Source organism: Myotis myotis, unplaced genomic scaffold (assembly GCF_014108235.1).
Source record: "Myotis myotis isolate mMyoMyo1 unplaced genomic scaffold, mMyoMyo1.p scaffold_m19_p_2, whole genome shotgun sequence".
Classification (NCBI taxonomy): domain Eukaryota; kingdom Metazoa; phylum Chordata; class Mammalia; order Chiroptera; family Vespertilionidae; genus Myotis; species Myotis myotis.
In genome coordinates, this window is record NW_023416324.1 from 217,279,094 (window position 1) to 217,562,680 (window position 283,587).

Consider the following 283,587-nt stretch of genomic DNA (forward strand, 5'->3'; position numbering starts at 1 on the left):
CCCCAGGGTATCGCCCGGTTTTAATTAGCACAGACTCGGAGACATCAACATAAATTATCGACTCATCTGAAGCAAAAAGATCCCCCCGTGTTTTCCTCAGGACACGTGGCCTGGGTCTCGTTAAGTATTGATTCCCTGTGTTGACTGCAGCAGGTCCCGCCTGCCCACAGGCCCGCTGCCCTTCTCACTAGGGGAGGCCTGTTTGTGGCAGTTCGGCCATTTCCGTGCGATTCTCAGAGGTGGTCTGCACGTTACAGCTGGTGGAGGTTTTCGTTCCTGAAGGATTAATAAAGGCTCACACGTCCTTCTGGGGGGACATAAGATCAGACACACATTCGTGCTCCGGCCTCCGCCCTGTGCTGGCCGCCCCCCGAGGCCGTGTCACTGCAACCAAGTGCTAACGCTTCAAAAATCCGTTATGAACAGACACGAACCCTCACACCTGTTCCCGAACGGCAGCGTCCGGGGCCCCGCGGCCTCGGGGCCTCTGCCGGCCCTTCCTCGCCGTCGCCAGGCTGCGTGGCCCCTGTGGGTCCCGACGTCGCGTCTGAGGGTGAGTTCTGCAGGCGGCAGGGTGGGTGCCCGCGGGACGGCGACCGCACGGCTTCGTGAATGAACGCGTCGCAAGCATCAGCACGAGCCACATGCGTGAGCAGGACATGGGTGAAAGGACACAGACCAGCCAGAGGCACAGGCCTGTCCCCGAGCAAAGCAGCGCTGTGCCCGGCCCAGATGGGCGGCCAGATCGGGAGTGTTTCTCACAGAGAAGACGCAGGCCAGGGCCACGCACAGACACAGCCCGGCCCTGGGCACGTGCTCCTCCGTTCAGGCCTCCGTGTGCTTGCAAAGTGCTGTGAACACTTTTTTAAAAAACATGTTTTTAGTGACTTCAGAGACGAAGGGAGAGGGAGAGAGAGAAGAAACGTCAATGAGAGAGAATCATGGACCGGCGGCCTTTTGCACGCCCCACGCTGGGGATCCCTGACCTGAATCCCACCGTGACCTCCCGGTTCAGAGGTCAACACTCACCCCTGAGCCATGCGGCCGGATGAACACGTTGCACAGTCAAACCACAGGCTCGGTGTTGGCAGCGCACACACCACCACACCAGAGCAGGAACACGACACGCACAAGATCAGTGACAGGGGCCTCGCTGGTGACGAGCGGACGCTCACAACCAGGGGTGGATGTGTGTTGGGGAGTCTACACGGAGAGACTATTTCAAACTGGAAAATCCAGCAAAGTTTCATTAAAAAGTGTAGTTTGAAAAACAATTCGCTAATGCCTAAGTATACTTCCTTTTTTCACTAAATAAATATGTATTTTCCACCTAATATGAATGCTACCTAGGTCTGGCAATTTATATAAATAAAAGGTTAAGTGACTGATCGTACATCCTTCTGACCAACCAACTGACCGACCAACCAACCGGTACATATGACGCGCACTGGCAATTTAAAAATAAACGTTGACTCGCGCATGTGTGATACATATAAAGCTCCCATCAAATTTCGTAATAGTATTACTCCTTCGGGAATGCCGTGTCATACATTAAAATTGAAAGTGGGTGCAATCATCATGCAATTGAGGAATCTTAATAGCAAATGGGGTCTTTGTCATGGTATCAGATTTATTATCAAAAGATTGAGACCTAACATTATCGAAGCTGAAGTATTAACAGGATCTGCAGAGGGAGAGGTTGTTCTGATTCCAAGAATTGATTTGTCCCCATCTGACACTGGCCTCCCATTTAAATTAATTCGACGACAGTTTCCCGTGATGCCAGCATTTGCGATGACTATTAATAAATCGCAAGGACAAACTCTAGACAGAGTAGGCATATTCCTACCTGAACCCGTTTACAGAGATGGTCAGTTCTATGTTGCTTTCTCTCGAGTTTGAAGAGTGCATGACATTAAAGTTAAAGTTGTAAATGCTTCATCAGAAGAGATATTAGTCAAGCACTCTGAAAGCGTTTTCACTCTCAATGTGGTGTACAGGGAGATGTCAGAATAAGTTTAATCACTTTATCAGTCATTGTTTGCATCACTGTTGTTTTCATATTACATGTTTTTATTGTTTTTATATCATGTCTTTGTTGTTATATCACGTTGTTATTGTTTATTAATCAATTTATATATTACTTTCATATGCACTTTACTAATTTTCTTTCGCCTCTGACACTTCCATTATAGAGAAAGGACGAACAGCGATATTAACGTATTTCTTCTAATTGACTTCTGTTCGCTGTGCAGGAGTCCGTGCCCGGGCCACGAGTTATGTCATAAACACATCAGCCGTGTCCCAGGTGGCCGAGCGTCACATACAGGAATGGAGGAGAGAGCCAGGCGGGTGCCAGGCGTGTGCGGTGCTGAGGAATGGAGTGGGATGTGGGGGGCGGGTCCGGGACCTCACCATGACCCCGAGGGGCTGCCCTCTCCACGGGCCAGTGGAGGAGGATGGTTAGAGGGAAGGAGAGAAAGGAAATGATGTTAAAATGTGATGAGGAGCTGAGATTCAGAGCTAGAGGCAAGGATGATCCTAAATGTTAACATATGACGTGTGACCCAGTTCCAGTCCCCTGTCTTCCCACTGAAACAGCCACAAAGTCAACACAGCTTCTCAGAATCACGTGGGATTTGAATTCTTTCCAGGACCCGTGGTGAGACGGGCTCCAGGTGTGTGCTGCTGGCGGGAGGTCGTGACCTCAGGATCGTCGCCAGTGAAAACGCCCAAATCATCACCTTCACCATCAAACCTTCCTCTGTGTCCCCTTTCAGTGAAGGGCCCCAATGCCCAGCGGGTCCCCTAAACCAGGAGCCCTCACACCGTTCTCCTCCCTCGGCAAACCCAGGTCAGCGAAGCTGCTGCCGACAGCGTGGGGCCTCCTCCATCTCCTCCCTCCATCCCCCTGTCCCCCAACATCATGGGATCACAACCAGCCATCAACTCAAGCACCACCCAGCCCCCTGTTCTCACAGCGCGGGGGCCCCCACCATTTCCTCCCTCCACCCCCCGTCCCCCAACATCACGGGATCACACCCAGCCATCGACTCAAGTACCACCCAGCCCCTCGTTCCCACATCCCAGTCGCAGGGACGTCACTAGAACACGTCTGATCACTGAGCAGCTAACGGAGAGGACGAGACCTGGTGAGGCGGCCAACGGCCCGAGCAGGCGCCGGCTTTATAGTCACTTAACGTTAAAAAGTGTCACATTTCACATCTCAGATGGAACAGAAACGCCACAGGAAAATTCCCCCAAAATATAAAACAAAAAAGAGAATGTTGCCTACCTTTTCCACGTGCGGCAGCCGGCGTTCTCCCCCGGAGGCTCCCAGGAAAATCCATGTTCTCACCTTTTTAGCTTCTGGACGCTGCCCTGCTCCTCCAGCGCCCAGGGCAGCACTGGCTGCAGTCTCTCCCAGGATGCATCTCTCTCACACGGACCCTCCGCCTCCTCTTCACCTTCCCAGCAGGTGGGTGCGGGGGGCTCACCTGGCAGCCCAGGTGGCTCCACTTCTCTGCCAGCAGCAGATTAGGCCTGTGATCCCAGCTCTTACCTTCAAAGACCTGACGCTAACCACACGTCCAGTTCGTGGGGCTTAGAATATAACACACTTGGGGGCCAATATTCTATCACAAAATGCAAACGGAAAACATGCAGCATGGAGACGACAGAAAAACAGAAACACAAGAATCTGAGGGAACACTGGCCCCTGCTCCCCGGTCACCAAAGGCCGAGGACCCGGGGTGACGACCATTCACCCGACAGCTGAGGCCAGAGCCAGGGGCCCATCCACAGGCAGCCTTCCTCCCTCCCCGCCCTCGGCGTCCAGGACCGGCCATCACCCTCTTCCCCTGACCCCTGGAAAACAACCATTCGCTCATTTCATTGTTTCCAAACCAACGAAGGGCGTGTCCGATGGGCCTGGGGAATCGCACGCACAAGCAGGATCGCGTATTGTGTCCAACCCCTGGGCTGTCGGCTCCCACGGAGGAAAGCCGCCGCGTACAATCGGAAAACTGTCAACACGGAAACAGCCGCCACGTTCCTGTCACACGCAAGCGTGAGCAAACACGAGTGGCTGATGGACTTGGCCCGCAGTGTAACACGGCACAGAGAAAGGTGCTTCATATCAATTTCATACCGGCCACCTAACCTTCCCTTCCCTAGATCATGAGCTCCGTACAGTCACCTGTTGGAGCATCGAGAGAAAAGTTACAGCCCGAGACGGTAAAACGTGCAAAACCCAGGATTCACTTGTCTCACCCCTGACGTCACTGGGCCCCTTCTCCGGGAAGGAGGCCAGAAAGCACAGACTCGGCCCATGGCCAGAGCACCCGCTGGCTTTTCCGTCACTTAATGACAAAAAGGGATCCCATTGCATCCTCAGATGCAGCGGAAAAGCCGCAGGAAAATCCCCCCAGTGATTAGCAAACCCAGAGGGCGAGTCAGGTGCAAAGGGCAATACGATTCCTTTCACTCATGTTACCTGACACCTGGATACACGTCACAGTCCTCCTCCATTTAAAGGTTTAAAGCAAAGGAGACGGACAGGTGACAACAAAAGCCGCAGACCGGACCCACCCGAGCCCTGCATCCAAAACTAGGAGAAAATGGACACCTTTTCCAACACGGAATCCTATACCCAGCTCAACGCCTGTCAGATTCGAGCACAGCACCAAGACATGCCACACACTCACGTCTCAAAAAGTTCTTCCCAGTGAACCTTCCTCAGAAAGACACTCGTGTTTCAAACCCAAAGCAAACAAAGCCACGCCCATTAGACGGGCAAAACTAGCCTTTGTCCAAGACAGTGTATGTTCACCAGTGGAAAGTATGAAAGGCCCGCAGGATCTAAACACGGGCTTTAACTATAACCCAGTGTGACGGAGCCCTAACGGGAACCTTGGCTGCACCCGTATTTCTGCTTTAATTTCCCTTCGCTGGGGAAGCAAAGGACCACACACTTAGCAGCTGAAGGAAATACAAATCTGGGACCTTACGGTTCTGGAGCTCCAAGTCCAAAATGAGCGAAGACCGAGGTGTGCGAGCAGGTCTTCCCTCTCACCAGGAAGTTCAGGTGAAAGTCTGTGTTCCTACCTTTTCCGGTGGGAGCAGCTCTGTGTTCTGTTCTGCAAGTCCTAGGAGAGAGAAAAAGATGTCTCCCACCTTTCCCGGTGGTCAGAGGCCTGCGTTCTCTCCCGGGAAAATCCGTGTTCTCACCTTTTTAGCTTCTGGACGCTGCCCTGCTCCTCCAGCTCCCAGGCCAGCACTGGCTGCAGTCTCTCCCAGGATGCATCTCTCTCACACGGACCCTCCGCCTCCTCTTCACCTTCCCGGCAGGTGAGGCAGGTGAGTGCATGGGGCTCGCCTGGCAGCCCAGGTGGCTCCACTTCTCTGCCAGCAGCAGATTAGGCCTGTGATCCCAGCTCTTACCTTCAAAGACCTGACGCTAACCACACGTCCAGTTCGTGGGGCTTAGAATATAACATACTTGGGGGCCCATATTCTACCCCAACACACAAACTGAAAACACAGCGTGTTATTGTGAAATACAGACAGACGCCGAAGAGCTCGCTGAGAGTGTGGGGAGAGGCTGTACCTGCAGAGAGAGCGTGGGGGGGGGTGAGGGGCGAGGCTTACAAAATCCTGTAAAACTCCTGGATTCGGTCCATGACGCACAGGAGTTATTTCCCCCAAAATAAGAAACAGAAACACTTATTTTAAAAAGGCGAGATGTGCTTTCCCAAGCGGCAAAGTGAGATTTTTATACATTTTGTTTTCAAAATTCCTCCCTCGGGGCCGGGCCACGCCTGTCCCGTCCGTGGCTTCCGTGGCGGCTGTGACGGGAGCACGGAGCTGGCTATGAGTCATGGACGCTGCGGTTCCCCGGTCGTCGGGAAGAGGCACCTGGCATCCCGTGTTGCAGAAGCGTGATCTCAGCTCTGTCGTGGGCAGGCCCCCCTCGCTGTTCTGACGCTGCGTGTGGTCACAGGAGGAAGGGCAACATACAAGGCCGTTTGGAGCCACGTGACACCCTCCGTGACTATGTCCTGTGCCCGTGACATGGGGCGGTTTCATCCTCGTCATCTCAGGGCCCACAAATGGCTAATCCCACATAAGAAACCTCCGTTTAATATCTTTATGGCCTAAACTCACACACGGTTCTTTATAACATTTGTCCTGAGTAAGCCAGTGTGGACTCGGGAGGCGGCCGCATGACAGGCTGCCCTCTCGTCACCTCTGAGGTCCTGTTGGAAGTTGTTCTGTGGAAGCAAAGTTGTAAAGCAAGGACCACGCGTGTGCAGAAGCGAGGGCCACACGCGTGTGCTGAAGGACTGGGCTTTGCTCAGAGAGACCCGGCCTGGGCCTGGTTCTGGGTCGGCCCCTGGCCCAGCGGACAGGACTGTCCATTTAGCCTGGGACTGGTGCACCGGACAGTCTGAGGGTCACGGGTGGCCATAACATTGATGGCGGGGCTGGGTCACGTGGCATCACTGGAGAGTGAGTTTGACCGCGTGACCCGCCCACCAGGCCCTGTAACAGAGTCCAAGGCGCTGAGCATGGAGCTCAGGCCAGTTTCTCCATCGGCGACACCCGAACCACCAACGCCGTGGTCTGGCCCCCAGAGTCTGCGCCGTGGTTGCTTGTTTGCGGACTTTCACCCGCCTCCTGCCCTACGGTCACTCTAACCTTGAGCATCCTGGCCTTCAGGCAGCTCTGCGAGTCCCCCCAGCAATCAGCCAACTCCAGGGTGGTCTGGGGCGTCCCCCAAACTTGTGGTGGGTGAGAAGTGGGGGAAGTCTTGGGGACTCTGCCCTCAGACCTGACCATTTGGCTAACCCCAGGCACCTGAGGTCCCCCTAAGAACACAAATAAACAAACAAAACCAGGAATAGCCTAGAGAGCCAGGGAGTGTCCAACTGACAGCTGGGTTTTAGGCAGAGAGAGCCCAGTGGGAAGAGCAGAAGAATGGGGGTGTCCACAAAGGTGACCCCAGGGATGGGAAGGGGCACAAGCAAATCCATGGACCTCAGATCCAAAGGCTGTTGGAATCTATGGAAAGTGGGAGAGACAAGGAAACCAAGCCAATGAAAAGCACAACAAAAACTCAGAAACCACAGGCTGACACACCTCGATGTGGGGTTGGGGGGGTGAGAAGAGATAAACCAAAGAACTTACATGCTTACTAGAGGCCCGGTGCATGACATCCATGCATGGGGTGGGGGCGGAGGGTCCCTCAGCCCAGCCTGCACCCTCTCCAATCTGGGACTCCTCGGGGGAAGACCGACTGTCAGCCAGACATCCCTCTCACAATCCAGGACCACTGGCTCCTAACTGCTCACCTGCCTGCCAGCCTGGTCACCCCCAACTGCCCCCCAATCACCCCACGCAGCCTGCTGTTCAGTCGTTACTGTGATAGAGTCGCAGTCAATTTGCATATTCCTCTATTATTAGTATGGATAGGCACAGCCCATGGACACGGGGAATAGGATGGTGAAGACCTGGGGGATGGGTAGGGGCTGGGAGGAGGTGAGTAAAGGAGGAGACATCTGTAATTCTATCAGCAATAAAAAATATAAATAAAAAACAAATAAAATTTTAAAAAATTCAGAAACTACAGAGAGCAGGAGGAAAATGCGCTGAGCTCACACAGACCCACAGAGTCTAACAGAACCCGGAACAGTGGTGGAGCCCACAGCCTCAGCGTGTGGCCTGGTGGGTGTGGCTCAGTGGATGGAGCATCGGCCTGCAGACTGAAGGGTCCCGGGTTCGATTCCGGTCACGAGCAAATGCCCAGGTTGAGGGCTCCATCCCCAGAGGGGGGCGTGCAGGAGGCAGCCGACCCACGATTCTCTCTCATCATGGATGTTTCTCTCCCTCTCCCCCTCTGTTCCTCTCCAAAATCAATAAAAATATATTTTTAAAAAACGCTTTGTGCTGAGAAGAGAAGAAATGGAAGCAATAGATGCATGTGAGAGCAAAAGTCTCCTGGGCTGGGCAGGGTGACAGCCCCACCGGAGGCTTGGCCCACAGGACCACTGATGGACATCGCGGGGGAGCACAGGTGCGGACGCTGCACCGAGGAGCTCACAGAGCTGTGAGGAGGAGCTGGGGGGTTGCTGGGCTGTGTGTCCTCTGCGCTATCTAGCGTTTCAAGTCCATGCATTTCTTCAGGGATCACTGCATCCGAGGGAGGCCCACAGGTGAGAGAGGCCAAAACAGAATGGCTACCGGCAACGAGACAGGAGTCAGCAGCTATCGGATCGGCTGTGGAGACAAAAGACCCTCATTCACTGCTGGTGGGAACAAACGGACAGCCGCCGTGGGAACGGGGATGGAGTTCCCCAGAAATAAAATGAAATAATAAAATAAAATAAGTAAAGTAAAATAAAATAAAAATGTGCATTTCTTTAATAATTTTTTTAAAAGCCATTTAAACAATACACCGTGCGTCCAGGAAGAGGTGGTGCAGAGGGAAATTGAACCAGATGCAATCATTGGAAATGGGGCTGAATTTCTGAGATTTAACAAGAAGGTGCCGTGTGTCATCTCAGGGAGACATTAACTGCAATCCCCACGGGAGGGCGGGCTGAATAGAAATGAAAATGGTGTGATGGCCGCGAGTTTCAATTTTAACTTTTAAAAGGCAATTACCTGTTCCCGAACACCAGTCCTTAAGGTTCCTGCGCACTCATTTAATCATTCCAAACTCAAGTGATTTCAACTTAGGGGACTGCTGAGAACAGTGATTATTAAAACACCGAGCAAAAGCCAGCCTTATGCAAACTGAACACATTGTTACGAGCTGGGCCTCTCCCCCTTCTGGCGATGAGATTTCGGGGTCATGTCTTAGGGGCACCCTGGCCTCCAGGCTCTCACATGCAGCCCCTGAACTCATAGGAACTGAATCCATGAGCTCGATATATGGGTGTAACATTGCAAATGTACTGACCGCCACTGAGCTGTTTATTTTAAAATTAGAGGCTCGGTGCATGAATTCGTGCACAGGTGGGGTCCCTCGGCCTGGCCAGCAATAGAGGCCAATTGCAGGGGGTGTGTGTGGGGGGGGGGCAGCCATCTGGGGGAGGGGCTGGGGGAGGTTGGCTGCATTGAGCATCTGCCCCCTGATGGTCAGGGCGTGTCATAGCCACTGGTCGAGCGGTCATTCCAGTTGTTTGGTCATAACGGTTGCTTAGGCTTTTATATATATAGATGGTTCCTTTTATGGTATATCAATTTTTTAAAAAGGAAGCTCTAGACCTAGCTGGTGTGGCTCAGGGACCAGAGCATCGGCCTGCGGACTGAAGGGTCCCGGGTTCGATTCTGGTCAAGGGCACATGCCTGGGTTGTGGGCTCCATCCCCAGTAGGAAGTGTCAGGAGGCAGCCGATCCGCGATTCTCTCTCATCATTGATGTTTCTATCTCGCTCTCCCTCTCCCTTGCTCTCTGAAATCAACAAAAACAAACAAACATTTTTTTAAAAGAAAGTCTAAAACCAGACTCAGTTCAAATGCGAGTCTGTCATGTGACCCTGCTTTCTCCTTTGTTGCTTCCTCATTTGCATAAGAGCAGCCCTCACCGCCCCAGGTCGCCGTCGGTGATAAGTGCATTCACATGTGTAAGAGCACCCGGGACAGCGCCTGGCGTGTGTGATGTGCACATAACGGACGTCCACCAGCTTCAGGACACGCTTGTCTTATTTACAAGCAAAGAACCAGCTGGGGCGTGAGCCGCCTGTGCTGGGAGGGGCCGTGGACAGCAGCCCCATCCGTCACACATGAGCCCAGTGCCCGCTCTCTGGCCGAGGCCCACGGGGCCTGCGAGTGCAGCCATGTCAGGGTTGGGACCGGGTCTCCCCACATTCCCTCTTTACTCTCGGGGTGGGGGGGCCTCACTGCGTTTGGAAGCAGCCAACCTCCAACTCGGCCGGCCCTTCCCGCCGATGGGATTTCTCCACACGCGCAGGCGTCACACGAGGATGCAAACTATGGGTGGACAGACAGTGGGCTTCTCCCAAGGACTCCGTGCAGGTGCCTTGTGTGTGCTCCTGCAGATGGCCGCCATGAGCACCTTCACCCCCGTGAGAGTGTCCGGTGGCGGCGGCCATGTGCTGCCACACGAAGGGGAGGAGCGACCCCTGCCCCCAGCAGCACGTCGCTGACATCGGAAGCCGCAGAGGCGAGACTCTGGCCCAGTTCTGCCCGGAACAGCGCCCTGGACCAACGTCCGCGTGCGACAGGACATGTGAGCCGGCCCAGGCGGGAGCTTTCAGTGGAATCGAAGGGAAATGGGCTCCACGTTTGGCTCCATCTCACAAAGACGCCCCCATGAACTGCAGGCTGCGTGGCGTAGGAGAGACCCATCCACGGCCCTTACGAGTCCCCCCTCCACCACCCCACACCCCCAGAGCCAGACATAGGCTCACTGGGGCCGAGGCTCCTGGCCCGTCCTCTGCCGTCACTGAGTTTGTAGCGAAGGAGGCCAGCCCAGCCCTCAGAGATGATCGCCAGCACGCGGGCCAAGTGGGGACTGACGGCCGCTCATTTAGGTCCGACGGCGGGATGGAGGGAAAGAGGCGGAAGACCAGACGGGCACCATGAAGAGTCTCTCGTCATAGGCCAGATGGGAGCTCGAGGTGATGCGGGCGGGAGCCAGGGCCCGGCAGGTGACTGTCCTTGAGGACGGGCTGTGCCCGCAGACTCCTGTGGCTGGTGCCCCTGGAGGGGGCTCTGGCGCCATCTAGTGGACGGATCCAGGGAGGTTGCTACACAAACACCCCACAAGGTGCCCAGGGTCCCACAGGCACTTCTCTGGCCCCAGAAGCCAAAGGCACTGAGGCTGAGCCACCACCTCCGCCCTGAGGTGTAGAGGAGCAGCCGGAAGGCCTGGGGTGAAGGTAGAAGCAGCCGTGGACGGAGACCGACTGGCCGTGGAGAAGAAGTGAGGGAAGAAGAGAAAGATGCATGTCTCCCCTGTTCACGGCGGGATGGGAGGAGACAGGCACATGGAGACCAGAGGTTGGAAGAGGTCCTGGCAGGGCAGCGATGGGCACAGAATCGGGAGTTTGACACGTCGAGGCAGACACCGCAGACAGCGTTGGCTCCGTGAGTCTGGGCTTCAGAGACACGTTCTGAGCAAAAGATAAAATTGGGGGCCTCTTGGCTTACAGGTGTTTAACCTCTTAGGAACACACCACATCACTTAGCAGAAAGGGGTGTAGATAAAGCATGTATCCAAGCCCTGGCAGGTTTGGCTCAGTAGATATATCGTTGACCTGCGGACGGAAAGGTCCCGGGTTCGATTCCAATCAAGGGCACCTACCTCAGTTGCAGGCTCCTGGCATGTGGGAGGTGACCAATTGATGTGTCTCTCTCACTTGGTGTTTCTCTCTCTCTCTCTCCTTCTCCCTTCCACTCGCTCTAAAAATCAATGGGAAAAATATCCTTGGGTGAGGATAAAAAATTTTCTTAAAATGTATTCAAGAAAGGAAGAAACTGACCCTAAACCAGCTACAAGGTGCTAAGACCACCTGGGTCCATGGTCGGCAAACCGCGGCTCACGAGCCACATGCAGCTCTTTGGCCCCTTGACTATGGCTCTTCCACAAAAGACCACATGTGGGCGCGCACGTACAGTGCGATTGAAACTTCGTGGCCCATGCGCAGAAGTCGGTATTTTGTGAAAGAGCCACAGTCAAGGAGCCAAAGAGCCGCATGTGGCTCGCGAGCCGCGGTCTGCCAAGCGGCAGTTTGCAGACCACTGACTTGGGTCCCAGGACTGACCCACGCATCCTCACCACGCATGAGAGCTCAGTTATAATCTTTGGGTTCCTTACTTTATCCTGAGGTGTTTTTCTCTTTATCTGATCATCTAAAAATTAGGCGAGTTTAAAGGGATTCGCACCTGAGTGAGGTCACCAGCGCTCATCGGACACAAGGCTGCCTGCGACCGTCTCGCTTTAGGATTAAGCTTGGGGAACGGAGAAAGGCCAGCATGATGTTGTCCGACCTTTTTATTCTTAAGAGGCACGTTTTCATGGAAAACGTGAACTGAGTGCTGTGAACATAGTCACTTCGGGCAAATAAAATAACGAGGTGCCTAGATGCACAACACACAGTTCTTGTGAAAGGCACACACTCATTGCAGCAGCCGCCGCCCACTCGCGGGGAGCTCGGCCTGGCCAGCCCCGCACACGAGCAGTGGAGGGAAGCATTTTAACAAGGAAACACATTCCCTGTGCAGCTCCGCAGCACCTTACAGAAGACACAGAGAAGTGTCTGAAGTGGCCACGCATTATTTTGTTGTGGATGTTTTAATCCTCACCCGAGGACATTTTCCCATTGATTTTCAGGGCGAGTGGAAGAGACAGGGAGAGACAGAGAGAAACATCCATGTGAGAGAAGCACGAGGATTGGTTGCCTCCTGCAGGCGCCCCGACCAGGGCCCCAGCCCAGGTGGGAACTGCCACTGAGGTACCTGCCGTTGACCGGAATCGGACCCGGGCCCTTCCCGTCTGCAGGCCGTGCTCTCCTCTGGGGCGAGGATCAGAAAAACAAGAAAGGACACAAAGCTGGTTTGTCGCTGCCTGGCCGCCAGTTCGTTGTTTGAGAGCCACTCCTTTCTAGAAGGGCCTCGGGTCCCGCCCCTTCCGTCCAGAACGTGTGGCCTCCGTGGTCCCTCCGGCAGCACAGGGTCCTGAGGCCACGCGACAGCTTCGCACTGCCCTGCTTTTCGTCCAGAAATGGGCGCCCACGTCCACTCACAGTTTGGTGGCTAAACGCGGTCACATGTTTACACAAAACTGAAAAGGGACTCGCTTCCAAGCGCCTGGAGAAGGGAACTGGATAGAGGCACGCACACCCGTCCCCGCCACGGGGAGGTAAAGCGATGAACCACGCTACACACCAGAACGAGGTGAGTCCAGGACTCCAACACGCTTTGCTGAAGAGCTGACCCAGTTCTGGACTCTGGTCTCAAGGTGCAGCCATACGATGTTTACCATCCGTGGGCCCTGGATGCATCACGGAAAAAAGGACAACTGAATAGGCTTAACCCAGATCTTTCGGTTTAAAAATAAATCCTCTGACAAGTTTTATATTTAGTCTCGTTTTCAGAAATACTTACTAATCCCCTGTGAACTAGCCATTCTTTGAGGTTTGACGTTTCGCCCCCTTATCGAGACCTTCCCAAGCTCCTAAACAAGGTTAAATTCCTCTTTCCTTCTCACCCAGAGTGCTATGGGGTTTTTTTGGGTTTTTTTTGGAAACTCATCACACTTCTTTAATACCTGAGCTTCATGATGGTGGCACCCTCATTCCAATGATGGCACCCACATTCCTGCTGGGGGCAGGGCTGGGTACAGGGTCTCCCAGAAAGCAGGCGCTCACATACTCACGGAATAAACCGCAGAATAAATGGACAGATACACAGAGAGTCCACCCTTTTCTGCAGCAGGTCATACCTGTTCACACTGTCCTGACTCGGAAATGCTCCCCCCAAATAAGGTGAAATTACTCTTCCCCAATTTCCATGGAATATAGCATTTCTTATTTCCTCTCATTTAACTAACACGGCTAAGACTACTTTCATATTTATATCCTATAATAAAAGGGCAATACGCAAATAGACCAAACGGCGGAACAACTGGTTGCTATGACACACACGAACCACCAGGGGGCAGATGCTCAATGCAGGAGCTTCCCCTGGTGGTCAGTGTGCTCCCACAGGGGGAGCCCTGAACCAGGCACACAACTGGCAAGCTCAGTGGCAGTGGTGGGAGCCTCTCCCACCTCCGTGGCAGCACTAAGGATGTCCGATGGATGGCTAGTGGGCCTAAGCCGTCAGTCAGACATCCCCCGAGGGCTCCCAGACTGTGAGAGGGTGCAGGCCGGGCTGAGAGACACACCCCACTCCCCCCACCCAGTGCATGAAAATGTAATATGCTAAGTGTCTGGCTGAGTGGTCAGCCATTCAACCAATCAAAGCATAATATGCTAATGATATGCTAAGGCCGCTCAACTGCTCGCTATGACATGCACTGACCACCAGGGGGCAGAATCTCTGATCAGCTGGGGTCCAGCTGATCAGGACTGAGCCAGCCAAGCCGGATATGCCCTGGAGCACCCCCCACCCACAGTCCCTCCCCAGCTGACCAACCTCCCGCATCCCTCCCCAGCCCTGATTGTGCACCGGTGGGGTCCCTCAGCCTGGCCTGCACCTTCTCGCAACCCAGGACCCCTCGGGGGATGTCGGAGAGCCAGTTTCAGCCCCATCCCACAGGCCAGACTGAGGGACCCCACTGGTGCACAAATTTGTGCACCGGGCCTCTAGAGTGTGTGTGTGTGTGTGTGTGTGTATGTATATGTTTTTATTGATTTCAGAGAGAGGACAGGAGAGGGAGAGAGAGAAACATCAATGATGAGAATCATTAATCGGCTGCCTCCTGCACACCCCCTACAGCGGATCAGCCCCCCATCCTGGGCATGTGCCCTGACAGGAAATTGAACCATGACCTCCTGGTTCATTGGTTCATGCTCAAACACAGCCACACAAGCTGGGCTACTTTCTTTTAACCCAAGAACTCCTCAAATGTCTAAAGATAACCAACATGTGCCCCTTAAATCTTCTTGATCTCCTCAACCCTTACATAAGGTGCACCCCTAAATCCAGATCAACCCTCTTCTCTGTGGATTTCCTGTTTTGTCCGCTCTCCCCCAGAGTATCTGGAACTGGATGCCATACCTGAGGGATGAGCTGATAACTGGGAGATGAGCTGGTACCTGGGGATGAGCTGGTACCTGGGGATGGATGAGACTCCATCACTGTGGTTATCGCCTGCCTTGGAGGGTGGACGGTGCATTTTCCCACTAGTAAGTCAGTGGAAAGTCCCTGTCTGGTCCAACCCTGGGTAGTTGGATGGATGGGTTGGATGGATGGATGGATGGATGGATGGATGGACAATTGCATCTCAGACCTATTTTATAACAGTCTCCTCTTCTAGGCTCATGTGTGTGTGGACATGTTCTGGCTTTTCTGATGGACTGACTCATGTCGGTCCTCCTGCAAGTCTTACTTAGGGAAATCCTGGACGTCAGTGCAGAGGCTGCGGGCAGGTCAGTGGATCTGGGCACCGAGCTCCCAGAGACTAAGCGGGACATCAAAGGCGGCGATTCCCCGGGAAGTGTCCTTGTCCTCGACAGAGAACAGCCTCCAAACCTACATTCAGAAATAGCCGGTCCCTGGCGACTGCAGGAGGGAAGGGAGCGGAGCAATGCGGGGAGGAGCGCGGCCGGGCGCCTGTCCGGCCACGTGGGTCCCGGAACAGTCCAGGTCCGGGGTTCGGTGGGGGGGCGGGGTCCGGGCCGGGTCCTGCCTGGTCCGGATCCGAATGGAGGGAGTGCCCGGATGCCTGAACCGGTTCCCCGCCTGCTCATCCTGGCAGCGAGGCGGGCGCTCGCCCTGCTGGGAACAGAGGCGCCAGCAGGCGGGGCTCCATCCAGCGCTGGGCGGGCGGCCCCCAGTCGGAGGCGCCCAGGACCCCACGGGCGCGGGGACGTCACCCGGGAGCCCCGCCCCTCGCCGCTCGCGAGTTTCCCATAAAAGCAGCTCCAAGTTGGGGCTCAGGACGCCGGGGTGCAGGAGGCTGTGCACGCCTGAGTGCGGGGGTCACTGCGGGCGGGAAGGCGGGGCGGGGAGCCCAGCGGCTGGGACCCCACTACCTGCTGGGGCGCCCCGCGCCTCCTCACCCCCAGCCCCTCCGCGTGCAGCCGCCGGACCCACGGGAGACCCGCTGCCCAGCGCACAGGCGGCAACTTTCCCCCGGATCTGGGCTCCGGCTCTGCGCTGGGCAGCGGGGGGCGCCAACCCGCCGGCCGGGGACCGAAGTCGGGGTGCAAGGCGATGGGCTAGCGCGGAGGCCAGAGCCGGGCGCCCGCGCCCCCCGCGTCCCCGCTCCCCACGCGCGGGCTCCCGCTCCGACCGCGGGCAGCGCGGGGCGCAGACGCCGAGCCTCGGAGCCCCCGGAGCATGAGGCGGCCCCGGCCCCGCTGCGCGTCGCGCGTGAGCCGAGCGGCTGGGAAGATGGGGCGCCGCGTGGCCCCCCGGCAGCCCGGGCTCCGGACCGGGGACCCCGGCCGCGCGCTGCTGTGTGTCCTGTGCGCGCTGCTCCCGCCGGCGGCCCCACAGGCGCTGCGCATCGGTGAGTGGGGCCGGGGGCCGGGGGGCCGGGGGCCGGGGGCCGGGGGGCGGGGGGCGGGAGGGGGCAGCGCCCGCGGGTGGGAAGGGGGAGCCGCGCGTCCCCGCTCCGCGCTCCCCGCCGCCGGGCACCGGTGACGGGGTGACGGGCTTTCCCCGGGGCTCCGGGTGCGGGGGGTGGGGGGGTTGGGGGGGTTGCAGGGCTCCCCGCTCCGCCAGGGGGTCTTGGCTGCAGCCCGGGGCGGGGCGGGGCGGGGCGGGGCGGGGAGAAAGCTCTCCCCGCGCTTTGCCTGCATCGCCGCTCCCCCCTCACCGCGCCCCCACCCTGGTCCCGTGCGTAGCCCTGGTCGCTGGCCACGGGTCTGGTCCGCGGGTCTGGTCCGCAGGCGCCCCGATCTGGGTAGAAGAGGGGCCCACAGGGGTCTGGGGTTCCCACACTCTGCCCGCCGCCCTCCAAGTTTCCTCCCGCAGGGCGTCCCGGAGCCGGAGCTTCCCCAGCAGCACAGGCTGAGGCGCCCTCCCCTCCGGCTGAGGGCCCCGGACTCGGAGGGGGTCCGAGGCACCAGCACCAAGTGCCGGCTGTGCTCCCCAGTCTGTCCTGTGGCTGAGCTGATGGTCGGAATGGGGGGACCTGCTGGGTCTGGACTTCCCTTGGGGTGGAGGGAGGGGTGGGGAGGGAGTAGAAAGGGGGGACACAGGGAAGACAGGGAGCGGCAGGTGTGGGCATTGGGCAGGTGTGGGCATTGGGAAGGTGTGGGCACCAGGCAGGTGTGGGCATTGGGAAGGTGTGAGCACCAAGCAGGTGTGGGCATTGGGAAGGTGTGGGCATTGGGAAGGTGTGGGCACCAGGCAGGTGTGGGCATTGGGAAGGTGTGAGCACCAGGCAGGTGTGGGCACTGGGCAGGTGTGGGCATTGGGAAGGTGTGGGCATGGGGAAGGTGTGGGCATTGGGCAGGTGTGGGCATTGGGAAGGTGTGGGCATTGGGCAGGTGTGGGCATTGGGAAGGTGTGGGCATTGGGAAGGTGTGGGCACTGGGCAGGTGTGGGCATTGGGCTGGTGTGGGCACTGGGCAGGTGTGGGCACTGGGCAGGTGTGGGCATTGGGCAGGTGTGGGCACCGGGCACCCACATGTAGGGACAGACCCAGGTCTGGTTGGCAGCCGCCCTGAGGGTGCCGGGGAAGCTGTTTGGGCTGAGAAAGCTCTTCCCTCCCATGAGGTTCCTCCAAACCAAACCTGCCTCTTCCCTGAGTCTGTTCATCCTCCTCCTCCTCCTGCCGCCTGTGCTCTCAGAGATGGAGCCACAGGGAGTGCGAACCCCAGTCTCCAGCCTCTCCAGCTCCACCCCCCACCGGGCAGCTCCCAGCCCCACGCCTCCCGGGACCCCAGGGGATGTGCCAGGGCCCAGGGAAGGTGCTGGACCTGCCGGAGCGCCTCTGCTCAGCCAGCCCCCAAGCGGCTGAGGCTTCTCAGTAACTTTCCCAGGTCTGACCGGCCATGAGCAAACCTCGGTGCAAACATTCAGGCCTGGTCCTCCTAACGGAACGAACACGCCAGGTTCTTACAAACAGGTGACTGCCATGAAGTGTGTTTTCTCAGGGAAAGAAAGATCCCGACACAGACGCCCCTACAGACGCCTTTCCTAGGCTATGGATCGCGATAATGTGCGTTTGATGGGGAACTCAGACGATTGGGTAACTCAGCAATTGGGTAATTCCGACAGCCTTTTAAGAGAGTCCCGATGTATTCCGTTTACAAAGGGAAAAGGGAAAAGAAGCTCCACTCATAGCTGACAGCCTTCACCGTGGATGGGCGGTGGAGTGGTGCCTCCAGCCCTCCCTGCACAGGGAGCTTAAGGTGGCTTTCCCTCCCCCACACCCCAGGTCTAAAGGGATCCCCGAGGGTGGAGAAATGGTTCAGGATGTGTCTGCTCTCAGATGTGATGCTTGGCCAGGCTCCAGGCCTCACACCCATCCACGCAGACACGGTTTTCAAAGTGGGAAGAGCCTTACAGCAGACGCTAGAGATGACGAGACGGCCTTTTCAGCGAGAGCCGGAGGCACAAAGCACGAGGGCCTGGCCTGGCGGGCACCCCGCCCGCACACCTAGGACCAGGCTCACTTTTCATGGCATCTCAGCGCCATGGAAACCAGCGCTAGTGGAGGGAGGCCTGCCTCTCTACAGTGTGTTCCGTCAGTTAAGTCCAACACCAAACACGGAATATGACATGAGATGGGGAACCAAGCATGTGGGGTGTGTGTGTGTGTGTGTGTGTGTGTGTGTGTGTGTGTGTAGGGAAGGAAAGAGAAGGATCCCTGCATCTTTATCATCTCTTCTCTCTCCTTCTCTTTCCAACAAACGACCAACCAACCAGCCGACCGGGGCTCCTGATGGCTCCTGTGAGCATTTTGCAGAAGGTCCCTGAGGTGCAGGCGGGCGGGGGCGGGCACTTCGCCCAGCACTTCTGCAGGGAGGCACCCCAGTGCCCGGGCCGGTGATTGCTCATCTGCTTTGCTCGCCAGGGTGTCGCTTACACTGCGGCTGCTGGGGACAGTGAGGAAGGTGCTAACGCTAAGACCAAGTTCGCGCGCCCTGAGCACAGGGAGGCCCTGAGTGTGTGCAGCCGTGGCGCCCACTCGGACGCTGCGGGTCTGCTCAAGTTCATCGTCTTACAGAGTCGGCGCCTGAAGAGGGTCTGTGGGTGGGGGGTGCGCTAAGGTGACTCCCACACCCCAAAGGGTCCCCAGCAGCTGCACGGAGGAGAGATACGGCCCCTCCTGTCTACAGGATGCCGAGGTCATTCCTGTCACGCCGGCTACCCCAGTGCATGTGAACAACCAGTAATGTCTCACACACACACACACACACACACACACACACACACACACAACTGCGTCTCACAGTCACAGGCATCCTCCTCATGGCCACACAGCCTGTACCTGGCAGAGCAGGTCTGGGGGACCTTTGCCCCCCGCCATCACTGGGGAAAAGAAGAACAATTCCACGTGCGTACGCAATTCCTGGGGCAGATATGCCATGCTTCTAACAGCAGCAGCAGCAGAGAGGCCTGTCTACAGGGTGCTGTTCCTGCGTCATCTCCAACCGCACAGCCACAGCGGTGCTGTCGCTGCAGAGACTTGAGAGCTGAGTGGTGGGTAGGCAGCTGTCAGCCGCGATTTGTTGTCAGAAAGCAGAGGTTTGCGTCCATCTCTCAGACTTACCAGACACGTGTCTCGTAGACCAGGCCTGTGCTTTGCGCCTGAAACATTGACTAAGACAATTGCACCCGGACAATTGGTGAGAGTACGTGCAATGGACTGTGAGGCGGCTTTGCACAGAACAGGAGTAAATCGGCCACGTTATCCCTTGAACAGCACGGGTTAAACTGCACGGGCCGCTTACTCAGATAGTTATCGGTAAACACCGACACTGGTTCTAATCCGCAGCGGGGAGTCCCTGGATGCGAGGACAGGCCGTCTGCATTGACTTACACCGTCTCACGTAAGGGACTTGGGCCTGCCTGGGTTTGGGTCTCTGTGGGGGGCCTGGGAGAGTCCTGGGCGGATGCTCAGGGGCAGCTGAGTTTTCGGGGAGTCGGAAGGTGTACGTGGATTTTCAGTGCGCGGTGGTCATTGTGCGTAACCCACCGGGGGTCGTCGTCCGTCACCGCCCGCATTGTTCAAGAGTCAACTTGCTTCGTTGTCGTTTTGTTTTTACTTTTTAAAAACTACTGACGTTTTCTCTCTGGACGGGGACGTAGCAGGTGAGGTGGTGTCTTCCTAAGGCATTTAGTATTTCTGAGCCCAGTCTCTTCTTCTGTGAGCCAGCAGCGATCGCCTCTGCTTTTGTGAGTTGCCGGGGAGGACCCAATGACCTAATTTTTGTATTTGCAACCAAAACAATAAATAAATACGTGGCCACTGTGTAAGCCAACACAGCGTATACAGAGAAACGCGGTGGGAATTTACGCGTCGTGGGAGGATAAAGGGCAATGTAGTTACCCAGAGGCCTTTATTTCCCTGAGGGAGGCCGAGGTCTTTCACGTCAGTTACCAAGTTGTCTGTAGCGTCATTTTTGAATATTTAACCCTAAGGACCCCCCACGTTCCAAGGCATGTTTACTACACGTCTGCCTATAGTTTTGCTTTAATCGCCGAATCCTTTCATCATCTTAATGTTGGTTCTTCACTCTGCAAACCTGTGCCAAGGCCTGGTTCGCCTGCCAGGAGCCACACCACACACACGTGCAGACGAAGACCGCACACAGGGCAGGCGATGACACACACACCGGCCCCTCCCTGCGGTTTCCCTTCCGCCGACTGACCGTCTATGTTCCTCCCAAAACTCTTCACCCGGCCTTCCACGCAGGCACTTCCTAGTTATGTATTTGTGTATTTATTGGTTTGTTTATTTTTAATCCTCACCTGAGGATATTTTCCCATTGATTTTAGGGAGAGTGGGAGAGAGGGAAAGACAGAGAGAAACATCGATGTGAGAGAAACACATCGATTGGTCGCCTCCTGCACGAGCCCCGACCAGGGCCCCAGGCTGGGAGGAGCCTGCAACCGAGATACCTGCCCTTGACCGGAATTGAACCCGGGACCCTTCGGTCCACAGGCTGACGAGCCAAACCGGCCAGGGCTGACACTTCTTATTTTTTTACTCCAAATATCACTCTCAGGGGGTTTTAGCTCATCTTCTGCTGCTGATTCCTCCCATCACCGCGTGGTCGGCGTAGAATAGCCCAAGCCCCTCGGGCGTGGAGGTCGCAGGTGGTCCCGGCTTCCAGCCTCGGTCTGAACAGACGAGTTTGGCCCGAGTGCGCTCATCCCGAGACGGCGTCTTGGCCGTCACTCCACGGGCCGTTGAAAATCCGGAGCGAAGCCGGCAGCTGGATGAAAGGGGCCGAGTGCCTGGCTGGTGCTAGCATTTTTCTCCAAGTGACAGGCTTCTTGCCTCGTTGCTTTATCTGCATAATTCAGCTTTTTCTAGAACAGCTACGCCGCAGGCCTGATGCACCCTGTGAGCTGTAAGACCAGGTTCCCGCACCCACACATCAGAGCGGCTGCTACTTTTCCTGCCGGTTTCGATCCCCCTTTTCATTGCGAAGCCCACACCTGAGTGGCTTTGCCCAAGTTCAAGGGCTGAGTGAGCGGAAATGCTGGAACCTGAAGGTAGCTGCGCCCGTCCCTCGTTCCGTCTCCTGGCGTGAGCCTGGGCTGTGTTGTGTGTGGACTCGTGTTTGCACGAGGCTGGAGTCACAGGTAGGAGGAAGGAGCTGCTGCTGTCAGTCACGCGGGGTAGCTCACAGGTACAGTGCGTGTGGCTGCGCTGGAGCACCTGTTAGGCAATCGGCACCCAGGGCGGTGGATACGAGCTTTGGACGCGACAGTGTCTCTGAGACGAGGCTAAAGGAAGGCGGTCGTGGAGGGGCTGCCGCAGACATGCTGTTGTTAACCAGTTTGTCCATCTGCCAGGAAGGCTGGGACGGGGGCGGGGGGGGAGGGGGGGCAGCATGGAGAGGGTGGAGCTGGTGGTGAGGCCTCTCCGGTCGCTGGGCTGTGATTACTGTCTAATACAGACAAGGTCGTCGGTGTCAACACGTTTTCCAAAGTTGTTTTGACTGGAAGCGAGCAAGATGGGGAGCTGTACGTCGGTGGGAATCAGCGTTCTGCCTTTTCTAATGGACTGACCTTGAGATGATCACTGTGTTGTGTGTGTGTGTGTGTGTGTGTGTGTGTGTGTGAGAGAGAGAGAGAGAGAGAGAGAGAGAGAGAGAGAGAGAGAGAGGTGTTAGCTGTAGAAGAAGCAATGCAGGAGGAACTGTGAGAGCTTCTGTGGAACGCATGGCCCGTGTAGAGCCTACGGAGGCACCTCCCTCTCTCTCTCTCTCTCTGTTAATGAGCAGGAAGGAGTGTCATGCTTTCGAAGAGTTTGTTTTTCGGCTCAAGCCAGTGAGGGCGATGTTTTCCCCCAGAGTCTCGTGAGGCAAGTTTGTACGTTAAAGGCTCTTGTCATTCTCAGTAAACGAACCAGTTTCTTTTGTTTAATCCAGTAACTTCCAACCCGTGGCCACAAGAATTGTGAAAACGTGCAACACCTGACCATTTAGTCAGGGCGCCGGCCTCTCCTCCCCGAGATGGTCCGGTCAGCAAATGACCACAGGCAGCACAGCCATAGCCGACTGGTGCGAATGAGTCAAAATTATGCCGACTTTTTAATTAGATTGTGGGGAAAAATCACATTTTTTGGTGTGCTCTCTCTCAATATCTGTCTCTCTCTGTCGCTTTCTCTCAATATCTCTCTCTGTCTCTCTCTCTCTCTCTCTCTCTCTCTCTCTCACACACACACACACACACACACACACAATCAGTCATTAGCTTATGTGCCACGAGGTGAGAAAGGTTGGCAGTTGCTGGTTTGATCCATTATCTCCCGACGTTGGATGCTCAGAGGACTCTAACTGGAATCACAGCGATGAATGTCCCCCGGACTCCCGCCCCTGGGAACACGCTGAGGATACACTGGCCTGTAGAACCGTGGGAATTTCCACACTCGGGTGAGAACGCACGTGGCCGCATCCGACGGCTTCCTCAGCCCCATCAGGCCCTGCCCTCCCTCCCCGCCAGAGCTTTCGCATAAAAAGCTCCAAGAGTAGACGTCCCTGTTCCCATGTGCTCATGTTCTCCACGAGGCAGGAAACCTTCCCCAAACCGCACGGCCTGTCCGAAAGTTATCATTTTCACCAGCTGGCGACCTGGCGGAGGCATGTTCCTGGTGCCTTCCCCTCCCCTAGCCGTACGTGTTAACATTGTTTTAAAGGGGAAACTAGATTAGATGTGTAGTGTATTTTCCAGGAATATATTTTGTAGAAAGTTAAAGGTCTACCTATGCTTAAACGTTCAACCTACTCATTTATTTTTTTAAATGCATATCTGATTTTTTTCGATGATAAATGTTCATAGAGAAATGGAAGGATTTCAGTTAAAGGGGACGCATGCCAGTTGCATAAACCCCGTAAGTTCATGGTCCCGAGATGAAGTTGTCAAACCGAATTGCAAAAACCTATCGTCTTATCACACCAGCACTATAATATTAGTGATAACAAGTTTATTGGAAAAATGGTTTATCCTGGAGGGGAAAACAAAGCCAGTGAAGAGACAAAAATATTTGATTTTGTATTTATGTTATTTGTGAACTAAGAAAATTTAAAAATTGGGAATATCTTTCCCAAGTCAGTTGGACCATATTTCACTCCTTTCTCTTTTTGTTCTTATTAAATAAGGTGTTTTCTAAAGCATATACTTTTTAAAATAATTCTTTATTGTGGAAAGTATTACATATGTCCCCTTATTCTCCCCATTGACCCCCTCCAGCCCCCCCACAGGCCCTCACCACCCCCCTGTCTGTGTCCGTGGGTCGTGCACACATGCACACAAGGTCTTTGGTTGATCACCTCCCACCCAGCCACCCTCCCCACCTTCCCTCTGAGATTCTGCACTCTGTTCCATGCTTCCATGTCTCTGGATCCACTCCGTTCATCAGTTTATTTTGTTCATTAGATTCCACATATAAGTGAGATCCTGTGATACTTGCCTTTCTCTGACTGGCTTATTTCACTCAGCATGATGCTCTCCAGGCCCCTCCGTGCTGTCTCAAAGGGTAAGAGGTCCTTCTCTTTTACTGCTGCCTAGTATTCCATGGTGTGAATGTACCACAGCCTTCTTATCCACTCATCTACTGAAGGGCGCTTGGGCTGTGTCCAGATCGTAGCTATTGTAAATTGTGCTGCTATGAACATAGGGGTGCACACATTCTTTCTGATTGGTGCTTCGGGTTTCTTGGGATATATTCCTAGAAGTGGGATCACTGGGTCAAATGGCAGTTTCATATTTAATTTTTTGAGGAAGCTCCATACTGTTCTTCACAGTGACTGCACCAGTCTGCATTCCCACCAGCAGTGCATGGGGGTTCCTTTTTCTCCGCACCCTCGCCAGCACTTGTTGTTGGTTGATTTGTTGATGGCAGCCATTCTGACAGGTGTGAGGTGATACCTCATTGTCGTTTTAATTTGCATCTCTTGGATGGTCAGGGACTTTGAGCATGTTTTCATATGTCCCTTGGCCATCTGTATGTCCTCTTTGGAAAGGTGTCTATTTAGGTCCTTTGCCCATTTTTTTTATTGGATTGTCTGTCTTCCTTCTGTTAAGTTGTATGAGTTCCTTATGTATTTTGGATATTAGCTCTTTATCAGATGTATCTTTGCCAAATATGTGCTCCCATGGAGTGGGCTCTCTTCGTTTGTTGACGGTTTCTTTTGCTGTGCAGACGGCTCTATTTTCATGTGGTCCCGAAAGCATGTACTTTTGTATGGTGCCGTTCACACATTTATTAAATACACGGTAAGACGAGTTACAAGGTGGAATGAAGACGCAATGGCATTGACTGCAGGGAGAGTAAACGCCTAAGGGCCACAGCCAACCACCTGGAAACGCAAGCGCAAGAGACAATCCCGCAAACACGGCCTTTGACTCTAAATTCTGTTTTTAAAATGTATTTTTATTGATTTCAGAGAGGAAGGGAGAGGGAGGTAGAGAAACATCAATGATGAGAGAGAATCGTTGATTGGCTGCCTCCTGCACGCCCCCCACTGGGAATCGACTGCCTCCTGCACGCCCCCCATAGGCCCTGACCGGGAATCGAATCGTGGCCTCCTGGTTCAGAGGTTGACACTTAACTACTGAGCTACCTGGCTGGGCTGGCTCTCTAAGTTCTTTAGCCTCCTATTCGGTGCTGGTTGACGGACTAAATGCACCTGAGGCGTCGCCCGTCTCCCGTGTTTTGATGAATGAGCGGTTTACCGTCATCCTGACAGGGAAGCAAAACACAAAATGAAACAGCACAGGGGCCTGTCCGCGCTCCTTAGATTTCTACTGAATCATGTTTCGGGAGGAACTCAAACACTGACTTTAAAGCAGCCTCGTGTGTGTCTGTTCTTAGTTAATAGAAATACGGAGATTCACTGTTCTTTCTGCCTTCGGTGATCCATCTGGAGACGACGGTTCACATCCACCCACTGTTTTCCTTAAAGAGGAAAATTAAAATGGACTATTTGTTGCACTAAGCAAGTTCACACGTCTCGGCTGTGTTAAGGCAACGCATCTATTTTATGTGACGGATGACAGCTCACCCCCAAGTGGGTTACTCGACACATTAACTTCCTGGGTGTGTCAGCTGAGGGGGCTGGAGACGCCGCGGTGGCAGAGGGCCCCCTCCCCGCACCTGGGTGCCGAGAGAAACGGGGACAATCTGGGGCTGATGCAGGAGCATGAGGACGGCCCCGGAGCGTCTCCGGTGTCCGGGAAGGAAGGAAGGTCTGGCAAAGGGGGAGTTACAGGGACCCAGCCGCCAAGCCCTGCCGACGCCGCACGGGAGACGTCGGAGCAATAACATTGTTAGCAGTAAACCTACGGCCGGGTTGCTCAGTGGTTGGGGGTCAACCTAAGAACCAGGAGGTCAGGGTTCAATTCCCAGTCAGGGCCCAGGCCTGGGTTGCAGGCTCCATCCCCAGTAGGAGGCGTGCAGGAGGCAGCTGGTCCATGATTCTCTCTCATCATGGATGTTTCTCTGTCTCTCTCCCTTCCTCTTTGAAATATAAATATATATATGAACTGTAAATCAAAGTATCCACAAATCCATACTGATATAGAAAAATGGTCGACCAGATGGAGAAATAATTCCGTACCCAAGTGGGAGAGAAGAGGCAGCTGTCCGGGCAGAAGGGAAGGGGAGGGAGGCCAGCATCCGCAGGGGTGAGTCGTGCTGTGAGGGGCACCTTGCCCATTGGTTTCCCTCCCAAGATCCAGATTCCCCCTCTAGTCACGAGAAAACGCCGGGCACTGCTGGCCTGGCGTCCTCCAGAATCCCGGCCGACCCTGCGGCTCTGCGAGGGCCACAGACACAAAGAAACTCGGGGAAGCTGCGGTGGCCGCGAGGAGCCCAGTGGCCGCGATGAACACTCGTCACGCGTTTCTAATGGGATCTCGCAACGGACACAGGACATTATAAACACGGAGGCCGGCGAATGAAGATGGATGTCACTTCAGAACAGTGTGTGCGTGTTGGTTTACTGATTTTTTAAAAAAATTTTTAATAGATTTTATTGATTTTTTACAGAGAGAAAGGGAGAGAGATAGTTAGAAACATCGATGAGAGAGAAATATTGATCAGCTGCCTCCTGCACACTCCCTATGTGCCCGCAACCAAGGTACATGCCCTTGACCGGAATGGAACCTGGGACCCTTGAGTTCACAGGCCGATGCTCTATCCACTGAGCCAAACCGGTTAGGGTTGGTTTACTGATTTTAACAGAGGCCCACACTCATGTAAAGATGCTAATAACGGGAATTCGATGCAGAGGATGTGAGAACTCTCTCTCCTACATCCCCACCTTTTATGTAAATCTATCACTCTCCTAAAAAATAAAGAAATAGAGTCTGTTGGGGGAAAAAACCTCACTCCAATCCAGGTTTCTTCTGCTCTTCGGTCCCACCTCCTCTGCACACAGAAAGGTCTGTAACTAATTGTACTAAGAGAACAGAAAGGCTGTGGTCAGTCCCAGACGATTTGCTGCCTAAAGGGTTTCCTATGGGCATCATTAAAATAAAGACAACAGCATACGAGTCAGGAAAAACTATTAAAGAAATAACCTTGGTATAGAAAGTGCTATTGATAAAACTCGACCGTCGTCCGTCGTCCTTAGGGTCCTGTGACGCGTGTGTAGGAAGTCGGACCAGCAGTTTCTACCATGAGCCTCTAGGCTTCCAACTCTCCTGGGCCTCCTGTGCTTGGTGAACCATCATTCAACTTCGAATATTGGTTCCAGCATCGCCACCTGCTCTGTTAGGACCCCGAGGTCTCTGGGTGACTGCTCACCACAAACTCTGCACAGTCCTTTCCAGCGAAATTGTCTCAATTAGCCTTTAGAAAGTCAAAACGTAATTCCCAGAATGGAACGGACCCTGTCATTCAAACTGGGGGGAGGGGAGTGAAAACCAGTGTCGTTTTCCATTGTAAAGACTTAATTTAGAAAAGACTCCATTACAACCTCTCAGCGTTTTCTTTCCTGTGTGTGTGTATTTTTTTTAACTTCTAAAATGTCAGATTCCGTGCGTCGTCTCCCCGTAAACAGCAGGTGTTTCCGATGGCCTGCCCGTGTTTCTATCGTGTAAGGTGCTGCTGTACCCCATCTCCTCCCAGAGGATCAGTCAGAGCCACAACTTGCGACCAAGGACAGGATTCGCTTTGAATTCCGGGCCGTGTGCATGGCTTTTATTCTCACGTTACATTTGACCCCCCAAGGCTGTTTCCGTACGTGTCCGTTTCCGTACGTGTCCGCTGGATTGGAAAGAGCTGCTATGAATGATTGTGCATCACGCCAGTGTTCACAGGAGGGTGGGGGGTGGGGGGGTGGGGGGGCTTAAGCAGAGAATAGTACAGCCCCAGCTGGTGTGGCTCCGTGGATAGAGCGTCGGCCTGCGGACCGAAGGGTCCTGGGTTCGATTCCGGTCAAGGGCACGTACCTCAGTTGCAGTCTCCTCCCCGGCCCAGGCCCTGATCGGGGTGCGTGCAGGAGGCAGCCAATTGATGTGTTTCTTTAACATCGGTGTTTCTCTTCGTCTCTCCCTCTCCCTTCCACTCTCTAAAAATCAATGGGAAAATATCCTCGGGTGAGGATTAAAAAAATTTTTTTTCAATAAGAAGAGAACAGTGCAGACCCAGAAAGAAAGGCTGTCGCTGTGCCCTGTGATGAGAGGCCTGTGCTAAAATAGAAAGTGCTTAGAGAGTCGCCTGTGATTCCGCACGCTCCCGACCGGGAGCACACGCCTGTCATCCTTGCTTATAGGTGAGAATGAAACGAGAATGAATGGAGACGGGCAGCCGTGTGCCTAGTTAGGCTGATGGAAATGTGGGTGAGGCTTTTCTCTCATGGTGTGTGGCTTGCCCTGTCTGACCCTGGGTGTGGCCTCGGACCCCAGGGCATCGCCGCTGGGGGCCGCCCGGCTGCTCGGCCGCTGAGTCTTTGGGGAGGCCCGTTCTCCCTCCATCACTCAGGGGGGCTGTCTGCCCAGCATCTCTTCAGAGGGAGCCACCTGGAGCCCAGGTGGTGCTGGTCCAGCCCAGGGTGCCTCCGCCCCTTCACGCCCTTGCCTGCAGGGGTCACGCGGGGCTGCCCTCCCCACACCTGCCTAGCGTCTGGGTTAGGAGCAGAGCTTACACACCCCTCCCTTCCCCTCTGAGACCCCATCCCTGCTCCCAGGAGAGACTGTCATCGCGCAGGACCACCGGCCGCGGGACGAGCAGAAGGGCCTGGGCCTCTATATCCCTCTGTGTACTGAGGGAAACCTGCCGGTCCCCTTAGGTTCCGGGTTTGGTGAGCGCCCCAGCGGCTTTCAGATGCAGAAACAAGCTTTGGCTTCCAGTCTCGAGCTTTCCCTGTGGACCCTGAGGAACAGCTTCACATTTTCTAGACTTTCTTGCCTTTTGGGAGGGAGAGGGAAAACACTCAGGAAAACTTTCCGCTTCGTTTCCAAACCCACACCTTTCTGCTTTGAGCCGACCGATCCTATCTAATAAAGACAGAATCTGCAAATTGACCGTCACAAAGATGGCAGTGCCCAGTGCCCTCAGCCCTGCCGGAGTCCCCCAGTCCTTTCAGCCCTGCCGGGGGTGGCAGGGTGTGGCCGGACCCGCCCTGAGCCCCCCAGCCGCCCAGGGCCACCCGAGGCTCAGGTAACCAGGGCCGGCCGAGGCTTGTGCTGCCGCCAGTGGCAGCAGCAGAGGTGTGATGGGGACATCACCTTCCCCTGATGGTCAGGTCGCCTCCTGCCCCTGAAGGCTCCTGAGCTGTAGCAGGCCGGGCTGAGGGATCCCCCCTCCAGTGCATGAATTTTCATGCACCAGGCCTCTAGTATATATATAAAAGGCTAATATGCTAAGTGTCCTTCCCTCCATCCGGGTAATGACATCACATAGCAACGCCTGGCTTCCTCTCCCTAGCAACTAGCCTCCTTGGAGTGTCTTCAGCCCAGCAACACGACTTGCTTTCCAGCCAGGTGCAAACATTTTACACTGTAACCAAATGTCTGTGAAGTGTTTTCCCATGCCTCATCTCATTTGATCCTCACAGAAGTCCTGGAGTAGGCAGATAAGAGACTTGGTGGAATCCTATTTTCTTTTCATTAGCCAGAAAACGGAGATTCAGAAAGCTTAGAAACTTGACCCAACTGAAAAGAAGTAAGAAATGGTGGACCTTAAAAATGACTTCAGGTTTTCTCACTCAGCAGAATATAGTCAAACACAGCTGCAGTGAAATATTTCACCCTTTGTTCTCCCTGCGTGAGCTACAATAATAATCCGCTTCATGCTGATATTTACTGCTGTGTTGCTGACAATTACCTGAAAGAGAAGTTGGGGTGCTTCACTGGGCTGGAAAAAGTTTAGCTAAATCAGAAAGCAGGTCTAGTTAAGCAAGTTTGTTCTATGTCTATAAAAGGCTAAGTTGACTCGCACATGCACGACACACATAAAGCTCTCGCTGGTGCCAATTGCATGTGTGTGTTTTGATCTGTCATTGTTGATCGTGAATTTGGTTGACACTCCTATTATAGAGAAAGGGCGGATAGTGATATTAAAGTATTTCTTCCAGTTAATTTCCTTTCAATGTGCACGAATCCGTGCACCGGGCCACTAGTAATTTGATAAAATGAAAGGTTCCTGTCTCGCCTGTAACACGGCTCAACGAGCTACAAGTGAGTCAATGCGCGCCTTCCTTTCAGCGTTTACAGTCACGGTCAGGTTCCTCTCTGTCGCTCATTAACGTGAACCCAGAGCCTCAGACATTACACAGGAGCAGACCCTCCCCAGGGTAGCAGCCTGCAAATGTCTGAAACTGGCTGGCATTTCCTCGGAAAAATAATATGCAGGGTAGAGGGGGCGGAACAACTTCTTCAGGGCCTTGGAGAGAGGGAAGACGCCACACTGTCAATCCAATCAGCACCATCTGTAGACAGCATCCTCCCAGTCAGAGGCAAAGGGTGGAGCTACCACACTGTCAATTAGCCCATGACCATCCAATCAGCACCGTACTTCATGCACCTGCAGACAGCATCATCCAGGTGAGAGGCAACGGTAAGACTCCACGTGTATAGACCAGTGGCTCCCAACCTTCTTCTGGCCATGCCCCCCTCAGCATCTCTAACATCCTGATGCCCCCCCCCCGACATATAGTTCTTTATTGTTCAAACAGTGAACCCCTATTCATGGGGAGGAAGCCTAAAAGGCCATGAACTTGGTCTAAATCTTCCAAAGAACCTGGCAGCCATGAAAGAGAAAAGTCAAAGAACGAAAGGACGGTGGAAGTTCTGAGGAAGAAATCACTAAGAAACTGTTAAAAAATAATAATATGAAGTGATATGAAAAAATAACAAATAAAGTTTCAAAACATAATGGAGAACTGAAATGCATAAAGATGTCACAACATACATTTACATACTGTATATGAGGCCTCTACGACCATAAGGAATGCAAAAAGTTCACTGTTCATAACTCATTCTCAATTTGCCCCATTAAAAGTCAAATTCTGCCATTCTGCCCCCCCAACATGGAGCATGTGCCCATGTTGGGAACCACTGGTCTAGACCCACTTACACACCCACATGCACACACCCAAACGGCCCGGAACCCTGGAAATCGGATTCTGAAAACCCACCCAAGTCCATTCAGGCGTCAAGCTGTGGCACTTGCTGCCCAGTGGATATGGGGAAAATCATGTTACGTCCTGTGTCTGGTCTTATGAACCAAACACTAATATTTAAGATTCTTCTGTCCCAAAAAAATCCACGATCCTCTCTACACTTTCCCCCCAGAAGCTGCTCAAGAAAGCGATGTGTTTGGGAGCGTGGAAGTGCAGGACCCAGTTATTAAAATTAAGTAAAAGAAGGAATTTGAAGTTTTGCTATTTAAAAGAAAGAGCTGCTTCCATTCATTTTTCAAAGGATAACTGAAGTCGGTGTAATTTTAACACGTCGTCATGAAGAAAACTGAAGAGGAAAGAAAATGAAGACGCGTCCATGTGGGGTGGATTTTTTTTTCGTCTGTGATGCCTGTTCTGCGAGTCCTAGTCTCCATGCACATTGTTAGAGATGGAACCATTTCTGCATAATGAAGACCTAAGTGCATATTAAATTCTTCAAGGACACAAAGAACAGCAGAAAGAAACACATTTGTAAGATGATTGTGAAATCACTTCTATTCAATCCACCGAAATTATATTTTTTCCACAATGTTTGGTATTTGTTGAAGAAATAAATAGAGAGGAAACATTTCAAAATTAAAACAGGTTAGTGGTGTGGCCAATTCACCTTAAAATTTAAATGTCATGTGTTGGGCTGTGTGATACGCATGTTCATAGGGCAGCTTCAGTGTTACCCCAAAGAAGAAGGTGGCTATTTCTCAGGCATCTGTTCTGGGTGGAAATTGAGGGCAGATGTCACGCACGGAATCGGCCAGTGGAGAACGGCCTTGCATCCGGCCTTTGTCGCTCTTGTCAATAGGAAACCCCATCCGATGGGAAGACAAGGACGAGAAGGTGGCTGGCTGAGGTGTTTCCTGGGCTGCGCCCGCGGATTCTCTGAGTTGCCAGCGCCGCGCTCACACCTCCTTCTAGGTCTCAGCTTTCTGGGTGTCTCCCCTGAAGGTCTGGGTGTCTCCCTGGCCCTCCATCCCAGGGGAGACAGGTTGGCGGTGACCCACGGCTCTCGTGACACCTCCTCTTCGCCGTATTTATAAAGAGCATCTTCGTGAAACTCTTCTGCCTCCTCCTGCGAGAGCCCATCTGCCTCCCGCCGAGCGACACCGTGCAAGGCCCTGGGGCTGGACGGCCGGCGGACGGGACAGTGAGCCATGGGGACACGGCCACGGTGCCCCTGACGCGCACACCAGGCGTTTCCCACGCGCAGCCTCCCGCCAGGTCCCTGGAAATGCCGCTTCCGGCAAACGGCATCCGCCCTGCTGCTTGACATTTGCTTGCTTGTTTGTTTGTTTGTTTTCAGTCGGCGGCCGGGACGGGTGCACTTTAGCGAAGGCACCTGCTAAACAGCATCGACGCCCTCCCGGCGGGTCCGCGCCGTGAGGATGCCCGGAAATTCCAGACCTTTTTTTTTTTCTTTTTTTGCCTTCAACGTCGTTCAACGTCAGTGGAAGAGCTGTACCCGCACAGGTGACGATGAGGCTGGGTTATCAACACTCTGTGCACTTCAGTGTCGGCTCCACGCCCACGAGGTGCAGGAGGCTGGCCGCGCTGTCTGGCTCCTCTCCACTGCGATTTTCTTTTTTTTTTCTGTTTTTCTTTTTAAACATTTTATTGATTTTTTACAGAGAGGAAGGGAGAGGGATAGAGAGTCAGAAACATCGATGAGAGAGAAACATCGATCAGCCGCCTCCTGCACATCTCCCACTGGGGATGTGCCCGCAACCCAGGTACATGCCCTTGGCCGGAATCGAACCCGGGACCCTTCAGTCCGCAGGCCGACGCTCTATCCACTGAGCCACACCGGTCAGGGCCACGGTGACTTTCTTGTCTGTGAAACGGGACTGATGGCCGTGAGCTGAGCTGGCCTCCCTCGTGGAGGGCAAGGAGCCCGTGGCCAGGACCACGGCTAAGGGGACAGAAACGTTACCTCTGACCGTGTTGCTATTGCTTCCTTTGCAAATAACTCTGTGGTTCAGAAGGACGTCTCCTTGTCTGCACCGTGTCTTAGTCCGTCGGGCTGCTGTCCCCGTACACCACAGGCTGGTGGCCTGAAGCCTCAGGCCTGCCGATCACAGTTCTGGAAGCTGAGGGCCCGGGACCAGGGTGCTGGTGAGCATCGCTGCCCGGCTTGTCCACGTCCACGTTACTCGTCTCCTCACGTGAGGGAGAGAGAACGGCAGCCTCTTTCTCTTCTTAGCCCATCGTCCCCCCCGGGCCTCATCCTCGGGACCCCGTGCAGCCCGTGACCTCCCACGGCCCCCCGTCCAAGCAGCACACGGCGGGGTCAGGCTGGCCAAGCGTGAAGTTCGGTCACAGACATGGAGTGCGTTGCGCCCAGCAAGTCCAGGGGGCGGCTCACGTCCGCGTTCTACCTGTTTCCGAGCTGAGAAACTTCAAGATGAGAGAGAAATACCCAAGGTCTCGACCCCGTCAGGGATAAGCCAAGATTGCCGAATTGGGGGCAGCTTTTTATATCGTATAAAACGCCAAACCCCTTGGAAGAAGCCACATAATAAATATCACAGATGCTGCACATTCTCGGAACGTTATTCACATAGAGCCGAGGTCGGCAAACTGCGGCTCGGCAAACCGCAGCTCGAGAGCCACATGCGGCTCTTTGGCCCCTTGAGTGTGGCTCTCCCACAAAATACCGACTTCTGCGCATGGGCCACGAAGTTTCAATCGCACTGTATGTGTGCGCCCGCACGCGGCTTCGTTAAATCCCCTATGGCAACAGCTAGGGAACCCCTGCGGGGCCCTCACCTTCGTCGCCCCCGCCCCCGCCCCCGCCCCGGGGGATGTGCATCTAGAGGGAACAGACACCCAGTCCCTGGGGGAAACTCACTGGGAGTTCACGCTCTTTGTTTTTGATAAATTGAAGAGGCGCCCAGGCTCAGGGCTGCGGATTCCCTTCCAGAAGGCGCTGCCTTTCCACAGAAGCTGGGTCAGGGGAGGAAGGGAAGACGCCACTTGGAAACGAGATCCCGGACGGAACAAGACGGTCGGTCGGAGCTCAGCGTGATGACCGCCACCCAGGGGTGGACGCGGCTCTTTAATCCGCGAGGAGCTTCCAGCTGTGAAGTGTTCACTCCTTTCGCTCCCGTCACGCGCCCTGCTCCGAGGGCGCAGCTGCCGGGGGCTCTCAGAGCAGGTGCCGCCCCGACTCGGCCAGAGGAAGGTCAGGGCGATATAATCAACTAGCAGAACTGCGGCCGCAGAGCAAGCCAACATACCTTTAAAAATATATTTTTATTGATTCAGAGAGGAAGGGAGAGGGAGAGAGAGACAGAAACATCAATGATGAGAGAGAATCACTGATCAGCTTCCGCCTGCACGCCCCTCATGGGATGGAGCCTGCAACCCGGGCCTGTGCCCCGAGTGGGAATCGAACTGTGACCTCCTGGTTCATAGGTCGATGCTCAACCACTGAGCCACACCAGCCGGGCCCAACATACTTTTATAAACTAAAAAATAAGTTTCATTGGGATCAACAGAAGAAATCGAAAATAGGTACAGACCTGTATGTATGTCCTTAAACACATCGTCTCACTTTTCTTTTTCATAAGGTTTCTCTAACTGGCACAATATACGTTAAATTCACATAAAGCTGTTCTCATTATCAATTAGCTCCTAGTGTCAATACCTGTTGTAACTGTAAGCACCTGAGTGGTATCTGCAATCACAGTGATGAGTTTCTTTCTAATCATGTCAGCAAACGTATTATCCTTTGCTTTCTCCCCCCCCCCCCCAGCCTCATTTCTGGTCATTATTTCTGTCGGGTGGAGTACTCTTCAGACGTCCACCTAAAACAGCAAGAGCACAGGCTGTCTGGACCGTTTTCTACATCATTTCACGCATCTCCAGGCGGTTGCAGTCGCCTCCAGCCCAGGTCTCCTATTCGTTTGCTTTTGTTCTCTCTCCTCATCTCGGTCCTTCCTGCTTTCACTGCTGTCGTATTAGCGGGTCATCAGACACCCACCCTCCCGATACGGCGCCGATCTCGGATTCTGAGTTAATAAACCGGAATAGTAATGCCCAGCAGTGAGAGGCGGTTCTGCACCACCTTGTGGAGTCCGGCCAAATGCTTACATCTGCCCGAGAGCTCTGGGCTGCGTTTCAAGCCCAGCGCACAGCGAAGCCGGATTGTCTCACGGACTGAAATGTGACCAGCCCAGAGGAGCTCCCACCCTCCACCGAGGCCTCCTTCCTGCTGCTTCTGCGTTTTCTCCTGTCGCGAGGGCTTTTCCCTGACTTGCTGGGCTCCTGGCACCCAGGCCGCTGGCTTCTTCGGGGCTGTGGGACCTGTGGTCAGCCCGCTACTTCACAGGGTATTTCCTCCAAGTGCCTGGAATTTGAATGTGGTTTTTTTCAGTGATTCATCCTTGAATCTCTTGAGGGATAAACACGATGCGAGTAGGCCTGTGGTCCCCGATAATTTCAGTAAAGGGACTGCTGCTTCTTTGTCATTCGGGTCCCCACACTTCTCTGCGGGTCCCCTAACAAGAGAATAAATGCCTCTTCCCTTTGCCAACCGCTCAGGATGCTCAGCTTGGAGGACTGGACCGTCTCCAAGTTAACAAAGTCACTGTTAGTTTATTTATTTCTAAGTCTTATTGCTGAGCGTGGATTTCAACAAACTAAACTAACGCGATTTTTAAATATGTTTTTATTGATTTGAAAGACAGAGAGAGAAGATAGAGGGGGAGGGAGGGAGAGAGAAACATCGATGTGAGAGAGAATCATGGGTCCGCTGCCTCCTGCACGCCCTCTACTGGGGATGGAGCCCAAAAGCAGGGCACGTGCCCCGACGGGGAATCGAACAGGTGGCCTGGCCTCTTGGTGCGCGGGAGGACGCTCAACCACGGAGCCACCCTGGCGGGGAGGCTAGTCTAGAAGGTATTGACTTCGGTAGCCACAAAAGCATGCCTTCTCATAGTATAGCTTCTCCTCACAGTCATATTTTAGTCACATAATCATGTGTTAATGACTGTCAAGATCTCTCAGAAAATTCACTTGTTTTTGTTGCAATAACCATTATAAACCCTAACAGAATAGCTGATAATTTGATTAATATTGTATAAAGCAATAAAACATGAGGTGAAGCAGCTAATAAAATCATTTGTCATGATCTTGGAGCCTTTAAATATCTTTGCAACATTTAAAGAGCACTACTAAATATTGTATTTGCCATTTTAGGAAGATTTGATTAACAAAATGGGTAGCTTAGTCCATTAGAGTGGACACAATCCTTTTGAAGGGGGGCTGTTTGTTAGACAAGCATTTCTCTGAAATTGCGTACAGACTCAGACAAGGGGTTTTTTAATGAAATTTAAACGCGGCTGGTGGGGTTCAGTGATTGAGGGTCAACCTATGAACCAGGAGGTCATGGTTCGATTCCAGGGCAGGGCACATGCCTGGGTTGTGGGCTCCATCCCCATGTGGGGCGTGCAGGAGGCAGCCGATCCATGGTTCTCTCTCATCATGGATGTTCCTCTTTCTCTCTCTCCCACTCCCTTCCTCTCTGAAATCAATAAAAAACATATCTAACAAACAAATACGTAAATGAAATTTTGTTTTATTTTTTTAAAGTAAGGGTTTTTGGTGTATTTTTATAAAGATTTCCTGTGCCTAATACTGAAAGTTTGCAGTATATCTAGGGGAGGGAAATGCATCTACCAATGGTACTTTATGGAGAAAAACCTTGAAGAGTGTTTACCGTTTCATTGAATAACCTGTGAGCAGAGGTCACACCTGCAGTAAAGGTCACTGACAGCAGAGAACCGTATTCATGGCCTACGGTTCCCCATTCACGGGGAGCAAGGGGAAGGCTGATTAGAACTGTTCGCCTTTAGGCATAAATGGGTAAACAATGCCAGTCACAAGTTGAGCTGTAAGGCCCTGGAAATACCTACACTTTATGTTATAATGAACCACGTTGCCTGGACATCCTAAGATGCAGGTGCCTAACAGGCCAGTTAGCAAGGGACATGATTTTAAAAACACCTTTGGGAGCTAACTGTGAGGAATATCCTTTGGTTTCTAACTTGCCTTCGGGGGAAGGAGTAGGTGGGCAGCTCCTGGAGCTAAAAGCGGCTTTCCGCTTCCTTCCCGAGACTTCGGGGATTTGGTCACCCAGAGGGAACCTGGGCGGGGCTGGGGGAGAAGGGAGCAGATTGGGGGGGCGGGGAGGGGGAGAATAGGTCACAATAGAAAGTGGAAGATGGTGGAAAGGCAGGCCGGTGTCCCGGAAATGGAGGTATTTGAGGATTAGGGATATAAGTGATGATTTTGATTATATGTTTTTACTTAATCGAGTTAGACATGAAGGAAACCTACATAAACCCATGGAACAGAGCAGCTTTGTTTCCTTGGTCGTCTCCTGGTCTGTGTAACTTGACCAACAGTGTCCAGGCTTCTTAAATCTATGCCAACCCTTAGGGCAGGGCTGCGGGGTGGCCAGCGCCCAGCAGAGGGGAACGCTCATTGGACAGACCAGGCCACGGGGACCACTGCTTCAACCTGTGTCATGTGCAGAGGAAGATTCTACATCCCTGAAAGGTGTTGTTTTAGGTGAAAAGGGGTCAGTTTTTAACCAAAACAATAAACCCTAAATATAATTGTACATCTGTTTGGTTATATTTTACTAGAGGCCTGGTGCACAGAATTTGTGCACTGTGGGGGGGGGGTCCCTCAGCCAGGCCTGCGCCCTCTTGCAGTCTGGGAGCCCTCGAGGGATGTCCAACTGATGGGGAGCGGGTCTAAGCCGTCAGTCAGACATCCTTAGCTCCTTAACGCTGCTGCGCTCGCCAGCGTGAGCCCGGCTCAGGGCTTCTGGCTGAGCAGCACGCCCCCATAGGAGTGCACTTATCACCAGGGGGAAGCTCCGGCGTTAAGCGTCTGCCCCCTGGTGGTCAGTGCGCATCATAGTGACTGGTGCTTCTGCTGTCGGTCCGAAACCAGCTCTCCAACATCCCCCAAGAGGTCTCGGATTGCGAGAGGGTGCAGACCAGGCTGGGAGACCCCACTGGTGCACTATTGGGGCCAGGGAGGGATGCGGGAGCTTGGCCTGCCAGGGAGGGCCCGCAGGAGGGCTCCAGGGTGTGTCTGGTCTGTCTCACTCAGTCCTGTTTGGCAGGAACTCAGCAGCAAACTAACCTACTGGCCAGAGTGTCTGTCCCCTGGTGGTCAGTGCACATCATAGCGAGCGGTTGAGCGGCCTTAGTATATCATTAGCATATTACACTTTGATTGGTTGAACAGCCAACTGGTCTACCAGACACTTAGCATATTATGCTTTTATTATATATACTAGAGGCCCAGTGCACAAAAATTTGTGCACTCGGGGGTAGGGGGTTCCTCAGCCCAGCCTGTGCCCTCTTGCAGTCTGGGACCCCTCAGGGGATGACCACCTGCTGGCTTAGGCCTGCTCCCCGGGGAATTGGGCCTAAGATGGCAATCAGACATCCCTCTGGCAGCCTGACAGCCCTTGGGGGATGTCCATTTGCCAGCAGGGAGCAGGCCTAAACTGCAGTCGGACATCCTTAGCGCTGCTGAGGCAGGAGAGGCTCCCACCACCACCGCTGTACTGGCAGCCATCAGCCTGGCTTGTGGCTGAGCAGAGATCCCCCATGTGAGAGCGCACTGACCACCAGAGGGTAGCTTCTGCATTGAGCGTCTGCCCCCTGGTGGTCAGTGTGTGTCATAGTGACCAGTCATTTCCAGTCTATCTGCTGTTAGGGTCAGTTTGCATATTACCCTTTTACTATATAGGATAGAGGCCTGGTGCAAGGGTGGGGGCCGCTGGTTTGCCCTGAAGGGTGTCCCAGATTAGGGTAGGGGTCCCGCTTGGGTGCCTGGCCAGCCTGGGTGAGGGGCTGATGGCTGTTTGCAGCTGGTCGCACCCCCTTCAGAGTGGGGGTCCCCACTGGGGTGCCTGGCAGCCTGGATGAGGGGATGATGGCTGTTTGCAGCTGGTCACACCCCCTTCAGGGTGGGGTCCCCACTGGGGTGCCTGGCCAGTCTGGGTGAGGGGCTGAGGGCTGTTTTCAGGCTGGCGGGCGACTGAAGCTCCCAGCCTCTTTTTTTTTTTTTTATTCTGGGATTTATTTACCTTCTATAGCTATCACTGGAGCTGAGAGCAGGCTCCAGCTCTGAGGCCATTGCCGGCTGAAAGCAGGTACCTGGGTTTGTTTAGCTTCTATAATTGAAACTCTGTTACCATTACTGGCCACTCTAAGCTCTGAGCCTGCTGCCAGCTGAAAGCAGGTACCTGGGGTTTATTTAGGTTCTATAATTGCAACATTGTTGCATCCGGAGCTCAGAGCTGGGCTGCGGCAGGCGGGGAACCTTGGCTTCCTCCATCGCTGGAGCAAGCAAGCCTCCTGTTCGCTTCAGCTGCGTGGCTGCTGGCCGCCATCTTTGTTGGCAGTTAATTTGCATATCTCACTGATTAGCCAATGGGAAGGGTAGCAAAGTTACAGTTAATTACCATGTTTCTCTATTATTAGATAAGATAGGATTGGTTTTCAACACAGAACGGACAGGCACAGTTTCTAACACTGAAATAAGAACTGAAAAATAGCCCTGGCCAGTTTTGCTCAGTGGATAGAGCGACGGCCTGCAGATCCCGGGTTCAGCTGATCAAGGGCATGCACCTCAGTTGCAGGCTCCTCCCAGCCCGGGCCCTGGTTGGGGCGCACGCAAGAGGCAATCAATTGATGTGTTTCTCTCATATCGATGTTTCTAACTGTCTTTCCCTCTCTCTTCCACTCGCTCTAAGAAATCCTCAGGTGAGGATTAAAAAAAAAAGAACTGAAAAATGACCACTGTTCCACACTAAACTGCCGTTCTCCTTGGAAGCTGCGTTCTTGAGCTCAGCAGCAGATTCTGAGCCCGTGGCCATGGTCATGGCCGTCGCCGTGGCTGTGGGGATGGGTCTACCCTTTAGCTCCTGCCTGTCAGCATAGCTCTCACTCTCATCCATGTCCAATGCATCTCATCATTTATTTTCTACATAATGAATTTTTAAAATGTGTGGTAATGGTCTAATTGCTTTAAAATGCATTAGCTTAAAATTCTCAATTGCTTCTAATTATAATATAATTTAAATATATATTTAGAGCGACTAAAAGTAATTATTATTAAAGGCATTGAAAGCGTTTGCCTCAGATTGTGATTTATAGCGCAATCAGCTACTTCCTTTAACAGGATAAGCATCTAATTATCAGGTAATGAGGTGAATACTGTTGTAGGATCTATCACATAGATTCTGTTATAAAACTGAGAAATTTTACCTGGGGCCTTCTTAGGGTGAGACACACTTTGGTTTCCATGACTCATTAATTAACACACAAAAAAAATACAAAATAGGAGGTAAGAGCAGTGAAACTTTTACAGAACTCTGAATTTTATTTTCAATTCTCAGTCCTTCACCAATGTGAGTTATAGTGAATCGTTTCTGTATAGAAATTAAACAAAAGGTCTCAGAGATTACCACATTGCAATGAGGCCAACTTACAGCAAGTGGGTTGTCTGAAAACCGTGGTGCTGTGCGTGTTGCTGGGGTTCAAGGTGGCGTTTATTTGCTTTGGTTTTATTTTATTTTGTTGCATCCTTGATTCTTCCCAAGGGAGAAGCCAAGGGTTTTCAAATCCGCAGTAAGTTACCGCCCAGGAGGCACCGACCTCACTCTGCTCAGTTCTGACGGCCGTTGGCGCCGTGTGATGAGCGCTGCCGTCCGGCTCGAACTCCCCCTGTGGCAGCCGGGCCTGAGGACCGCGTCCAGGGCTGGCTTTCCCTTCTCATAAAGGCACCCCCCCCACCCCCGATCAAAAGCTGGTCACCTGCCACAGACCCCACCCCAAAGGCCATCACACGGGGTGAAGGCCCCCACATGTGGGTTCTGGAGACGCACGCACTCAGCCCTCCTCCGTGATGACTTCTGAACACACTGGAAAGCACACTGGAAAGGTAGAGTTAACTTCCTTTTCATTAGAAGCCAATTATTTCAGAAAACGCCCAGGTCAGTAAGCCAGCAGCTGTGCTGTTTTCTAGGCTGTAACCACAGGGTCTCAGGCTCCTGGATTAGCTCCCGACTCCAGACCAGCTCACCGTGGGGATCTGGACACACGGGCTGACCCAACCCCGCGTCCCGCCTGCCTGGGCCGCAGGGCTCTCAGCCTGCCAGTCGCCCTCCGGACTTTCCTGGTAGATCCCTCACCCGCAACTCCGACCAGACCTACGTCTTCAGGCCCCAGGCTGCGTCTAGAATGTTCTAGCCTCACGAATGGCGATGTCACGAGTCCCTCCCTGTAAACCTGCCCTGTGTGACTGCAAACGGTTCTCCTCCGACTTCTACAATCGCTCCGGCCCATCAGCTGTAGGGCAGGTTTTCTTAAAACATATGGACCTTATTGATTTCAGAGAGGGAGAGGGAAACAGAGAAACATCAACGGCGAGAGAGTCATGGATCGGCTGCCTCCTGCACGCCCCCTACTGGGATCCAGCCCACAACCTCGGCATGTGCCCTGACTGGGAATCGAACTGTGACCTCCTGGTTGATAGGTCAACACTCAACCCCTGAGCCACGCCGGCCGGGCTATATGGCAGTTTTATTCAAGCACTCGAGGCCTGGTACACGGATTCATGCACCTCTGGGGTCCCTCAGCCTGGCCTGTGGAGATCGGGCTGAAACCAGCTCTCTGACATCTCCTGAGGGGTCCCAGATTGCAAGGGGGTGGTTCTCGGGTGACGCACCCCGGAATCGGGCTCCCTCCTCTCTGGTTCCGGGTGCATCACTGCAGTCCAGCTGCCAAGTCACTGCAGTTCGGCAGCTTCTGCATTGAGTGTCTGCCCCTGGTGGTCATTGTGCGTCATAGCTACCGGTCGGATGGTCGGATGGTGGAACAGTCCCTTAGGCTTTTATATAGATAGATAGATAACGCACTTACAGCACACTGACCTTTTCACATTATATGGATAAGTCAGAGTCTTGCCAGTCTCCCTCTGTGCGTCTGACTCAGTCACGCCTCACTCCTCCCTCCCTCACGTCTTCCTGATGCCTCGGAAGAATGAAGGAGGGGGATGGGCAGCTCAGGGTTTACAGCCAAGGAACCTAGAGGCAGAGACTCTGAGCCTGTCCGGGGTCCCGGGCTCTCTGCCCAGCGTCGGCTTCTCCCTCGAGCCTTGAAGGAGTCGAGCTAATTCACGCCAAGCCCTGGACCCACGTTCTTAGGTGCAACGCGGACTCAAACCACTTCTGCAACTTTCCCGGTGTTGGCTTTCACACGAACTGAAAACTTCCTCATTATTCAGCTAAATGATGACTGAGGTTGATCATTGATTAAGTGAAAAGGTGAGAAACGGGGGTAACTGATTATGTGCAGAACGAGCTGACCCACATGGGAACCCGTGTTTGAAGGACGGGTCGGTACAAATCGATGGTCCATTTTCTCCCGTTCCCTTCAGTTGCAGGACTGAATTCCCTCTCCTGCTTCTCGAGACCTTAGGATAATATTTCACTGTCAGGTTCATTCCATGTCAATTTCACGTCGCGGCCGCTCCGATGAGGACGCACGGCTCTTTGTAATTTAAGCCCGCGTCCCCCGGCTTCGGGCCCCGGCCGCCCGCGCGGAGCTGGGCTCTGACAGGCGCTCTCGCGTTCCGAGTCACTAATGACACTTCGGGGACAGCTTCGTGCTGGCCGCGCGTCGCTGAGACGGGGCAGGAGCAGAGATGAAAAATGACCGGTCGCGGCTGAGTGTGCGTGTCCGGGGCAGAGGAAGGGCCTCCCCCACCCGGGCTTCACATCTATTTCTCCTCCACGAAGGCAATCCGATTTTTAAGGCGATTTTTTATTTTAAAATAAAGTGATAAAAGATTTTACCTTTTGCCTCTGCTTTTGGGACCCAGGACTCAGGGTCCCTTGATAACAACCTCCTCGTTAGGAATGGGGGGGTGTGGGGATGAGGTGGAAGGTGTAGGGGTGAGATGTGGGGTGAGGTGGGGGCTGTGGGGTGAGGGGGATGGGGGTAAGGTGTGGAGCATGGGGGTGAGGTGGGGGCTGTGGGGTGAGGGGGATGGGGGTGAGGTGTGGAGCATGGGGGTGAGGTGGGGGCTGTGGGGTGACGGGGGGATGGGGTGAGGTGTGGAGCACGGGGGTGAGGTGTGGAGCATGGGGGTGAGGTGTGGAGCATGGGGGTGAGGTGTAGGGTGTAGGGGTGAGGAGGGGGGCTGGCCAGGTGTGCAGGGTCACTCTGCTGAGCCCCTCAGCTTTCCAGCGTCTCTTCTCTGGGGACCACAGCATGTCCCCAGTTGAGACCCAGGTGGCCAATGGGTACATTCGATTAGTGGGTTCATTCATTCATTCATCCACTGAGTATCCACTATAGTAATAAGACAAGGGATACAGCCCTAGCTGGTGTTGCCCAGTGGATAGAGCACTGGCCTGTGGACTGAAGGGTCCTGGGTTCGATTCCCGGTCAGGGCACATGCCCGGGTTTCGGATTCAATCCCCAGTGTGGGGCGTGCTGAGGCAGCCGATCCATGATTCTCCCTTCCTCTTTATTTTGTTTGTTTGTTTGAGATTTCCTTCTTTTTATTATATTTTTTTTTAGCATATATTTTTATTGATTTCAGAGAGGAAGAGAGAGGGAGATAGAGATAGAAACATCAGTGATGAGAGAGAATCCTTGATTGGCCTTCTCCTGCACTCCCCTTACTGGGGATCAAGCCCACAACCCAAGCATGTGCCCTTGACGGGAATCGAACCTGGGACCCTCCAGTCCGCAGGCCAACACCCTGTCCACTGAGCCACACCAGAACGAGGGGAGGAGGGGAGGCCACAGCAGCCGGGACGTCTCTCTCTTCATCTCTGGATAAAATCAAAACACACTGATGTAAGCTATGACCCTGGGGACTCTCATGCACCCCCAGCGTGCGACCAGGGTCTGTCCTAACAGCTTCACGCTGTGACCACCTCTTTACAAACTCCGTGTGGCGCGCACCCGCCTGTCATCAGCAGGAACTGCGTCGTATGCTCAGCGTCTTGCAGGAAGCGCGAGGGGAGCAGCTCCCAGGCCTGTAGGCAGAGGTTTCACAACAGGACCATTGTGACAGCAACAGGCGGGACTCAGACATCATTGGCCGAGAGCCCTGGCTGGGGAGGAGAGCGCTGAGCCAGCAGTGGTTCCAGGGGAGATAGAGGCGGCCCGTGCTGACGCCACGGCGACGGAAAGGCTGAAACAGGCTTCCCGTCAACGCCAGTTAATAAACTGAGAGAACTGGCCGCCCAAGACCAGCGGGTGCATCTAGAGTGAACGGGAAGGTGCGCCGCGATTTGCAGAATCCTTGCCCGCCCTGCGCCCACGTCCCTGTCGAGTTCCGTGGGGAGGAGGGACGGCCGGTGGGTCCTGAGAGCCAGCGTTCCCGGAGCACGCGGGGCGCGGCCTGGGCCCTGGGGTCCCGCAGACCCTGCCGGTGAGGGGACAGTTCAGGTGAGGAGGAGCCGGGGCTGCGGGGACGGCTCCCGGTGGACACGGCACGCAGTCCTGGCACTAACCTGCGAGGCGAGCGCGTGGAGGGACGAGGGATGGAGACCCAACCTTGCAGAGCTTCGCCATCGTGGGCCCCTCTCAGATCCACCCACACACGCGTGTGACCGTGCGGCACAGACACGGGGACGGCGTCACGAGCAGTTCCCACCCAGCAGCCCTGTTTTCTCTCAGGAATTTTTTCAATCAGGAAATAGTCTCACACGAAAGCATCTCCTCAGCGATAGAGGGAAGGGGAACGGACCAGAAGGAAACGGCTAAGGAAAGCTTCAACGTTAGTGGATGTTGGAGAAGATGGTCAGGGTGGGCCAGACGCTGTCAAAGGCCAAAAAGCCGAGAGAGAGAGAGAGAGAGAAAGAGAGAGAGAGAGAGAGAGAGAGAGAGAGAGAGAGAGAGAAGGGGGGGAATAATACCCAGGAGCGTGGAGTCAGGTGTGCGGGGGCGGCAGGAATGAAATCACGAGAGTGAAAATCATGCCAAGTTTGTGTGACGGTCAACCTATCCTCTGTTTTATAACATCCTATCTAATAAAAGCCTAATATGCTAAGTGTCCAGTCGTCTGGTCGTCCATTCAACCAATCAAAGCATAATATGCTAATGATATGCTAAGGCTGCTCAACCACTCGCTATGACGTGCACTGACCACCAGGGGGAAGACGCTCCGACCATAGGTTAGCTTGCTGCCGGGGTGTAGCCAATCAGGACTGAGCAAGACGAGCCAGACATGCCCTGGAGCCCTCCCGTGGTCCCTCACCTCCCGCGTCCCTCCAGGGCCCCGATAGTGCTCCAGTGGGGTCCCTTGCCCTGGCCTGCGCCCTCGCAATCTGGGCTGAGCCACCCCACCCTGCGGGTGCAAGAATTTCGTGCAGCAGGCCTCTAGTCTAATATAAGAATAGAGGAATATGCAAATTAGCCAGGGCACCGTAACATCACAACCAATCTATGAGCTGCGGAGAGCTACAGGAGGGCGGGGCAGCCAGCTGAGGCAAACGGCCGCGAGCTACTCACGCACAGATTCGTGCGCACGGCTACTAGTATGTCTTATAAAACACCCTCTGGGTTGATCACACATAAGGGAATTCCATCCTTTCCACAGAGTAAAGCCGCCTGCCTTTCCCATCACCGCCTAAGGCACCCGACAATGCCTGCTGGAGACTCTCAATCCACTTTTAGTTGCTCCTGTTCTTGGTTTAACTCATCTCTGTTCTCAGCTCTAAAGGCTTTTCCCCCGAACACCCTTCTCCCACAACCTGCTCTCATTTCTCCTCCCTGAGCCCATGGCACCAAGGACTCGGGGTACTGGCTTTGGAATTCCCACGACCTCGCGTGGGATGCGTGCCTTGCCGTGGGGGCTCCGTGACTGAACGAAAGAACTAAATGGATGGACGGTGGCCCCGAGGAAACGGAAAGTACACGCCTGCAAAGGAGTTCGTGTTGGGTTTGTTTTGTTTTCTTCTGAGTTAAAAATTGCACAGCCCGGCCAGAGTGACTCAGGGGTGACCATCGACCTATGACCCAGGAGGTCAGGGTTCCAGTCCCGGTCAGGGCACAGGCCCAGGTTGGGGCTCGATCCCCGGTGGGGGGCCTGCAGGAGGCAGCCTGTCAATGGTTCTCTCTCATCATTAATGTTTCTATCTCCCTCTCCCTTCCTCTCTGAAATCTATATTTTCAAAACTGCATAGATTTTTTAATACCAGGTTGGGACACACCTGAGGGCTGAAGCGAATACACGTCCATCGTCCTTCATGTCGAGGGATGACTTATGCCCACGACGGAGGCTTGAGCCTCACTCTACCCCAGGGAGACGCTGCGGTCGAAGGGGAACGGGAAGGGGTGGGCAGGGGACCTGCTTTATGCCCCAGGTTCACGTCCTGTGAGGACAGCTGCCCTCGGACCGGGAGCCGTGGACACGGTTTCCTCGTCCGTAAGTGGGGAGCCTCGTAGCTGCTAAGAGAGGATTTTGCATGTGACCCGTCAGCAGCGTCTCAGACACGAGTCAGAGGCAGCTGGTCCTCCCGTGGAATAAGCCGCCCACCGTCTCGGGCCTCAGTTCTCCCTCCGAACACACGGCTCTGCACGTGGCGTCCTCTGGGTCATTGCTGCTCCTGTGGGGAATCCCTAGGAAAGAAAAGACCATTTCAATCCATCGCCTCCGTCCTCTTAACGATCACACAGACATTCGCCCACAGCATTTTTTACAGTTTTTTTAATTTAAATATGTTTTGATTGATTTCAGAGAGGAGGGGAGAGGGGGAGAGAGAGAGAGCATCAGTGATGAGAATCATGGATCAGCTGCCTCCTGCACACCCTCTACTGGGGATCGAGCCTGCAACCCGGGTACATGCCCTGACCAGGAATCGAACCCAGGACACTTCAGTGCACAGACCAATGCTGTATCCTATGAGCCAACCGGCTAGGGCAGTGCTCGGCAAACCGCGGCTCGCGAGCCACATGCGGCTCTTTGGCCCTTTCAGTGTGGCTCTTCCACAAAATACCGGCTCTTCCACAAGATACCCACTTCTGCGCATGGGCCACGAAGTTTCAATCACACTGTACGTGTGCGCCCGCACGTGGTATTTTGTGGAAGAGCCACGCTGAAGGGGCCAAAGAGCATGTGGCTCGTGAGCCGCAGTTTGCCGACCACGGGGCTACGGCACTGGGCCATCAGTCTCAATGCCCAGCTGCAGTTGGCATCGTTTTCCCAGCAGAGAAATATAATCTCCCCAATTCAAAGTAACGGGGAAACACTTGGTGAAGATTTTCCCAATAACGGGATTGTTCTGAGTGTTTTCCCTTAACAGATAAAAGTTAAATAGTCACTCCTTGTTGACGCTTAAGGATGTGAACGTGCATTTAATAATACGGAGTTAGCGTGTACGATTGCGTTTAGCGCCTCGATGTTCGATTGCGTGGGAGGAGGGGGTAGTGTGATGAGTAAAACACCGTGACCCGTGAGCAGTTCTGCCTCCTGACGGGGCCACAATGGGAGTCGCGTTTTGGAAGCAGCAGCTCCCCCGCCACCCTCAGGCCCCTGAGCTTCCAGAGATTACTGCTGTTGCAATTGCACGTGTGAACTTTTCTCACGGAAGACAAAGGGGAAAGCGCCCACAGGCTAGGAGACTGTCTGGGGGGGGTCCCTGCACCTCCTGTGGCTTCAGGCCTGAGTTTTCTGGGACTGGCGCGCCCGGGGCTGCGTGAAGAGGGGCTCTAACCCGCATCCCGCCAAGGAAAGGAGCCGAAGACGCTGCAGCATTCCGTGGCTTCAGTGTCTGGTTCTCTGGAACAAAACTGCTCTTTCATGAGCAGCTCTTCCCCCGACAGCGTCTCTGGGTGGAGGGTTGGGGCGGCTCCCGGTCCCACGGGCGTTACCTTCAGGGAGAAACTCCCCTTTGGCCATGAGGCAGCTGCACACCCTCCAGCTGCTGAGCCGAACTACCCTCCCATTCATTCGCACACGTGTCTCCCGGGCCGGCCCCCACCCCCACCCCCCACCCCCGCCTCCCTGTGCCTGTTCCCGGGACAAAGCCTGCAGCAGTGCCACCCTTTCTCCGGAAAAGCCTTCCCCATGTCAGACTCGCTCTAAGGGCGGGCGCTCCACCCGCCTGCAGGGCGACCCCCACAGGGTTAGCCTCACTACACGCCTGACTCAGAGCCCTCCTCCGCCTCCTCTGGTTACGTTTTGATGGTCTGTGTTCCGGCTGCGATGCCAGCCTTGACCTCACCTGGCTGCGGAAGGGACAAAGGAGGCTCTCACCTGGGCCCCTCCTCCACTTCCTACGTTCCCAGCGCTTTCATTCCATTAGACGGCTCTCCCGTTGGACTCCATGATTCCCAGCTCACTTGGGCCCAAGCACAGGAGAACCGGCGTTGTGGAGGCCAGTTTGGCTGCTTTTTCCAGTCATGGTGTCAAAGATGAAACCCGGGCAGGCAAAACGAGGCCGGCCACAGGAAGTGGCAGTAGGTGCGCCTACCGCCGAGTATTACCAATATGATGGGTTGGGAAGCCGTGAAAAGATCCAATTCACAGCCCGCATCTGAGTATGAGGAACCATTTAGGGGGCTGGGTGCTCCTTCGTCTTCATCCAACGCAGGGCGATTTATAGATTTCATCCTATAATATAAAAGTCAGTTGAGAAATTCCTTGACACTCTAGCTTTCTTGTTGTGAATAACAGTAATATAATCCCCCTCATTGTATCGAGTGCCTATTATCTACGATTTCGAGAATTAATGAGAATATGCTTTGAAATATTTTCTCGTTAATCCTCAAAGACCCTCCCACAGGAGACGTGCAGAAAGGATTAAGGATGAAAACTCCTTGACCAGGAGACCACGGGCCTGCCTACTCCCCGGCGAGCGTCCATGAAACTTTAAAGTCATAAAAGATGCACAAGTAAATATTGATCCTGGCCGTGGCATAGGGAAATGCCGACTTCTAAGAGCTGCGCCTCAGAACTGTTTTTGGCAAGTTCTTATTCTAAACATAACTGAGAGCAGACCTTGGAGGGGGACCTTCTGGGAAGGCCTCGTTTGGCGTTAACGGCTGTATTTTGGGAGCCTGTTTATTTGCATTCCTCAGAGCTGGCTCTCCTTAATATGCAGGTTATTAAACAGATTGTAATTCATCATGTCGAGCATATTCCTGGCTTAATGATTCCTCCAGGAAGCATAGCTGATGAGCCGTAATTATTTTCCAAAAGTTAAAAGAATGATCAAACTTTAACTCTTCTATGCATGGATGTGGTCAAGTGAAGACTTTTCCAAAAGGTGATACATTTTTTTAGAAAGAAATCATGCTGACCTGAGCTTTTACCTCGGATTCCAAACGAACCCCAAAGGAGGTCGTAGGTGGAGTGTGGAGATGCACTCCAGTTTAATAGCATCGGGTGCCCCTGGGTCTCCCCACAGACCACCCTCCCCAGGGCAACGCAGCCACCACGAGATGTGGCACCAGCAACGTGGGCATAAAAAGCAGCATGGCCCGGCCACAGGGCTCAGTGGGTGAGCGTCGGCCTAGGAACCAGGAGGTCAGGGTTCGATTCCTGCCAGGGCACAGGCCCGGGTTGCGGTCTCCATCCCCAGTGTGGGGCGTGCAGGAGGCAGCTGGTCCATGATTCCCTCTCATCACTGATGTTTCTCTCTCTCTCTCCCTCTCCCTTCCTCTCTGAAATCAATAAATATAGATAAATAGATAGATAGATGATAGAGATATATAAATATAATAAAGAGGTAATATGCAAATTGACCCTCACACCATCACAATATGGCAGCACACAGCAGGGGCGGGGCAGCGGGGGTCCAGGCATCCATGTTGCCCGGCTTCTGCTGGGGTTTCCACGGCCCCGTGGGACCTCTCGCCTCCATAGCCATGGGATCCGATTCCTATAAAAAGTCTTCTCTGGGTCTAGTCTATATCCAGACCCATCTGACTGGCTCTGGTTCCGTGCAGGACCTGACTAACCTACATGGGAAATCTCTGTCTCCATCCACCTCTTTGGGGCTGAGCCCCAGTGGGGGGCGTGTAGGAGGCAGCGATCCATGATTCTCTCATCATTGATGTTTCTGTCTCTCTCCCTCCCCTTCCTCTCTGAAATCAATAAAAACATATTTTAAGAAATAAAACAGCAGAACTGTGATCAGATTTAGGCCATAAATGTGATCCTGATGTGTCACAGAGATGGTGGAGGCGAGACTGGGCTTAGGGAAAGTGAGTGAAATATGGAGGAATTGTGAAAGGACGCAGCCACCTGCTAACACAGTCACAGGCTGGAGCAGCCGCTCAGGTCTGCATGGCTGAGGGGAAGATACTGACCACAAATGTAAATAAGAAACGGTGTATCTTAACCTAAAGTGATTGCGTTGCACGTAGTTTATTTCGTGTAAAATAAACGCACCATCACTCCCCTCCTCGGTTCGCCAGGGTTGTAAGAAGCGACTACACTGTTGGCAAAAGAAGATGAACGGAGATGTAAGGTGGCAGCTGCTACCCTGGGTCGAGGAGCTTGTTGTTGCCGGTGAGCCGGGCACTTTCATTTCCAGGCATCGCCTTTGGGAAGCAACGCGAACGCAGCACTCATCAGGACAGCAAACTGAAAGCATGCATTTCAACAAGGTCCTGGATCAGTGTTCAGTTATGACATTTCAATATAATCTAACTAGAGGCCCGGTGCACGAAATTCATGCACGGGGAGGGGGGGTCCCTCAGCCCGGCCTGCACCCTCTCCAATCTGGGACCCCTCTCGCGATCCAGGACTGCTGGCTCCTAACTGCTCGCCTGCCTGCCTGCCTGATCGCCCCTAACCCCTCTGCCTCGGCCCCCGCTGTTTTGTCTGGAAGGACGTCCTGCCACTAGACATGCGTGTGTGTCCGCTGGCGCCTATGCACCAGGTGTGCAGGTAGAACGTCGCCCGCTGGGCAGCCTGGTCTTCAGCCCCGCAGTCCCTCGGGCAGACACCAGGGGGCGCGAGAGGGAGCCGAGTCCACAGCTGCCCGGTGGCTTCTCCTGAGTGACCCCGGGAGGACCTGGCTGAGTGCTCACCTGGGCGGGTCCGTTCTCTCCTGTCTCCCTAGAGGTGGCTGAGCGGCCAGGCCGGGAGGTCCGGGGGGAGGGGCCAGGAACAGCAGCGATGCTAATTGCCTTTCCTCGCGCTCCGCACGCACCTGCCGTCCCCACGGGGACACCTGGGAGCCGGCTCGATGCCCCAAGTCCGCGGCCGCAGCACCAAGGGCTTTCACCAGAGGACAAGGCAACGCTGTGCCTTTAAGGCAGGATCCCGCAATTCGCAGCTTTGCCCCTGACGGTGCTTGACTGACCTCATCTCGTCGTCACCCTTGGAAGCGGTAACAGGAGAGACGGCCGTCACCATCTGTGAGGTCCTGGCAGGGACTCGATGTTGTTCTGGAATTTGCTCCAAACCTGTTTAATTCAGCAGCAGCCACTGGTCTTCGCGGCTCGGGCCAGGATCCCGAGTGAGCACACAGTCTTCTTCACTAAAAGGACGTAAAACCCATAAAAACAGGAGGATGGGTCCATGGGGGGCAGACACGGAGCGGGGTGAGGGCGGAAGGCCGTGGACGAGGGCTCACCCCTCACTCCCCGTGGGTGGCGTGTGCCCGCCGGGCCAGGAGCATCGGGTCCCGTCGGCCTTCAGAGCCGTCAGCGAAGGGGAGAAGGCGGGAGAGGACCCTTGGGGGAGGGGGCTCTCGGATCCGTCTGCACAAGGTGGGAGCAGAAGGACTTTGTGAGGAGCGGGATCTGAGGAGCCGCCCACCTACGACGGGAGAGCCGTCTGCTGTCGGGACGGCTAACAGGACGATCCGAACAGGACCGAGCTCGGCGTTGCCGGGACCCAGAGGGGCCGGGGCCGGGGTGCTAAACGGGGCACAGAGGGCCGGGCAGGTGGCAGTCGTGGCCGATAGAGCACAGCTGGGATCAGCCAAGAACCTGACACACAGCCCATAGCACAGCCCTCTCACCTGCACCCTCTCACCTGCACCCTCTCACCTGCACCCTCTCACCCACGCCCACAGCCTCCCCGCCCTCTCCCCGCTTCCCCCTTCATTGCCCACAGGTGTCTCCTGACGTGTGGCCTTTCCACCTGTGACCACGTGACACCATCAAACAACAGCCACCTCCCAGCACCTCGCGTGCTCCCCTCCCTCCACGGCTCTCACACGCGGAGGCTTGGCCTGCTGTCTGCCCCTCGCTACACGTAAGTGCTCACTACACGTAAACACTCACTACACGTGAACGCTCACTACACGTGAATGCTCACTACACGTGAACGCTCACTACACGTAAGTGCTCACTGCACATACCACGCAAAAGGGCAGGACTGCTCCCGTGTGCTTGCTGCCATGTCGTTACCGACAGGCGTTTCTCAGGCGGCAGATGAGCTGCCAGGTTAAGAGGACGAGTGAGCAGGTGGGTGCACACGGCCCGGTACACGCCTCCCTGGGAAGCTGCTGGGCGTATCAATGATGTTAAAGAAGCGATTTCCCTCGGGCGCCTCCGAGAGCGAGGGCCCCGCAGGGAGAGGCGGTGAAGTCCTGGGCGTGGGCTCCAGCCCTGGAAGTCCCCTGAGCACCACGTCGTGTGCGAACATTTACGTGACACCAGCCACAGAACGGACGCGAGTCCCTGCAGCTCTACCCTCCGCCTGACACACACACACACACACACACACACACACACACACACACACACACCTGCGCTCTGGATGGACCGGCGAGGGGGGTGGTGCCTGTGGGCTAACGCGGCGAGTGTGGCGCGAACCCCGAACGCACTGGACGCCAGAGGAAGGCGTGCTAGTTATGTTGTGAGGACGCATGACGCGTGCCCCTAACCCAACGGGGGGCCATCCAGTGTCACGGGCGTTTCTCACGGCTGACCCTGCGCGTCCACAAGCGACGACGCCTGCCGAGAGGAGCGTCAGGGAGAGTCGGTTACACAAACAGGAACTGACTCCCCGAGAAGCCATGGACCTTCCGTTGGCCACGGGCTGGATCCTTTGGAAACTGGCCGGCATTTGCACAGGATGAATCCCCCTCCTCGCACCCCCACGTCACCCCGGAGTGAGTCATACCTTCGGAGAAGAGGGCCTCCAAGGCCAGAGCTCGTCAAACCGGCTCCGTGTGCGGGAAGGGCCGCGAGCAGCCGCTGGTGGACACACGCCCCTGGAGGCCGCGGTCAATGAGGACCGTCGGCGACCCGCTGGGCCGCGAGCAGCCGCTGGTGGACACACGCCCCTGAAGGCCGCGGTCAGTGAGGACCGTCGGCGACCCGCTGGGCCGCGAGCAGCCGCTGGTGGACACACGCCCCTGGAGGCCGCGGTCAGTGAGGACCGTCGGCGACCCGCTGGGCCGCGAGCAGCCGCTGGTGGACACACGCCCCTGGAGGCCGCGATCAGTGAGGACCGTCGGCGAGCCGCTGGGCCGTGAGCCCGCCTGGGCTGCTTAAAAGACCGTCTGTAAGGGCCTGCCGGAGCCCAGACGCGAGTCACGAATACGGATTTGAAAGTGAAATGTAAAGGGCAGGGAGGCCTCGCCCCTTCGCTCAAGAGGAAGAAACAGGCATTAGCGTTCGGCGCGGCTGCAAAGCGCTGGCCTGGGGCCCTGAGATGCGCCCGTGTCTGGAGAGTGAGGACGCCGTTCCCCACAGCCAGGCTCTGCCCCCACTCGTTCCTCCGGAGGCACTTTGACCCCGGGGCCCGGGGATTTCTGTGCATGAATCTCAGGGCCGGGGATCGGGCTCACCTTCCGGGTGAGACGGAGGGTTTGCTGTGGGGGCGCTGCGTGCAGGCCGGGCGGGCAGGAGTCGTGGGAGCGGGTTTCCGGTCAGGTGGACAGTCTAGGCCCGTGGTCGGCAAACTCGTTAGTCAACAGAGCCAAATATCAACAGTACTTCTTCAAAATAGACTCGCCCAGGCCAAAAACCGACTTCTGCGCATGGGCCACGAAGTCTCAATCGCACTGTACATGCGTGTCCGCACGCGGTATTTTGTGGAAGAGCCACACTCAAGGGGCCAGTTTGCCGACCACTGGCCTAGGCTGTTCGGGTCTCAGGGAAGGGGACGTGCGTGGATCTCTCTTTAAAAGGCAGAACAGAGAGTGAATCCGGACAATGAGGGTTCGTGGGTGCGACTTCGTTTTATAAGACGTCGAAGAACAGGCCAAGGGCAGCTGTGGCGATAGCTCGGACTCGGGGTGCAGTAGGCCCCACACATGTCCACACCCTGACCCCCGATGAGCAACTTCCTCCGGGGGGAGCCTTTACCGACGTCATTAAGTTAAAGACTCGAGAGGAGATTCGCCCTGAATTTCCCAATGGGCCCTGAACCAAAAGCCTGTCCGCATGGGAGACACCGAGGAGACATAGACGCTCACGTGAAGACCAGGAAGGGACTGCAGTGAGGTGGGCGCCAGCCAGGGACACGGGAGCCACAGAGGAGGGGGGAGCACGGGAGAGAGGAGGGAGGGGGCAGGGAGGAGGGAGAGAGGAGGGAGGAGGGAGGGTACAGGGAAGAAGGAGGGAGGGGGCAGTGAGGAGGGAGGAGGGAGAGAGGAGGGAGGAGGGGGCAGGGAGGAGGGAGGGGCACAGGAGGGAGGAGGGAGAGAGGAGGGAGGAGGGGGCAGGGAGGAGGGAGGGGCACAGGAGGGAGGAGGGAGAGAGGAGGGAGGGGGCAGGGAGGAGGTTGGGAGGAGGGAGGAGGGAGGCAGAGAAGAAGGAAGAGGGAGGAAGGAGGGAGGGAAAGGGAGAAGGGAGGAGGGAAGAAGGATGAGGCAGGGAGGAAGGAGGGAGGGGACAGTGAGGAAGGAGGAGGGAGGGAGGAGGGAGGAGGGAGGAGGGAGCCTGGAGCCCGGTCCTGCCGATGCCTGGCTTTCGCATTCCTGGCTCTAAAACTGTGAGAGATGCATTTTGTTCCTTGAAGTCACCAAGTGTGGGGTCGTTTGTCACAGAAGCCGCAGGACAAGCGCCAGGGTTACGGCCAGAGGGGCGGTCGCGCCCGGACGGTGGGCCGGAGGCCCTCGGTGTAGGAAGGTTCCCGTCCGACTGGGTGGGGCTGGCGGCACCTGCAGCCCCAGGGGCCCTCTGCCAGGCACCGAAATAAAACAACACAGAATGGGGTGCCTTTAAAAAGTGAAAATAAAGCCTCGAAGTTCATACTACGCTCTTTAATGCGCCAGCCTCTCCGGGAGAAGAAGTTAGGCAAGTCCCTGGTTGTACAAGGATTGTGCTTCTGGTATCTTGTTAGGAAAAAGTTTAAAAAGTACAATCACACAGCTTTTTTAAATCCTCGCCCGAGGGGATTTTTCCATTGATTTCTAGGGAGAGTGGAAGGAAGAGGGGGGAGAGAAAAACATGGACTGGCTGCCTCCTCAGGCTCCCGACCAGGCTGGGGAACCTGGCACATGCCCTTGACTGGGAATCGAACCCGCAACCCTTCGCTCCACAGGCTGACACTCTAACCACTGAGCAAACTGGCCAGGGCACAAGCACAGGCCTCGAAACGCACGAGGAGCCTGTGGGAGTCGTCTCTGAGCTGGGACTGCCCGGCCGTCCGCGTGTGGCCTGTGCTGCTGACGCGTGGATGACACGACTGAGCCGCGAGCTGAGCTGGGACCCTCGGCCGGAGGTGTGTCCGGACTTGGCTGTCGTCTGTCTGTCTCCTTTTTCCTGCCGGAAGCTTCTCCTTCTGCTTATGAGCTACAAAGTCCCATTTGAGATAGAAATCGGGGAATCTGAGAAGATCCTTGATTTGTAACTTTTATCTTCACTACGTTCTGGTTTCCTAAACCGCATCTACATCTGATCGGCCTGAGAGTCGAAACTCGCAGGACCTTCCACATTCAGGGGGTTCGGGACGTCCTTTCCGAGGTGTGATAAGCATCCATGGGGCGACGGACAGCAGGCATTTTATGTAACGTTCACCAGCCTGGTGCTAAAAGCCGGCAGCACAAACAAGCAGACGCTCAAACGACATCGACATAAAAATACCGAGAGATTTCCTCTGTCTGTTTTCCTAAATGGGAATCTCTCATAACTCAGCAACCTTTGCGTGAAAAACAAACCCTGCTCTTTAATTACTGGACGGATTTCAGTGTAACCCAGGAAAGATTCGCTGTCACCTCACACGGCCTGCGTGTGGGAGGCCGGGGGGCGGCTACGCTCGTCCATTTTCAGTGGAAATCAACGTTACTGCGACCTTCACGGGGGACGATGTGCCGATCGCTGTCAGCAACACAGTGCACGACCCTTTGGCCGAGAAACGCCTCCCCGGGAACATGCTTCACACATGCACACGCGCACACATGCACACACACACGCACACACACACGCGCGGGAGACGCTGGTGAAGGGTGTCGGCCCCGTGTTTTCTGCCAGAGCCCACAGCCCTCAGATGGGGCAGGGACCACGTCACTGCACCTGCGTGGGAACTGGCTGCAGGGCCCCTGTGGCTTCCCAGGGAGGAGTTTGTGCAGCGTTAAGGGGTGTGAGAGGCACATCACCCCCGTCGTCTGCCTTTTGAAGGGTGGTCAGGCCCGCTGTGGGCTCACAGGCGTGGCTGCAGGGGACCAGACAGCAGAAGCACCCTGTGCGCCCTTTGGTGTCTTCTGCATGTTGAGCCACGTGACGACTGTACACTCAGCGAAACAGCCCTTGGATTATGGGGAGGGGAGCCCGGTGATGACACCCAACACTGACAAAGACCTCGCACCGCTCAGCACCAAAGACAAACAACCCAACTGGGAAACGGGCTGAGGACCCGCACGGACACGTCTCCAAAGAGGACACACAATGGCCAAGAGACACGTGAGAAGGTGCCCAACACCACGAGTTGTCAGAGATGACGTTAAAGTCACAGGGACCCCCCCCCCTCACCCTGCCCCATGGCTGCCGTCAACAAGTCAAACACAGTGCTGGCGAGACGTGGAGAGAGGGCCCTCGTGCACTGCTGGGGGGTGGGGGGGCGGGGTTCAGTGTGAGATCAGTGTGATATCACATGTAAAAGACTAGTCAACAACAGTGGTTGGAGAACGTAGAACAAGACCCCTATTTTACTAATCTCCCCGAGTTCACTCCCCTTGGACTGGGAAAATTAACGTTAAAAAAACCCCACAAAAGTACTATAAGAAAATATCTACCAGATAATATGCTTATCATCTTGGGATTAAAGAGGACTTAGGATATATGAGAGCCAACACCCAGGGGAAAAGATGGAGATGGATTATAAATCAGCTAAGGAAACACTGAAGATTTGGTTGATTCAGTCCTGGCCGAGTTGGTTGATAATGACCGCCTTCCCCCCACACCAGGCCCCGAGGGCGGCCCGTCTCCATGGAAATGGACCGGCCCCAGGATTCCTCCGGGAAAGGACTGTAGGGCCCAGTCCCGGGATCAGGGACCCGCCGGCCGTGCCTGCATCAGACAGGCCGCCAGCTGCGCTGCACGGGCGGCTGCAGACGCTGCCGTTTCATCTTGAAGTGCTCACGTGCTGTGCCCCCGGTTTCTGGGTTTTATGCTGAAATGGCGGCTGTGAGGGCTGTGAGGCGTCCTTCGTGCGCCATCGTCCTTACAGGCCGTCGCCACTCATTCCGTGTGTCTGGATGGTTTCATGGTCATTGAAATGCAGCTTCTGACAGGGAGCTCGGCCCGACAGTCCCACACGCGCCCGACAGGTGGCCGCCCCGCGTTTCCCGTGAACCATGTGGGACGAGGAGGACGGTCCCCTCGCTGTGGCTGCTCGCTGTGCTCAGCCCCACCTGACGCCCATCATCTCGCAGGTGCTGAGCGTGGGAGGAGGACCTCGGGGTGGCCGTGGACCTCGGCGAACGTCGGTGATGGTCGTAGCACCTGTGCCAGGGCCTGTAGGTCTGAAGGGAATTTCACCCAATTCGATGCCGCCTCACCCAACCGTGTGACAGGAACCAACTAACAGCCGCCAAATTTCCACCTGAAATGACCTTCGAGAAAATACGGAGGACGCCCCACGGAGGAAACGTGCGCCCGGGAGGAGGGGCTCCCACCCAGCGAGGCCCCGCAGCCCCTGCCCAGGCCTCTGCGTGGGAACCAGAGCTGCCTGCTCTTCCGCCCACTGTTCCAGCCCCTGGGCAGGGCCCATCTCCTGGGGGCTGAGCACGCGTGGACCATCGCTGAGCACACAGCCTTCTAACCACAGCGCATTCTTTGTTTTAAATCCTCCCCCAGGATGTTTCCCATTGATTTTAGAGAGAGCGGGATGGGGCGGGGGGGGGGGGGGAAGGGGGAGACAGAGGAACATCGATGTGAGAAGCACATCGATTGGCTGCCTCCTGCACACGCCCGACCAGGGCCTGGGCCGGGGAGGAGCCCGCAACCGAGGGACGTGCCTTTGGCCGGAGTCGGACCCGGGACACTTTGTCGCTGGGCCAGGCTGGCTGGGCCCCACGTGTCCTTTAGGAAGAAGTCAGCACGTCGTGAAATATTGCCCCAGTTCGGGGGGAGAACCTGGGTTTGGGGTGACTTAATGCTCCGGGAGCATCTGCCTTCGCTCCAGGCCCACAGGCCACTGAGGAGCCGAGAACAAGGGGTTCCAGGTGGGAGCCCCTCGTGGAGGAGACGGGACCCGACAGGCTGGACTCCAGCCTCAGACCCCGCCCCCCTCCTGCAGCCCAGAGAGGACCAGGACGGCGTTTCCATGGTAACTACCTCATTACCTGTCTCCACGTCAGGAAAACGAGCCGGTTGGAAATGTGGGACTTAAAACACCGTTCAGGCGGGTTCTGAGCTGTCTGAGGCGGGAGAGGCTAGTTCCTGTGTCCTGCTCGGTGGAGGAACGGATTTCGACGGAGACTGGGTGCTTTGGAGCAAGACTGAAGGTTTCCAAAAACCAGACAACAAGCCAACGCAGGCAGTGCTTCGAACCGGCCCTTTGGAAAGCGTTCGCCTCAGACCCCAGGATTCTGAGCCCCCAGCCACAAAAGAGATGCTTCCACTCTGAAACCCTCCGCGGGGGGCTCACTGGACCCCTCTGCTCTCTGCACACACACACCCCCGCCCCCCCGAATCTAGCAGGTCTGCTTCCGAATGTGAGGAGCTTGGTTCTCAGGAGACGGCTCAGGTTGTGTTCAGGCGACCACAGCGAGATTCGGGTGCAAATGCAGAAATCGCTGCCTCCATCACGTTCCACGGGGCCAATCACGTGGCCACGTTTGCCGTCCGGGAGGCGCTGCACAGCCCAACCGCGGACTTGAAGTCATGAGCACCCGCCTGGCGGTGGACCTGTGCGCCCGCCCGGCACACCTGCTGATCGGCGTGAGCACCGGGGCTGGGACCGGCCTGAGCCGCCTGCGCTTATTCTTTTGCGCCTTTTGTTTGAATCATTTATATTCTTCTCTTTGAAAAATACACATGGCCAGTTTGCTCAGAGGGTAGAGCGTCGGCCTGCGGATCAAAGGATTCTGGGTTGGATTCCCGGTCAGGGCACAGGCCCGGGTTGCAGGCTCGATCCGTGATTCTCTGTCATCATTGATGTTTCTCTCTCCCTCTCCCTTCCTCTCTGAAAGCAATAAAACTTTGTTTAAAATCCACGTGGACACGGGCTCACGCACCTCCTTTCCCCCGCAGGCGGCGTTTTTGAAGCTGCGGAGAACGAGCCGGCCAACGTGGAGGAACTAGCCTTCAAGTTCGCCGTCGCCAGCGTCAACAGGAACCGCAGCCTGATGCCCAGCGCCACGCTCACCTACGACATCCAGAGGATCGCCCCTTTCGACAGCTTCGACGCCTCGCAGAGAGGTACCGCGTTCACACGTCCAAACGCCTCCGGGGCGAGGGGTCTGCTCGGTCCCTCCGTGTGCCCCCGTGGCATCGCTGTGCGGAGGGGCCGCCGGGGTTCCTGTGGGTACAGGGTCCCCGTCCTAAGGGAGGCGCCCGGCTGCGCGTCCCTCCGCTCAGCTCGCCCCTCGCACCCCCGCCCGGGAGGAACCGGCTCGGCTGTGAGTGGAGACGTCGGGCTGGCCCTGCCTCTCGGCCCGAAGCCGAGATCCTGTGACCGTGGGCGGTGCAGGCAGAGGAGACGAGTGGCAGGCCCGTCCTTGCCTCCGTCTCACGGGTTGCAGACCCCGGGGCTGACCCAGCGCCTTCCCGGCTCCCTTAACCCCTTTCCACACGGTCACGGAAATGGGACGATGACCGACACTGAGTCGTTACGTTGTGCACCAGCCACTGGTGCCCCGTCAGATCTCAATCTCCACAAAAAAGGTAAAAATAAGGGGAAAAACGAACAAATAAATACAGCGGAGAACTTGGGGTCAGAGAAGTCGGTGTGCTCTCCGGTGCCCCCGCGTGGAAAGGAGAGCCACACCCACCGCAAATACAGGAATTAATAGGAATCGGATTAAATGATTACAGGTTAAGCCGTGAGAACAACCCCACCATCTGCTCGTTCGATTCCCTTTTGCCTTCGGACAGAAAAGTTTCTAAAAAGTAACCTAATTCCTAGGCAGGCAGCGAGGTTTCTCTCCCGGGAAGAGGTGGGTGGGGCCTGTTTTGGGGTCTGCTGATACCAGAGGGGACTCTGAGACATGGTCACATTTTTAAATTATGTTTTTATTGATTTCAGAGAGGAAGGGAGAGACAGAGAGAGACATCCATGATGAGAGGGAATCATGGATCAGCTGCTCCTGCACGCCCCCCACTGGGGATGGAGCCCACAACCTGGGCCTGTGCCCTGACCGGGAATCGAACCCTGACCTCCTGGTTCCTAGGTCCACACTCAGCCACTGAGCCACGCCGGCCGGACCATAAATTAATTGTTAAACACACGTCGACTGGGTTTTGGGCTGCACACTGGCTGGTGTGGAGCTGAGAGGGTGACGGAGCTGGGCCCTGACAGTCTCCGCCCTCTGATATCTGTCGTGGACACAGCGTCTCCCAACGCCCTATAGGTGCTGCTACTCGTTATCCTGTAATTAGTAGGGTGTCAGCACCATAGGGTGCTCTCTGGCCGTTTCCTGTAGGAGCTAAAGCGCCTGCAGCCACCCAGCACGTCTTCCGACTCCTGTGGCCACGCTGACACCATCGCTGCCGCAGGCAGGCGACACACCCCACTCACCTGGCGTCACTCACCTGGCATCACTCAGCGAAGGGCTATAGACACGCTGGGGGCTCCTGGTGACCCCGAAACCAGGCCGGGGATTTAGACTCCACCTGAGGCCCAGCCAGTGTGGCTCAGTGGTTGAGCATCGACCTGTGAACCAGGAGGTCAGGGTTCGATTCCCAGTCAGGGCACAGGCCCGGGTTGTGGGCTCCATCCCCAGTGTGGGGCGCGCAGGAGGCAGCCGGTCGTGATTCTCTCTCATCATGGATGTTTCTCTCTCTCTCCCTCTCCCTTCCTCTCTGACATCAATAAAAATATTTTGTAAAAAGACAGACTCCACCTGATGAGGGGTGGGGACGCGAGGCCAGGGTCAGCTGCCTGCGATGCTCCTCGCCGGCCGGCCGACGTTCCCATCCCCGGGGCTCAGTGTCTGGGACTCTGGAGGCTGACGTGAGCCTGCAGGTGGCGAGGAGGCTGGGGGGGGGGGGGGGGATTCACAGGAATTCACAGCTCTCTCTCTCTCTCTCTCTCTCTCTCTCTGCCCTCCCCCCCCCCCCCCCCCCGCGGGCAGCCTGCGATCAGCTGGCCCTGGGTGTGGCCGCGCTCTTCGGCCCCGCGCACAGCCCCTCGGCCAGCGCCGTGCAGTCCATCTGCCATGCCCTGCAGGTCCCGCACATCCAGACCCGCTGGAAGCCCCCCTCGGCGGACGCCCGAGACGCGTTCCACGTCAACCTGCACCCCGACCCAGCGGCCGTCGGCAGGGCCGTGCTGGACCTGGTCCTCCACTACGGCTGGCGGGCCCTGACCGTGGTGTACGAGGACGGCACAGGTAGCCCCGCCCCCCGTGGACAGAGACCCCCCCGTGGACAGGGACCCCCCCCATGGACAGGGACCCGCCCCTGGGCCTCTGGCCTCGCTCAGCAGGCGGTGGGGAGGGGGTGCTCTGACGGGGGGTGGGGAGGCGGTGCTCTGACGGGGGTGGGGAGGGGGTGCTCTGACGGGGGTGGGGAGCGGGGTGCTCTGACTGGTTGGGGGAGAGGGGGTGCTCTGACGGGGGTGGGGAGGGGGTGCTCTGACGGGGGTGGGGAGGGGGTGCTCTGACGGGGGGATGCTCCAGCCAGCCAATCCAGCATCTGTGGGGGAGTGATTTTTTCATCATTAATTTTTTAAAAGGATTTCTAAAAAGAAATACCACCTTTTTGATATATAAGTTATCTAGTCAGAATATTACAGACGTCGCTTCATATACCCCACAGTCAGGCCTGGGCCGGGACCCCATTCCCTAAGCAATGCAGGGGGAGTTCAGGACGACACAGAGTTCAACTCTGACCTGATAACAGTGTTTCATCCTCATGTCCCTTCCTCCCAGCACCCCACTCCCCGTCCCTTCCACCCAGCACCCCACTCCCCATCCCTTCCTCCCAGCACCCTACTCCCCATCCCTTCCTCCCAGCACCCCACTCCCCATCCCTTCCTCCCAGCACCCCACTCCCCATCCATTCCTCCCAGCACCCCACTCCCCATCCCTTCCTCCCAACACCCCACTCCCCGTCCCTTCCTCCCAGCACCCCACTCCCTGTCCCTTCCTCCCAGCACCCCACTCCCTGTCCCTTCCACCCACCACTCCTCTCCCACCACCCCTCGCCCACCGCGCCCTTAAACCTGGTGCGGAGCCCAGCACTTCTACCCCTTCTCACCCCTGAGTGGCTGGGATGAGGAGCCCAGGCTCCCAGCGCCAAGGAGCTGGTAATTTACAACGCACCTCCCCCGCCCTCAGGGCGTCCTTCCCTTCAGGCACCATGTCTCCTGGCCAGACCTGTGTTTCAGAATTCAGCTGAGAAACCCCTTCAGGCCGCGTGCCGGGCACAGGGCCTCCCCTCTGCGTCCTGGGGAACACGGGCCCTTTCCTGTGGGGAGTCTCACCTCCTGTGATGCGCTTTCTACGTGTGTGAGGGTCTGCGCTCACACGTGCTGTTTCCGGGGTGACGCACTCACCACCATCCATTTCCTGTCGATGCGGTGAGGCCTGAGAACATAGCTCCCCGATTGGGAAAGGCCTCCTCGCCTGCTTCGAGGTCCCCAGGACGAGGAGCCTGATGCGTGTGTGGTGTCGGGGTCCCGGCGTGGGGGCCGGGGGCCCACAGCTGAGGCCTAATGACCGGGACCCGGGTTAGACTCGGGGAAACCTGGCCCTTTTCTCTCAAACCCGCGCTCACTAACTGCCACTCTCCCCGTCCGGCCTGGACCAGCTGCCGCCCCAGGAGCCGATCTCTCCAGCCGGGTGCCCAGAGGCGCCGTCTGGAGGGGTCCTTGAGGTACCTCCCTATTCCCGGTACCTGTGACTCATGCTCAGGGTCCCCCAACCCGTTAACCTCACTCTCCTCCTGCAAAACAGCAGCCGCCCGGCCTCCTCGGGAGCCTGTGCCTGGTGCACCGAGCCGTGAAGGCACGCGGCACAAAGCACGCAGCACAGCAATGCACAGAGCAGGGTAATGCACACAGCACAGCAATGCACACAGCACAGCAATGCACACAGCACAGCAATGCACACAGCAGGGCAATGCACACAGCAGGGCAATGCACACAGCACAGCAATGCACACAGCACAGCAATGCACACAGCAGGGCAATGCACACAGCACAGCAATGCACACAGCACAGCAATGCACACAGCACGCAGCACAGCAATGCACACAGCACAGCAATGCACACAGCAGGGCAATGCATACAGCAGGGCAATGCACACAGCACGGCAATGCACACAGCACGGCAATGCACACAGCACAGCAATGCACACAGCACAGCAATGCACAGTGCACGGCAATGCACACAGCACGGCAATGCACACAGCACTGCAATGCACACAGCACGGCAATGAACACAGCACGTCAATACACACCACGGCAATGCACACAGCACAGCAATGCACACAGCACAGCAATGCACACAGCAGGGCAATGCACACAGCACGGCAATGCACACAGCATGGCAATGCACACAGCAGGGCAATGCACACAGCACGGCAATGCACACAGCACGTCAATACACACCACGGCAATGCACACAGCACGGCAATGCACACAGCACAGCAATGCACACAGCACGGTAATGCACACAGCAGGGCAATGCACACAGCAGGGCAATGCACACAGCACGGCAATGCACACAGCACGGTAATGCACACAGCACAGCAATGCACAGTGCACGGCAATGCACACAGCACGGTAATGCACACAGCACGGCAATGCACACAGCAGGGCAATGAACACAGCAGGGCAATGCACACAGCACGGCAATGCACACAGCACTGCAATGCACACAGCACGGTAATGCACACAGCACAGCAATGCACAGTGCACGGCAATGCACACAGCACGGCAATGCACACAGCACTGCAATGCACACAGCACGGCAATGAACACAGCACGTCAATACACACCACAGCAATGCACACAGCACAGCAATGCACACAGCACAGCAATGCACACAGCAGGGCAATGCACACAGCACGGCAATGCACACAGCATGGCAATGCACACAGCAGGGCAATGCACAAAGCACGGCAATGCACACAGCACAGCAATGCACACAGCACGGCAATGCACACAGCACGTCAATACACACCACGGCAATGCACACAGCACAGCAATGCACACAGCACAGCAATGCACACAGCACGGCAATGCACACAGCACGGCAATGCACACAGCAGGGCAATGCACAGAGCACGGCAATGCACACAGCACGGCAATGCACACAGCACGGTAATGCACACAGCACAGCAATGCACACAGCACGGCAATGCACACAGCACGGCAATGCACACAGCACAGCAATGCACACAGCAGGGCAATGCACACAGCACGGCAATGCACACAGCATGGCAATGCACACAGCAGGGCAATGCACACAGCACGGCAATGCACACAGCACTGCAATGCACACAGCACGGCAATGCACACAGCAGGGCAATGCACACAGCAGGGCAATGCATACAGCAGGGCAATGCACACAGCACGGCAATGCACACAGCAGGGCAATGCACACAGCACGGCAATGCACACAACATGGCAATGCACACAGCAGGCAATGCACACAGCATGGCAATGCACACAGCACGGCAATGCACACAGCACGGCAATGCACACAGCACGTCAATACACACCACGGCAATGCACACAGCACAGCAATGCACACAGCACAGCAATGCACAGTGCACGGCAATGCACACAGCACGGCAATGCACACCACGGCAATGCACACAGCACTGCAATGCACACAGCACGGCAATGCACACAGCACTGCAATGCACAGTGCAAGGCAATGCACACAACATGGCAATGCACACAGCAGGGCAATGCACACAGCATGGCAATGCACACAGCACGGCAATGCACACAGCACGGCAATGCACACAGCACGTCAATACACACCACGGCAATGCACACAGCACAGCAATGCACACAGCACAGCAATGCACAGTGCACGGCAATGCACACAGCACGGCAATGCACACAGCATGGCAATGCACACAGCAGGGCAATGCACAAAGCACGGCAATGCACACAGCACAGCAAGGCACACAGCACGGCAATGCACACAGCACGGCAATGCACACAGCACGGTAATGCACACAGCACGGCAATGCACACAGCACGGTAATGCACACAGCAGGGCAATGCACACAGCACGGCAATGCACACAGCAGGGCAATGCACACAGCACGTCTATGCACAGTGCACGGCAATGCACACAGCACAGTAATGCACACAGCACGGCAATGCACACAGCAGGGCAATGCACACAGCACGGTAATGCACACAGCACAGCAATGCACACAGCACGGCAGTGCACACAGCAATGCTGTTGTTACTTAAGGGGGATCCTGGGAAATTTCATTTATTTCTCTGTTTGTTTGGTTTTGTATTTTCCGGGGAAATTTCAAACGCCCTGGAAGGTACGGGTCCTTTTTCCCAGGATCCCCGTGTTCATGCAAATCAGCCTCTCTCCTGGTCGTGCCCGAGAGCAGATGGGCAGGTGGCCCAGGCCAGGGCCCCACAGTGGCCGCTGGCATTTCGGAAGCTCCCTGTGAGTGTGTGACTAACCGGCTCCCTGCTCCCCGGCACCTCCAACCGACGGTGCGGTTCCGGCTGCGTTCCCGGCGCTGGGGTGGACACGGGAGGCCTGTGTGATTTCACAGCTGCAGGTTTGCCTTATTCTTTGTTTTTTAATGTTTTTATTTATTTTTTGGAGAGAGAGGAAGGGAGGGGGATAGAAAGATGGAAACATTGATGAGAGAGGATCACCGATCGGCCGCCTCCTGTGCGGCCCCGACTGGGCCTTGAGCCTAGAATCAAGGAACATGCCCTTGACCAGAACCGAACCCGGGACCCTTCAGTCCGAGGCCGGCGCTGTAAGCAGGGGCCCCGCTGGGCAGGCTGCCTCTTCCTTTAGGAATATGGGAACCTGGGGGAAGCTGTGACCGAGGACCAGGAGGTCCCGCACGCCCTCCCTCCGGGCTCCGGGCTGTCACGGCCTCGCCGCCTCGTCTCTGTGGTTCTCGCTGTGAAAACAGCTGCAGCAACTGGGACGGCGAACAGCAGTTTGTTCCCCACGAGAAAGACCTTACGACACGTTCACCCCTAAACACAGCGTGTGTCCCGAGAGGAGGACCTGCCGTCGTCACCGCACGACAGTCACCAACACGGACCACGGAACGCCGCCCGGCCGCGTGGCTCAGGGGGTGAGCGTCGACCTGTGAACCAGGAGGTCAGGGTTCGACTCCCGGTCAGGACACAGGCCCGGTTGGGGCTCCATCCCCAGTGAGGGGGGCGTGCAGGAGGCAGCCGGTCCATGGTTCTCTCATCATTGATGTTTCTCTCTCCCTCTCCCTTCCTCTCTGAAACCAGTAAAAACGTTTTTTTTAAAAAGCCCTTTGAATTGTACCTCCCACCAGGCTGGCCAAGGAGGGGCAGGCTTCCTCCACGCAGACACGTGCTCGGAGGGAAGGCGAGCCCTGTCCCCGCTGCCCGTCCCCGGGACCTGGGTCTGTCACCCCTCAATGGCCCGTCCTCTGCACACACCCCGTGCAGACCAAGCCGAGGGGGCCCAGCGTGAGCTCTTCCGGAGGGAGACCGAGTCCGCGAGCCTGGTCGTGTACGGGTGCTCTTCTCCCGTCCTCTTGGTGATGAAATAACCGACTTCTGTGAAATGGCCGGGAGAGTCGCCGTCACCCTGATTCGGGGGGTCGGTGGGGTGGGCGTTGACGAAGCCTCTTTGCCAAGTGAAGGTCGAAGGCTTCCCGCTGAGCGAGCCCTTCCTCCGTTCCTTTCTGCAGTTCCCTGCTTCCAACGTTAGTCAGTTAGCTAGTTGGTCAGTTAGCTAGTTAGTCAGTCAGTCAGTTAGTTAGTGAGCGAGTTAGTCAGTTAGTTAGCTAGTCAGTCAGTTAGTTAGTGAGCTAGTTAGTCAGTTAGTTAGCTAGTCAGTCAGTTAGTTAGTGAGCTAGTTAGTTAGCTAGTTAGTCAGTTAGTTAGCTAGTTAGTCAGTCAGTTAGTTAGTGAGCGAGTTAGTCAGTTAGTTAGTTAGCTAGTCAGTCTGTTAGCTAGTTAGTCAGTTAGTTAGCTAGTTAGTCAGTCAGTTAGTTAGTGAGCGAGTTAGTCAGTTAGTTAGTGAGCTAGTTAGTCAGTTAGTTAGTGAGCGAGTTAGTCAGTCAGTTAGTTAGTTAGCTAGTCAGTTAGTGAGCGAGTTAGTCAGTTAGTTAGTTAGTGAGCTAGTTAGTCAGTTAGTTATTTAGCTAGTCAGTTAGTTAGTGAGCTAGTTAGTCAGTTAGTTAGCTAGTCAGTCAGTTAGCTAGTTAGTCAGTTAGCTAGTCAGTCGGTTATTTAGTGAGCTAGTTAGTCAGTCAGTTAGTGAGCTAGTTAGTTAGCTAGTTAGTCAGTTAGTTAGTTAGCTAGTTAGCCAGTCAGTTAGTTAGCTAGTCAGTCAGTTAGTGAGTTAGTTAGTCAGTTAGTCAGTTAGCTAGCTAGTTAGTCAGTCAGTTAGTTAGTCAGTCAGTTAGTTAGTTAGCTAGCTAGTTAATCAGTCAGTTAGTTAGTCAGTCAGTTAGTCAGTTAGTTAGCTAGCTAGTTAGTCAGTCAGTCAGTTAGTTAGTCAGCTAGTCAGTCAGTTAGTGAGCTAGTTAGTCAGTCAGTTAGTTAGTCAGTCAGTTAGTTAGCTAGCTAGTTAGTCAGTCAGTCAGTTAGTTAGTTAGCTAGTCAGTCAGTTAGTGAGCTAGTTAGTCAGTCAGTTAGTTAGTTAGCTAGCTAGTTAGTCAGTCAGTTAGTTAGTCAGTCAGTTAGTCAGTTAGTTAGCTAGCTAGTTAGTCAGTCAGTTAGTTAGTCAGTCGGTTAGTCAGTTAGCTAGGTAGCTAGTTAGTCAGTCAGTCAGTTATCTAGTTAGCTAGTTAGCTAGCTAGTTAGTAATTCGGTCAGTTGTTCCGTGATCTGAAGCCTCAGTCAGGAGCCGCCTGACTTGGTGACAAGAGCCTGGATTGGGCGTCGAGAGGTTTAAGCCGGGACACGACCTTGCGTGAGCTGCCCTCTCCGTGGGCCCCGCTCACCGTCCCTGGAGCCAGGCAGCAGCCCAGGCCCGTCCAGGGCGAGAGCCGGCGGCCCGTGCCCTGTGGGCGTGAGGACCGGAGCGCCACGCGTCCAGGCGCACCCTCGGCCATTAGCGGGGGGCCCGGCGCACAGGGAGCCCCGGACACGTTAGTGTTTCTAAAAGCCAATGGAGCGAGGACGCGTTTCAGCTTTAAATGCCAAACAGATGCGTGCGCGTCAGCGCGACAGGAAGACACGCGGGATTGGCGTTCCGTCCGCCACGCGATAGAGCAGGCCCTGCAGGGCACGCGCGCGTTTTAAATGCCTCCTGTTCCCTGCGAGGCCCACACGGACCTCCCTGTGGTCCTGCTCCAGGGGAGTGTGTGTGTGTGTGTGTGTGTGAGAGCGGGGGGGAGAGAGGGAGGGAGAGAGAGGGCGGAGCAGGAGGGTAGGAAACGCCAGGGGACGCGGAGCGGCCGGCAGGGAAGAAGGAAGGATGGCCCGGCTGGTGTGCCCAGTGGATAGAGCATCGGCCTGCGGACCGAAGGGTCCCGGGTTCGATTCCCGTCAGCGCACATGCCCGGGTGGCGGGCTCGATCCCCTAGGAGGCCTAGAGGAGGCAGGTGACCCATGATTCTCTCTCACCATTGATGTTTCCATCTCTCTCTGTTCCTCCCTCTGAAATCAATAAAAATATGTTTTTTAAAAAAGAAGGAAGAGTGGGGGGTGCCTGTCTCTCAGTTCCCGTCTCATCAGATAACTCAGCTGCGCCTGTTCCCGGCACAGCTGTCTCTGTGTGTGAGGGGGACGCGGACGGGAGGTGGGGGGGGGCGGGGCTCCCTGAGGACAGTGGGGTCCACGCCCCTCCCGCTGCCCCAGGGCCCTCAGGAGCCACTGACTGCTGGGGCCTGGCTTCGCTCCCTTGCTCTGCGGAGACAGCGGCGCTTGCTTCACGGGCGGCCGTGAGGACTCAGGGGCTCCCGTCCTCGGCTGGTCCTGTCCCGCCCTGAGTGCGCATCGGACAGGTGGGTCGGGAGGAGGCCGGTGCTCCTGATTGTCCCTGAGCGCCTTCCATCGTGTTGATTGATTTGACAAGAAGCAGGTGCCAGGAAGGCAGCCAGCTCACATCCAGTTTCAGGCTGAAGCATTTAGGGGGGTGCTGAGCGCGAGGCTCTGTGGGCTCCCACCTCCTCTGTCCTCGCCCTTCCATTGGACTCGTCCGTCAGCGCCACCCGTGCCTGGTCCTGGAGGCACCTCTGGACGTGGGAGCCCGAAGGATGTGCCTTTGGGGGGAAGAGCTGGAAACCAGGAGATGAAGGCCGGCGTGCAGCCGGGCAGGAGGCGTCGGGCCATCGGCCGCGTCTCCCACCACGCACGTTGCTGTTTCCATCTGAACATGACGAAGCTCAGCGTTTCCAACTGGTTCCCGAAGCCCACAGTTCCTGAGGGCACAGAGCTGTGTAATTTTTTTTTTAAAGTCAATTTTGCGACGTGATGAGCGTGGCCAACTGAGTCGACAGCGCGGCCGAGGTAACGGGGAGCGGGGTGTGACTGTGCGTCGCGCCCATAAGCACTTCTGTTAAAAACCTGCGCAGCCAGCCCTGGCCGGGGTGGCTCAGGGGCTGAGCGTCGGCCTGCGGATTGAAGGGTCCTGGGTTCGATCCCCAGTCAGGGCACAGGCCCAGGCTGTGGGCTCCATCCCCAGCGGGGGGCGCGCGGGAGGCAGCCGATCAGTGATCCTCTCTCTTCACTGCTGTTTCTGTCTCCCTCCCGCTCCCTCCTCCCTGAAATCAATAAAAACATATTTTAAAAAACAAACAGAAGCCAGCGCCACTCACAGTCCTACTCGCGGGAAAGCACACATCCTGCCAGCGTGAGGCCGGGCACCCTTCCCTACAGGCGGCAGGAGGGGGTTGAAGGCTGTTCCACTTCCCTCGCCGCCGTCTCTGAGGCGTCTGTGGCCTCTTTACTTTAATGGAGAAAGGATTCCCCACGTCAACACGCCGGCCCATCAGCGAGAGCCCAGGAACCGCTTCTAAGGAGGCTCCGTGGGGAGGACGCCATCACTTGGGGCAGCGGTTCCCAACCTTCCTCACGCCTCGACCCTTTCATACGGCTCCTCATGCTGTGGTGACGCCCAACCATAAAGTTATTCTCGTTGCTACTTCATAGCTATAATTTTGCTGCTGTTATGAATCGTCATGTAAGTATCTGATATGCAGGATGTATTTTCATTGTTACAAATGGAACATAATGAAAGCATAGTGATTAATACAAAAACAATATGTAATGATAGATGCGTTTTCTGGTGGTCTTAGGCGACCCCTGTGAAAGGGTCGTTCGACCCCCAAAGGGGTCGCGACCCACAGGTTGTGAACCCCTGACTTAGGGCCACCGGCTCCTCAGCCGGGAAACCTCATCACCGAGAAACCCTGGCGGGGCCCCCAGGGGTCACAGCCCGCGAAGTCCCCCCACCCCCGGCTGGTGGAGGGGCAAGTGTTCCCTGTCGCATGGAGCAACTTCCTGTTTACGCCCATGTGAGGGGCACGGACGTCATTTGTTAAAAGTGGGGGGTGTCAGCTGCAGAGGATGATTGCACCCCAATGCATTCCTGGTGCGCGTGGGAGAGTGCGCGTCCCGGCCCCGTGTCCCCCACACACAGCCACGCATCCCCCACATGCAGCCACATGTACCCCACACACGGCCACGCTTCCCCCACACACAGCCATGCGTCCCCCACACGCAACCACATGTCCCCCACACACAGCCATGCGTCCCCCACACACGACCACATGTCCCACACACACACAGCCATTCGTCCCCCACATGCAGCCACATGTACCCCACACACGGCCACACTTCCCACACACACAGCCATGCGTCCCCCACACACAGCCATGCGTCCCCCACATGCAACCACACGTCCCCCACACACAGCCATGCGTCCCCCACACGCGACCACATGTCCCCCACACACAGCCATTCGTCCCCCACATGCAGCCACATGTACCCCACACACGGCCACGCTTCCCACACACACAGCCACGCATCCCCCACACACAGCCACGCGTCCCCCACACACAGCCACGTGTCCCCCACATACACGGCCACATGTCCCCCACATGCGGCCACGCAGTGCATCCACCCGGGCAGGGGAACCACACGTGTGCCGTCAGCAGTGTGACCTGGACGGGCCTCTGGCTACCTTTCAGGGACGATGGGAGATGCTGGAATGAACACGTGTCCTCTGGCCTCTGCAGGTCTGATCCGCCTGCAGGAGCTCATCAAGGCCCCCTCCAGACACAACCTCCGGCTCAGGATCCGGCAGCTGCCCCCCGGGACCCAGGACGCCAAGGCCCTGCTCAAGGAGATGAAGGGGGCCCGCGAGTTCCACGTGGTCTTCGACTGCTCCCTGGAGACGGCCGCCCAGGTCCTGCAGCAGGTGAGGGGCGGGGGGGGGGGGGAGGAGGGGGGGCGCGGGACACTCGTTGCTCTCTCCCAAGATCGCGTCCGGCCTCCCCAGCGCAGCCCCAGCACCGGCCGCCCCGAGGCTGGAAGTGGCCCTTTCGGACCCATTAGGAGGCCAGGGCCCTGGGACCGCAGACATCTCTGCTGAAGCCCCTGCCGCTGCCGCTGGTCCTGTGTGCACGCGGGACGGACGCAGGCGGGTGGTGTGCAGAGGGGAGCGGAGACGGGGCCCTGCAAGGCCCTTAAGCAGCATCTCTCTCTCTCTCTGTCTCTCTCTGTCTCTCTCTCTCTCTCTCTTTAAATCCTCCGCCCACCCCCACCCCCACCCGGGTCCATGGGTGAGCATGTCTTCCCGGGGGCTCCTGGATTTCTGGGGAAATGCAGCCCGCCGCTCAGACGAATCCATATCAATAGATTTTCTCTCACCGCTGAGATGGCCGCTGAGACGTCCTCTTGGGCCAGGAGGCTTGGCTTTCTCTCCAGCACATTCCATCCCCCGTCGCCCTCATCCTCTCTGACCACTTTGTAATGATCCTCAGAGAACAGGTCCTCGCGTGCACTTCAGGGAAGACGTCTGACATTCACTAGAAGTGGGGGGGGGGGGGGGGGGCGGGGGGCGCGTTATTCTTGGTCACGCTGAGCACCCAGCAAAGCAATTATTTCTATTCAGAGGGAACAGTGCTGTGTGATGAGAAGCTGCAAAGTTATTTCCCAAAAATTAGTTAGAAATTCAAATGTCAAGACTGGATTCAGCTGCAGAGACTCAGGGCTTGGTCGGGACCAAGTGCCTCGTCAGCCTCTGCACTTTGAGGGTGGAACCCCCACCCCCCAGCCTGCCCTGGGGACCCGTCGGGCTCCTGGCTCCCCCCCCCCCCCCACTGCCCCTGACTGGCTCCTACGAGCGCCATCCCACCCCCTCCCCCAGGCCTGGCTGGTGGAGAACTTAGGCCAAGACAAGCACAGGAAACCGACCTGCAGGATGGCCAGCAGCACCCACCCCCCTCAGTCACACAAGGAGCCTGGATGTGATGGTATCACCCTTATTTTGCAAATGAAATGTGAAGCTCAGAGTCAGTAATAATTTCATCCGCATGGGCATGGACGGACCTGCTCTTTTTATGTTTAATATGTATTTCTTTTATTGCTTTCAGAGATGAAGGGAGAGGGAAAGAGAGAGAATCATGGATCAGCTGCCTCCTGCACACTCCCTACTGGGGATCGAGCCTGCGACCGGGCATGTGGTCTTGACCGGAATCGAACCCGGGACCCTTCAGTCCTCAGGCCGACGCTCTATCCACTGAGCACACCGGCCAGGGCGGATGGAGCCTGCTCTTAATGCCAAAAACCGTGGCCGGCACGACCTGCCCAGGCCTCTCTCCCTCGGTGCCAGCCCCGGCCTCCGCCAGCAACGCTCAGCTGGTCCCGGGCGCCCGTCTTCTCCCCGCTTCTCGCCTCTCCACTTGCAGTTCCAACGCCTGGAGCATTCTTCCCGATGGGTGTGTCTCGCTCACATCGGTGTTTCCCTCTGCCTTTCCCTCTCTCTCCCACTCTCTCTCAAAATCCATGGAAAAATAGCCTCGGTGAGGATTGAAAAAATAAAAAATAAAAAGCAAGTCCGAGAGAGGATGCATGTTTAACACCTGGCTTCCCGCTGTGGGAGGCACGTGCACCGCCCATTAGTCGCGCAGCCGTGTGCATGGATTCTTTCCTGGCGTAAGTTGTGCCTCGTGGCTGTGGGTGGGGCGCGGAGGCGGAGGTGGGTCTCCTGTGGTTACCACCCTCACTCCTCACCCCTCGGGACGGACGCTGAGCCCATGTTTGGAACCTACACCAACGAGGGGCGTCGATTCTCATCATCAGTCAGATCGCGGAGACCTTCGGGGCGGCCTTGAACGAGCACATGCCACGTGGCCTGGCCATGCGGTGAGACGTGGCCTGGCCATGGGGGTGAGACGCGGCCTGGCCATGCGGTGAGATGCAACCTGGCCATGGGGGTGAGACGCAACCTGGCCATGGGGGTGAGACGCGGCCTGGCCATGGGGGTGAGACGCAACCTGGCCATGGGGGTGAGACGTGGCCTGGCCATGGGGGTGAGACGTGGCCTGGCCATGGGGGTGAGACGCGGCCTGGCCATGGGGGTGAGACGCGGCCTGGCCATGGGGGTGAGACGCGGCCTGGCCGTGCGGGTGAGACACGGCCTGGCCATGGGGGTGAGACGCGGCCTGGCCACAGGGATGAGATGGGGGTGAGACGCAGCCTGGCCATATGATGAGACACGGCCTGGCCATGGGGATGAGACGCAGCCTGGCCATATGGTGAGACGCGGCCTGGCCGTGCGGGTGAGACACGGCCTGGCCACAGGGATGAGATGGGGGTGAGACGCGGCCTGGCCACGGGGGTGAGATGGGGGTGAGACGCGGCCTGGCCATGCGGGTGAGACGCGGCCTGGCCATGCGGTGAGACGCAGCCTGGCCACGGGGGTGAGACGCGGCCTGGCCACTGGGGTGAGACGCGCCACTCACTCAACTGTGAGGAGAAAACTGTATTGGAGACACGGGCCAAGCGCAGAGCGACTTATAACTTTCCCACGGTCCCAGGCCCGCAGGCGGCTGGTCCGGATGGAGGCTCACCTTGGGCTTTAGAGTAAAGGAATCCCCCCCCACCCCCATCCTGCCGCTGCTCTGAACCCCGACGCCCACTCCCAGCGATGGGGCCTGGACCGGCCTCCGCTGACCTCCACTCCTTCGACCCGGAGCTCCACTTCGCTCTCCACATCCAGTCACGTCTCGTCTCATCGGCCCGGGGAAATGCCATCGATTAACAGTCCCATGGCCCCGAGGGTGTGGTGGGCCCACGGCACAGAAATCCCTTCTTTCACTCAACACTGAGTCCCGATCGGTGGAGATAATGATACAAGTGAAAGCAGCAGAACAACCATCTCTAACCTCTGCCCCGAGGCGAAGGAGGCCGGGGAGTGAGTGTCGCTGGGCGGCTCTCCAGGGCCCACCAGGTGGCGGGGGCCGCGGGGCGGATTTCTGGAGCGAATGTCTGACGCCGTGAGGAGGAGTGACTAGAGGACAGTTTTCCATTGATTTTTTTTTTTTTTTTTGGAGAGAGTGGAAGGGAGGGGGAGAGGCAGAGAGAGAAAGGATGTGAGAGAGGCACGTCGATGGGTTGCCTCCGTTAGTGTGAGCCATGGAGGGGAATACGCATCCATACAAGCAGCATTGGCAGCCACGCTACCCACAGTGTGTGTGTGTGATGTGCCATGTGCCATTAAAACTTCCCGATGGGTGTGTCTGAATAGGCCCGGGCATGTGGCTCAGTGGATAGAGCATTGGCCTGCGGACAGAAGGTTCCTGGGTTCGATTCTGGTCAAGGGCACGCACCTTGGTTACAGGCTCCTCCCTGGTCCAGGCCCTGGTCGGGGCTCGTGCAGAAGGCAACCAATCGATGTTTCTCTCACATCAATGTTTCTCTCTGAATCGAGCCAGGGCTGCTTGCTGAGAGCACTGCCTTGAACGTGTGCAGGGCCTGGGTCAGCGCCCCCATCAGGCCACAGACAAGCGCAGCATCAACCTTCAGAGGGGCCGTGTCTCTGAGGGGAACGTCAGTTCTGCAAAGAACTCTTAGGAAACTTCATTTCCCGATTATGCTTTTACTGGGAGAGCTGACATTTATCTTGATAGGACGTTTCCTTAATCCCTTAGTGACTTGTAGCTGAAATAACAACCTACAGAGGGAAAACCCTGTGCGACTGCAGCGCTCCCCCCTGTAAGTGCTCTGCTCTCGGACGACAGGCCATTAAAGGACCATCTCTTAGCCCGGCCGGCGTGGCTCAGGGGTTGAGCATCAACTCCCGGTCAGGGCACAGGCCCGGGTTGCGGGCTCGATCCCAGTGTGGGGCGTGCAGGAGGCAGCCGGTCCATGGTTCTCTCTCATCACTGATGTTCCTATCTCTCTCTCCCTCTTCCTTCCTCTCTGAAATCAATAAAAATATATATTTTTTAAAAAGCAGGAGACCTATTAGCTGCTTCTTCATGCATCTTCGTAGCTCTTTCTTGACGTTGAATAAGGGGCATATCGAATGGATATTGGCCTCCAGGTATGACAATAAAATGCTCATAAAAATAATAAGTTGAATGGTTGCTTTTCAAAAAAGCATCTCACGTCTTATTCACCTGTGACACCCTCTGGCTTTTGTTAGCGGTGAGTGTTTGGATTCCTGCTTCTGTGTCGTTGCTAGGAATCGGTCTGTCTAGATTTGCCGTCTCTTCCTGTTCGGTCCTGGCAGGTCGTGCGCTGCTGGACGCGTATCCGTACCCCCAGGCTGCCCCTCAGCGGGGATGCAGCCATGGACAGCATTCTCCAACGACCCTGCGTATTTCTGTGGTGTCGGCTGTAGCCTCGTTCTCGTATGACTTCAGTGACTTGAGCGCTTTCTTTCCTGGAGCGTTTGCCTGAAGGTTTGTCAGTTTTGTGTCTTTTCAAAGAGCGAGCCCCCAGTTTCGGTGCCGTTTCCACTGGTGTGTTTTCATCTCTGTGGCGTTTACAGCCGTTCCGGTCTTTATTAGTCCTCCCTGCTGGTGGTTCTTCTCTTCCCAGTTCCTTTAGGTGGAAAGGTGGGTTGTTTATCTGAGCTTTTTATTGTTTCTCCAACCTGTGTAGCTATGAGCTTCCTCTTAGAACCGACTTAGTTGTGTCCCAGAAGTTTGGGGAAGTTGAGTTTCTCATTATTTGTCTCGAGGTCATTCCTTCTTTCCTGTTGCATTCCCGTTGGACCTGCTGGTTGCTTCCTCGCCTGGTGTTGGCTCCACGTGTGTGCGCGTCTTTCCCGTCTTCTTCCCGCTGTTGATTTCTAGTCTCACGCCACTGTGGTCGCAAAGGGTGCTTGATGGATTTCAATCTTCTTGAATGTATTGAGGCTTGTGCGCCTGAAATAGAACTTTATCCAGTTTCTGAATGAACTTTTCTATAAATGTCTAATATGACATTTAAAGCCGTTATCTTATTATTAATTTTCTGTCCAGATGATTTATCCATTGACATGAGTGGGCAGAACGACCCCTACTATTATGGGATGACCGTCAATATCTGTATTTGCATCTATTAATAATTACTTCTTATACTGAGGTGCCCGTATACTGGAGGCATAGATATTTATGATGGTACGGCCTTTCCTGGGGCTGACCCCTTTATTGGTATGTAATGCCTTTTTTTTTGCATTCTTTGTTTTAAAGTCTATTTTGTCTGCTATGAGGACTGCTAAGCCAGCTTTCCTTTCATTTCTATCTGCGTGCAACACCTTTGTCCATCCCTTCGCTTTCTGTCTGTGTGTGTCCTTAGACTTGAAGTGAGGCTCTCACAGGAAGCACATAGACCAGTCTTGTTCCTTAGTCCATTCATACACCCCTTGTCTTTTTACTGGAGCATTTAATTCATTTATATCTAAAGTGACTACCGATAAGTATGTGCTTGTTGCCACTTTGTTCATTGTCTTTGTAGTTTTTCTCTGTTCCTTTCCTCTACTGATTGCCTTTGTGGTTTGCTGGTTTTCCTCAGTGTTTTGCTGGGTTCCTTTCTCTTCGTTTTCTGTGTCTTTCGTAGGCTTTGGTTTGTGGCTCCCATAGGGTAACGTGTACCACTCCGTGTCGACAGCAGCCCGTGTGAGGTCGATAGGCATGTACGTCCAACTACATTCTACAAGGACCACGTTTTTACTCCCCTCCCACCTTTATGTTTGTGATGTCATATTTTAGATCTTTTCATTTTGTGTGAAACTACAACATCAGTTTGTTGTTGTTGTTGTTGTTGTTAACCCTCACCCGAGGATATTTTTCCACTGATTTTTAGGGAGAGTGGGAGAGAGAGGGAAAGATAAACACATCGGTGGGTTGCCTCCTGCACGAGCCCTGACCAAGGACCAGGCCGGGGAGGACCCTGCAACCAAGGTACATGCCCTTGACCGGAATCGAACCTGGGACCCTTTGATCCGCAGGCCAACGCTCTATCCACTGAGCTACACCGGCCAGGGCTATAATATCAATTTTTTTAAAAGACCTAGGCCCTCCATGGGTGATTAAACACCTCCAAAATGAAGTTTAAAAAGAAACACCAGCCCTGGCGTGCAGCCGAAAGCTCGGGTGCCTTTGTGTTTCGCTCTCAATTCCAGGAAGAATGTTTTAAAGCTCCGTGCCCGGCTCCACGTCTTAACATAAAACTTGTCCGTTTCCCTTTCAAGAGCTGGTCTCGGCAATTGCACTGTCTAATGACTGAGTGAGAAATTGGGCTCCTGGCCGGCCCAGCAGGCTCGCTCCTGATGCTCCGCCAAGATCAGGGACCGGCTAACGAGGCCTCGCCGCGTGTGGCGCTGGGTTATTGATGGCCCTGGAGCAGCTCTACCCTTTGAAACCCCGTGAGCCGAACTTGTTATCACCGCAGGAGCGACTTCCACGCCGCGGGCTCATGATTCATGGGGAGCGTCTCCTGTCATCTGTCTTATCTTCATGGCGTTACCTTCGGCGGGTACCCCTCGGTGTCCGCGGTAGCCAAGGACGTGGGCCATGGCGGGCGTGCTATCGCCACACCCCCTCTCCTGCGTCACCCCCTCTCCTGCGGAACCACTCTGATCATATCTCAGGCCCCTCCCAGGACTCCCGCGACCAGGTGGCCTCTGCCTGGACCCTTCGGTGCATCTTTCACTGGAAGCCATGGCCGTCTTTGTTCTTCACGCAAACATCCATGTTCCCATGGAGCAGCGGCTCTCCACGTGGCTGCAAAGGGCTGTACCAACCCCGGCTCCACCTCAGAAATCCTAGGGACTCGGGGTTCTCTGGGGTGGCATCTCGGAGCCTCTGACTGCACAGCTGCCGGGGCCGATTCTCACGGCGTCCGGGATGGTCTGAGTTTGAGGGCTGTGTGCTGACCTTCAGAAATCCCACCCCCAGGCAATTCCCCCAACAGTGCTTTCAGGGGACCTGCCCCGAGGAAGGTGATGGTTCCGGTTTCAGAGATTGAGCAACAACGTTCATCTCCAGACCATGAGCCGGTTTTGCTTCTCAGGGGACACATTTCCAGAAATCCCAAGGGAGGGCCACAGCTTAACAAGCCACCAGGTCTACCGCGGACCCTTGTCCTTCTCGCCGCCGCTCTCTTCCCTTCCTCGCCAAACACAAAGGAGACGCACAGCACGTCTGAAGCCACAAGACGCCAATAGGTCACTGAGGTCGGGCTGGAGAGGCCGTGAGAGACTTGTGTGAGGACATCCCCTCCTTCCATCTACTCGCCAAGTCCTCTTCTCCTTCTGTGGGAGCAGCGGGGGGCGGGGTAGGAGGGGAGGGGGGCTGGGGGGGGGGGATCTCAGAGAGGCAGGGCCTCCAGCCCTCACCTAGGGCATCTGTGCACCCACATGGCTAACTCAGCGTGTGGGAGCCCCACTCGGGCGAGATGACAAGCACATCAGCTACGAGGACCCGTCGGGCGTGTATCCACGCCTGGGGTCACTCAGAAACCGGGTCGCACGGAGGCCACCCTGTGCCGTGACCGACAAGTCCAAGCAGGAAGTTGATTTTCTTTAATCCTCACCCGAGGGCATTTTCCATTGATTTTTAGGGAGAGGAAGGGAGAGGGAAAGACAGAGAGAAACATCCATGTGAGAGAGACACATCGATGGGTTGCCTCCTGCACATGCCCTGACCTCGGCCCGGGCAGGGGAGGAGCCTGCCACTAAGGAACGTGCCCTTGACCGGAATCGAACCCGGGGCCCTTGGGTCCGCAGGCCGATGCTCTATCCACTGGGAAGCACCAGCCAGGGCTGCACAAACTGTTTTTAAATGTGATCCTGAGTCCAATGACTTCGTTCCGAGTCAGACACGGTGCCGTGACCAGGCCTCGGATGGAGTCAGTGGCTCGGTGTTGGCTCCGCCTCAGCCATGGGTCCCTCCGGCTCCCCGTCTGCTGGACTCTCAGCGCTCCTTCCCATCCCATTTCCCAGCTGTCCGAGTCGCCTTCGCAGTCTTGGTGCCCCGCGACCACCTGTCTCTGATCCCTCCCCTGCTTCCCTTTGCAGATCCTGTTCATGGGCATGATGACCGAGCACTACCACTACCTCTTCACCACCCTGGTAAGCACGCCCCAGACACGCATCCGTGACCGCAGACACGCGTCCGTGACCACAGACATGCATCCGTGACCGCTGACACGCGTCTGTGACCTCAGGCACACATCTGTGACCGCAGACACACATCCGTGACCGCAGACATGCATCTGTGACCTCAGGCACACATCCGTGACCGCAGACACGTGTCCGTGACCACAGACATACATCCGTGACAGGAGCACCCCGTGTCTCAGAGGCAGCCCCTCCGTCCGAGGCAGCCCTTGCCATGGGGCTGGGATGGACTCTTCTAGAATCCTCTAGAGGAGGAGCAGGCTTCTCTCTTTCTTTAAACCAGCTCCATACACGTGCATCCAGGAAGGGGTTAACGTGAAACTTCCATCACATGGAAGCTGCCGACGTGCAAACCATTCATAAGAAGCCTCGACCCCGTGTTCCGTGTGCATGGGAGGCACGCTGTGTCCTGGTTCTGTGATCCGACCTGGTGCCCCCCCCCGCGTCCAGGAGAGCTGGGTCAGGAGGGGTCGCTGTCGGTGTCTGAGGACCATTCAGAAGGGCAGCTTGGGAGATGTTGGCACATGGAACACTTTGCACCAAGAGCATGACCCTCAGACTGAGAAATGTTTTTAAAAGTTGTAACACCCTAGATGTTGAGAGATGACCAGATTAAGGGAGAATGGTTTGGGGTGTTTAACTCCTCAAAATGGTGTGATAGCTCTCATTCATTCAGTTTCAAAAGTCAGCCATACAGGCCCCCACCCCTCTCCACACACACACACACACACACACAAACACACACACTCACACACACACACACATATGCACACACACCACTTACACACACACACACACTCACACACACATACACACACACACACACACTCACACACACATACACATACACACACATATGCACATACACACACACACACACACACACACACACACACACACACACACCACTTACTCGAGGAGAAAACACAGCCCCAGCCTCCACTCTAATCCGTAAGGATGTGCTGACTGCCATCTCCTCGGACGCTGGGCGGTCGGTAAGGGTGCCATCTGCCCAGGACGCCTGGCAAGTGGGCTGGCGGGCGGGGGAAATAAGGGATTTGGAACCAGGACCAGGCAGCATCACACACAGGTCCTGGCTCGGGTGTGTCTGAGGCCAGAGGGTGCAGAGGGCAGCGGGGGAGCTGTCACGTGACCGCTCTGGGCTTGGGCAGAGGTTCTGAGTCCACGTTTCTGGTCCCGTGGGCGTCCTCCCCGGTGGCATCGCGGCCACTTGCTCTGTCGGGAGCGTCAGGGACCTGAGAACCGTGTGGCTGCTCACACGAGGCCTCCCACCGCCAGGGGCCCCTGGGTTTCCCCCCGGCGGCTGGACACCTGCCCGGGGCGTCCCAGCGTCCCCAGCGGGACCCGCCCGAAGCTCCGGTCCTGCCGAGACGTGAGGAGGAGGAGGAGCGAGGGGACCTCAGGAGGCTGGTCTTCCGGGGGGACCCCTGGGGAACGGACAGGTGTCCCCACGTCTTGGTTCTCGTCCTCACTCCAAGGACGTTGAGGACCAGGCCTTGGATTCCCGCCCTCTCCCGGCGTGGAAGCTCGGCCGCAGGCCAGCCTGGCCGCGCCCCGTTCGGGGGGCTCCTCTTAGCTCCCCGCGTCCCTGGGCTGCTGCACCACGAGGGACCCGTGGGCGTCTGGAAGTTTCCGTCCTCCTCTGGCTGCAGTAGCTCCTGCCGTTTACTGAGTGTGACAAAGGAGTCGCTCTTCTTGGGACTCAGCCTTTAAATTTGCTGATTTCAGGCGCCTTCCCCTGGTTAGTCTGAGCGCCGCCCAGCTTTGCTTTCGTGCTCTCGCCGTCCTTCCCTGAGTGTTAACAAAGCTTAGAGGGCGCCCCTCTGCGCAGGGGAGAGAAGGGGCAGCGTCAGGGCAGCGCGAGGGCAAGGTGAGGGCAGCATCGGGGCAGCGTGAGGGCAGAGGAAGGGCAGAGCGAGAGCAGAGTGAGGGCAGAGTGAGGGCAGAGTGAGGGCAGAGCGAGGGCAGAGCGAGGGCAGAGGGAGGGCAGAGTGAGGGCAGAGTGAGGGCAGAGGGAGGGCAGAGTGAGGGCAGAGTGAGGGCAGAGGGAGGGCAGAGCGAGGGCAGCGCGAGGGCAGAGGGAGGGCAGAGTGAGGGCAGAGGGAGGGCAGAGGGAGGGCAGAGGGAGGGCAGAGGGAGGGCAGAGTGAGGGCAGCGTGAGGGCAGAGCGAGGGCAGAGCGGGGGCAGAGCGAGGGCAGAGGGAGGGCAGCGTGAGGGCAGCATGAGGGCAGAGGGAGGGCAGCGCGCCTCTCCTGACCCTGAGCTGGCGCAGCGCTGAGCTCTCGGAGTCCTGCCCTCTGCTCTGGGCCCTCGGGGAAGGGCAGCGGGTGGGAGGTGAGTCCGTCAGCCCTCACTCCTGCGCAGCCTCACGGCTCCCACGCAACGCCTGCCCCTGGCCCCTTCACCTGGGACAGCGGGTGCCTTCCTCACCCAGTGACGTCACAGTAGGACTTTTCTTAAATAGACTTTTTTTTTATTGATGTCAGAGAGGAAGGGAGAGGGGAGGGAGATAGAAACGTCTATGACGAGAGAGAATCACTGGTCAGCCGCCTCCTGCGCGCCCCGCACTGGGGATTGAGCCCGCAGCCGGGCCTGTGCCCTGGCCGGGAATCGAACCCGGGACCCCTCAGTCCGCAGCCGACGCGCAGCCACTGAGCCACGCGGCTAGAGCGTTGTTAGGGCGTTTCATGGAGGCTGTTTTCTGTTCAATGATACTTGGAAAGGTTGGTTTAGACTTAAACGGGTTATACATTTTTAATCACACCGTTCACAGTCTGGCCTTTTTATAGAAAAGGTGAGGTTACCACATGTGTCTATTTTAAATGTGAATCCACTCATGCACGTCTGGTTTGGCTCGGCCTCGTCTATGATGGAAAACATGGGGGGAGGGGGGGCTCTTTTCCTGAGACCTTGCTGGGGGGAGCGGGTTCTCCTGTGAAGACACGCCCCGCCCGCACGCGCGCACACACACACATACATGCACACACACGCACGCACACACACCAGCATGCACACACACCCACACGCGCACGCACACACACCCACATGCGCACACACACATACGCGCACTCACACACCCGCACGCACGTGCGCACTCACACACACCCGCACGCACGCACACAGGCAGGTGCTCAGGAAGGTGCTCCAGCAGGTGCGGGGAGCTTCTGTTCTCCCTGAAGAGGGGGGACCTTTCGTTCCTCCTCCGAGCTGGTGCTGTGAGCACCGTCCTGCCCGCGCTGTAGGGCGCTGGGGGGCGCGAGGGACGGTATCCTTTCCGCAGAGGGAGCTTCCTGTCCAAAGCTGGGCAGTTTCCAATCTCCCTCCTTTGAAGATGTGGGAGGTGAGATGGTTTTTCCTGGGGGACCACGTGCCTCAGACCCCAGCTGCCTTATAAAATAAAGGCATTGCCGGCCGGCGTGGCTCATGGTTGAGCATCGACCTATGAACCAGGAGGTCAGGGTTTGATCCCCGGTCAGGGCACAGGCCCAGATTGTGGGCTCGGTCCCCAGTGGGGGGCGTGCAGGAGGCAGCTGGTCCATGACTCTCTCTCATCACTGATGCTTCTCTCTCTCCCTCTCCTTTCCTCTCTGAAATCAATAAAAAAAATTTTTAATCTTTTTAATAAAATAAAACAAAGGTATTGATCCAAATGGACACAAAGACCCTGCCAGTTCCCGGTGAGGATCCTGGAAACGAGCCCCGGCCTCTCAGGGTCTCCCAGGCCCCGCCAGGCGCCCGCGGGCTATGGGCAGCAGCTCCCTCGGTTTCTCTGCCCTCGGGCTGCGGACAACCGACATGGACGGGACAGAGCTGCTTCCTGCCGGGGGGGGCGTCGCGTGGAAGCAGAGGGGCCGTGGGCGCCATTTCGCTGGAGCCTGGCGGTTGCAATGTGTCACTGAACACCCCCCTTGTCCTCCGCCCGCAGGACATGTCTGCCCTGGACCTGGGGCCCTACAGGCACAGCGGCGTCAACATGACCGGCTTCCGGCTGCTCCAGGCCGACAGCCCCCGCGTGTCGTCCGTCGTGGAGACGTGGGCCCTGGAGAGGCTGCAGGCCCCGCCCGCGCCCGGCCTGCTGGGCGGCGTGATGACGGTAAGGAGCCTGCGGTCGCCCGGGACGGGTCTGAGTTCCCGAGGGCTCGGCTGAGAGGCCCGCTGCCTTCGGCCGCCAGAGAAGGTGGATGGCCGGTGCCCTGGCTCGTGGGAGGCAGGAGAAGGAGCCCAGTGTGTCAAACACCGCTGCCGGGGCCCTGGCTGGTGTGGCTCAGTGGGTAGAGCATGGGCCTTCGGCCGGAAGGGTCCGGGTTCGATTCTGGCCAAGGGCACATGCCTGGGTTGCGGGCTCCTCCCGGCCTGGGCCCTGGTCAGGGCGTGTGCAGGAGGCAACCAATCGATGTGCCTCTCTCATACCGATGCTTCTCTGTCTCTTACTCTCTTTCTCCCTAAAAATCAATGGAAAATGTCCTCGGGTGAGGATTAATAAACAAACAAACAAATGACTGCTGTTTGGGGGTTTCTGACTGTACTGGTCTCGGATAAAAAACAGCTAAAAACATCGCCGCCACCGGCCACTGTCGGCCAACGGGGACCAAGCGGACACCAGGGGCGGAGAGTTCGCGCTGGAGTGCGACCTGGAGGAGCGGGCGGGCGGGCGGGAGGGAGCCGCCTGGGAAGGTGCAGCAGGACCAGGGCCTCCTGGCTTCTGCCCGCCTCCCCGTCCCGGGAGAGGACGCCCAGCGGGCAGAGCGGGTTCACAGGCGGTGGCTGTGCACACGCCCCCCGCCCCCCACATGGCCCCCCTGCCCCCTCGTCGCTCCAAGCCCCGTAGGGTATGGCGCCCCCGAGCAGCAGGCGCCCGCCCCCCACCCGCCCCCCCGCCTGCCTCTGCTGAGCAGGAGATGGAGCAGCCTGTCTGAGCCGCGCTGACATCATCTGTCTTTCGTTGTCACCAACGAGGCCTCTAATGGGACTCCCCGCGAGACAGGAAACAGCAGGACGTTTTCTGTGAAAGGGCCTTCCTGCAGGAGCAGTTTCATCTCGGGGAGAAGATGCGGGAGGGGCCCAGGCAGGTAAAAGCCTTTCAGACTTCGAGTGTCTCGCTCTGTTCCCGGCGCCGGGACTCACACGCTCGCCTCCAGGACGCAATTTACCGACAACGAAGACGTCAGCGCAGAGAGATTACCTTGGGAAGTTTTTTCTTTTTCTACTTCTTTTTTTTGATGAGGAACCAACTAAAGGGGACATAAAGGGACGGTGGCTCCGGGTGTTCCCCGGCTGCTCCCCGACCCGCTTCCCCACGAGCGGGGCCTGAGGGAGACTCGCGCCCTTCGCTCCGGGCGCCGGGGTGGCCTGAGGCTGCGGAGGACCGAGCGGGAGGAAGTGTCGGGGAGACGGGGCTCTGCAGGGGGTGGCGTGGGAGAGGGTGCGGGGGGGGGGGGGGGGGGCGACGTGCTGCTTTTCTCTTCTCTCCGGTTGCTAATTCCAATGAGTTCAAATATGTTTTAAGACCCTCTGTGCACGCCCCCCCAACTCCCCCGACCCCCCCAAAACCCCTATCACAAGGCGAGAGCTCCCATCATTGTCACCTGCACTCGGGGGCACCACTGAGAGCAAAGGCGGGTGTGGTTTACGCCAAACTCGAAGTCCTCGTCACAGGCGTGGCTGACTGACCCACGGGAGGGGCATGTGGTCATTGTGCTGAGCTACAGACAGTGTGTCTACATCGATGAGGAAACCACAGGCGAGAGGCTGAGCCACGCAGGTCCCACGGGAAGCTGGTGGGGTATGAGGCCCTTGGGGACCCCTGCAGTGATCTGGGCAGGTGCTGTCCTGCAGGGGGTGCATGGCAGAGCCGGTGCCCAGCCCAGTGGGTGGCAGAGCCAGTGGTGCCCAGCCCAGTGGGTGGCAGAGCCAGTACCCAGCCCAGTGGGTGGCAGAGCCGGTGCCCAGCCCAGTGGGTGGAGAGCCGGTGCCCAGCCCAGTGGGTGGCAGAGCTGGTGCCCAGCCCAGTGGGTGGCAGAGCCGGTGCCCAGCCCAGTGGGTGGAGAGCCGGTGCCCAGCCCAGTGGGTGGCAGAGCTGGTGCCCAGCCCAGTGGGTGGAGAGCCGGTGGTGCCCAACCCAGTGGGTGGAGAGCCGGTGGTTCCCAGCCCAGTGGGTGGCAGAGCCCGTGCCCAGCCCAGTGGGTGGAGGGGCCCATTCTGCCTGGAGCTGGTGACTACCGTCTCACCTAAGAGAGAAAGAATAAAAGTCATGCGATCCTCTTAATAGATGCAGAAAAATTTTTTGACAAAATTCAGCATCCTTTTATGAACAAAGTGGGTACAGAGGGAACACACCTCAACACAATGAGGCCACATGTGACAAACCCAGAGCTAATATCTTCCTCAATGGTGACAACTGAAATCTTTTCCTCTAAGATCAAGACAAGACAAGGATGCCCACTGTTGCCGTTATTATTCGACATAGAAGAAGTCCTGACCTCAGTTGTCAGACAACGAAAAGAAGTACAAGCATCCAGGTTGGAAAGGAAAAAGCAAAACTGTCCTTATTTCCAGGTAACATGACACTATATCTATTAAACCCCAAAGACTCCTCCAAAAAGCTACTAGAACTAATACATTCAGTAAAATTGCGGATAAGAATTAATGTTCAGAAACATGTTGCCTTGCTGTACACTAACAGCAAATTGCCAGAAAGAGAAGTGAAGAAATTCCATCTACAAGTGCATCAGAAAGAATAAAATACCTACAGTAAATTTAACCAAGAAGGTGAAAGACCTGTACTCTGAAAACTATCGGACATCGGTGAAAGAAGTTCAAAAAAAAGACATAAATAAATGGAAGGGTATACCATACTCATGGATTAAAAGAATGCATAGCATTAAAATGCTATGAATCTGAACATTTTGTCTGAACTGTTCAAAGCAATCTATGATTCGATGCAATCCCTATGAAAATACCAGTGGCATTTTTTTCACAGAACTAGAAAGAAATAATGACAAATTGTACAAAAGACCCTGAACAGCAAAAGCAGCCTTGAAAAAGAGCAAAGTTGGAGGCCTCATGCTCCCTAATTTCAAACTATATTACAAATGAACCACCCAGTGCGGTGCCGGCATTAAAACAGATCAATGCAACAGAACAGAGAGAGAGCCAGGACAGAAACCCCCACTTATATGGACAATTACTCTCTGATGACGGAGGCAAGAATCTACGACGGGGAAGACAGTCTCTTCAGTACATGGCTTTGGGAGAGCTGGCCCACAGCAGACCGTCAATAACACGGGTCTAATACAGGCATCGCTGTACTGAGCAAACGCAGGAGTGAGTTTCTGCTAAGACTCATGACGTCAACAGAGAAATCTTCCAGTCACCCTGAAATCGTTTCATAAACGTTTAAAGAAAGAAATGGGAGTATAAGTAAGAAATAGGCCTGATTCGTGAAGACAGAGATTTTCCTAAAGTAATCGTATTATTTCAAGAATTTCCGGTAGACGGATCACGATTAATATTGAAGGAATGCCATCACTGTCATGGAATTGCCGTCCCCGGAATTACATGCATGTCCCCCGTCCCTCAGGGTGAATTTCCCTGCAGCCTTACCGTCATTTTTGCGTGTAGCACACGCATGCACCGATGCCCATATGAATATATTCGATGTTTGAAAGTTGAAAACCCATGTGTTTTTGCTCCCCGCCTACTTACCTCTTTTCCTCTCTAACATGTTAAACTATGAAGCACTTATTAGAATCCCAGGAACTAAAAATACCTGCAAAGAATATTGTCGTAAGTGTCACCACGTTCAAATCTGAAAGTAAGGAGCCAAGTCCCAGTGCAAACATCTTGGCGCTGGACGTAAGACCCAGAGACTTCACTAAGGAAAAAATATGAACGTTAAAAAATAGGGTTAAAACTGAGTGAAGTAAGAAAAGTGTTATTGAGTCAATGGAGTTCAAAAATAGTCAAACTCATTATTTAAAAAGGCACTGAAGTTAGAAGGGAACGTGTCCATCATCCTTTCTCCGTCGTCCCTTCACCACATGTGGGTGTCTCTCGGCACGTGGACTGGCTCGGCGTTGGCGTTGGCGTTGGCGTTGGATGGACGGGATGGGGCCGTTCTCCGCTGGGTCTTCCTCTGGTTGTGAGCCAAGTCCCGTCTGACCGATGCCATGTTGGGTGGTGGACGCCCCACACCTCAGTGGCCCTGCCTTCCGGCCCCTCAGGTGCATCCGAATAGGACGTTGTCAGGAGCCCTGCCTCACTGGAGGCACCCGCTGGGGTCCTGGCTCCCAGAGAAGCTGTCTTCAGTGCCCCCGGCTCAGCCTGTGACGAAACACAATGGTCATGGAGATTCGGTGGAGACGGCAAGGCCTTTCGGGATAAGCAAAGCCCAGTTCTGAGTCCTGGCTCTGTTCCCGAAGCACCCGCTGCCCTCTAGCCCCTCGGACCCTCCGTGCTCGTCTGGAATCTATACGACACGCCCAGGGCCGCCCCAGGTAGACCAGCCGCCCCACAGAGCCTCTGGCACGCGATCTCCTGCAGTCGCTGCCACCTGCTGTTTGCCAGCTCGTCAATAAGAAGGAAAAAGGCATCTGAGACACGGAGGCAGAATCCACGTGTTTACAGGAGACACGGGGCTTGGCTCCACGTGGAGACCACGGTGGGCCTCGCCGGGACTGTGGGACCCTGTCCAACAGGGGGACCCCCGGGTGTGATTCCTCCACACACGGCCCTTCTCTGACCCCTTCATCTCACTCAAAAGCGGGCAACTACTCGCTGAGACTCACCGTGGGCCGACCCCAGAGCCCTCACCACCGCTGCTGCCCGGTTCCTGGCGTGCGAGGCTGTGAGGACGTGGTGTCTGTGCTGCCTCCCCACCCGGGCGCGGGGTGCTCCTCCCACCTCCTGCCGCTCAGCACACTCACCCTCCCACCCCTGCTCCCTCGCTGGCACCCCCCCCCCCCAAGCTTGGGTCCCGCGCGTGAAGCGAGTCGTGCGGGGGACTGAGCGTGTGCTGTGTGTCTCCCGCAGGCCGCGGCAGCGCTGATGTACGACGCTGTGCACGTGGTGGCCGTCGCCGCCCACCCGGCTGCCCAGCTGGCCGTCAGCTCCCTGCAGTGCCACCGACACCAGCCCTGGCGCCTGGGACCCAGATTCATGAACCTGATCAGAGAGGCAAGTGCCCGTTCCTCCTGCAGCTCAGCCGGGCCCAGGGTCCGTGGTGGGTGGGCCCTCACCTGCGCCCGGCTCCCGGGGATGTCGCTGATCAAGGGCGTCCAGAACCACCAGGAGGTGTCCCGTGTGATGCCGAGAGGTCCGGGCGCTACCTGATTGAAGCATTCACCCTCCCGCGCCCCACGTGGCCCCAGCAGCCGCTGGCCCTCCACGCTGACAAGCCCCCAAAGTGCTGCTCCGCGCCTGGTGAGTGGCTGTCCATCCCTGAAGGGACCGAGGCTGCCCCCATGCAGCCCATCACCCAGGGGTCCCCTGAGCCTGGGCTTGTGCCGGCCTGAACGGAAGGACCTTTCTGTGTCTCTCACATCGATATTTCTCTCTCCCCTCCCCTCCCTTCCCTTCCCCTCCCTTCCCCTCCCCTCCCTTCCCCTCCCCTCCCTTCCCCTACCTTCCCCTCCCCTCCCCTCCCCTTCCCTCCCCCTTCCCTTCCTTCCCCTCCCCTCCCTTCCCCTCCCCTCCCTTCCCCTTCCCTCCCTTCCGCTCCCCTCCCTTCCCCTCCCCCCTTCCGCTCCCCTCCCTTCCCCTCCCCCCCTTCCGCTCCCCTCCCTTCCCCTCCCCTCCCTTCCCCTCCCCTACCTTCCCCTCCCCTCCCCTCCCCTCCCTCCCCTCCCCTCCCCTCCCTCCCTCCCCTCCCCTCCCCTTCCTTCCCCTTCCCCTTCCCTTCCTTCCCCTCCCCTCCCTTCTGCTCCCCTCCCTTCCCCTCCCTCCCTTCCCCTTCCCTCCCTTCCTCTCTCTCTGAAATCAATGGGAAAAATATCCTGGGTGAGGATTAACCAAAAAAGTAAGAAAGACACTTGTTGAACTGAACCCCGGGAGCTAGAATCTTGCAAACTCTTGACGCCTCTCGGTGACCTAAAAGCTATGTAACTGGTTCCTAATTCCTCTGGACCGAGACAAATCGCCCATCGGGAGTGGGAAATTGTCTCCAAATGCCACGGTAGGAGAGGCCCCTGAGACACGGCACACACGGCAGCGCCTGCCTCGGCTCTGCTGCAGAAGGTGATTTACTGGTTGTTTCGATGGCGTGAAGATGATGCATTTGAATATGTAAACGGGACATTTAAACTCCAACTTTAAAAAGCGAAGAGTAAAAGGTAAAATTCCCCCAAGGCACTTCTGTCTCCTTCGTATTCGACTGGGCTTGTACTTAGTGGGTCAGCGTTGGGTGGCTGCTGAACAGATGGATTCGGGTGAAAAAATGCAGACAGGTCGGCTCTGACGCGACCTCCTGTCCTTGACCGCGGAGCGCGCTGCCCGCGGCCACAGCGGGGACCTGGGCCGGGACGCCTGATCCTCCGTTAATAACAATATTGGATCCGGCCGGGAACTCAGGGAAGCGGCCCCTCTTTGTTGTTGTTGTTGTTTAAAATATATTTTTATTGATTTTTAGAGAGAGAGGCAGGGAGACGGAGAGAGAGATAGAAACATCAATGATGAGAGAGAATCCCGGACCTGCTGCCTCCTGCGCGCCCCCCACTGGGGATCGAGTGGCAACCCGGGCCTGTGCCCCGACCGGGAATCGAACCGTGACCTCCTGGTTCCTAGGTCGAGGCTCAGCCCCTGAGTCCGCGGGCCGGGTGAAGAGGCCCCTCTTGGACGGGCGCCCATGGATGTCTCTCGTTCTGCATCCCTTGCCCAGCACCACACCCGGCCCCTCTGCCTCCCGTCACCCCCTCAGCTCAGCTCCTTCTCACGTTCGGGACGTTTCCCCCTGAAGAAACGGTGGGTTTCTCAGGCCCTTCCCTCGGTTCCCGGGTGGCTCCGGGCAGAGACAGGAGGCCAGCTCCTCCGCGTCCGTGGTCTCCAGGGGTTCCCCGTGGCGCAGGGTCTCCCGTACACTCGGGTGCCAGGACGCCGTCCCCGGGGTCCGCGGTCGGGGGATGAGGCGGCGAAAGGGGTGTCGGCCTCGGCCGTCCTGCCGGGTCCCCTTCACGTCTGTGGATCCAAATAACATCCGTGTTTCTCAGGCAGCGTCCGCGTCCTGCCGGCTCCTCCTCCCTCCAGCTGCGGGCACCCGGCTCCCGTGTGCATGGGGAGCTGCTTTCTATGCCAGTCTGTGGTGTGTGCGCACATACTAGTACATGCGTGTTCCGTGGACTTGGATGGATGTCACTCAGAGACATATGCACACATGTACGTGCACATGTGTGGGTGTATGTGTATTTGAGCGGCTAGATATGCATTTATGTGAGTTTATGTATGTTTCACTCAGCTGTTTGCCTTTCCAATCCATCTGCTTACGTTGTGAGATCTAGCTAGGCTGACTCATGTTTGTCATTTACCCGCCTCACTCATTCTCACTGAAACCGAGCCTGTGCCCCCTTCCTCTGGTCAGCAAAGTTCGCTGGGCACCCAGCGAGGGGCAGGCACTAGTCGAGGTACCAGGGATGCAACCGCGAGCAAAGCAGAGACCCCGCCTCCTGGAAATGACGTCCTAGTGGCGGGACCGGGTAGAAAAGTGAGGAAACGTACATTCCATGATGACAAGGGCTGTCAACAAGCGACGCTCACGGGGGCGGGTGTGCGGGTCCCCGGAGAGAGCGGGCATCGCTGTACCACATAAAGTGGTTCCTCGGCACGTCCCGTAGGAATCGTATGAGCCACATAGAGACTGGGCTCCCCAGTGGCCACATTGAAAAATAAAACCCAGCAGGTGGAATCACTCTTAATAATGCATGTTATTTACCCCCATAGATCAAAATCATGTCACTGTAATGTGTACTTTGTTATGAAGTTATGACTTTATTGTTAGGACAGGCTTCTTAAATCCAGTTTGTATTTTAAACTTTTACACTCACTCTGGCCCAGCCATGTTTCAAGTGCTTGGTGAATCTTGGTGACTAAATAAATAAATATTTGAATAGCGTATCCCATCCGGCCGGCATGGCTCAGTGGTTGAGCACTGACCTATGAACCAGGAGGTCATGGTTCAGTTCCCAATCAGGGCACATGCCCAGGTTATAGGCTCGCTCCCCAGCGTGGGGCGTGCAGGAGGCAGCCGATCAATGATTCTCTCTCATCATTGATGTTTCTATCTATCCCTCTTCCTTCCTCTCTGAAATCCACAAAAATATATTTATGAATAAATAAATAAATAAAATTCCCCCATCCAACCAGGCTAACTAGAGAAAGATATAAATTAAACCCACGTGGGATCCAAAGTTTTATCTTTGTGGACAAGGAACATATTGATCAGCTATGAAGGCCATAATCTGATTAATGCGGCCGAAGTAACAGTTGTTCCAGACTGGGTGCTCTGATGTCCAGGCTGCATCGCTCACATGACCTCCACCCTTCCCCACCCCCTGGGGCTCCGGTGGGTGTTCTCGCCCATGTAGTTGACTTGCAAATTCAGAACCCAATTCGTTACATTTGGGCAAACAGGTCACCCCACGAACCAGCACAGAAGTAAAAGGGTTTATGCACAGCCAGGTGCATAGTCTGAGACAAACCCCAAGGAAGTAACACCCTTACCCAGTGAGCTCGGCATAGCAACAGTTAAAGTCAGCAGATGCCAAAGGATGAAACACAGCCAGCAGATGTAGAGTTGGAAATCAAATATTGGCAAGAAAAGCTATTATATCTTTAAATTATGCAGTGATCCATGCAAGCTGTCATTGCAAGATAATGGTTATAAACAACACACATGATAGTTAAAATAATTATAGACTGAACAGCTGAGCGTGTGGTAAATGCACCACTTCAGCTCCCGGAATAGCTGACCTCCCAGGAGGTTGTGTGGCCTGGAGGTTGTGTTTATCGTTTCCTCCTTTGCTTAATGTGTATTTTCTCCCCGTTGTGATGAAGACTTTAGCCTTGTTTTGAATTAGCTTCGCCGAGAACTGGCCTGAGACTGTGGTGACTGCCAGCGATCACCTTGCTTGGATGGAGGGTGGGTCTCGGTGTGTGTCGCTGGGCCTCACTCTGGGGATGCGAGACGGTCATTGTGCAGGACGTCCACGTACACAACAGCCACAGGACGGGCCGCCGTTAATTAAAAACATGTAAAATAGCCGGGCCAGTGCTGCTCAGTGGTTGAGCGTTGGCCTATGAACCAGGAGGTCATGGTTCCATTCCCAGTCAGGGCACAGGCCCAGGTTGCGGGCTCAGTCCCCAGTGTGGGGTGTGCAGAAGGCAGCCAATCCATGATTCTCTCTCATTGATGTTTCTCTCTCTCTCTCCCTCCCTCCCTCTCTGAAATCAATAATAAAAATACTAGAGGCCTGGTGTATGAAATTCATGCAGGGGAATGGGGTCCCTCAGCCTGGCCCCTGCACCCTCTCCAATCTGGGACCCCGTGGGGGACGTCCAACTCGCAATCCAGGACCACTGGCTCCTAACTGCTTGCCTGCCTGCTGGCCTGATTGCAGCCTAACCACTACCCTGCCAGCCTGATGGCCCCCAGCTGCCCTCCCCTGCCGGCCTGATCACCCCTAACCGCCTCTGCCTCGGCCCCCACCACCGTGGCTTTGTTTAAAAGGAAGTCGGACGTCCAGAAGATGTCTGGTCACCCAGTTTAATTAGCGTATTACCCTTTTATTAGTATAGATATTTAAAAACAAGTAAAATAGTCCTAATCGGTTTGGCTCAATGGATAGAGCATCGGCCCGAGGACCAATTCTGGTCAAGGGCACAGACCTGGGTTGCAGGCTCGATCCCTAGCCCCATCCGGGTGCGAGCAGGAGGCAACCAAGCCATGTGTCTCTCTGACATGGATGTTTCTCTCTCTCCGTCTCTCCCCGTCCCTTCCACTTTCTCTAAATGTCAATGGAAAAATATCCTTGGATGAGGATTAACAACAAAACAAAACAAAAAACAATTTCTCACCACAGTGAACTGCACTGTTAACTCTTTCAGGGCACAGAGCCAAGTGTGGTCAGACTTTTAAGATCCATGAAGTTCTTGCTCTGCTTTCTTTCCGCGTCACCGTTTCCCCCAAGGAGCCTTCATCCCCTGACCCCCCTGTTGGTCATTCCCTGATAGAGTGTCGGCAAAATGAAAACGAGCTCAGTCAGTGAACGCCTCCTCATGAGGACTCGGCAGGTGCTCGAAGGTCCTTCCTTCCATGCGTGTTCACGGCCCGAAGGGGGTTTCTGACCTTGGAAAGCCTTCAAAATTCAAAGGAAATTCCCTTGGCCTTGGGCTGAGGAGGAAGAGCTGATCTTGGGGTGCAAACGAGCTGATCTGACGGCCCCTCCCTCCCACCACGTGGGCACCGTGGCCTTGAGGCGGTGCCGGCACCAGCGCTCGAGCTGACCTTGTGGGTATAAATGTTGTAAGCTTTCTACCCGTTCTTTCGTTGGTTCCATGGTAAATAGAACTTGAAAGTTTACATCTCAGGACAAATAGGAGGAAAGGCAATGTCTCTTAAGGAAGCCTCTTTTTTAAAATCCTTTCTAAACAGTCCACCCCCTTTGCAAGTGAATTTCCTGACCCAGCGTCTGGCAGGCGGGTGGCAGCATTATCAGGCAGTGAGAGTGTCTGGGATTAAAATCTTCGTACAGAGAGTTGAAAAGTAAACACGTTTCTGAGTCAGTAGAGGAGGTGAGTGTGGTCAGTGTCAAATGTTTACATATCTGTACGGTCACTGTCAGCTACTGCAAGGGATTTCGTTTTGAAGGAACAACGGGGACGGTACATGTGATCGCTGTTGACCTAATTTGGAGCCTGGATTACGTTTGCTCCGTGCGATGAGTCCGTGTCTTCTTTGCGTCTGGCCATTTTAGAAATGGAAACGGCGGTTTGCACCAGGCCACACGTCCTGCCACGGATTCAGCTGCCCTCACGTGCTCACATCTACCACAGGGTTTGCCAGTGACACACTTTGAAAATAAAGACAGTAAATGAAGTTCCCTCTGGGGAAGGGGAGCTGAGCTTTGGGCAGGCGTTCTAAATCCATGTTTAGCCTGACAGGGCTCGTGTTTCAGACGTGAGGGGGCAACACACTGACTCTTACATAGGCCCAGCTTACCAACTAAATTATGCAAGTGCCTTTTATTCCTCCTGTTGGCATTATTTAGGTGTGAGTGTTTAACTTATCTTTATTGCTGAAATTATTACAGGTGCCTCCCTTCTCCCCCCATCGACCCTCCTCCCCACTCTCGCCCCCGCCCCCGGCCCTCACCCCACTATTATCTGTGTCCATGGGTTCAGCACATATGCATACAAACAAGGTCTTTGGTTAATCCCCCCCTTCCCTCTGAGATTCGTCCGTCTGTGGCGGGTTTCAATGTCTCTGGGTCTGTTTTGTTCGTCCGTTGATCTTGTTCACTGGATTCCACGTCTGGTGAGCTCATGTGATGCTTGCCTTTCTCTGACTGGCTCGTTTTGCTCACATAACGCTCTCCAGGTCCCTCCTCGCTGTCTCAAAGGGCACGTCTGGCTCGCTCTTGGGAGTGCGGTGTTTGTGCTCAGTGAGGTGGGTGCTGAGGCAGCAAGGCCCGTGCAGGCACCTGCCGGGGATTCGGGCAAATTTCCGAACCAGATGGAGGGAGGGGCGGACAGCGATGCTAGGAGATGTTCACTCAGCATCTTCTCGTCTGGAAGGAGATGCGGCAGCCGGTGAGGTGGACGGGTGCCCCCGGGACCATGGGAGCTGCAACCTGCAGGGGGCGCTGCCCCAGGGACCGAGGGGGGCAGACGGGGCCGTCACCCAGGTGGAACCACACAGTCTCCACCCTGGAGGTCGACCGAGAAGGGCTCGTCTTTCCTCAGCATAATCGCACCCTCAGTGAGACAGCAGCAGGGACTCTACGTTTTTATGGATGATTTTACCCAGAAATCCATGTTCCTTGTCGTGCACTCAGCACGTCCATGCAGGTAGAGCAGCTGGGGAAGAGGGTGGGGAGCAGAGAAGGCCGTGGAGACCACGCTCTGCCCCGGACGTTGGGGAGGCCTTGCTCGGAGGAAGCACGCAGCTGGAGGCTCCGGCGGGGCTGGAACGCACGCAGTGCTCCGTGGAGCGGACACGGGGAAACCCAAACGTACAAACACAGAAAGAACCGGAACGAAGGCACCTTGGGTGGGGCCGGGCCGGGGTCGATTCCCAGAGGCAAGGGAGGCCTTGGAGGTCGGTGTGGCCCCAGAACCATGGCCATGGGGGGGGACCTGTTTCTTTGGGGCACACAGAGGCCCTGAGAGGCTCGGAGACCCCTTTCCTATGGCAGGGCCTCCCCGGGCTCTGGGCTGAGATGTTTCCCTGGGAACCCACCTGCCAGACAGCAGCCGCCACGGCCACGAACGGCCACAAACAGCCACGCCGCCTCGTCTCATCCTTTAATATCAAGTTGTGATGATTCCGTAACACGTGGAATCGTCACTGAACAGTGGTTTCCCACGCGCCTGTTCTAGCCCTAACAGGAGTGAATGTGGGGGTTGCCATTAGCCTCCTACTTATCACATTTTAACAGAAAAAGAGCACAGTTTCCAGCACATCCATGAAGATACTATTGTTCCTAAGAGGCCGTGTCTGCTTAACAGCACACTCTCCTCCCAAAAGCAGAGCCTGTCCTTCGGGCGCCGGCAGCTGGGAACGCCGAGTCAGGAAACAGGACGGAGCCGTCGCGCTTTCGCCTGCTTCCGCCCATTTGGGGAGAATAAGTGCATCCACGCGGTCGTGCTAGCTCGTTGGGCTGAACGCGACTCTCACAAGAGCCTGGAGCTACGTGCTAGTAGCTGCCTCCTTCCTTGACACTCAGATCTAGACTTTCTGTTGGGACAATGAACGTCATCTTGAAAAAGAGCATACAAGTAAGACGTGAACGAAAATGTTTGCTTTTCTCCTTTTGTCTCTTGGTTTCCGTCTCTTGGCCGTCAGACTTGTGTGATGGGAGAAAAGAGGCCGTGCCCAGCGGCCGCCGAGGCTCAGGGGCTGAGCATCGACCTACGAACCAGGAGGTCACCATTCGATTCCCGGCCAGGGCACAGGCCCGGGTTGTGGGCTCGGTCTCCAGTGGGGGGTGCACAGGAGGCGGCCGATCCATGATTCTCTCTCATCACTGATATTTCTATCTCTCTCTCCCTCTCCCTTCCTCTCTGAAATCAACATATATATATATATGAGAGAGAGAGAGAGAGAAGGGGTGACATGCGGTGACTGGAGCCCTAAGTGAAGGGATGAAACGACACACAGACCCGCAGCGACGCCGTGGACCCTCCGAGGAATGGAAGTGGCTCCTGCCTGGCCGGAGGCCCTGCCGTGAGCGGCGCCGTGAGAGTAAACGCTCCGAGTCTGCACGTTCCCGGCCGTCAGCTCCGGACAACGTGCCCAGTGGCTCTCAGCACGGCCCCAGCAAGACACGGTGCCTTCAGGCAAAGCTTCCAGGAAACCCTGCAGAACTAGTGAAGGGAACCCCTCCTTCTAACAGACCTGAGCGCGAGGAGCATGTGAGGAGCATGAAGGAGGCGCCCGAAACGGACTTGGTCCGACCCCAAGGCTACGAGACCCCCACAGGCCGTGTCGGACGGTGCCCGCTCCCAGGCGATGCAGTGAGCCCAGTGCCCGCTCCCAGGAGATGCCGTGAGCCCAGTGCCCGCTCCCAGGCGATGCAGTGAGCCCAGTGCCCACTCCAAGGAGATGCCATGAGCCCAGTGCCCACTCCCAGGAGATGCCGTGAGCCAAGTGCCTGCTCCCAGGCGATGCCGTGAGCCCAGTGCCCACTCCCAGGAGATGCCGTGAGCCCAGTGCCCACTCCCAGGCGATGCTGTGAGCCCAGTGCCCACTCCCAGGAGATGCCGTGAGCCCAGTGCCCACTCCCAGGAGATGCCGTGAGCCAAGTGCCTGCTCCCAGGCGATGCCGTGAGCTGAGGCAGGTCAACCATCGCCCCTGAGAATGAATGGGAGGCGGCCCGTCCAGTTTTCGCTGAAACAGCGCCCCAACCTCAAGCGTGAGTGGGTGTGGACTGAGCTGTGGGGTGCGGACCCGTGCGGTGCTTGTGTGCTGGGGAACCACACGAACCGGGGTTGTGCTGGGGACAGAGTCGCAATCCAGGCGAGTCAGACAGGCAGACGTGGGAGCTGAGGGAGCAGCTGCAGGTTCGGCGCCTGACCTCGCACTGCAGCCCCGCCATGGCCACTCACATGCTATTCGGGTCAGTCAGGAGAAGAACAGCTCATGGTGCACAAAGGGCTCAGTTCTCCCTCATCCTCACTGTGAGCGAACCCCACTTAGACAGGGCCCCCCAACATCACGTCAGGACGAAGTCCCGGGAAGTTGACAGAATGTCCACGTGACATTGGAAGGCCTCAGCCACCCTAAAAAGCACCCTAACCACTCAGTGTCGCCTCACTGAGCTGCACTGTTTCACAGAGAAACGTAAGGGGGGCTCCCCGGGGAGTCCTGGGAGCGGCTCGGGCAACCGTGGGAAGCGGGTCCTGTGGCCTCAGAGACGTGGCGGCTCGCTATGGGCACTGTCAGGCAGTCACTGGGGCGGGCGGTGGGGTTGGCGCCGTTACAGACTGGGGTTGGCCTGTGAGGGGACAGATCCAGGAGCTGTGACACCAGGGAGTGCGAGCTACCGGCTCAGCTCCTGACGCAGCCGCGGCCGTGACCGAGCTGGAGCCGGGACCCGGCGGGTGGCGAGCACTTCGGGGTGACGGTGTCTGGACTTCAGTGTGATGACCACGCCCTCCTCCCGCAGGTCCAGTGGGACGGCCTGACCGGGCGGATCGCCTTCAACAAGACAGACGGCCTGAGGAAGGACTTCGACCTGGACATCCTCCGTCTCGGGGAGGAAGGCACCGAGAAGGTAACCGATAACAGAGCCACAGAAGGAAATGGAAAGCACGGCCCACGCATTCCCACGGCGAGCACAGTCCGGGGTGCGGGTGTCCGGCGTTCCCCAGGCCTCCTGCCTCACAGACGGAAGCTGACACCATTCTCAGGGCACATGGTTAGTAGCAACGCCATGAGCTTGTAGAGCTGCGTGCTCATGTCAGGCTCGCATCACCCGGTGTGGGTGTCCCTGGCCCCGTTCCTCACGGGATTAAAAAGTAAGTTTAGACTGAAGTCAGAGGCTTCCCCAGTTTAGCTTTGGAGGGGTGTCCATCGTGACCCAGAATTCAGTGTTGGCTCACCCCCCAGTGAGGCTGGTGCTGGAGGGACACCGTGAAGGAGACAGTAGCTCCGCAGAGCGAACCAGCTCTGCCTCCTTCATTTTGGGGGGAAATACGCCCAACGTGTATTTTAATGGTGGAATCTGGTTTTAGGGTTAGGTCTGCTGTAATTCTCAATCTCTCAAAGTTTAAAGTTCCATTTTAGTTACTACTTAGGGCAATTTAAATGTAACTATTTAGTTATCCTATCTAATAATAGACAAACATGGTAATTGACCGTATCTTCGCTACGCCTCCCATTGGCTAATCAGCGTGATATGCAAATTAACTGCCAACAAAGATGGCGGCTAATTTGCCTCCTGCAGGCAGGGCGGGACAGTGCCATCCTGCCTGCCCCACCGCCATCTGGGCCTGCTATTTGCGACCCAGGGCGGTGGGCATCCGTGGGCGACCCAACCTGGGGTGGCCGGGTGGTGCAGCAGTGATCAGCCAGCCCGCCCGGCCTCCATCCAGGCATCCCGTGTGAGACCCACCCGGGGCTTCCCATGTGCGACAACCCGAGGTCGCGCCCCAACCTCCAGATCAGCCCTGCTGTGTGTGCGACCCAGGGAGGCGGGGCAGGCACCGAGGGATTGGGCCTGCCATCTGCCACCCCGGGTGGGGGCCTAAGCCAGCAGGTGGTTATCTCCCGAGGGGTCCCAGACTGTGAGAGGGCAGAAGTGGGGCTGAGGGACACCCCCCACACCCCCCTCCCCTGCCAGTGCACAAATTTTTGTGCACCAGGCCTCTAGTCTATATATAAAGAGCCAGGGGCCGTCACATCCGAAACAACCGAATGGACGACCAAACAGGCTGAGTGGGGCGACCAGGCCGGCAGGGGGGCAGTGAGGGGCGATCAAGTCAGCAGGCAGAGGTGGTTAGGGGTGATCAAGCTGGAAGGGGGACCCCCTCCCTCCCCCCACCCCCCCCCTCTCCTCATCCCCCTCCATCCCTCCCTCCCCCTCCCCCTCTCCCCCTCTCCCTCTCTCGTCTGCTCTCTGTCTGTTCACATCCATGGCCTCTAGTGCCTAGACCAGGGCCTGGAAGGTGGGCTGGTCACCAAGTACCTGTTGGAAGAAGAGAATTCTTCACTTAAAAGTAATAAGTTCAGCCCGGCCGGGGCTCAGGGGCTGAGCATCGACCTGTGAACCAGGAGGTCAGGGTTCGATTCCTGCTCAGGGCTCATCCCGGGTTGCGGGCTCATCCCCAGTGGGGGGTGCAGGAGGCAGCTGATGGATCCATGGGTCTCTCTCCTCCGGATGTTTCTCTCCCTCCCTCCCTCTCTGGAACCAATAAAAACATGTTGATAATAATAGTAACAACACATTTAATAAATAAAAATGAAAAGGCCACCCGGCCTCCCCCCAGAGGCACAGGCTTCCCTGTCCGGTCGCTGCTTGCCTGTCCATGCATCCGTCTGTCTGTCCGTCTGTCTGTCTGTCTGTCTGTCCGTCTGTCCGTGGTCTCGCTTTCCTGCGTCAGCAGCTCCCGAGTTGCCTGTGCTGTTGCTGTGGAGCTCGGGGCCGGGTTGAGGGGCCCCTCCCCCGCCGAGGGCCCGGGCTCAGCCTCCCCGTGTCCCTGCAGATCGGAGCCTGGAGCCCCCGCCGTGGCCTCCGCCTGCCAGACACGAGCAGAGAGCCGGCTCCCCGCCCCAGCGCTGCGCTGGCCAACCGCACGCTCATCGTCACCACCATCCTGGTGAGGGGCTCCCTGTGTCCCCTCCCACCCAGACCCCCACCTCCAACGGCTCCCTGTGACCATCCGGGCCTCCCCAGACCCCCACCTCCAGGGGCTCCCCTGTGTCCACCATGCCAGCAGCTCTGTCTGCAGATCTAGGGTTTGTCTGTTTGTTAATATATTTTATTGATGTCAGAGAGGAAAGGAGAGGAGAGGAGAGAGAAGCATCAGTGATGAGAATCATGGATCCTGCCTCCTGCCTGCCCCCCACCGGGGATGGAGCCTGCACCCCGGGCCTGTGCCCTCACGGGATCAAACCCAGACCTCCTGGTTCACAGGTCGACACTTAACCACTGAGCAACCTGGCCGGCCCAGATGTCTCATTTTGACGGGGACACTGAGGGCACATGGGTTCCTGTGTGGGAGGAACTACCAGCTGCCCCGCCCACATCGCCCCCTGCCCCCCGCCGCCCAGTGGGCCATGCTCTCTGGCTGCCAATTGGCTTCAACCAGAGAGACTTTGACCAGATGCCAGGGGAGGGGAAGCCATGTAAGAGCAGTTTCCCTGCCTCTGGTTTTATCAGAAATCTGTCCTCCACCGGCTCTGCCCCTCCATGATCCAGCCTCCAGGCCCCACCCACCGAGACCCCAGGTCCCACACCTGGGTGATCCAGCCTCCAGATCCCACCCACCAGGACCCCAGGCCCCTCCCCTCCATGATCCAGCCTCCAGGCCCCGCCCACCAGGACCCCAGGCCCCTCCCCTCCATGATCCAGCCTCCAGGCCCCGCCCACCAGGACTCCAGGCCCCTCCCCTCCATGATCCAGACTCCAGGCCCCGCCCACCTGGACCCCAGGCCCAGGCTTGCCCCGCCCCTCAGCCTGAGTGGCACCACCTCCTGGTAAAGCGGGTCCCAGGGGTGGCACCCTCTCTCCCCTGCATCCTGGGCCCCCCCTGCCCACTCCTAGGTAAGTAGCCCTTATTTTCACTCCTCAAAGCCCAGGTGAGGGCACCTCCCGCTTCCTGTTGGAGCGCCGACCGCACACCTGTCCAGCCGTTGTACCTGCCAGGTGCCCCCCACTTCCCAGCCCCCCACCCCCCATCCCAGCCCTGACCCCCGGGATACGGGGCAGGAGCCACCACATCTAGAATCGTCACCTTCGGTCATTCCTGCTCATTGGATTCAGTCCCTCATGTCAGACTGTTTATTTCTGAAGCCGCTGACTTGTGAGGCTTGTTCGTCCAAAATGGAGCGGACAGTCTCGCTGTGGCTGCGACTTTTCTCTCCGCTGCCTCCGGGCACAGAGTTCTGTGTCTGTCAGGGTTCAAGGGTGGACCTCAGTGGGGCCCACGCAGCTGGGAAATAACAGGACACGCCGGTAGCAGAGGAACTAATAGGAACTAATAGACATTTATAAAATAAAATGAAACTTTGATCAGCCAAGTGAGAATTCAGGTTTCAATCATTAAGAAAAGGCCCATTATTCGTAGGAGAGGGGCTTTGTCGTTGAAGCAAGGGATTGGCAGATGTGTGATTTCAGGTGAGTCGATGAAGAAAATGAAGCTGGTGATTTAAAAAAACAGAAAGGCTCTGAGTAAGATGCCCTGAAGGAAGCCAAGCAAATACCCAGAGGATGAGGGCGACACTGAGGTGGAACTGAGCCGAGAGGAGTCAGAACAGCCGGGAAGTTTGAAGCAGAGATTTCTCAGCCGATTTAGACTCACCTGTGGGCTGGGCAGCTCTTACATGAAAGCCAGGAGGGCGGGCGGGTCGCGCCCAGGAAGCCGGGTGTGGGTACAGTCTGCCCCACGGCCCCTGCCCGACCCCAGGGGACGTGACCACTCAGGCCACCTCACACCTCTGTCTCAAATGTCACGTAAAGAGAGAGGAGGGAGCACGCCCGGCGGGGCTCCGGGGCTGAGCGTCGGCCTGTGAGCCAGGAGGTCAGGGTTGGATTCCGGGTCAGGGCACAGGCCCGGGGTGCAGGCTCCATCCCCTGTGGAGGGCGTGCAGGAGGCGGCCGGTCCATGATTCTCTCTCATCATCAATGTTTCTCTCTCCCTCCCCCTCTCCCTTCCCCTCTGAAATAATAAAGGTATCTATAAAAATAAAATAAATAAAGAGCCGAGGGAGAGACGTTATACGGGAGGGTACGGGGAGAAGGCTCAGCGGAGGCGGGAGGTGGGTGGTGGGTGCCGGCCGCCCTGTCTCCGAGTCACTGTGAGACACTGGCAGCTGGCGGGGATGGTGCTGGGCGGGACTCTGCCTCCTGTGACAGGCGCCCCGCCCGGTCTGTTCTGCAGGAGGAGCCCTACGTGATGTACAGGAAGTCGGACAAGCCCCTGTTCGGAAACGACAGGTTCGAAGGGTACTGCCTAGACCTTCTGAAGGAGCTGTCCGCCATGTTGGGCTTCATTTACGATGTCAGACTCGTCCCTGACGGCAGATACGGAGCCCAGGACGACCAGGGCGAGTGGAATGGGATGGTCCGGGAGCTGATGGACCATGTAAGCACACCCCCCTCGGTGCGGACGCCAGGAAAGCGCAGTGAGAAGTGAAAGGAGGGAGATTCTGAGTCAGGGTCAGAAGAAACAGGTCACTCTTTTATCATAGAAACTAGAGGCCCGGTGCACAAAAATTTGTGCACTCAGGGGGTCCCTCAGCACGGCCTGTGCCTTCTCACATTCTGGGACCCCTCAGGGGATGTCCACCTGCTGGCTTAGGCCTGCTCCCCGGGGGATTGGGCCTAAGATGGCAATCAGACATCCCTCTGGCAGCCCGGCAGCCCTCAGGGGATGTACACTTGCCAGCGGGGAGCAGACCTAAACTGCAGTCGGGCATCCTTAGCGCTGCTGGGGAGGTGAGAGAGGCTCCCACCACCACTACTGTGCTGGCAGTTGTCAGCCTGGCTTGTGGCTGAGCAGAGCTCCCTGCTGTGAGAGCGCCCTGACCACCAGCGGACAGCTCCTGCATTGAGCATCTGCCCCCTGGTGGTCAGTGTGTGTCATAGTGACCAGTCATTTCCAGTCACTCTGCTGTTAGGGTCAGTTTGCATATTGCCCTTTTACTATATAGGATAGAGGCACAGGTGGGGGCCAGCTGGTTTGCCCTGAAGGGTGTCCCAGATCAGGGTAGGGGTCCCGCTTGGGTGCCTGGCCAGCCTGGATAAGGAGATGATGGCTGTTTGCAGCTGGTCACACCCCCTTCAGGGTGGGGGTCCCCACTGGGGTGCCTGGCCAGTCTGGGTGAGGGGCTGAGGGTTTTCAGGCTGGCCAAGCCCGCTGGCGACAGAAGCTCCCAGCCTTTCCTTTTTATCTTTTTTTTTATTCTGGGATTTATTTACCTTCTATAATTGAAACTTTGTAGCCTTGAGAGGAGCTCGGAGCCAGCCAGGGCGGGCGGGAGGGAAGCCTCCTGCTCGCTCCAGCTCTGTGGCCACGACCGGCTGAAAGTAGGTATCTGGAGTGTATTTATCTTCTATAATTGAAACTTTGTTGCTTTGTGTGGAGCTCAGAGCCGCCACAGCAAGTGGGAAGCTTGGCTTCCTCCATCATTGGGGCAACCAAGCCTCCTGCTTGCTCCAGCTCCGTGGCTGCAGGCCGCCATCTTGGTTGGGTTAATTTGCATATAGTCGCTCTGATTGGCTGGTGGGTGTGGCTTAAGGCATAGCGAAAGTACGATCAATTACCATGTTTGTCTATTATTAGATAGGATGGTTTTAAAAGTAAAAGTAGGAGAAAACCTGGGAATGGTGTTTGCTTCTTTGGAGGCAGGCGAGGATGAGGATGGAAGGCGGAGTGTCTGGGCTGCCCTTCGCCTGGAGAGCAAACCTGGTGACTCTTACATTCAATTAAGAGTTCTGATGTCCGCAGCTCAGAGTCAAGCCTCGTCTTGTCAACGGATCTTAGGCCCAGGCTGCTCATTCTGTGCCTTTCCCACGTGCTCTTTGTACTTTTATTTTTTCTTAAATATATTTTTATTGATTTCAGAGAGGAAGGGAGAGGGAGGCAGAGAGAGAAACATCAATGATGAGAGAGACTCATCCATCGGCTGCCTCCTGCACACCCCCTCCTGGGGGTCGAGCTCGCAATCCGGGCCTGTGACCTCCTGGTTCATAGGCTGATGTTCAATCACTGAACCACACCAGCCAGACACATGCTGTTTTTAAAGACATCATTCTGCAGCTTTTCTGCTTGTTCAGTTCCAGAATGTATGTGTGTCTGGGTCTGTCTGCCTGTCTGCCTGTGTGTACGTCCTACCTTCTGGTTTCTGTTTCCTAAAAGAATACTCTTTCGTAACCACAACCGCGTGAACCAGTGGTTCTCAACCTTCCTGATGCCGCGGCCCTTTAATACAGTTCCTCATGCTGTGGTGACCCCCAATTTCATTGTTACAAATGGAACATAATTAAAGCATAGTGATTAATCACAAAGACAATATTTAATTATATATGTGTTTTCCGATGGTCTTAGGTGACCCCTGTGAAAGGGTCATTTGACCCCCAAAGGGGTCGCGACCCACAGGTTGAGAACCACTGGCGTGAGCCGTCCCATGGTATCGCAGAGCCGGTGGTCACGGAATAAGGGTCGGTGGCCCTGGGGGAGGCCGCGCACCTGCCCGGAGGCTGGGCCCACGGCGGTGACCTGGGACTTGCCGTTGCAGAGGGCGGACCTGGCCGTGGCCCCGCTCACCATCACCTATGTGCGCGAGACGGTCATCGACTTCTCCAAGCCCTTCATGACCCTAGGCATCGGCATCCTCTACCGCAAGCCCCGCGGCACCAGCCCCAGCGTCTTCTCCTTCCTCCGCCCGCTGGCGCCCGACGTCTGGGTGTGGGTGCTCCTCTCCTGCCTGGGCGTCAGCTGCGTGCTCTTCGTGGTTGCCAGGTGAGTCCGAATTCCGAGCCACCGCCGCCGCCCGGGTGGGCTCCGGTGGCCTGTGGGCTCCGGGGCTGGACACGGTGATGGACGTGAAAGGGGTGTTTCAGGGGCTTTCCCGTTTCTGCCTCGTGGTCTGTTCTGTCAGGTTCTCCCTCGTCAAAGCCACTCTGTGAGCGAACGCCGTCGATGCTTCGTGACGGGCCTTTTAAAAGACAAGAGGTCTGCTCATGCAGAGGCCCCGACACAAGGGCAGAGGGTGCCGACGGCACAGATACGCCGTTTGCTAACGGAGTTCCGTGCAGCTCACGAGATCCCGGGGGAGCGAGAGCCTGTGCTCCGTCCCTTCTCCGCTGGCGTCTTTCGTCAGCATCACGCTCCCCGGTCCCTCCCTGCTGTTGCGAAGGGCAGGCGTTCTTCCTTTTTCACCGCAGCGTAGGGTTGCACTGTGTAGATGGACACGGTTTGGTAAACAGAAACAGATCCAGAGACAGAGAAGCATCAAACAGAACGTCAAACCTCAGAGGGAAGGCAGGCAGGGGAGGGTGGGGGTTGGGGGGCGGGTCAGAGATCAACCAAAGGACTTGTATGTGTGCACATGAGCATAACCAATGGACACAGACACTAGGGGGTGAGGGCATGTGCTGGGGAGGGGGGGGAGCAGCCAGAGAGAGGTCAGTGTGAGAAAGAGGAGGCATATGTAATACTTTCAACAATAAAGACGTGAAATTAAAGGAAAAAAAGAAGTTATGTGCTGGGCGGGGAGGAGTATCCACCATGACCTGCTCAGTTAGGGGTGCTGGTCAGTCACCAAGAGGTGGTTCCCATAGAACCCCTTTGGGTCCGCATGCACCTTGGCCAGGAGGGCGGATCTTTACCTGTTCATTGGGGCTGTTGTTTTATAGCCTGTGTGTCTTTGGAGCAGAAGTCTTGTATCAGATCCGTGTTTTGCACAGATTTTCTCCCAGGCTGTGGCTTGTCTTTTTATTCTTTGAGCAAATTATTCTGCAGTATTTTTTAAGTTTATAAAGCCTACGTGATTATTTTACTTCTTATTAAACTTCATGTACACAACTAAAATTTTTTTAAAAAGACGGTAAGAAAATAACTTTATATCCATCTAATGTTATCAGTATTTCAGGCAAGATAGTTATGCTCACTTTTCCCTGGGATTCTGTTACAACCAAAGCAGTGGCTCTGCCGATAAATCGAAAATGTTTCAACAGGAGCGTTTTTCCTGCCCGTAGACTTGAGCCCTGGGATAGTCCGGTGGGCAAGGCAGAGAGAAGTTAGCGAGGAGCTGTTGTAGCAAATAGAAACACGGGAATAAAACCAGACCATGACATCCTCAGGAATAAAGACAAATCCTTTCAAATGTTTGTAAAATTTATTTTTGCAAAAACATTAGAGATGAGAGAATCCTGGAAATAACTCTGGAAGGAAGCATGACTGGCAGTCAGATCTGGAGGCCTGAGGTGCGTGCTGTTGCTGATGACTGAGAGGCTGTGTCCTGAGGCAACCCTGAACCTCCATTCCGCCCACACAGTTCCTCACGGGCCTGTGCCTCTAGGATTATGTTTCCTAAATACCTTTGGTGCTGAATTTAAAACAGCGACTTCCTCCTCCCGCTACGTCAGCAGCTGCTGTCCCTGGAGAAACCGTGCAAACAACTGCTTTGTCTCCCACCCGCTTCCCGTCTCTCCCATCCTCCGCAGAAGCCGGTGGGCTTGTTCCCTGATCAGTTCTTGCCCACCCCCCGCCCCCCCGGAATGTGTAAGAGAAGGTTTCTTCTCGCTCGTCTCTGCCGCTGTGCACGGCCGGGTTTGATGAATGCCAGGGGCTGTTCCCCTAGAGAATGACAGAGAAGGTGAGAAAACTCACCAGGCGGGCAAGGTCTGAGGTGCACGAAGCAGACAGTCACCCTGACGAGGGGTGTTTACACCCCCAACAGGAAATGAGTCTTCTCCATGCCTATCACAGCGTGCCCTTCCCAAACCCAGACTGGTTCCGCATTTCGGGTGAATATTAAACTACTTTTAAATAGTGACCAAAGCTCTCCTCCCATAGGTCTTACCTCAGAAGATCACATGTTGACAAAATATATAGTAATATATAGTAATATTTATTGCTGGGAGTCGATCCATCCTTGCTGTTTCAAGGGACCTGGCATATATGGCATACTGTTCTTAATATGTTTGCTCACCTTCTTGGCACTATGTGTTTTAACCAAGGTCACCTCTCTGAGAAAGGTTGTTTCCCCAGGTAGGGATTTTCCCCTGAAGTTAGGGAGGGAATAAAACCCCTTAACTAAGTGCCAGGCGGGTAATTAATCACTTTAACTACGAACAATCATGCTTAAGCTACATAATCTTTACTCCCTGGAATGGAGATAAGAAACGCCCTAACCTTTGGAATAGAGATTGATAGGATTGGAATCGACTGGTATAAATACAGATGTAACAAGACAACAGGAGACAGAACCTACACAGAACCTAGACACAGAAACCTACACAGAACCTAGACACAGAACCTACACAGAACCTAGAGACAGAAGAACTTCGCTGGAGAGAACATGGCAAAAGATCCTGGACAGAAACTGGCCACCGAACCTAGAGACAGAACCTAGCGAGAGAACATGGCAAAAGATCCTGGACAGAAACTGGCCACACAACCTAGAGAACAGAACCAGGCGAGAGAACATGGCTGAAGAACCTAGAGACAGAACCTGGCTACAGAACCTGGATAGAACATGGCAAGAGAACCTGATTAGAACCTGGACAGAACCTGGCTGGAGAACCTAGCGAGGGAACATGGCTATAGAACCTGGCTAGAGAACCCAACCATGCTGATCAACTGAACACTGCCTCTGTGTCATTCCTTCTTCGCTGACTCTGTCCACACCTTTGGGGACCCCTGGACCTGCTGGGGTTGGACCCCAGCAATTTATGGTTTAACTAGGGGCCCGGTGCATGAAATTTGTGCACTCGAGGGGGTCCCTCAGCCCGGCCTGCGCCCTCTCACAGTCCAGGAGCCCTCGGGGGATGTCCGACTGACAGCTTAGGCAGGGAGCGGGACTAAGCCAGCAGTCAGACATCCCTAGCACTGCCGCGGAGGCAGGAGAGAGTCCCACCACCACTGCTGCGCTCGCCAGCCATGAGCCCAGCTTCTGGCTGAGCAGCGCTCCCCCTATGGGTATGCACTGGCCACCAGGGGGCAGCTCCTGCATTGAGCGTCTGCCCCCTGGTGGTCAGTGTGCGTCATAGGGATCGGTTGTTCTGCCGTTCGTCGGTTTGCATATTAGCCTTTTATTATATAGAATACAGTAAATCACTGGTTCTCGGTGGGGAGAGGTTTTGTCTCCTAGAGAATCAGCTGACAACGTTCTGGAAACATTGTCTGGTTGTTACAACAGGGGTGCAGGTGGGACTGGCCCCTGGTAGGTGGGGTCCAGAGATGCTGCTAAATATTCCATAATACCTGGGCAGTGCCCACCACCAGGCTGAGCGGCCACGCCGTGAGTAATTAGAGATGTTTGGATATCAAGTTTTGTTTTTGTTTTAAATGTTTTTATTGATCTCAGAGAGAGAGAGACATCAATGATGAGCGAGAGTCATTAATCAGCTGCCTCCTGCACACTCCCCACTGGGGATCGAACCCGCAACCCAAGCATGTGCCCTGACCGGGAATCAAACCCTGGCCTCCTGGTTCCTGGCTGACGCTCAGCCCCTGAGCCCTGCCAGCCAGGCTGGATAACAAGTTTTCAGTGACAAGTCGCTCATCTTTGGAGGCGCACGTCTCAGTGTTGAATTCTGAATGAATCCGTGCGGCCCTAGAGTCTAAGGCCATGTGCCTCCAACGGTGAACAAGACACGTTGGCTCTACCCCAGGCCCCAGGCTGTCAGAGATGCCAGGGACGGCCTGGCCATCCACATGGCAGAGAGGTGAGCCCACTCTGCGCGGCTCCGCTCTGTCCTGGAGGCAACGCCCACGGTGTGAGGAAGTCGTGTGTTGGTCACGTGACTTGGTCCCAGCTGGTGGGAGAAGACTCGTCAGCAGGATTCCCGGGCACACGGGCAGGTGCCCTGTTCCACTAGACCTTCACGCGCCCTCACACTGCCTGATGTTTGTCATCAGATCATGTCAAAGTGGTGGAAAATGCAGTTTCCCTCCTCATTTTCCCCATTTCTCTATCGGCCCTTGGTGACCCAGGTCCCCATATTTTCCAGCTTCGTTCTATTTCTATTAAGAAAGCAGCTTCCTCCCCCAATGGATACCATCCACCCAACCGTCTCGCTCACAGATAGCCCATTGCACACCAGCTCTACTGTGCTTATCTCTCTCCTGGTCACACTCATCACTGTCTCCTGGTCACACTCATCACTGTCTGTCTCCTGGTCACACTCATCACTGTCTGTCTCTTGGTCACACTCATCACTGTTTCCTGGTCACACTCATCGCTGTCTGTCTCCTGGTCACACTCATCACTGTCTGTCTCTTGGTCACACTCATCACTGTTTCCTGGTCACACTCATCACTGTCTGTCTCCTGGTCACACTCATCACTGTCTGTCTCCTGGTCACACTCATCGCTGTCTCCTGGTCACACTCATCACTGTTTCCTGATCACACTCATCACCGTCTGTCTTCTGGTCACACTCATCGCTGTCTGTCTCTTGGTCACACTCATCACTGTTTCCTGGTCACACTCATCGCTGTCTGTCTCCTGGTCACACTCATCACTGTCTGTCTCCTGGTCACACTCATCGCTGTCTGTCTCCTGGTCACACTCATCACTGTTTCCTGATCACACTCATCACCGTCTGTCTTCTGGTCACACTCATCGCTGTCTGTCTCCTGGTCACACTCATCACTGTCTCCTGGTCACACTCATCGCTGTCTGTCTTCTGGTCACACTCATCACTGTCTCCTGGTCACACTCATCACTGTCTGTCTTCTGGTCACACTCATCGCTGTCTCCTCTCTGGTCATGGGGAGTGAGGTGTGGGCATCAGTGCAGACTTAGACAGTGGTTGCTGGACCCAGAGGGTGGCCCCTGCCCTGGCAGGTGTTCTGTCTGGTGTCTGCGCTCAGCTGCGCCCCCTTCTCCACAGCCCTGACCCCACCCCTGACCCCACCCCTGACCCCAGCCCTGCTTCTCCCCAGGAGCGGCTGAGGCCTGAACTCGATGGCTCCGCCCCAGGAGGCTCAGGGGTGAGATGGCTCCTGTCAGCTCCTCAGCCGTTTGCATTCAGTTGGTGACGGAGAACGAAACAGTGAATCTTATCCTCGTCCTCTCCAGGGAGGCGTGTGGTGTGGTTTTGAATAAATCTACGTCCTTCTAAAGAGGAAGGATAGGGCTGGCCGCTGCTTTTAGGTTAGCGCGCTCCTGGAGAGCTGCCTACGGGGCCCTGGCCGAGCTGAGCTGCGTGTGTGACGTCACGCATCAGCAGCACAAGCTAAAGGTAATGACACAAGCCCCCGTCACCCTGGCTGTCACCGGTGGGCACATCGGGGTTTTGGTTTTGTGGCTGACATTATTTCTTACTATTTTTTGAGAAATATTTAACCTGAGAAATCATGTCTACTATCATGAACAATTTAAATAGATCAACAATCCAGATGTAATGTCTGCTTATATTTTATGATATGTTTGTCCTTCTTAAATATAAACTTTTTTTTTAAGTTCGTATCTGGCCAAAAAAAAAATATCAAGAAACCCTTTGAGGTAATGCCAAGGTGATTGCACAAACCCGACATTTCTTCCTCCTAGGCTGGCCGGCGGGGCTCAGTGGCTGAGCGTCGACCTAGGAGCCAGGAGGTCACGGTTCGATTCCCAGTCAGGGCACAGGCCCAGGTTGCGGGCTCGATCCCCAGTGTGGGGTGTGCAGGAGGCAGCCGGTCCATGGTTCTCTCTCATCATTAATGTTTCTCTCTCTCCCCCTTCTCTCTTCCTCTCTGAAATCAATAAAAACATATTTTTTTAAAAAGAAAAAGAAAATTACATTAGTTATTCAGTTATAAGAGTAAAGTACCAAATCCTGAGGCAAGACCCGGCTGGATTCAGAGAGGGGAGTGGTGGGCTCGCCCTCGGAGCTTGGGCGGGGCATGCCGGTCCCAGGGCCAGCTGCCGGCTTCGCGGTCTGATTAGAAAAACTCCTGCTGCTGGACGCACAGCCTGCTCCTGGATTGCGATTAATATTTTTAAATTACGGCACAGGCGGCCGTGGTGTTGTCTGAGTAACGGCGTCTTTATTCGCCTTTGCTTCCATTAGCAGGTTCATTAACACGGTGTTCACTTCTTCACTCAGCCAACTGCCTGGTTAGAAGAGTGTGTAAATTCAAAACGTAATTATGCTGCTGAAACTAATTAAAATGTATCGCCCGCCATGGTGGCTCTGAGCCGCGTGGGACCACTCCAGGCGCAGCGCGGGGAAGGCGCAGGGAGGGTGGTGCCATTCTGCGGGGTAACCCCTGAGGCTTCCCTGTCACCCAGGACCTGGGGAGCAGACGCCGTGCTTTCCAAAGGGTCTGGGGCTTCAAGGACTCCCATCTTGAGGAGGGGCGCCTGCCGGCTCCCTGTGCTTGAATCCTTGTGCCCTGCCTGTGGCTGCCGGTAATGGATTCACTGAAACCCTGCGCTCCCAGGGCCCCACCCATGGAGGCTGAGCTCCTGGCTGGGGCCCCCATGTGCCCCCCTCGGTGAGATGGCCTTTCAGGGCCCCTTTTCACGTTTCAGGGGTGCCCTGGCCCAAGGCAGAACCCCCTAGCCCCCCACCCCCCGCTAAGAACGGCCACATTTTTGATCACTGTCCCGTCACTTCGTGCAGCACCTGCTAATGTCTCCAGAAAATACGTGCCTCTTGGCGAGATAACCCCCAAAACAACCATCAAGCAGGACTTCCTTTGGGCCGTAGCAGTCAGACAGGTTTAAAAAATCAAGGAAAACCTGTGACGTTCCCCAGGTTTTTATGGTGACATTTCAGAAATACCTAGATTCCCCCTTCCCTGCAGATGAGGAAACTGAGGCCGGAGATGTGAAGTGACGTGTGCAGAGTCAGCTTCCTCATGGGGGTTGGCGATCAGTGACTAAGCCCTTCGTGCTGGAAACAGTTACATTAGCAACAGTTACATTAGCAACAGTTACATTAGCAACATTAGCAACAGTTACAATAGCAACAGTTACAATAGCAACATTAGCAACAGTTACAATAGAAACAGTTACATTAGAAACAGTTACAATAGAAACAGTTACAATAGAAACAGTTACATTAGAAACAGTTACAATAGGAACAGTTACATTAGAAACAGTTACATTAGAAACAGTTACATTAGCAACAGTTACATTAGAAACAGTTACAATAGAAACAGTTACAATAGAAACAGTTACATTAGAAACAGTTACAATAGAAACAGTTACATTAGAAACAGTTACATTAGAAACAGTTACATTAGAAACAGTTACAATAGAAACAGTTACAATAGCAACAGTTACATTAGAAACAGTTACATTAGAAACAGTTACAATAGAAACAGTTACATTAGCAACATTAGCAACAGTTACATTAGAAACAGTTACATTAGCAACAGTCACAATAGAAACAGTTACAATAGAAACAGTTACAATAGAAACAGTTACATTAGAAACAGTTACATTAGCAACAGTTACATTAGAAACAGTTACAATAGAAACAGTTACAATAGAAACAGTTACAATAGAAACAGTTACATTAGAAACAGTTACATTAGCAACAGTTACATTAGAAACAGTTACAATAGAAACAGTTACAATAGAAACAGTTACAATAGAAACAGTTACATTAGAAACAGTTACATTAGCAACAGTTACATTAGAAACAGTTACAATAGAAACAGTTACATTAGAAACAGTTACAATAGAAACAGTTACATTAGAAAGTTCAATAGAAAAAGTTACATTAGAAACAGTTACAATAGAAACAGTTACAATAGAAACAGTTACAATAGAAACAGTTACATTAGAAACAGTTACATTAGCAACAGTTACAATAGAAACAGTTACAATAGAAAGTTACAATAGAAACAGTTACATTAGAAAGTTCAATAGAAACAGTTACATTAGCAACAGTCACAATAGAAACAGTTACATTAGAAACAGTTACATTAGCAACAGTTACATTAGAAACAGTTACATTAGAAACAGTTACAATAGAAAGTTACAATAGAAACAGTTACATTAGAAACAGTTACATTAGAAACAGTTACAATAGAAACAGTTACAATAGAAACAGTTACAATAGAAACAGTTACAATAGAAACAGTTACAATAGAAACAGTTACAATAGAAAGTTACAATAGAAACAGTTACATTAGAAACAGTTACATTAGAAACAGTTACAATAGAAACAGTTACATTAGAAACAGTTACAATAGAAACAGTTACATTAAAAACAGTTACAATAGAAACAGTTACAATAGAAACAGTTACAGTAGAAAGTTACAATAGAAACAGTTACAATAGAAACAGTTACAATAGAAACATTACATTAGAAACAGTTACAATAGAAACAGTTACAATAGAAACAGTTACATTAGAAACAGTTACAATAGAAACAGTTACATTAGAAACAGTTACATTAGAAACAGTTACATTAGAAACAGTTACATTAGAAACAGTTACAATAGAAACAGTTACAATAGAAACAGTTACATTAGAAACAGTTACAATAGAAACAGTTACATTAGAAACAGTTACAATAGAAACAGTTACATTAGAAACAGTTACAATAGAAACAGTTACATTAAAAACAGTTACAATAGAAACAGTTACAATAGAAACAGTTACAGTAGAAAGTTACAATAGAAACAGTTACAATAGAAACAGTTACAATAGAAACAGTTACACTAGAAACATTACATTAGAAACAGTTACAATAGAAACAGTTACATTAGAAACAGTTACAATAGAAACAGTTACATTAGAAACAGTTACATTAGAAACAGTTACATTAGAAACAGTTACAATAGAAACAGTTACAATAGAAACAGTTACATTAGAAACAGTTACAATAGAAACAGTTACATTAGAAACAGTTACAATAGAAACAGTTACATTAGAAACAGTTACATTAGAAACAGTTACAATAGAAACAGTTACATTAGCAACAGTTACAATAGAAACAGTTACATTAGCAACAGTTACAATAGAAACAGTTACAATAGAAACGGTTACAATAGAAACAGTTACATTAGAAACAGTTACAATAGCAACAGCATAGGAGGAGGCTCTGAGCCACACACCATGGGAGCTGGGACTAAGGACCCCTGTGAGGTGGGGGGTGGGTGCAGAAAGTTTAAACGTTGCCTCTCCGGTTAAGGGTGTGAGTGTTTCCATGACTACCCACAAACAGGGAATACAGCCCAGACCCAGACCTGCCTGTTGTTGGCAACTTGAGTTCCACCTCGCAGCCCCTCGGTTGCCCTAAACTTGCTAGACCACGTGGGTCCCTTTTAAGCTTCTGTCCACGGACGCCCGGGAGGCAGGTCTCTGGTCCTCATGTCTCCCACACACACGGCGTCTAAACATTGTAGTTGGCGCGACCAGGTGTGTGGTAGCTTCGCTACTCGGTGGGGTAAATTCTTGGGATGAGTGAACCTTTCTTTAAATAAAATTTTTAAAATATTTTTATTGATTTAAGAAAGGAAAGGAGAGGGAGAGAGAGAAACATCAATGATGAGAGAGAATCATGAATCAGCTGCCTCCTGCACGCCCCACCCTGGGGATCCAGCCTGCAACCCGGGCCTGTGCCCTGACCGGGAATCAAACCCTGACCTCCTGGTTCATAGGTCGGCTCAGGGGTGGGCAAACTTTTTGATTCGAGGGCCACAGTGGGTTCTTAAACTGGACCAGAGGGCCGGAACAAAAGCATGGATGGAGTGTTTGTGTGAACTAATATAAATTCAAAGTAAACATCATTACATAAAAGGGTACGGTCTTTTTTTTTTTTTTTTAGTTTTATTCATTTCAAATGGGCCGGATCTGACCCGCGGGCTGTAGTTTGCCCACGGCTGGCTCAGCTGCTGAGCCAGTTTGGTAAATAGAGTGTCTGAAGGCTGCTCCGCAGTTGCCCCCAGAGCTGTGGCCGCTGTTGGGGTGAGGCCGCTGTTGGGGTGAGGCCGCTGTTGGGGTGAGGCCGCTGTTGGGGTGAGGCCGCTGTTGGGGTGAGGCTGTCGTCACTCACTAGCTGTTGGGGTTTGCGCCTCCTCGGGCAGGTCTTGTTTCCCCGTCGCTGACGCCGACTCTGTTAACTTCACAGGTTCACGCCCTACGAGTGGTACAACCCCCACCCGTGCAGCCCTGACCCGGACGTGGTGGAGAACAGCTTCACTTTGCTGAACAGCGTCTGGTTTGGAGTTGGAGCCCTCATGCAGCAAGGTACTCGCTGCCCGCCCCCCACACCCCCACAGTCCGTGGGCGTCCATGCAGGTAAACCCCCCAAGACGCCCCCACACCCCCACAGTCCGTGGGCGTCCATGCAGGTAAACCCCCCCCGAGACACCCCCACACCCCCACAGTCCGTGAGCGTCCATGCAGGTAAACCCCCCCGAGACGCCCCCACGCATCGACAGTCTGTGGGCATCCATGCAGGTAAACCCCCCAAGACGCCCCCACGCACCCACAGTCTGTGGGCGTCCATGCAGGTAAACCCCCCCGAGACGCCCCCACGCATCCACAGTCTGTGGGCGTCCATGCAGGTAAACCCCCCCGAGACGCCCCCACGCATCCACAGTCTGTGGGCGTCCATGCAGGTAAATTCCCCAAGACACCCCCCACACCCCCACAGTCTGTGGGCGTCCATCCTGGTAAACCCCCGAGAGCAGAGGGTCAGGCGGGCACTGCCTGGGACAGGAGACCTAGAATCAGGCCTAGAAGCAGCAGAGCTGAGATGTGGCTCCAGGGGACCTCTGTGCTGAGCCGGAAGTGAGACTCCTGTGAGGCTGAAGGCGGATTTTCCTGGAGGGAAGGGAAAACACAGCGCCTGCAGAATCGTTTACAAATCTGCACAGATGGGGACACAGTCTTTTCCTTTTCACCCGTAACTCCACCCGTGGGGGGTCTGAGAGGGACCTGGAGCCTTTGACAAATAAGACGACTTCCATTCTTCCTAAAGCCATCACCTAATTGCCATCAACCAACTACGGGATTCTTCTTAGCTCCCAGGTGACACTCTGCCAGCTCCCTCACCTGGTAACCATAGCAACCGTCGCCGAAAGGGGTGGGGACATCCAACTCCAACCACAGAAAAGCCATATGTGTCACCCATGTTGATGGGGGGCGGGGGAGCAGGGAGAGGTCTAAGCCCAGGAAGGAAGCAGGCTCCTCCTGGTTGTGTGCCTGACATGCATGTCTGTGGCTGGAGGTGGACGTCCCCAAGGCTGTAGGGAAGGAGGCGCCCTGCCCTCTTGGGAAGCAACTGGTGCATCGGATGGACCGTACAGACGGGCTCACAGCGCACACGCGACCGTGACCGCCTCTGTCCTACCAGAGCGCCTCCCCCCTGCCCCACGCCTCCCACCTGCTCTCCCCGTGGAGCCCACCACCTCCCACAGCAAACGCGGGTGCAGTGTCTGCCGCTCCCCACGACCCCGGGTCCGTGACCGTCAGCCCCCAGACGCCGCCTGTTCTCTGAGAAGCTGAGAGCACCCGGTGACACGGGCCCGCGGACGGGCGTGTGGTGCTGGCGGCTGGCGGTCCGTCCGTCCCGTGTGGCACCATGCCAGCCGGCTCCCTCTGTGCCGACCACCGCGCCCTCTCGTGGGCAGGAGCCTGGTGCTGCCTCGATCGGAAACCGTCCGATGTGTTTCCTTTGACTGTGACGCCCAGACGCGCTCTTTCCCACAGCAAGCCGGGCGGGACTGGCTGTGGCGTCCGCGTCACAGGCCTGAGGGGCCAGCGGTGCCTTGCCTTCGCTCATCCCACCCTCATCCCACCCTCATCCCACCTCCCTCGGACGCTGCTGCTCTGACCGGGCTGCCCCGGCCGAGGGCCTCAGAGAACGTCCCAAAGTTGCGTGAAAGTAACAGCCACGATGGGATGCCGAGAAATTGCCATCCTGGCCGCCTCCCGGGTTTAGGTGCAATCAGAGTGGTTTTTTACTGATGGCGTTTAATTCCCAGGACTTTTATCAAAAGTATCACCGCGAACTTTGTCACCGACGTGAGTTTATAGTATTTTATTACATGTCAGCCATTGGCTGCCGTATCGCCCAGTTTCACAAGCCATGGCGTGGAGCCTTATCTCCTATAAACACATCCAGACACATGAGGGTGCATTTGCAGCCGGAGACCTCCACCTCTACTCTGAGAAAACATCTTTATTAACTCCCTGCTTACTCCCACGGCGACCTTACGGAAGAAATGATGTTTTAATGATAACCCACCGGAGGGCGAACCTCCTGTCCCACGGCCACGGGGCTGGGAAGTCAATAAAGTGCAAACATACGAAGCAGGAGCCCCCCCCACCCCCGCACCCCCCATCTCCCCTGCCCCCCGCACCCCCCCCCCACCCGGCACAGAAACCCCATCAAACCACCAGGCGCAAACAGCAGCCCCAGCTGCTCCACCAGGTCCGGGGGGGGGGGGGGGGTGCTTCCTGGAAACGATTACAAATCTGGTGACTATCAGCCCCCAGTCGGGACAGAAAAGCACAGGGAGGGAGTGCAGTCCGCCAAAGCGCTGGCTTATTTCACTGAACGAGAATAAGGCCTGGAGGTGCCGATGGGGGCGGGGGGGGGGGGGGGGGACGGGGGGCGGGGGGGACACGTCGTTCAGGCAGGGCCTCTGCCCGCCTCCACCGCCGACTGAGCTGCGCTGCGGGCCAGGCGAGCAGTGCCTGTGCCCGAGGAGGAGCCACGCGTGTGCCCGTAGCTCAGCTCGGGGCTCCTCTCTCCGGCCCGACTGCCAGGGTGGAGACGCCAGCACAGCGGGCGGATTCCCCAACCCAGAGGCTCTGCCTGCCGAGGGCTAACCCTCTGGGACGCTTCCACGCGGGGCTGAAATGGTCGCATGCGCGGCGACGCCTCCGGGTTTTGGAGGAAACGCTAAGCAGAACCGACGGTGAACTGTAGGCCGGCGGGTCGGCCAGAACCCATGCAGGAGCCGGTGCTGGGGTGAGCCCTTCGGGGAGAGAGAGAAGCATCCATGATGAGAGAGAGTCACGGACCGGCTGCCTCCTGCATCCCCCACTGGGGCTCGAGTCCGCACCCGGGCCTGTGCCCTGACCGGGACTCGAACCCTGACCTCCTGGTTCACAGGTCGACGCTCAGCCACTGAGCCACGCCGGCCTGAGCCAGAGAATTTCCGTAGATGTTTGTCCTCTTTGTAAGCGAGCTCAGTCCCACGCCCTGTCTTCGGAGAGCAAGGCATTCTGGGTGAACACTCAGGGCCCCTGTGTTACTCACAGACAAGGAGCCTCCGGTGACTAAAATGTATGTTTTCACCAGGAAGGGCCCCCTTCACTGAGAAACAGCCCGTCTGTGAAGTACAATTAAGAAATGGCATTTAATTCAAGGACAAAAATTATGCTTTTCAGTGAATATATTCTTTTCAGGCAAAGCAGTCTCTCCATTAGGAAAAGTAATTTCAGCTCGAACAACGTCCGACAATGAAACGCACGTCCTCTCCCCTCCGGTCCGGCTGCCCCTTCGCTGACTCGATCGTAAAACCCCAGGTTCCGTTCACGCTCAGGTCAGCGGCCGGCACGTTAGGTTCTCGGCCTCTTTAACCTGAAATGGAACCCGCTGGCATTTCGGAGCGTTTGTGGCCGTCAGAGACCTCGAACGTGTTATCTCACCAACGACGTGTCTGTTAGAGCAGCCAGAGCCGGGTCAGGGGTTGGCTTTTCAACCAAAACCAAGAACTGCACTCACCCCGCGCATGGTCGCGGCAGATTATCTCGGGGAGAAGCCACTTCATGCGTCAGAGGCCAGCAAATCACACTTCAGGCGGCAGCAGTGATTTGTGATAAAAGATCCCTTAGATTTCCCTCTGTTTTCTTTAAAAAAAATGCATGAATTGTACCTACACGTCAGGGTAAGTGCTTGATGAATTTACGACGTTTATGCCACAAAAATGCATTAACCCCTGGACCCGCCCAGCCCGTGTCCCTCCTCCTGACGCTGTGACGCCCACTCCGGTGCCCCCAGGGTCGGAGCTCGTGCCCAAGGCGCTGTCCACCAGGATCCTCGCCGGCAGCTGGTGGTGCTTCGCCCTCGTCGTCCTCTCGTCCTACACGGCCAACCTGGCCGCCTTCCTGACCGTGGAGAGAATGGAGGCCCCCATCGGCTCGGCGGACGACCTGGCCAAGCAAACCAGGATCGAGTACGGAGCCGTCCGGGACGGCTCCACCGTGGCCTTCTTCAAGGTGAGAGGCTGGCCGGTCGCCGTGGCCGCCCCGGCCGGGCGGGCGGGGGTGGGGCGGGTGGTGAGAGAGCCCCCCTGGGAGCCAGATGCTGGGCAGTTCTTTAGGAGAATAAGAATGTGGGTGACCATGTGCCCCCCGGGGGACATACAGCGACGTCCGTGGCCCCTTGGCCATCGGGGCACTGGTTCCGCTCGTCCGTGAGCACCTCCCCAAGCCTGGCCTCCTGATGCCCCCCCGCCCCCCCCCCGGGAGTTGGAGTTTTCACGTGTGAATTTGGGGGACACGTTCTGACCTCGTACGGGGACACAGGGAGTCCAGGCAGGAGGAGACACTGTGGCAAGTCCCTCGATTCACAAGTTGGCTTGCAGCCCAGCAACCCTGTGTATCAAGAAGGAATTTATTTGCAAAAAAAGAGCAAGGGCTGAACCCGATTTAGTTTCCCCTGGAGGGAGGTGCGCTGTCAGACAGCGTCGGGGTCACCTGCTATTCCAGGAGGGAACCGTGTGTCCCAGGGTCTCCCCCCGACCCCGTACCTCAAATCCCTGAGTGACGCAGCCACGGCACAGGGCCCCCCAGGCCGACCTGACTCCACATCAGCGATGCCCCTCCCTTCTCTCTCGGTCACGACCACCCCCCTCCGCCAGCTGCTGGAGGAATGAGAAGAGCTGCCCCTCCCCTGCCCTGAGCCTGGCCCTGCCCCTGTCTGCCCCCCCCCCCGTCTGACCCCCCCCCCTCGCCCCGGCTGCCCCCCCCTGCCTGACCCCCCCCCCTCGGCCCTGCCCCTCAGGCACAGAAGCTCCCGACAAGCGGCATTTCCTGTTGCACACGGGGAGCAGGGCCCTCTGTTCCCAGGAAAACACACACGCAGGCTGTCTCCTCAAGATGTATACACACTTGACCAGCAGGCAGCTCGATATTGACAGTGAAGTGTATTTTTTAATATATTTTTATTGATTTCAGGGAGGAAAGGAGAGGGAGAGGGAGATGGAAACATAAGTGATGAGAGAGCCACGGACGGGCTGGATGAAGTGTGCTTTGATGAAACTCTGCCTCTGTAATTATTCCAAGTGTGTGTACGTCTGGGGGGACACCCTGTGTGTATATCCCTTTGGCAAAAGCTTGTCTCTTTGTTTTCTCGATTCCGCATGGTTTTACGGCTTTGAAAAGCAAATAAATAAAACGCAGGCAGCTGCCAGGAGGGGAGGACGATAGAAATTACCAAAACCCAGCAGAGAAACCCACTGACCCCTGCACTGGCCCTCGATGCTCTTGACGAAGTTTCTCCTTGAAAAACGGGGCCAGGAAACACTCGCTAAAGTTTCCATCAAAACCCATCGACTTTCCCCCGTAAACTTGCTGTTCTCGCAGGCAGGGCGCCCTGGGAGTGCAGATCTGCGATATCTTATTTTCCACATGAAACAAAATCGAACTTTAGTTGTGCTTTTTGTAATACAGCTCCCGCGACTCCCACTCTCCCCCGCGTGACTCGGGGGAGGGCCGCGGGGGGTCTGAGACCAGGGGCCTCGCTGTCCCCTGGGGGAGGGGGGTGCGCGGGGAACAACCACCCTGGTCCCCAGGGGCCGCGCTCACACACGAGAACCGGGAAGAATCGTACCCTCAGTCCCACGCGCGCCCACAGGGCTGTGGAGGGGCAGCCGGGTCCCAGCCGACCTCGTCCACAAAGACAAGCTCCACGAAGGCCGTGTGGCTCAGGGGTGACGCCCCTTGAGCCTGACACCCTCAGACCCAGCGCGGAGACAGCCGTCCTGATGCTGTGGCTGATACGACAGCTGTTGGGTCAGAGGGGGACGGTCACCCCGCGGACCAGCAGGAAGGATGAGGGGAGGCAGGCATTTCAACGTTAAAGGAAGTTCTCCCAACACCAGGGTCCCCTCTTCCTCCGCGTCACACCGTTAATTAATTACCGGACTCTTTATTTTTTAATATGCATTTATTGATTTTTAGGAAGAAAGGAAGGGAGTGGGAGAGAGAGAAACATCCATGATGAGAGAGAATCGTTGATCAGCTGCCTCCTGCACGCCCCACACTGGGGATCGAGCCCGCAGCCCGGCCTGTGTCCTGACCGGGAATCCAGCCCTGACCTCCTGGTTCATGGTCGATGCTCAACCACTGAGCCACCCGGCCGGGCCACCGCAGCACCTTAGAAAACACGAAGAGCCGTCGGTTTGTAGCTCAGGGGCTGAGCATCGACCATGAGCCAGGAGGTCAGGGCTGGATTCCTGGTCAGGACACAGGCCCGGGCTACGGGCTTGATCCCCAGTGCGGGGCGTGCAGGAGGCAGCCGATCCATGATTCTCTCTCATCATGGATGTTTCTCTCTCTCTCTCTCTCTCTCTCTCTCTCTCTCTCTCTCTCTCTCTCTCTTCCTTCCTCTCTGAAATCAATCAATAAAAAACAATTTTTTAAGAAAAAAAGCCCTGGCTGGTGTGGCTCAGTGGATAGGGCGCCGGCCTGGGAATGAAGGTCCCGGTGCGATTCTGGTCGAGGGCAGGTACCTCGGGTGCAGGCGCCCGGTCCTGGTTGGGGTGCATGTGGGACAACCAATCAGTGTGTCCCTCTCACATCCATGTTTCTCTCTCTCTGTCCCTCCCTCTCCCTTCCACTCTCTCTAAAACTCAGTGGGAAAACATCCCCAGGTGAGGATTTAAAAAGATTCCTAACAGACTTGTCCTTTCTGCCTCTCGGGGGGGAGGGGGCGGACTTTGGCCAGCTGAGGGGCACGGGCTCCCGACCTCTGTCACTCCTCCCGGGGGGAGGGAGGGTGAGGTGCCATCGACCCCTTCATAGGGCAGATCCCTGCCCCCTGGGCCAGAGCAGTGAGCGGGCGGGGGGTGGGGGCACTTCCGACAGAAGCAGCTATTCCAGGGAGCACACGACTGGGGGCGTTTCTCGGTGTCTGGGTGCGAGGCAGTCTTCATGGCAGACCTGTGAGCTCATGTTTCAAAGGCCCCGCTAACACCACCCTCCTAACGCCACCCTCCTAATGTCATCCTCCTAATATCACCCTCCTAACGCCACCCTCTTAATGCCACCCTCCTAACGCCACCCTCCTAATGTCACCCTCCTAATATCACCCTCCTAACGCCACCCTCTTAATGCCACCCTCCTAACGCCACCCTCCTAATGTCACCCTCCTAATATCACCCTCCTAACGCCACCCTCTTAATGCCACCCTCCTAACGCCACCCTCCTAATGTCACCCTCCTAATGTCACCCTCCTAACGCCACCCTCTTAATGCCACCCTCCTAACGCCACCCTCCTAATGTCACCCTCCTAATATCACCCTCCTAACGCCACCCTCCTAACGCCACCCTCCCAATGTCACCCTCCTAATGTCACCCTCCTAACGCCACCCTCCTAATACCACCCTCCTAACGCCACCCTCTTAATGCCACCCTCCGTGTCTGAAAGGGGAACCCTGGGATTAAAAATGTGTGTGTTTGGGAGGAAATCCATGAGGTCAGTTTGAGTTAACCTTTTTCAAAGCCGAGTGCATTGCCCGTAATGGACCAATCTCCAACTCTAGACAGAAGAAACCCGTGAAAAATGTCTTCGCCAAGGGGCCTATGTCCGCTGAGGGGTTTTAAAGGGAACGCGGGACTGTCTCCAGCCTTGGGGGTTCGGCTGCTGGCATTACTGTCCATCAACCTGAGACCAGGCACATCGGACGCAGTGGGTACCTTACAGACAAAGACGGGGGCTCCTGGCACAGACACCGTGTCTCCCGCTGGCCGCCCTCCCTGCCAAGTGGATTTTATGCAGTAAATCCTGTTTTGGAAACACTACGAAATTTACTCAGTGAAATAACATATTTAATCATGTGTTAGAGGAAATGGTTGTTTTCAGGGCAGCTACTCATCCCTGATCTAGTTCACCAGTTTGGATTTCTACATAGCTGATCTCCATGTCTTTGGTGGACGTTTTTTATTTTTTAATATGTTTTTATTGATTTCAGAGAGGAAGGGAGAGGGAGAGATAGAGAAACATCAGTGATGAGAGAGAATCATGGACCGGCTGCCTCCTGCACGCCCCACACTGGGGATCGAGCCCGCAACCCAGGCCTGTACCCTGACCGGGGATCAAACCGTGACCTCCTGGTTCATAGGTTGACGCTCAACCACTGAGCCACACCAGCCAGGTGTTTGGTTACTTTTTAAGGTTTTCTTAAATCAGGATTTACTTAAAGTGAAAGCATGTTGGAGATTTTACAGTGTGTTTTCGGTATTTTATTTGTTCATATGGATATATCTACCCCATTTATCAGATCACCTTTTATAGTCTGTCAAAGGTCAATACAATAACGTCCCAGTGTTAGTGGGCGGCTGCGGAGACGTGGCCAGTACACACAGGTGTTCCTGGATCGATATTGCCTTCAGGCACAGGACGGTGTAGTAATTCACGCTGCGACCAACAGGATCACAGCTTCCGTGCAGACCCCACGACCTGGGTGAAGGAAAGGGGGTGAATCTGAGTAGATGAAGCATTCGAGGGACGTGCCTCTGAAATGGAGGTTCTTTCCGACCCGAGACCGCCTCCCGCTCCAGAATTCACAGATGGTTTGCCCGTCGCACCTGGTGCCCGGCACCTGCAACCCCGGGGCCTGTGGCACAGTCGCCGCCAAGGAGAGAGCGACTCTGTCCGCATTTCCTTCTCGGGCTCCGCTAACGTCCGCCGCCTTCCTGACGTCCCAGCCTCCTGTCCGAACCTCCGTCCTCCGTAAACGTGTAAACGCGGCCGTTTCAATGAGCCCATTTCTCAAGTCTTTGGCGGCGTCAGCGTTTCATGCTTCTAAAACAACGATTTCCCCTGAAGGCCGTTTCCTGGCAGAGAATGATGTGCCCGGCTTTGCCCAGGACAGCTGCCCCCCCAAGTCCCCCTCGCACGGCCACTCGGCTGGCACTTCAGCAGCATCGGAGGGTCCCGCCCGAGTCGCACGGCAGGAAGCGGCCTGACCCACGGCCCCGCTGTCCTGGCCACGGGATCGATTCGCAGCGCCTGCGGGTGGAGGACTCACGGCCGTCGTGAGCGAATGGCGCCCGTGAAGCGCGGTGTCTGTGGGACTGTTTACTGAAGTGTCGTTTGTCTCACAAGACCTTCCCCCAGGCTCTCCGGACGGAGCCACCGTCCTCTCCTGAAGCCGACAGTGTCGACCTCGGTCTTAACTAAAGGCAGGCGCCCAGGGAGCCTGGGAAGAAGCACGAACGTGGCCACGCGGAGTGGGCCCCACGCCGGTTCTCAGCCGATCGCCCTCCTGAGCTCGTCGCCTGTGCCCGCCGAGGCGCTGGCTGGTGTGTGGGCCCCGGTTTGAGGGTGACCGTGGCGTCAGCGTGGAACTACCAGTGACTCCCATCAAGTCTCATCTCGCAAAGAAGTGGAGGGAGTGTTGATACAAAGGAAGACAGATGGGGGGGGGAGACACTATGGAAATTACTGTAACATGGTAGTCACAGATCGCCATTCGAAAGAATAGAGAGTCCACAGCTAAGCAATATGGAAACGTAGGCAGTATATTTTAACGAGGAAAGAAGATAGAAGACAGCGGAATATGCAGGTGTGTATATAATACATCACATGTGTGGCTTATTATTAAGTCTATCCCCAAAACGAAGAATGAGGGAAGAGGCAAAAGCATAGAACACTTTGAAATAAAATGCTCGGTCTTCATCACCTAAAATCTGGTTCCAATTAAAAATTGAATGTATCTGTAAAAGGCACATAAACACGCGTGTAAGAGTTTTCTGACCTGAATTTTAATTTGCAAAGAACATTTGTATTCGGGGTTTTCTAGAAAAGGTGAGCATGAATGCAGGTCTTTCAGAAACGGAGCGGAGGCGGCCTGTGACGTGTGCCGGCCGCTCCCAGCACAGGCCCGCCGGGCAGGGGTGAGCCAGGAAGTGTGACGTCCGTGAGGCTGAGAAGGGGCCGGCTGAGGGGCCGGGGGGTCGGTGAGTCCCGTCCTGGGTGAGCCCGGGGCCTCGAGGACTCGCTGTAATGCCCACAGCTCGTCAGCTACCCCTTTCACTGATGCCAAGGTCTTCCTTCTGTCACCGGGAGACCCCGGGGGCTCAGGCTGCCTGTCGCTGTGTCAGGTCATGAAGGCCGGTTGCATCCTATCAGGCGTTTACTGACAAGGCCAGCCCACCAAGAAGACAGGCGCTTACAGCATCAACCCCTGCCTTCCAGCAGGTGCAGGGGACAGGCCTATAAGGGGACAGGGCTAGGGGAGGCTGGGGACGGGATACAGCTATGTGCAGGCTGGGGGCGAAGGTCTCCCCTGCACTGTTTGAACCACCGGCTCTGCACGGCCTTGGGACCATGTTCTCAGCCCCTCCCTGTCCCTGCAGAAGTCCAGGATCTCCACCTACGAGAAGATGTGGGCCTTCATGGGCAGCAGGCAGCAGACGGCCCTGGTGAGGAGCAGCGAGGACGGCATCCAGCGCGTGCTCACCGCCGACTATGCGCTGCTCATGGAGTCGACCAGCATCGAGTACGTGACCCAGAGGAACTGCAGCCTCACGCAGATCGGGGGCCTCATCGACTCCAAGGGCTACGGCGTGGGGACCCCGATGGGTAAGAGGCAGAGCATCAGCCGAGGCTGAGGAGGGCGCGGGCACCGTGGGGCATGGCAGGGAGCGTGGTAGGGAAAGCGGCGGGGAGCGTGGCAGGGAGCGTGGCGGTGAGTGTGGCAGGGAGCGTGGCGGTGAGCGTGGTGGGAAGTGGGCTCGGGAAATCTGCTCCACCTTCCAGGTCTCCAAGGCCTGAGTGGACTGATCACTGAGGCAAACGCCCCCTAGGTCAGAGGCCTGTTTTGAGTCTTCAGTCCCAGACACGTAACCGAGTAAACTTTGAAGTCACTACTCCTTTCATGTTCTGGTGTCTGGTTGAGCCTGTAGGTTTCTATTATTCAAGTTCTAGCATCTGGTTGAGCCTATAGGTTTCTATTATTTTACCCCAAAGGTCTTAACAAGAACATCTTCTGGTTAATTTCCTTGGCATTATTTTCCAGTTCCTACACGTGCCTATGTACTTTTTCTACCTTAGTGGGGCACATGCCTGGGTTGTGGGCTTAATTCGATCCCCGTAGAGGGTGTGCAGGAGGCAGCTGATGGGTGTTTCACTCTCACATCAATGTTTCTCTCTCTCCCCCTCCCTTGCTCTCTCTGTGAAAATCAATTTTAAAAAACAAACAAACACAAAAACCTTACAATTGGGTGTAAATACTCTGCGTGCCCTTAGAGGAGCACCTGCCCTTCCTCAGTGCGACTGTCTGTGGACTAAACTATAAAACTGGAAACTTGACCTCTTATCGTTCCGTCTTCCACCCTTTACCCCACCTCAACCGCCTGTGCGCACCCCCCTTTGCCCCCCAAGCCCCCTGCCTGGCAATAAGGATAGAAAATGACAAGGTGGGTCCCCCCACCTGTGAACTGTGCCTGTGGGAGGAGCCTTTGGGTGGCTGTTTCCTCACTGAGTGGAATGTCACTCTGAAGCCAGTGTTTCTGGGGGGGTGGGGGGGGGAGCAAGGGGCTCCGTCTCCAACACCCTGAATGCACGCGGCCCTTTGAGTGTCCCTGCGCCCCGTGCGGGAGGCGGCCTGGAGGAATCGCTGTTTTGCTAGAAAGATGTGAGCGCGCAGTTCAGCCAGGGCTCGGCCATCGGCGCCCGTCTGGACGCGCACGCCAGAGTGGGGGCGCCTTCCCTCGCGGGTGAGAAGCAGCGCATTTGGGGGCTTGTCATCGGGCTGCGAGCCCGTCACGCTGTGGCCCCACAGGCTGTGGAAGGAGGCTGGGGCCGATGGGCCTCCGGCGGGAAGCGGCTGTGGGACGGATTGCGGGGTGTTTCCTCCGTGAGGAATCGACGGTTAAGCGAGATCAGCTGCTCTTCAGGGCGAGCCGTGTGCACCCACGTGCACGGCCAGTGTCACTCAGGGCGTTTAAGCAGCAACAATGACTGAAGGTGAAATCTATTCGGATCTAGAACATTCCCTGCTTGCCCGGCTGCCGTGGCTCTGTGGCTGAGCGTCGACCTATGAGCCAGGGGGTCACGGCTGGACCCCGGTCAGGGCACAAGCTCGGGTTGTGGGCTCGGTCTCCAGTGGGGGGCGTGCAGGAGGCAGCCGGTCAGTGATTCTCTCTCGTCATTGATGTTTCTCTCTCTCCCTCTCCCTTCCTCTCTGAAATCAATAACAATAGGTTTTAAAATATAATAAAAATTTTAAAAAATAAATAGAAGGGACAGACACTGTGGACAAGGGTTCACCTCAGCCTTCGAAGTACAGGCTTGAGCGTCCGTGCCCTTGGCCAGTCAGGGTGGAGGGTTCCTGCCAGCCAGTCGGTGGGTCCCTGTGAGACCACCCTCCCTCCGCCCCTGTGGTCCCCCAGGCTCCCCGCTCCCCCCACTCCGCTCCGGGACAGAGTCCCTCATTCCCTCCCCCTGTGCCCCCAGCCCCCCCGCTCCCCCCGCCCCCCATTCCTGGACAGGTTCCCTCACTCCCTCCCCCTGTGCCCCCAGGCTCCCCGCTCCGGGACAGGGTCACCATCGCCATCCTGCAGCTGCAGGAGGAGGGGAAGCTGCACACCATGAAGGAGAAGTGGTGGCGAGGCCGCGGCTGCCCCGAGGAGGACGGCCAGGAGGCCAGCGCCCTGGACGTGGAGAACATCGGCGGCATCTTCGTGGTGCTGGCGGCCGGCCTGGTGCTGGCGGTGTTCGTGGCCGTGGGCGAGTTCTTGTACACGTCCCATGGGAGCAGCGACGCCCAGCAGGTGAGCCCCTGCTCCCGGGCCTGGGCGCCTGCAGTCTGGGTTACCGTCGCGAGTTGGGGGACCTGGGGGGCGCTCGCCCCTTTCTGTAACGGTCTGTGGACTGCAATGCCCAGAAGCGCCATTGCTGAGTTAGAGCAAAGATCTGCCGCGTCCCTGGCAGGGCTGCTGGCCTTCCTCTGCCGTGGCCGTGGACGGGGACGAGGGGACGAGGGCAGCCGTGCAGGTGGCATCCAGTGAGCGCTTCTCCGAGCGAAGGGAAGCAATGCAGGCTCCGTCGCTTCTGCAGCGGAGACCTGCTCCTCAGATGAGCGAGGACGGGATAAAGCCGGTCCAGGAGGGAAGCAGCACCTCCCTTAGGCCCGTGCTGAGCCACGCGGCCATGCAAAGCGATTTATGTAAAGATGCAAACACGGTGTCTCCGACCTGAGCGTGGACCCCTCGGGGTCTGACCAGAAAGGACAGCGCCCGTGTATTTCCTTGGCCCGGGGCACGATGAGCCACCCGAATGTCGAGAAAACGTGTTAGACACTATTTTCCAAATCGCAGTTAGGATGAAGGTTGCTTTCAACCGTCAGCCATGGTTTCCTATGATTGTTATTTTTGACGGAAATCACACAGGAGCTTACAGGCCTCTGGGAGGACGGTTGTGGTTACGATGGTTCCTTCACAAACAGACGAGAGTAAACAAGCTCCGGCCTTGCGGGGTACGGGGCCACCGCGGAGTCAAAGGTGCTGCTCCTTGCAGGGCTGACTTGACGCTCCGCTGTCACGCCTTCGAATCCTTAATAATTCTGAACGGGGCTCCAGCCCCCCACTGGGCCCAGGCTCTGCAAACGTGGTGGCTGTTCCTGCCGAATCTCGCTCTATCTCACTTCCCTTTCGCGGGAGCTCCCCAGCAGCTCCCCAAGCCAGCAGGGGGTGGGGGGTGGTTAGGGGTTGAGGATAACAGGCTTCATCAGGAAAATGTGCCCCCAATCTCCAGGCGGCTGCGAGAGCCCTGAGCCCCCCCTGGGCCTCCTAGGGAGACTGTCTTTCCGTAAAGGGGGAGCCGGCCTGGTTTAACCTTCAACTCGCTCTCGAGGCGTCCTGTTGGTGGACGCCTGTGTCACGCTTTGCTGTGCGGCTCACGCGTGCCCGCTGTGCTGGCTGTGACGTCATCCGCGTGCTCATCGTAGCTTCTGGCGTATTCGTGTTTCTCCGTCTCCTCCTTTCCTCTGCCTGCGAGGCTTTGTGTGTGCTGCACGGACTCCGTGTAAGCAAACCCATCGGCGGCTCCGCTCGGGGACCACTCCGTCCAGGATGTAGAAGGTGGCAGATCAGCTCGAGAGGCGAGAGGATGCAGACACACCATCGTTCACACTGTGTAATCGGTTTAGAAAGAAAGGTGCTCCCAGAGGAATTCCCCTCCTAATCGGTGTCACGATGCTCTTCGTATCCGCGGAGCGTAAGCGACCGTCACTCCCTGCCCCGTCCCCGTCCCCAGGAGAGTGAAGCTCACGCGCTCTGTTCAACGCTGGAGACCGAGGGCACGGCTCTTAGAAATGGCCTGAGGGTGGGGGCTCCGCGGGCCGTGTTTGCAGGATCTGCTCTCCCACCCGCATCCCTCAGTCCTGTCTTCATGCCTTAAAATTAAGCCGCTGTTTCCTAAAAAAGTAGATTCAGACGTTCAACTGTGCAAAGCGTGACGACAAAATGCTGATTCTGTGGGATGGGTTTCATCTTCTCTCACTCCCTCCCTCCTCTCCCTAAGGTCCTGCCGATCCCATTCCCCAGGGGGCCCCGTCTCCATTCTGACTCAGTAACAACACTCTTTTCCATTCCAACCCTCTTCACTCGTCCGATGGATTATAGGACAGAGACTCACAGATGCTCAGATCTTAAATGTTCAGACTGTGACCACGAGACGAAACGGAGCCTCTGGTGTTGCCGGGAGCCGGTCCATGCTTGCTGTTTCAAGGGACCTGGCATATATGGCATACTGTTCTTAATATGTTTGCTCACCTTCTTGGCACTATGTGTTTTAACCAAGGTCACCTCTCTGAGAAAGGTTGTTTCCCCAGGTAGGGATTTTCCCTTGAAGTTAGGGAGGGAATAAAACCCCTTAACTAAGTGCCAGGCGGGTAATTAATCACTTTAACTATGAACAATCATGCTTAAGCTACATAATCTTTACTCCCTGGAATGGAGATAAGAAACGCCCTAACCTTTGGAATAGAGATTGATAGGATTGAATCAACTGGTATAAATACAGATGTAATAAGACAGCAAGACACAGAACTTAGAACACAGAATTAGGAGAGACAGAACCAGGAGACACAGAACCTCCACAGAACGTTCTCTAGAGACAGAAGAACTTCGCTGGAAAGATCCTGGACAGAAACTGGAGACAGAACCTAGCGAGAGAACATGGCAAAAGATCCTGGACTGAACCTGACTACAGAAATTGGCAACAGAACCTGACTAGAACCTGGTATCTGAACCTGGCTGGAGAACCTGGACAGAACCTGGCTGGAGAACCTAGCGAGGGAACATGGCTACAGAACCTGGCTGGAGAACCTGGGGAACCTAGCAAGAGAACATGGACACAGACCCTGGCAGGAGATCCTAAGCAGAACCTCTCTGGAGATCCAGACCAGAACTTGGCTGGAGATCCTGGCTAGAGATCCTGGCTAGGCTGCTGATCAACTGAACGCTGTCTCCGTGTCCTTCCTTCTTCGCCGACTCCGTCCACACCTTTGGGGACCCCTGGACCCGCTGGGGTTGGACCCCGGCATCTGGCGCCCGAACAGGGACCCTTAGGTAAGCCCCCCCACCAGGGTACTGCAGACCCCCCTATAGAGGATAAGTAGGGTAAGAAGGTGGATAGTACAGAACTTAGATTGAGAAGATGTGCCATACTAAGTCCAAAGAAAGAAGACTCTGTATTGATCTTTAGATTAAGAAGATGTGCCATACTGAGTCTAAAGAAAAAAGACTCTGTATTGATCTTTTAACACATATGCTTGCTAGCAGAGAAATTAAGGTTACTCCCAGTCAGACAGAACGTTTTATACAAGAAGTATGTCCATGCTTTTCTGAGGAAGGAAAGGTAAATGTAAAGGCATGGGAGGAGGTAGGCCCAAGGAGCCCTATCCTTAACCCCACTGCAGCCTTTCCACCCCGGGAAAGTGCAGGATTGGCAAGCTCTCCCTGGGGTGATAGACCAGGATTCAGGTAATAGCGGAAAGCGCCAATCCTACTCTTAAAATGGATACAAGAGAGCATTTGGGGTTTTTCTTTTTAATGCCTGGCTTTTAAAAAATAAAAAAGGGGGAATTTGCCGGGAGCCGGTCCATGCTTGCTGTTTCAAGGGACCTGGCATATATGGCATACTGTTCTTAATATGTTTGCTCACCTTCTTGGCACTATGTGTTTTAACCAAGGTCTCTGAGAAAGGGTGTTTCCCCAGGTAGGGATTTTCCCCTGAAGTTAGGGAGGGAATAAAACCTCTTAACTAAGTGCCAGACGGGTAATTAATCACTTTAACTATGAACAATCATGCTTAAGCTACATAATCTTTACTCCCTGGAATGGAGATAAGAAACGCCCTAACCTTTGGAATAGAGATTGATAGGATTGAATCAACTGGTATAAATACAGATGTAATAAGACAGCAAGACATAGAACTTAGAACACAGAACTAGGAGAGACAGAACCAGGAGACACAGAACCTCCACAGAACGTTCTCTAGAGACAGAAGAACTTCGCTGGAAAGATCCTGGACAGAAACTGGAGACAGAACCTAGCGAGAGAACATGGCAAAAGATCCTGGACTGAACCTGACTACAGAAATTGGCAACAGAACCTGACTGGAACCTGGTGACTGAACCTGGCTGGAGAACCTGGACAGGACCTGGCTGGAGAACCTAGCGAGGGAACATGGCTACAGAACCTGGCTGGAGAACCTGGGGAACCTAGCAAGAGAACATGGACACAGACCCTGGCAGGAGATCCTAAGCAGAACCTCTCTGGAGATCCAGACCAGAACTTGGCTGGAGATCCTGGCTAGAGATCCTGGCTAGGCTGCTGATCAACTGAACGCTGTCTCCGTGTCCTTCCTTCTTCGCCGACTCCGTCCACACCTTTGGGGACCCCTGGACCCGCTGGGGTTGGACCCCGGCATGGTGTCACAGGGAAGCCGGCTGGTCACCCTTCCCTGGACAGCAGGGCTCAGTCGGCCACGGTCCAAGGGACACCCCCTCACACCAGCCACGGACCCGGGGACACCCACTCACACCAGCCACAGTCCCGGGGACACCCACTCACAGCACCCACGGTTCTGGGGACACCCACTTACACCAGCCACGGTCCCGGAGACACCCACTCACACCAGCCACGGTCGCGGGGACACCCACTCACACCAGCCACGGTCCCGGGGACACCCACTTACAGGACAGAGCTGCTCCCACTCACAGGACAGAGCTGCTCAGGGAGCAATCTCCTCTGAGCATCGTGCCCTCTCGCTGCTCTGGCTCCCCAGCCGGTCACATGGATTCACTCCCTGGGAGAGGACAGGGCGAGAAAGCAGAGGCAGGCGTTGCCAGTATCAACTCTTCTGTGGAACCGAATGGGGTGCCGCTTTGCAAAAGCACACGTCGCACATGGGCGTGCAGGGGGCACACTGGGTGTGTGTGCTTTGCACACACAGAACACCGAGCCTCCTCTCAGGCCTCGCGCCCGGAGGGCTTGCTGGGTGCCGGCTGCCATTTGACGTCAGCCAGATCCACACTGTGAGCCTGTGAACAGGAGCAAGGCTCTGACCTCAGAGGGTGTTTTAAGAGTAATATCAACGAAAACAGCCTGGCCGCGTGGCTCAGGGGTTGAGCTTTGACCTATGAACCAGGAGGCCATGGTTCGATTCCCAGTCAGGGCACATGCCCAGGTTGTGGGCTCGATCCCCAGTGTGGGGCATGCAGGAGGCAGTCAATCCATGATTCTCTCTCATCACTGATATTTCTCTTTCTCCCTCTCCCTTTCTCTCTGAAATCAATAAAAATGTTCTTAAAACAAAGAGTAATGTCAACAAAACAACCCCCCCTTAATGAGATCCCTCCAGGCAGGAATGTGTCAGAGACCTCGTGGCTGGGAGAGAGGACCGGGGTCCTGTCGGTTCGTTCGCCTTCCACCCACCGTGCATGCGAACGGCGTGGTGAAACCCACGGACACGCGCCCTCTGCATCCACGTGTGTCCACGATCACCGCTGTCCCCCGTGTCGCTCACGCACACATTCGCTTCCATCCCACCCTCCGCCCCTTCACAGCTGCTGGCCGGTCTCTGTGTGTTTTCCGCAGAAAATATACAATTTTAAATGGTGCTTTCCTTCTTTTTTTTGATCAGAAAGGAAAGTCACCAAGAATTAGATTGTATTTTAGGAACAGAGCAAGGCTCATGAGGGAAAAAGGCAGAGCCTTGGTGCAGCAAAGGTTTGCCCACTCTCTCCGGCGTCCCCCGAGGGTCCGGGCCTGGGTCACCTCAGGGGGCAGGGGCTTAGCTCTCCTCTCGGCTCGGGCAGGGCACGCTGTCCACTCTGAGAGCCGCCAGGTGGTCTGTGTCACTGCATCTGCGAATGAAACCCCCACGTTCGCCCGCTGCCTTAGTTTCCCCACGCAGGAGAGGCGGGAGCCGGGCTGGCGGAGGTGTGGGCACTGGCGGGCGCATCCTGGTGTCGCACGTGCCTGGGCAGCGGGACGGGAGCCGGTTAACTGACCTCTGTCCTCTGCCTCCCCAGTGCCTCTCCTTCAACGCCATCATGGAAGAGCTGGGCATCCCACTCAAAAACCAGAAAAAGTTAAAGAAAAAGTCGAGAACTAAGGGGAAATCTGCCTTCGCCAGTCTCCTCACTTGTCACCCGAGACGGACTCCGCGGAGGGAGGCAGCGGGGCCCCCCAGGACGGCGCCCGCGGGCAGCTGCCAGGCGGCCGGGGGCTCGAACCTCCGGTTCCTGGAGAAAGGGCTTCTGACGAGCGCGTGAGGCTTCCCGCCACCTGCACACGGCCACCCGCACGCCACCCGCACGCCACCCGCACGCCACCCACACACGGCCACCCTCACGCGGCCACCCACAGGCAGGGCCATCCTCACGCGGCCACCTGCACACGGCCACCTACAGGCAGGGCCACCCTCACACGGCCACCCACATGCAGCCACCCACACGCCACCCGCACGCGGCCACCCACACTCAGCCACCCGCACACGGCCACCCACATACAAGGCCACCCACACGCCACCCGCACGCCACCTGCACACGGCCACCCGCACGCCACCCACACACGGCCACCCTCACGCGGCCACCCTCACGCAGCCACCCGCACACAGCCACCCACAGGCAGGGCCACCCTCACACGGCCACCTGCACACGGCCACCCACACGCCATCCACACACAACCACCCGCACACGGCCACCCACAGGCAGGGCCACCCTCACACAGCCACCTGCACACGGCCACCCGCACACGGCCACCCACAGGCAGGGCCACCCTCACGTGGCCACCCGCACGCGGCCACCCACACGCGGCCACACGCACACGGCCACCCACACGCGGCCACCCGCACGCCACCCGCACACGGCCACCCACAGGCAGGGCGGGCTGTGTGTACAGAGACAAGCCACGCCAGCATTTAGAACGCTCACGACCCCACGATACCCGGAAGGTGGCACCGCTTCTTTCTAAATGAACTGTGCTCGCGTGCCTGGCCCGTCTCTCCCCCAGGGAATCGCTGTGTGTCTCTAACGATGAGTAAATGCAGGGTTTCCAGCACGAGTCTGAGGCGATCTGTCCCGACTCATTCCGCTCGGTTTGGCTGCGGGGCTGTCAGCGGCCAGGTTTGCTGCGTTGAGTCCTCTCACCTGCTCAGTCGATTCTGGCCAAGTTGAGGGCAATGCTTTTCATTTACTCCCAAGACCTACTTACTAGAGTGAAGGAAACCATTCATCTCTGTGTTTACATTTTAGTTTAGAAATCGCTCCAATGGCCCTGGGAACATCGGTGAGGGTAAGTGCCGGGAGCCGGTCCATCCTTGCTGTTTCAAGGGACCTGGCATATATGGCATACTGTTCTTAATATGTTTGCTCACCTTCTTGGCACTATGTGTTTTAACCAAGGTCTCTTCTCTGAGAAAGGTTGTTTCCCCAGGTAGGGATTTTCCCCTGAAGTTAGGGAGGGAATAAAACCCCTTAACTAAGTGCCAGGCGGGTAATTAATCACTTTAACTACGAACAATCGTGCTTAAGCTACATAATCTTTACTCCCTGGAATGGAGATAAGAAACGCCCTAACCTTTGGAATAGAGATTGATAGGATTGGAATCAACTGGTATAAATACAGATGTAACAAGACAACAGGACACAGAACCCAGACACAGAATCTAGACACAGAACCTAGATACAGAACCTACACAGAACCTAGAGACAGAAGAACTTCGCTGGAGAGAACATGGCAAAAGATCCTGGACAGAAACTGGCCACAGAACCTAGAGACAGAACCTAGCCAGAGAACCTGGCTGAAGAACCTAGAGACAGAACCTGGCTACAGAACCTGGATAGAACATGGCAAGAGAACCTGACTAGAACCTGGTGACAGAACCTGGCTGGAGAACCTGGGCAGAACCTGGCTGGAGAACCTAGCGAGGGAACATGGCTACAGAACCTGGCTGGAGATCCTAACCAGAACTTCGCTGGAGATCCTGACCAGAACTTGGCTAGAGATCCCGGCTAGGCTGCTGATCAACTGAACGCTGTCTCCATGTCATTCCTTCTTCGCCGACTCCATCCACACCTTTGGGGACCCCTGGACCTGCTGGGGTTGGACCCCAGCGCATCTAGGTTCTCCAGGTTCTCCAGCCAGGTTCTGTAGCCATGTTCCCTCGCTAGGTTCTCCATCCAGGTTCAGTCACCAGGTTCTAGTCAGGTTCCCTTGCCATGTTCTATCCAGGTTCTATAGCCAGGTTCTGTCTCTAGGTTCTTCAGCCAGGTTCTCTGGCTAGGTTCTGTCTCTAGGTTCTGTGGCCAGTTTCTGTCCAGGATCTTTTGCCATGTTCTCTCCAGCGAAGTTCTTCTGTCTCTAGGTTCTGTGTAGGTTCTGTATCTAGGTTCTGTGTCTAGATTCTGTGTCTAGGTTCTATGTCCTGTTGTCTTGTAACATCTGTATTTATACCAGTTGATTCCAATCCTATCAATCTCTATTCCAAAGGTTAGGGCGTTTCTTATCTCCATTCCAGGGAGTAAAGATTATGTAGCTTAAGCATGATTGTTCGTAGTTAAAGTGATTAATTACCCGCCTGGCACTTAGTTAAGGGGTTTTATTCCCTCCCTAACTTCGGGAAAATCCCTACCTGGGGAAACAACCTTTCTCAGAGAGGTGACCTTGGTTAAAACACATAGTGCCAAGAAGGTGAGCAAACATATTAAGAACAGTATGCCATATGTGCCGGGTCCCTTGAAACAGCAAGGATCGACTGGCTCCCGGCAGGTAAGATGAAAGGCCACTAAAGAGGGGAAATTCGCTCAGAGAGTAAGTGTCTGCCCATCCTGGGTGCTGCTCTGGTTCTGGGGTTGCCATGGCCCCTGCTCTCACAAGGTTCACAGCAAAAGGGAAAGGAGAACATTCCGTCACTCAAAGCAGGATTCAGAGCGGAGGCACCCACGGAGAAGTGTCCGCCTGGGAGGGAGGCCCAGAGGGCTCCCTGGAGGAGGCGTCATCAGGAGCAGGAGGGATGTGGGTGGGGAGGCGAGGGCTCCAGGCCGAGGGCATCACTTGGTCAAAGGCACCGACAGAGAAAGGGAGCTCGGGGCGAACTCCCGAGGGGACGGATGGGCAAGAGGCGAGAAAGAATGGAAGGAAAGAAGGCGGAGGGGAGGGTGGGGGTCACCTGGAAGGCTCTCCCACCAGCAGCAAGAAGACGCACAGCCCTCAGGGTGGGGGTGACACAGCCCCGGGCGGGGGGGTGTAACAGGGTAATGGGGGGGGGTGACACAGCCCCGGGGGGGCGGGGGGACGGGGGGGTGGGTATCGAGGGTGAGGAGTCGTTCATTTTGCCGGGACCTGAAGGGCTCGGCCAGCAGATGCTGGCACCGCAGATGCCGGTCACCACCTCATTCGGTCACTCCACTGGTTTCGAGAGGCTCGCTCTGCAACCGAGAAACTTCCAGTCTCGTCCCTTCAGAGCTTAAGTACGAAAATATTCCCAGGCGTGAAAAGAAAAAGGAACCACCTGTAAGTGTCGGTGGCAGACGTGTCCGTGACCGTGAACGCTCGGGCGGCGAGGAGTCGGCGTTTTACTGGCAGCAGCGAGAAGGCAGCGCCGCCCATGGAAACGCGCCCGATGCTCACACGGAGCAGGACAGGGCCTGGTCCCCGTTCAGGACACGTCCCGTCTGTTCTCGCTTCCTGTCCCGGGAACGGGCGGCCAGAGCTGTCGCCACTTTTATTCCTGAAGTAGATTGTGCGGCAGCCTGGCCGACGGTCATTCCAGGCCCACGACCGCGTTCCTCTTCACTCGTGGGTCACGGAGTTCGCACTCACGGTGCCTGATGCTGTCTGTGGGGCCCCCGGAGCCTCAGAGGCTGACTGGCCTCGGCCTCCCGCATTCTGTACCCAGAGCCGCAGGTTAAAATGAGACCACGGTTACTAAAGCCGTCCGGGATTTAAAAGTGCTTTAGTGGCATTAAGCATAATAAACCAAAGGATAGAGATGAAAACGTTTTCATTAAAGCTTTAAAAAGACTCCGCGGGGACGGGACTGAGCCGACCGCGTGTCCAGGGAACCAAGGCAGCGAGCGGCTCGCGTCCGGAGTCGTCATCACAAACGTGCGGTCAGCTCCGGCCTCGGCTCAACAGCCCAGCAGCACAGGGGCCATCAGCGGGTCGCCACGAAGTCAGTGCGAGGGCATCTCTGGCCGAAGGCGGGGCGACCTCATCCGGGCTTCCTGGGGGGCCTCCTCGCGCTGCCCCAGAAGCAGCGCTGTGAGCCGTGCGGCTGGTGTCCCTGAGCCGGAACCAGCGGACCCTGAAACGGGCCCCAGGCTCCTGGCCCGGTTAAGTGACTGCTTCTCTCCTTACTTCCCTGCATTTCCTGAAATTTCTGAGAGTCAAGAATGAAAAAATAAAGCAACTTTTAAAAATATATATATTTATTGATCTCAGAGAGGAAGGGAGAGATAGAAACATCAATGATGAGAGAGAATCATTGATCGGCTGCCTCCTGCACACCCCCGACTGGGGATGGAGCCCGCAACCCGGGCCTGAGCCCTGACCCGGGATCGAACTGGGACCTCCTGGTTCACAGCGTGGCTCGACCGTGGGCGTGGGTCAGCTAGGTGATTTCAGGTTCCAAGATCCAAGGTGGGAACCACATCTCTGCCGCTGCCTGCGCCACCTTCTCTGGCCCGTTACCTGGGAGCCCCCAGCCCACACGCTCCTTTAAAGGGGTTAGAGTCACCCGGCCAGTGTTGCTCAGTGGGCAGGGTGTCGGCCTGTGGACCGAAGGGTCCCGGGTTCGATTCCGGTCAAAGGCATGTACCTGGGCTGCAGGCTTCTCCCTGGTCGGGGCGCGTGCAGGAGGCGACCAATTGATGTGTTTCTCTCAGGTTGATGTCTCTCTGTCTCTCCCTCTCCCTTCCTCTCTCTCTAAAATCAGTGGGAAAATATCCGCAGGGAGGATTAACCAAATAGCCATCAATGGGCCGCCGCCCCAGGTCCCGTCGCTGAGGCGGTGCCGGGGTCTGCCCAGGACTCTGGCCTCCTCAGGGCTGTGCGTGGGGACAAGCGGCTGGGGCAGCGCCGACCGGTTCACGGTGAATCACCCTGCACACCTCGCTGTGGAGCGAAGCACGCAGAATCAGGGGCCATGAGCACACGCACTCACACACACACACATGCACACATGCACACTCATTCACACGCACTCACACACACATGCACACATGCACACTCACACGCACTCACACACATGCACACATGCACACTCACACACATGCACACATGAACACTCACACATACACATGCACACTCACTCACACACATGCACACTCACATGTACACATGCATGCAATGCACATACATGTGCACACATGTGCACACATGCATACTCGTACACACTCATACATACATGCACATTCACATGCTCACACACACACACATACACACACACTCATTCACTCACACACACACATACACACACCCAATTTCCTGAAAGTGTCACAAGACGATCACCAGCCCCTTTAACCAGGATCAGTCGGCTGTGCTCTCCCCTCCATCAGCCCCCAGGACGCCCTGATTGAGCGGATTTCCCAATTAAGCCTGTTCCAGCCGAGAAGCCTTTCTGATTAGATTCCTAATTTGCACGGAGGCTTCGAGCCCTAGGGAAGGGAACGGGGGCCGAGGGGCCGTCAGCCTCTGGAATCTCCTGTGCACTCACCCTGGACGACAAGCCTCCCCTCTCTGCTGCGGGAGGCGGTTCCCGGCCCAAGAGGCTCTGGCCCCTAAGTGAGACAGGAGTTGTTCCCCTGGAGCCACACCGAGTGGGTCGGGGAGGGAGGGGCGTGCAGGGAGGGAGTGGGGGAGGCTCCCAGAACGGACACGAGTCGCCTCTGAAATCAACCTTTGCAACAGCACGGATGGACCTGGGGAGCGTTATGCTAAGCGAAATAAGGCAGTCGGAGAAAGGTAAATACCACATGATCTCACTCACTTATGGAATATAATGAACAATATAAACTGATGAACAAAAACAGATCCAGAGACAGAGAAGCATCGATCAGACCGTCAAACCTCAGAGGGAAGGTAGGGGAGGGTGGGGGTAAGGAGGAGAGATCAGCCAAAGGACTTGTATGCATGCAGATAAGCCTAACCAATGGACACAGACACCAGGGGGGTGAGGGCATGAGTGGGGGGAGAGGGGCAATGGGGGGAAAAGGGCACATATGTAATACCTTAATCAATAAAGAAAAAAATAAAATACAATATACATATAGTTTTTAAATTGGGGCAGCGCACCTTGTCCCCGAGTGATAAACGCACCCACCACCCCACAGAGGCAGCAGCCAGGGCACCCCAACCCCCAGGCAGGCGTCTGCTCCCCAAGGGCCCTCTGCACGCAGCCACCCGGGGGCACCGGGCCCTCAGCGTGATGCCCACGCGGCCCCGCTCCTGTGGAGGCGCCAGGGGCGGCGGGCATCGGGCTGGGCAGCCCTTCCCGGGAGCTGCGTGGCGGCCGCCCACCTGGCCACCTGCTTCCCTGAGCGTGTGCCGAGCATGTGAAGGGGAGGTGGGCCGGGAGGGCTTGTACTGAATTACCTATTCTTGGCTTTTAAAGAAAGAGGTCTTACTTGCAATGCTGAGCGCGCCAGGGGGTTACAACACAAAATGATTTTGAAGTTTGATTTAAAGTCGCCTCCTGGCTGCGTGGGTTTCCACTTCGCTTCATCTGACGCTAAAGCAGCTCCGAGGGCTGGGGCACGCGGCTCAGCCTTAATTTCCTGCCCTTCACGCTCTGCGGCCCCCACGGGGGGACCCTCAGACCTGCGGCCGCATTTTTAAACTCTTGGTGGCGCCGCTGGCCCGACACCAGCACAGCTTCTCATGGGTGTTTCCTGGGCCAACTGTCCCCTCGTTGCCACAGCAACGGCTCTCACTCCGTCCCCACCCAGGACACCTGCAGACGCCCCTTCGAGGGCAGGGCGGGGCCGACCTCAGCAGGACAAGGCAGCCCTGGGGGAAGGGCAGCCCTTGGTGCCTCAGCGGACCCGCCCTTGCGATGCTGGGAGCCGCCTTCGGCTGACCGATTTGGACGGAGACTTCTCCCCTGCCCGGTGCCCGGGGATCTCTCACGACCGAGAGCCGTTTCTCAGGAAACATGGGCAGCGACGTCTCAGACGTCTCTCTTAGCCACACGCTTGCCGACGTGTCTCCTCGGGCAGGAGGAACGAAGGGAAAACAAGCAAATGGGACATCAGACTAAAACCCTCTGCACAGCAAAAGGAGCCACAACAAAATGAAAGGGAGCCCGCTGAATGGGAGGACGTATTCGCAGCGACGCATCTGGTCAGGGTTTAGTTTCCAAAACACATCAAGAACATACACAGCTCAACACCAAGAAGACAAACAATCCAGTTACAGAATGGGCAGGGGACCTGCATAGACCTGTCTCCAAAGAGGACGTACAGACGGCCAACGGGCACCGATCATCACAGAGATGGAAATTAAACCACAATGAGGTATCACCTCACACCTGTCAGAATGGCTGCCATCAACAAATCAATAAAGGCCTAATGCAGGCAGGGATGTGGAGAAAAGGGAGCCCGCGTGCACTGCTGGTGGGACTGCAGGCTGTCGCAGCCACTGTGGGAAAACAGTGTGGAGTTTCCTCAAAAAGTTAACTATGGTGCCCTGACTGGTGTGGCTCAGTGGATAGGGCGTCGGCCTGCGGACTGAAGGGTCCTGGGTTCGATTCTGGTCAAGGACATGTACCTGGGTTGCGGGCACATCCCCAGTGGGGGGTGTGCAGGAGGCAGCTGATCGACGTTTCTCTCTCATCGATGTTTCTAACTCTCTGTCCCTCTCCCTTCCTCTCTGTAAAAAAATCAATAAAATATATATATTTTTTAAAAGTTAAATATGGGACTGCCATTTGACCCAGTGATTCCACTTCTGGGAATTTATCTGAAAAACATGAAACACTGATTCCAAAGGATGTGTGCCCCTCAGGTCACAGCAGCACAGTTCACAGCAGCGAAGATCTGGAAACAGCCCCAGTGCCACCAGCAGACGCGTGGACAAGCGGTGGGACAGTCACGCCGTGGGATACCAGGCGGCTGCATCGGAACAGCCAATAGGCACAGCGTACAGCGCTCGTCACGCCTTTTTAACTTCTTTAATCCTCAAACAACCCCGGCAAAGGCGCCAAGCTCCACCGTCAGGTTAGTAGCCTGTTTTTCAAATGAAGACGCTACCACGAAGGGCAGTTAAGTCACTCGCCCAAAATCACACGACAAATCGATTATTAAACCAAAACGTGGACACGTTCTCCCCAGGAATCCTGGAAGTCGTAGCGTTCCACAGGCAGGACAGTGTGAGACTGTCTACAATCAACCGTGAACAGGTTTAGATTCAATTCTGAAAAGGGAGGAAGAACCCAAACTGGTTTTTAACTTTAAAAAGATGGAAGGGGAGGGGGCGGGACTCACCTCTCAGGTGTGCAAGGTGTTTCCAGGCTCGGGGTTCCAGGGGGGCGAGCAGGACGCTGCTCCCGTGGACGCTGCCACCACGCGGCCACTGTGGGGATTACAGCTGCTTTAAATCTTCATTTCAAAGACCTCCCCCCAGCGCCTCAAAAATAAAAATTACCTGTGAAAACTCTCAAACCCAGAGATCCCGTCCTGGGACTTTTCCTCGTCCAATCAAACGATCCTCCTCCTAGGGGTTAAGATGCATTTGGAGGGGACAGCTCGGGCCAAAGCATCGGTCTGAGCAAACATAGGGTTGGTCCATGAGAAACACTAGGCATTCTCCGTCCTGAGAGGAAAGGGTGGAGACCAACCCTAAGGCACCCGCACCTCCTTCTCACTCCAGCCTGTCTCTCACCCCCCACCAAGGTGCCCCAAGTCACCAATCATCCGAGAGCTGCACATTTAAACCACAACGAGGTGTCACCTCACACCTGTCAGAACGGCTGCCATCAACAAATCAACAAACGACAAGTGCTGGCGAGAACACGGGGAAAGGGAGCCCTCATGCACTGCTGGTGGGAATGCAGACGGTGCAGCCACTGTGGAGAACGGTATGGAGTGTCCTCAAGAAATTAAATGTGGATTTGACCCAGTGATTCTAGGACTATCTCCTAAGGAACCCGAAGCACCAATCAGAAAGCCTATATGCAACCTTATGCCTATAGCAGCACCATTCACAGTAGCTAAGATCTGGAAACAGCCCAAGTGCCCATCAGCAGACGAGTGGATAAAAGGCTGTCTAGTAACTTCTTATCTCCCCGCCGAGCCGATACTCACCCACCCCACCTTTAATGCCAGTGTCCACAGTCTCCTATCAGTAAAAAACAAACAAGAGGCAACCTTAGTGTGATGAGTTTAATAAGAGACTCATCGTTTTAAACTCATGATTTTACTACAAATTCGTGACCTTGTGAAGAATCATAATCCATTGTTTGCCTTTTTCCGGAAGGTTTGAAAAGTGAACAATGACAAGAGGCCTTTCAGTTCCATTGTTTGTGGGCAAAATCCTGACAGAAAGTGTTGGTTAGAATTAGTTGCCACGGAGGCTGTGAAGGTCCTAGCTTGGCGTGGATGACTTTTCAAAGTGAATTCTCACCTGCCGGGAAGGGGACAGGGAGCTTTAATGGCCTCTGTCGGTCTAATTCTACCCAACATTATTGTGTCCACGTCATATATAAGTTTTTTTTTTCTTAAAAATCAAAATGTGCGACCGAAAGTATAAAAGCAACTGAATACAAATGCAAGCTGTCCGGGAAAACATGCCTCCTGGTCAGACGCTGCCAGGAATCCACAAGATCTTGCCACGCCTCACGGACGACTTCTGTCGGAGAGTAGTTCTGGTTATACATCCGTTAGGGACGGCGCGGTCTATTCGGGGAGGTGATAAAAAATTAACAACCACTTCTCGTTCCACTGGAGGAAAAAAATCAGTTAAACCCTTTAACATAGATGATTGAAAAGACTTAGAAGCAAATTAATGCTATATCCCCATGTCATTCATTTGCAAGTACATTCCACCTTGTGGGGGATATGTTTATTTCACTTAATGAAACAGCCAATGACGATTCGGAACTGCTTACAACCAAAAGGCAGCAATTTGGGATTAAGGAAGAATCCTGTGCAGAAGAGTAGGGAAAAAATCAGAGAATAATGTGTAGGTGAAAACTTAGAATGAGGAGAAAAAGAAGGAACCAGAACATGCTACGTTGCAGGCGAGCTCTCGCTCAGCCGTGGACTTGCATCCACTTGGAAGTTACTTGTTTAAAGTCTGGAGCACACACACAGCCCACAGTCATAGAGGCCACGGGTGGAATGAGCCTCGAAGACCATTCAAGTCCAGCACTGCTCCTGCCCGGAGACTGTCACCTCTGACGCACCCCTGCCAAGCCAGCAATGTTATGACTAGCGATTAAGACTCCAGATTACATTGCAAATGAACACATAGTAGGACAGCAATGAACACATAGTAGGAGAGCACCTTTCTACTCCTGTAAAAAGATGGAACAGAGTCAGCACCCAGTGCATGTGAGCTGGTACTAGGGGTTTTGAAATCTTTAACGGAATGTAAATTGTGTGGATGCGCAATATGTTTTCTAACAGAAAAGAGCCCAGACGGGGTCCATTGACAGCCGGCCCATCACGTCTCCAACTTGCTCTGCAGCCCATTTCTTCATTCTTTCCCAGTGTGCATAACCATTCAGCATTTGACATATCCTTTAAGCTGGTCTGAGTTCTCTCCTGAGCTGCAAAGGCTATAAAAGATGTAAAGCTGAACACCTTGCTTGGAAGAACACACAAGCTCTCTCTAGGCTCCGTAAACTCGTTTGACTTTGATGCCTTAATTGAAACCTTATAAAGGGTGTGTCGGTTTCAGTTAATCATCATCATCATCACCATCACCATCACCATCAACATCAACACCACTATCACCACCATCACCACCATCATCACCATCTCCACTATCATCACCATCATCACCATCACCATCAACATCACTATCACCACCATCACCACCATCACCACCATCTCCACCATCTCCACCATCTCCACCATCTCCACCATCTCCACCATCACCAACATCATCACCATCACCACCATCACCATCACCATCACCACCACCACCACCACCATCACCACCACCACCACCACCATCACCACCACCACCACCATCACCACCACCACCATCATCACCACCATCACCACCAGCATCACCACCACCACCACCACCATCACCACCACCACCACCATCACCACCACCACCACCATCACCACCATCACCACCAGCATCACCACCAGCATCACCACCATCATCACCAGCATCACCACCACCACCACCATCACCACCATCATCACCAGCATCACCACCAGCATCACCACCACCACCACCATCATCACCACCATCATCACCAGCATCACCACCACCATCACCATCATCACCACCACCATCATCACCACCATCATCACCACCATCACCACCATCTCCACCATCACCATCATCACCACCATCATCACCACCACCACCATCACCACCATCACCACCAGCATCACCACCAGCATCACCACCATCATCACCAGCATCACCACCATCATCACCACCATCACCACCATCACCACCACCATCACCACCACCATCACCACCACCACCACCACCAGCATCACCACCATCACCACCACCATCACCACCACCATCACCACCATCATCACCAGCATCACCACCAGCATCACCACCAGCATCACCACCATCACCACCACCATCACCACCACCATCACCATCATCACCACCAGCATCACCACCATCACCACCACCATCACCACCACCATCACCACCATCATCACCAGCATCACCACCAGCATCACCACCATCACCACCACCATCACCACCACCATCACCACCATCACCACCAGCATCACCACCATCACCACCACCATCACCACCACCATCACCACCATCATCACCAGCATCACCACCACCATCATCACCACCATCATCACCACCATCACCACCATCTCCACCATCACCATCATCACCACCATCATCACCACCACCACCATCACCACCATCACCACCAGCATCACCACCAGCATCACCACCATCATCACCAGCATCACCACCATCACCACCACCACCACCACCATCACCACCACCACCACCATCATCACCATCACCACCATCACACCATCAGCACCATTTCACAGATGAAGACAGCAATGTCCAGGTAAGTAAAGTGATTTGTCCAAGTCGTGAAGCACAAGAAGAACCCGAGTCCCTTGGCTCTGAGCCCCTCCTCTTTCCTGCATGCTGCCTGCCCTGCCCTGTTCTGTGCTGCACCCCCTATACTTTACCTCCTTCTGCATAAAGTCCTCATCAGGCACATAACATAGGGAGGAAAGCGTCCAGAGACAAGAAACGTCAGAGCTGCCAATTCTAGAGGCCGAGGCAAGGCCATGCAGGCCACGGTGGCAGGTGCAACCAGTCCTGTCCCTGCCTCTACTGAGGGTCCCTAACCCAGTGTACTCCCCTCTGCTGCTGGCCCCCAGAGTCCTTTCTATGATGAACAACTTTCATACAAAATACAACTAAATAACTAGTAATATTGTTTTTGTTATAAAAACCATGCGCTGTCATATTTATATTACTCATATCAAAATGTTACATTTAATAAATGAGACATAAGTTAAAATACAGTAATAAGTAAAAGTAATATTAGTGTGATGAATAAGAACATAAGAGAATTGCCCTAGCTGGTTTGGCCCTGGTCGGGATGCGTGTAGGAGGCAACCAGTCGTTGTGTTTCTCTCACATCGAAGTTTCTCTCTGTCTCTCCCTCTCTCTCCCACCCTCCCTAAAATCAATGGGAAAATATCCTCGGGTGAGAGTTCAATAAATAAATAACAGAACTGACCATGGAGCAAGGGTTGAAGTGTGGGTGGGATGGAACACATTGGAAGTTTGGGGACCAAAACCAAACCTCACTTTTGTCACCTTTTGCCGAGAGCCAATAGGACCACCCCTGGGACGAGGCCGCCGGGAATGGAGTCTGGCTCCACCATGAGCCACATCATGACCGACGACAGGGACACGCGAAAGGCAAGCCCCGCTCGCTTCTTCCACGGCACGGAGCGGACTCCAGGTCCAAGTCTCACTGGCCGGCAGCCATGAAGACAGTGGTCATGGGGGACCCTGGGGAGAGCCCGCAAAACAGGTTGACGCCAGACCTGCTCTTCGTGGGCACTCGGGGAGGGGCTCCCGTGCAGACAGGCTTCCTGGGCCCACCCCGTGCCCAGTGTGGGCGAGAGGAAGCCGCCACCACGCTGCGTGGTCTGTTTCCACAGGAGCCGCTCTGCTTCCGCCCGAAGAGCTTAAACGCAACTCCTCTCCATCCCGGAGCCCAGAGAATGGGGCTTCCCGGCTACGAAGGCTTCGTGACGCTCCGTGGGTTTGGGTTCAGAACGGCTTCTGTTCCACGTCGTGTTTGCCGACCACACTGTGCATCTCACCGGCCTCCGCTGGCTCACAGCCCGGCGGGAAGAACAGCTCCAGCCTGAACACGTCCGTTCTTGGCTTTGTACACGCCTCCTCGGGCAGGTGCTGCCCTTTCCTCCGCTCGGCCGTCAGCCCCGCTCGGTGCGAAGCTCATCATCCTCAGAAGGGGCTTGGCCCGTCATGGGGTGTCCGTCACCCCAAAGCTCTGTCGCTACCACCAGCTCCACCGCCGGCATTTCCCTGCCACAGTCCCGGACGCTCCAAAGCCCGGGTCAGTCAGGGCCAGCTGTCGATGTTGTCGTTGTTGACAATATCTTCTCTTTTTCTTTTTTCCTTTCTTTTAAATGTATGTTTTCTTCAGAGAGGGAGGGAGGGGGAGAGAGAGAAACATCAACGATGAGAGAGAATCATGACCGGCTGCCTCCTGCACGCCCCACACTGGGGATCGAGCCCGAAACTCAGGCCGGTGCCCTGACCGGGGGTCGAACCCTGACCTCCTGGCTCCTAGGTCGACACTCGACCACTGAGCCACCCGGCCAGGCTCCTCTTTTCTTGACCTCGTGCCCCCACGGCCCTGAGGGTCAGATGCTGGGCTGCTCCTGAGAGTCTGTCTCTGGCTGGACACTCCCCTGGGAAGGTCCACCTACCCAGGTGCCTCATGGGAAATGCCTTCTGCTTGTCTCAGATCTCCACACACATGGGTGCCCTCGTGCATTTGGGCTGCTAACAGATACTCCAGACCCAGCAGCTTCTCAGCAGAAATCAATTCCTCGCAGGCCTGGGGGCTGGCAGTGTGAGGTCTGGGGGCCAGCGAGGCCGGGTGAGGGCCATGGTGCAAGTGGCAGACGTTTCCCCGTGTCCTTGCCCAGCAGAGGGAGAGGGACTCCCCCCGGTCCACATGTCAGAGCAGCCCTCACGCCCCCCACCAGGCCTGCCCTCGTGGCTCAAGCACCCCCAAAGGCCCCCTCCTAAAACCACCGCCTGTGGGTTAGGATCCCAACATGGGAATTCTGAGAAAACACCCAGACCTGCAGCGGGCGTGTCCGTGAACACACGCCTTCCTCCTCGCCCTCCTCACCACCATCAGAGCGCAGGTTCCTGGATGAGACGCTCTTTTCTAGGCGGGAGGACCACCCCGCTGACTGACTGTCTCAACCATCCACTGAGCACAGGTATCAGGAATGTGGGCGGGGCAGCCGCTGGGGAACACGGGGCTGAGAGACCACAGAGTAAACCAGAAGTGTGACCTCGGCAGGACAGCACAGGGCCAGGCACACAGTAGGGCGTCAGTGAGTGGTCCTGGCCAGCGAATTGCTGTTCGTATTTCTCCAGGAGAATATTTCACTTCCCACGAATGCGCTTGCCAACACATCCACTGGTAGAATCCACGGTTATGACGGGCGACAGGGAGAGGGTTTCTGTTTTTGTCTTGTTCCATCAAAGTGCATCGTGTGGGGTCCCTTGACTTTGACTAACTGCACATTTGACCTTGGGTGTGTCCACATGTGTCATCTACTGGAGAAGATGCTGGGCTGAGAGGTGGACCCTCAGATGTGGCCGTGGGCAGGACTGGTCAGGTCGGTGCGGGAACACGCGTTCCTGGACAGAGGTGGGGAGTGGAGCTATTTCACCTTCTCGTTATTCTGCTGAACCTGGACGTGGGCGGAGAGAGCCCTCACCTGTCCAGTCTGAGTTACTCCCAACCTCCCCAGGAAGGCGAACCCTCTAGTTGTGAAAGGCAAGTAGAGTTCTTCACAGCCTTAGTTTTCCTATCATCAACCAAAGGAAAGAACATGAGGTTAAAAATTTAAAGAAGAAAGAGCTGATGAACAAACAAGACAAGACAGATCTTTGGGGAAAAGGTTTTTTTGCAAAGATGTTCAGAAAGAGAGCAGTATAAATATCTATCACACACACACACACACACACACACACACACACACACACACACACGGAGACAGGCATGTTCCATAAACAACGATACTTAGTAAAGGCATTGCCTGGCCAGTGGCTCAGTGGTTGAGCCTCCACCTATGAACCAGGAGGTCACAGTTGGATTCCCGGTCGGGGCACAGGCCCGGGTTGTGGGCTCGATCCCCGGTGGGGGCGTGCGGGAGGCAGCCGACCCATGACTCTGCCTCATCGCTGATGCTTCTCTCTCCCTCCCCCTTCCTCTCTGAGGTCAATACAAACCCCTGTAATACGCTTTTGGGAACGACTGACCTGGGTGGACGTCAATGCACCTGATGTCACTGCCAGGACGTGAGGGCTGCTGTCTGAGGCTGCGGCGTCAGGAAGACCGGGCAGTCTCTCCCGGGAGAAGCCGGTGCAGGACTGAACCCCGGCACCAAACACGGGGACCAAACTGCGCCTCCTCCTCCGAGAAGCACCACCTGGCCCAGAGCCCGCGCTGGCGACTCTGACGTTTGCGCAGAGAAAAGAGCCCTGACAGCCCCTCTGGGAGACAGGCTCTCGGGAAACCGACTCCGCGTTCAGACTGACGTGGCAGCGGTGCCCGTGGCTTCGACAGCAGCCCCGCCTGATCGACGCGATGCCGGCCACCTTCTTAGGCCCGATGCTGGCCGCACCCTCGTCTTCTCCACGCTTCCCATGTGTCCCCAGGAAGGAATAAGCACAGGAACTCAGGGGCCTTAACAACCGATCTTAACCCCAACACACAGGGCCCGAGGAGAGCCTCGGGACACAGTGCTGGCTCACATCCGGTCCTCCCGTAGGCCCCTCAGTCTTTTCCAGCGTCGGAAGGCAGGAATAAAAACGTGGCCAACACCCTCTCGTGCACGTAAAGGAGAAGCCGGGCCAGGCTGGCGGGTCCCGCGTCTCTCAGGCTCAGTCCGGCGCAGAGCGGCTCGCCGAGCTGAGAGTGAGAAGTGAAGTGTGATGAACAGTGAGCAGCGTGCCCCTGCCGCGGGCGGGCGGCGTGAATGAGTGGAGGCCGGGAGTGAAAGGGCAGGTCGAGGCGACCCGTGGATGAGCAGAGCCCGGGCTCCCTGCACAATGCATTTCTGATGATGGGTTTCGCTAGTGGTTCTCAACCTTCCCAACGCCGCGACCCTTTCATACAGCTCCTCATGTCGTGGTGACCCCCAACCATACAATCATTTTCGTTGCTACTTCATCACTGTCATGTTGCTGCTGTTATGAATCGTCAAGTAACTATCTGATATGCAGGATGCATTTTCAGGGGTCGCGACCCACAGGTTGAGAACCGCTGCTAGACAATCGCCAAACTCCCTGTAGCTGAATCACAGGACAGAGCGCCGGCTCGCATTTCGTGAGGGGCACACGGGGAGGAATCAACACGCGTGGGCTCCGGAAAACAGCGGCTGGTGGTGACCCCAGAGGCTATACCTTCATCAACCCACGCCCAGCGCCCCGGGAACCGAGGGGAATGGCAGGTCACCCTGTAACGCTGCCGACGCCATTGACGGCTGGGAGCTCCCAGCTACAAGCCACCAGCGTGAGGAAGATGGCGGAGCCGGGGACCAGCCTGGACCCACCGCCACCCCGCCCTCTCCACCGGGCCCCTCGTAAGGAACGGAAACCATTTCAGAGTCCAGCCTCGCTCGGTTCTGTGCGACGCACCCAATGGCCTCAGCGCTACACCGACCGGGGCCTCAGGTGATTGACAGACACCCCACCGCCCCGGGATGAGCTCGCAGGAGAAAACCAGGTCCGTGTAGGAAAAGGTCACTCTTTTCCTCTGCACATCGCAGCTGGGAAGGGGCTGAGTGTGCAGATGTCGCACGTGAAAGCTCTTACGAGACTGACCGACCAGCTGACTTCAGGCATCGGCAGACGTGCGCGCGCTCCCTGCTCATGCTCATGTCATTCTTCTCGAAGTGGCAGCAAAGACCGTTTCTAGAGCCCCCCTCCCCATCTTCTCTGCGGCCCACGCAACCAGACGCCAGGAAGCTGCACGGCCGTCCGTCCGTAGGAGGGCCCTTCCTCTCCGCTCACAGGGCCTCACCGACGTTCACCGACGCAGCGCACACCTGGAGTTGGCCGGCCTTGCCGGGGCCCTCGGCGCGCTCCTCTGCGTCCTGCCTCTGCTGTCTTCATCCCATCAGAGCTCCATTTCCCCCAAACCCGTGGGATGCTCTCCAGCTGCCACGTTCACTCTTTCAAACATTTCTGGGGGGAAACCTCATCTTCAAAAATAACCACCCTCAAAGTGACTCACTTCATTGTCCGGGCCTTTTGCAATTAAAAGGCCTTTTCGTTTTAGTCATGAATCTGAATGTATTGGTCTCAAGTCTCAGCTTTTAGTTAAGACCCACCCTTTCCCGGTGACATTTCAGTGCTGGAGAGAGGCTGAGACTGTTCTTATTAAAAAGGAAATGTTAGCACCTACCCCACCTTTCAGCTGAGGCTGCAGAGTGAAGGGAACAGGGTTATGTTCTTCTCAGTCGCTGCCTGAAGTGAGAATGTGGACTTGGGCACTAATGGGTTTCTGCTGAGTAAAATCACGTTATGTAAATCAGTTCTAGGAAAGCATTTGGTGTGGGTGTACTACCTTTAAAACCTTCTCATTTTGACCATTCTAAAAGTAATCTATGCTTGTTATAAAAAATAACAGAAAAAAGTGAAAAAAATTACCTTACTCCCACTATACAAAACCGTATTAACATTCGGTGAATTGATTTTCTTTTTGTATTTATCTAATGAGAATGGGGGGGAGGGGTCTGTTTTATCCTTTTTTACTTTTTGGTTTTATAGAATAGTGTTTATTGTGTATATGGAACTTCATAAATATATAGTTATCTACACCAATAAAAGACAAAGATGCTAATTGACCATACCTTCGCTACATCCATCAGCCAATCAGAAGAGTATGCAAATTAACCCAACAAAGATGGCCATTAAATTTGCATACTGCAGGCGGGGCAGGACAGCGCAATCCGCCACCTGCCCAGCTGCCATCCAGGCCTGCCATGTGCGACCAGGGGCGGCAAGGCAGGCGGCAGTGCGATCTGTTGCCTGCCCCACCACCAGCTGCCATCCAGGCCTGCCATCTGCGACCCAGTGCACCACCCGGGGAGTGGGCCTAAGCCAGCAGATGGTTATCTCCTCAGACGTCCCAGACTGTGAGAGGGCATAGGTCAGGCTGAGGGACAACCCCCCTGCCAGTGCACAAGTTTTTGTGCACTGGGCCTCTAGTCCTATATAATAAAAGCCTAATATGCTAAGTGTCCAGTCGTCCATTCAACCAATCAAAGCATAATATGTTAATGATATGCTAAGGCGACTCAACTGCTCACTATGATGTGCACTGACCACCAGGGGGCAGACAGTCAACCGGTCGACCAGTCGCTATGATGTGCACTGACCACCAGGGGACAGATGCTCCAACTGGTAGGTTAGCTTGCTGCTGGGTCCCAGCCAATCGGGACTGAGCAAGATGGGCTGGACATGCCCTAGAGCCCTCCCGTGGTACCTTCCCCGGCTGGCCAACCTCCCACATCCCTCCCCAGCCCCAATCATGCAATCGGTGGGGTCCCTCAGCCTGGCCTGTGCCCTCTTGCAATCTGGGACCCCTTGGGGTATGTTGGAGAGCTGGTTTAGGCCCGATCCCGCAGGCCAAGCTGAGGGCCCCCACTGGTACATGAATTCGTGCACCAGGCCTCTAGTATATATAAAAGCCTAAGCAACTGTTACAACAGAATGACCAGAACGACCGGTCACTATGATGCGCACTGACCCCCAGGGGGCAGATGCTCAGTTCAGGAGCTTCCCCCTGGTGGTCAGTGCACTCTCACAGGGGGAGCCGCTTAGCCAGAAGCTGGGCTCACGGCTGGCTAGTGCAGCGGCGGTGGTGGGAGCCTCTCCTGCCTTCGCAGCAGTGCTACGGAGCAGTGAGTCTAGCAGTAAGGAGCAGCGAGCAGGCAGGCAGTAAGGAGCAAGGGGTCCCAGACTGCGAGAGGGCACAGGCCAGGCTGAGGAACCCTCCAGCCCAGTGCACAAATTTCATGCACCAGGCCTCTAGTCTATATATATAAAGGCCTATGTGACCGAACAACCGAATGACCGGTCGACCGGTCGCTATGACATGCACTGACCACCAAGGGAAAGATGCTCAACGCACAGGATTGGGCTCCCTCCTATATCAGGCCTGCAGGGATCAGGCTGAAACCGGCTCTCCGACATCCCCCAAGGGACCCCAGATTGCGAGAGGGCACAGGCCAGGCCAAGGGACCCCACCGGTGCAGAAAATTCATAGAAAAAGTAGGCTTCCTTCCCCCAGCTACCAGCACCGGCTTCCCTCTGGCACCCGGGACCCGGGCTTCCCTCACAGCCCCGGCTTCATCCGGAAGGTCGTCCAGAAGGACGTCTGGTCTAATTAGCATATTACGCTTTTATTATTATAGAAGATATAGGGTATCCCAAAAAAATGTATCTACACTTTGAATAATTATTAATTCCAATGAGTTAAATCTGAAAAGAAAGAAACATCAGCTTTCAGCTGTAACTGTGTGTGTACATTTTGGGGAGACACCCTGTATACGCTGCTTTCTTTACATTGTAGACATACCATATGTACCTTGCTTTATTTACTGTGGCATGACATTTCTCTTATTATAAATTTTTTTTAAAAAAAAATCTTAAAGCACCCTAGCTGCTTTGGCTCAGTGGATAGAATGTCATCCTGTGGACTGAAGGGTCCTTGGTTAGATTCGGTCAAGGGCACATGCCCGGGTTGCAGGCTCAATCCCCACTAGGGGGTGTGCAAGAGGCAGCCGATCAATGATTCTCTCATTGATATTTCTCTCTCTCTCTCCCTCTCCCTTCCTCTCTGAAATCAATAAAAATATATATTTAAAAAATTAAAAGCATCTTAAAGCAATGACATAAAATCCCACTGACTGGGGAGACCTGGCCTTAGTGAACTATTTTCTATGTGGTATGTTAACATGGGCTTCAAGCTTAACCCTTACACACACGAGAAGGAGTACCTCTACACAGAAAGCGTTTCCATTAGTTGGATTGGTTCCTCAGATTAATTCCCAGAAATGAAATTATTAGTTCAAAGGGCAGAAATATTTGAAGTTCTATGTTACCAATTTTTCCCCAAAACCTTTGCAGCAGATTGCACCTGCCTTACAAGGTGTGGGCGTGCCCCTGCCTTTACCTCGCCTGCCTGACAGCGAGCATTCTCATTGAGAACAGCTTACGGGTCTCAATTTGCTGGGAAGAAATGGCCTTTTAGTCTCTGCATTTGAGAGTCTGGTCACGAGTGTCGAAAATGCTTCCGATGTGCTCCTTTAGCAGTCGGTGCCGTCTTTTGTGACTTTCTGATAATGGTTTTTGCATATTTAGCTGCTGTGGTTTTGAGGTTTCTATTATTGATGTTTGTGGTATTTTACAATAAGGAAAATGAACCTGACTCATAGCTGATTCAAAATATCCCCAAAGTACTTGCTTCTTATTTCTGACTTTTATAGACATCAGGTTTTATCTTGTAGTATAAAATCCATCTTCGCCCTGATAGTTTTACTGATATTTTTAAGTTTAGTAAGTCTTCCTTCACCTAAAGAGGTCCTAGTTTCTTCTACACTTTCAATTCTATGATTTTTGCATGAATTCCTTTAGCTTTGTAGAATTTATTTCTGGTGCATGAAATGAGATAAAATCCAAGGTATCATTTGTTGTAAACAGATGACTAAGTGTTCCAAACCGTGTATTGAATAGACTTCCTTTACCGTTGTTGGCCTCGTTCACCACGCGCTGGAACACCCCCGGGAAACTCACCTTGCTCTGGTCCTTCTGAGGGGCCTGTGTCCGAAGGTGTTCTCCCTACTTGATGTCCCAGCACAGAGCTCCTCCCCTTCGTTCACACCCTCTTACCTCCAAAGGGGTTCACCCTGTGGAGTTGCCACTTTCTGGCCCAGGGAGGTGGGGAGTGGCCTAGAAGAAAGTCCGAGAGGCAGGGCTGGACTGACCAGAGAATCGCCTGTGACCAGAGGAGTGACCGGGAGAGGGGACAGGCCTGTGACCGGGGGAGGAGTGACCAGGAGAGGTGACGGGTCTGTGATCTGGAGGAGGAGGAGGCGGCGGCTGAGCAGGAGAGGGGACGGGCCTGTGACCTGGAGGAGGTGACCAGGGGCGGTGACTGGAGCAGGGAGCCGGGACCCGCAGCCTGAGCTGGGGCTCCCGCAGCCTGAGCCAGGGCTCCCGGGAGACGGCGCTACACAGGAGGGTGGCCCGCAGCGGGTCACGCCCACGCGGTGGATCTGCTGTGAGACACGTGGGTTGGAAACACTGGCCTCGTCCCCAAAGGCACCGGGGAGCGTCCTGCCCGCGGACAGGAACCCGCCACGGGGCTGGTCTGGCTGCTCCGGCCACAGCTTGACCCACGCAGCCAGGCCGGGCGCAGGCGGGGCTGCGCTGCCATCTATGGTGGAAAGGAAAGTCACGCGCAGAGAGTTCTGACAAGGCCAGGACTGTGATAAGTTCCAGGAACAGAAGAAAATAAGACAAAATACGTTCCAAAGTGCATGTCTACGGACCTTCCCCAGGTTAACGTCATGTGAGACCCTGACTGCTTACAAGCAAACCAGGCCCCGTGATGTCACAGGGGTGATCACGAGGTCACAGCGGCAAGGCCCAGTGCGTCGAGAAGGGCAGGGACGCAGGGGGAGCGGGAGCCAGTCCCAAGGCCTGGATTTCGGTTCTTGGTGAGATAACTTCCTGCCTTTAGGTTCCTGGCTGACACGCCCGTAGCTTTTGTTTCTTAAAACCACGTTGAACCGTTTCAGTTGCGGTGGCCGCAGTCCCGGATCCACGTGCACCGGTGAAGGCGAATGGCACACACAAGACCTGGTCGGCTTTGGCGACACCTTGGCGGGCTGTTTAGAGACTTTCACGCGCAGGTGATGGTCGCTTCCGATGCAGCGGGCGCTGTCAGCAGTTTCCGCGTCTGTCGGGTGGGCGCACCCGCTAAAGCACCGGGAGGAGGGAGCGCAGGGCCCACCACGGGGCGGCTGTGAAGTCAGTGAACAAGGTCACGAGAGCCAAGCAGCGCGCCGGCCGCCCTCGGGGACCCCGGCGCAGGGTCAGGACAGGAGTCACCTTGTCCCTCTCAGAGGGCTTGTCCACTGCACTGGACGCTGCTGCGATGGGCATCTTGGCACGTCTGGAGTTTCTGGGGTTACCCCTCGGGATGGAGGGCCCCCCTCGTGGGCAGGCCTGTCCGGAACAGCAGGGCCGTGCCCGGCGCTGCCACAGCCACGGGGACAGGCCTGGCCGAGGCCGCTGGGGATGAGGACCCAGTGTTTCCAGAAAAACCAGGGGAGGCGCATGAAGGGGACACCCCTCCCTCATCCGGCTTCCAGGTCTTTCCTAAACCCCTGCCCCCGCCCCCATGCCCCGCACCCCTTGTCCCCACGGCCCTCTCCTCTCACTGCCCAGGGAGGCCCTAGGTTCTAGTCGGTCCGTTGAAGCAGGTGGCCGGCCGAACCCAAGTGCTGGGACCTGCCCTCCAGGGCGCTGTCCCAGGTAAGCTGGGGGACTGGCTGGGGTTCGCCCACGTTCAGCAAACCCACTGGGCTCACCTGCACAGCCGCGCCCTCACACGGGCCTCGCTCAGGCCTCCATCGGCAAGGTGGATGCCACGCCCACCTTCTTTCTCAAATGGCCCAAAACTCGTGTTGGGGTGCGGGGGCAGAGGGCGCGGTGCTACTTCCTGGCCCCTCAGAGAGTGTGACATCCACCCCTCACACTCCCGTCCTCAAAGCCCCTGCACCTGGCCTCAGGCCTCCCGTGACAGGGTCAGTGTTCACAGGGGCCGTCAGATGCCTGGACCTGTGGTAACCATGGTGACCACACGGTGGCGTCCTGGGACTGCCAGGCCCTTGGCCTCTCCCACTGTGACGCTGCCTCGGTGCCCACGCATGCCAGGCTGACTGGTGCCCCCTCTCCTGGCATGTGGCCCACACCGAGATCCCCCGCTTGTGACACCCCATTTCTCTCCTCCACCTCCCAGCAGCCTGCCCCGGGCGGGCCTGGTGAGGGTGTCTGGCATCTCTGGTGGTGGGTTCTTTGCCGTGAGGGTCACCTTGCGCCTCACAGACACTTGGCAGTGGGCCTGGCCTCCACCCACCTGGTGCCCTGTCCTATATCCTGCCCCTGCTACTCTGGAAATTGCCGAACACAGGGGTGTCAGGTCCCCCTGGTGAGTCACGTTTCCCAGAGAGGCACACACGGGGGGTGCAGGCTCTGGGTGGCCAGCCTGGTACAGGGCCTGTCACCTGGGAGAGGTGCCTGAGCAGGTGAGTCTGTAAAACCCGGGGACTAGAGACACAGTGTCCCCTCCAAAAGCCCCACATCTCCACCCGAGTCCGTCAGGAGCACGGCAGACGCTGTGCTCCCTCAACCCCATGTCTGGGCACAGTTTTCAGCACCATCATCAGATATTAAGTCCTCCCTCAGACAGGTACTGCCTGACCAAAGACTGAGATTATTAGTAAAGTCACCTCAGAAGTGGGAAATGGAAATGGAATATACAACTCTATTCAATTAGAAGCAATTTTAGGGAATTTTATTTAACTGTCAATTTATTGCCAACAACTAACATCTATCGTTTTGCTACATTTGGATTAGCACATTAGGGAGGAAATATAAATTAAATACTATGAAAGTTTTGTTTTAATGAAACATGACCTTAATTGGCTATGAATATATAAATTTAGTGGTTTTATTGCATTGTTAGAAAATTATATTAAGGAAGATACAAAAAAATCAATAGATGTTTATTTACAATTAGTATGCCATTATGGCTTTAAATTTTCATTTACCCAACAGGGTTCAAAGAATAGTTTATTACATGCCTTAGTAAACCTTTAAAATACTTACAAATTCAAAACAGATGTTTTATACAAAACAAGTTCACCTGAGAATTCATTATAACATTGCCATTTGTCTGATTTTTTTCCAAGCTGTGAATGGGGCTGAGTGTCCACATGCAACCTGTATCGCCTACCACATCAGAATATTTAATTCCCGCCCGGCCGGCGCGGCTCAGGAGCTGAACATCAATCTGTGAACCAGGAGGTCACGGTTTGATTCCTGGTCAGGGCACATGCCCAGTTTTGGGGCTCCATCCCCAGTGTGGGGCGGGCAGGAGGCAGCCGATCCATGATTCTCTCTCATCATTGATGTTTCTACCTCTCCCTCTCTCTCTGAAATAAAAATATATTTAATATATATATATATATATATTTCCTTATTCAAAACTGGCAAAACATTAAGCTGCAGTAAATTATGTCATAAAAGTTACACATGGAGAACCAAGATTTATATCCATATTTGCTTTGAGCATAACAATTTAACAAATCATTTGCTATAGGTGAGCTGAAATAACAAATTTAAGGTAATATTATTTTGCTGAGTTAGACAACAGCTTTTTAAAAACCATCAAGCATTGAGAAAGCCGATTCATAGACCTGGGGACCGGGACCGTGTGACTACACAGCAAAGACTGAAAACAACCTTCCCAGACTTCTGCACGAAGAAAACGCTGCACACGTGCGCACACAACCCAGCCATTTGTCTTCCGCACCCTCAGGAAAATCAACTTAAACACACTTTTAGGAAAAAACCTCTTTAGAAGTTAACTTTAAAATACGCATAAGTGTGTAACCCTATGCAATATGTAGAAAATTACAGCCAAAAGACAAAGATAAAATCTTTTTTATCTTCCTGTCCCTCTGTTACAACTTGAAAATTATGGAGGTATGAGGTAGTGTAGTTCCTGTGTATTCCATGCTGGCTAGTAAAACAATGCTATGCTTTACAGCTGGCCAATAATCGGAGTATCATTAACATAAACCCTTAATGCTAAGCTGTTTATATGTAGAGATCAATTTAAACCAAGTGCCTTAAAAATCATAATCATACTCTGGAGACAACTGGGTTTTATCATTAAAGGAGAAAGGAAGCTTTCAAAGCAGTTATTTACGGGGCAACGAAGCAGATCATGTGACACCTGCACGCACACACACACACACACACACACACACACGCGCGCGCGCACACGCATACTTGTATGACAGACAGCTGAGTGTCCGCTGAGGTAGGAAATCAAGGATTCCATTGGCTTGTATTAGATTTTACATTTGTAAACCAGAAGCATTTTTATATTATTTCGTATTTTGAAGTTAAAGTTATAAGTATCAGACAGCTACACGGGATGTCTGTGCCCACACACTTTATGGGCTGGGATGCATTAGCACAGAACTAATTTCATTCTCCCTGACACATTCTTGAGTGTATTCATGAAAGCCTCTAGACCAGCGGTTCTCAACCTGTGGGTCGCGAACCTTTTGGGGGTTGAACGACCCTTTCACAGGGGTCGCCTAAGACCATCGGAAAACACATATATAATTACATACTGTTTTTGTGATTCATCACTATGCTCTAATTATGTTCAATTTGTCACAATGAAATTGGGAGTCACCACAACATGAGGAACTGTATTAAAGGGTCGCGGCATCAGGAAGGTTGAGAACCACTGCTCTAGACTAGAAGCAAGCCCAACTAGTTTTCTCTTACAATCACTAAGCCAGTAACAGACATAGACTGGGAATGCCTCCTGCAGCCACCGCCCATCAGAAAGGGTCGCACCTGGCCAGGAGTCTAAAGTCCTCAGTGGTCCCTGTGCTCTCAGCCAAAGCTGCCTTGCTTCAGGCTCACTGTCCCGGACGAGAGCTGTCCCCACGGGAGTGGCACCCATGGGCCCTTCTCGTGGTTCAGGACGCCCTGGATGGAGCCTTGGGTGTCTGACTCAGTGAGGTACTGTCTAAACCAAACACCCTCAACCACCCCTTCGTACCCTTTACAACAGGCTCTGCACATGTCTGTGCCTGAGAACACGCTTTTGTAATGGTAGGAGGCCAAGAGTCTAGCGTTCCTTGTCAAACAAGTCTGTAACAGCAGTGCGGGAGCACTCAGAGGTGAAAGCTGCATTGAACAGGACGGGCAGACACAAAGGACGACTAAGAGGACCAGGACCGTGGGCCCCGAGACACCAGATTCAGGAACAGCAACATTCACTCAAGTTTCCAAATTCAAATTCACATGAAACAAGATCGAGTTTCATCCCGTTTCACAAACCTATACGGTTGTTCTGGAGGCATCTTTTAAATCTACAAGAATACTTTTTACAAGTAAACCAAAGGGTTTCAAAACCAGATGAAAGTGCCTGCCGCTCCCAGTCCTGCAGGTGGCCCTCTCCCCAGACGTCGGGCTCTGCAGGGCACTGCGCTGTGGCGAGCCCTTGGGGTCCACGGAGCTGAAGGCAACACTGCCTGAATCCAACTCCCATTTCCCCCTGCAAAGGGACAGAACGTCAGGAGGCAGAGACCTCAAGGACCAGCTGGGTAGACTGAGGAGAGAAGCCGTGGCTCTTACCCGCTACCATGACCACAGCCCCTAAGAGCCACATGACAGGGCCAGAGCCTCTGCTTGGGCCACCTGCCTGCCCCGGCTCCTCAAGGCCCATGGGCGCTTAGGTCACAGCGGTAGGCCACCCACCTCTGGTTTTAGCAGGAGCTGAGGAGCCAAGCTCCAGGCTTCTGGCATCCCAAGCAGCTGCCCCACTGTGCGCAGCCCCATCAGCTCTTGGGGCCAGGCTCTCTCAGCACACGCAGGCAGGGCAGGCTGCTGATTCCCCGGGCCCTTCCTCGGGGAACCCTGTAGGCGCCTGCAGTTACACGGCTGCTGGATAGGCTAGTCCACATTCTGACATTTTGAATGAGGGGGAGAGTTGCTACTAACAGTTATTATTCTTTGAAACAGAATAAAAGCCTCACTACGTGTTCGATGGAACTTCTCCATCTCCAGAAAGCTGCCATCTCTGCATCTCTGTGGAATCGAGGCATCGGGCCTCAGAGAAGCCCCTTCAGCCACGGAGGGGAAACAGCCCTGTCAGCAGACCAATGGCTGGATGAGGCTCAAGACACACGCCAGAGCTTCAGCAGGAGGCTCGGGGGCTGGAAGGAGGAATGAGGCTCACTCGTCAGTAGTGCATTTGTCGGTCATCTGCTGGCAGAAGTCGGAGATGCCTGTGCTCTGCCGGCTCTGCTCTGAGGGCCCCGCGCACTCCGGGGCCACCCTGGGGCTCGGCCCAGACTCCTGAGCCAGCACGCAGCCCGACCCACTGCCCTTCCCGCCGCCGGGGAAGCAGGGGCTTTGGCCCCCAGCAGGTGGCGTGGCAGGAGGCCCCTCCGGTAAACTCAGAATTGGTGGGAACACAAGAGCACCATCAGAAGTACTTTTGTCCTTTTCAGAAATTAAAAACGAAAGTGGGCAGTCTGAGGCCGAGTACTTGGCGAGTATCTGAATCTGTTCCTGGCTCAGAGCCGCCTCTTTACAGACTTGCTGGCAAAGTCCGGTCAGGTTCTGCTTGGTCTCACCCAGCGTCGACAGGATGTGGTCTCTCTCCCTCAGCAAGCTCTCCTTCTCACTCTGCTGTGGGCACAGAGAGAACGCAATGACTCGGGGGCATTAGAACCATCGCTAAGGCGACCAGACATTGGTGTCTGCAGTATCTTTTCATTAAACAAGGTCACATGGAATTTTTCCTTTCAATTCAATTGAAAAATGTATTCAATACCTCAGGTCCATAATCCCTCATCCAAAACTCCTAGGCCTGACGTATCTTGGGATTCAGGATTTTTCAGATTTAGGAAGATAATGTGGACGCACATCTTCCCTCTGGCGGGGTCTGGGGCAGCCACCCACTGTCAAACATCTCTACACTTCTAAATAAAACACAGTGAAATATCAAACAATGCGCAAAGTAGAGAAAAATAGATTCTACGTCGCCTGATGTCATTTGCATCAGTTTCTGGCCAAAGGAGTGGTGACACTCGGTACTGTCTCTTGTACGGTTCTCAGAGCTTTCTGGACTTGTGGACTGCAGAACAGCAAGTGTGGACTTAACATCTTGGACAGCAGAGTCAAAAGAGGCACAAGCACACTCATCCGAACTCCTGCGACTCAAATCACCATCAGGTTCGAATAGCGACTAGCATTTGTTGAGCACTTACTTTGTGCCGAATATTGTGCAAAATGTCTTCGAATTCACACTCTCAGCTGTGTGATTCCCACGACTGCTGATTTAAGTAACGTTAAACCCACATTATAGGTGGGGCTCAGCGTCTAAAATGCCCACAGTTAGAAATCTAATGCGTGAGCTACGAGAGTGTGAAGAACTGGGGTGTGTGGGGGGAGGGGGTGGGGGGTCTGTTTTGTCGATCATAGTATTATTATTTAGAATTGTTATTTCTCCAGGCAAGTCTTCACAATGTTCTCAGGTTTGCTGGCTCTTGCAGCCCATCCACCACCACCACCTGCTTCCCCCTCGCTCACTCCCTTTCCTGCTGCCCCTACACCTGCTCTGACCCAGCAGGAGCCAGGTGACCAGAGGGAGAGGAAGTAAAAGCTGGCAGGAGGCCAAAGGCTTCCCCTGTGGGATTAGACAGGGCTCTTGGTTTTCTGCTCATGGGTAGGTTCTATAGAGCTGACGCTGTGCTTAACAGTTAGATGGGTGATATCAGTGATAACCCTCTACATAGATTCTTTTCTGGAACAGAAATAGTTTTAAGGGTAAAAGGAAATTTGCTTTATACAGAAGTACTATTACGGTTTTATATAAAAGTTTTTCTAAAAAACTGTAAATCTAACTATGGTAATTAGTTTTTAAGTATTTCATAGCAGCTAATATTTTGAAAAAAATAAAGTACTAAACAACAGAGGTACATGCCCCTGACTGGGAATCGAACCCACAGACCCAAGCCAGTGCTTTAACCACTGAGAAAAACTGGCCAGGGCCCAAATCTGTAACTTTTCTGTGTTCCCAACCACTTTAATCAGTCAGCAAAATCACAGAGGTTTTCATCTCTCTCGTGCCTTCACTTGTAAAACATCTGGCTTCTCGTTAACCTTCTACAGCTGTGCCTCGTCTTTTTAAATAGTTATATGTCTTCCTCTTTTTGCACAACTAAAGTATACAAAAAATATATAAATTTTTGTTTTCCACTTTTTTGAAGGTATATAAAAGCATGGTTTTCTTTCTAAATTATCTAATTGCTATTCATAGCTAAAATGTTCATACTTGAAGATTTGCTACAATCACAATTTTAAGCTCTCATCAGTAATTAACAAACACCCAAAACTGAGCACAGAAGAAAGGTACTTCCTCCATGTGGGCCCTCTTCCCTGCTGTCTGTACCAGTTCCAGCTTCTGCTGCTCAGACAATGTTCCTTCCAGCCACCACTAGGGGACAGAGACACCTGGCTGGCTGTAAGTTAATCGTTTTTCAGTTAATCTGTGTTTTGATGCTGGAACAGAAAATAAGTTTCAACAAAGCAGGCATTCCTCACACGCAGGGTCTCCTTAGATCTCGGAATGTTCCTTTCCTATCAGCATCTGACTTTTTCCCTTAGATAAAAGATCCAAGTGGGTTTGTTTTGGTATCAACCAAAACAAGTTATTCAAGTCTACAGTGTATTTTAACTAACAACTGAACCATTAAGTGTTACAGATCCATGACACAAAACACTGAAGTGCCTCACAATGTCTTGCATCTTGATTCAACCTAAGAATTAGGTAGGTGGTAAAACTATCCTTAATTTGTAAATCGTTAAAAAGGCACCCAGAAATAGTTCTCAATTTATAACATATTATGCTATAATATGTAGAATACTTATATATGTAAAGTAGTCTATAAACATCCTTTTTTACTTCCTAAATGTCATATAATTTACTTTCTTAAATGGTATGTGGTAAATTTTAAAGTTAATGTATAATTGGACATTATAATCTGACTTAGGAATTAAAATAGCTGTCTCCTCTACAGTAAAAAGAATGGGTGAATGTGGTGGAGTTTAACTCTCTGGCATCCTTACCAGCTTCTCGATTTCCGACTCCAGGTTCTGTATGCAGTCGAGCTTCCTCTTGCGGCAGCGCTGGGCGGCGATCCTGTTCTTACTCCTCCTCCGGATGTCGTGGATACAGTCCAGCTGTTCTGGAGTCAGCTTGTGCATCCTCAGCAAGGACTGGAAGTCATTCCGAGAGAGGGAAATGATCCGCTGTGCGTTAAATGGCAGTTTTACCTAGGACGTGAGACAAACATCAGTCACCACTGCTGTGTTTTGCTATCACACTCAACCCTGGGAGACAAAGGCACACATCTCACTTTCCAGCAGGGGAGGGCAGCTGGGGGCAATCGGGCCGGCAGGAGAACAGTTAGGCGTCGATCAGGCTGGCAGGAGAGTGGTTAGGGGGTGATCAGGCTGGCAGGCAGAAGCGGTTAGGGGCAAGCAGGCAGGTGAGCGGTTGGGAGCCAGCAGTTCTGGATTGTGAGAGGGATGTCCAACTGCCGGTGGGATCAGGCCTAAACGGGCAGTCGGACATCCCCCGAGGGGTCCCAGATTGGAGAGGGTTCAGGATGGGCTGAGGGACACCCTCCCTCGCTAGTGCATGAATTTCATGCACCAGGCCTCTAGTGTAGAAATAATTAGGAAAATGTTGTAAATTCATTTTCAAGATACATAAATTTGGGGGGGGGGAAATCTAATAACAAAATTGTAGAACAGCTTAATTATATTAATGACTAAAAATGCAAATAAAATATTGGTCAATTTTCTGGCAACCTATTTAGTTTGTTACATATATGAAATATTTTTAAACTTCCTAAATGTTTTATTTTTAATGTTCTTTTCATAGTTCCAAACGCTGAGTTTATAAATAGCATACAAAAATCTACAGATAAAACTCATGCATACATCTTACTTCTTAAGTTAAATCACTGATCACCTCTTCCCAAAGCCCAGGAAAAACAACCTCTTACACCAGTGATGGCGAACCTATGACACGCGTGTCAGAGGTGACACACGAACTCATTTTTTTGGTTGATTTTTGTTAAGTGGCATTTAAATATATAAAATAAATGTCAAAAATATAAGTCTTTGTTTTACTATGGTTGCAAATATCAAAAAATTTCTATATGTGACACGGCACCAGAGTTAAGTAAGGGTTTTTCAAAATGCTGACACGCCGAGCTCAGAAGGTTCGCCATCACTGTCTTACACTCTCCCAAACCTGTCATCCAACAACTACAGAACCAAGAAAATAATCAAGAACTAAGAAGCCCTGGGGATCACAGGCAGGTTTTACAACAGCAGCTATCGCACACCAACTACACGCAGCACTTGCTCAGTTATTAGACATCATTAAGGCAATGCTGAAAGACTAAGGAACTAAGAGAACAAGCATGGCTATGAGAGAGTAACGGACTAGTAAAGGCAGGTCGCGCTGCCGGCCGCATCCCTACAACGGGCACCGCAGTCCTGCCAAGGGGCTGCCCAGGTGCAGGACCCCATGGCAGTGAGTGGACCGTCCGTGCTACCCACTCAGGAGTCACACGCAAGGACCCAGCACCACTGCTCCCCTCCTGGGGGACCTGGCGTTTGAGGGGAGCACTTACATAGCCCTGTGGGCCTCCAGGCCATGGCTGACAGAAGTACCTGCTTGGTGCAGACCCCACAGTTTCACACCTCATGGTGCGGTCCCCTCCCCGAGCCCGCGCGCCCCCCTGGTGGGGCGCCAGGCGCTGATAGTGAATCCCCGTCAGTGGTGGCAAAACCTGACTGAACACCCCCGCGAGCCCTCACCTCACATTCCTGCTCTCGGGCTGAGCAGGGCTCACTGTCCCCTTCGGTGTCCGTCTCAGAGTCATCCCCCAAGCTGATCACACAGGCGTATGGACAGGGTTCCTGCTGGGGCTCCGAGGCATAACCGTCAGCTCCTATCTCCAAGCTGCTCACATGGCCTTCGGTGCTCAGGGTGCTTATAAAAGGGCAGTTGACAGAACTTAACGTTGCGAAAGTCCTCTGGCCCGGCTCCGGGCTCTCGCTAATCCTGATCCCCAGCCAGGGGCACTCGGACCGCTTCTGTGAGTGGCCCTGTCCTGCCCCATCGTTGGCCCCGGCAGGTGACAGCGGCACTGGGCCAGGAGCGTCTGGGCTGCAGAGGTCGCTCCAGAAGCCCTTGGCCAAGTGCTCGGCCACCTCCCGCTCTACACTGCTGCGACCACCAGGAGCGGGGCCGCCCTCTCCCCCAGGGCTGGAGTCCTGTTTCAAAAGTAAATCCTCACTTCCAGCAAAGGTTTTCTCTTCTCCAGCAGCTGGGCCTGACAACGGCTTTTCGGTTAACACTGCTGTGGGTTGCATACCAGCCAAGTTCAAGTCGCCATACTGGTCGTAGGTGTGCAGGAGGGACAGCGAGTAGAGGCCCGGCGGGTCCGCGGGGGAGTGGAGGAACGGCGCCCCCGTCTGCTCCAACGGGCACTGAGAGGCAGGCTCCTCCGTGGTGTCTTCAGGCTCTGCTGCTGCGTTACTTTCTTCACATTTTAAAACCACCTGCAAGTCTGCGCAGTCCTGGGCTCCTCCCGGACACTCGCTTTCAGGCGTCTCACTGGGCGGAACAGAAGTGTGAGCGTCTTTGAACCCCGACTCCACAGCGCGGACTCTGTCCGTCCCAAACGCTTTCTGGAATTTTCTGTATTTGGGGCATAGAGATGGCAGAGCCAGAGCAGCCCCCTTGTCTAGGCACATGGACTCCCATGTCTGACTGGCACTGTCTTGTAGGGGAGGTGACGGTTTTGTATTTCCTTGACATCCACGGAGTTTACATTGAGGAGTCTGACCATTTTTATTTTCCAAAAATTCCTCCACCTCATTAACTTCTAAATCCCTCTGGTCTGGAAGTGGGAGCCTGAGGCCTGCTTTCTGGCAGTGGGCGGGGAAGCAGGCTTTCCTCGGGCATTCCTGCTGGTTGGCAGTCGAGTCCAAGGACTTAAATCTGAGAAACTGAAAGCAGGACTCCTCGATGTCGTGAACACCTAGAAACTCCACACACCTGCACACGTCATCCACGTTGTCCTGACTCAGAAGCAGCTTAGCCGTGTAGGCAAACTGAAGTAAAGGCTCAAATCCTTTAACTGTCACCTGTTAACATACAAAATGAAAACAAATGCATTACTCGACAGCTGTCTAGTCGATAACACAAGAGCAGACGGGACGAGAGATGAGTAACTTACCTGTGACAACGATAAAGCAGGTTCTTTAACTGGATAAGACAACCATTCCCAGGGAGTACAAAGCTGAGGGGGTCACACTATCACACACACCTACTCAGAGAGTCCACGCTGACTGACACGTAACTACAATGTACTCACACGGGGAAAGAAAGAGAGACAGCACCACACTGTCTCCAAACGGGCTGCAATAAATACCGGTAACTACAGCAGGAGGAGCCTGACACACGCATCACCCCCAGTGTCCACGCCAGCCCACCAGGCAGTCATATGCGAACAACTCCAGCTGCTGTCAGCCACAGAGGGAGCAGTTTACAGGTGAACAACATAGCTAAAGGACTTCAAGGAGTTCTGATCCAGGGCAAATGCACAATAAATGGTAATTGTTACCTTGATCTCATTCCAAAAACTTCTAATAAAATTTTTAAAGATTCAAATTTTAAAAGTGAACAAAGTGAAATTCTAAAAATCATGCAAAGATCCACGGGCTCCCGGCTACACAAGCTTTAAGCAGAAACATGCACATCTGCACTGAACCTGCCTCAACACCGTGAGGGCAGACGGAACTGAGCGGGTGAAGTGCAGGGAAAGCCTCGGTCTGGGTTACGATACAGAACTGATTCTTCAACACTGAGTCCCTGTAAGAGTGGCCAAGACACTGTTTTCGTGATCTCCTTAAAAACATTCTAAGCTGTGCGCACTGCACTGGCTTTCAAATGGTGTGAAACAAAAAGCAGCTCTCCCCGGTGAGACATGGAGAAGCAGGGCACTCACACTGGCCAGGAATGGGAACGCACAGCCACTCTGCAAAGCAGTCCAGGGCTTCTTGTAAAGCTAACGCACAACCACCGTAAGGCCTGGCAACTGGATCCTGCCCTCTGTCCCCAAGAAATGACCTGGACACAAATGTCTGTAGGGAGCGACTGATCTGTTGGCAAAGCCACAAGCAAGTCCCGGCTTAGAGGGCACAGTCCTCTTACCATAATGAGGCTTGACCTTATGACGCTCCCTAGATCCTTCCTAGGTAGCTAATGGGCTGTGGGAGGTGCAGCAAGTGCTGCCAAAACAAGTGAAACTCACAAGAACACTGTAACTATGGTGACCACTACCTTGTTTACCTCTGGCTATAAAATAAAGACTCAGCTTGCCTCTGGATCTCTCTCTCTGGCCTCAGCCAGGCACAGGAAGATCCACCTAGATCAGTGATAGCGAACCTTTTGAGCTCAGCGTGTCAGCATTTTGAAAAACCCTAACTTAACTCTGGTGCCATGTCATATATAGAAATTGTTTGATATTTGCAACCATAGTAAAACGAAGACTTGTATTTTTGATATTTTATATATTTAAATGCCATTTCACAAAGAAAAATCAACCAAAAAAAATGAGTTTGCGTGTCACCTCTGACACGCGTGTCATAGGTTCGCCATCACTGACCTAGACCCAGCTTATTCTCTTTGTCATTTCTTCATCCTTTCGCTGCCCTCATTCAGGTTTTCGAACCCTTGGCTGAGCTGGCTCGGCCCATGTGGCGCCCAACGCGGGGCCTGAGTTTGGGGGAACTGCAGTTGTCAGGTGAAAGGACACTCCAGTGAAGAACGTGCAGAAAACAAGAAGGAAGGTACGGAGCAAAGTTCAGTGATATAACTAGGTGTAAAACATGGGAAATTCAGGATCGCAGGAAAAGAACTTACACATATCCATGCTTAAGGCTATGCTCCAAGCACGGGGCTGTTCTGTGAGGTATGAACAGCTTTTCGAGTTGTTGGGTTTTGTGAGTAAAATCTGTCCATGGTTTTCGGAGGAAGGAAAGGTAAATACAGAGGCATGGGAGAAGGTAGGAAAACAACTTAAAGATCATTATATAGCTGAAGGTCCAGAGGAAATGCCTGCCTCTGCTTTCAGTCTGTCGTCCCTGATTCGGGACTGCCTAGAGCCCACTCCTGAAAGGGAGTGGATGAATGTGGCCGGGGAATCAAGACAGATGGGGGAAGGCTGCCAGAGGCTTCCGACTCCACCTGCACCATCGGCGCCTCCGCTGCCTCCTCCAGTCCCCGGGGCTGCAGCTCCTGTGGGAGAGAGCCCTCCAGAGGATGTGCTTCTTCCCATGAAGAAGCAAGGGAACAGCGCCGGCGGGTTTGGGATGATGGGGGTCTGGTGCAAACATTTGGGGAGCTTACTGTTGCTCATAAGCCTCTCCTTTTACCCCCTAAACATGCAGAAACAAAAAGAAAGGGGGTTGCTTTAACTGTGACAACCAATGCCCCCTAGGCAGAGACACTTCAAGGGAGGCCAGCCCGGTCCCATCAAACATTAGGGGTCTTATCCTTAACCCCACTGCAGCCTTTCCAGCAGGCTCAGTAAACCTTTCTCATGCCACCCCGGGAAGCGCAGGATTGGCAAGTTCTCCCTGGGGTGATGGATCAGGACTCAGGCAATAGCGGAAAGCACCAATAATACTCTTAAAATGCAACTATAAAAACAAAAAAAAAGGGAGAGAAGAATGTTATGTGTTAAAGTTTTTGAATTACAATGCAGAGGGTCGTACAGCAGCCGAAAGGCACTGGGCCTCCTGACAAGAGTTTTACCAGATCCAGTAATGATGTGGGGAAGAGGTGGTGTTTTGTATCTTTCCAGACGGAGCAGCACAGCCAATTTGGGTACCAGGGTGTTACGTGCGTCACCACAATGGACCCAGAGAAGCTCCTTGTCCCTTCGCTCAAAAGACTGAGAGTTGCCCCGATGACAGCAAAACAAAAAAAGGAAGATGACGAAGGCTACGCAGGGGACTGAGGTGCCAACAGGGGGTCGGCTGGAGAAGTTCACAACTGAGGCCCAGCAGATGGCAGAAAAGCAAGACGTGGAAGCTACTCCCTCAACCATGTTTCTGGCTGTGCTAGCATTCGTTAGCTGCCAGTCTTCTGCAAAGTCTTGCGCAGCCATGTCTGAGGATTCTGAGTAGATCAGCAAAAGAAACTTTCATTTAGCAAAAACTCACTTATTGCTGTTTTGCATTGGCATTGTTTTATTATTCTTACTAGTTTTAAAAACGTTAACACATTGGCATTGTTTTGTTAACAGCCAGAGCTTTATGTTTAAGTTTTAAAATGTTAACATGTTTGTAGTTTGGGTTTTGCATTGGCATTGTTTTGTTATTGTTTTAATAGCCAGAGTTTTGTTCTTGATGCTTAAGTTTTACTTTCATTATAGTAGCTTAAAAATAAAAAAAAAAAGGGCGAGATGTAGGGCGCGGCTATCGGGTTAAGCCTCGGACTGATCTGTTGGCAAAGCCACAAACAAGTCCCAGCTTAGAGGGCACAGTCCTCTTACCATAATGAGGCTTGACCTTATGACGCTCCCTAGATCCTTCCTAGGTAGCTAATGGGCTGTGGGAGGTGCAGCAAGTGCTGCCAAAACAAGTGAAACTCACAAGAACACTGTAACTATGGTGACCACTACCTTGTTTACCTCTGGCTATAAAATAAAGGCTCAGCTTGCCTCTGGCTCTCCCTCTGTGGCCTCAGCCAGGCACAGGAAGATCCACCTAGACCCAGCTTATTCTTTGTCTGTCATTTCTTCATCCTTTCGCCACCCTCACTCAGGCTTTCGAATCCTTGGCTGAGCTGGCTCGGCCCAATGTCCATAGCAACATTATTTGTAATAGCCAAAAACTGGAACTAGCCTAATTTCCTTTAATAGGCGAACAGTTAAATAAAAACTGGCACATCCATACTGTGGAAAATTACTCAGCAATCCAAAAAAAACTATCGATACATGCAACCTGGATGAATCTCAAGGGAATTAAGTGGAAAAAAGCCAATTCTAAAAGGTCACATACTGTGTTATTCCAATTATATAACATTTTTGAAATGACAAAACTTTAGAAAGGAGGACAGATTAGTGGTTGCCAGGGTTTAGGGATGGAGGGTGCAATTATAAATGGTTCTTCGGGTGTGGGAACCATTTAGTATCTGTGGTGGACACATGGAACTGCACAGAGCTTCACACACACACACACACACACACACACACACACACACTTAGTGCAAGTAAAACCAAAAACTCTGAATAAGCTGATGGGTTGTATTCATGTCAATATCCTGGTTGTGATATTCTACAATTCTGCAAAATGTTACCATTGGAGGAAACTGGGCAAAGGAGATCAGGGCACATGCCTGGGTTGTGGGCTCGATCCCCAGTAGGGGGCATGCATGAGGCAGCCAATCAATGATTCTCTTTCATTGCTGATGTTTCTCTCTCTCTCCCTAACCTGCCTCTCCCTGAAATCAATACAAATATATATTTTTAAAATATTTTTATTGATTTCAGAGAGGAAGGGAGAGGAAGGGAGAGGAAGAGAGAGATAGAAACATCAATGATGAGAGGGAATCATTGATTGACTGCCTCTTGCAGGATGGACCAAGCCCACAACCCAGGCATGTGCCCTTGACCAGAATCGAACTCGGGAACCTTCGGTCCGCAGGCTGACGTTCCATCCACCGAGCCAAACCGGCTAGGGCAATACAAATATATTTTAAAAGTTAAAATTAAAAATAACGTACGTTATTCATCTGCTCAATAAATATTTTTAACTAAATCCAAAATTAATAATTTTACATGTAAAATGTCATAATTTTGTGAAAAAAAGTTAAACGTATTGCTGCAGAACCTAGGAACTGCACCTGAGCCTTGAGACAAGATGGTTTTGTCTTTAACTGAGTGAACCATAGAGGTTGAATTAGGTTCCATGAGTTAAAATCAGGGTGGCTTCCCGAGGGTGGACCCGCTCACCTCTTCTGGGAGAGAAATGCTGAGCTCCGGGTCAGCCTGGCACAGGACCCTCGCGTGGAAGTAAGTGCTGCAGGCGGCCAGCACGGCACGGTGGGCGCGGAATGGCCGCCCCTCCACGAGGACGGTGACGTCGCACAGCTCATCCTTCCTGCGCTGGTCGTCGAGGCTGAGCAGGACGTTGGCGCTGTGCACTGAGGACTCATAGGCAAACACTGCGCTCTCCCCCTGGGACATCCTGAGTTGCGAGTGGGGCTGGGACGTGCCGTGAAAGCATTCTCCCCACTGTGTCCAACCTGAAAGACACAGGCAAGGTGTCACCTGAACAAAAATGAACATGAAGGCCTCAGTGACCCTAGACAAGTGATGGCGAACCTTTTGAGCTCGGCATGTCAGCATTTTGAAAACCCCTAACTTAACTCTGGTGCCGTGTCACATATAGAAATTTTTTGATATTTGCAACCATAGTAAAACAAAGACTTATATTTTTGATATTTATTTTATGTATTTAAATGCCATTTAACAAAGAAAAATCAACCCAAAAAATGAGTTCGCGTGTCACCTCTGACAGGCGTGTCATAGGTTCGCCATCACTGCCCTAGAAGCACTTAACCAATTTCCCTCATTTAAAACAGGGCTGGATAGCGCTTTTCTAACTAATTTAGGACAAAGGTTCTCAGGGTGGGAGAGAAAGAACCTGTGAACCAAGGGTTACACGGGCTCTGACTGTGAGGCCTTCCATACTGAGAAAACACGACGCAGAGCAGAAGGGCCAGGACATTTGGGGGGAGCATCCCATTCCTGTTGCTCTAAGGCGTGAATAGGCGTGTGGGTCCCCAGGGGGTACGGCTGGGACAGGACTGACCAGTGCGAGGGCACAGGTGCACCACGCTCTCCAGGCCCCATCCCCAACCTGACAGCTGGCAGGAGGGCACGGTGCTTCCTAACAAGGGACACCTTCCGCAAAAGGTCAAGTTCCTTTTGACCTTTTCCTGAGGAGGAGAAAACGACCTCTTTGAGAGCAAGTCTTGCTCCACACGACAGTGCAGGCTGCAAGCACAGCTCCCTCCTTGCTGTCACACAGGTCACATGCACAGAGGCTCCTGGTTCTCCCAAAACGTTAGGACAAGTTATCAACATGTGCCTTTTTAAGATCCAAACTAACATATAGTAGCCTCCATACATTTTATCACATACAACCACCTGCAAAGAAAGGTAGCCCAGCCTATGTGTATGTGTCTCAGACATGTACTACCGTCCTCACACATGACGTTTCAAGCACACAGAGCTGAAAGCAGGCGGTGATTCGCGTTTCCTTCCAGACCCCAACGCCGTGGCGAGCACCCCCAGTGTGTGCACCCCCATGGAGTGTGCACCTCCCACGGCGTGTGATCATGTGACGGCGGCTGAGAAGCTCCTCAGGATCCACTCCTGTGACCCCTTGTCCCCCGACACTGGACTCACTGCCTAAAGCCGGAAGGTCCCAAATGTTCAGCAACTGCGGAAACGTCCCTGTCCTCAGATCCACTCTCCTCCAAACAGTGAGGAGAGACAAGGACTGCAACGTTCAGACAGACCCAGCCAGACCAGGGCATTCCACCTCCGAGACTCAGACACGATGCAGCTCAAACGCTATCCTACTTCTACGCTTGCTTCCAGGTGCTCCGTGTGGCTGAAACTGAGTTCCTCAGAAGCAGTCGATGAAAACATCTCAGACTGTGCTCACGCTCCACCCGACTGACTCAGCACCACACGCAATCAACTCCAAAATCACCCCGAGAACTACTCGACTTGGGGGTGCCCGTAGGAAACAGGCAATTCCTTTTGGCAACTGGTCTTAATATTTCAGTTACCAACAGGGAATCAGTGTTGGGAAGAAGAGGCCAGCACCGTCGGTCAAGGACATCACGCACCTGCATGCTGGCTCCACAGACAGAGCCTCCACCTTCTCCAGACGGTCACATCCCAGCCACTGCGTCCCGCACCCAGTCCCAGCCTGTGCTTTGCGGCACCTGCCTTGCGAACTCCTAAAACTGTACTAATCTTACTTTCACGTTGGGCCTTCAAGCCTGGAACCCTGAGGTCCTTGGATCCCAAGGGCACTGACTGCAGCCAAACCATTCCCAGACCCTCACTCCAACACTACTTGCGAGCCCACTGCCACTGGGTGGCTCACCACTCACCTTAAACTCCGGAGAATTGATTCGTGGCTCAAACCCCTATTCAGGCAGTTCGGGGTGACAGCTCACCTCACAAGTCAGAGCCAGCTGACAGATCTGCTGGAAGATGCACATGTGGGTGACATGCCAACCCTGTCCCATCAGCTACCGCTGAGAGAAGCTAGAGAACCAGGAGGCCTGCACTGCGCACACGCACACCTGGACCCATCTTCTCCCCCCAGAGAGCGGGGCACGTCCTGACACCTCCCCACACTGGGCCCTGCGTGCATCTCACATGGAGACTGCACATCGGCCTCTCACCCTGAGACTCCCTCCCCTCCATGAGCACTGCCACCACTCCACCGGCTCTCGGCTACACCAATGCTGCTTGCTTTCTGCAATGGCTTACAAGTTCACACGTGCACACGCACAGCTGTACAAAAAAAAAGTGAACCAAAGTTTTACATACCAATGCTGCTTGCTTTCTGCAATGGCTTACAAGTTCACACGTGCACACGCACAGCTGTACAAAAAAAAAGTGAACCAAAGTTTTACATACCAATATTTTACTTTTACTAGTCCCAAGTACTCTAATTTCTGTTGTATAAAAAAATGTCCAGCGTGACCCACCCACAGTCAAGAACCGCTGGCAGACCATCACCTCTTGCCCTGAAAGCGCATGCCCAGTGGCTCACAGCACGGGGTCTGGAACCCCACACTGTCTGGGCTCAAGTCCCAGCTCAGCCACTGATCCTCGCGGGTCTTGCTTTCTCATCCGTGAGGCAGGGATAACAGCAGCACCTACTGGGCTCTTACAAGGTTTCCCTGAGACGAGAGTAAAAGGGTTTGGCATACTGCCTAGCCCACAGCCAACAAATAATAAATATTAGCTGCTATTCAAGACAATAACAAAAGCTTCATTCCCCTCAAGCCCTCTGGATCCTCTAGTTCAGCAGTTCTCAACCTGTGGGTCGCGACCCCTTTGGAGATCGAACGACCCTTTCACAGGGGTCGCCTAAGACCATCGGAAAACACATATATAATTACATATTGTTTTTGTGATGAATCACTATGCTTTAATTATGTTCCATTTGTAACAATGAAATTGGGGGTCACCACAGCATGAGGAACTGCATTAAAGGGTCGCGGCATCAGGAAGGTTGAGAACCACACTCTAGCTGATTCTCCCACAGCAATGCCATCCTCCCTTGCTGAAACTCCTGTGATGCCTTCCGAGTGTCTGATGACCGATTTTAAAGCCTCAGCGTGTCCTCGGACCTGTGTGGTCAGATTTCCCACCTATTGGCCCAACGTCTTCTCAAGCCTTTGTCTCCCTCTCCTGCTCTTCTCCAGCCTCACCATTCGTCCTGCCCAAGGCATAAGCTCCTCCCTGCCGCGCCTGGACCTCTTCACCTTTAGGTCTCAGCTGAAATGTTAAAACCTTGCCAGTCTTGTTTTCTGCCCTCAAGCATAAAACACAGGACCTGGTCCAATGCAGTACTTGCTTCTGAATGAATGACTTGATATTTTTAATACAAACCCAAAACCTCTATCATCAACTTCTTCCAAACACAGCACAGCCTATTGCCATACATACGCCCTGAGACAGGACTCAGAGAAACACCCCTGATGGCTTGTCCAGAGCCAGGAGGAGCGAGAGAGCCCTCGCTCATTGCTCTGGGAGCTGGATACACCTGCAAGACAACGGCCAAAGAAGAGCAAGGCTTGGCAGCTCTGAGCACAGCCACCTCACTGACTTCTATGAATGAGGCCCCTCAGCCCTGGCCTCACTGGCATGGGGCACAACAGGAAGTTCAGAAAATCTATTGCCCTAATTTCGAAACCCTTCCAAGTGGCCAGTACCCCATTCTCACCCAGCAGTGTAACCAAGCAATGACTCAATCAGGTAAGAATGCACACATCCCTCGAATAACACAGTCACCTTCTAATATTTCTCAAACCTAAAAAGATATAATACCCCCAAGGAACCTTCCAAAACTAAAATTCTGTTAATGTATTAATACCAAATTAAGATTCCTATGTTACAGATGATTTTTTCTACATATACTATGGTTAAAATTCAAAGTAAAAGTTGGCTGACTTTAGCAAATTGCTGATTCACCCGGTAATGCTGACGAAGGATGAGCAGACATTTCACGCTTCCTGTACCTCCATTTGGAAATAACTTCTGCTCTCTGCTCAACACACACAATGTGAGTTTTAAAACAGTGATCACTTGATGTTTTTCTTTCAAAATCATGAAGAAAATGAAAATTGTGCTGTGGTTTTATCACATTTTAATACAAGTAACTTGACGGATAACTTACTTTTAAAAACTTTTAAGCACCTCAGGTAGCTATTGGGTCATGGAGCCAGGCCTGCCTGCACTGAAGCAGACACTCAGAGATCCTGTGTGAGGTTCGCGTCGCAAGAGTGGGCGCACCACCCACCTCACGTCTCACGGGGCTGCACTGTCCTAAGTTCTCAAGGTGGGAGGCACAGAAAGTCATCTAACACCCAAGGCTCATTTCGTAGAAAAGGACAACCATCCAAACATCCTCCCTCCTCAGTGAAAGGTGACAACTATCCTTCCTACAGGCGTCTATCCTGCCACACAGCAGAGGGTGCCATGACAACAAGAGACAGTTCCCACATCAAAACATAACCCAGAGATGCTCAGACCAGAAAGGATGCCCGGGTGAAGGAGACAACAGTGATCATTATCCTCCATAGACACAGGAAGGGGGACATTTCCCAAAATATCTACTTGCAGTAAGTCTTCAGACAAAAACTACTTCCTGGTCAATCCTCACTTAACCGTAATATCCAGCTAAAGAGAACAATCATTTCCAAAACAATCCTGTTCACCAAGGGTTGGGGGAGGGGGCCAATAAGTGACCAGTGACCCTTGATATCAGAAATAGTGCAACAGGCCTCTCCTGGCCTGTACACTGACGCAGTGCCTCCATGGCGGCCAGGCTGAGGTCCTTCTTTCATCCTCACGGCTCTGCCTGACCCCCCTCCAGCACCCGCCCATCACTCTGCCTCACTCAGCTCAGCCGCAGGACAGGGTCTCTATGGCTCAGTCCCCTCACCATGCCTCCTTCGTGTCTCCCTCCGACACTTCGACATCCCCTACACCAGGGCGGTCGAGGTCCGTTACGATGCACCCATGTACCCAGAGTGGGAGCAGCTCTGGACACTAGGGGAACCTTCTCCTCTGTTGTCCAGTGGACGGCAAAGCCCCACAGTGTCAGCCCCGCAACTCAGTCCTTTGTCTTTCCTTCAGGGGGATGTACACAGGAAAGAATTTCTTTAAAACTTGGCTTTTCTTGTCACCATTCCCAATTCTGAAAGAGCCTTAACATCAAAACATCTATGGAATTTAAGTCAGAGACGATCATTCAAGTTGGCATTCTTCCCAACGCTCTGAGACCCGACTCACCTGCCGAAGAGCCAGGGAGAAGAGCTCTGTGACCAAGATTTGCTATTTTCTTTCACCTTTGGCAGATCTTAAATATCACACTTGTTTAAACATCGTATCTGATAATCCTATTTTCTAAATCTGTTTCCGTCTTAGGAAAAAATCATAAGTTTGACTGGGTAAGATGCATGGATGAATATATCAAAAAAGGCTGAAAGAAAATGTAAAACAAAGTCTGAACAAGGCTGAGTAGCAGAAAGGCTTACAGCAGCACAATAACGGCGCTGTTTGAAGAACTTTTACAGCAGTGGTTCTCAACCTTCCTAATGCCGCGCCCCTTTAATACAGTTCCTCATGTTGTGGTGACCCCCAGCCATAAAATTATTTTCGTTGCTACTTCATCACTATAATGTTGCTACTGTTATGAATCGTCATGTAAGTATCTGATATGCAGGATGTATTTTCATTGTTACAAATTGAACATAATGAAAGCATAGTGATGAATCACAAAAACAATATGTAATTATATATGTGTTTTCCGATGGTCTTAGGCGACCCCTGTGAAAGGGTCGTTCAACCCCCAAAGGGGTCGCGACCCACAGGTTGAGAACCGCTGTTTTACAGTGACATATGGGAAACTGGGCTGGCAATCCATGTTAAAACCATGCCACTAAGGATGCCATAACATTTCTTTAATGGAGGAGCAGCGGGGAGGGGGGATAGAATAATGCAGTTTTTGCAGCTCATGATTATTACATTATGAGAGGTTCCATACAGGGAAAGTTAGTTTTTTTTTCCCCATTTACTCTTCCTAATATTAGAAATTATGTAATCATGGATCTTTTGCTATATTTATTTGGAATAATTCCGTATCTAAAATGTAAAGCTACAGTTACACTTAGAAGTGAGCCGTCTGAATGGTTAGAGTCTGAGGGAGTTGTTTACAGGCTCATGAAACAAAAGGTAGGTTTTTTACTTCCCAAGTCAACAAACCCAATTTTGAGGATTCTGGGTAGTAAGTTTAAAACAGCTTGGAAGGGAGGAAAGAAGAGAAGGAACATAGGAAAGCCAAGTTCCAGAACCAAAACAAGAATAATTGATTCCACAGTTATACTTTCTTACTACAGAGAACATAAATGATGAGGTCTTTTATTGGTGAACATAGTTAGCAGGTACTTGATCCTAAAGAGATTATTAAACCTCAATGGAATATGACTATGGTAAGATAATGTGACGTAGCAAGGACACTTGGCCCATACCAATAAAGCTAATTTACTGAATACATATTTTTATTGGTCACTATTTTTATTTTTTAAATTTATCTTTATTGTTGAAAGTATTACAGATGTCTCCTTTTTTCTCCCATTGGCCCCCATCCTCCCCACTCTCATCCCCTCCCTGGCCTCCACCCCACTATTGTCTATAATCTATGGGTTCAGCATATATGCATACAAGGTCTTTGGTCAATCTCCCCCCCCCCCCCCCCCCCGCCACACACACACACACACCCCTTCCCTATGAGAATCTTCAGTCTGTTCTATGCTTCAGTGTCTCTGGATCTATTTTGCTCATCAGTTCATTTTGTTCATTAGATTCCACATATAAGTGAGATCATGTGATACTTGTCTTTCTCTGACTGACTTCTTTCACTCAGCATAATACTCTCTAGGTCCCTCCACGCTGTCTCAAAGGGTCAGAGATCCTTTTTTACAGCTGCATAGTATTCCATGGTGTAAATGCACCAGGTTTGTTTATCCACTCGTCTACGGATGGGCACTTGGGCTGTTTCCCAGATCTTGGCTACTGTAAATAACGCCGCTATGAACATAGGGGCACATATATTCTTTCTGATTGATGTTTCAGGGTCACTGTTTTATTTCTCAACTTTGAGTTATGATTATGCAGAACTGCACTATTCAAAGTGTACAGTTCAGTGAGTTTTGACACTGGCATATGTGCAGAAAACTACCACCATGGTCAAGACTAGAAACGCCCATCACTCCTCAAAATTCCACAGGCCCCTCTCCTTCCTGTTTCCCTGGCTCTGGGTACCAACAATTTCTTTATGCATTTTCTCTGATCTTGATATAAATGAAATCACACACTGTGTTCTCTGGTTTCAGGTTTCTTTCACTCAACTTGTGACAATCATACTGTGTACATCAGTGATTTATTTGTTTTTATTGCTAAATAATATTCCCTTACATGGATATTCCACTATTTGTTTATCCATTCACTATAGATGGACAATTGTAATAAACATAGACAATTGCACTGTTTCCAATTTGGGATTTTTGTGATAAAGCTTCAGCGAACATCTGAATGGACATACACTTCATTCTCTTGGGCAAATAAATATCTAGGAGAGGAGAGCTGAGTGCTACAGTAGATTTGTGTTTAACTTCTTAGAAATGGCTAAACCGTCTTTCCAAAAGCAATGGTGTCATTTGACACTGCTGCCAGCAATGTCTGAAGGTTCCAGCTGCTCCTCGCTTTCACCAGCCCTGGTCCTGCCAGTCTTTTTCACCTTCGCTGCCCGAGTAAGCGCACAGCACGCTCTCCTGTGGTTTCAGTCTGCAGGTCCTGATGGCTAATGATGCTGAACATCACATCTTTATGTGTGTTTACTGGCCAGCTGTGTATCTTCTTTTGTGAAATGTCTGTTCAAGTCTCCTGTCTATTTTTAACTGGGCTGTTTTCTTCTTTCTACTGAGTTGTAAGAGCCAGTAGAATTTTATTAGGATTTCAATGAATCTATGTACCCATTTAGGGAAAACCCACATCTAACAAATGGAGTTTTCTGATGAACAAACATGCTTATCTCCCTATTTACTTAGGTCTTCTTTATTTCCCTCAGCATTATTCCAATGTCTCTAGTAAAGAATATCTTGTGTTACCTTTACTCCCACGTACTTTATATTTTTGTGTAGTTACTATAAGCGGATTTAACTTCACTTTCTGGTTTTCTGCTCTGTAAACATGAAGTTGACTTTTTAAATATTAACCTGGTTTTGAGTGGTACAGGAGACAGTGAGGCTGTGGGGAAAGGGAACACATGCTGCTCAGCTTCCCTGCCCAGCACCACAGACAAAACATGAACATGAACTGGTTTTCAGAACAGACAGTAACACAGGACTGAATGACAGCTATCGAACAGAAAGTAAGTACTATTAACCCTGACAACATAAAAGTAACACTGACGGGTGGGGAGATGGAATCAAGAAAGAACTGAAAGGAAAGGATGTACATCTAACGACTTATAATATCCAAAGTCAAGAAGGTACTTCCTTAGATTAATGAGACCAAAGTAAAAAAGATATATATTAATTTTGATTTATAGAGGTGACCAAGAACAGGAATAAAATAATATAAATACAGGTGGGAGGGATGGTAGGAGCAAACAAAAATCAACATTCAGGATAACAGGAAACCAACAGATAATGTCTTAAGTTCATAAATAAATGAAGTACAAACATCTTAGAGACACAGAGGTAAGTAAGCACCAAAAGAATTAAATAGCAAAAATAAACAAACATGAATATTAACCATGAAGCAGAATTAGAGGTGGGATGGGGTGCAACAGATGAGGCTGCTGTAGGAGAAATCTCTGTATTTTTAAAAAACAACATGTATTACTTTGACTAAAAACCCAAACTAAAAAAGATGTTTAACTAGATAGCAAACCCAAAAAAGTAAAACTGAGTTAAGTCTAAATTGTTGATAACTTGGTTCGAGTCTTAATGCAACTTTTTAAAGATTCTACAAACTGAAAAGGAATTTGACAAGTGGAAAAAAACATCAACCTTTAACTAAAATCTTAGGTCTGACATAGAAACTAAGCGATGGAGGAGGTAGAAAAAATAGAGTAAGGGCTCTTGTTTGGGACAGTGTCACACACGCTGTTTAATATTTATGTTGACAGCAGGTGTGGGTGTCCTGTGAGGGAGGAGCTGTGATGCCCGGGGCCCACCTCCCCCAACCTGAGGGAACCTCTGCACTCACCAACAGAGCCCCTCACACAGTGCAACTGTGTGTCTGCTTTTGGTGGAACTGTTCATTACACCACGAGCTAATTCTCTGAGAAGACCAATAAAATGGACAAACTTCAGCACAGTCTCACCAAGACAAGACGAAAAGAAAATGAATCAACAGCATTCCCATTTTCATACAAAACATACTGCAATGACTCTTCTCTTTTTCTTTTTGAAATGACTTTTCTCTTAGAATAAAATGTCTTGACCTTTCCGAGACCCTGCTACCTGCAATAAAATCTCTGTTCCCTTTGGTGAATTCCCAAAAAGAGCCGTTTATATTCACCGCATCCCCACTTCCGTCTTCCTGACATCATGAGCCCACAACATCAGGCTTTTCCCTCCACGCCAGGAAAACCACTCTGAGGCTCGATGGCCTCCCCTCCACCAATGGCAAAACACCAGTTTCTCTCCCAGCATCCAGCAGGAGTCCAGATGAGTCATCCCCTCCCGCATCCTTCCTTCACTTGGCTTCCAGGGTACCACAGTCCCAACATGCCATCGTATTGGCACCACCTACCAACTTTCTTTGGTGGATCCTCCTCCTCCCCCAAACCTCGAAATGCTGGAGAGCCCAGGGCTTAATCCTTAAATTTCTCTCTCTTTTTTTTTTAATCCTCACCTGAAGAGTATGTGTATTGATTTAAGAAAGAGAGTGAGACAGAGAAACATCATGTGAAAGAGAAACATCGATTGGTTGCCTCCTGTACACACCCTGACCGTAATTAAACCTGCAACCTAGGCATGTGCCCTGACAGGGAATCGAACCCGCCACCTCTCGGTGCACAGGACCACGCTCCAACCAAGCAAGCCATCTGCCAGGGCTCTCCTCCCCTTTGCACACACTCCCTGGGTGAACTCACCCAGACCCGCAGGAACATGCTCACTCCTGGGCTGCAGTACCCTCTCATCTACATTTGGTCCAACCAGGATTTCACGTAACCAATTGCACTCCCATTACTACTTGTATATCTCAAAGTCACCTCAGAGTTAACATATCCATAAACCTTGGTTCCTCCACCTTTAGTCAAGATACATACCAAAATAGTAACAATGGTTACACCTAGGCAATTTTTGTTTATTTCTGCATTTAAATGCTTAACCATAAACACCCATTACTTTGTAATCAGAAAAATGTTAAAAATAAGCAGTAACTATAAACAAAAAAGGTGCCTTCATTAAAAATGCAGTTCACATTTATTTTTATTGTTCTGAATACTCTCAAGTGAATTACTATTTCCTCCCATTATCAGTAGATACTGGCTTGTCACTAGGTAGAAAAATCATGGGTGCCTCTAAAATACAGCAGCCTCCACTGGTATCTTCACAGTAATCACAAAAGAAAATTAAATTGTACAGCAAGCTAAAATAGGATGGTGATCTGACTTGGAAAAAGAGAACCCTGTTAAAGGAAAAGAAGGAGACAGACCATCGAGTCAGGTGTAGCCCTAGGAACAAGGGCAGGTGCGCACCATGAATAAGTAGGTAGCGCCCACCCTCATCTCACAAAGTCCTTTGAAGACAATAAAGTGCTAGACAAATACAAAGAGTTATGAAATGCAAGAGAAAACCAAGTTTAGGTCGTGTTAGCACTATCAACAGGACAGCGTGGGAACGAGCAGGAGTATGTGGATACAACTAAGGCTTTGCCGGAATGTCCAACTGCGACCTTCCGTAAAACACTGACTCCACACTCAGGTCCCCTAAGAAAGCACCACCACTTACTCTGAGGATTGGACGGTTTGGCACATTTCATAGCACAAGCTTGGCACAAGATCAACATTTTATCACTACTACTGCCATTATTAAGCAAGTGATGAAAATAAAACTTCATTTTATGCTCTGGCTGGTGTGGCTCAGTTGGTTGAGTGTCGTTCCATGCACCAAAAGGTGGCAGGTTTGATTCCTGATCAGGGTGCATGTGAAAGAGAGCCAATCATTGTTCCTCTCTCACATCAATGTTTCTCTCCCCGCCTCTTCCCCTCTCCCTTCTTGTCTCTAAAATTAATAAAAACTTTATTTTTTAAAAAAAGAAAATTGCATTTTAAAAGGCTCTATAAACCCAAGAATTGTTACAAAATGCAGAGCTTCCTAAACTTCTTATATTATAAAAAGCTAATATGCAAATCGACCAAATGGCCAAACGACCGGTCGCTATGAGGTGCACAGACCACCAGGGGGAAGACGCTCAATGCAGGAGCTGCCCTCTGGTGGTCAGTGCACTCCCACAGGGTGAGCACCGCTCAGCCAGAAGTTGGGCTCACAGCTGGCGAGCACAGCGGCGGTGGAGGGAGCCTCGCCCTCCCCCATGGCAGCACGAAGGATGTCCAACTGCCAGTCAGACATCCCCCAAGGGCTCCCGGACTGCGAGAGGGTGCAAGCCAGGCTGAGGGGACCCCCCCCCGCCGCCCCCCCCCCCGCCGCAGTGCACGAATTTTGTGCACTGGGCCTCTAGTTTTAAAATAACAATTTAAAGATCTCAACAAGGTAAAAAGAAAACTTTAAAGCTCCACAATTCTGCTCAAGATAAATTCCAATTTCACAAGGCTAAAGATTTTCTAGTAAAAAAGAGCACATTCAACCAGTCTGACCCACTTCCCCACTTGTTACAGATGAAGAAAGTGAAGCCTTGAAGGGTCAGTAACTTCAAGGTTGAAAAGGTCTCCTGGCCCCGGTCCACATATTACATTTCAAGTATGTTCCATAATCTCTGTGTTGTGTGTGTTGTTGGGGGGGAGGGGGGGGGAGATAAAAGTAAAGAGAGGTAGAAGAACAAGGAATAAGATGGAAATGCCTCAAGTATCCTCATTTCTGTTAAGCAGATTAAAATGGCATTTAAGAAATACCAAATTTCCCCTTATTACTCAATATCTGGTTAACTAATTTGTTATTAACACTTCTTGGGTTACATAAACAATCTCACATAGTGTTAAGAGGAACCTGACACTGTACTATGCTGAACTTATATCAAATTCTATAGTTATACCCATCTACATAGGGAAAATTCGAGGAAAGTATGCTCGATATTTCACTAAAAGTTACTTTCAATCCAGAGCATTAGTGTCCATGCCCTACATTTAAATTAAAATATTAAAGATTCTTCATATATCCTTTTGTTTTCAAACTGTAAAAATTATAACCATAATCCAAATTATTTATTTCTGATTGCCCAGAGAAAGTGGAAGCCCTAGAACAGAATCTGACACATATGCAAAGTAACTGAAAAACACCCTTCAAATGCCCAACCATTCCTTACACACACCTCACTCCAATTCATAATAAATTTGAGTCACAAAAAAAGGATGAAGAGTAAAAAAAGTTCACATAAAGCTAGGGAAGAGGTGTGGAACAGAGTCACCCCCACAGCCCTCCAAAGGAACCAATCCTACCAAGACCTTGATTTGGTACCTCTGACCTCCCGAATTTACACAGACAATAAATTCCTACTGTTTCAGCCACTCAAAAAAAAAAAAAAATTAAATAACATTTTAATTAAATAAGGCAGCAGTTACAGTAAGCAATTAGAACACTGCATGAATAACAGAATTGAAATGTTTTTATTTAGGTAGAAGTATTGTTTTAAAAAACCTAACCCAGAAGTCCATGACAGTACCACAGAGCTACAGTATCTCAACATCCGCAGCTAAACCTAAAATGCTAAAGTCCAGTTCCTTTATTTATGGTAACTTGGGAGTCAAACTGCCATCTCCAAAACGTAGACTTTCCAGCTAAGCTCTCAATGGCTACTTTCCAAAATATAATCATCCCAAGATTTAGTCAAATAATAATGCGAGGTCTGTTAAAAGGAAAAGGTGAAATATTCCTTGGTTCAGACATTATTTGAGGAACAACTGAATAGATAAATACTGTCTTTTTACTTGAGACAAAAAATATTTTGGCCATATTACAAGTCTTTTCTATGACTTGTGTTCCACAGAATCCTCCCCATCCAGTCAATGAACCCAGCACTCTATTCAGGTGAGAGCCACAGCCATCGCAGGGGGCATGCTCACAGGTTAAGAGCACGCGGTTCACCTGGTATACACACAATGAGAGGTGGCAAGACAGCATCTATTCTCCTTACCCTGGAAGCATTCAGAGAAGGCAAAGAACTTTAGGATGGCTTAGAGTACTGAAAGAATTATATTCTTTCCATATGTAATTGCTTGGATAGAAAGAGCATTTTTAATTTTTAAACAATCCTATGTAATAAAGAGGTGAAATGCAAATAGACCATCACTCCAACACACAAGATAGCCGCCCCCATGTGGACACAAGATGGCCAGCAGGGGAAGGCAGTTGGGAGGGACCAGGCCTACAAGGGAGGGCAGTAAGGGGCAATCGGGCCAGCAGGGGAGCAGTTAGGCATTGATCAGGCTGGCATGGGAGTGGTTAGGGGCGATCAGGCTGGCAGGCAGAAGCGGTTAGGGGCAATCAGGCAGGAAAGTGGTTGGAGCCAGCAGTCCCAGATTGTGAGAGGGATGTCTGACTGCCCCCGGTGGGATCAGGCCTAAACAGGCAGTCGGACATCCCTCAAAGGGTCCCAGATTGGAGAGGGTGCAGGCTGGGCTGAGGGGGACACACACACACACACACACACGCACACGCATGAATTTTGTGCACCAGGCCTCTAGTTTTTAAATAAAACATTTGATTGATGTGATTGTAAAAGTATTACTTGGTCATTATAGAAAATGTGATCAGGTAGAAGGGAGAAAAATCACCTAAAGTTCCTAATCTAAAGGCAAGCACACCTCCTCTGCACTGGGCAGCGTGTGTGTGGGCAGCGGTGGGCCAGCAGCAGGCAGGGAAAACCCACTGGCCCAGCACTGCTCACCCTCGTCCTAGCCCCGCCCTGACTGTGCTCACAAACCCACTCTCCACCTGAGGCATGAGTTTCTGGGGAAGGCTCCTGTCCCAGCTCAAATCGCAATCCATTCCAGGCAGTCCCAGTGGTGCCTGGCCCCTGGGACTCGGCTCCTGGCTGATGTGCAGTGTTGGCCCAGGAACCTCCGAAAGGAAGGGCCAGGATGCATCTGCTACGAGGCTTCTGGCATATATAGGTTTCACACGGATAAAAAGACAGGACAGCCCAGGAAAAAGAGTTTTCTTCCAAGAAGCTTAGTCATAGTTATTGCTGACACCTGAACTTGGGGCCGACATCTTGCAATCACAAGACAAAGAAAGACAAATCTATATCTTCAACCTCTTCCCACTGACCTTATTTTTAAATACATACACCGACACACAACCATTCTGACCCAACCTCCCCCTACTAACATCCATCTCTCTATTTTTCTTCATTGCTAAACTTCTCAAAAGAGTTGTCAAAACAAGCTGTTTCCTCACGAACCTATTCATTCATCACTGACATTCCTACTGCTTTCCTGGTTTCCCAAAAACTAGGTTTCCCACCTCCTGAGGTTCCAAGGCACACTTCACAGGCTGCCCTTGCGCAACACAGGCTACCTATGGGCTTGCTTGTCTACTGGACTAGGACTTTCCAAAAGTCCAGGACTGCCAGTATCTGCCAAAGTTCCTGGCACATATGCTTCCTAAAGCAGATACTGGCAATCCATATAGCAAATGTAAACCGGACAGCAAGCATGTAAGCACATCACCAACGTTGAAACAAAGTTAGCAACCCCACTATCACACACACCACAGCTGGACGTGCTTGTGTGCGAGGCTGAGGCGGGCAGTGGCACAAAGAGGAGACTGAAGTGCCTTCACTTTAAAGATGATTCTTCTTTACTTTCCAGGATTAGGGAGCTGCTCCAAGTCCCCTCAGCAGGGGGGAGGGACTCCCACATTGAGGTCTGTGGGGCAACGGCAGGGAGGGGCTGGTGTCCGGCCTGCCCCACAGAGGAGGTGGTCCAGGCTCCTGATGTCAGAAACAGACAAGCAGCTAGGCCAATGGCAACAGGCATGCCCTCAGGGACAAAACACCTTTTCAAAACAAAAAGAACTATATCTGGAGTTTTAACAGTATCTGTGACAGTCCTTTACCTCCAAGAGCCAATTAAGCAGGCAAAACGACAGTAACTACAGCTCATCCCTAACTGGCATTTACTTTGGGTTCTCCGGGTGACAGGCGGGAATGAAGGTTTGCAACCCTCGTCATCCGGGAAAAATGCTTTTCTACTTCAAGTCTTTACTAATTGGGGAAAGGTGATTAAAAGGGCCATTGGCTTTTTTTTACCTCTCTTTCTAATTTAAGTGAAAAATTCTGTCTTGAGGAGAGCCCTGAGCCATTCTTGGAACACTTCTCAGAAACACCGAGTAAATAAGTAGACGTTAGGTATCTTGAGAATGAGAAGTGTGCTAGGCCAAGATTTGATAGGCACTTGGCATTTTTAAAATACACTTAAGTGCAAAATACACACTAATGAAATTACGATCTTACCAAAAAAAGACTTACTACAGAATGACAATCAAAAGCTACAACCTAACAAATGTATTGAAAGAGTAATAGATCGTTTAAAGCTACACTTTCTAACAAATTCTCCATGGAGATGGATGATTTGGAGAATTCCTTCGCTACTTTTCCTGGCTCTCAGAGCAGGTGGCCCATTTCAGAGGAGGAGCACGGCATAAGGACATGAGGACACCAGGGGTCCCCCCTTCCTAAGTTCACCTCCTTAAGCCAAAACATCTATGCTGGGACCCGAGAGGATGAAGACAAGTCAGTGAAAAGAAGAATCCATGCGAAAAAGGAGAGGGGAGCAAGGCATTTCCCTTACTAAACTAGTCAGTCTATAACCTTGGAGGTGGATATTGAAGAAATTACCCCTATATGAAACACTTTTTAGTGTAATTCCACTGTAATGGGGGATAGGGAAGTAAAACTGTCCACTATAACTGATCCAATCTAAGAAATGACAAACAAAAAAGTGAAAATAACTTTACCAGATAGAAGCTGGGAATAATTTTATTACAAAAATATTCTTTTGAATAATGAGTTTTCAAGGAAATTAAGAAAATGATGTAAAGTTATGCTTTAAGGGAACATGATTTGCACAGCTTCCGCTGCAGTCAGGTAACACTTTGTAAACTGGCCAGACCTCAGAGAGGAGCCAGCAGCCCCCCAACTCTGCCGCACGCCCACTGCCATCCTACCCAGTCAGCAACAAAGTGCTGGCAGCACGAGGTCTTTGCTCCTTTTGTTTACTTAGGGGCAACTTTTATTATCCTACTAGAGGCCCGGTGCACAACATTCGTGCACTGGGCGAAGGGGGTACCTCAGCCCCGCCTGCGCCCTCTCGCAGCAGTTCGGAAGCCCTTGGGGAATGTCCGACGACAGCTTCGGCCCCTCCCTGCCTAAGCCGGCAGTAGGACATCCTTAGTGCTAACACAGAGGCGGGAGAGGCTCCCGCCACCACCACAGCGCTCACCAGCCATCAACCTAGCTTCTGGCTGAGCGGCACTCCCCCTGTGGGAGCACACAGGCCACCAGGGGGCAGCTCCTGCATTGAGCGCCTGCCCCCTGGTGGTCAGTGCACCTCATAGCGACCAGTCATTCCACCGTTCGGTCAATTTGCATATTGCCCTTTTATTATATAGGAGGATTCATGTTCTCTAAACTATCCCTGATTTTGTACAAAACAAGGGCCAGTTCTAGAGGAATAATAATAGTAAAGAAAAACTATTACATGCATCAGAGGTTTAACACCTAGACAATCCAAATGATATTTGGTTCAATTCAATTCCAGATCAATTATAGGTAAAGAAAAAAAAAGCCACAAGGCAAATTTTTTTTTTTTAAATATATTTTATTGATCCTTCACAGAGAGGAAGGGAGAGGGACAGAGAGCCAGAAACATCGATGAGAGAGAAACATCGACCAGCTGCCCCCTGCACACTCCCCACTGGGGACGTGCCCACAACCAAGGCACACGCCCCCGACCGGAATCGAACCCGGGACCCTTGAGTCCGAAGGCCGACGCTCTATCCACTGAGCCAAACCGGTCAGGGCGGCAAATTTTCTTTCTATCTCAGGAGATGAACCAAAAGAATGATTTAAGTCCAGCTGCTTCCTCAATATTTACACCAATGATGAAAACAGAAAGCAGAATTCTAAATGATTAAGAGTTTCAACTCGGTAACCATTTAACACAGCTTAATAGATACAACAAATAATGGTCTCACTTTTAAAAATGCCCAAGTTTCAAAACCACAGAACTAAAATGAATCCATATTGTACAACCAGCACAGAAACCAACAGTTTTCTGAACAAACCCAGCCAAGGCACCCCAACACTCCACAGGAGATCAACCAGAAAACATCTCCCCAACCTTTCTCAGTGACGAACAGGTCCAGGAAGCCCTATCTAAACCGACCAGTGTGTGGCATGGATAATTCTATATCAGCATAGGCATGTCACCAAAAGAACATAGAACACTTAGAAGTAACTGGCAGGTAAACTTACATTCCAAATGTTCCCAACAAACTGCCCAGGAAAGAGTATCAAGAAATGAGTTCTGTCCTATGCGACTGAGCGGGAGGGAGTGGACAGGCTACTGAATCTGCCAACCACAACGTCCTTAACCTCAACGTGGAGAACAGACCAGATGCAGATCAAAGTGCCTCTATTTCCTCAACAGCCAATTCCAAGTCGCTGGCCAGAGCTGCCTGGAGCACCTCACGCGGCTGCTGGACTCCTGGGCCCTGGGCAGTGGGGGTCTGACCTACCAGCACGCTCCCAGGAGCTGGTTCTCCAGCAGCAGAGACTGGGGCTCACCCACGTGCTCGCCTCCACCTCCCTCCTCATCTGTGGCTGTAACTTGCACGAGGAGGCTGCCAAGCCTGGCTGTGCAACCAGGCACTTCCCTGATTTTGAAGACAGATAACAACACCTAACATGTATGCATACTCAACCACTTCACACATGTTCACGCATTTAATTTGCAAACTATCTGTGCTATAGATTGCATTACCATCATCCCCATTTGACAGATGGGAAATGGAGGCACAACTAAATGCAGTAACTTCCCAAGGCTCCAAAGCCGGTAGCAGACCTCTGGCAGACTGGCTCCAGAACCACTCTTAACCCCTGAGCTTCCTGCATTTCTGCCCAGGGTACAGGCAAGCCCGACCAGTTCTGTTAATGCTAAGCACTGAGAAGGCCCCAAGCCCAGGTTTCATGCAGGTGAAAGTCTATATTTTATCTGCAGTCCCGAAATATTTACTCTCCAAAGGTCGTGGATTTGGCAAATAGTGCTCAAATTACCGTACCTTGGGCCCCAGTAGATTACTTTATGTGGCATATGTTTTTAATCAAAATAATTTCATAAATCATCAATTCCACCACATAAAATACACCCTCCACTTAGTAGGACCCTCAGGAAAGGCAAGTTTGAGAGCTGAAGCAGCTCTCCCTTCACAGAGCGTCAGTCGAGTGGTAAGTACTCTTCGCCCCAGCATGCCGGCCAGGTCCATTTTCTGAGTCAAGCCCTTTTCCTAAGGAGGGAAATGCCACTTGCCAAGCGACCTGCTGAATATGTGGTCTCATTAACCCCGTTAAAGGAGTGCGCACGTGGCCCCACGAACGCAGATTTACAAGGCGTCACCGGTGCAGAGTCATCTTTTTAAATTTTTATCTAAATCGCACTCCAAAGCATAGATTATCTTCAGGTGATCCCACTGGATCCTTTCACATGTGACCACACTTCAGGTCACACACATGAAACCACCCTGGCTTGTCTCCAATTCAAGCCTCGTGGTATCCAATGTAACGGGCAGATCTGTCTTTTTTTATTTCCTTTCCCCCATGTCAACAATGCAGTAAGAAACTTACACTCAAGCTTCTAATCTTTAAAATATAAAAAGAACAGAACTGCATTGGAAATAAAAATTAAATGAATATGAGGAACATTTTGAGAGTCAGGAAGTCAGGTGTGTGGTGTTTTTAAAGAAAGTCCTCCAGTTGGTGAATGTTTTGGTTCACAGTAAACCCTCCGTGTCCCCAAAGGAAAAAGCGGGCCGAGCACCCACACTCTATGCATGTGCTTCTGTTCATCCGTACCCTGAAGTTAATGTCTTTCTTATCCTACAGAAAAGTATAATTTTAATGTCAAAGTTTTCCCATTTTCTTCCAAATGAATCATTCTGCACCTCACCTTGGACACCAAAAACAAAAGATCATGATTTCTAATCTCCTCTAGTCCCAAACCTGGAACAACAAGTCAAGGGCTGTCGTTGTCTCAAATACAAACGTGTTCAGTGAACCGTCACCAAAGGCTTAGTCACGCTCTGGACCAGGTCAGGGCCGGATCCCTCCTCGTTCCAGTTCCTCAACCTGGTCGGCCGGGGCCGAGGCCGGGCCCGGGGGCCGGGGGCCTCCGCGTTCCAGTTCCTAAACCTGGTCGGCCGGGGCCGAGGCCGGGCCCGGGGCGGGGGCCGGGGGCCGGGGGCCGGGGGCCGGGGCGGGGGCCGGGGGCCGGGGGCCGGGGGCCGGGGGCCGGGGGCCGGGGGCCTCCGCGTTCCAGTTCCTAAACCTGGTCGCCTGCGAAGACGCCCGCGCGGCTGAGAGAAGGCGCGGGTAAGGGCCCGCCGCCCCGCACACCAGGAGGAAGTCCTGCTCATCAAGGAACCTTTAGGAAGAACACAAGTTCGCTGTTTGAAGCGCAGAAGCCGCACAACAAAACCACAAAAGGGAAACAACTAGGTCCCTGCGCGGAGACCAGGCGGTGCCGCACGGCTGTCGGTGGCCCCGCTGCCCACGGGCCCTCGGCGGGACGCCTGGGGCCGGGGCCGGGGCTGCTGTGGCTGCACCGCTTCGCCCGCTGACCCGCCTGGCACCCCGGCCCGGTCCGGCAGCCGGCACCCCTCCGAGGGGCGGCACGTGACGAGCGCCCGCAGCAGCTGCTCCCCGTTCCCTCCGGGCTGGGACCCATGACTCAGCGGCCCGGCTGTGCCAGGACCCGGCCCACCTGGTTCCCCTCCGGCCCCGCGCCCGGCGGCCCCGGACTCCGCCGGGGCGCGAGCAGCACCAGCGCGGCCGTCCCCGCGTCCCCGGCTCAGTCCCCGCGGCCCCGCTCAGGCTCAGCCCCAGCGCTCGCTCCGCCCGAGGGCCCGGACGGAAGGCGCCCCCGGGTCGGCGCGGCACCGGCCCCTCTGCCGGGCCGGCGTCCCTGACGCAGCCCGTCCCAGCCCCGCGCCCGTCCGCGTCCCCGCCGCCCCTCGGCCCGCGCTCCCCTCCCCGCGGCCCGCGCCCCCCGCCGCCGCACCGCCCGGCCGAGCCCTCCCGGAGACCCGCGCGTGCCCCGGGGTCGGCGGTGCCGGAGGGGCAGGAGGACCGCGCGGAGCCGGGCGGGCTGGGGCGGGACCAGGGACCGGCGGGCGGGCTGGGCAGAGGCCCCCGGACCGCGGCCCGGCACGTACCCCCACCCGCCCGAGGCAGGACGGCACGGCTTGTCCACAGGGCCGGCGGGTCCTCCTTCCGGCGGACGCGGCCACTTCCAGGAACCGGGCCGCCGCCGCCCCCGCCCCGCCCCGCAGGCAGCCGCCCGCACAGGCCCGCAGCCCGCACCGCGGACGCCGGAACCCTCCGGGGAAGAGCGTGGGGCGACCAAGCCACTCACCGGAGCCGAGACACGGCGCGGCCCGACTGACGGCAGCGAGAGGGCCGGCCGGACGGACAGACGGCGGGCGGGCAGCGGTCAGGTGACTCACCGCCTCCCCGCGGCCGGCCGCTCGCTCCTCTCCTTTCTCCTCAGCAGCCGCCACCGCCTCCGGGCGCCGAGGCCACGCCCCCTCGAGGTCCCGCCCCCTTAGCCCTCCTCGCGATACCCGGCCCGCCCTTCTCGGGACGCCGAGGCCCCGTCCCCAGGCCCGCCTCGCGATGTTTCGCACCGCCCTCGCTGGAGGCCACGCCCTCTCTCGAGGCCCCGCCCCCATGCCCGCCTCGCTATGTTTCGCACCGCCCTCGCTGGAGGCCCCGCCTTCCGTGGAGGCCCCGCCCCCAGGCCCGCCTCGCGAGGCCCCGCCCCGCAGCCCGGGAGTCCCGAGTCCCGCGCGGCTGAAGGTGCTCCGATGCTGAGTCCGCGCCGCCTGAAGCCCCCGCTGGGAGCGCGGCGGGGGCGCGCGGGCAGGGGAGGGGCGGGGCTCGGGAGGCGACGGCGGGGTCGCTCGGCCAGGTGTTGGGGCGGAGAGGAGGAGGCCGACGTGCCCCGGCGCTGGTGTTGCCCGGCTTCCCCAAATGAGCAAAGCCCCCCCTCTTTTCCCCGCCGCCCGCCCCGAGAGCCGGGACTCCCGCGGTCAGAGCGGCGGGACGGGCGGGAACACGTGGTCCCCAGCCTCTTGGGTCGCCGGCGGGAGCCCGGGCAGCGCGCAGCCCCGGTCGGCAGGTGGGCAGCGCCCGGGTAAGCTGGGATCTGCAGCTCGCGGGCAGCGGGAGAGTGCCTCCTGCACCTACAGCCCAGACAGCACCCCGGACCCAGACAGACAGCACCCGGACCCAGACCGCACCCGGGTCCAGACAGCATCCCGGACCCAGACAGCAACCAGGGCCCACACAGTACCCCAGACCCAGACAGACAGCACCTGAACCCAGACAGACAGCACCCAGGGCCCAGACAGCACCCGGACCCAGACAGCACCCCTGACCCAGGCAGCACCCCGGGCTCAGACAGCACCCCGGACCCAGACAGCACCCAGGACCCAGGCGGCACCCGGACCCAGACCGCACCCCGGGTCCAGACAGCAACCAGGACCCAGACAGCACCCAGACCCAGACAGCACCCCGGACCCAGACAGCACCCGGACCCAGACCGCATCCCGGGTCCAGACAGCATCCCAGACCCAGACAGCAACCAGGGCCCACACAGTACCCCAGACCCAGACAGACAGCACCCTGGGCCCAGACAGCACCCGGACCCAGACAGCACCCCGAACCCAGACAGCACCCAGGACCCAGACAGCACCCAGACCCAGACAGCACCCCAGACCCAGACAGCACCCGGACCCAGACCGCATCCCGGGTCCAGACAGCATCCCAGACCCAGACAGCAACCAGGGCCCACACAGTACCCCAGACCCAGACAGACAGCACCCAGGGCCCAGACAGCACCCGGACCCAGACAGCACCCAGGACCCAGACAGCACCCAGACCCAGACAGCACCCAGGACCCAGGCGGCACCCAGGACCCAGACGGCACCCAGGACCCAGATGGCACCCCTGACCCAGAGAGCACCCAGGGCCCAGACAGCACCCAGGACCCAGACAGCACCCCGGACCTAGACAGCACCCAGGACCCAGACAGCACCCAGACAGACAGCACCCTGGACCCAGACAGCACCCCGGACCCAGACTGCACCCCGGACCCAGACTGCACCCAGACCCAGACAGCACCCGGACCCAGGCAGCACCCAGGGCCCAGGCAGCACCCAGGAGCCCCTCTGTCTCACCGGGACCCAGGTGTGCCCTTGGCACTGCGGCGGCCAGGAAAGCCCAGCACCCGTGGCCTAGCCTAGCTCTGCTCAGGCCTTTGTTTCTGCTGCTTATGCTGGTCTTTATCCAGCGTCTATTTTATTTATTTTATTTTAAATGTATGACTTATTGTTGATAGTTTTACAGGTCTCTCCCATCCCCCCCCCCCCTTAGCCCCTACCCCACACCCAGCCCCAGGTCTTCACTACCCTGTCGCCCCTCAGTTTTAAAGTTGAGCTGCAGAGGCGCCCAGTGGCCCGGGACGTGAAGTGGCGTCTCTGCGAGGAGATATGTGCAAAGCGGCAAAGCCTGTGCGGGCCCCACGCCACCACCTGACGTCACCACCCTGCGGCCCCCAGGACTTTTCGAAAGGATTTTGCCTTCGGCTGGGGAGTTCAGGGGGAGAGAGAGGAGCGGGGGCCCAAGGCGGGGAACGTTTCAAAACCCCTTGAAGCCTGCAGCGGCCTATAGGTGACCCCAGGTCTGTCCCTCTTCCATCTGGGAGGGGAGTTTGATTTCCAGGCCGTTGGATCGGGCAGCTGTGTAACTGCGTGGACCATGGAACACCCAGGAGGGGTGCTGGGGCAGGTCTTAAGGAGAACTGGCATCTTCTACTTCTTTCCCCAAAGGATCTCTCTGGGACACCCTCTCAACAGGCCACCTCCCCACCCCCTGCTGTGAGAAGCCAGCAGGGACCCCTGTCCTCTCCCCCAGCCTAAGCCAGCATCAGGTGTGTGCGAGCCACCTTCCTGTCATGGCCCAGCCAAGCTCACGTGACTCCAGCCCTAGCCAGAAGAGCCCCCAGCCCAGCCCGTCAACTCACAGAATCATCCACACTAATAAAAGAGAAACATGCAAATTGGTGTCACTCCGCTACGCCCACCAGCCAATCAGAGCATCTATGCAAATTAACCCAACAAAGATGGCAGTTAATTTGCATGTGCAGGCGCAGAGCGAAGACTGAAGGCTCCAGCCAGAGTGATTGAAGACTGAAAAGGCATGGCTTCTCTGCTGCAGCCAGACCAAAGGCCTGGGTCCCGGGTGCCGGAGGAAAATCGGTGCCGGCAGTCAGGGGAGGAAGGCCTATTGCGCGAATCTCTTCATGCAACGGGCCTCTAGTGAGATAATAAAATGATTGTGGCCCTCGCTGGTTTGGCTCAGGAATAGAGCGTTGGTCTGCAGGCTGAAGGGTCCTGGGTTCGATTCCGGTCAAGGGCATGTTCCTTGGTTGCAGGTTCCTGGCCCTGGCCGGGGTGCATGCGGAGGCAACCAATCAACGTGTCTCTCTCACATCAATGTTTCTCTCTCTGTCTCTCCTCCCTTCTTCCACTCTCTCTCTAAAAATCAATGGAACAATATCCTCAGGTGAGGATTAAATAATAATAATAAAATGATTGTTGTCTTAAGCCACTAAGTTTTGGGGTGTTTTGGTTAAAGAAAATATCTGATGATGGGACAGAGCTTGAAAATGCAGTTAAATTTGTAAGAAGAACCACAAGGATCAGGGCTTAGAGGAAAGGTCAGATAAATAAAACAGAAATCATGTCAAAGGGACTTTCATTTTAAACCTGTGTCCACCCCCTTGATCAGAGATGACCCTTGAGGGGGTCCCCAGTGACAGGGTTCCCTCATTCTGCTGCGTGTATTTATATACTGAAGTCAGGAATGGTTCTTCTCTCAGAAGCCAGTGCTGGAAATTGGACTTTATATCACTATACGGACACGTATATGTGCATACGCAGATCTCGTAATGAGTGCTTGGCAATAGCAAGTGAGACCGTAGGATTTGGGGTGCAGCCTGCGTGCTTGGCACCTAGTGGGGGCGGTGGGAGGGGACGGAAGGGTGGGTGGGAGCCAGAACACGGACAGGTGCACAGAGCCCCCCGAAGCGTCCTGACGCCGCGGGAGATTCCCAGCTGGTTGGTGCACGTGCTCACTGTCCAGCCAGTGACGGTTGTGCTTGGTGCCGAGTCAGACACAGTCGTCTTCAGCCACAGTCACGTCCGCAAAGCACGAAACCCCACAGACGCTCTGCTTCGCGCCCTTGTTAAGGCTTCCATTCAGGACAGCGCCTGCAGCTCTGCATCTTTAAAATGTGCGCAAGGGCCGGGCTCTACAAATCACATATTCCTTTAATGAAAGCATTCTCGCTGGCCAGCGTGGCTCAGTGGTTGAGTGTCAACCTATGAACCAGGAGGTCACGGTTCAATTCCCAGTCAGGGCACATGCCTGGGTTGTGGGCTTGATCCCCAGTAGGGGGGCGTGCAGGAGGCAGCGGATCCATGGTTCTCTCTCATTGTTGATGTTTCTCTCTCTTCCTCTCCCTCCCTCTCTGAAATAGATAAAAATATATTTTGAAAAAAGCATCCTCAAAATGCCTTTCCCGGCCCTAGCCGACTTGGCTCAGTGGATACAGCATCAGCCTGCAGACTGAGGGGTCCCAGGTTCAATTCTGGCCAAGGGCCCATGCCTGGGTTGCGGGCTTGATCCCCAATAGGGGGCGTGCAGGAGACAACTGATCAATGATTCTCTCTCATCACTGATGTTTCCATCTCTCTCTCCTCCCTTCCTCTCTGAAATCAATAAATATATATATTAAAAAAATGCCTTTCCAGGGCAGGGGCACAGTGCATAGAGGTGCCATATTTGGACTCAGATTTGCTCCCCTTCTGGCACCTCTTGCCTCACTCGCCTGCAGCAAGGTTCTCAGCAGAGGCTGCCCCCCAGGAGACACTGGCATTGATATGGGGGTGCACTGGTATTCAGTGGGTAGAGGCCAGAGACGCTGCTGAACACACTACCATGCACAGGACGTCCCACAGATAAAACCTGTGAATGAAGACACTGATTCCCCATTCACAGCGCAGAACCCCTGGGTCCACAGTGTCAATAGTGCCCAGGGTGGGAGACCCTGACCTCGGGGTCCTCGAGCTCCGATGTGGGAAGTGTGTTCATGAACTAAAAGAAGGAATAAGAGGAGATGCAGTGGAGCCAGGACAAAGCTAAGGAGACTTATCACCAAATGCAGAACCTCAGCCGAGAGGGGCTGCAGGCTGACCTGTAGGCTCCCAGCAGCCGGGTTCAAAGGGAAACCTGCTGAGTGAGTGAGGAGCTAACTGGTGGGTGGGACTGGGTGGCCCAGGGAGAGGAGGAAGTGCCCAGCGGGGACCCAGCACCAGCCGGCCCCTGGCCAGGGCACCATACGGGAAGTGCTTTGGAAATGGGGTACAAGGACTGGCCTCTGAGATGTGAAAGCTGTAACATAAGGAGGGGAGATGCACAGACTGCCATAGAGAGCATCCACGGCCCCTGGCCAGCCCTCCACCCTGCTCAGTACCCGGGAGGCAGGCCTCTAGGCAGGGTGGGTGGTGGTATTTGAACAAGGGGAGGTGTTGGCACGGCCACAGCCGTCCCCCTACCCGGCCAGAGGTGGGCTTGGCTGTATTCCTCGACCAAGTCCCCAGCTCCTGTCAGGTCCCCTTCACCTAGTCTTTAACCAAAGCACCATCATTCCAGGGTGGTGACCCCTCTCCTTGGCCAGCCCAGGTTTGACCCTGACCCTTGAGTTCGGTCCCTGTTTTCTGCCCGGCCCCTGACTGATGTACTGGGTCAAGTAAATCTGTCACCAGTGGTGAGGGAAGACTGGGACTGTCACTGTCGGGAAGAGGGGTCGTCAAAGTCTGAAGCCCAGAGAGAGAGACCCTGAGGCAGCGACCCAGGCAACACCTGGGCACTGCCTGGGATGAGGGCCCATAGCCGGGAACGTGGGCGTTGTTCCTGGCGCCGTGACCTGCAGGATGCAGAGAGGAGCAGGGCCCAGGTGCCTGGTTCCACCAGCTTCGCCCTGAGAGTCGCATTCGCATCCCTTTGCTTTGGCCGTGGTGTGCGCTGTCTGCGGGGAGCGGGCGCTGGGAGGCGAGTCCTCGTCTGGTACTCCTGCGGCAACATTCTCCTGGTTCACCAACACGTTACCTGCCCATCTCCTGCCTCCGCAGCTTCAGGGGGGTGTGCACCTGCAGCTGGGGCACCACCATGGGACCTGCAGGCTCAGAGTCGTGGCGGGTTTGACACCGGGGAGCCCACGGGGTGGGTCCAATGGTGCCGACTCCACAGAAACACTGTATTCGGCGTGAGAGCAGGGACGCCTTCTTCCCCTCACGTCCCTCCCCTAAGTCCCCTTTGCGGACTCTGCTGGTTGGCTGCCCAGCAGCGCCCACCCCTTCCTTCCTCACTAAACACCGCCCAGCTCCCTTCCCCCGTTTCTGGCCCCCAGATGTGAGCAGATGCGCACTGGATGGAACTTGCAGCAGCTCTTCCTCTCCTGATAAGGAGAGACCAACCAGCAGCTGGGCTGTGCCCTCTGCCGCCCACCATAGGTGGGGAGGTGGCTGCTTCTGTCAGCCACGCTGGAAGTCGCGGGCTGAGCCCCAAAGACGCTCAGGTTCTTGGGGCTCCTTGAGCGGCTGACCAGCCCCGACTGTGGGTTCAGCTCCTTTCGAACCAGAGATAGAAAAACCTCTTCAGCTCAGCGTCTAACGCGGAGTCTCGAGTACAGAAGCCGCATGCAGTCTTAGCTGACACCCCTCCTCAAGCTCAGGGGCTGGCAGGACCCGCTCTCATTCTGCTTCAAAGCAGCGCGGGGACCCCGAAGCCAGCCTGCTGGGTTCCGTGGGAGGAAACAGGTTGTGATGAAGATACGCGACCTGGAATGTGACCTGGAGCTGGCAAAGGGGTCGTGTGAGGCCAAAAACGAGGCCTTATCATGAAATGATGGAGAGTTGCCATCTCCTCTCAGACAGAACGAGATCACCAATCAGAAAGCAGGGATGCAGATAAGCCCATTAAAAATACTCCAATAAAATTCCAGGAAATGGTTCTTTTGAAACATGGGACCATTGCCAGAGGGGAGAAAGGAAGCTTAAATCTCTCAAAACAATTTCATGGGTTTCAGCGCTGCAAAAACATTGTGAGAAATGATATGGAATTATTGTGACAATTTAAATTCTTCCTCCTTTATTGTGCATTTCATAGCTGAATGGTAAAAAGTCTGCATATAATTAATAGATGGCCTGGACTGCAAGAGGCAGAGCTGCTGCAAGGGCCAAAGCAAAGAATGCGCTATGCCTATGCCATGAAGCCATGGGGTGAGGAGACGGTGAGTTCCCTTTGGGAAAAGGAACTGTGTTCTTATACTAAAAATTTGCAGATTTTACCCAAGTAAAAAGCTGCTTTAGAATTAATATTAAGCTTCAAATTCTAAAAGCATCGGTTTAAATTTATTAAACACTAGAAAATGGCACCCTGACTTAGAAGAAAGAAAAAAGATTTCCAGAAGAAATGCAATTGGAAAAATCACTCACGTCCCGTCAGATAAACCAGGAAGGACACGGAGGCGCGTCTCCGACTCCCTGTGCCCCGGGCTCCCCTGGAACAAGCCGGGGCCTGGCTGGAGCCTCAGCCTCTGCAGCACAAGCCAAGCAGCAGGCTGTGCCCGGGAGGAAGAGAAGGGTCACAGGCACTTCTATCGTTTAAGTGACAAAAAGCCACTTTAAACGTTTGTTGCCACCTCCAGGCAGGTCAGGCTTTGCTGCTATGACTTCTCTATTTGGTGCCTGAAATCCGTTGGACACAGTTTCTGGGGTCAGAAGGTTTTGCATGCTCTCAAGTTCTCCGTTAAAATAGAAATAGTTTCTCCCTGGCCGGTGTGGCTCAGCCGGTTGGAACATAATCCTGAACATCAAAGTGTGGCCGATTCAATTCCCCGGCTGAACTTAAAACCTCGTTCAGTGTAATGCTGGACAAACAAATCGCTTATTTTTTCCTACATACCCAGGTTGTGGGTTCAATCCCCACTCCAGTCAGGGAGCATGTAGGAGGCAGTGGATCCATGTTCCTCGCTCACATCCATCTCTCTTCCTCTCTCTCTCTCTCTCTCTCTCTCTCTCTCTCTCTCTCTCTCTCTCTTTCTCTCCTTTCCCTATGCCCCCACCCTTCCCCCTTCCACTCTCTCTAAAAACATCAATGGAAAAAAATATCCTCGGGTGAGTATTAACAGCAACAACAAAAAAGCAAAGCCCTCTCTGACTTCGATTGGCAGGGAAAGCAGATCCTAAGGGATCTTTCGTGAAAGCACAGGGTCCTCGTGGGCCGGTGGCTCAGTGGTTGAGCGTGGACCTATGAACCAGGAGGTCCGGGCTCGATTCCCGCTCTGGGCACAGGCCCGGTTGCCGGCTCGATCCCCAGTACGGGGCGTGCAGGAGGCAGCCGATCCATGACTCTCTCTCTCTCATCATGGATGTTTCTCTCTCCCTCTCCCTTCCACTCTGAAATCAATAAAAACATATTTAATAAGTGACGGAAGCCAGAGGAGCCATTGGGAGGATGGAGAGAGCTTGAGGGAGAACAGCCGGGGGGGTGGGGGGGTTATCCTTGCCCGCCTGGGGCAGGAACGGCGCTGTGCAGCCTGGTTCGGCGTGAGGACCAGAGGGAACCAAACAAGAGCTCCAGAGAGTTCCTCCAGGCCCTCCAAGAAGCAGAGGGCAGGCAGGATGGAACAGGCAAGTGCTGCCTGGAGAGGAATGCCGTGTGAGAGGAAGTGGGACGGAGCCAGCGAAGACGGAGTCACGGGCTCATGCAAGTCTAAACGCAAGCAGAGAAGAGAGCCAGAAACGCTGCACCAAGGGCCCGAGACATGGGTAGAGCCCAACGCGGGGCAGCAAGGCCGCCAGGAAGTCCCGGCCTACGTCGGCCATGGCCTGAGCCCCTGGCTCCGTGAACAGGTCTGCCTCAGTGCCCCCTGCCCCAGTACTCCCACCCAGGGAGCAGGGTCTTCGTCAAAGATGCCAGGCATCTCAAAGCCACCGGCGTGGCCCTGGATCCATGAGAATCACCCCAGTAGAAGGTCTGGAAGGCACGTTTCCATGGCCATTTACCCCATCGCAAAGTGTCTCTGCAAGTTATAAAGCAGCAGCCCCTTTATTCTCGGCGTTTCACATGGAGAAGGTGCGGCTGGCCACCTGTGTCATCGCTTGCGTGCACCGTCCCTGTGCGAACACCGCGTGTGTTGTTTCTCTTATAGTCCCCACAGCAGCCCTGTGCAGTGACATCCTTACTCTCACCTCACCGGTGAGGAACCCCAGGCCCAGAAGGTTCCAGAACTCCCCTGATAATACAGTTAGTAGGAGTGATGCCAGTGTTCGCCTCAGCTGACTTCCAGGGCTGATCGCCACTGAGTAACACGATGATGACCCCAACCTCGTCCTAGGGAGGGTTGTCATGGGCGTTCCGGGGAAGAGTCCCCGCAAACGGCCTGTACACAGAGCGGCCGGGGGGGCTCAGGGGAGGCCATGGCTGCCTGGTGGCTGAGCGGGGACGCAGCCCCAGCCCGGACTGGCCGCCGACACGGGCAGCCCGCAGAGCCGATTGATTCCGTGTTTTGATCAGATCGTGTTGGAGCTGCTGGAAAGGCATCAAAAAAGAAAGGGCGGGCGCTAAGCCTCACACCGATAGAATTCAGCGATAGGAGACGCCAGAAATGCGAGGAATGCTTCGCTTGCTTCCCCGGGGGTGACCGCACGCAGGTGTGCCTGTTTACTGCTTGTTCGCAAATAGAAACACGTGAGATTCAGGAGGCTGCGTGGGAGAGGATGGCAGGTTCCTCTCTACGCTTAAAAAGAAAAAAGCAGAAAGGAGCCAAGCGATTGCAGGAGACACCAGATTTCTGCTGACGCCCAAGATATAAACAGGGACGATACTGGCCCTCCTGCCAGAAACTAAGAAAACACTACGGAACCATGTTTTTGGATCTTGGGTTCCGACAACGCAGGACCATGCTCCCTGCGGGAGGGGATGCACGCGAGGGGAGTCCTATGCGTGCCCCAGACTCTGCCTGGTGAGAGCGACTCCGGCGGAGCCCGGTGTCAGCCTGGGTTGAGGAGCTGGCGCTGGGGAGGTGGAGGCAGGTGGAATTCCCAGAGCAGAACGCTGAGGAGAGGGGCGGCCCATGGAGAAAACCCCGGGGGTCTGCAGAGTGCCCTCAAATCCCCAGCTTAGCAATGGCCGGGGGATGCCTGCGGGGGGGAGGGGGGGCAGGGGGGGACACCTGAGAGGAGCACGTGCTGGAGCTCAGTGATTCCGTTTCCACAAACCAGAGGGGAAAGCACCTGATTTAGGGGCTCTGGGGGGAGTTCTCAGAAGGCTGCTGCAGCAGGAGTGGGCAAAACAAGCTACAACTAAAGGCTGCTCCTTTAAAAGCTTAAACATTTAACAGCAAGCCTCGAAGGAATCAGACTGTTTTCATCACTTCATCTCAATAAAACTCAAGGATGTTTATGAGAATTTAAAATAATAGCCAGCACTCCAACAAAGTGAATTCATAATGAATGTCATCCGATCAGATATTTCCAGGTATTCCAAGAAGCAGGAAAAGATGGCAATCCATGAGAAAGAGAAAAACCAATCAATAGAAACAGATCAAGAGATGACAGGTATACAGATGACCGTATCAGCAGGCAAGGCTCTCACACTGTTGTTGTAACTATCCCGGTGCACAAATTAGTGCACAGGGTGGGGGGTCCATCCGGCCCACCCCGATCAGGGCCAATCGGGGCCAGCTGGCTGGGGGGAGGGGACACGAGAGGTTGGCCACCAGCCCTGCCCCCGATCTGGGAGAGGGAGGGGCGATCAGAGCAGGGCCAGCTGGGGGGAGGGGCCACAGGAGGTTGGCCGGCCCCACCCCCATCGGGCTGGTTGGCTGCCACAGTGTGTGTCTAGAGACCAGTCGTTCTGATCATTCAGGTCATCGTGGTTGCTTGGCTATTATATATATAGATCTCTGAGAAGGCAGAAGACAATTAAATATTTTAAGTAGAGGTATGAGGTATATTAAAAAGACCTAAATCCAATTTCTAGGGGGAAAATACAATATTTTAAAATGACAATTTCATCAGTTGGATGGAATTAACAGAAGATTAGGCTCTGGAGAGGAAAGGATTTGTTCACTTGAAGACACAGTGATGAAAACTATCCAAAATGAAATAAAATAAACAATGGAAAAGGAAAGAACTGAGATCAGGAACGGGGACAACCCCATCGGCCTACCACAGAGACAGGAGAGGGCAGAAAACGTGTTAAAGTCAGAATGCCTGCACAGTCTTTAAACTTGATGAGAACCTCAGACATCTACATCCAAGAAACTCCACAGACCTCAAGGACATGACAGGCATCTTCCTGCACCTGCAACACATTCAGAAGGGACTGACTGAGCCGTAAACTTGTCCCAGATAAGCTCACAAGGCCCCAAATCTATTCAAAAGGAGTAACGAAGAACTCTCATGGGGAATCGGGTGGAGTAAGAAAACTCTGTCTAATCAATTAAAAAACAGAAGAGGAGCCCTGGCCGGTGTTGCTCAGTGGATAGAGCCTTGGCCTGCGGACTGAAGGGTCCGGGTTTGATTCCGGTCAAGGGCACACGCTCTAGTTGCGGACTCAGTCCCCAGTGGGGGGCGTGCAGGAGGCAGCCGATCCATGATTCCCTCTCAACATGGATGTTTCTCCCTCTCCCTCTCCCTTCCTCTCTGAAACCAATAAAAACATATTTTTCCTAAAAAAGCAAACAGAAGGGGTGATACGAGGCAGGAGCAGCTAGAAGGGTCGAAGAGAAAGCATTCGCCCGACCAATGTGTGGAACAAAGCAGAACTGGAACTCGCTGCCAAGGAGCGGAAGCCTCACCTGCAGAGACGGTAACACCGCATCGTGCCCCTGCCTAGCTCCGTGCTGCAGGCCCTGGGAAGGCTCACGGTCCCTGGGTTTCTGGACTCAGAACGTCCTCGCTCCTACCGCTCACATCACGCCGTCTCACTCCAAACTCCAGCTCCTCGCTGGGTATGCGTCCGTCCGTCTCCGTTGGGGCACCGACCACTTTCTGCCAGGCTGCCCGTCTCACCTCGACGCCTCTGCCTCCTCCACACCAGTCACCACCTCCTTACGTTTACCTCTGACACGTCCTTCATCCAACGTCCTTCCCCTTCTCTCTGTCCGCACTGCCTCGGGCCCTGGTCGTGTCTTTTATTTTAATTCAATAGAAACCTTTTCTTGACGTGAAGCTCACACACAGGCAAATATGCAGTCAAGTCTACAACGTGAAGCGCTGAACAGACAGACGACACCTCTTGAGCCACATCTAGGCCTGTGGGTAGAGCTGCGTCCTTACCCCGATGACTCCCTGGCGTGCCCCTCAATAATGGCCCGCGTCCCCAAAAGACCACCACTCTCCATACAGAAGCCTAACGCCACACGGTAGTTGGCCTGACTTTTGAACGTCGTATAAGTGGAATTATATGGTGAAGAGTCTCCTCTCTGGTCTCTTTAGCTCTGAATTATTTTTGAAAACTTCATCCCTGTTATTATCACTCGTTGGAATTTAACATTCAGCGTAGGGTTGGGTCTCTGTCAGAAACAGACGCATGAGGAAAATACAGGGAAGTAGGAGGGAGAAAATCGTACCTTAAATTTCTGGATGTAGATGCACCTCTTGTGATCCTTTTATTCTCATAATAGAGTTGTTCACTCACGAGTCAGTATTATTTCCAAATTCCAAATACACCCTCCACTGTGCTAAAATTTTTAAAAAAACATAAGCTTTCATTTTATATTCAAAATGATTAACATTACAAAGGTAATTTTTAAAATGCAAACTGTGCATTAAGACATTTGAACAATTTTATATCCTATAAACAGTGAAACATACCAGGGCGATCGTTATTTAGGAACAATTTGTTGTTAAAATGTGAACATCAAGGTTCTTAGTACAAGAAAATAGCGAACCAGTGGGATATGGCTTTAAAGAGCAGTCACCGGCCCTAGCTGGCTTGGCTCAGTGGATAGAGCGTCGGTCTGCGGACTCCAGGGTCCCTGGTTCGATTCTGGTCAAGGGCACATGCCCAGGTTGCAGGCTCAATCCTCAGTAGGGGACGTGCAGAAGGCAGCCGATCAATGATTCCCTCTCATCATTGATGTTTCTATCTCTCTCTTCCTCTCCCTTCCTCTCTGAAATCAAAAAAAATATAATTTAAAAAATAATAATAAAATAAAATAAATAAAGAGCAGTCCCCGGTTAACTGTATGTGGCATACGTTGCTGAATAACCAGTTACTGTAGGTGGTCGCAGCTCAGAGTAACAGTAGGATTTACTAGTCTTGTCCCGTGGCTGCCGTAGGCCAGGACTTGGGGGCAGGGCTGGAGGTCCCGGCTGGGGTCGCGCCTAGGTTCTGGTCCCCCGTTGTCCGGGGCCACGGCCACCCACGGGCCCTGGGGCTCGGGATTTTCCGAGGTGACTCACTCGCCGCGGAAAGGAAGCGGGTTCCCCTTCCAGCTGCTTGCACATCCTCCTGGCAGGGGTGCTCCCCCAGAGGGAGTCGCCGAGAGCCAGGCCACGCCACATCGTCCTCACGCTCCGGCCTCAGGAGCCACGCGTGGTCGTTGGGCAACAGCCTCCGTTACTCAACGGCATCTGGTCCGCGTGGGAGGGGACGGGCAGGAGCCCGAGCCAGGTCGCCAGGGCCATGGGGGGGCCGGGGGGGGGCGCTGGTGACCAGGACTCTAATTGCAACCTGACACTCAGGAAGTGCCACCGCCACCTAAGGACATGGCCAGTTTAAAGAAGTACGTGAGCCCTGGCCGGTAGCTCAGTTGGTTAGAGCATCGTCCTGATAAGCCAAGGTTGCAGGTTCGACCCCCGCTCAGGGCACATACAAGACCCACCAGTGATGCACAACTGATGTTTCTGTTTCTCCCTGTGTCTCTCCCTCATGTCTCTCTCTCTCTCAGATCAATAAAATAAAAAAAGAATTGATACTTTAAAAAATACATAAACAAGTAAATAATTATATTAAATTCAACAAGCATTTTCTGAATTTTTATCTGTATGCACTTCTAAAATATATATACTTTTATTTGATTTTACCTTCGTTTTTAAAAATGATGGCATGCTGAAGGTAGCCTCCTGGCATTTAGTATTTCCACGCGATATTAGTTATGAGACGCATCCTGTCATCAGTGTTGCAGTACATACGTTATTAGTAAGAAGCTGTGTACCATCGGACGGTGTGACTACACGGCAGTTCTCTCACCCCCGTCCCACTGACGGGCACCCGGCCCTCCCAGGCGTGGGCCATGGTGCACGTTCTGCTGGGACCTGCTGACACGGCGTTCTCACGCTGCCCGTCACACCTGGGCCGGCTTCCTCTTGGGCGTACCCCTGAGAGCAGGACTGTGAGGCTACCTGCCTGTGAGCATTTAGCTCTCAGAGACAATGCCACTCTGCTTTCCAGGGTGATAGCATCTATGCATCTTCCCACCAGTAACACAAAGAACATTCCACAGACTTTTTTTTCATTAAAAACTACTGCTATCCCACCTGGCCAGTGTGGCTCAGTGGTTGAGCATCGACCTATGAACCAGCGGTGATGGTTCAATTCCGGGCAAGGCACATGCCCACGTTGTAGGCTCGAGCCCCAGTGCCCTTGACCAGAATCGAACCGGGGACCCTTCAGTCCACAGGTCGACACTCTATCCACTGAGCCAAACTGGCCAGGGCTGTAGCTTTTTTTTATTATTATTATCATTCAAAACCATCCAAGAGAAAAGCAGCCAAAAACAAAGGAACCACATCTATATACATAAAACCCAGCGACCGAAGGCGGGACGACCAGAACGACTGCTCGACCAGTCGCTATGACACACACGGACCACCAGGGGGCAGATGCCCAACGCACTAGCTGCCCCCTGGTGTTAGTGCGCTCCCACAGAGGGAGCCACGCTCATCTGACCGGGATGAGCGGTGCTCCCACAGCGCCGACCCCCCCAGGCCACGCTCCCCCACCAGTGCATCCGTGCACCAGGCCTCTAGTTGAAGGATGAAAACAAAAAAAAAAAGGAGGATGAATCAGGATGAAATCCTCGAGAATTCACGAAGCTGTCGTGACTGCAAGGAATCACGTCCCAGAGGAAACCTCAGAGGGTCCGTTCTTCCCGCCAGTGATAACGCCAAGGAAATCCTGACACAAACAGGCGAGAAGGGGTGGCACGATCGGCTACAGGGCTCACAGGGATGAGTGATCGGGTGTGCAACAGGCACAACCACGCAGGCACGGCCTCCAGGACTCGGAAGGGAGGGGCAGGCACGAGCCAGGCTGCACCCAGATTCCAGCTCCTCCCGGGACGTGACTCCTCCGCCTTCCCCGCCCGTTCTGGCCGGAAGCAGGACGCCTGCCCTTCGTCAGGAGGCCCGGGTGGCCCCGCCTCGTTGTCCCTGTCTCCTCACGCCCCTGGGCTTCTGGGATTGGACTGTAAATAGCTTCTACATCACGCTGACAGGTGTCCCCGGGTGTGAATACCACGCAGCCACGCCTCACATACACATAGTAGGACTCACATCGCTGGACACCTCCCCAGACAGATGCTCTTTTTTTTTTCAATCTTTGTTGTTGAGAGGATAACAGATGTCCCTCTTTTTTAAAAAAAAATGTTTTTATTTTATTTTATTGATTTTTTTACAGAGAGGAAGGGAGAGGGACTGAGAGTTAGAAACATCGATGAGAGAGAAACATCGATCAGCTGCCTCCTGCACACCCCCCACTGGGGATGTGCCCGCAACCCAGGTACATGCCCTTGACCGGAATCGACCCCGGGACCCTTCAGTCCGCAGGCCGACGCTCTATCCACTGAGCCACACCAGTCAGGGCCAGATGTCCCTCCTTTATCCCCATTGCAGGCAGATGCTCTTCATGCTACAGCCTCGTTCTGATGGCCATCCCCGAGAAGGAGCCGGGATTCTCCCTCTGCAGTGAGGGGCCTGTTCAGGAACCTCCCCCAGGCATCGGGCCTGTGGCATGAAGCCGGGCTGAGCCTCGTCTGACCCCAAACGCTGCCTTTTCCTTCTGCGTCATGTTCTGAAGTCCTTCAGTCTGAAGTCCCTGGGAAAGAGTGATGTTTTCTTCCCGCACGCGTTACAGGCGGCATGAGGATGAAACGAGACGCTAAAGAAACGAACCCTAAGGAAAGCGGGCAGAAACGGAAAGGGTCTCTGACCGTCACGTCCTCTGGGGAACCCCAGGAACCCGACTTCTGTCCCCGTCGTACTTTAAAAACAACCTTCACAGGGACTTACTGAGGCATTTCCCGATGTTCACAGCAGCTTCAGTCCTAGCGCAGAAGGCCGAGCTGCGACGCTCAGCCACATTGGAGCATCGCGTCCCCACTTGCCGCGCTGCTGACGTGAGGGTCTGTTAGCACGACTCTCAGTGTCAATCGTTCACATGAGAAACACCAAGCAACCACCTCAATAAATGCAGAAAATAAACGACGTAAAATCAAACAGCCATTCCTGACACAAAGCAAAATAGATCAATTCTTATATTTAATCGCATCAAAAGCCAGCATCAAACCCAGTGGTGAAACTTTCCACTCTGCATTCAAATTTCACCAACAAAACACAAGTGCTCTCACCATGACTCAATGTTCTGGACGAAAAATCCAACACCATCAAGAAGAAAAATCAATAAGGAGTCTATGTATTGGAAATGACCAAATGCATAATTCTCATTGTTTCAAGATCACATGATTGCAGGAGAAGATTAAATAAAGTGGCTGGTTAAAAATGCCATTTACAAAAATGAATAGTTTTCCTATATACAAATCATAATAACAGAAAAAATAAATTAAATCTTACAATAGCAAAAAAGCAACAACTAATGAGGTATCATCTTAACGGTGAATGTGCAGAACAAATATGAAGAAAATGTTACAACTTTACTGAGGAGACATAAAAGTTGAATGTTTCTACATAGAAAATCTAAAAGGATCAATCCGACCTTCAAAAAAATCAATTTTAAACGGATCAAGACCTTGGGAGATATTTGACTAAATATTAAGCTTATCTGGAAGATTCAATCTACTAGACTATCCAGGGGGGAACCTGGAGAGAATATAATGAGAAAAGGCTTCTTGTGTCAAATATGAAAACATAAAACCACCAGAAGTGAAACACTTGTGGCGGGACCAGCGCATTTGTCATCCATTGTTGCGCAACAGACTCCCCCAAACTCGTCGGCCTGCACAGCTCAGGCTTTTCATCTCAGGTTGTGAGTCAGGGCCCTGGACGTGGGGGTTCGGTCTGGCTTCCTGACTCCTGGGGTGCCACCAGGACACGAAGCATCGTATCGGCCACACCCGATCTCACCCAGCGAAGGGCCTGCTCCAAGCTCGCTCTCTGGCTGTTGGAAGGATGTCGTCTCGCTGGTGGGTGACTGGGGATCTACCTCACCTGCCCAGGTGTCCCCCACAGGGCGGCTCCCACATGGCAGGTGGCTCGTCACGGCCCCAATGGGGGCAGGAAAGGATGAGCAGGTGGGACAGTCCCAGGGATTGTAGAACTGCTGGCGGGACGTCCCACCACGCTCACGTGGCCTGGTCATTATGACCACGTCACCAGGCCCGGCCGACTGTGCGGGGAGGGGATTGCCCCTGGGCATGAATTATACTGGGATCTCTGGGGCCGCCCTACAAGTCTTCCTGCTACGACCAGAGAGACAAACCAGCAGAAGAACATGAAGAGAATAAGGATAAACCCACAGCCCTTTGGAGAGTTAGGGTACAGTAAAGATGGCGTTCCACATCCATGACGAAGAGCTGTGTTGCTTACTACGTCCTCACCAGACCCAGGCATCACCGATCGTCCCACAGACACCCAGCCGGCCAGCTGGGACCCTTCGACTCTCCGTCCTCACACCCGGGCTGATTCCCAGCAGATTGCACACGTCAAAAGAGCAATGCACACAAGAGATGGACCTGGGTTTCAGCCACTCTCTCAAAGTGAGAAGGCATTTCTTAGCCTGACGATACATCCGGACGCTATGGAAAGGGTGATGCTACTTGCCTATAAAAACGCATCAACATCCACATGGGATGAAACACTGGAAAAGAACATTTGCTACACATATGACAGAGAGCTCACTTCCTTAATGTAAAAATAGTACTTCTAAGTTAGGAAAAAATTAACCCCATAGAAAAATCAACTAAGCATATGTAAGTATCCAAGATATATGTGAAGAAAGCCCATAATTTCCTCATAATTAAAGAAATATAATGTCATAGAGAAAAAGAAATAGCATTTTACCTATAAAATGGCAAAAAAAATTAAAGTTTCACAACCTACAGTTGACAAGAGCACAGAGAAAAGGTAAATTCAGGCTAACTTCTTGGAGAGCATCTGGCAAACTCTTTCAGAGTTAAAAAGTATGTATAACCTTTGACCCAGCAACTGACTGCTAATACCTTATCCTGTGGAATTCATGAAAACACATGTGATCACACACACTCACACATATACAGTGACCACAGATGTGACCACACAATGACCACACATACACACACACAATGATCACATATGCATACACGTGCATATGCAATGGTCACACTCACACACACAATGATCACACATGAGCACACACACCACTTGGGTTGCAGCCAAGGTGCAGGTGCTGTCCAGGGGTGGCCTGCACCTCCCACCCTGAGGAGCTTAAAGGGAAGGGGCTGATCGCCTGCTCCAGTCAACAATCCAACATCCTGTGGAGACAGCATTTACCAGCTGGATCCCAGCAGGAAGCTCACAGGCCTGCAAACTGGGTGATCTGAGCAGAGTTTAGTAAACAGGCTATTCATGACGGCACCGCAGGGGGTGGAGACACTACAGAAGGGGTGCAGCGTCCCAGGCCAGAGGGCGAGGGAGGGAGGAACGTCAGAGGAGGGAGCAGATATCAGAGAGACACGGTCCAGTCCCAGGAGGAAGCCCAGCCTCTCCTCAGGCCTCCTCCCAGCTTCCTGCAGCCGCTTCCAGGGCTGACGCCAACAGAAGCTACACCAGGACCAGAGCGAGGGACGTCACCCAGGGCAGACCCACCTCAGACCCAGGCAGGTGTGGGGGGGGATGGGGGGCGCGGGGGGCACAGCCATCCTGGGCAGAGCCACCTCAGACCCAGGCAGGTCGGGGGGGGGGGGGGGGGGGCGCGGCCGTCCTGGGCCGGGCATCTTCTAATCCACACAGAGGCCCGTGCGGTGGGCGCCACCTGAGTGTCCATGGGTGATAATTGCAAGAAGCAGGAATAAAGAAACGATTCCCTAGATCACGTACCTGGTGCATGAATGCTGCCTAGAATGTGTGGGCTGATCTGAGGGGCCGCCGAGAGTAGCCAGGGTAACACGTGCAGTGTCCTTTGCTCTCCCTGTAGGTTTCCTCCCTGTATTCGCACATTTTGACTCTCAGTCTAGGGTCTCCCCACTCATAAGTTCACCTCCTTAAGCCTAAACGTCTGCTGGGATCCGAGAGGATGAAGACAAGTCAGTAAGAAGAATCCATGAGAGGAAGGAGGAGAGGGGGCAAGGCATTTCCCTTACGAAACTAGTCAGTCTATGACCTTGGAGGTGGATATTGAAGAAATTACCCCTATATGAAACACTATTTTTTTATTTTTTTTAATATATTTTATTGATTCTTACAGAGAGGAAGGGAGGGGGATAGAGAGTTAGAAACATCGATGAGAGAGAAACATTGATCAGCTGCCTCCTGCACACCCCCCACTGGGGATGGGCCTGCAACCAAGGTACATGCCCTTGACCAGAATCAAACCTGGGACCCTTCAGTCCGCAGGCCGACGCTCTATCCACTGAGCCACACCGGTCAGGGCGATGAAACACGTTTTAGAGTTTAATAAAAATATGGCCCTTTGCAACGAAGAAAAGCAGACTCTAAAGAAGTGGAAATCGTTTTCGAACGAACCTCCACCACTAAGATGCATCTAAATGTTTTCTGGATGAGTGTTTGAATGTTTAAGGTAAAAAATTGAGAACACCAAATATGATAAGACATTAAAAACATCCTCAATCTCATTACATAAAAACAATAGAAAAGTGGGTATTGTTTTCACTGGACATTTTTAAAAATTTACTCACCATTAGTCTGTTTAAAACCAAGCTCTGTTTTCTTTCTTTTTTAAAATATATTTTTATTGATTTCAGAGAGGATGGGAGTGGGAGAGAGAGAAACATCAACGATGAGAGAGAATCATTGATCGGCTGCCTCCTGCACACCCCCATCTAGGGATTGAGCCCATAACCCAGGCATGTGCCCTGACCGGGAATCGAACCTCACACCCTTCGGTCCGCAGGCGGACGCTCTATCCACTGAGCCAAACTAGTTAGGGCCCAAGTTCTGATTTTTTAGTTTTGTTTGCCATGAAACAAAGAATCAGTTTATAGGACAAATTTGAAAGCTTAGAACTGCTGATGTTGAACATGAAAATAAATAAACAGTTTCGTCTGAAACTCTCCACATGTTGCCTTGTCACCAGAGGCGAGACAGAGCGGAATGGAACCCCAGTCTCCAGAACCTGGGGCGGGACCCGGGGTGTTTGCCTTGCCGACTCCCACCCACACGGGGAGAGCTGGGCAGTCCTCTCTGTGTCTCCTCTGTGACTAAACACAACACCGGAACTTGCTAAGGGAGGGTCAGCCAATCTTCTTCTTGGAAGAAGAAATGAAATCACCCAAAAAGGGCGCTTTGGGAACGATGAGGAAATAGGCCCTGCCTGCATGTCTGCCTCTGACAGCGAATCAACCAAAAATAGGAAACATGACAGCAAGCTCAGTGCCCGTCAGTGCGCGGACCGTCAGTTACACGAAATCTGCTGACTACCCAGACTAGAAGGTTATGTGACCAAAGACAGAACTTCTATTGGGGAAAAACCATGTAACAATATGTATTCTACTTTTTAAAATTTTCTTTTATTTTTTAATCCTCCCCTGAGGATGTTTTTCTATTGATTTTTAGAGAGAGTGGAAGAGAGAGGGAAAGACAGAGAGAAACATCGATGTGAGAGAGACACATCGATTGGCTGCCTCCTGCACGAGCCTGACCAGGGCCTGGGCCGGGGAGGAGCCTGCAACGGAGGTCCGTGCCCTTGACTAGAATCAAACCCGGGACCCTGCGGTCTGCAGGCCAATGCTCTATCCACTGAGCAACACCAGCCAGGGCTACACCATGTATTTTTTTAGAAGTGGATATAAAGAGTGAAGAACGAACACCTTAATTATGTAAAGTGTGTTAGCGTAATTCTTTTTAGAGAAAAATATCCTCATTCTAATAGACTAGAGGCCCTGCGCAAGAAATTCGTGCTGGGTAGGGTCCCTAGGCCTGGCCTGCGATTAGGGCCGATCTTCCCCGCTGCCAGCAGCCAGCCCCGCCCCCCACCACGACCACTGCCACTGGTTGCCCTCTGGGTGTGGAGCAACCGGCAGGGCGATCGGGGCCCCAGCGCTGCCCGCATCCACCACCAAACCCCCTGGTTCCTGGTTCCTGGTTCCCCATCGGGCAATCGGGGCCTGCAGGCTGGGGACAGCCCCTGTGTTGAGTGTCTGCCCCCTGGTGGTCAGTCACATCATAGCCGACTGGTTATTTGCCAACCGGCTGATTTGCATATTACGCTTTTATATATATAAACTAGAGGCCCAATGCACGAAGACTCGTGCACGGGGGGGGGGGGGGGGGGCGGGGGGCGGTCCCTCAGCCCGACCTGCACCCTCTCCAATCTGGGAGCCCTCAGGGGAGCCCTCTCCAATCCGGGAGTTTCTGTCTGTCTTTGCAATCACATGAGCGAATTGTCTGAGACCCCAAATCAGGTTGGTTTGTTGCTCACAGAATAATAGAGGCTTTTTTTTTTCTTTGCTTCATTGGTGGAGATTTCCTGGAAGTTTTAGGATATCTTCCCTTAAATTTTTCCTAGACACTCTGACTTTACTTATGTCTTCACCTTTGCTTTTCCTCCATCCCCCACCACAACAGTAACGTGTTCCAGGCTCACTTTGCTCTAGTGTCTAGGAGATCCGTCTGCCACCAGAACTACAATTCCCAGCATTCCTGGTGCTCCCCGCACTGGGAGCAACCGAGGAAGCCACGTCCCCCCAAGCTGCCAGGTCACCCACTTCTGCTCTCCGCCCGGGGCCTGTGTATGCAAGTTAACCCACCATCTTTGTCAGGTTATTTTCATATTCACTCCTGATTGGCTGGTGAGCGTAGCAAAGGGACAGTCAATTTACATGTTTCTCTTTTATTAGTATAGATGGCGTGGGCAAACATAGGTTTACAGTTTCTCATATGGAAAACAATACAATAATTAATAATAATACAGCAATAAACTCTGTGTTTCATGTACTCACAACTGTAACCTCACCCTGTATTTATGTGGTGCGACCCTGATTCTAAGACACGACCCTTTGGCTGGTGGGAGCACAGCAGGCAGGCGTGCCTTCACTATTCACAGGAATCAGAGGAAGTGGGGAGGTGGGATTAGCATGAGGCTTCTCCCCCGTCAGCGAGGATCCCCGACACACACACACACACACACACAGGGGAGCAAACGTATTAAGAACAGTATGCTATATATGCCAGGTCCCTTGAAACATATGCTGTGCAGATGTTTCTTTCCTGCAGCGACTGTGTCAAGCAGCAAGGATGGACCGGCTTCCGGCACACAGACACACACAGACACATAGACACAGACACACACACAGACACACACACAGACACACACACATAGACATACACAGACACACACACAGAGACACACACACACAAACACACAGATATACATAGACACACACACAGACACATAGACACAGACACACACACACACACAGACATGCACACAGACACAGACACACACAGACACATAGACAGACACATAGACACAGACACACACACACAGACACACACAGACACACACACACACACAGACATACACACAGACACACACAGAAACAGACACACACAGAGACACACACACAGACACACACAGACACACACACACAGACACACACACAGACACACACACACAGACACACACACAGACACACACACACACAGACACACACACAGAGACACACACAGACACACAGACACAGACACAGACACACACACACAGAGACACACACAGACACACACACACACACACAGACACACACACAGACACACACAGACACACACAGACACATAGACACAGACACACACAGACACACACACAGACACACACACAGACACACACAGAAACAGACACACACAGAGACACACACACACACAGAGACACACACAGACACACACAGACACACATAGGCACACAGACACATAGACACAGACACACACACAGACACACACACACACACACACAGACACACACAGACACAGACACACATAGACACATAGACAGACAGACACAGACACACACACACAGACACACACACACACACACAGACATACACACAGACACACACAGAAACAGACACACACAGAGACACACACACACACAGAGACACACACAGACACACACAGACACACACACACACAGACACACACACAGACACACACACACAGAGACACACACAGACACACACACAGACACACACATACAGAGACACACACACACAGAGAGACACACACAGACAGACACAGACACACACACACAGAGACACACACACACACAGAGACACACACAGACACACACAGACAGACACAGAAACAGACACACACACACAGACACACACAGACAGACACAGACACACACACACACACACACACACACAGACACAGACACACACACACACACAGAGACACACACAGACACAGACACACACACACACACAGAGACACACACAGACACAGACACACACAGACACACACAGAGACAGACACAGACACAGACACACACACACACAGACACACACAGACACACACACAGACACACACAGACACACACACAGACACACACAGACACACACACACAGACACACACACACAGAGACACACACAGACACAGACACACACAGAGACACACACACAGACACACACACACACACAGACACACACACACAGAGACACACACAGACACAGACACACACAGAGACACACACAGACACACACACCTCTGCCGAGACGCCTGTGCGGATGGGTGTGGTTCGTGGGCGTGGCTCCAGGACAGGAATTACAAGCAGAGCTGTGCTCATCCCGAGGGGAAGACCTTGTGGAGGACAGAGGCCTGTTGCTATGGACACAACACCAAGCTCAGGCACAAGAGGCAGGTCTGGTCTCCAGAAGGAGACGTTTATGACACCAAGTGGACTCAGCCACCGAGGGGGACAAGCACCGAGACCTCACTCGTGTGGATCCTAATGACCCAAATGAACCAGGAGACAGACTCAGCTGCAGAGAACAGCCCGACACTGTCAGGTGAGAAAGAGGAAGGGACTGAGCAAAATTACCACAAAACCTCATCGACCCAGCCAGCAGCCTGGCGGTTACCAGTCGGGGCAGTGGGAGAGGGTCCGGGGGGGATGAATGCTGAGGGAGGGAGACTGGACTTGGGGTGGCGAACCCACAATACAACAGGCAGACGATGTGTTATAGACTTGTGCCCCTGGGACCTGTATAATGTTATTGACCAACAAGTGCCGGAGTCCAACCCCAGCAGGTCCAGGGGTCCCCAAAGGTGTGGATGGAGTCGGCGAAGAAGGAAGGACACGGAGACAGTGTTCAGTTGATCAGCAGCCTAGCCAGGATCTCCAGCCAGGATCTCCAGCCAAGTTCTGGTCTGGATCTCCAGCGAAGTTCTGCTTAGGATCTCCAGTGAAGTTCTGGTTTGGCTCTCCAGCCAGGTTTTGTGTCCATGTTCTCTTGCTAGGTTCTCCAGGTTCTCCAGCCAGGTTCTGTAGCCATGTTCCCTCGCTAGGTTCTTCAGCCAGGTTCTGTCCAGGTTCTCCAGCCAGGTTCAGTCACCAGGTTTTAGTCAGGTTCTCTTGCCAATTTCTGTAGTCAGGTTCAGTCCAGGATCTTTTGCCATGTTCTCTCCCTAGGTTCTGTCTCTAGGTTCTGAGGCCAGTTTCTGTCCAGGAACTTTTGCCATGTTCTCTCCAGCGAAGTTCTTCTGTCTCTAGAGAACGTTCTGTGTAGGTTCTGTGCCTAGGTTCCGTCTCTCTTGGTTCCGTATTCTAAGTTCTGTGTCTTGCTGTCTTATTACATCTGTATTTATACCAGTTGATTCAATCCTATCAATCTCTATTACAAAGGTTAGGGCGTTTCTTATCTTCATTCCAGGGAGTAAAGATTATGTAGCTTAAGCATGATTGTTCATAGTTAAAGTGATTAATTACCCGCCTGGCACTTAGTTAAGGAGTTTCATCCCCTCCCTGACTTCAGGGGAAAATCCCTACCTGGGGAAACAACCTTTCTCAGAGACCTTGGTTAAAACACATAGTGCCAAGAAGGTGAGCAAACATATTAAGAACAGTATGCCATATATGCCAGGTCCCTTGAAACAGCAAGCATGGACCGGCTCCCCGCAAATTCCCCCTTTTTTATTTTTTAAAAGCAGGCATTAAAAAGAAAAACCCCAAATGCTCTCTTGTATCCATTTTAAGAGTACGATTGGCGCTTTCCGCTATTACCTGAGTCCTGATCTATCACCCCAGGGAGAGCTTGCCAATCCTGCACTTTCCCGGGGTGGAAAGGCTGCAGTGGGGTTAAGGATAAGGCTCCTTGGGCCTACCTCCTCCCATGCCTTTACATTTACCTTTCCTTCCTCAGAAAAGCATGGACATACTTCTTGTATAAAACGTTCTGTTTGACTGGGAGTAACCTTAATTCCTCTGCTAGCAAGCATATGTGTTAAAAGATCAATACAGAGTCTTTTTTCTTTAGACTCAGTATGGCACATCTTCTTAATCTAAAGATCAATACAGAGTCTTCTTTCTTTGGACTCAGTATGGCACATCTTCTCAATCTAAGAATCAATACAGAGTCTTCTTTCTTTGGACTCACTATGGCACATCTTCTCAATCTAAGTTCTGTACTATCCACCTTCTTACCCTACTTATCCTCTATAGGGGGGTCTGCAGTACCCTGGTGGAGTCCTATCCATCCCGAGTGTGGGGGTTCTCAATGGGGGGGGGGGGGCTTACCTAGGGGAATCCTGTTCCAGGGCTTCCCAAAGGTGTGGACGGAGTCGGCGAAGACTATCCACCCTCTCCTACGGTGGAGTCCTATCCATCCCGAGAGTGGGGCGCTTACCTAGGGGTCCCTGTTCGGGCGCCAGATGCCGGAGTCAAACAAGGAGCCCAGCGCACGGTTTGAACTCACACGGCACCTTCCTGCCTGACACACAAACCTCTCCACGCAGAGCTCCAGCGCGCCCGGCCCAGCCCCCAGGCCCTCTGGCCTTCTCTGGCCACCGCAAGCCCCGCCCTCAGTCACTGAGTCGCCTAGGGCTGGTCCCGCCTCCTCCGGGCGCCTCCGGCTTCCGCCCCATCTCCAGAGCAGCCCCCTAGCTAATATGCTAATGACCTGGTCGTTACCGTTACGGGGCATCGACCATTAGCATATTAGCTCTTTACTACTATAGATGTCACTCCAAGAAATTCAATAAAAAAATTTTTTAAAGAAAGATAACTTTGTGCTACATCAGTCTCATTGGCACATAAACTAGAATCATTTCCCTTAATGATTAACTTTAATTGTTACTGAGCCATATCTCCTCCCAACGCATGGGTGGCATCAGCTCCGTGCCCCCCGGGGAGGGAATGAGGGGCACAGCCGCCTCTCCCGGCAGGGCCTGCACCGCCTGGCGCACAGGGCGCGTCCCTCGGCCGCAGCTGCTGGCTCATCTTCTGTAGGGAAAGGTGTGGGTGTGGTTGCTGTCTTCTCGTTTTCCTCTGGTATTTCAATCGGGTTCTTTTTGAAAATATGGGCTTCTATTCAAAGTGCTCACGTGGCATAAGAAAGGTGATTATTGTAGAAACTGTAATGTTGTTCCCTTTCTGCAGGTGAATTTTTGGATTATCTTTTGTCAGTGTCTTTCTCATGGAACACACAGCTTAGGTGGAGAAACTTTTTCTTGACTTTCATGCTTTCCTGAAAGTCTAAAGGGGGGGGGGGGGGGTGCTTCTCACCTGGCAGCAATGGATTCTCAGAATAAAGTTTGAAATGGGAGAAACACCTGATTATTCTGGATTATTCGCTGGGGGAACTGAGAGAAGGCAAGAGGGCCCGTGAGGCCACCTGGCAGGAAGACAAGAACTCCTCGGGGCACCCTGCCCTCTCCTGCTTCCTCGCCCGCGATGCCCGGTCTCCCTCAGGCCAACTCCTGCGCCCACTGGCCAGGCGCCAACCCACAGGGGTTCTGCAGCTGCGAGAGCTGGTTCAGGGTCAGCAATCGTGGACGTTTATAAACACCACAGCCGCCACGTGGAGTCAAGAGATGAAGTCAGTCCGGCCGGTGTGGCTCAGTGATTGAGTGTCGGCCTAGGAACCAGTGGGTCCCGGTTGGATTCCGGTCAGGGCACAGGCCCGGGTTGTGGGCTTGATCCCCAGTGTGGGGCGTGCAGGAGGCAGCTGGTCAGTGATTCTCTCTCATCACTGATGTTTCTCTCCCTCTCCCTTCCTCTCTGAAATCAATAAAAATATATTAAATAAATTTTTAAAAGCCTGCGGGCCTTGAGCCGTCCTGAAAAGTCCGACTTCCTCCCTCAGCTGCCCCCTCAGGACCCAATTACCTCGGGGGCCTGAGGAAGGGGGGCCTTTGAAAACTTAATCACAAAAGTAACGAGCAGCTTAGCTTCAGGATGTTGTTTTTGGCAGCAGTCTTGGGACGGAGGGAAGGAGACAGGGTGGAGCAACAGCCCAAAGATCTGTACAGGGATCAGACGTCGCGCCAGACGTCGCGCCAGCTGCGTCTGCTGGCCCAGGGCGTCCTCCGCTCACCGAGCCCCAGCCTCAGGGCCACAGTCTCCAGGGGACCCGGCGGCTCCTCGCTCGGCCGCACGTAAGCGTCGATGCTGTCAGATGGTGCAGATGCTGGGGACACCGGGGACACGGGCTCCGCACTCCTCTCCTCCACGTGCCGTGAGCCAGAGGAGCTGCCGGTGTGTGACACACAGACGTGCACAGGTCGGGGAGGGGGGGAGATTCACAGAAAAGGAGGCATTTCCGTTGAATCTCGGGGAAGAGCAAGAACCATCCGTGTGGGAGGAATTGGGTAACTGCTCCGACTCATCAGTGTGACCTGAACGTGATGACATTTCGGGAAAGACTTCCCATAAACTCCCCCTGGTAACAGTCTGTCCTGTGAGCCATCGTGCGGGGCCAGCAAAGAGGAAAAGGTGCTCCTCTGGGAGCTTTTCATGGAATAAGAACGAGTGGGCGTTTGAGTGGAGTCTGTTCTCCGGCCCCCACACCTGGGCCCTGCAGAAGGAGCCAGATCCTTCCGGACCACAGGCGCCTGCCAGGAGAGGACACGTGGATTCGAGAGGCCGGTGGGGAGACCGGAAACGCAGAGACACACAAACCTGCAGGAATGAGCCCCTCTGACCGGCAGGGTGGGTGGGACGATGTCATGGATCAGTGATTCTTGCTCGGGAAGGAGTCCGTCCCCTGCGACGGGAGCAGGTCGTGCTCACGCAGTTGGCGGGTCCACTCGTCGGTGGGACTCAAACTGCCCGTCTCAGAGAGGAAGCCGCCTCCAGGCTGTACACTGCACGTCTCTGGGCGTCACACCTGCAGGCCACTGGCCTGGCACACCAGCGAGCCCGCGACTCCCCGCCTGCCCCGCGTGTGCACCTGCGCCTCAGAGATCCCGCATCCGTGTCTGGGAACCAGAGGTTGTAAGAACAGTGTTATTCCTCATTACGGAGAGAAGCTGATTCTCTTGATGATTTTATTTTTTTAAATATATTTTTATTGATTTCAGAGAGGAAGGGAGAGAGAGAAACATCAATGATGAAATCGTTGACCGGCTGCCTCCTGCACACCCCACACTAGCGATCGAGCCCACACCGGGCATGTGTCCTTGACCGGAATCGAACCCAGGACCCTTCAGTCTGCAGGCCGACGCTCTAGCCACTGCGCCAAACCGGCGAGGGCTTGATGACTTCATTTTTAAACAGTCTCCTCTGAGCCCGAAGACGGGCAGAAACCCAGAGTTGCGAAACTTCCTTCCTAGAAGCCTGAGTGTCTTTCCGATGGTTTGCCAAGCAGAGAGCCGGCCTCAGGGCTTTAAACACGGAGCTAGTGACTCACGCACTCAGCGCTTCCCCCGAAGTCTGCGTGATTTCGCTGCTGGACACGGAATGTGCGTCCTCCTATCGCGTTCTTCCCCCTATTGCCAGTGTCCACTCCCTTTTGTGCAACACACGTTTCACGCGTCAGGGCTGCGCTATGTGCTGACATGGAGGGGGACCAGCGTGAGGCCCGAGGTGGGGGGGAGGGAACATTTTCTTTAGAGGCTACAATGCCCTCAGACTTGCTGTTTGCTAGGAACAAAACCAAAGGTGACTATTCCAGACTTCACTGCACAGCTCTGCCTCCCCCAAAACCGGTGAATAAATCCCTGTCGGAACCTACACTGTTCTCTCCCTGCTGCTTGTGGACAGTTGGAGGACTGAGCCACCGAAAACCACGTCCATTTCAACAATAAAGATTTTTTTTTTATGAAAAACGAAAACCACACCCAGCCCCGGCCGGTGGCTCAGTTGGTTGGGCTCCGTCCTTCACCAAAAGGTTGTCGGTTCGATTCCCGGTCAGGCACGTGCCTGGACTGTGGGCTCGGTCCCCGTAGGGGCGTGCAGGAGGCAGTCAATCGATGTTTCTATCTTTCTATCCCTCTCGCTTCCTCTCTCTCTAAAATCAATAAAAACCTTTTAAGTAAGTGTCACGTCAACTGTCCATGACTCCTCCAGGCACACATCTGGACTCAGCACCTTGCCTCCCTCGGCGATTCCGGTCTGGGCAGAATTACACCTTCTCCCAGTGGCTTCTGACAGTCCGTTAGAAAACCGCCATCAGAGATGACTGGGAAGCTGACCGAGCAGGGACCAGTGGCCCGGGCATTTTTCATGGCTGCTTTTATACCAGAAAATCTTGCAAACCTTCTAGGGCTACAGACAATAAGTTAGCATTTGTCGAGACGCCGGGTTCCTGGAGAGAGGACGTGGACGCCAGATTTGAGTGCCAGAGGTGTGCAGGGTACTCACCCCACAGGGTACACCCCAGACTAACACTTTGATGATTTACATTAAATTTTGGTTCATGTCTTTTGAGAAAGAAAAATACTTAAAAGCATTTCGTTTTCATATTTTCACCTTTTTTAAAAACAGAAATACAACTCTTCAGCTCCTCTCTAGGGATAACGTGGCGAGGCCTTTCTTTTTACTGTCTTAATCGTACGTAGCTACGGAATTGAGTGTTTTACCACTGTAATGCCATCCCAGTTACGTTAGAAACCTCTATCTCTATATACAAAAGCCTAAGTGTCCATCCGACCTTCCACCCGGTAACTACGACACACACTGACCACCAGGGGGCAGGGGCTGCCGTGACACGTATTGGCCATTTAAAAAGAAGCGGCACCGCGGACCTGGTGCCGACAAACCAACACTTGGCGTCCCCCAAGTGGGACACAGGCCCCGCCACCACCCTGGAGCCACAGCCCACCAAATCGCAGCCAACGCTACCAAGACCCCATGGCACAAAATGCGGCCCACAGCCCAGCCCAGAAACGGTTGCTATGGTAACGACGCCAGGTAATGACGTCATGTAGCAACACCCAGCTTCCTCTCCCTAGCAACTGACCTCCTTGGAGTTTCTTCAGCCCAGGAACCTGACTTGCTTTGCAGCCAGGTGCAGACATTTCACACTTTAACCAAATGTCTGTGAAGCGTTTTCCCTGCCTATTCTCATTTGATCCTCACAGAAGTCCTGGAGTAGGTAGATAGGAGACTTGGTGGAATCCTATTTTCTTTTCATTAGCTGGAAAATGGAGATTTAGAAAGCTTAGAAACGTGACCCAACTGAAAAGAAGTAAGAAATGGTGGACCTTGAAAATGACTTCAGGTTTTCTCACTGCACAGAATATAGTCAAACACTGCTGCAGTTAAATAGTTTACCCTTTGTTCTCCCTGCGTGAGCTACAATAATAATCTGCTTTGTGTTGATATTTACTGCTGTGTTGCTGACAATTACCTGAAAGAGAAGTTGGGGTGCTTCACTGGGCTGGAAAAAGTTTAGCTACATCAGAAAGCAGGTCTAATAAGCAAGTTTATTCTCTATCTATAAAAGGCTAAGTTGACTCACCCATGCACGATACACATAAAGCTCTCGTTGGCGCCAATCGCACACATGTGTTTCGATCTGTCATTGTTGATCGTGAATTTGGTTGGCACGTCTATTACAGAGAAAGGGCAGATAGCGATATTAAAATATTTCTTCCAATTAATTTCCTTTCAATGTGCATGAATCCGTGCACCAGGACACTAGTTTTTATATAATTGAAATAATTATGTGGGGGGAGGGGCGGATTCAGTCAACCCAACTATATAACCACTCGTGTAGGTTATAGAATTATGAAGACATTTTAAACATATTTCTATGTAAATGTGTAGAGTTCTAACAGAAGAGGTACCCAACTATAATCACACAAGAAGCTGAAAATTATAAATAATGGCCATTTAATAAGTATGACTCATGATACCAGTGGGTGCTTAAAAGAAAAGGGAGCAAGTGTGGGAATTTAAGTGTGAGTCCACCTTCGTGGAAGAGTTAATGAAAGATCACATAAGCCGGGCCAGAGCTTTCGAGAATGAACGACAATATCTGTTCTAAAACTAGTGACACTTCCCTCACTCCTGATACTCCTCTCACATTGCCCGCTACCCACCTTATCAGAGGGTGAGGTGACCTTGTCCGTCCCTCCTCTAGCCCAGCCTCCCCCGAGAACCAGCCCTGTCCACAGACAGACAGACAGACGGACGCTCCTGCCTTCTGTCCCCACAGGGCACGTGTGTGGGGCTCAGGAACCGTCACTCACCTGTGGGTCGTTACCTGTAGGTGTGAAATGAGGGAAACCACAAGGATGTGGGAGTCAAGTCAGCTTTGACCTTCAAAGTAACTAATTGCTAGTTGGGTGATCATAGATGAGCAAATAAACACAAACTTCAGAGCGTAATTGTTCTAGTGTCACTATAGCTATTTATGTTTACAACTAGAGCCTGGTGCACGGATTTGTGCACTGGTGGGGGGCGTGGCCTTGGGGGATCAGCCCACCGTGGGAACACTGCTCATCCAGGTCAACCGAGCGGCTGTGGACCTGCCCTCTGAGCAGCTGCTCCCCCTGTGGGAGCGCACTGACCACCAGGGAGACAGCTCCTGTGTTGAGCATCTGCCCCCTGGTGGTCAGTGCACATCATAGCGACTAGTCGACCGGTCGTTCTGGTCATTTCGCCATTTGGTCGCTGGGCTTTTATATATATAGCGTCCTAGTACTATTGTATCTACATCTGTGTACAATACTGTACTTGTGTTATTGTATCTACTTGTGTGTACAATTGTATTTTTGTAATGCCGAGATTAAGGGACATTTCATAGGGAGCATAGTAACTGCTCAAAAGTTATTATACAGGTATTCCCACCTCTTTCCAACATCATGAATACGAAAATTTTATCTATTTTATTATATATTTACTATGTGATGCTGAAAAGAAAACTGGAAAAACCTAAAATTGCAGACTCTGCAGAAGTTAGTATCGCCCACGCCTCCCGTCTTGTTTGGATAACTCATCATTAGTTTCACTCTTTTCTCAACGTGGTAGAGATGCTGTTTTGACACCAGTATTGTGGGGGCTGGGGGGGGGGGGCGGATGCAAATGGGCGAGCAATTCATGATTCTGCAAAACGTTCCTGGTGTTTCCTCTTCAGTATTTACTCAGAGAGGCCGATGTCCACCCTGCTCCACTGGGAAATGAAACTGCTGCCCAGACAGACAGACAGACGGACCACAGTCTGGCGGAGGCGAAGGGGCGAGGCTCCCACGGGGGGGGGGGGGAGAAGGGGGGGTCGCAGGCCCTGCCCACCCACCTGCTGGGTTCTCCTCCCCGTCACACCTCCTCAGGGGGAGCCAGGCTCCCGTCCGCCGGCCCCTGCCTCGCCCGGGGTGTCTCCATCAGAACCGCGTGGCCTCACGTGTGGGTTTTGCATCCTTGACAGCTGAACGCAGTCCCCTCCCCTCTTTCCAGGACACGTTCACTGAGTCACTTCCTGGGCCCCACACGCCCTGGAAGCCACAATCCTCCTCCCGGGCCGGCTCCTCTCTCGTGGGGCTGGGAACACACAGGAGACCCGGTCCAACCTCAACCTTAACCAACAACTAACCGTTCAGGACCAGCACGTCCCAGACGGCTCACCAGATGGTCTACACTCGGGGTCCTTTATGTGGAACCAGAGGGATGGGCCCCGGGGTTACTTATTGCAGCGCAGCGCCACCTGGTGGTCAGCGGTGCTACGGGGTGCTGGCTCCCGGAGCCCAGAACCCTGTCCTCTCCCCCAAGGCCCAGCTCTGAGCCCTACACACCCCAGACACCCGGCTCTGAGCCCTAAACCTCCCGGACACCCCGCTCTGAGCCCTACATACCCCAGACACCCGGCTCTGAGCCCTACACACCCCGGACACCCCGCTCTGAGCCCTACACCTCCCGGACACCCCGCTCTGAGCCCTACACACCCCAGACACCCCGCCCTGAGCCCTACACACCCCGGACACCCCGCCCTGAGCCCAACACACCCCAGACACCCCGCTCTGAGCCCTAAACCTCCCGGACACCCCGCTCTGAGCCCTACATACCCCAGACACCCGGCTCTGAGCCCTACACACCCCCAGACACCCCGCTCTGAGCCCTAAACACCCCCAGACACCCCGCTCTGAGCCCTACACACCCCGGGAGCAGGAGCAGGAGCAGGAGCAGGACGGGGTGTGTAGGACTCGCTCCTTCCTTCCTTCCCTCGTGAGCGAAGGGCTGTGAGGCTCGGCCGGGCCCTGGGTCCTGAAGGCACAGCTTTAAAGGAGCCACAGCCACTGTCGCCCGGACTCCCCGCTCACGGGAAGCCAGGCAGGTCCCGGAGGGTGAGGCGGGCGAGGCGGGCGGCAGGGCAGGCACAGCGGCCGCGGGCAGCAGGGAGCGATGGCTCCATGTGGCCATCAGGCACCAGGGACAGTCACACCCACGCCCTGTGCCCACCAGGCGCTCAGTCAGCCGTGGTGGCGGCGAGAACAGTGTGAGCAGCGCCCAGTGTCACCGGCTCTGACGCTTCACGAAGGAATCGAACCCGCCTGTGGGTCCCGGGTGCTCTGCCCCGCGGACGCCGTCCTGCGGGCTCGGCCTCCTGCGGACAGCCTTTCCGGGTCAGGCGAAGGCTCGGTCCTCTCACCCCCGCGTCCCTCGGGTCGGTCGGTCGGTCGGTCGGTCGGTCCCTCCTTCCTGGGATCAGAGCTGCGCTCGCCCCCTCCCCCCACAGGCTCTCAGCCCCCAGTTCTCGTTCCCTGCTCCCCTCCACCCTCCGTCCCACTGAAATGAAATGACTCCGATTCCACCCGCCCTCGCCCTGCGTTTCCGAGAGAAGCCGCCTCGCTGTACGGCCGCGATGCCAACGCCTGGGCTCCGGCCAGAACGTGCAAACGGGAAAACCCACCCTCTCGTTAGAGGGCGGGGTGAGGGCAGGGCTCCGGGTGCGACCGTCACACGCGTGCCTCCCAGCCGGCGTCCCTCCCGCTGACCAGCCGTCCGCTCCCAGTTCTCTGTGCCTGGCGCTCAGCGGGCCCGGGAGCTGCTGACGGGCCGTCACCTGGTTCTGGTTACACTCCCGCCGCCGTGGCGAGGGCAGGGCTGACCAGGGGGCCGGCAGCCGCTCTCTGTGCCGAGCAAAGACGGCCTTTGAGCACCGCACACAGTGTGTGACGTCAATTCTGTGGCCAACGGGCTGGGCCCCAAAGAGCCCGAATCCCTGGTCAGACGTTGTCCTGGTGCTTCTATGGGAGGGGGATGGGGGTTCTAGGTGAGAGAGGATTTAGATCGGGGACTGAGCCCAGCAGGGAGCCCTCCTGACCCTCCCAGGCGCCCAGTGAGACCAGCTCCTCGGCCTCAGCGGGAAGGACACTCCGTCGGGGACTCCGGCCTCCGGACCCCCCTGAACACCTTGGAGACCAGCCTTCGTAGCCCCGTGAGCACCGGCCTGTGATGGGCAGAGACCCTCTGTTCCTCCGAGAGCCTGACTGAGGGCGTCGTGGGGACAAGGCCTCGGGAACCTGCCGGGAGGAGGGACCTGCCCTCGCTTTGCTCCATAAACCTCAGAACCAGGGGCGGCCCCTCCCCAGTGACTAGCGGAGCGCGGGGTGCGGGGCAGCGGGTTGCAGTCCTCCCCCCCCACCCCCGCCTCGGTCTCCCTCCCACACGACAGGAGGGAGGAGGGATCGGGCAGCAGGTGAGCTAAGACACCTGTGACCAGAAAGGGGGAAAACCTAAGGCCGTGCAGCCCCCCTCGACGGCGACCAGCGGGTGCGGACAAAGCGGCCGAGCACAGACGGCTCACTTATCTCCCAGCGCTCCCGCGAGACAGCGGCTCAGAGGAAGCCGTGTGTCATCTGGTCTCTCAGGAGATCAGGACTGTCCCTGTTGGCAGGATAATTGGGTTTGAATTGACTTTTTTTTTTTTAATCCTCACCTGAGGATACTTTTCCACTGATTTTCAGAGAGAGTGGAAGGGAGAGGGAGAGACAGAGAAACATCGATGTGAGAGAAACACATCGACTGGTCGCCTCCTGGACGCACCCTGACCAGGGCCCGGGCCGGGGAGGAGCCTGCAACCAAGATACGTGCCCTTGACCGGAATCGAACCCAGAACCCTTCAGTCCGCAGGCTGGCGCTCTATCCACTGAGCCACACGGGCCAGGGCAAAAGAGCTTCTTCATATTAAGCTAAGAAACCCGTGCAGGATGCGTGGACAGTCACATGTTTTATTAGATACAAGGCATCACTTTACAGCCTCTGTAAATGCAAGGTAAGCCTGAAAGCAAGATATGATGGTCCAATTCTGTGTTGACACGGCAGACACCAACATGACTTTGCTAAATGTAAAGTGATTTCAGTGGATCCGATGGTGAGAGAGGATTTAGATCAGGGACTGAGCACAGCAGGGAGCCCTCCTGACCCTCCCAGAATCTGATGGTCACCGTGGGACGGACGGCGTTGGCTGTGATGGTTCTTAATTCCAGCAAAGCCCTTGTTGGCGTCACAAAGCATCTCGGGGTTAAACCCACAGCAGGAGAGTCCTGTGGCCGGGGGAGCTCTGCTGATTTCAGATTCGGAAGGGAGAGGCAGCGAGAGACAGAAGCATCCACGATGAGAGAGAATCATGGACCGGCTGCCTCCTGCACGCCCCCCACTGGGGATCACAACCCGGGCCTGTGCCCTGACCGGGACGGAACCGCGACTCCTGGTTCCTAGGGCGACGCTCCACCGTGAGCCACACGGCCGGGCCACCGTATTATTTCCAGCGGCTCCGCCCTGTGCGTTTCTGGGAAATCCCGTCAGACATTCGCGCTCAGATGAGCTCAGGCCCGCGCTGCTCGCTGCGAAGCCGCGTCTCTCCAGGAAAGGGGTTTGCTGCTCGCGGGCACCTGCAGCCCCAACTCAGCACGGATTCGGACGAGCGTCCGCGACTGGACTCCGAGCACGCGGTCGGGGAAGGAAGGGCCGGAGGCAGCGGGCAGTTTTGATCGCGTTTAATGAAAAAGAAGTTACATGAATGAAATGGACATAAAACAAAGAGATCACGTTGGGGAAGATGGTGATAAGTAGAACAGGAAACTCGTGTTAAGCCTGAATTTACTCATATATTTCCATTCGTTATTACTGACCCCAACGCCTTTTAAATCCAAACAGAGCAATGGTCGTCATTTGTCTGATGTTTTCCTGAGAACTCCCCAAAATGATGTCTAAACCATCCCCTTCCGTCTCCTGGGGCCCCCAGAACACACTCGAGGGGACACGTTCCCCGGGGGCCAGCGCGGGGTGAAGACACGCGCCTTTATCTGCTCTTCTCACGCCCGCAGCAGGTCGGCACTGCCAACGCGCTTCGGGCACAAACCCGCCTCTGCTAACGTTTTCAGGAGGAAGCTTCGACTACGCGACCGTTTATTCCGGGTCCAATCCTCGCACAGGGACTGACTGACTGACATGAGCACGTCGGAGAGGCCTCTGCTTGGCGCTCAGGGGAGATGTTAACGACGTGAGACCTAAAAACATGCAGGCGAACGGCAGCGAGCACCTGGCTGGCCTGTCTCATGGCTTAATCCTGTTCAAGATTCTTAGGGAGCCTGTCAATACTCTGTCTCGGTCCTAGCTTCTAAATGAGGAGAAATATCTTCTAAATGGGAACAAATCGTGAAACACGCGGGGCAGTAGGTTTGCTCTCGTTGTCTTATTTAACGTGAAATCTCCCTCCCGTCGGGCCAGACCTCGCCGGGCCCAGCTCAGAGAGACGGCAGCATGTGGGTGACCAGGAGGGGTGATGGGTTCACCATCCCTCGTGGGGGGGGGGGGGGGGGCCGGGCCAGGGGGAGGACCTGCGCTAGGACGAGCCCTGCCGCTTCTGGTACTGGATGCGGAGTTTCTCCAGCTGCTCCACGCACTGGGACTGCGCCAGCTTCAAGGTGCGGTTCTCCTCCGTCAGCGCCTCGAACTCGCGGGCCAGCTGGGCGGCATCCCCCTTCTCCTCCTCCGCCTGCGCCAGCTTGGCAAGGAGCTCCTTCCTGCAGGCGGAGCGGGAGAGCGCACACTGAAATGCACGCACGTAAACGCACGCGCACAAATCACCTATGTACATGCACAAATGCACGCACGTAAATGCACAGAGGAGTTCCCTCCTCACATCCCACCCTCTGCCCGGCCCTCCAGCCTCCCCAGCCTCAGATCCTTTACTTTTTATATATTTTTTAATTGATTTTTTGGAGAGAGAGGAAGGGAGAAGGATACAAAGATAGAAACATCGATGAGAGAGACATCATCAGTCAGCTGCCTCCTGCACGCCCCCCTCAGGGGATCAAGCCTGCAACCTGGGCAGGTGCCCTGACCAGGAATCGAACTGGGAATCAAACCGGGAATTGAACCAGGAATCGAACCGGTGGCCTCGTGGTTCCTGGCTCAATGCTCAACCGCTGAGCTACACCGGCCAGGCCCAGGCCTCAGATCCTTTAGGTCCTGGCACCTCTGCTGAGACACCCAAACCAGTGAACATCTGCCGGAAAACGCGGAGAAGCTGACCTTTCTAAGGGCAACAGGAATGACAGCTAGTTTGGGGGAAGCCAGGAAACCTGCTTACGATTGAAGATGCTGCCAGTGCCCACGGGTGGAGAGCTGTGCTTTATCCTTAGCTCGTCTTCCCTCCAAATGCAGTTACCGTCCTTGTCTCTTATTTCTGAGCTGAACAAATCGGCACTAGTTCTTCGGACTAAGAATTCCACCCCCCCTGGCAGCTTCCCCTGATCCTGACGTCCATCCTGCAGCCTGACTTACAAAACAATGTCCTTTTTTTTAAAGGGGAGAATGATGATTTTTTTAAAAATATATTTTATTGATTTCTTACAGAGAGGAAGGGAGAGGGATAGAGAGTTAGAAACATCGATGAGAGAGAAACATCAATCAGCTGCCTCCTGCACACTCCCTACTGGGGATGTGGCCGCAACCAAGGTACATGCCCTTGACCGGAATCGAACCCGGGACCTTTCAGTCCACAGGCCGATGCTCTATCCACTGACCCACACTGGTCAGGGCCAAAACAACGTCCTTTTACTGCAGGCGGAGGACTCAGGAAGCAGCTCCAGGTACTGGAGGGGCAAACAACTCGGTTCTCAGTGAGCACCTGCACACAACGCAGGGGCCGGCCGCGGGCTCAGCGGTTGAGCGTCGACCTATGAACCTGGAGGTCATGGTGTGATTCCGGTCAGGGCACAGGCCTGGGTGGCGGGCTCGATCCCCCGTGCGGGGCGTGCAGGAGGCAGCGATCAGTGATTCTCTCTCATCATGGATGTTTCTCTCTCTCCCTCTCCCTTCCTCTCTGAAATCAGTAAGAATATATTTAAAAATTTTAAAAATGTATTGATGTAAATACGCACGAAAAGGAGCCCCAGACTCACGTCCACGTTTAGGTTTAATAAACCTGACCACCCACAGCAGGTCCACTGCCTCAGGTGGGTCAGGGAGTCCCAGACAGCAGTCTCCGTCCCTCACTGTGCGACATGCCCATTCCTCCCTTTCCTGGGGGGGGGGGGGGCGGGGTGCAGAGAGACCTGGGCAGGGCACCGGCAAGGAGGGGCGTGGAGAGCACCCCGGGGTGTCAGCAACAACCTCAGGCGAGAGGAAGTGTGCCCGGTGCCGGCCTGTGCTCTTCAAGGTTAAGCACATACAGTATTTGAAGGAACTAAAGAGAAGTGACAACTAAACGCACTGGAAAGAACCGCGGGGAGGGCCGCGCTGGGCCAGGAGGCGAGTGAGCTGGACTCAGTCAGATGGCACACGGCGCGCCCAGTGCGAGATCCTCGTTTAACGCTGGGCTGTGGCTAAGGGGCGCCCTTGTTCTTAGAAATGGCTCCTGAGGTGTTGAGGGCAACGGATCGTGACATACACCCAGGGCATGGGAAGGCGGCCGGGAACGGGGGGCAGAGAGGCATGGGAAGGCGGCTGGGAACGGGGGGGGGGGGGGGGGGGGGGGGGTAAAGGGGGCGGGAACGCGGACGGGGGGGGGGGTGGGACGCAGACACACGGTCCCTGTGCTATGATCTGAGTCTTCCACGGTGTTTGGAATGTCAAGGCTCCCAGTAAATGCTCGCTGAATGAATGCCCGAAGAGTCAGGCGCCTCAGGGACAAAGACCGTATATTTTAAAGATGAGGAAGGAGAAATGCAAAGCACTGCATTTAACTGAACAAGTCATGCGGCTACTACGGAAGAGCCGGCATCGACGTCTTCTCCTTCTTAGATGTCGCAATGAAATCTCAGGCAAGTTTCTTGTGGACGATCGTAGAGAAAAGGGTCAGTACAGCCTGGGACAGACGGTCAATGATATGTAGCAACTGTGGGTGGTGCCAGTGGGTCTGGAAGTATCGGGGTCCCTCTGTAAGGAACATGATCGTCCAGCCCCCTGGACCCCAACCTTCTTCTGGCCACGCCCCCCTCAGCATCTCTAACATCCTGATGCCCTCCCCCCCCCCCCCCCCCGACATAGAATCCTTATTGTTCAAAAAGGGACTCCTGTTCGGGGGAGGAAGCCTCAAAGGCCATGAACTTGGTCTAGACAAGCTTCCGAAGAACATGGCAGCCACTAAAGAGAAAAATAAAAGGACGAAAGGACAGTGGGAGGACCGAGGAAGAAGTCACTAAGAAACTGTTAAAAACAATAATAATATGAAGTGATATGAAAAAATAGCAAATAAAGTTTCAAAACATATAATAGAGAACTGAAAGGCATAAAGATGTCTCAATATCTATTTATATGCTGTATGTGAGGCCCCTAGAACCATAGGAAATGCAGAACATTCACTGTTCATAACGCGTTCTCCAATCGCCCCCTTAAACATCACATTGCCCCCCTGTGGGGCGTGTGCCCCACGCTGGGAACCACTGGTGTAACCAATACGCCATGTACCTGACACGGATGCAGAGTAATGTGCATGTAAACTGTAATCAAAAGGATACTTTTCAGAAATTGATTAGTAAAACGCACACAAGTGAGAGACGTGCTTCTAAGCCCTGCACGTAGTCAGGTTAAGTTAGGTCATCTCACACCCTCCGTTAGCTCATCGTTCCTGTTCCATGTTTCCCTTCCCGGTCAACGGCCCCACAAATGACTCAGGTTAAGGTAGAGTTTTGTTTCCGAATCACAGGGTTGGGACGTCCTGGTTTCACTGTGGCTGCTGCCCTTCCTCCATGTCCGGCTCGTTTGCAATCCCTGGAACATCTGCGAGTCCTTCTGAGCGGCAGAGAAAATAACTCACAGGTCTCACCACTGAAAGGAATGGTCGTGACTGTCTAGTCCCGTGGTTCTCAACCTTCTGGCCCTTTAAATACAGTTCCTCATGTTGTGACCCAACCATAAAATTATTTTCGTTGCTACTTCATCACTGTCATGTTGCTACTGTTATGAATCGTCATGTAAATATCTGATCTGCAGGATGGGCTTAGGCGACCCCTGTGAAAGGGCCGTTCGACCGCCAAAGGGGTCGCCACCCACAGGTTGAGAACCGCTGGTCTAGTGTAATCTTCGTGAGCAGAGAATGTCGGCAATAATGTCTTCGTCACTACAATCAGGAAGACTTTACTGACAGGTTTCTAAATTAGTGTCGTGCGTTTGCTAAGCAATTATGCATCTAGTCAATGATCCTGTCAAAATGTCAGTCACCTCCTGTCCAGCCATTACTGCAGACTATTTACGCTCGTCCATGAGCAAGTCCTGGTTAACCCGCACGGCCAGCGCCTATGGAGGTGGGTGAGGAACAAACCAGCTCCTGAGGCTGGAGAGGCCCCCGTGGGTCCCTGTGTATCGTTCCTATCGCCCCTTCAGGGACCGGCGGGGGTAGAACACCGTGACGGACAGACGGACGGACGGAGGGAACCTGTAACAGTTTCCACACAGCGTATCTCACGGCTGAAACGATAACGTGGTGCGGCCACTTCAGACCAAGGCAGCTGCTCACAGCGACGCGCTGGGCCGTCAGGGGCCGCGGCCAGCCCACCCCGGGGCGCAGCACAGGTCAGCTGGAAGCATGGGTCCACACGACCCAGCACATGGTGAGTGTCTGTAGCAGCAGCATCCCCAGCAGCCCACAGTGCACACACGTCAAATGTCCGTCGCAGATGAAATGGATTAATAAAGTCTGGTCCGTCCGCACACGGAATATTGTTCAGAATAAGCAGGGATGAAGGACGATGCAGGGTGCGTGGTTGAACCTGGCAAACATCGTGCCCCATAAAGAAGCCATTCTCACAGGGCACGGAGGGTCTGACGGCATCTGGGTGTCCCGGACAGGAGCCCACGGGGCCCAGGGCAGTGAGCGCAGCCAGGGGCCGGCGGGAGGTGGGGAGTTGCCGGCTGCTCAAGGGTCCAAGAGTCCTTCCCCTCCCCTCCCCTCCTCTTCCCCTCCTCTTTTCCGGGAGGACAAAGCCCTACCATGGGAGGGTGCTGTGCACCTGGAGACACTTTAATCATAGAACCGGTCCACCCGACGTCACAACGACGCAGCGATTCTCTCACATTCCAAGTCTGCCCTTTAAACACCGTGTTTCCTGGCCAAGTGGTTCTCCTTTGAATAAGATAAAATGCTCTCTCTGGAGCAAAGCGACCTTCACTAATTGCAAATCTAGAGGCAGAGCCGATTGCTGTTTCATGGTGGACATTAAACACTCCTGTCAAACAGCTCAGGGACCAGTTCCAAGTAGAAGAACGTCTATATCTCACTCCCATGTGCTCCCGTTACAGACACAAAACTGCGTGTAAAAAACTCACACTATTTACTGAAAAAGCATGCGCTCATTTTGTGCTACTATATGTGTAATTATATAAAAATATTCACATGCAAAAAGCCTAGAAATAAAAGCGGATTCAGGAATTGTGTAAAGATGTAAGAAGGCTTAGTAATTTTTTTAAAAAGCTTTCAATAAAATTGCCCTTTTTTTCCCAACAGAAAAGGGAAAAAATGCCAATCACAGTAAAAGCAGGCTTTTCTCCCGATGTTGGTGAATAGGCCAGAAGTAATTATTTGAATTAAAGTCACTCTGTGCTGAGTTTATAATTCTAAAAAGAGTTTACCTGTTCAGCACCAGGACTTAAAACAACAGTTAGAACCAGCTCTTCCCTGGGCTCTGCTGTCTCCCAAACGGCCCTGGCGCCCCCCGCTGGCGAAGGGAGGAAGCTCAGCCGCAGCCGCAGCGACTCCCATGGGAGCTCCCCGGGGTCCCAGGCCCGGCCTGAGCGCTGACCCTCACCGTCACCAGGGCTGGTCTGAGCGCTGACCCTCACCGTCACCAGGGCCGGTCTGAGCGCTGACCCTCACCGTCACCAGGGCCGGCCTGAGCCGTGACCCTCACCGTCACCAGGGCCGGCCTGAGTGCTGACCCTCACCGTCACCAGGGCCGGCCTGAGCCATGACCCTCACCGTCACCAGGGCCGGCCTGAGCCATGACCCTCACCGTCACCAGGGCCGGCCTGAGCCATGACCCTCACCGTCACCAGGGCCGGCCTGAGCGCTGACCCTCACCGTCACCAGGGCCGGCCTGAGCCGTGACCCTCACCGTCACCAGGGCCGGCCTGAGTGCTGACCCTCACCGTCACCAGGGCCGGCCTGAGCCATGACCCTCACCGTCACCAGGGCCGGCCTGAGCGCTGACCCTCACCGTCACCAGGGCCGGCCTGAGCGCTGACCCTCACCGTCACCAGGGCCGGCCTGAGTGCTGACCCTCACCGTCACCAGGCCTGGCCTGAGCGCTGACCCTCACCGTCACCAGGGCCGGCCTGAGCGCTGACCCTCACCATCACCAGGGCCGGCCTGAGCCGTGACCCTCACCGTCACCAGGGCCGGCCTGAGTGCTGACCCTCACTGTCACCAGGGCCGGCCTGAGCCATGACCCTCACCGTCACCAGGGCCGGCCTGAGTGCTGACCCTCACCATCACCAGGGCCGGCCTGAGCCGTGACCCTCACCGTCACCAGGGCCGGCCTGAGTGCTGACCCTCACCGTCACCAGGGCCGGCCTGAGCCATGACCCTCACCGTCACCAGGGCCGGCCTGAGCGCTGACCCTCACCGTCACCAGGGCCGGCCTGAGCGCTGACCCTCACCGTCACCAGGGCCGGCCTGAGTGCTGACCCTCACCGTCACCAGGCCTGGCCTGAGCGCTGACCCTCACCGTCACCAGGGCCGGCCTGAGCGCTGACCCTCACCATCACCAGGGCCGGCCTGAGTGCTGACCCTCACCGTCACCAGGCCTGGCCTGAGCGCTGACCCTCACCGTCACCAGGGCCGGCCTGAGTGCTGACCCTCACCGTCACCAGGGCCGGCCTGAGTGCTGACCCTCACCGTCACCAGGCCTGGCCTGAGCGCTGACCCTCACCGTCACCAGGGCCGGCCTGAGCGCTGACCCTCACCATCACCAGGGCCGGCCTGAGCCATGACCCTCACCGTCACCAGGGCCGGGGCAGCCAGTTCAGGACGCGACGGGAAGAAACCCTCCTCCAAACATCAGAAAACAGCCCTCCCTGAGGTCGAGACCATGGGCCACCTTTCCTCGCGTGGAAACAAAGCTCTTTTAGGAAAACAGCTGCTGCCGAATGAGTTTCTGCCTCAGGAAAGCGTTAGTGACACGATGACCCCGGCAACCCTCTCAGGACCCCCTCCTTATCATCACGTGAGCTGTGGCCGTGCTTCCGTCCCAACTCTTCATCTTCGCCTTCACTGCTGATACTGACTCTATTTTAAATGCAGACCAAAGGAATTCCAATAAAGTGTGGACACGGAGGCTGTTACAGTCTCCTGTAAGCACTGCAAATAACCACTGTAAATCTCTCCCTTTCTCTCTCTCTCTCTCTCTCTCTCTCTCTCTCTCTCTCTCTCTCTCTCACACAGACACACACACGCACACACACACACACGCCGTGTCTGACCCTGAGCGCAGCTGCCACTGGGTGGCTGGGATTGGAGTCTGTAGGGAGCAGACCTGAGCTGGGTAACTATCGATGGCAACCGGCTACAAAACTGCCAGAAGTAGCCCGACCGGCAAGGCTCAGTGGATGAGCATCGACCTATGAACCAGGTCACGGTTCGATTCCCGGTCAGGGCACAGGCCCGGGTGCAGGCTCGATCCCCAGTGTGGGGCGTTGCAGGAGGCAGCTGATCTCTCTCACTGATGTTTCTGTCTCTCTCTCCCTCCCCCTTCCTCTCTGAAATCAATAAAAATATATATTAACACACACGCTCACACACACACACACACACACACACACTCACACACACACTCTCACAGACACACACACACACTCACACTCACACACACACTCTCACAGACACACACACAAGTGCCAGAAGTCTCATTCCTGTGGGCTTTCCTCTCTGGGGAACAGAGCTGGTCCCTGGAAGGCGGGCAGGGGCAGGGGCTAGCTAAGCCTCCTCCGAGGGGGCCCTCGGGAGGCAGAGAGGAGGGAGGTGCCAGGGGGGCAGAGGCAGAAGTGGGGAGGGGGCAGTGTCCTCGAAGGCGAGGGGTGAGGGGACCTTCAGAAGCACGAGGCCACCTGGAAGTCTGAATCGGGCCGAGCACGGGGCTTCCCAGGCCAACCGTCCATATTACAGCCCCAAACGGCAGGAGCAGGAATGAAGTAAAAGGAATTTGAGAGACTTTACGAGAAAGGAAAAGGGGAAGAAAGAGTCTGGCCTTTGCCGCACAGCAGCCTGTGACTTCGAAAGGCCGCGAGTGGCTGAGCTGGGGGTCTGGCCGGCACTTCTGTGGTTTGGCAGGTTGTGTGGACTCGCTCCCCTGGCCCACGGGCCACCCTCTCTCAGAGGCAACTCTGCCTCTCGGTGTTTCCTGCTGCGCTGGCGGCCACAGCGGTTACTACTCTAAGCAGGAGAGCAGGAATGGGTTCCCGCAAACTCCAGATGAGCCACACGCATGCTGCTATCCTGGCGTACTTTTTAAATACAACATACGGATACACAGACCAGTGATGGCAAACCTTTTGAGCTCGGCGTGTCAGCATTTTGAAAAACACTAATTTGCCCTAACCAGCTTGGCTCAGTGGATAGAGCATCGGCCCGCGGACTGAAGGGTCCCAGGTTCGATTCTGGCCAAGGGCATGTACCTTGCTTGCAGGCACATCCCCAGTAGGGAGTGTGCAGGAGGCAGCTGATCGATGTTTCTAACTCTCTATCCCTCTCCCTTCCTCTCTGTAAAAAATCAATAAAATATATTTTTAAAAAAAAAACACAACAAAAAAACCCCAGAAAAACCCTAACTTAACTCTGGTGCCGTGTCACATATAGAAATTTTTTGATATTTGCAACCATAGTAAAACAAAGACATATTTTTGATATTTATTTTATATATTTAAATGCCATTTAACAAAGAAAAATCAACCAAAAAAATGAGTTCGCGTGTCACCTCTGACACGCGTGTCATAGGTTCGCCATCACTGACATAGACGTACAGATCCTATATCTTAGTGGGTGAGTCTTCCATTGCACCCCAAATGAGGATCCACTCTTGTGGGTTTAGATAACAAAGGCCCCCAGCACCTCAACTGAGTTTACAGATAAACACATAACTATCTGTTTTTTTGCTGTCAGGACACCACAGTTCACACACAGTCTCACACTCACTCACACACTCTTATACACACACACACACACTAACACAGTCATACACACACACACACACACACACACACACACAGGAACAGACTTTGCAAAGTCCTCCTGTGACTCACCACTGGTCACGCTATTAATCAGCTTCCTCAGTCCCTTTCTGAAGCTTTTCTCAGGACGTGGCCTGTGCGTAAGGCTCAGTCTGCACACACCAGTTTATGAAAACCCTCAGACCAGAACGAGTCTCCGACGTGTGAGGAGAGAGCGCTGTTTCTGATCTCGCAAACGCCTTGAACCCCATAACCAGAGTCCAGGTAGGATGTGTGTGAAACACAGAAAGCAACGAGGAAGGAGAGGCCCGGGCCTGCTCAGGGCCTCAGGGTGAGCCCGGAGTCCCCACCCAGCCCACACGCCCCCGCGCCCTGCACAACCGCCTCGTGGGTCTCCGAAGAGTCCTGACAGCTTCATGAATTCCTGGCTTTGATCTAAACATTAAGTAATAAGTATATAAGTGTCTCTCCAGGAAGAGGAAGGGGGGAAGCAGAGAACGAAGGGCAATATTTGGACTCACTCAACACGCATGTGTCACTCATCCAACACGAATACGTCACCCCAGCCCTAACCCTCCCCCAGCGGCTTGTCTACCTGCTGTGGGAACCCCGCCAGGTAAGCATTCAGCACCCGCCACTCGCAGCCGGAGTGGGCTGGGCCTCCGGGCACGTGCACAGGGACAGGCTCCGGTGTGTTTTGGCATTTTTAACTTCCTGAGCTAAAAGTGCTTATTAAAAACTTAAGTTTGCCAAAGCCGGTTTGGCTCAGCGGATAGAGCGTCGGCCTGCGGACTGAAAGGTCCCAGGTTCGATTCCGGTCAAGGGCATGCACCTGGGTTGCAGGCACTTCCCCAGTGGGGGATGTGCAGGAGGCAGCTGATCGATGTTTCTCTCTCATCGATGTTTCTAACTCTCTATCACTCTCCCTTCCTCTCTGTAAAAAATCAATAAAATATATTAAAAAAAAAAAACAAAAAAAAAAAACTTAAGTTTGAGGGAAGAAAGCGCCCTGTTGTCCCTCGCTGCTCGCAAAGCACTGACCCTCCAGCGGTGCCACTTGGATCATTTCTGGGACAAACAGGACGGACAGGAAGGTGCCCAGCAACCTCAGAACCCCGGGACGTCAGCCCCCGCCCCCAGCTGAGCCCGCTAAGCCTGGCCCCGCCCCACCCCGCCCAGCCCAGCCTGGCCACGCCCCTCTACCTCAGCCTGGACCAGCCCCACCCAGCCCAATTCAGCCTGGCTCTGCCCTGCTCAGCCTGGCCCCGTCCCTCCACTCAGCCTGGCCCCGCCCAGCTCAGCCTGGCCCCGCCCCTCTACTCAGCATGGCCCCGCCCCTCTACTCAGCATGGCCCCGCCCCTCCACTCAGCATGGCCCCGCCCCTCCAGCTCAGCCTGGCCCCGCCCCACCCCGCCCAGCCCAGCCTGGCCCCACCCAGCCCCACCCCACCCCGCCCAGCCCAGCCTGGCCACGCCCCTCTGCCTCAGCCTGGACCAGCCCCACCCAGCCCAATTCAGCCTGGCTCCGCCCAGCTCAGCCTGGCCCCGTCCCTCCACTCAGCCTGGCCCCGCCCAGCTCAGCCTGGCCATGCCCCCAATTCAGCAGGCCCTGCCCAACTCAGCCTGACTCCGCCCAGCTCAGCCTGGCCCCGCCCCTCCAGCTCAGCATGGCCCCGCCCCTCCACTCAGCATGGCCCCGCCCCTCCACTCAGCCTGGCCCCGCGAAGCAGCCAGGACGGCACCTACTTCCGCTCCTCGAGCAGCGCGATCTCCTTGCGGACCTCGTGGTACTCCTCGGCGATCTGGCAGTGCTGCTTGAAGACCTGCATGGACTCCAGGGAGTCATGTCGGGGCGGCAGAGGCTTGGGGAGCAATAACAAGAAATCAGTCCACGTTCTCGCTTCAGAAGAAACAAGCAGCGCCTGCCCTCCGGATGGTCTTGGGGGCGTGGGCGTGAGAACAGCATTGTCAGCAGAATCCTGCTGGTTCTAATGGACCGACACACTCACCTTCCGGAGCCAGTCAGCAGCCCCGGCCTGAGCTGGGACCCCACACGTCATTCACCCACGGACGGCGCAGGGCCTGTGTCCGGGGGACTGGCTCTCCCGTCCCGCAGCCCAGGTGGGAGCAGCCGGCCAGGAAGGCTGGCTCCGAGAAGTGCACCCGGACTGCCGCCGCGAGGGTCTGGGCCGGGCGTGTCTGCAGGACTGGGGCCACGCGGAAGACCGGCCCGAGGAAAGGAGGGAGGACCGGGCGGCCACGGAGGGCCGAGCTCCTTGCTCTCCTCCATCCACGAGGCGCAGGCCGGCATGGCGACCTCACCCCCTGACACGCTGAAAAGCCTCGCTTTCCTGAGTTTATAAGCGAATTTCTAGTTAGCAACCAGTTATTCAAATCATCCTTTTTAGACACTCGTTAATAGTCTTTTAAGGAGCTTTTTAAATCACCCTTTTCAATTACTTATAGAAAGTGTTATGTGATATCTGAGAATCAGGAGCTCATCGTTAGCTTTTCCGTCTAATAACCCTTTCTGCGCCGCGGCCTGTACGTGTGAGCTGTGCGTCGGGCTGGTCGTGTGCTCACCTTTTCTGTGTTGGTAACTTGAGAACAAGTGAACTTCTCACTGCTGCGCCTCTCACTACATTCTGCAAGAACGCAGACTTTCTGGGGTGTCATGGTTAGGGACCCCACTAGGTACAACAGAAATTCTATAGAGTTTCTTGTCTGGTTGATGAATGAGATGCCCTCCTCATTGATCATGAGGCCTCTGAGTAGAGATCTTTTAAAAGAAATAAATGTTTGAAATAGATTTGGAGGAAATGTGCCTTCCTGTAGAACATGTGTTGTGTCCTAATTAATGGAAAATCTAATAAAAATTACATTACGTGGCATCTTTCCCTATCGTCCATGAGCACACTCGCAGCATGAGCTCAGCCTGTTGGGAAACCCTTTTCTATATAGAAATAAACTGAAAAGTCGGGCCGGGCAGTCCTACAGTACAACTCGCCCTGCCAGATAAAGCTGTCGCCAGAGGAATTCAGAACGCCTGGCCCTCCACCTCTGCCCCTGGACTCACCACCTCATCAGTTCTCACCTGTTCCACTGGCACATTACCAGGGATAACAGCGAGGAGATGAAAGCAATTGACTCCGGGCAGCTGAGCTGTGAGTCAGGCCCCAGGCCTATAGGGATAGCGTGTTGGGAGGCGTGTTGGGACGCCGTGCTTCTGTGTCCTGACCTCGTGAAACTTGCCAACGACACCCGGTTCAGTCAGTAACTTGCCACGTGTAGGAGCCTGACCCTCAAAGTCAGCAGTTACCTACGTGATGGCAACAGATCCCAGGGCTCTGCAGCGACTCATGTGCGCTAGAGGCTACAGACAAGAGCAACCCCCAAAAAAGGGGAACTGTCCTTTGTTGCCACAATTTAAAAGGAAAGCTGAAAATGAGACATAATTTTCTTAAGAAGAGAAAGGCCTCTCCCCCCCGCCACCCCCCCCCCCCCGCCCCTTAGCTTTTTATTAACTGGAATTTTTTTCACGGGTTCTTTTATACATATATATACATATATATACATATATATACATATATATACATATATATACATATATATACATATATATACATATATATACATATATATATATATATATATATATATATATATATATATATACACTAGAGGCCTGGTGCATGAAATTCATGCATGGGGAGTGGGTGTCCCTCAGACCGGCCTACCCCCTCTCCAATCTGGGACCCCTTGGGGGATGTCTGTGGGATCGGGCCTAAACCGGCAGTCGGACATCCCTCTCACAATCTGGGACTGCTGTCTCTTAACCACTCACCTGCCTGCCTGATCACCCCTAACTGCTCCCCTGCCGGCCTGATTGATGCCTAACTGCTTCCCTGCCAGCCCAACCGCCCCCAACTGCCCTCCCCTGCCAGTCTGGTCAGCCCTAACTGCCCTCCCCTACAGGCCTGGTCACCCCTAACTTCCCTCCCCTACAGGCCTGGTCACCCCTAACTTCCCTCCCCTACAGGCCTGGTCACCCCTAACTTCCCTCCCCTACAGGCCTGGTCACCCCTAACTGCCCTCCCCTACAGACCTGGTTGCCCCTAACTGCCCTCCCCTGCTGGCCATCCTGTGGTGACCATCTTGTAACGACATCGCACGGCACCACCTAGGCTTTTAGTATATGGGATACATACACATATATGTATGTATGTATATATACATACATATATATATGTATATGTGTATGTATGTACATATATATGATTTTTTTATTGATGTCAGAGAGGAAGGGAGGGAGAGAGAGAGAGAGAAACATCAATGATGAGAGAGAATCATGGATCAGCTGCCTCCTGCACTCCCCCCACTGGGGATCGAGCCTACAACCTGGGTACGTGCCCTTGACCAGAATCAAACCCGGGAACCTTCAGTCCACAGGCTGATGCTCTATCCACTGAGCCAAACCAGCCAGGGTTCACAGGTTCTTTTTTTATTAGCGCTTCTTAATTGTGGAAAATTCAAAGACATAATTATGTGCAGGTAGTGGGACCCTACTGCTAAGGGTATTTGAGGAGAGGGGACGTTTCAGGATATTCAATGTCCTCATGGGCGCTTAGCAGCATGGCCATGCTACTAATCTATAATAATAAAAGCATAATATGCTAATTAGACCCAATGTCCTTCCTGGCAGGCGGGGGCCAAGGCAGAGGCCCGCAGCCGCCGTGGTGGTGGAGGCCAAGCCCCTTGCACAAATTTCATGCATCGGGCCTCTAGTACATAATAATGTTTTAAAGATTTCCCACAGGTAAGAAGCAACACCAATTTTAAAAGCACCAACCAAACATGCTCAGCGTTCCAGGGAGGAAACGTGCCAGGTCCTACGAGCTCCTTCTTCACCCCAACCTGCCCCGTAAACGCCGCACCACACCAAGGCCTCCCAATCTGCGTGAACGCCCTGGAGAGCAAGAGCAGTCTTTTAAAGAGAGGATGGGCGTTATCTTGCACAACCCACCAGGACACGGTAAAATGATCGTGTGGTTGCGAGGGGCTGAGCGGGGAGGAGCTGCTGTGTAACGGGGAGCGTGTCCATCTGCAAGAAGAGAAAGGTCTGCAGATGGTTCCATGACAGTGTGAATGTGCTTACCGCCACAGAGTGCACACTCAGGAGTGGCTGAGATGGTAGCATTGACAATACGTGTTTTTTACCAGAATAAAAACAGTTAATGCAGCCCGGCTGGCGGGGCTCAGTGGCTGAGCGTCGACCTAGGAACCAGGAGGTCGCGGTTTGATTCCCGGTCAGGGCACAGGCCTGGGTTGCGGGCTCCATCCCCAGTGGGGGGTGTGCAGGAGGCAGCTGATCCATGATTCTCTCTCATCATTGATGTTTCTCTCTCTCTCTCCCTCCCTTCCTCTCTGAAACCAATAAAATTTAATGCAAAAAAAGAGTTATCATTAAATCGTCCTGCTGCCCAGCCCATCTCCCAAACTCTGCTGCCGGGAGGCCGTCCGAGGCTCACCTCCGTGCACCCGACCTTGCTCCCTGGGAACTTTAACATCAGGAGCCACTAACCCCATGGCTGCCGGACAAGTGCAAGCACCCCCACCAGGACCCGCTGTGCTCAGGGGCGTTCACATCACCGGACACTCACTCCACCTGGGAGACTCACCAAAGAATTTCTAAACACGTGTCTTATCCCAGTAGGAATTCTGCTGAATAAGAGTAGCAAGATATTTAGGTTTCATACCTGAAATGAAAAGTAGAACCATAGAGTAATGAAATGTGATGCTCTGTATGACACGGGACACTCATTGCTTTGCGATATAATGTGTTTGCGTGTGTGTGTGTACGTGACGTGTTTGGGTGTTTGTGTGCTTGTGTTTGTGTGTAGCATCTCAGACCCTCTCTCTTACCTTCTTACAACCCCTCAGAATAGGAGACACTGTATGACAATTCGTGGACAGATCTGCCTGAGGAAACAGATTCCGGAAATCCAAGCACCAGAATCAAGTTTGCACTTTAGACGCGGAGCTACCAGTCAGCTCCCGTCATGGGACATAGAAAACACGGGCACAGGGGAGTTAACCGGCCCCCATGCGTGTCAGATACTGACACGTGTTCGCACTAAAAACTTAAGAGTATCTTAAAGGAAAGCCTGTGGTAACCGGATGAAATAGTCGGTTAACTTCTTGGAATAAGAATTAAGACTTTTATTTTTGCTTCAGTTCTCATTGCTTAATTTTAACTATTCTCATCCGAGAGAGCTTTGTGGTTATTCCAGGCCTGGAGCGAACGAGCAATAAATAAACTCTGTGGGTGAGACTTTCTCGTTGCCACGGGAGGAGGAACAGTTCTTACCTTCTCCACGAGGATGCCACGTCCGCCCACACTCCGGCTGAAGAGTGCGATGCTGCACTCCACGAGGAGGACCCTGGGAACTGAGAACTTCTTGCCCCTTTAACATCGGGAGCCACTAGCCCCACGGCTGCCGGACAGGTGCAAGCACCCTCTGGTCAGCAGGACCCGCTGTGCTCAGGGGCGTTCACATCACCGGACACTCACTCCGCCTGGAGGTCGTGTCCTGTATCATACAGAGCATCACATTTCATTGCCCTATGGTTCTACTTTTCATTTCAGGTATGAAACCTAAATATCTTACTACTCTTATTCAGCAGAATTCCTACTGGGATAAGACACGTGTTTAGAAATCCCTTGGTGAGTCTCCCAGGCGGAGTGAGTGTCCGGTGATGTGAACGCCCCTGAGCACAGCGGGTCCTGCTGACCAGAGGGTGCTTGCACCTGTCCGGCAGCCGTGGGGTTATTGGAAGACCCTTGATCGGAAGAGGAAGAGGTGGAGGCAGCCTCACGGACAGCGCACACGCGGATCACGGACACTCTGCAGGCCCACCCAGGGCCCCGCAGGGCATCTGCTCTACTCGCAACACGTCCGGTTCTAAGAAGGTTAAATTAAGACATTCTCCCAACGGCGTCTCCAGCCAACGCGGAGACACTTTTCCAAGGCACAGCCCGGGGTTTGCATGAGGTCAGAGCCCAGGAGGGCACTTCCTCCTGCCCTCCCACCTCCGCCTCCCAGCTGCTGGGACCAGTGCCCAAGGGCTTTAATTACACGCGGTGCGGTGAGCCTCACTCCGGTCCCCACCCACTCAGCGGACCGATTTAACGAGGTGAAGTAACTGAGAAACCGCAGGCTCCTGGTCCAGGAGTGCCAGCCCGGCCACGCCACCCCATCTCGCTGTCCGCCGGCCCGGTGTGGGCAGCTCCTCCTGAAATGGCCCCGGTCCCTGGACAGGGCCCCGGGGGACAGGCCCCGGCCAAACCTCTCCACCGGGCAGAGCCAGCTTCAGTGTTTCCGTTTTCCCCTTGGCTCCTTCAAGTGCTGCTGGCCCGTCCGCCCTGACAATGTAAGAAGTTAATTTTCCTCCCAGCTTCCCACACACGAGGTATATTTAGGAAGCTAAATATTCTATGGTTGCCGAGCAGACTTTGTATTTATTCCTTAATTCTCGTGTTACCTTTCATTGGGGGGAGGGGGGCAGAGTGGTTTCAATTTATGTTGCACTTTATTTTTTTAAAATATATTTTTATTGATTTCAGAGAGGAAGGGAGAGGGAGAGATTGCAACATCAGTGATGAGAGAGAATCACTGATCAGCTGCCTCCTGCATGCCCCCTCCTGGGGACCAAGCCATTGACCAGAATCAAACCCGGGACCCTTCAGTCCGCAGGCCGGCGCTCTGTCCACTGAACAACACTGGCTAAGGCCATGTTGCACTTTAATGACCCCAAATTAACAAGCATAATTTGTTAAAACTAAATGGAAAAAATACTCAGCACTCATTGCAATATTTGAAAATGCTGTTATCTAGAATTTTAATTATTTTTAAAGCATTTTAAGAACTGATGTTTCATAGTATCTGCATGATGGTCAACGTCGGCACTAGTAGATGTGCGGGTCTCTATGCCTGATCTAACCCTGGAACGAGTATGTGAGTCATTCCCGTTGGCATAAGCATTGCCAAGGGTGACAACTCCAGGGTGTCTCAAACTTCTCCTACAAGGCACACCTTAATGACCCCTGGGTTCCTGAAAAGAAAAGAAGAAAAAAGGTACCATTCTAAAGCTCCACAGATCTATATGTGTCCTCTGTGGTCCCAGCAGCCAGAGACACTGGAGGAGACTTTTCAGCATGTTTGAGAGGGAGAAGCAGCCGTTCCCGCCGGATGGCTGAGAACCCTGGAGGCTGACTTCCTTTCCGTTTCCCGGTTTCCTTCCCAGCCAAAGGGACCTGTTGATCAAGACCTAAAGGAAGTGTCCGGAGGGTCGCTCGGATACAAGACATGCTAGTGCCCAGCTCGAGCGACACGCTGTTTATTCGTGGGGCTGACCTCAGCTCTGCACTGACCAGACACTGTCCGAGGAGAGGCCCGGTCAGTGTGCACCGAGACACCTGTCCCTTCGGCTCAGACTCGACGGGAGACTTGGGGTGGGGGGGGGAGGGGGGAGACTATTGCTCAATTTGCTTTAAAAAAAGTCGCCTTGTTTTCAAGTCCCTTAAAAGGCGACGGCCTCCGAACTCTATCCGAACTCAAAGCTCCGAAGAGATGCCCCTCTTCCTGCATTTGGCACAGAACTGTGCTTCCGTCACTGCTTCGCTCAGCAAACAGCTCACCAGGGAAGAGAGTGAACGTGGACTGAGCCATCATTTTGCCGAGCACTGTGCCAGCGCTGCCGTTCTCACAGCTAATCCCCACAACAGTGACGCGGGCGAGGTATTATCTCCACGTTGCAGTGCCGAGAAGTGAGGCTTAGAGAGGGCGAATAGCATTCATTCCCCGGATCACGGAACTGCTGGGTGTGGAGCTGAGCTCCAATTCCGGCCAATCCATTGCCAAGCCCGCTTCCTACCCATCCCTGTGATTCCCATCAGCATCCACTCGATGCCCGAGTATAGAAACAGATTCCTCATTCCGGTGGTAATAATCAAGACCACACTGCAGCTTAGCTTTGGGGCATCTATAGGCCATACCGGGGTCTCCAAAACGTAGCAACGTCATTAGATTTGAAGACAAATTCGGTCCTGACCCAGTTAAATTCCTGTCCTATCTTTCCAAAGAGAGAGGAGGTCGGTCCTGACCTTTTCCAAATGGAAGGACACAGGGGCCTAAAGACGTTTCATTCATTCTTAGAAGTGGACATAAGCTGGGCCCTGCATGGTCTAAACTCGCTCTGCCCACACGCGGCCTCTGAGAGGCACGGAGAATTTAGAAACCCATTTCCAGGAAAGGAATCCACAGAAAATAGAACCAACCTACCACCTGCCCCTGGGCCGAGGCCCACAGCCCATAAATGAATGTCTTGAAGGGATGTTCATTTTAACACCTACCGTGCCCCAAGCTCTCTTGCCCAACATTCTGCATTAATAGAGACATCAAGAACAGTGTGGGTCACAGCTATTCTTGCCCAGGGCTGTTTTGAGCTTCTGTGAAAATAGCACCATGAATTTCATGCTCCAGCATGTCCACATTCTTGGCAAAGCGACAGAAAAACCCTGGGGGTCAAACTGGAGGTAGAGCACCCACTGCATAGATATTTTATGGCCGCATTCTGTGCGTGGCCACGGAATGTGTAACCGCCATCGGAAAGCCAGAGCAGATTTTACGAGGTTGTTCTATGACCCCCCCCTATGACGACCTTGCAAACCAGAAGCAAAAACAACCCTCCACCCATCGAAGCGAGGTAAGCTGCCCACAGGCTCTGCAGCAGGTGACAGGAAGGGAGGCTACCTACAGCAGAATCGCTGTCTGGATTGGCGACTGCATTTAGACCAAAATGGGACCTCCCCCTTCCCAGCGGACATACCAGTCGGCACACGGCTGTGGCAAGGCTCACACAGGAGCGTGGGTGGGGAACACCCTTGCCCGGCAGCTCCTGTACAGGTGGCACCAAAGCTGAGGGCATTCGGGCACCAGGGCTGGCATCATTCCTGTTTCTTTTTACATTTCTTTGGTTAATCCTCACCCAAGGATATTTCCCCATTGATTTTTAGAGAGAGTGGAAGGGAAGGAGGAGGGGGAGAGAGAGAGAGCATCAACATGAGAGCGACACGATTGGTCCCCCCCACACACACACCCCGACCGGGGCTGGGGATCGAACCTGCAACCCAGGTACCTGCCCTTGACCGGGAATTGAACCCACAACCCCCTGGTCCAGGGGCCAATGCTCTAACCACTGAGAAACACCAGCCGGCCAATAAAATAACTTTGGATGACAGTGAAATAAAGCAGGAAAGACGGGGACGGGGACCAGTAGAGGGTGATCCTCGTGCAGCCCCAGCCAGACCACCAGCAGCCGGCACAGCCCGAGGCCCAGCAGGAGTGTGTGCCGTGTGAGCGCGCGGACGGAAACGCAGACGGAGCCGGTGAAAGAGAGGAAGGGGGATGTGTGGACACCAGGAAGCAGCGGGGGCAGCAGATCCCGCCGGGGGCGAGGAGGAGAGGGAGGCGGGCGCTGGGTGCAGGGACAGAGAAGTCTTCCAACAGCGAGTGTGCGACCCCTGGGGTGACCCCCACGTCCTGGGCGACCTGCGGCATCTCTACCCCGGACAGGGCCCTGCTGAGCGCTTCCTGCCGGGCAGAGACCGTGCGGGGCCCGGGCGGGAGATGCGGCTCCTCCAGGGGCCCCGCAGGCACCGCCAGCGTCCAGGTTCCCAGCTCGGGGCACAGGCTCCGAGGGGAGAACGGCCGAGAAAGGGGACACCAGCGTGTGACACGGGGCCACCCCTGTCCTCCTGCTGCCAAGGGCGATGGGTCCCCAACTCCAGTGCCTCCAGGGACCAGGCCAGCCACAGCGGGGACGGCGCTGGGTGCGAGGAAACGCCGGGTCTGCTGGGAACTGGAGGTTGCAGCCCCTCCAAGGGCTTCCAGACGCAACATTTAGGGAAAAGTACGCGGTGACTGTGCACGTGCGGGTGTGAGCCTGGGCAGCCTCGTAGTGACCTGTGCAATGACCTCGACCTGTGCGATGACCTGTGACCTGTGCAATGACCTGTGACCTGTGCGATGACCTCAACCTGTGCAATGACCTCGACCTGTGCGATGACCTGTGACCTGTGCAATGACCTGTGACCTGTGCAATGACCTGCGACCTGTGCAATGACCTGCATCCCATGTAATGACCTCGACCTGTGCAATGACCTGCGGCCTGTGCAATGACCTGCGGCCTGTGTAATGACCTGCGACCTGTGCAATGACCTGCGGCCTGTGCAATGACCTGCGGCCTGTGTAATGACCTGTGACCTGTGCAATGACCTGCATCCCATGTAATAACCTCGACCTGTGCAATGACCTGCGGCCTGTGTGATGACCTGCGGCCTGTGCAATGACCTCGACCTGTGCAATGACGTGTGTAATCACCTATGACCTGTGTTGTGACCTGTGATGTGGACATCTGGCCTGAGGCCAGTGTCCAGGCTTTCTAGGCCAAACCTCATCCCAGAGCCGAGTTTGCCTGGAGACACTCCCTAGCTTCTAGAGCAGTGGTTCTCAACCTTCCTGATGCCGCGGCCCTTTAATACCGTTCCTCATGCTGTGGTGACCCCCAACTTCATTGTGACAAATTGAACATCATTAAAGCACAGTGATTCATCACAAAAACAATATGTAATTATAGACGTGTTTTCCGATGGTCTTAGGCGACCCCTGTGAAAGGGTCGTTCGACCCCCAAAGGGTCGCGACCCACAGGTTGAGAACCGCTGGTCTAGAGAGAAGCAAAGGGCCCTAAGTCAGCGCCTTTCCAACCACTCGGCGCATTGAACTGGGCGTCTCCAATGGATCCTCCGTGACGATGATCACAACATCGTCCTCATGGTCACACCAGACAGGGTTCTAAGCTTCACTTAGTAACGATGTTCTAATCTATTGGAAGCCGTCAGAGACCCGGGAGGCGGGAGGGCAGAGCAAGGACGAGGATGCTGAGGTCGCCTCCCCTGTACCGTCGTTTACTAAGTCACCGGCCCAGACAGAGGGGAGTGGACGGCGTCCCGGCCCAGGGCCCCTCTTCTCCCCCCAGCACAGGAGCCGCCCCTTTGCGCGTCCCGACCGGCTGGTGCTGAGGGTCACAGGCCGGCCCGTGCACCTGGGCCTGGCCCTCGGTCTGCCTCCCAGGCCACTGCCCAGCTCTGTGTTGAAGCCGAGAAGGAAGGAGGATGCGGGAGAGCCCTCACCTGCAGCTGCTGGTCTAGTTCCGGGAAGAGCAGCGAGGGGTCCTCCGGGGGGGCGCCATCTGGAAGGAAAATCAGACTTTCACTCTGGACCCTCCCTCTGCCGGCAGCTGAGCCACCAGCACCAATACCCCACTAGTCACCCCCTCACTGGAGACGGACAGGACGCAGAGGACAGCAGCACTCACGGCCAACACACACAGGAGGGTCCAGCCACGGGCCGACACCAGCATTTTGCAAACGCCTCTGGTTGTTCCCCAGTGAAGAAGGGCTCTGGCCCTGGCTGGTGGCTCAGTGGTTAGTGTGTCAGCCAGAGGGGTGGAGGGTTGCTTCCCGGTCCAGCGCACCTACCTGGGTTACAGGTTTGATGCCGGGCCCTGGGACTCCACCAATCAATGTGTCTCTCTCATATCGATGTTTTTCTCTCTCCCCCCTCCTCCCTCCCTTTCACTCTCTCTAGAAAATTAACTGGAAAAGTATCCTCTGATGAGGATTAACGAAAAAGAACAGCCGGCCGGCATGGCTCAGTGGTGGAGCCTCCACCTATGAACCACGAGGTCACGGTTCGATTCCCGGTCAGGGTTCATGCCAGGGTTGTGGGCTCCATCCCCAGGGTGGGGCGTGCGGGAGGCAGCCAACCAATGATTCTCTTTCATCAATGTTTTATCTCTCTCTCCCTCTCCTTCTCTCTCTAAAACAGCGGTTCTCAACCTGTGGGTCGTGACCCCTTTGGCGGTCGAACGACCCTTTCACAGAGGTCGCCTAAGACCATCCCGCATATCAGATATTTACATGACGATTCATCACAGTAGCAACATGACAGTTATGAAGTAGCAACGAAAATAATGTTATGGTTGGGCCACAACATGAGGAACTGTATTTGAAGGGCCAGAAGGTTGAGAACCACTGCTCTAAAACTACAGAAAAATCAGTAAAAACAAACATTTTGGGGGAAAAAGAATTCACTTTTATAGCCAAGAAAATAGCAAATTCCCAGTGTGCCTCAGAATCGGCGAAGCCCCTGACAGAAATCTACATCCTGGTTCAGTCTCAGCGCCGGGCACGTCTGCGTGACCACACTGACGAGCTCGCAGCGAGTAGAGGCTCAGCCTCGGGCTGCTAGGGAAGCCTGATTAGTTGACGGAGAAATAAATACAGAATTGGTATTTTACAAGCAGAATAAAAGTCAGACTTTAGTTTCAAAAGTGCATCAAGTTGGATTAATCCAAGCAGGAAGTGGCCGCGGCAACGAGAAAACCCAAGACAGATGTGAGGAGGCGAGCCAGCCGGGTGCCTCCCGGGCCATCTGCTGCCTTGGCACCCCGGCCGCTGGCAGCGCCAGGGCCTGGAGCCGCCCGCGGTGATGTGTGGCCTGTTTACTCTCAAACAGTGGCTGTCTTCTCCAACTGGTTTTAAAAATAGGCAAATATGCTAAAAGCGGAACGATGAGTCACAGGCCGGGCCGGCAGGGAGGAGGGAGATGACTCAGCCCCGGGGACACAGCTGCGCGGACACTTGGCTGAGCTCGGGGGACCTTGGCCGGCGGCGCTGGACCGGCTCCTGAGAGCCGAGAGCCCGGCCGCGATGCCGGAAGCCAAGGTGGCCTGTACAGTAGCCATCGGAGCCTCCCCCACCCCCGCCAACTTCCCTTTTTTTTAAAAAAAGAAAAGCAGCTCCCGGGTTTGTTTAGCAAAATCGGATGCAAGTGTATTTGATTAATGCTTATTTATTTACCTGATTCTCATCATGGATGTTTCTCTCTCCCTCTCCCTTCCTCTCTGAAATCAATAAAAACATATTTTTTTAAAAAAATTTATGTATTTGCCAAATATTGACTGAATGCCGCGCCGGGCTCTAGGCTACATGGCCAGTCGCCTTATCCTAGTTTCATGTGTCGAGGAAACAGTCCTAGGCTTCCTTTCGAGAGGGTGCCGGGGGCTGGCGGGACACGCCAGGGCCCAGGAAACTGCTGAGGGTGAGCCCCGAAGGAGAGACTAAAGAGGAGCGTTTCCCAAGCAGATGTCCGCTGCCCGTGGGCAGACGCGATGGACTAGTCCAGGCACTTAAAATAGAGCGCGCTTGTTGCACCCTCCGCGGCACCCTCCGCCCTGTGCCCGGGACGGCATCTGGGCCTCTGAGCAGCTGCCGGCTGGTCTGTTCCTTAAAGCTACGATTCTCCCTGAACCGAGGAAGTGGGACCTGGGGTCTGCCGCGGCCGGAGGCACTGAGCGGCGTCTGGACCGTCCTCTGGTGCAGAGGCAGGGGGTGTCCCGCCGGGCTCTCGCCGCGCCCCTGCCTTCCTCCCCTCTGGCCCATGACCCCCGCGGCACACACGCTGGCCGTCTCAAGCCTCAGCAGTTTTCCCCAAACCCTGGAATCGTGTCACCAGCACCCTCGTGACAGAGAGAACACTTAACACTCGATTCACAAGACAAGCATGACCCTGGGCCAGAAGCGAGTCCATTTGTTGGATAAACGTACTTTGTAGATAAAAACAAACACTAAGAAGTCCTCGCTGCTGTGTCCTTATTTCCTGTTTTCCATCCGAGAGGTGAAAACTCCGTCAAAACCAGGCCAGGTGTGCACACCTGGTCTGAGCCCCTGTTCTGGACGGCATCCCGGCCGGACTCCCCCCACCGGGGCCCCCATCCCAGGCACAATCGGGGGCTGGGCCAGGAGACCCGATCCACACAGAGGAGAGCCCGGGGGAGCCAGCTCGGGGGACAGCCCACCTCCTTCCCATCCCAGCCAGGAGCCTGAGGGCACCTGCTCAGACTCCATCCCATCGGCCTGCGCGTCCCGCGGGGGCAGCCGCCCACGGGGCCCTTGGGCCAGGTGGGCCCAGGCAGGTGGCATGCTCCGCCCACAGCATCTGCAACTCCTCACCATCTCCGACCAGGAGCCCGCAGGACCGCACGGCCCCCAGACCCTGCAGCTGGTCCTGTGGGCAGTTTGGCCCGAGCTGGTGGCCGGAGACCGTCCTTCAGGGACACACACACTCACAGGCCAGCGGGTGAGGGCCGTGGCGAAGTGCCCAGGCTCACGCACACACGTTCCTGGGGACGTTCGCCTCTGAAGGCCCTGACCGCTGAGGGCACAGCGGGTCAGTGCAACATACAGTGGACAGGCCTGCACGGGAGATCGTCGGCTCTTCAGGTGGTGAACGTGGAGTATCAGCGTGACCTCTTTGAGACACAGTTTTCCCTTCTGCTAAATGGGCGCGATACTCCCTGTCCCGGGAACTAGATGCCAGTAAAGGGATCAGACATCCATCATTTATCCCACAGCCAGGAGCCTAGAAAATAACCAGTAATAATAATAATAATAACAATGAATGCTTAATATGATCAAGTTTAGCTTCCATTCCATCACCACAAGTCGGACAAAAGGGGTAATGGTGTGTGCGCGCGCGCTCGGCCCACAGTGGCTGACGCGGCCCTCCTTCCTCCTCCGAATCACAGAGAACAGAAAGCCCTGCCTCCTGGGCTCCAGGCCAGTGAAGGGACATCGCCCTGGGCCTGGGGTGAACTTTCTTTATTTAAATCTCAACGTAGAACGGTCTCCCTGTTACTCTCCTATCAAAGCAAACACTTTCTATATGAAAGATTGCCCCCAATTTAACTGATGCACAAAAGGACTTCGGGCACTTTCATTTTAAATCCAAATTGAGATTAATGTTTTATTTATAGAAATAAAGTAAGTGCTATAAGGCTGCCAACCCACGTTAATAATATATCAAACAACTTTCTTTAAAGGTCTGGATGCCTGGCTTCTCATGAGAGCATCACATCGCTTTGAAACACATCAAAGGCTCTTTTCCATCTCTGCTTCCTGCTCACTAAGCATCAGAGATGTGAATTCTTTACTCCACACTAGGTTTCCAGCTGCATAAAATCAAAAGTATCGATACAGGGACAAATGGGGCTATCGATATGGATGCAGATATGGATACAGGCAGAGACTTGGATGACACTGGCAGACTGCCAATTCTTTATCATTAATATTAATATTAATATTAATCGTCATGTGGCCTCAGCCAGGGCCTGGCGCTGTCAGGCCAACAAGCCGAGCGTCAAACAGGCCGCGGTGTTCTCCCCCGGGAACCGCGTCAGGTTTGAGCGCAGGTTTCACGTTTCTTAGGAGCAGCCATCTGGTCGCCATTATTGCTGCTATCACTTTGTTATCAATTATCCTTCTGCAAGAATATTTTTACTAATGAGCTCAGCACATACTTGCCCAGAAACACCTGCTTCAAGAGCCCCTTGGAAGTTGTTCACCATCAAACGAAATTTACCTCTACGTCCCCTCTTCTTCCTCTAAAAACATATCAGAACTGACCTTCCTCCGTCACCCCCCACAGCTCTCAGGAGCATTCGTGTGTCTCTCTTTTATTTTTTAAATGTTTTTATTGATGTCAGAGAGGAAGGGAGAGGGAGAGACGGGTAGAAACATCAACGATGAGAGAGAGAACCATGGATCGGCTGCCTCCTGCACACCCCACACCAGGTATCGAGCCCAGAATCCGGGTCTGTGTCCTTGACGGGAATCGAACCGTGACCTCCTGGTTCATAGGTCGATGCCCAACCACTGACCCACACTGGCCAGGCCGGGCTTCTCTTTTATGACGGGGACCCACCTCCAAATGGGCCGAGTCCCTTTTCAATGCTATTTGTTGGCTGCCATTTGAGGCAAGTTACTTACCCTCCCTGAGCCCACTGTCCCCATCCGTAAAACGGGTATAACAACATGGTCGTCCTGGGTCAGAGAGGCTTGGGAAATGGCCGGTCACTTCCCACCCTTCAGCCCTCTCTCCGGGGGACGAGGGTTTTAGTGTTTATGGAACCCATCCTGCTCTTCCTGACCAGGTTTCTCCCAGAGCGGCTGCACCTGCTCTGTCATCACAGGCCCCACTCTCTGCCTCAAGAAACCCAGAGGGAGAGTCGTGCCCTGCCCTCTTGCCGCCTCGCCCACCTGGGGCAGATCTGGGAGCGTAGAAACGAAGTAAAGGTCAGATCAGGGACAAGGGGGAGCAGGGACACCACAGCCCCCGGCTGGCTAACTGGCCCCTCGTTGTCCCTGGCCACTGGTCCTGAGCCTCTGCCTTGACCGTGGGTAACGGGTGAGATGCAGGTGCAGGGACAGCTGAGATGGAATCTGCAGGAAGCACGTGTAGACGCCTCCCCTGCACAGGGCGAACGCGAGTCTCACAGCTGCCAATCATCTCACACATCTCACCAAACACTGCAGTTCAGCAAGTGCAGTGACTTACACAAAATCAAAACCATTGTGATGGAAATAGGTCTAAAGCCCTGCCTTGCTGAGGCTAGAGCCCTATGTTCTTAATCTCTATCCCAATTCATCTCAGAGAAATATGACGGAGAGGAGGACGGAGAGGAGGGGGAGGAGGAGGAAGAGGAAGACGGGGAGGAGGAGAAGGAGGGGGGGGGAGGGGGAGGGGAAGGAGGGGGGAGGGGAGGGGGAGGAAGAGGGGGAGGAGGAAGAAGAAAAACAGACGTGACATGGCGGAGGGAAGGAGCACTGAATGAGGGTCCTAGGAAATGAGTCCTTTCCCCGTGGACTCTGCTGACTCCTCAACAGTAAGTTCAAGGCTATGAACAGCTCCCCACAGTCCCCCTCGGTGCCCACGTCCTGACGGTCTGGGTGCTCCCCTGAACTCGGGGGGTGTGCGCCACACGCACTGGAATCCAAAGGGCTGCCCGGCGTGACCTGCACACCCCTGACCCAGCAAGTCCCAGGGCGCCCCCACTATGCACAAAGCCTCTTCCCGCGCAGCCAGGCCCTGCACACGCCAGGCTGCAGACACGGCTTCCATCTGGGCCGGACCCTTCTGACGGGGGCTCTCGGGCGCCTGTTTGGAGAAAGGTGGGCAAACGCCAGCTCCTGCCCGGGCGCCCGCGTTAGAAGGTGCCTTTGGAGATGGGCGCTGCGGGTCAGGGACTTCAGGGGCCCAGCTGCTTGGGCGGCATCGTTTGGGGATGGGCCTGTCCCTCTTCAGTCATTGCTGGTCACAGTGTCACCCACAGGCACCGCGGGAGGAAAGCGGGGTGATGGGAGATGACAGGTCGGTGGATGGAGTGGCAGAGAAGCAACCAGCCCTCAAAAGACAGGTCTAGGTGGCCACGCTGTTTGCACCTAGGCCTACATGTCATATGTGTGTACATGTGTACACGTGTGTGCACACATACGTAACACATACACCATAGCAGGGGTCCCCAAACATGTGCACACACTTTCACAGCTGATACCTCAATTTTGAAAGTGAAATGTATTTTAATGAACCCTGCCTTTAGAGTTATTCCAAGTGTGTGTGTTCACTGGGGGGACGTCCTACGTATGACACGTACGGATACGACACTGCCCGAGGGCGACAGATGGCACGCTGGGCATACACGCCTCCCAATGTCACCACTGTGACCACACCCCAGGTCCGTGTCAAAGGGGGTGCGATTCCAGGTGTGTGAAGAGTCCCTGAGGGGAGTGTGACAGGGAGCTCTGTGCAGGCGGCCTCGCCTCAACCTCGCCACCTGGAGAAGGCCGCCTGGCCTGCCCACGCACCAGCCACCTCACCTGCCCACACACCACCCCGCCTCACCTGCCCATGCCTCACCCCGACTCGCCTCCCCACCCCTCCCTCCGCGCGTGGGAACCCCCGGCAGCTCAGCTGCAGGGGACGCTGCTGGAGCTGAGACCGAGATCGCGATGTTTTCAACAGACTGAGCACCGACCCGCGTGGCTGTGGTCGGAAAGTGCAGCCCATGACTCTCTAACAGAAGGAAGCTGACGTGGGGAAGGAAGAAAAGAAGAGAAAATGGACTGAAATGACCGAAGAATGAGAGACGGGGAAGCCACCCAGCCGGGACCTGATGGAGGTCAGGAGGTCAAGGTCAGCGGGCTCCCTGCACAAGCGCGGGGGGGGGGGGGGGGGGGGGCGTGGGGAGCGGGAGGGGACGGAGGACGCACCTGAGGCCTGGCCAAGGCTGAAGGCGATGCGCACGGGCCGATCCGCAGGAACCCTGGCGGTGCTGAGCATGTGGGCGCCGGAGCCGCGGCCGTCCCCCGGGTCTTCCAGCTGCGGGGACAAGAGGCTTCATCACGCCCAGGTCTCTGCCACCCGCGGGGCCTTGGCAGGGGGTGGGGGAGCGCGTGGTGAAGCGTCGCTTTCTTATTGTAAAGACGGCTCAGTCCCCGGCCTTCCTTCGCTGCATCCAGTGTCCCGGCCCCATTGCAAGTCCTCTTTCTGACCCAACAATGCTCTTTGTAACATACACCTAGAGTGACATATACAGGACTTTCATCGCATCCTTTCACACTGACCAGCCCAGCCCTGGCCCCTCCAGGTCTTGCAGGTCTTGCACCTCGTTTTTAATTGAGGGGAGAGGTCCTAGGGCAGGGGGCGGTCGCCATTAGACTGGGCTCGCTTCCCACGCTCCAAGGTCTGTGGGGTGTGAATGACTGATCAGGAGGCAAAGGATAAGCATGGGGGATCCTTTGAAGAGTAACAAGGGCTGTTTTAAAATATCCCGCAGGCATCGCATGAACAGCGTGTGCGTCACACACCGGACTCGCTCCTGTGAACCTGCCAGCATCTCTGAGGTTGCGTGTCTTCGCCTGCAGGGTTCAAAACACAAAACCTGCACACGTCCTCCTGATGTTCTACCTCATCCACGAAATGACCATTTAATTAACGAACGAGGGCAGAACGAACAGGAAAATAGCCCACAGATGAGAGGGGCTCAGGTGGGCAAGCACATTTGTCACAATAAGATCATGTGCCCAAATACATCCAAGCCGAGGTGTGTGGTCGCTTTGGTTCACTGGCACCAGGAAAAGATGTTGTTATAAATGTCTTGGTTCCTTAAGTACATATATTTAACTTCTCTGTTTTCAGTCGTGTTTCCCCTAAACCCTCTGCTTTCCTTCCCATGTAGACAGCAAACCAAAAAGCGCTGAAGGGTATTTTAAGGAAAATGTCTCCAAAAATGGCAAAATATAAATCATCGTTCAGCGCCCTCCGCGGGGTTCTGGGAACCGCGTCGGCAGAGCACTTTCTCACAGGAGGGCCTGAGTCTTTCCCATAGCTTTTCTCCACCTAAAAATAGTGCCTGAACGTTGGGTTTGTCTTCACAATTATTTATAGAGCTAAAGAGAAGGCATCCGTGTGCGCGCGTGAGACGTAACCTACACGGAACCATCTCGCCCGGAATCGGGAAAGAAAACAGGCTTTTTTCCACCTTGTTTAGCTTTGGGGGAAACACCAACTGCTTAGCACGAAGCTAGAATCACACTTGGCCCAATCGATTCGCACTGCAGAGAGCGATGGCTCCCAGGGCACCCAAGTCCTGTCCTTCTACGTTAGAAAGGGTGGGAACATGAAGCATCCAACTTGGGGACAGGGTGGCAGGAATCGGTTTCTCGACCCGGGAGCGTTTCCTCTGAGCCCTGACGTTCCCTCCTGTGCAGCCCGGTCTGCCTGGAATCCAGCGTCTTGTTAGCCACCTGCTCCTGGGAGCAGAACAGACTGTCTCACATTTAACAAAACAAACTGTAAAAACCCCCTGGACCTTGTGGCTGAAAGAAAAAAGTCACGGTCCGCAGGCCACACCATCACCACGTCTAAGGATGCGCAGCTGGGCTCCCTCCTGGCCGGGGCTCCCAGCGCGTCCTGCACCAGGGAGTCCGCCCAGCTCTGTGGCTTCCAGAGATGGGAAGGGAGGGGACACACAGACACACAGGCCTTCTCCCCGCACGACGGAGACATCTGTGCCTCCAGGGTGGCGGCGGCCAAGTCGGGGACGCGGTGTGGACCAGGGGCCGAGAGCAGATGCCTTCCCATCCCGCCTCGGCCGGCAGAGCTCGGCCAGCCGGCTGTGCCCCGCCCGGTGAGCGGGGGCACACCTGTTCCTTACCTCACTCGGCGGGGTGTGTGCCCTCGTGTAATCCAGGGCAGCGCTGCTGGCCGCCCGGCGCCTTTGTGCACAGAGACTCCGAGCCCTGCACCTGCCGCGGCCACTGGCGGTCTGAGCAGCAGCGACAGCTGCCCGCGGCTCCGCTACCTGCTGTCCCAGACCCGTGTCCCCCGGGCCTCCTGTTCCGCTCCCGCTGCCACCCCTCCTGCCCTCGCCTCCCCGACAGCGGGGATGCGGTCATGCTTCTAGAAAAAGCAGGGCGGGTGCAGCCCTCCTCCTGTCAGAGGCATTGATGAACAGCGACTGCGGAGAGGCCAAATGCTCGAACTCATTAGTCCTGGCAAACCCAAAATACAAGCAGGCTTGCGTCACACGACAGGAATGTCTTCAGCGTGGCCCAATCCGGCCTGGCTGTGCCCGCGAACTGGCACACACAGTGTGACCCCAGTCGGCAGGAACGCCTGGGGCAGCACCAGGCACCCAGCCCACTCGCGGCCACAGGCCCACGCTCAGATGGCAACAGCCAGGAGCCCCGTTACCAAGGTGGGGTTTGAGCCTGGTCAGCGTGGCTCAGTGGTTGAGCATCGACCTACGAACCAGGCGGTCACGGTGCGATTCCCAGTCAGGGCACAGGCCCGGGTTGCAGGCTCCATCCCCAGAGGGGAGCGTGCAGGAGGCAGCCGATCCATGATTCTCTCTCATCATTGATGTTTCTCTCTCTGTCCCTCTCCCTTCCTCTCTGAGATCAATAAAAACAAATTAAAAACAACAACAAAACAAACGCCCTAACCGGTCTGGCTCAGTGGATAGAGCACCGGCCTGCGGAGTAAAGGGTCCCAGGTTCGATTCCAGTCGAGGGCATGTACCTGGGTTGCGGGCACATCCCCAGTAGGGGGCGTGCAGGAGGCAGCTGATCGATGTTTCTCTCTCATTGATGTTTCCAACTCTCTATCCCTCTCCCTTCCTCTCTAAAAAATCATAAAATATATTTAAAAAAACAGACAACAACAAACCAAACAAACAAGGAGGCCCGCACACCTGTTAGGAAGGCTGACCTCCAGTGCGACACGCCCCCCGCTGGGGGACGTGGAGCAGCAGGAATGCGCGTTCCGGGTGGGGATGCAGATGGCACTGACCCTGAGACCGGTCGTGGTTTCCCAGGAGGAAACACTGACCGCGGGACCCAGCGGCCATGCTCCTGGCTGCTCACCCAGAGGAGCTGGCCGGCAGGAGCTCACAGACCTGCCCGGAGCCTGCGCCGCTGCACTCACCACGGCCGCCCTGGAGGCAGCCCTGCCCTCAGCTGGTGGCGGGCGCATCGCTGTGGTCCAGGCAGGCAGTGGAAGCTCATTCAGTCATGAAAAGCGAGCTCTCCAGCCACAGCAGACATGGAGGAAACTCTAGTGAACGTTACTGATGAAAGAAGCCGGTATCGAAAGGCCACACACTATTAACCAGTTAACTGCCACGCGCCCAAAATGGAATCCATCCCCACACGCCACGATATTTTGAATTTAACTGTGTTTATAGACGCTTAAGGCGTACCAAGGGATAAGATCCCAGCTGTAGAACATTCTGGAAAAACTAGGAAGACAGGAGCAGCTCAGTGGCTGCGAGGAGTCCAGGGAGAGGGACGGAGGGACGAGTAGGTGGCGTGCGGGGTGTTTCAGGGCCGTGATCCGTGTGCTGCTACAAGGGTGGGCACATGTCACTACATATTTGCCGAAACCCATGGAATGTAAACTACGGGATTCAGCTAACAGCGACGAACCAGCATTGGCTCATTGCCACAAGTGCACCGCACGAATGCAAGGCGTTCTTAGTGGGCGACATTGTGGGGGAGGGAATGCATGAAAACTGATTTCCACTCATTTTTTAACCTGTGAGCCTGAACATGCTCACACAGGTTCAATCAATGGGTGAGAGGACTTAGCAGGTCTCCCTGACCTGGTGCATGGAGGCTAATTTCGTGCTGCACCTGCAGGCAGCGTCGATTCGGATCCTTAGAGCATTCACAGGGAAGCCTATCTGCGTTGCTCACTGCAAATCTTTCCAGGAATTATCACTGTCGTGGTTTTATTTGACAGTTCACGTCGCCTTACGTAACACATTTTAACTTATCAGAAGCATCTCATTCACTGTCCCTCCCTCATTTCCCCAAGATCCAATAAGATAATCCCTGTCCGTCCTCCCGTCCCTGTTGGGCAGAGGAGCAAACTGAGACTCAGACAATTAGGTCACAGCTCACGCTGTTTCCACCAACCCGATGCCGTCTGTGTGAACTGAATCGTTTCATTAACAACAAGCCTGGCCCACCTGGTGTGGCTCAGTGTCGACCTATGAACCAGGAGGTGACGGTTCAATTCCCGGTCGGGGCACATGCCTGGGTTGCTGGCTCTGTCCCCAGTGTGGGGCGTGCAAGAGGCAGCCGATCCATGATTCTCTCTCATCATTGATGTTTCTCTCTCTCCCTCTCCATTCCTCTGTGAAACCAATAAAAACAAATTAAAAAAAAAAAAAAAAAAAAAAAAAGCCTGGCTCTCAGCTCTTGGCTTGCAGCAGACGAAGGTGTGACTTTCTCCAATGGCCTGGCATCCAGGCTCGCCTGGCACCAGCGTCTTCATGATGGACCCAGAGGGAGTCAAAGACGTGCATCTTACACGTGCTGATGGGAAGCAGATACCACATCTGCACGGCTCCTGGGCCTGGGCCATCGCCATCGCCATGGCCATGGCAGTCAGTGACTGGAGCATCTGGGTTCCATGAAACTGGCCCCTTGGAACAGGAAGGCCTGGGATGAGTAGCCCTTCCTCCTCCGCCCTGACCCATCTTCCTGATGGAGAGACTGAGGCTTGGAGGGTTGACGTCTGGCCTAGCCGAGGCCCCCGGGGAGCCGCCCAGAGTGAGAGGGGCAGCTGCACAGGGACCCGGAGGGAAAGACCACCTGCCCACACTGTCGGGGCGCCTGGCAGGTTCCGCCTAGAAGCTTCACCCAGAGACCACTCCGGGGAAGGACCCAGGACTGGCCCGGGCACGGCTTGTCCACCTGCAGCCTCCTGGCCTCAGAGACGGCACCGGAGGCCCAGCAGGCGAAGAGCCCCCAAGGGACAGGCGTCACCCAAGGACGATTTGACAACAAGAAACAAAAAGGATGCCTCTGCCTGGGCCCAGTGTGCTCTGTCCGAGTCTGATCGTATAAATTCAAGACTTTCACGGACTAATGCGTATTCCCTCCTCCTCCCGTTCCCAGAGGAGCAACCGCGTGTCTTCTTGGCTCTTTAGCGAAACATGCCCAGGAAAGGAACAAATCGCACCCCACGTGGAATCGCTTTCCAGAACCAGAACCAAAACTAACCTCATGGCATCCTGAGAATTCAGTAAAACTACAGTAACTCAGCCCAGAGAGGCTTGTGCGCATCGAACTGTGAACACGCGGCCAGGGGACTCAGGAGGCAGCTGTGCAGTGTCCTTTTCAGCCGTAAGTAAGTGTTTGCTGTGATGCAGGAAGTGATGTCTCGTAGGATCAGAGGAGCTTTTCAGAGGCTGAGCTTCTGAGTGACGGCCGAGCAGACCCACAGCAGCTCCTGGTACAACTGTGGCCTCAACTAACGTGATCTCATCCATTCAGCCAACACTTTGGGAGGACGTAGTGTGTTCCAGGCTGGCCTTTCCCACATTCGCCTCCATCCTGGCTTCATGCCTTTGCCTACGACCAGGCCCTGCCAGGCAGTGACTCCGCAGAGCGGGGCAGGCCCGGGGTTTGCACATTTGCACGAGACACACTGCTGTCTACGCCGCGTTTGGAGAAGGGTCTACAGACGTTTTCTCCAGTCTTCACAGTTCGCTCCCAGGCTCTGTGACTGTGCAGCCTGCTGTCTCCAAAAAAGAAATATTTCATGATGGTGAAATGATCAGCAGTCCCAGCACCACCAGGCCCTTCTCCGTAAAGGGCCAGACAACATGTGTTCACACTTCCCAGGCTGCTACGGGCTCTGTGGGAACTGCTCATCTCCCCCCTCCTGGGAGCCACAGAGGAGACGCCTTTGAATGGGTGGGCTCAAACTTTATTTACAAAGACAGGAAGCAAATGGGCGTGGTGTGTCCCAACAAAAATTTACTTATTTATTGATAATCCTCACCCGAGGATATTTTTCCATTGATTTTTAGGGAAAGTGGAAGAGAGACGGAAAGAGAAACATCGATGTGAGAGAAACACATCGATTGGTTGCCTCCTGCTCGAGCCCCGACTAGAGCCCAGGAAGGAGCCTGCAACCGAGGTACAGGCCCTTGACCGGAATCAAACCTGGGACCCTTTGGTCCACAGGCCAATGCTCTATCCACTGAAAAATACCAGCCAGGGCAAAATTTTATTTACAAAAATGAACAGCTGCTTAGATTCAACCTCGGGTCCCTGTTTACCAGCTCCTGCCTCACCCCAATCTGAACATGGAGGTTAAATGATTTAATACAAGGAAAGTACTTACAATAACAGGGAAGACAATAAGTACTTTATAAGTAACACTAGTGGCCTGGTGCACAAAATTCGTGCACATTAAAAGGGAATTAATTAGAGGAAATATTTTAATATTGCTATTTGCCCTTTCTTGATAATAGAAGTGTCAGAGATGAAAGAAAATTAGTAAAATGTATATGAAAATCTCCCTCCTGGAGTGCACCATAGGACCCAGAGTCAAGTCCCCGCCCACCCACACACTCCTCGAAATTGCGCGAGACCCAGACCCAGCCGGCCCACCCCCGTCAAGCCCCACAGGGCGGGGGGGCACAGCCTCAGGTCCCCCAGCCCAGCGCTGGGGTAGGGGGTGGGGCCTCAGGTCCCCCGGCCCTGGCATGACAGTGTGACAGTGTGATGCCCATTTGCATACTAGCTCTTTATTATACAGGATCATCCTTTCAAAGGGGCAAAAATATAGGGGAAACCATATCCAAAGGCATTCGACATGTTAGAAAACCTACGTTTGAACTATGATTCTGCTTCTAAATGCTGTACAAGTTAGACCAGACACGTCAACCCTCTGAGCCTCAGTCTGTCCATCAGGAAGATGGGTCAGCAAACTTTTCTGTAATATTTTAGGCTTTCCAGGCCATAAGCCTCCCTCACAATTACTCATCTCTGCTACTTCAATTGTTAAACACAGCAATATACACTATATACATGGATGGATGGGCTCTAATAAAGTTGTTTTTGTACAAATATATTTTATTTTTCCATTAAATACTCTCTTTGCTTTGGAGTGGATAGTCACTCATTCATTCCACAGTCACTGGCCAAGCTTGGCGCCATGTCTACTCTATGAGCAAGACTAGAAGTGCTTGGGCACTTGAGGCCTGCAAGGTGCACCCGTGAAGGTGGGTGGGTGCAGGGCTTGGCCGGTGCATAGTATTGCCAGGCCTGGGGGGCGTTTGTAAGTTTGCAGCCTTTGTCTCCAACGATACTGCAGGAGCTCAAGCTCTCCAACCCAGACCCACACTCCTACTGCTGAAAAGCTTCCAGGCAAGACGGAGCGTGACTTTTCCCATGTCTGACGCCTACTGAAGTGCTGGTAAAGCTCTGTGGTTGTGCTGTTCTGTGTTTTTATTGGTTTGGCTTTGCTCGTCGGCATAAATCCATAAGATGGGAAAATGGGGAGAGGACACAATAGGAACAAGAGTGCATGGGCTGGGAAGCAGGTGACAGTGTGGACGAGGTGATTACAGACCGGAGAGGGCGGAACAAACTCAGCGCAGGGAGAGCGAGAATCCAAACAGATTCCACGCCTCACAGGAGAGAAGATAAAAGGCGCGGTCGTCAGAGATGTGCCGGGTTTCCCAGCACATGCCCGGGATGTGGGCTCCATGCCCAGCGTGAGGTATATAGGAGGAGCTGATCCATGATTCTCTCTCATCATTGATGTTTCTCTCTCTCCTTCTCTCTCTCTGAAATGGCGGGACAACCAGAGACCAGAACGACCACGGCCCCTTGCCCTGGCCAGCCACGCCCCTCAGCGGTGACCCCACCCCAATCCGGGGCCCCCACCCGCGCACCAGGCCTCTATCCTGTATAATAAAAGGGTGAGATGCAAATTGACCCTCACAGCAGCACAACTGCTCAACTGGTCTCTATGAGGCACACTGACCACCTCTCGGTCCCTTTCCTGGCCGGCAGGCTCCAATCGCCCGATGGCGAACGGGGGACCGGGGGTGGGGGGCGGGGGACACGGGCAACGCCAGGCCAAGGCCCCAGCCCCGCCAGCCGCCCCCCACACACAGAGGGCCACCCGTGGCAGAGGCGGGGCCAGTGAGCGGGCGGGAACCACTGACCTCTCGGTCCCTTCCCCTGGCCATCAGGCTCCAATCGCCCGATGGCGAACAGGGGACCGGAGGTGGGTGGCGGCGGGGGCAGGGCTGACTGCGGACAGCTGGGGAAGATGGCCTGATCGCAGGCCAGGCCTAGGGACCATACCCGCACACGAATTTTGTGCGCCGGGCCTCTAGTAAATAAATAAAACGGATGCTCTCCAAGCGCCTTAGAATCCACATCCTGTCATCTCAGGGTGGAGCAGCCCCCAAATGAAAAAACAATTATCTCAGGACTCCTTCCCTGGATTTGATTCAGTGAAGCGTCCAAGGCTTGTAATGAACCAAAAATACACTTGACAGCCATCGGCAGGAAAAAAGGAAGTAACCCCTCCTCTTCCCCGCGGGGCCGGTCACCCGAGCCTCTCAGTCACCGGCTGCTCCTGCCCAAGCAGAGCCCATTCGGTCGGTGACACTGGGAGCCCAGGACACCGACAGCGGCAGGAGGCGATCACGGTTGTTCATCCTACATTTCTCGAATTAAGCCATCACGTCCCAAAATAGTGGCGCAGGACCGCCGCAGGCCTCCTCCTGAAAGCCCGGAATGCGGCCGCGTGTGGAGGGGTCACCGCGGTGCAGACACGGGTGACTGATGGCCGGGCCTCGGGACACCTGTCCGCTCCCCGTTTTTAGCTGCGCGGGACCCGCCCACACAGACGCGGGCCGATGACAGTCGCGTGTGCCTGAGCAGTGATCGCATTCGGACTAAAACGGAGCTCAGATGCGTCCCCCGCTTCTTAAAAATATACTTAAAAGCCACAGTGTCGACCACAAATGAGCTGCCTCACCTCTCAAATGAGACACAGAAACAGGGTGTGAGCCCCACAGAGGAGGGTGGCTTCCTGGCAGGGCCCTGGCCAAGCAGGAGGAGGCTTCCTGGAGGAGGCGGCAGAGAACCCAGCGAAGGTCGGGCATCTCCTCTGAGCTTTTTTTTTTTAAAACATGTTTATATTGAATTTTTTTTTAATCCTCAACTGAGGATATTTTCCCATTGATTTTTAGAGAGAGTGGAAGAGAGAGGGAAAGACGGAGAGAAACACTGATGTGAGAGAAACACATTGATGGGTTGCTTCCTGCACACGCCCCGACCAGAGCCCTGACCAGGGCCCCGACCAGGGCTGGGGAGGAGCCTGCAACTCAGGTGCGTGCCCTTGGCTGTCATCGAAGCCAGGACCCTTTTGTCCGCAGGCCGATGCTCTATCCACTGAGCCACACTGAGCAGGGCTAGATTGATTTTTAGAGAGAAAGGAAAGGAGAAAGATAGAAACATCAACGAGAGAGAATCATTGACCGGCTGCCTCCTCCAGGCCCCCCGCTGGGTGGAGATGGAACCCGGAACCCGAGCCTGGGCCCTGACCTCCTGGGTCAACGCTCCACCACTGAGCCATATGGGCAGGGCCTCCTGTGAGCTTTGAGAATGTATTAAATCTACCAGTAGTTCGGGCGGAGTTCACGGCGGCTTCACTAACCAGGGTGCCCGTGACTGAGATAAGGACCCGTATTTCACCGTTTGCCAAATTAAGCCAAGTCATTCGAATTGGACCAGTCCATGCCCAGTGCCCTCAGGGCCGAGGTCCATGAAATGGAAGCTGTTTGTCTGCCAGGAAAGCATTCCTGCACAGGAAAAAGGCGCACTGCTTTAGAAAGCCTTCTGGACTAACGACCCCGAACTCGTACTCTGAACGCTGCTACGATTATGTCTACATTCAAACGTTAGAGAACTCTCTGCAGAGCCTCCTTAGCGGGCCTTTAGAATTCTCTTCCCAAATTTAGATTCGAAATTCACAGTGAACAAGAATGACACTCCCTTTTTACCAAGAAAAAAAGCAAATGGAGATTAATCACAATATAGACAGTATTTTGTACTCGTTTAGGTTTTTCAAAGATTTCAAGAAAACTGTGTCTGTCCTTGACCTGAGATGGTCCGGATGACGTTCGTTAGGACATGTTAGGAACTAACGCTAGAGAACGTTACGCAGGGCCTCCTGCTGGGCCCACAGGGCAGGGACAACGAATCGGCACCTGGGTCACACTGCAAACACTCAAACCAGAAGATTTCCTTTAAATCGCCTACGCCACCCCTGGTTGAGCCCCCAGGGCAACTCAAGCATCATTTCTACTCACATTTATCTTCTAAAAATGATTTACACTTGTACGCTTCGTTCATTTTTGGTGACAAGATCCCAGTGTCATTTACTCGACTCTTCTGAGTTCATGTGGCGTCTTCAGGCATGGGCTGACGGCCCGCCCAGCGACAGGGCTGGCACTGGCCCAGGTCTCATCCGGATGCTGTAGGTGAAGTAGTAACAGCACACCACGCTCACGAGGCATTGCCTCTGCCCGCTGTGTGCACAGAACATTCAAAGCATTAAAAACGCCGGCTGGATGGCAGGCCTTTCCTGAAGAAGCACAGTGTGGACACACGCACGTGAACGGAGCAGGGGCCACGGGCAGAGCTTCCCACCGACCCCTTCCTTCCCTGAGCCAGCGGCAGTGTCTCCAATTCCCAGATTCACTAACTGTTTATTTATTTTTTTATTGATTTCAGAGAGAAAGTGGAGGGAGAGAGAGAGAAACATCAATGATGAGAGAGAATCATGGATTGGCTGCCTCCTGCACGTCCCCCACTGGGGATCAAGCCCACAACCCGGGCCTGTGCCCTGACGGGGAATCAGGCTGTGACCTCCTGGCTCATAGTCAACGCTCAGCCACGGAGCCACGCCGGCCGGGCCCTCACTGCTTCTTTTTCAGTTTTAACTAACATTCACCTGGATCCTGCCTGTGCCAGGCACTACACTAAGGCTTTAAATACAAGAATTCACTTAACCCTCACAACGGTCCTACGACCAGGGCCAGCTTCCTGGGCCCGGGCACTGGGCCCTACACTCAGGAGGGCTTCACGCTTGGATCGACAATCTAGTGTCGTCACCTCGAAACTGGAACAGGGGGCCCAGCATTTTCATTTCACCGAAATTTGAACAAGGGGCTCTGCACACGTTGAAACTAGTCCTGTCTGTGAGGTCAGCACTGCCATGACTCCCATTTTACAGATGTGGAAACTGAGGCAAAGGGCGGGCGAGTCCCTTGCCAGGGTCCAACAGCGTGTCATGGGCGCCAGGACCCCGGGTGCACACCTCTGTGCCCACCGGGAGCCGCGGGGACCACGCGCTCCACTCCTGTGGGTCCTGCCGTCCCCGCTGAGGTCACTTATGAAAGGAACGTTGAGTCCACGCCCCGCTCCCGCCGTCGGTGCTGTTTATAGGTGCCGGTTGCAGTGGATAAGAAAAGGAGGCTTTGCGTTCACAAATCAGCCAAATGTGAAAGCAGAACTGCTGAGCGGACTGAAAGACGAGAGGCCGAACCGGCCATGGCAGGGGCTCAGCTATTTAAATGACAAGCAGGCGAGATCCCGTTGAGCTGCTTCAGCTCTGGTCCCCAAATTAGAGCTTTTAGGGATGGGCTCCAGAGGACGACGTGGAAAAGACCAAGTTAGCAGCCGTGGCAATGTCACCGCGGCAGGCACACGTCTGAGGCGCTCTGCTCGCTGCCTTTTATAGACAGAGAACCTCGAACAGGCCTGTGCAACGGGCAACAGAAATAAAAGGCTTGCATCAGCGAGGATCACATACTAAAATAAAAACCGAGATTTCCTGAGGGCTATGAGTCAAAGGTCACGTCCCCCGTGGAGAGAAGCACCGTCCTCAGGCTCCTGCCACCCCTCCCATCCGTCTCCTATCGAAGGCCGTGGTGCCCAGCCTGCTTCTGGCCCCGTGTGAGCATCTCTAACACCCTGGTGCCCCCGTGACGCAGAATCCTTATTCCCCAAAGAGTGACTCCTATTCACATGGAGGGAGCCTAAAAGGCCATGAACTTGGTCTAGACAAGCTGCCAAAGAACGTGGCAGCCACGAAAGAGACAAATAAAAGGACGAAAGGACAGGGGAGGACTGAGGAAGCAGTCACTAAGGAATTGTTAAAAACAATGATAATATGAAGTGATATGAAAAAATAGCAAATAAAGTTTCAAAACATAATAGAGAACTGAAAGGCACAAATGTCACAATATCTACTTATATATTGTATCTGAGGCCCCTAGAACCATAAGAAATGCAGACCATTCACTGTTAATAACTCATTCTGGAATCGCCCCCCTTAAACATCAAATTGCCCCCCTGGGGCGTGTGCCCCATGTTGGGAACCACAGATTAAAGGTAACAGTGGGGGTGTCACTTTGACTGAAACGTAGGTATAAGGATATTGCCTGCCATGTTGTTGGACAAAACACCCTACATTTCTGAACTTCCGTTTACTCACATCCAAAAAGAGAGAGAACAGCAATTCATCTGCACGGAGCAGTGCTGACGACCACAAAATGTGCAGTGCCTGGAGCAGGAGTCTCCATGTCAGCGACGACATTGCCATTAGCCATTAGCCATTAGCCGTTAGCAGAACACGCGATAAAATGTCTTCACCGGTGGACACCCTCCCACAGAACAAAAAGTCCAGAATAGGATTGGCTCGTTCCCAGCTCGGGAAAGCCAGGCTGCCTATGAGTTTCCCTGTTGCTCCCACACCTTTGTGTCCTCATGGCCTCACCATGGCTGCTGTGGCTCCACACACCACATCCCCACACGCCACCTTCCAAGCAGGGGGCGGGGGGGAGGGGAGGGTTACGGTCGGGGAGAAAATCGTTCCTCGGAACTGGGTCACATGCTTACCCTCAAAACTGCGAAAGCAAGGAGGATGTGTATGGCTCACGGAGGCCACTGTTGTGCCTGCACGGGGCAGGGACGGGGAGGAGACGGCTGTGCGGAGGCTATGGGCAGACAGTTCCCCTCTAGTCCTGGGGTTTGCCCTCCAGACCACGCCCGTTTTCTGTACGCAGAATGCACCACACCCAGAGGTGAACGCCAGCCCCAAAGCCCACCAGGCCGACCTCTCTCTCCGGCCACAGCCACAGCGTAGGGAGGGCACATCAAAGCAACAAGGAAGCACCAGGCGGGGTCCTGCACTCAAAGGGGGGCAGTGTGTGCGGCTTGAGCATCGACCTATGAACCAGGAAGTCATGATTCCACTCCCGGGCAGGGCACATATCTGGGCTGCAGGCTGGTTCCCAGTGGGGGGCGTGCAGGAAGCAGCCGATCCATGATTCTCTCTCACCATTGACGTTTCTCTCTCTCTCTCTCTCTCTCTCTCTCTCTCTCTCTCTCTCTCTCTCTCTCTCTCCCTCTCTCTTCCTCTGAAATCAGTAAAAATCATCTATAAAAGCAGCTCAATCGCACGCACTTGGCAAGGCTGTCCTCCTTTGAACCAGCCCCGGGGAGAAAGGGGAGCAGATCGCGACAGGAGCCAGGGAGCCGTCCACTCCGACAGCACCTCCCGGGGCGGCTCCCAGGGCACCCGAGGGGAGCGGGGATTTCCAAGGCGCAGAGATAGCGTTGGCCTCGGAGTGACCACCAGCCCGGCCGCCGGCCGACCCGCCCGTGGCCTCTGGCTGGCCCTCCACGGAGGTTGCAGGGCCTGAAACTGAAATGCTAAGTATAGACCAAGGCCAAGTCAAAGTCAGGATGAGGCAAATGACCCCAAGCAAACCTTTTGATGTCAGTTCTTTTTTGATCTGAGAAGAATCTGAAACCTCTCGCCTCCTCTTTAGAGAGGATCGCTAATGGCCTGTGAACTGGAGTTTAAATCCGGAAACATTTCCTCTCAGAGGGGGAGCCCGGGGTTCTGGTCTTGGGAACTCAAGGAGAAACCACGCAGCCCCCGGGCTCAGGGGTGGGTTTCTTTGCTCCTGTGAGACGGAGGGATCTGCTGACGGGATCGCCCACACGCAGAATTCTGCTCTTCACCAGCGTCCTCGCCTTGAGGTCCACATGCCCACAACTTGGGAAACACAGAGCGTGAAGTCAAAGGAGCCACCATCAGGAGTCGTGAGACCCAGCGTGGAATCCCTGCTCTGCGGGGTCCTGGACACTCCCGGACCCGCGCATCCTCAAGGTTACACAGAGGTCATAACAGTACCCAACCCAGAGGGCATTGCGACCATGAAGTGGAAACACCTAGTGAACAGTGGTCACACCGCCCTCGGCCGTAGGAGGCAAGACTGGAGGGTATTCTCCTGAAGCTCAGAAAACACAGTGGGAGGTCTCAGCATCCCTCCCTCCCCCCGAAACAGAGGGAGGTAGAGCCACTTAGAAATGGCCGGCTGAGAAGTATTATTTACAGCCCACTGACGAGACCTCAGAGTAGAGGTGACAGTCTCCCCCAGGAACACGCGTCGCTTCCCGGTTTTCCCACGTGACCCAAATCAGTAGACGACTGGGCACGGGCCCCGCACACAGAGCGCCTGTGGGACACTGATGTCTGTGGCTTGGCTGGGGCTGGGGGAGCTGTGGTTGGAAGAAGGAGAGGAGAGCTGTGGGCCAGTTCAGCATTCACACCAGGCTTTGTGCCGAAAGAGGAATGTAAAATACTGCACTAATGTGGTTCTGCTGGCTATACATTAAAATGACGAAAATTTGATAAGTTGGAGTAAATAGGGTCTATTTTAAAATTAATTTCACCTGTTTCTTTTTACTTGTTTAATGCTGACGACTAAAAAACTTTGCAATGACATGTGCAGGGTGCGTTATAGACAAGGCTGTTATTGAAGGAGGGGAAGACACACTCACACACACACACACACACACACACACACACACGAGTGAGGGAAAAGGAGTCCCAAGAATGTAACAAATTGAAAAACCGCAGTCCATGAGGGAGGACATGGGCCTGGCGATTCCAGCTCCACCTAAAAAAAGGAAGTCATAGCGCCAGCTGGTTTGGCTCAGTGAGTAGAGCACCAGCCTGCAGACTGAAGGGTCCCGGGTTCGATTTTGGTCAAGGGCACATGCCCTGGTTGTGGACTCGACTCCCAGGACGGGGGCGTGCAGGAGGCAGCAGATCAGTGATTCTCTGTCATCACTGATGTCTCTCTCTCTCCCTCTCCCTTCCTCTCTGGAATCAGCCAATCTTATTTTTAAAAAAGGAAGTCACAGAGATTGGTTTTTCTGTCAGCTGAAAGAGGCCGCAGCCCTACGCCCTTTGTAGACTCTGCCTGTAGCACTGGACAGCGGGAAGAGAGGAGCTGTCCCACCCTCCTTCTCCTCTGGGACAATAGCTTTACTCATAAGACGTGTCCTCTCTGGAAAGTGGTTACAAAGGCCTGCGTTAAGGAAAGGGCGCCCTCTGCAGGCCGCTTGGTAATATTTTAAAAGAAAAATGGAAGCACTGAAGGAGCCGTAAGTGATGCAGAAGGAGAGGATGAGTTACCTCTCACGCCCTCCCCATGCCTCAAACGCAGCAGGATGTAGGCATGGATGGGCGCATCGTGCCGGGCCCTGGCGGCCCTGGTGCAGTTTGGTTGAACTCCTGAGTCTCTGGGAAGTCGTTGGCGGGCGCTCAGCGTGGCTGATGATGGTCCGAGCCAACGTGCGAGGGGCTCAGCACAGGGAACTCGGCGCAGGGCGAACCCGAGACAGGAGACGCCGTCATCGCTGTGACTGGATCAGCCCTGGCATAGCGCACGTAAGCGAGTCCAAAGATGTCATCGTACAGAACTTGGGGCCGAGCTATTGCAAGATGGACGGAGTGAGGATGGGCCTGAGCTGAGATGGGAGTCAGCTGCCCACCACTCACTCCAGCCCCGTGGCTCCCAATCTTGTTTTGGCCGTGGCCCCCCTCAGCATCTCTAACATCCTGGTGCCCCCATGACGCAGAATTCTTATTGTTCAAAAAGTGAACCCCTGTTCACATGCAGGGAGCCTCAAAGGCCATGAACTCGGTCTAGACCAGCTTCCAAAGAACATGGCAGCCACGAAAGAGAAAAATAAAAGAACGAAAGGACAGTGGGAGGACTGAGGGAGAAATCACTAAGAAACTGTTTAAAAAATAATAATAATATGAAGTGATATGAAAAATAGCAAATAAAATTTCAAAACACATAATGGAGAACTGAAATGCATAAAGATGTCACAACATATATTTACATGCTGTATATGAGGCCCCTAGAACCACAAGAAATGCAGAAACTTCACTGTTCATAACTCATTCTCAAATTGCCCCCTTAAAGTCAAACTGCCCCCCCGGGGCGTGTGCCCACGTCGGGAACCGCTGGGCTAAAGTTCTCACCGTGCCGAAACCGGTCTGGCTCAGTGGATAGAGCGTCGGCCTGCGGACTGAAAGGTCTCAGGTTCGATTCCGGTCAAGGGCATGTACCTGGGTTGCGGGCACATCCCCAGTGGGAGATGTGCAGGAGGCAGCTGATCGATGTTTCTCTCTCATCGATGTTTCTAACTCTCTATCTCTCTCCCTTCCTTTCTGTAAAATAGCAATAAAATATATTTAAAAAAAAAAAAAAAAAGTTCTCACCGTTCGGGCTGCCTCACCGGGCTCTCTCGTCATCATCACCAATTAAATGAGGTCCACCCCGGCTGGCACTGCTCACCATTCTTGACCTTTGCCATCCGCAGTGACATGGCACCCAGCCTGTGGCAAAACGAGTCTGAAGGAGGAACCCCCAAGCGCCGAGGTCACTACGAAACGACATCAACAGCCCCCAGTCTCCCCGCGAGTCCTCAGGAGGGCACCGAGCTGCTCCCTGGCGAGGTGAGCACGGCTTGGTGCACGAAAGCTCATGAAGACGCTCCTGCCCTCGTTGGTTGGGCTCCATGGATAGAGCGTCAGCCTGTGACTGAAGGACCCAGGGTTCCCAGAGCTGGGGAGCAGCAGCAGGTACGGACTGGGAACATCACAGGTGCGTCTCAGGTTAGAATTCACGGGCGCAGCAGGGCGTTCTCCCGGCCATCCCTGATTACCTGCACCGGCTCATTCCCTGAGCACGCCATACAGCGCAGTCCTCACCCTGTGGATCTAAATCATGGTTTGTTTCCCCTCCAGGGTATCACACGCTATTTTAGAGTCTGTTTTCAAAGGTCTGAGTGACTTGGCTGGGAACTGGCGTGTATGAAGGGAAACTCAGTATCTGAGTCTCCATCACACTGAGGAACGGACAGACGCCCTTCCCCACGGCGCCCACGGTGCCAACCGCAGTGTCAGCTCAGAGACGTCCAAGTCCATTGCTCTCTGCTGCTTTCCTGCATGTTCCAGTTGGCAGTCTTCTAGGAAGGGGCACAGAAGGGCTGGGATGGTGAGATCTGTCACCACGTCCCACAAACCCACGGGAGGCGCAGAGATCTGAGCCGCCCATCACTCTGATGGGAGCAATTTCACTGCCTCAGGGTCTTGCACGGAGTGAGAGCTATGATCCTGCCTGGAAGCCGCCCCACGCTGCTCCCAACAACAGAGACACCGCCATGCGCACTCAGTAACGGTAAACGCAGCAGCACCTCACTCCTACATCATGTCGGTGGAATGAGATGTCATAAACGAATGTTTCAGGTAAGTTAAGCTCCCTCCACCAAGCACCAAGAGATGGAAGCAGAAACTTAGGATGGAAGATGGCGACGTAGGTAAACGCCTGTACTCGCCACCTCCCACAAGCACATCAAAATTACAACTAAAATACAGAAGAACCATCATCCAGAACCGCTGGAAAGCTGGCTGAGTGGAAGCCCCACCACTAGAGGAGTAAAGAAGGAAGTGCACTGAGGCGGGTGGAGGTGCGGAGGCGGGGAACGGGCTGGTCCGGCACCCACGGGGGCTGCTTTTTTAATCAGAAGGGAGATCGTCTCTGGGGAGGCCACCTGTGAGGAGCAAGGGGTCCCAGCCCCACACCAGACCCCCAGCTCAGGGTCCTAGAGCTGGGAAAGAAGCCCCTAGGGGCAGTGAGGACTATGGGCTGTAAAAACCAGTGTGGACTGGGGCTCAGTGACAGCGAGGCTGCTGGAGACCCAGCTGCTCTGCTTAACAGGCCAGCACCACGAACTGAACTTACGAGGTCCTGCTTCCTCTGCGCTCCAGTGCCAGGCGAGCGTCTGGGGAACACAGACACATGAGGAGGAACTGGGCTGTCTGGCATCGGGGCAGGAGCTCTGGGCGGCTTTCTTCCAGACAGAGGTCCTCACAGCGGTCATTGTTCCTGTGCTGGGACCTCCCCGGTGCAGGGCTGACTGGCAGCCATTGCTGTTTGCTCCACCCTGGTGATTCCCTAAGACCCTGCCTCATCCAATTTACAGCCCCACCCAAGCTGGCAACAACTGTTGCATATAAATGGCCTGTCGTTACTCAGGCTAAATTCTCTCTACAAGCTGCAACTGGGTCACGGAGCCCAAAACCTAACAATAAAAGGCCCAAGACCCAGCACCAGCACCAGCCTGCCTTGCTTCACAGCTGAGCCTCACCTGGGCACTTCAAACCCGATACAAAGAGGAGGAATCTGCAGATCTCTCTGTAGCTCCTGCTGGGTGGCCCCAGGCACTGGCTGACTTTGCACCTCCCTGGAGACCCAAGAGCCAGTGTACCCAGTGGTCAGTGTCAGACCATCCAGATTACAACTCTACACATCCACAAGGGACACACTCAAGGGGCAGACTCAGTGAGCACCAAAGCCCCATTGAAGCAAGTCCTGTTCCACAGGGGTGTCTCCTGCACAGCAACTCTCCCACTGTAGTCTCAGCTGAAGAATCTTCTAGAAACCTCCAAAAATATGGAAAAGGACCAGTCAGAAATTAAGCATACACTGACTGAAATAAAGAATAATATACAGGGATTCAACAGTAAAGTAGAGGATTCTGAGAATCAAATCAATGATTTGAAATACAAGGAAGCAAAAAACACCCAACCGGAAAAGCAATAAGCAAAAAGAATCCAAAAATACGAAGATAGTGTAAGGAGCCTCTGGGACAACTTCAAGCATACCAACATCCAAATTATGGGGGTGACAGAAGAAGAGAGAAAGATATTGAAAACCTATTTGAAGAAATAATGACAGAAAACTTCCCCTACCTGGTGAAAGAAATAGACTTACAACTCCAGGAAGCACACAGAACTCCAAATAAGAGGAACCCAAAGAGGCCCACACCAAGACACATCATAATTAAAATGCCAAGGGCTAAAGACAAAGAGAGAATCTTAAAAGCAGCAAGAGAAAAACAGTCAGTTACCTACAAGGGAGCACCCATATGACTGTCAGCTGATTTCTCAACAGAAACTATGCAGGCCAGAAAGGAGTGGCAAGAAATATTCAAAGCGATGAATAGCATGAACCTACAACCAAGATTACTCTGCCCAGCAAAGCTATCATGTACAATTGAAGGTCAGATAATTTCACAGATAAGAAAAAGCTAAAGGAGTTCATTACCACCAAACCAGTATTATATGAAATGTTGAAGGATATACTTTGAGAAGAAAAAGATAAAAAATATGAACAACAATATGGCAACAAATACATACCTATCAACAATTGAATCTAAAAATCCAAATAAACAAATGAGAAATCTAATGGACATAATAAACTGGTAAATAAAACAGAATCAGAGGCATGGAAATGGAACAAACTATTCTCAGAGGGAAGTGGGGTAGGGGGTGGGAAGAGATTAAACAAAGATCTTATATGTATACTAGAGGCCTGGTGCACGAGATTCGTGCACTTGGGGGGGGCGTCCCTCAGCCTGGCCTGCACCCTCTCAGTCTGGGAGCCCTTGAGGGATGTCTGACTGATGGCTTAGGCCCGTTCCCCTAAGCCCGTGATGGTGAGCCTATGACACCCGTGTCAGAGGTGACACGCGAACTCATTTTTTTGCTTGATTTTTCTTTGTTAAATTGCATTTAAATATAAAAAATAAATATCAAAAATATAAATCTTTTACTATGGTTGCAAATATCAAAAAATTTCTATATGTGACATGGCACCAGAGTTAAGTTAGGGTTTTTCAAAATGCTGATACGCTGAGCTCAAAAGGTTCGCCATCACTGCCCTAAGCCATCAGTTGGGACATCCTTAGCACTGCTGTGGAGGTGGGAGAGGCTCCCACCGCCTCTGCGCTCACCAGCCGTGAGCCTGGCTCCTGGCTGAGCAGCGCTCCCCCTGTAGGAGCACACTGACCACCAGGGGGCAGCTCCTGCATTGACGTCTGCCCCCTGGTGGTCAGTGCGTGTCATGGCAACTGGTCTATTTGCATATTAGCCTTTTATTATATAGGATACGTATTACCTATGGACACAGGCAATGGAGTGGTGAAGGCCTGGGTGGGGGTGGGAACCAGGTGGAGGGGTGGGGAAAAGAGGGACATCTGTAATAATCTCAACAATAAAGATTTAAAAAATAAAATAAAATTTACAAAAAGAACCAAATGTTTTTAAAAATTAAGTCACTTTTGATAGAATTTAAATGTATTTGACATGTTCACTGACCACGTAAAAGGGGCAATAATCGTTACTTATTTTCCTCGCAACTGATGATCACCTTACCTGCAATGCACCATCCAGGCAATGCCTCATTGAATAGCCCCAATGATGCTTCTCTGGTTCCTCAAGTCTCTGTACGTGTGGCCCTGGCTGTTATCTGTCACCTGCTGCTACTATCAGTAGGTCTGTGTGTCACCTTTGCACCCACACCTGTTCTCACTTGGGCTGCATGAGAAATCATACAGAAAGCTTATGGGAACGAGTGGCATCACCTTACACATCTCAGCCCCAAAGGTCCTGATGAGGGCCTAACAGTCTCCCTGCTGTAATGTACCCCATGAATCACACAAGGATGCCCCAAGAAGTCGAATTAAGGAGTCAAGTTTATTGCAAATCCGGGAGTACGAGGGGGCATTTTGCTCTCTCAAATCTCATAGTAATTACCTAGCCCCAACACCAGATTTATATAGGCAAAAATCACAAAGGTAATGATTACATCTCAGGGTTTGGAATGAGGAACCTGGTTTGCAAAAAAGCAGTTTACAGAAGCAGAATTGAGCAAGTTAGTTAAATTATAGTTTTGGGTCTCCGGACCAGAGTCGACAGAAACACATTATCTAGAGCCCTCGGGTCAACGGAAACACATGATCTGGAGCCATTGAGGCAATTTGGAGTAATTGTGCTGCCCTGGTTTGGGACCATTGAATCAACCGGAACACATTATCTGTGGCCACTGAGGCAATTTAGGATAATTGTGCTGTCCCAGGTTCCCAGGTACAGAGGAATGTGCTTCGATAACCAGTAAGATCACAACCAATGGGATATTTAAACCATCAAAAACGGAGCATTCAACCAATTGGGATAGGATACATGAGTTCAGAAAATCAAAGTAACTTTTCTATTGTTAAACAAAGCAATAAGTACAGAAGCCAAACAGCAGGGTTAAAGTTAAATTACAGCTTCTATCTGAGATGATTGCTACCATACTTCATCCCCACACCTCAAATGAGAAGAAAGCGCTTGGGCGTGGAGACAGGCATTTTCCTTGCTAACATCTTTTTCCTTCTCTCCTTGGTAATTTTTTGGCAAAATGTGAGAGTCATCTTGAGATGTGACTGTGTATTATTACATTTTTCTAAACATACTAGAGGCCCAGTGCACAGAATTCATGCACTCTGGGCGGGGGTGGGGGGGGGGTGGGCATGTCCCTCGGCCTGGCCTGCACCCTCTTGCTGCCTGGGAGCCCTTGGGGGATGTCCGACTGCCCGCTCCCCGTAGGACATCCTTAGTGCTGCTGCAGAGGTGGCTTCTGGCTGAGCTGTACTCCCCCTGTGGGAGCACACTGACCACCAGGGGGCAGCTTCTGTATTGAGTGTCTGCCCCCTGGTGGTCAGTGCACATCATAGCAACCGGCCGTTCCACTGTTCAGTCGATTTGCATATTAGCCTTTTATTTTACAGGATTCCTCTGTTGCTCTTATTTCTAAATAACTTTCCTTTTTCATCTTGGAAAGTTAATTTCTAATTGTTAGATGATCTTTTCCTAAATTGTCAAAAATCCCCGTGTGACGATGCAGGCGGGATGAAACGAACTCCTGGAAAGGACTTTGTAGCCATTACCCTCCTAGGTCAGGACTCCTGCCTGATGGGATCTCACCTCCTGGGTGCAATTAGGCGGAGTCAGAAGAGCGAGTATCATGAAGGACAGAAATCAGCTGCATCAAATAGCACAGAGAAAATGCAACTGCTCCAGCCAACCACACACCAACAGATCCTTCCTTGGTTTTATTCCCCTGAGACTGACTCACCCCAATGAAAATCCCGATGGAAATCATTTTAATAAAAAATAACCGACACCCGGCCACTAGGGCTCAATGGTTGAGTGTCGCCCTATGAGCCAGGAGGTCAGGGTTCGATTCCTGGTCAGGGCACAGGCCCTAGTTATGGGCTTGATTCCCACTGTGGGGTGTGCAGGAGGCAGCCGATCCATGATTCTCTCTCATCATTGATGTTTCTCTCTCTTCCTCTCTCTAAAATCAATAAAAATATATTTTTAAAAAAGAGAGAAACAGAAAAGATGTAAGATCATAGAGGCCGTAAAATAAAAAGTGGTTAACAGGACACGTTTTCCCCACGGGTCGTATAAAAGATTCCATGCAACGAAATGTCTGACAGCAACAGGCCTAGAGCAGAGACCACTGTCCCTCGCAGTCCCTGACCCTGTCTCAGTCCCCGACCCTGTCCCAGCCCCTGTCCCTGACCCTGACCCAGCCCAGGCCGAGGGCAAGATACCAAAATGCTTGTCGGAGCCCAGCTGCCCGGCTGGGTGCAGGGCGGCCGCCAGCCATTCCCCAGACGCCCTGTCTGGGTCGGGCTTTGCGTGCGGACCGGCTCAAGGGCGGTGAGAGCTTCTGTTCCAAGTGGACGCAGACTCCTGGCCGGTCCGCACCTTCCTCGCTGCCTTTCACACGGGAACCCCATCGGCATCTCGGGAAGGAAACAAAGACCCTGGTTCATAAGCAGAAAGAGTTCTGTTTTTTAAAAATGTTTTTTACTGATTTCAGAGAAGGGAGAGGGAGAGGGAGAGGGAGAGACGTGGATGAGAATCACGGATCGCTGCCTCCCGCAGCCTCGCGCCCGGGCCCGCGCCGACCTCCCGGTTCCCCGGGGAAACTCAGCCAGAGCCGCGCTGAGCGGGAGGTTTCACACCAGGAACC

General features: G+C 54.0%; 3 protein-coding genes across 12 annotated transcripts; 1 reads left to right on the top strand and 2 right to left on the bottom strand.

Annotated features, from left to right (window-relative positions):
• The first annotated feature begins 15,680 nt into the window (after positions 1-15,680).
• GRIK1 (glutamate ionotropic receptor kainate type subunit 1) lies at positions 15,681-135,651 on the top strand. The gene is made up of 16 exons (XM_036352717.1): positions 15,681-16,206; positions 59,668-59,835; positions 61,710-61,967; positions 71,975-72,156; positions 80,251-80,304; positions 84,300-84,467; positions 89,405-89,554; positions 99,254-99,355; positions 101,286-101,399; positions 103,683-103,886; positions 106,042-106,265; positions 116,548-116,666; positions 120,436-120,653; positions 127,020-127,245; positions 129,187-129,437; positions 135,206-135,651. Exons 1-16 carry the CDS (start codon positions 16,035-16,037, stop codon positions 135,446-135,448), a joined length of 2,853 nt encoding a protein of 950 aa, XP_036208610.1. The 5' UTR covers positions 15,681-16,034; the 3' UTR covers positions 135,449-135,651.
• A 23,567-nt stretch (positions 135,652-159,218) lies between these two features.
• Positions 159,219-194,955, bottom strand: BACH1 (BTB domain and CNC homolog 1). Of its 10 annotated transcripts, XM_036347803.1 has the most exons (7): positions 194,784-194,954; positions 176,216-176,269; positions 175,771-175,863; positions 173,591-173,883; positions 167,379-168,713; positions 165,612-165,818; positions 159,219-163,169 (listed from the first exon to the last, which is right to left on the bottom strand). In XM_036347803.1, the coding sequence occupies exons 4-7, from the start codon at positions 173,822-173,824 to the stop codon at positions 162,711-162,713; spliced, it is 2,235 nt and encodes a 744-aa protein (XP_036203696.1). In that variant the 5' UTR covers positions 173,825-173,883; positions 175,771-175,863; positions 176,216-176,269; positions 194,784-194,954; the 3' UTR covers positions 159,219-162,710. The 10 variants fall into 10 exon arrangements, 8 of the variants coding, with proteins under 8 accessions (XP_036203696.1, XP_036203697.1, XP_036203701.1 ...); XM_036347804.1 differs by lacking the exon at positions 175,771-175,863; XR_004973859.1 differs by lacking the exons at positions 175,771-175,863; positions 176,216-176,269 and adding an exon at positions 163,315-163,462 and having other exon boundaries at positions 163,025-163,166.
• Positions 194,956-231,312: 36,357 nt separating this feature from the next.
• MAP3K7CL (MAP3K7 C-terminal like) lies at positions 231,313-262,458 on the bottom strand. The gene is made up of 5 exons (XM_036353071.1): positions 262,174-262,458; positions 260,228-260,336; positions 253,250-253,308; positions 242,745-242,860; positions 231,313-232,357 (listed from the first exon to the last, which is right to left on the bottom strand). The coding sequence occupies exons 2-5, from the start codon at positions 260,295-260,297 to the stop codon at positions 232,177-232,179; spliced, it is 426 nt and encodes a 141-aa protein (XP_036208964.1). The 5' UTR covers positions 260,298-260,336; positions 262,174-262,458; the 3' UTR covers positions 231,313-232,176.
• Between the last annotated feature and the right edge of the window lie 21,129 nt (positions 262,459-283,587).

Excerpts from the sequence above, each read along its gene's own strand:
- GRIK1 (XM_036352717.1), top strand. The coding sequence starts at position 16,035 with ATGAGGCGGCCCCGGCCCCGCTGCGCGTCGCGCGTGAGCCGAGCGGCT. Across the intron at positions 99,356-101,285 it reads GGGAGGAAGGCACCGAGAAG|ATCGGAGCCTGGAGCCCCCG; the intron begins GTAACCGATAAC and ends GTGTCCCTGCAG. Across the intron at positions 129,438-135,205 it reads GGAGCAGCGACGCCCAGCAG|TGCCTCTCCTTCAACGCCAT; the intron begins GTGAGCCCCTGC and ends CTGCCTCCCCAG.
- BACH1 (XM_036347806.1), bottom strand. The coding sequence starts at position 173,824 with ATGTCCCAGGGGGAGAGCGCAGTGTTTGCCTATGAGTCCTCAGTGCAC. Across the intron at positions 165,819-167,378 it reads CCCGAGAGCAGGAATGTGAG|GTAAAACTGCCATTTAACGC; the intron begins GTGAGGGCTCGC and ends CTCACGTCCTAG. Across the intron at positions 163,170-165,611 it reads AGTCGGAAATCGAGAAGCTG|CAGAGTGAGAAGGAGAGCTT; the intron begins GTAAGGATGCCA and ends CTGTGCCCACAG.
- MAP3K7CL (XM_036353071.1), bottom strand. The coding sequence starts at position 260,297 with ATGCTCAGCACCGCCAGGGTTCCTGCGGATCGGCCCGTGCGCATCGCC. Across the intron at positions 253,309-260,227 it reads CAGCCTTGGCCAGGCCTCAG|ATGGCGCCCCCCCGGAGGAC; the intron begins GTGCGTCCTCCG and ends TTTTCCTTCCAG. Across the intron at positions 242,861-253,249 it reads AACTAGACCAGCAGCTGCAG|CCTCTGCCGCCCCGACATGA; the intron begins GTGAGGGCTCTC and ends TTGCTCCCCAAG.